Source organism: Chionomys nivalis, chromosome 22 (genome assembly GCF_950005125.1).
Source record: "Chionomys nivalis chromosome 22, mChiNiv1.1, whole genome shotgun sequence".
Taxonomy (NCBI): domain Eukaryota; kingdom Metazoa; phylum Chordata; class Mammalia; order Rodentia; family Cricetidae; genus Chionomys; species Chionomys nivalis.
In genome coordinates this window covers 45,866,659-46,107,199 of record NC_080107.1, presented here as the reverse complement: position 1 = coordinate 46,107,199, position 240,541 = coordinate 45,866,659, and the positions used below count along the sequence as shown (strand labels likewise).

Sequence of the window (240,541 nt, the reverse complement as noted above, 5' to 3'; positions counted from 1 at the left end):
GAAGCAATCATCTAGGCTTTTTTTTTTTTTTTTGATGGTATTTAATCTTTGGGACAATCTACTCTGATAAGAAATAGGGGTCATACTTCTCCCCAGCTATACCTAAGCTCTGAGAATGGTCATTTGGTTCAGGCTGAGCCAGGAATCACATGGAAATTTTTCACTGATGATCATTTTGCTCATGTGATTTCATGCCACTACTAGAGTCTGAGCTGTAATGTCTTCTATTTTTGTCCCTGTGGAAACCTTGCTTCTGGTCCTTGGCACTTGAGGACTTGGTAGGAGGTCCCTGATAGCATTGTTTATCAAGGAGTTACAGGAAACAAGTATATTAAAAGTGCTGATTGTCAAGTGTGTTTACTTTTTAAACACCCCCCCCCCCCAGCTTTTCAAAACAGTTTCTCTTGCTGTCCTGGAACTTGCTTTATAGACCAGGCTGTCCTCGAACTCACAAAGACCCATGTCCCTCTGCCTCCAGAGTGCTGGGATTAAAGACGTGTACCACCACTGCCTGACTTTAGGTCCTTGTTTTTAACTGAACACACAAGTAATGTATGTTCATGTGGTGTGTCTGTGTGTGTGTGTGCTAATTATTTAAACAAAACAGGCTATAATAAAAATGACTAGGAATCCCTATACCAGGCAGCCACCAATGTATAGGTGTGTGTTGACACCTATGACAGAATCAGATTCCCAAAACTTCTAACTGGAAATAGGAATGGAATATAGAATTTTTGTTTGTTCTTTTTTTTTTTTTTTTCCCCAAGACAGGGTTTCTCTGTGGTTTTGGAGCCTGTCCTGGAACTAGCTCTTGTAGACCAGGCTGGTCTCGAACTCACAGAGATCCACCTGCCTCTGCCTCCCGAGTGCTGGGATTAAAGGCGTGCGCCACCACCGCCCAACATTGTTTGTTCATTTTTATATATGTATGTGTACCATGTTCAGGTACCTGAGGGTAGAAGGTGCCAGAAGATAGTGTCAGGTCCTGCTGAGCCATCTCTTCAGCCCAACGTGATGCAAAACAGTCAACTTAAAAATTCATTTGGAAGCTGGGCAGTGGTGGCATATGCCTTTAATCCCAGCACTTGGGAGGCAGGGGGATCTCTGTGAGTTCAAGGCCAGCCTGGTCTAAAAGAGCTAGTTATAGGACAGGCTCTAAAAACTACAATGAAACCCTGTCTCAAAAAACCAAAAAAAAGAAGAAAAAAAAATCACTTGTCACTAGTGGTGTTGACTCACACCTTTGAGAATCTCTGAGTTCAAGGCTAGCCAGAAATACACAGGAAACCCTGTCTCAAGAAAGAAAGAAAGAGAGAGAGAGAGAGAGAGAGAGAGAGAGAGAGAGAGAGAGAGAAAGAAAAGAAAGGAAGGAAGAAATTAAAAAAAAAAAACACAAATCATTTGGTACAATATAGACATACAGAACTGAAAGTGAGAAGGGACTCAGTTCCCCATGTCAGAATCTTCAGAACTGACAAATCTAATCCTTCTCTTGACTAAAAACCAGTGCAAGCCTAGTCACACCCTCTTCAAAGGCAAAAGTAGAGCAGGTAGGTGGAGACACAGAGGTGTAGTTTATCTTAAAATACCTGTAAGTTTCAGGGAGGGAAAGACAGTAACTACTGGTTGGTGGCTGTCCTTCTCTTCCCTTGGGTGTTGGGCCATCTCTTTTGAATATGCAATCTTCCATGTTTGAGCAGGATTTTCATTTGACCCCACCCCTCTACAGATAATGAAGCCTAGAGCAGGAAACTCTAGAATTAATCTTTTGCAGCTCTTTGCGGAGAGATGGGAAATGGTTTTCCAAGTGAACTTATGTGATCTATACGTATGTTGTGTTGTCTAAAATCAGGAAAGTCTGCCAAGATGCATATGTTCTTTTTTCAGATGAGGTTTGGTTGGGTGAACTAACTCAGAGGCAGTCTGTGTCTGCAGAAATGACCCGCCAGCACGCTCATATCCACCCTACTCACGAAGCCCAGAGCAAATCCTCTGTCCTGCCTGCTGTAGAGAAAGATCATTGCATGCTGGGTTAGACTGGACGCCTCCGTAGGGAACCCAGGTCTGTCCGTTTTCTTTCCCAGGTATGAACAGTGCCAGGGAATGCTATGTGACTTTCCAAAGGTCACACAGCCTTTTGAGGAGTTTCGTGTATGTGTGTGTGGGGGGGAGTGTGTGTGAACACAGGTTTCCTGGAGGCCAAAAGAGGGTTTCAGAACCCCTGGAGCTGGAAGGTGGAAGTGAGCCCTATGATATGGGAATCCAATTCAGATCCTCCACAAGAGCAGGGCGCATGCCTACTGCTGAGCTGCCCCTCCAGCCTCAGCTTTCTGATTTTTGTGATTTTGTATTTTTAAAAAAGGTAGCAAGCTGGCATGGTAACATAGCTTTGACTTCAGGACAGGAAGTCTGAGATAAAAGTCACCTGTTGGGGATGGAGCTTAGCAGCCCAGTATGTGCATGAATGTGATCTGGGATTCAGTTCTCCACACCAGGACATTTAAAAAATCCTGAAAAAGAGAATAAAAGTGTGAGAAATCTGATACTTTGCTTTGGGGAGCAAGAAGAAAGGCTAAAGACGGTTAAGGAGAAAAAATGTAAATGTTTATGTGTATACTTGTATACCTGAGTGTACGTGCATACATGCCATATGCATGCAGGAGCCTGCAGAGGCCAAAAGAGAGCATCAGCTCCTCTGCAGCTGGAGTTACACATGGTTGTTGGCCACTGTGTGGCTGCTGGGAACTGAAACTGGGTCGTATGGATGGCAGTCTGTGCTCTTAATTGAGCCATTTCTCCTGCCCCTACATAAGTGATTTTTACTTAAGAAAAATGTTTAACAGATGAATTTTTCAGAGAGATTTTCCTTTCTGATGTTGTAATACTGAGACTTCATACATGCTAGACAAGCCCTTGTCCACTGGTCCCACCCTATCTTTTACTTTTTAAAGTTCAGTGCCTAATTGATGATAATAATAATCTGGACTAGAGAGATACTCAGCATTTAAGAGCACTTACTGGCCAGGAGGTGGTGGCGCACGACTTTAATCCCAGCACTCGGGAGGATCACTCAGGAGGCAGAGACAGGTGGATCTCTGTGAGTCCAAAACCAGCCTGGTTTATAAAAACTAATTCCAGCAGAGCAGTGGTGGTGCTTGCCTTTAATCCCAGCACTCAGGAGGCAGAGGCGGGGGATCTCTGTGAGTTCGAGGCCAGCCTGGTCTACAAGAGCTAGTTTCAGGACAGGCTCCAAAGCTACAGAGAAACCCTGTCTCGAAAAAACAAAACCAAAAAAAAAAAAAAAAAAAGAAGAAGAAAAGAAAAGAGAAAAGAACTAGTTCCAGGACAGGCACCAAAGCTACAGACAGGACCCCCCCCTCCACAAAAAAAGCACTTACTGATCTTTTTTTTTTTTAATATTTATTTATTTATTATGTATACAATATTCTGTCTGTGTGTATGTCTGCAGTTCAGAAGAGGGCGCCAGACCTCATTACAGATGGTTGTGAGCCACCATGTGGTTGCTGGGAATTGAACTCAGGACCTTTGGAAGAGCAAGCAATGCTCTTAACCACTGAGCCATCTCTCCAGCCCCGCACTTACTGATCTTATAGAGGACTGGAGTTTGTTCCCAGCACCAATATGGTGACTAACAGCCACCCATAATCCCAGTTCCAGGGATCCATTGCCCTCTTCTGGCCTCTGTGGGCACCTGGCACACATACAAACATGCACATAAATATAATAATAATAAAAGCCATGCATGATGACACACACATTTAATCATAGCACTTGGGACACAGAGGCAAAGGTAGGTGGATCTCTGTGTGTTCAAGGCCAGCCTCGTCTATATAGTGAATTCCAGGACAGTCAGAGCTACATTGTGAGACCCTGTCTCAAAATAATAATTAATAAGCTGGAGTTGGTGGTTAAGAGCACTTACTCTTTGTCCAGAGAACCCAAGTTCAGTTCCTAGCACCCATATCAGGAAGCTCACAACCACCTGTCAGTCCAGCTCCAGAGGATTCAATTTCTTCCTCTGGCCTCCATGGCACCTCACACACATATACACATGTAAACACATAAGTAAAAATAATAAAGACCAATAAATAATAAAGTTCAATACCACTTTTTAGAAGGTCTGTCTTTCAGTCTGACTAACCTGAAAACAGAATGTCCAGGTACCTTCAGGTCTTCTTAGTGTGACAAAGTATCTATTCCAAAGAAGATTTCTGTCTCGTGGTGGTGACACTTTTGCCAAACGTTGAAGTCTTCAGTATTTCTTCATTTTTGAGCCTGGGAATTATGACAAAACTTGCACAAGACCACAGCAGTCCAGTCTGCCCGTGCTTTGTGGGAATGTCTGTCTTTGTGTGTTTGGGAACTCTGTGAACTCAATGGTTATTTTGAAATCCAGAGGAAGGAGCATGGAAGACCCCTTACAAAGTCTTAGAAAACCTGTTACCAGGAGTCGGTGCGGAATGTCCTTTCAATGCTGGGTCCCAGAAAGGTTTAACATATGACTTCCTACTTTCCGGAAAAGGTCATTTGTGTAACCAGGATGCTGTGACCAGCACATCTTGTTGAGTAACAAAACAAGTTATGCCTGCTTCTCCCTGGCAGCGCCTTCCAGGGGGCAATAAACCAAGGCAACTACTGGAAAAGCCTGAGGTCAAGAAGGGCAGAGCTAAGCCGGGCGATGGTGGCGCACGCCTTTAATCCCAGCACTAGGGAGGCAGAGGCAGGCGGATCTCTGTGAGTTCGAGACCAGCCTGGTCTACAGAGCTAGTTCCAGGACAGGCTCCAAAGCCACAGAGAAACCCTGTCTCGAAAAACCAAAAAAAAAAAAAAAAAAAAGTCTTCTCTTCCCACCATGAGTAACCAGGATAGAACTCAAGTCGGCAGGTTTGTGGCAGCTCGTTTGCCCAACAGTTCTGTCTGTCTTTCCAGAAGAGTTCTTTCAGACCCCAAAGCTAACACCGTAAGGAATCAGAGGCTTCTCAGAACTTGGCAACATCCATTGGCCATGTCTTCCAGATTGTGGTGGAGAATTTCAGCATCTCCTGAGACACAGAAGAAAACTTTGAGAACATCTTTTTGGCAACTGAGAAAACATCAGTCCAGTAGCCCCAACACACCTTCCGTGGGCTGAAGGTGCGATGGAAATGAACTTGAGAATCATTTTTCAACCTAGGGACACTGTATATAATCTGCCCAGCTCCAGGCAGCCCATGTTTCATGTTTATACTGTCTTTACAGTCCTTCAGAGAACTCCATCGTTGGTATTAAAATCTAGTTGCAGTTTTAAGATTACACTCACTAGAAAGTTCCTGCTTTTATCCTGTTCCTAGTTCTTCCGCTTGGCTGCTTCTGGGGTCCCAAGAATGTACAGCCAGTTCTCAATTTACCATGACTCAATCAACAGTTGTGAGTTTCCTGGAATACTAAATGCTTTGTTTTGTACTCAGGTCATTTCAAAGCCAGCCTTGGCTACATAGTGAGCTTGAAGTCTGCCTAGACTATGTGGAACCCTGTCTTAAAAAAACAAACAAACAGTAAGCTAGGTTTGATGGCACACCCCTCCCAGTACTCAAGAGGCAGAGGCAGACAGATCTCTGTGAGTTCAAGACCAGCCTGGTCTACAGAGTGAGTTCCGGGACAGCCAGGGATGCACAAAATAGAAAAGGAGTTTATTGAGATTTAACTCCATTGTAAGTAAAGCTATGGAAAATTTTAAGCTCCACTCAGATAAAAACCATTGACGGGGGCGTCATTAGGAAATTAGTGGTAGACAACCAGTCGTCTTGCCCTGCCGTTCTAGCCAAGGGTCTAGCTCTAGCAGTGGTTGTAAAGTCTTGCTTCCTTACTGTGGCACACAGGAAAAGGAAAGGAAGCTTGTACTTGTGCCCTCTTTGCTCAACCCTTTGCAGATATTTTCTTTTAGTATTGAAGAAGCCATGAGGTCATTGTTCCATTGTAAGAGAGGAAACTGAGGTTTGGAGAAGGGAAGCTCTGAGCTGCCGGCCCTGAGCTCTGCATGTCTGAACTGCGTAAAGTGTGTTTGCCCAGCGTTTCAGCCTCCTGGGAGTCTGTGAAGCCCCCTTTTTGTGAATGAGGAAACTGAAGCACAGATGGCATAGGTTGCCAGAGGCCACATGCCTAGTAAGGACTTAATCTCGGATCCCCAACAATTAATTATAAAACCCTATCTGCCACTGAACAGATACCTACCTACAAACCCCAAATGAGATGTTCATTATAATTCCATGCAGGGTGAGCACTGTCCAAATCCCTGATAGATTTGCTTCTGACTACTCAGAAGTACCTACGGAAGCAAGAGGACCACCCACCAAAGTTGTGGGCCAGCCTGGGCTATGGAATAAAACCTTGTCTCGGAAAATAAGGGCTCAGAAGATGGCTCAGCCAGTAAAGGCACTTGCTATCAAGCCTGATGACCTAAAGACAGTTCCTAGGAACCACATGGTGAAGGAGAAAACAGCTCCCACATGTTGTTCTCTGGCCGCTACGTGTGTGCTGTATGTGTACTCCCACACACATACTAAGTACATATAGAAATATAAAAACTTTATAAAGAAAGCAAACCTCTGGACAGGGGTGGCACGTGCCTTAAATCCCAGCCAGCACTCAGGAGGCAGAGACAGGTGGATTTCTGAGTTCAAGGCCAGCCTGGTCTACAGAGCTAGTTCCAGGACAGGCTCCAAACCTACAGAGAAACTGTCTCAAAAAAAAAAAAAAAAGAGGGGGAGGGAAATGGGAAACGGGGAGCAGTTAGAAATTTTATTAAAAAAGAATAAAAAAAAATATTCTTTCTTTAAAAAAAAAAAAAGAAAAAAAAAGAAAAGAAAAAAAAAAAAAAAGAACAGCAGACCAATCAGCCCAAGAGCTTATGCAGGCTGGGTCTGTGCTGTGTTCGTCAGATGCCTCCCTTTAGATTAGCCCTTTCATGCCATCAGATCATTCGAAGGCACAGACCACAGCTTTGTGAGTCAGGCTGGAGCAGGTGTGCAGCTGGGTGAGTATTTGCATAGTGCGAGAACACCCCTGCTAAAAGGTCAATACCGCATTTCTCTTCCATTTTCTGAAGCTTTTGACTGTAAACATTTTCCAGTTGCCCTGCAGACTTAAAAAAACAAAAACAAAACCAGTGAGAGGCGCTAAGTGGGCCCAGTTAACTTGGCTCCTGAACCTCCTGTGGCTTTCAAGGGTCCCCTAACAGTTTAGGCATCTCTCTCTTCTACAGTCTTCTGCTTCTGCTTCTTTCTCTGTAGGGCGCAGGTTGTTCTTCCCCCGGCTACACTGTTTTTTGCAAGTGGTCATTCTAGTTTTCTGAAGTCAAGATTAGATCATTTTGTGGACTAAGAAGGAAACAACCAACAAGCAGAGGCACAGGTGACGATAATGATGACGCAGGCAGGGTCTTGCTAAGTAACTGGCCATTTCCAACTTTGAGTAGACAATACCTGTGTCAGTGCTGGGCCTGGGAAGATGGCGTAGTGTGGCTCAGAGCACTGGCTTGATTCTCAGCACCAACATGTTGGCTCACAACCTATCTGTAGTTCAGTTCTAGGGGATCTAACACCCTCTCTGGCCTCCAAGGGCAGCAGACACGAATGTGGTACACTGATATACATGCAGACAAAACACCGGTACACATTAAAAACTGAAACACAACCACAAAACAACCCTGTGGCTTAATTGACATTGCTTACATTTTGAAGTCCTCTAACTCACCCTAGCTGGTCATCCTGACCCTTACATATCCAGACCAGACTTGGAAAGTGTGGGGACAAAATATTTAAAGACACAAAGGATGGGGGAGGCGCTTGTAACTGACAAAAGAGCCCCAAACAGTTTTGATGGTTTCAATGTAACTACCCCACAAAGGAAGTAGGAGGTCTTGAGGTTTGAGGCAATGTTCTGTGCTCCACCCCTCCTTCCTTTTTCTTTCCTTCCTTTTACTTTTTAAACAAAGTATTATTATTATTATTATTTGGTGTTTGATTTTTTTTTTAACAGTCTTACTATGTAGCCCTTGGCCTGGAACTCACTGTGTAACCCAGACCTTTAACTCCACCTCCCTATGCCTCCCACCACACCCTTATTGTTATCTAGCTGTCTATTGTTTATTTATTTATTTATTCTGTGAAGGTTTCACTTTGAAGTCCAGGTCGGCCTGCTTGGTACTTACTAGTGGCTCAGGTTGGCCTCTTCCTGCCTCTGCCTCAAAAGTGCTGATACTACAAGTGTGGGCTTGCAGTCCACACACTGGGGTGAGATTCACCCTTCAAGGAGAATCTTTGAACAGGTTGAAGAGAGCAGGGAGTGGAGAAAACCTTTAGAAGAGGGACCTGTTCTGGAGGTCATGGCCCTGGAGAAAAGGTCTGCAGTAGCATTCAAAGAAAGAAAAGTTGTGGAGACAGTCTGAGGGATTCTGAGGAAATAGTTGAAAACCCCCAGATTCCCCACAGCTACTGAGAAATGACATTCTGTGGAGTTTTGGAAAAGTTAATGATCCTAATTCTGCACTAGCTACCCACTGGCCAGTTCACCTTGGTTCACACCAGTAGGCCGCGGGCGACTGGCAAACACTACCTCCCTTTGGCAGCTGGGGCTCTCCTACTAGAGGTGAAATCTGTCCAAGAACACCAGCTTGGAGGCTGGATTTGAACCCTCCAAGTTCTCAGTGGGCCCTAGAGATTCTGCGGTCTGTCAGCACGGTCAGAGGATTTCATTACTGAGATTCCTGGCTGAACACGTAGGAAAGGGCTTGTTCTACAGATTATAATTTAATCCCAGCACGCAGGAGGCAGAGGCAGGCATATCTCTGTGAGTTCGAGGCCAGCCTGGTCTACAAGAGCTAGTTCCAGGACAGGAACCAAAAAAGCTACGGAGAAACCCTGTCTCGAAAAATCCAAAAAAATAAAATATAATAATTATTTGGGTGCTCATCCTCGAGTTCCTTCCCTGGTTTCCCTGATCTGCTCGGTCTCTATTTGCCTCAACGTCCCAGTGTACACAATGCACGACGTCACGGTTCAAGGCCCCACTCCCAAGCACGCTGACCGGCTCGTTAGCCTCCACGGTGGCTGGATAGTGGGAGAAACCGCTCTGGGAGCCTCTAAGGTGGGCGCCGGTGGCCGCTGGGCGAAAGTTCTGAAACGCAAAGCTGTGCTCGGAGCGGTGGGTGGAGGGCAGATCGCGATGCAGTGTCGTGATCACGAACGGGCCAGTCTGCAAGCAGAGAGCGCGGGTCCCGACAGCGTAGGGCGCACTAGCTGCCGAAAACCGACGACACGGAGAGGTCCCGAAGGCCTCGCGTCCTTCCGGACCCCCGGGCAACCGGGCCAAAGGGAGTCTGGGGGCGGGACGGTCCGCTCGAGCTGTCAGTCCAGCCCCTCCCAGCCCCGCCTTTCGTCCCGCCCCACCCCGCCCCTCGGCTCCGGTGCGGGGCGGGCGTGCTGCGGCGGTCGCTGCTGCTGCTTCCTCGGGCCATTTTGCTCCGCGCGGGGAGAAGAGAGGTATAGAGCAGGGCTAGAGGAGGCGAGGGCCAGAGGAAACGGCAGGCGGCGGGCTTCCCGCATTCGCAGTGTCCGGAGGGGCTCAGCGATCGCCGGCGAAGGGGGTCGGGGGCCCTTTCCCGGTCCCTGCATCATGAGCTGGGGCACCGAGCTCTGGGTGAGTGAGGGGCCGGGCCGCGGGCGGGCGGCCTGGGCGGGAGGCGCGGCCAGGGGCCTCTGCGTGCGTTGTCGCCCAGCGAGGAAGGAACGCGGATCGGGTGGCCCTGGCGGCCTGGAGCCGGTGCAGGGGTGGGTCCCGGCGCCCGGAGTGGCCACCCGCGGGCAATCCCCGGGGGCGTGGGGCCCGCGCCGTGCCGGACTGCGTAATTGCGCGCGCCCCTGGACGGAGCTCTGGGGCAGACCTATGCTCCCGGGTGCGGGCGGATCCCGCGCTGCTACCGGGGGCGGGGCGGCCTGGCAGGCTCGGGGTTTCGGGTCTTGAGTTTTGGGGTGCTGCGAGCGAGGGATGAGGTCTTCTCTCAGGAAGTGAGGACTTTAGCCCCAGGGCTATTGGGGCGCACTTGTAATTCTATGGGGACAGCTCAGATCCCCAACTTGAGGGGGGCTGCGGCGTTTAGTCCGCAGGAGGACGGCGGTGGGGGAGATCATAAGGATACCACGAATGGCGGGTTGCTGGGGACCTGTTTCTGTCCTGCTGCCCAGAGGAAACGGTTTCAAGTGGGGTTGGCTTCGTAGGACCCTTCGTTTTGGGGTACGTGTGGGTTAGCGAGCAGCTTGGTGTCTGGAAACGGTCCCACCCGAGGGCGGTCAGAGGACGCCAGGGCAACCCTCAGGCCGTCTCCGGGGAAAAAGAGGCTGTTGACCCAGGGACAAGGCCTGTTGCCCTGCCTTCCTCTGGACTGGAGCACCAGGGAAAGGCAGGGCATAGTCTGGCAGTGCAGTGGTCTGGATGTAGGTGGGGACGAAACCGCGGTTATTGCGCCGAAATATGCCCAAGACCAGTCATTCTCAGTGATGGATTCCAAAGTGCCCGCTCTACCTTTCTGAATTCCATTTGTGAAGGGTGTGGAGGAGAAAGTGTGGGGTGGTGTTGCGGTCCAAGATGAGGCCAAGAAATGTCATGTCAAAATAAAACAAGGTTTCGGCAGTTAGGAATGCAGCAATCTTCCTTAATTTTCTTCTTTTGCTTCAATTGTTTTTACATAACCATTTCTTAACTAAAGTATTCTGTTAATACTAGAATCCTGGGAGCACTGGCTCTTAAATCAGGAGAACTCATTTTATAAACATCTTCTGTCAAAGGAATTCCCATTCATCCTGCTGTCAATGTCAGGTGACTGACGCGTGCAAATACCCATTTTGAAAGAATTAAATTAGCACATAGTTTGAAGCACTTGTACCAGCCTAGGTCAGGCAAAACTGTAGGCCTTTGGGTGTTCTTTTCTTATTTTCGCTTCCTTCAGTTTTGTTTTGTGGGTTTTGTTGTTGTCGTTATGGAGTGGGGGCACCTCAGAAGTCACGGTCAGCCGTAGAAGTCTGGGCATGTGTTATCTGGGGTGGGGGCACCTCAGAAGTCACTTATTCATAGAGCAGGATGGGGTTAGGAATGAAGAACATACATGATTCTGAGTGGTTTAGGGGGTAGACATTTCCTGGCCCTGCTGGTGAGCGTCCTAGCAGGTGATCTAAAGGGCTGGTGGCTGGGGCCAGAACCGCAGCATGGCTGCCCTGCCTGCCTATCTTTTGGGAGTGGAAGACAGGAAGTCAAAGACAGAAGCAGCCCTGGCGGCTCGCACTGTAGTCCCTACACTGGAGAGGCTGAGGCAGGAGGATTGTTTTGAGTTTACATCCAGTCTGGAATACACAGTGAATCCCCAGATCAGCTGGGTCTGCATGGCGTGACCTTGTCTGAAAAAGCAAAGCAAAAAGCTACCGAGTATGTGATTCTGGTAAAATACTTGTGTGGCATGCATGAGGTTCTGGGTGTTGGACCCAGTGCTATAGGTAGAGAGAAAAAAGAGAGCGCTTGGGAAATGGGGAAATAGTGTTAATGGCAAGAGATATGAAATGTTTGGGTTTATTTTACTTAGTAAACTTACGCGTTTACGTCTGGTCAATAACAAACTGGACAGCCATATTATATATGAAGTATGTGGCAATGAAAAAAGGTAGTTTTACGTTTTTTTTTTTTTTTTCTGTTTTGTTTTTAGGGTGTGCTGAGTGGAGTGTTTGCCTCCAGATAGCTTATAGTTTAGTGGAGGGAATGGGTCAGCATATATGACACCCTCTAAGAAAACTGGGTGCAAAATCTGTGTTTTAAGGCCAACATGTCCACTATCAGTTAGTTTTTCTTTTTAGCAATTTTCTTTTTTATTATTTACTTAATCATTTTATGTATTTGAGTGCGCTGTCTACGTGTACACCAGAAGAGGTCATCAGATCCCACTATAGATGGCTGTGAGCCACCATGTGGTTTTTGGGAATCAAACTCAGGACCTCTGGAAGAGCAGTCAGTGCTGTTAAGGGCTGAGCCTCCTCTCCAGCCCCTAAATTTATTATTATTATTATTATTATTATTATTATTATTATTATTATTATTTCTTAGCAGTTTTCAAGGAAAAAAAGAAAAGAAAGAAAAAGACAGAAAGAAAGCCAGCCCAGAGGAACGGAGGGGATGGGGCTGAGGCAACCGTCTGTGGGTCCAGTGGCCAGAGCTTGGCCGTGTATAGTGCGCCTGGCGGCCAGGCTGCGGCCCTGATTAAGGGCTTTCCTTACATGGTGGCTTTGGGACCTTGCTCGTGTGTAATGAGATAATGATGGGGTACCAAAGCCTCACTTGGCAGAATGACGCTTCTAGACGGAGTCGGTTTGGGTGGCCATGGGTGATTGGTGGCTGCTACTCTCGTAGACCTTCACTGATCTCAACAGATCTTATGCAGTCTTGGGACGTTAGTGAAAATCTCCTGGCTTCAAATGCTCATTCTACAGCAACAGCCCACTCTTAAGCCACATCCTGCTCTGCTAAAGAGTGAAACACTTCTTCTAGAAACCTCTGTGTGGCAGAAAGCAGTCGCCGTCTAGGTGAGCTGTGACAAGCTGTAAAATGTCCGGAAGTTATAAAAATGAATGCAAAACTCGTAGTTTATAACTGTTAGATTCATGTAGTTGAACATTAGGCCTTGTATTTTCATATCAAAGGAGTGTAATAAAGCCAGGCCTGCTAGTTCAGGTCCGGAATCCCAGCTAGTGGGAGGCTGAGATGGGAGGATGGAAAGTTCAAGGCCTGCCTGGGCTGCTCAGAGTGAAGTTTTTGTCAATAATCTTAGAACACAGAAAGGGGTGGAGACATAGCTCAGAGCTTGCATAGCACACATGGAGCCCTGAAGACAAAACAAAAAATAAATGCCAGTTTTAAATTTTATTTACTTATTTTATGTTTTGTTTTGTGTGAGACAGGGTCTAACTGTGTAGCCCTGACTGACATGGAACTCATTATGTAGACAAACTGGCCTCAAACTCACAGAGATTCTCCTTTCTCTGCCTCCTTAGAAGGCAGGTTTGTTTCTTTTCTTTTCTTTTTTTTTTCTTCTCTTTGGGGGAGATTTTCAAGACAGGTTTTTTCTGTGTAGCCATGGATCTCTGTGTAGTCCTGGATCTCAGTGTGTGGACCAGGCTGGCCTCGAACTCACAGAGATCCTCCTGCCTCTGCCTCCTGAGTGCTGGGATTAAAGGCATGCACCACCACTGCCTGGCTTAAATAACAATTTTAAAACCACAGAGAAACCCTGTCTTGAAAGACAAAAATAAATAAGTAAATAAATAAATAAAATGATTAGGTTAAAGCTAAAACTGTAGCACAATGATAGGTTGCTTGGATAGCATGTGTGAGACCCTGGGTTTATCTCCAGTGTGACAAAGAAAAAGGAAACTGAATTAACTACAAATTTCAAAAATCTTCCAGTAGTTGGCTTATAAAAATCATTTCTGTAACTCTACAACATAGAACAACTGCTCAGTGCAAAACCCCAATACTCTGAGTGAGTCACATTGTACAAGATGAAGGACGGCACTTACCTTCCCGACAGCACTGCTATACAGGTTTTACCTCTAGTCTGGGACATTCTATATCTATGAATATATCGGTATCATCAACACAGAGCTGGGGTGTAGTGCACTGATGCAGTGATTGCCAGGCATATGTGATGAGACCCTGAGCTACTTTGTTGAGATTGGGGCGTGTGTGTGTGTGTGTGTGTGTGTGTGTGTGTGTGTGCGCGCGCGCATGCGTGTGTGTGTTCTGGAGGCCAGAGGTCCCACACACTAGGAGTACAAGAGTACAAGCATTCACTACCGTGCCAGGGTGTGTTTGTTGTTTTAGGATGTTTTGCCTGCATGTATGTCTGTGTATCACTTGCATGCAGTTTCCACAGCGACCAGAAGAGGGACAGCAGATCTCCAGAAACTGCGGTTACAGATGGCTGTGAGCTGCCTCCTGGGTGCTGGCAACTAAAGCCAGGTCTTCTGGAAGAGCAGCCAGTGCTACTGACCACTGAGATACACCTCCAGCCCCGACCTCAGGCTTTTGTTTTTGTTTTGTGCATGTACTTTTTTGTTGTTGGTGGTGGTGGGTTTTTTGTTTGGCTTTTTTTTCCCCAAGACAGTGTTTTTTTTGTTTTTTTTTTTTCATATTTATTTATTATGTATACAATATTTGGTCTGTGTGTGTGCCTGCAGGCCAGAAGAGGGCACCAGACCCCATTACAGATGGTTGTGAGCCACCATGTGGTTGCTGGGAATTGAACTCAGGACCTTTGGAAGAGCAGGCAATGCCATCTCTCCAGCCCGACAGTTTTTGTGTGTGTGTGTGTGTGTGTGTGTGTGTGTGTGTGTGTGTGTGTGTGTGGCCCTAACTGTCCTGGAACTAGCTCTGTAGACCAGGCTGGCTTCAAACTCACAGAGATCCACCTGTCTCTCCCTCCCAAGTGCTGGGATTAAAGGCGTGCGCTATTACTACCCGGCCAGGCTATTTTTTATGTGGGTACTGGGAGTTGTGATCTTTGTGGTGACATGTTGAGCCATCTTCCCTGCTCCAACTTGTTGCCACTGTGGTCACTCACTGGTGAAAGGACAAGAGTTTGTTACATTAGGGTCATTAGAGTGACTTTTTGTTATTGTTCTGATTATTGGAAGACAATGACAGGTTACTGAGCCATCAGCTCACCTATTTTTTTTCTTAAAGCTTTCTTGTTAGCATGAAATATGAAAAAAATCATTGGAAAATTTAGCTTTCATCTTTACTCCGTCTGAGTTCGCAGCTGGCTCAGTGACAGGACCAGGTCTCCTGTTATCCTGTTGGCCATCTTTAATCTTCGCTCAGTATCTCACGAGGAATGAATTAGCCAAGTGTAAATGAAGGAGAAACCCAAAAAGCACGCTGGCCAGCACACCTGGCTACTTGCAGAGATCATATGTTTTTTTTTCTAGATGTGTTTTTAAGATACTGCCAGGCACATCACATATACGGAAGTGCCGCCACTAACGGTGATGGTGGCGTATGCTTTTTATGAGGCAGCAACGTGAGCTGAGCACTCGGGAAGCAGAGGCAGGTAGATCTCTGGGTTCCAGGCCAGCCAGAGCGACCTAGTGAGACCCTATCTTGGAAATGAGGTATCAGTATCAGATGCTTCAGAATACTTTCGGGGCAACTCAATAAAATTCTGTCTCGAAATAAAAAATACAAGCGGCTACAGATGTGGTCCAAAGGTAGAGAGCTTGTGCAGTGTACGTGAGGCCCTGGGCTCTATCTGCTGTCCTGGGAACAAGACCTGGCTTGATGTAGGAGCTTAATAAATATTTATTAAATGGGGGAGTGAATCCTTTCCACCATTTTGGTTTAACATTTGATTGTGAAAATTCAAATCAACCTAATCACAATACTTTCCTGCATTTTGGCAACCGTGTACACACACACAATGTATACACTAATATGTATATATTATATATATAATTACATGTAACATGCATATATGTTATTATTTTGCATTTATGTTCATATATATTTCTAGACAACATAAAAAATAGGCTTTTTTTATGACAGTTTGAGATTCCCAGTAGAAGTGAGGAGGTGATACAGAGATTGTCACTTCCCCCTGTGCCCTTTGTCCCACATGAAACAGTCTGGGCAACTTTTCGCTCTCATCCTCCACATGCTTTGGCGCACACTTCCACTCCCACTATGCACGCACAACACAAACACACACACACACAGATATAAAAATTGTTTTGAAAAGCAGTCTCTTCTCTGTGGGTCAGAGCACTCATGCCTAGAAGCTAAAGGAGTTACACTTTAGTTTTATTTTATTTTATTTATTATTTTCTGAGACAGGCTTTCTCTGTAGCTTTGGAACCTGTCCTGGAACTAGCTCTTGTAGACCAGGCTGGCCTCAAACTCTTAGAGATCCTCCTGCTTCTGCCTCCTGAGTGCTGGGGTTAAAGGTGTGCGCCACCACCACCCGACCACAGGAAACTTTATAATGTGTTAAGGTGTTAAACTAGGCAATACTGATTCCTTTTCAACTGGAAGTAGTGAGGATTAACAGTTTCTGGTTTGGGAGATGTGTGAACTCGACCTCCTGGGGGGTCACCCTGTGTTAGGAAAACCAGCAGGTCACTGCAGATGTCCCTCAGTCACCACCCAGCCATCAGGGAGATCCTGGGAGACACACATTGAGCAGAGATGGCCACCGTCTACCCCCACCTTGGCTCTCATCTTGCTTGGGATGATGGTATGTGATCAAGGCCTTGACTTAGAGGATGAGCAAAGCCCAGGGAGCCAGGGAGGCTGCTTGTCACAGGCCCTGCCACACCGCAGTGAGTCTACTTTTGGCTCCTCTTCACATAGGCGATCCCATTGTAACAATCCGAGATCAGGCAGATCGAGCCTCTTGTGGGTAAACGGCTCGCCCAAGATCAGAGTCAGGGGTCCTGCTCTGCGGTACTCAGAAATGGTCTGATTGATTTATTTAGTCCTGAGAACAAACCCAAGCCTCTCACATACTAGGTAAGATCTCTACTGAATTAGCCCTGGTGCCTCTCCTTCTTTAAATTAAAAAAGAAAGTTTATTTTCCATTTAGGCTGTATTTCTCTGGGTATCCCTGGTTGTCCTGAAACTTATTCTGTAGACCAGCCTGGCCTCGAACTCACAGAAATCTGTCTGCCTCTGCCTCCCGAGTGCTGGGATTAAAGGCATGCGCCACCACGGCTGGCTTTAACATTTTTATTTATTAATTTTGTATGCGTGTGTATGGGGGTACACATGTACCCTGACAGGAGGGAGGTCAGATGACAGCTAGCTGAGGCTGGTTCTTTTCTTCCACAGCGTGGGTTCCTGAAATCAAACTGGGGTCATTAAACTTGGTGGCAGACCCCTTTTCCATGGAGCCATCTTACCAAACCAAAGCCTCCCCCCACCCACCCACCCACAGGGTTTCTCTATAGCTTTGGTGCCTGTCCTGGAACTAGCTCTTATAGATCAGGCTGGCCTTGAACACACAGAAATCCACCTGCCTCTGCCTCTCAAGTGCTGTTATTAAAGGCATGTGCCACCACCACCCGGCTTTTCTAAAGATTATTTTAAAGGCAAGCACTGTGGCTCACAACTGTAACCCCAACACTCTAAAGTTGAGTCAAGAGGATCTCAGCAAGTTTGAGGTCAGTCTGGGTTACATAGCAAGATACACAAAAGACTAATTTTATTCTTTAAGCATTTGTTTTGTTGTTTTTTTCTTTTGTTTGTTTGAGTGTTTTAATATATAAATTTTCTTTTTTTGGTGTTGTTTTTTGTTTTGAGGCAGGGTTTCTCTGTGTAACCCTAGCTGTCCTGGAACTCGTTCTGTAGACCAGGCTGGCCTCGAATAATATAGAAAATTTCAAATAAACTTTGTACCTAGTGTGCCCTCATAGGGTCCTCAACAGTCTCAACTGAACACTGTAATGCCTTCCTGCTCCCTGGTTTTCTGGGGAACCATGTCTGGGCCGCATGTTCTCCCCACTGTTTAAAATATGGAAGAAGGAGAGAGCTAGAATTCACTAGGTATCTAGTGGCCTTAATTTGAGGGCAATAAGCACCTCCTTGCTGAACCTAAGGAGCTAGTTAGTTCCAGTTTCTAGATGAGGCTCGGGCTGGTGAGGCCACTCCCCACGCTCACCCCTGAGTGCTGCTCCCATGTAAATGAAACTTTCTCTTCCTGGCACCAAACTCAGCCACTAATAGTTCAAAGTTTGTTTCTGTCTGAGTAGTCATGGTTCCCTGTCCCCCTTGCTCACTCCTGTTTCCCTTGTCAGCCATACAGGGTTGGGTCCCTAAAACTTGTTTTTTGTTTTGTTTTGGTGCTGGAGTTGAACCTAGGGCATGACACAAGTTTGTTAAATGTTCTTCCAAAGGCTGTTGAGCTGGCTCAAAAGTTAATACCACAGCTGTTCTTCCAGAGGACCTGGGTTCGAATCCCAGCACCCACCTGTTACTTCTGTTCTAGCAGAATCCAAAGCACTCTTTGGATGCTGAGGGCATTTCTCATACGTGGTGCACAGACACACATGCAGGCAAAGAAACTGTACACATAAAATAAATATTTTAAAAATCCTCTTCCACCGAAATTTATCCCCCCTCCTTTTATTTTTCCTTTTAGAGTCTCAGTAAGATGTTTAGACTGACCTTGAGCTCTGGAGCCCAGCCTAGTTTTGTGTTTGAATCTTCTGCGTCGTCTCTCCAGCAGCTGTGATCACTGAGCTGTGCCTCAGGCCTGGCTTATGAAACGTTTGATGCTGCTGTCTTATTGAGAAGGTGTGGTTAGGCTAACTGCGGTGGACCAGTAGACATGGCTGTGAATGGAAGTTGGCAGGTGTCAGTGGTTCAGCAATTCCTTCATTTTTCTTTTCTTTCTTTTTCTTTTTTTCTTCTTTTTTCTTTTTCTAAGGCAGGGTGTCTCTATGTGGTAGCCTTGGCTATCCTAAAACTCGCTCTGTAGACCAGGCTGGCCTCGAACTCAGGGATCGGCCAGCCTCTGCTTTCTGAGTGCAAGTGCCACAACTCCTGGCTCCCTCCTTTGTATTCGTTTGGTTTTGGGTGCTGGGAACAGAACTCAGGTGTTTTTCTTTTTTCTTTTTTTTTTTTTTTTTTTTTTTTTTTTTGCTTTTTCGAGACAGGGTTTCTCTGTGGTTTTTGGTTTTTTGAGAGAGGGTTTCTCTGTGGCTTTGGAGCCTGTCCTGGAACTACTCTGTAGACCAGGCTGATCTCGAACTCACAGAGATCCTCCTGCCTCTGCCCCCCCCCCCGAGTGCTGGGATTAAAGGCGTGCGCCACCACCGCCCTGCTTCAGGTGTTTTTCTTTTCCTGTTTTATGTGTATGTGTGAGTGCCTGCCTACATGCATGTGTTCCACGTGTGTGCTGGTACCCAAGCAGGGATGCTAGAAGACAGCGTCGGCTCTCCTGCAGCTGGAGTTCCAGGCAGTTGTGAGCAGGCTGGTGTAGGTGCCAGGTTCTTTTGAAAGAGCAGTTAAGTTCTCTCAGCTGAGTATCTTTGTATCCCCAGAAGCCAAGTTCTCATGAATGCCTGGGAAGTCTTAGCCCAGCATCCCATCTCCCAATTCCCCCCCCCCCCATTTAAAGACATTAATTCATACGGCTCTTAGCCAGAATAGTAGAAAGGTGTTGATTTTTTGTTTGTTTTGGTAGGTATTTTGTTTGTTTTTCTAACAAAGTATGTTTGAAAAGTATTTTTAACTAAATTGAGAAAGAATAAGAGGGAGAATAGCTATTGGCCACTTTGTGGGTATTCCGGATATCATATGTAAGGCTTTCAAAGGTTCTATTTAGTCATTTGTTTGTTTGTTTTGGTGTTGTGTGTGTGTGTGCACCTGTGCAGACAGAGGTTGACTTCATCTTGTCTTTCTCTGTCACCCTTATCTTTTTTGTGTGTGTGAGGCAAGGTTTCTCGCTCATCCTGCAGCTCTCTGTTTCTGCTGGGTGGGCTGGCTGACACCTGTCTGTCTCTGACACACCTGTCTCTGACACACCTGTCATACCTCCCCAGTGCAAGGATTAAAAGTCCCACACCACAGCTGACTTTTTCTCCGTGTGGAATTTGAATGTGAGTCCTCAAGCTCTAGTGACTGGGCCACCACCCCTGTCCCTCAGTGTTTTGGTTCTTGAGGTAAAGATTTCAAACGCTTCCTCTACTCTCCATGGCAAAGAGAAGCATGGACCTTTAAAGGGAACTGGTCCCCTTGGCTTGTATTTATTTATGCACAGCCCAAGTTGTGTGCGGGCTGCAGAGATGGGATGGCATTTCCCTGGGGAGAAGTGGTGCATAGATCTCCCCCTGAGAGAGCTGGTGACACCGGGCTGGTCATCTCTGTCCCTCGCTTTCTGACCTCTGCGTTGTGGTGATGCTTTCCTTCCCGGGGAGGCACTGGGGCGAGTGCTCGCTTGCCTGTACCGTGAGTCTGGTGAGAGCTAGAGAGTCAGTGGGAGTTATAATGAAGAGGAGGGCTATGGGAAGAAAAGCCCTGGTCCTTGGGCATGAACTAAGGACTCTTGATGCTGGCTGGTTTCACAAAGGCTTGGCATCACGGCACTCTGCCTTCCGGTTTTCACACAGACTCTTTGTCCTTTGATTTAAAATTGATTCTTTGTATGTGTTAACAATAAAATAAGACAACCTGATATTAGGCTGGGTGTAGTGGGTCACGCCCAGAGTCCCAATATGTAGGAGGCGGAGTCAGGAGTCTTGGAAGTGTAGGGTCTTCTCATCTACATATCAAGTTTGAGGTCAACCCAACAGAAAACCCTGTCTCAAAAACCGACAAACATAAAAACAAACAAGCAAAAAACAAAACAATAAAAAGCATCAAAACAAATTGATCTTTGAAAAATGCCTACAAGACACTGTTTTGTAAAGCAGTCTAGTTCTCAGGAGGCCATACTACAGTGTGTTTTCCTTTTTCTTTAAAGAAAAGAAAGAAACTGAGCATGGTGGCACACACCTTTAATCCCAGCACTCAGGAGGCAGAGGCAGGCGGATCTCTGAGTGTGAGGCCAGCCTGGTCTACAGAGCAAGTTCCAAGACAGCCAGGGCTACACAGACAAACCCTGACATGAAAAAAAACAAGAAAAAAAAAGATTAAAAAAAAAAAGCCCTCGAAACACTATACTGTGGCTGCAGAGACAGCTCAGCTGGTAAGACTACTGACCGTGCTTGCACAGGATTGGGGTTCGGTTTTCAGCACCCCAGCTCCCAACCATCTGTAACTCCGTCCAGTTCCAGGGGATCCAAATCCTCTTCTGGCTTTTGGACACCTGCGCACATGGGGTGCACATACGCTCAGACACACACATAAAACAAATAAATAAAAACCCACTTGTACCGGCTGGTTTTGTGAGTCAGCTTGACACAAGCTAGAGTCATCAGAGAGCCTCAGCTGAGGAAAGGCCTCCATGAGATCCAGCTGTAAGGCATTTTCTCAATTAGTGATCAATGGGCGAGGGCCATTGTGGGTTGGGCCATCCCTGGGTTGCTGGTCCTGCGTTCTGTAAAAAAAAGCAGGTTAACCAAGCCAGGAGTAGCAAGTCAGTAAGCAGCACCCTCCATGGCCTCTGCATCAGCTCCTGCCTCCAGGATCCTACCCTCTTTGAATGCCTGTCCTGACTTCCTTCAGTGATGAGCAGCAATGTTGAAGTGTGAGCCAAATAAACCCTTTCCTCCCCAACTTGCTTTTTGGTCATGGTGTTTTGTTGAAGCAATAGAAACCTGACTAAGGTTTACTGTATACTTGGATCTACTAAATATATAATTTTAAGAAATCCTAGAGTTTAATAGTTCTCTTGGGCTATTTTTACCACTTTTTAAAGCAGATACTTAAGTCACATACTTTCTCCCCTCACAAAGTTGGGTACTTGCCACTTGAGACATCTAATAAATTATTCTGCATATCAGCTTAGCTCAGGATCGATTTCTTCTCAACAAAGATAACTTAGATTTAAAAATATTTACTTTAGGGACGATGTATGTGGACATTCCTGTAAGTGTTTAGACAAAGATGTTTGGATTGCCTGGGTGTCTGTGAGTCTGTAAATAGGAATTTCACCGTGGCTCTGAATATTTTCAATCGCCTTTAATTGTGTGTTGGGGGGCAGGAGCAGGGCTGGTGTCTCCCTTCTTGCCCCCATCTTCCTTGACACGGGGTCTCATTCTATCTGAAGCGCTTCACTTCTTAGGTCAGACTGGCTGGCCAGCAAACCCCTGAGATCTGTCTCCAGTGTCAGGATGATAGGCACCTTCAGCCACGCCTGACCTCTGTGTGGGTCCTGGGGATTCAAACTCAGGTCTTCATGCGTGCATAGCAGCACTTCTAGCCACCGAGACACTCTCCAGCCCGCGTGTGTGATGTTCTTAATTGTCATTATTATTCTGGGCAAATGTCAGTGGGAAACAATGACATGACAACGCCATGGACTGGGAACAAAATGAAGACAACTGGCCGTGTGCCAGGTGAGCGCAACAGGCGTGGCGAGCGTGGGTGGCGTGGCGTTTGTGCGACTTACCTTCCATTCTATTTTTTGAGCTTCTTCTAAGAGTATGGTTGGGGTTCTTGCCTTCCAGTGGTTTAGGGTGTGATAAGAAGGTAGCAGGAAATGATAGCAGGATGGGGGCTGGGGAGATGGCTCAGCCGTTAAGAGCACCGGCTGCCCTTGTTGAGGACCTGGCTTTGGTTTCCAGAATTCATTGTGTGCTGCTCACAACAAGCCCTGAGGAATCCGACGCCCTCTTCTGTGCCCTGCAGACAGGCACTCGCACACATAAATTCAAATGAGAGGGCTTAGCTCTGTTGGAAAAGAGTTCCATCCGGGTGGAGTGCTGAGGAGTAGTCAGTTGTCAAGGAAGCCTGGATCAGGTCGGGTGGAGACCAAACTACCCTTCCAGGAAAGAGGAAGCGAAAGACAAAAGAAGAGTGAGGTGTGAGAGGACCCAGAGCTCTCCATTGAGCCAGGTGTGCCTGGGTTGTAGAAGGGGCCTGAGAAAGTGGTAGAGCCCAAACCACTGTGGAATTGGCTTCCCCCTCAGAACAGGTCAGACACCTTCTACCTGGCTGTAGGTAACTAGCCAGGTTCCTAGTCTTCGTCCTGATCAGTGGAGCACGAAACTCAAACCAGAACTGGGAAGATGGCCCATTGAGGACCTGGGTTCGCATCCCCAGAATACAGGTAAAAAGCTAGGTGTGGCTGTACAGGGTTAGTGGTTGGGTGACAGGAAGATCACTGGGGTTTGCTGGCCACCAGCTGAGGGGCAGGTTTAGTGAGAGACATTGTCTTAAGGTCGAGAGTGATTGAATAGAGCATCTCAGGTCCTCCTCTGGCCTCCATGCACACACACACACACACACACACGTATCGTATACACACGTGTGCACACACCGTCCTCGTATGAAACTGGCCATCACTTCTCCCTTGCCTTCTGTATCTGTTCGGCCACTAGGGTTACCAGCAATGGCTCCCCAGCTTTTCAAACTACAGCTTGAGTATTTTCAGTTTGCCTGGAGGTGACTCACACTAACCAAATCCCCAAGGCTGATGAATAACAGGGAATGCAAATTTGAAACTTCACGAGAAGTGGAGACTGGAGTTTCTCATTTACTGGTCTGTACATTCCTTCCCCAGAGGCTAATCTATGTGGAAAATGAGATTCTATATTGAGTTTCCTGGAGAGCGTAAAGTCCAACCAGGATCGGATGGGTTTAATGGCTAGTGACAGCAAGCTGTGGATGCTGGAGGAGCCAGTGTCTGTGGGTAGGGTGAGGGGTGGGGGTGGAGCTAGCAATGGGAGAGAAGAGAGGCTGAGGGCTACAGTAAACCCCCCACCTCTCATTCAAGCTCTGTTTGATCCCGTATCTCGCAGATTAGGTCCAGCATCTGGACCGTCTGACCTGCTCCAGCATTTCCCATGCCAGAACCTACTAATTGACCCCCCCCCTTTTTTTTTTTTTTTTAAAAAAAAAAAAAAAAAGATGCCGGTTCTGGTGGTGCAGACCGGTAGGATTTGCTGAAGGAGGCAGAGGCAGGTGGATCTGGAGTTCGAGGCCAGCCTGGTCTAGAAGAGCTAGTTCCAGGACAGGCTCCAAAGCCACAGAGAAACCCTGTCTCGAAAAACCAAAAACAACAACAACAACAAAAAAAGATATTTATTTTATTTATTTATTTTTGTTTTTTGAGACAAGATTTCATGATGTGAAATGTGAGCTTTGACTGGCCTCAAACTCATGGAAATTCTCCTGCCTTTGCTCCTGAGTGCTGAAATAAAAGGTATATGGAACCAAAGCCTATTTGATTAACTTACTTTTTTTTCCCCTTCGAGACAGCATCTCTCTGGGTATCTTCTCTGACTGTCCTGGAACTTGACTCTGTAGACCAGGCTGGCCTCCATCTCATAGAGACCTGCCCGCCTCTGCCTCCCGAGTGCTGGGTTAGGAGATCCACCCGGAGGTAAATGGAGGTCAGAGGACAGCCTGTGGGAGTCAGTGCTCCCTCCACTGTGTTTCCACTGGGGACCGAACTCGGGCAGGTGGGTGGGTGGACTCCGAGGCAAGCACCTGTTCCCCAGATCTTTTTCACCAGTTCCTCCTCGTTCTTTAGCCTTCAACTCTGGGTCCTCCTGCGTTGGCCGCCCAAATATCGGAATTACAGGAGGAAGCTGCAATGCCTGGCTGCATGTCTTGTTCTTTACAACAAATTTAAAACCTACAAAGGACCACAGAGATGGCTCAGTGGTTAAGAGTTCTGGCTTCTCTTGGGAAGGATGTGGGTTCAGTTCCCAGCATTCACAGGCAGCTAGCTAGCCGCTGTCTGCAACTCAGGTTCCAGGGGATCTGAGAGCACCAGGCACACACAGACAGCCGTGCAAGCAAAGCACCATACATGTAACAATGAGTAATAATTTGTTTATTTATTGGTTTTCTGAGACAGGTTTTTTGTTTTTTGTTTCTTTTTTTTTTTTTTTTTTGCACCCCTAGCTGTCCTGGAAGTCGCTCTGTAGACCAGGCTGGCCTCAAACTCAGAAACCCACCTGCCTCTTTCTCCCAGGTGCTTAGATTAAAGGCATGTGCCCCCATTCAGGGCTAATAAAATAATTTTTAAAAGTCTAGCAATATCTTAGGTCTAATTTGCCTTTTTTTTTTAAGAGTGGGCGTGGCCTCACGCTTGTGATCCTCTCGAGTCAGACTTCCAAGCATCTTCCATGACCATGACCATATGTAGTCTTTTGTGTTCCTTGTGGCAGAGTATTGTTGAAAGATGGCAGGTGAGGAACACGGGCGGGAAACAGAATACGCCATGCAGAGAGCGCTTGGGTATGGAGAGTTTATTTAGAGGGCATTGGGAGGGTATGAGGGGAGAGAAAAAGAGAGAGAGAGAGAGGGAGGGAGGGAGGGAGGGAGAGAGAGAGAGAGAGAGAGAGAGAGAGAGAGAGAGAGAGAGAGAGAGAGAGAGAGAGAGACTGGGAATGGGTGGCACCTATGTCATGCGGATTCTACTTTGCAGAGATGTCCACAGAGCTGTCTCTGTCCCATAGGCTTATTTTACAATGTGACCTCCAGCTCCTCGCTTTGAGTGCTGCCCTGGGCCTTGTGTCCCTTCCCTGGACAGGCGTGCAGACAGATCTCTGGGACTGTTACTGATGAGGATGAGGGCTGGGAGTAACACCACATGATTTCTGAGGCAGGATGATAAAGAAGGCATCTGCTTTGGCTTGGTTTGGACTGCTTTTTGTTTGGTTGGGTTTTTCTGTTTTATTTTGGTAGGTGTTTGTCATTTGTTTGAGACAAGGCCTCATTGTGTAGTTTTGGCTGGCCTGGAACTCAGAGATCCATTCACCTGCCTCTGCCTCCTGGGCTGGGATCAAAGGTGTGCACCACCACATCTGACTGCTTTTTGTGTTTTTGGTTTTTGTTGTGGAGTTTTGTTGTTGGTGGTCTTTTTTTTGAGACAAGTGTTAGGAATATTTCTTAATATTAGCTCCCTAATGATGCAAAAATTCCCAATCAAGCCAAATTAAAAAATATCCAGGATAATGGGAGATCTGCGCTCTAGGGTGGCCCTGAGGGGAAACGGGAAGCTGCTGGAACACGACACCCAGGAGGGAGAAAGGGAGACCACGTGTTCTTCTTTGGGGGGGGGGGGAATCACTTAAGTACCCTGGGGAGTGGTCCTGACCCCACCCCCAGGGAGGGGTCAGGACCTGGCCTGATGGGATTTGAAGTCCAGACCAGGCCTGGGGGCTGGGATAGATGGGACTGGGACCTACGTTCCCAACTTAACAAGGTTTTACTCTGTAGGTTAAACTGGCCTAGAACTTTCTATGCAGCCTAGGATGGCCTTGAACTTGTGGCCTCAGTGTCTTGCGTGGTTTGGATTCCACACCTAGGTAATTATTATTGTTGTTGCTATTATTGTCATTGTTATTATTACAAGCCGTTTGCAGACAGTGTGCGGTCTTGCTCAACGACGTGGGTCTGGAGCCAGGTCTCAGGGCTCCTCTCCAGTTACAAACTTGCTGAGTCATTTTGGACAGGCCATTCTACCTCGGTTCCTTCCTCTGTGAAGGTGTCAGATCTGAAACAGGCCTGCCTGAGAGCTTTCCCAGCATCACTCGGTACCTGTGGCTCCTCCCAGCTTTTCTTACCCCGCCCCCTACCCTAAGCCTCTCCCTCCCTGGGGCCCTAGCTTCTCTTTCCTCTCTAACTCAGCCCTTTTGACTGCACACTGTCTTGGTCTCTTGGCTTGTTCTTGCCCTGTTGGTTCATTGTTCCTCTCTCTCCTCTCTCGATATATTCCTGCCCCCTCTTCTCATAGCTTGGTCTATTCTGCTGGCTATGTTCAGTCTGGACTCTTTCAGCTGCATCTGGCTGTGCATCCCCCTCATTTCTTTTTCTTATTTATTTATTTATTTATTTATTTATTTATTTATTTATTTATTTATTTAAGACAGGGTTTCTGCAGCTTTGGAGCCTCTCCGGAACTAGCTTTTGTAGACCTCTGCCTCCCAAGTGCTGGAATTAAAGGCATGCACCACCACCTGGCTAGATTTTTTTGTTTATTTGTTTATTTATTATGTATACAATGTTCTGTCAGAATGTATGCCTGCGCACTAGAAGAGGGCACCAGATCTCATTGTAGGTGGTTGTGAGCTACCATGTGGTTGCTGGGAATTGAACTCAGGACCTCTGGAAGAGTAGCTTTTAACCTCTGAGCCATCTCTCCAGCCCCTGCAGCTCCTCATTTTTACAATAAAAACCTTCTCCTCAACTATACCCTGGATGGTCATGTGTACCAGACTTTCTTTTGGGTTACCAACCAGCTCCCAAATCATGACATGGAGGCTTCTTACTAGTTATGAATGCTCAACCTTAACTTAGGCTTATTTCTTGCTGACTCTTATAAAAACCTGTTTCTCTTCATCTGCGTTTTACCTCAGGGCTTTTTACCTTTCTGTGCATCCTACTTCCCTGATTCTTATATCTGGTTAGCGGCTGCGTGGCTTCCTAGACTCTTAGATTCCTCCTCCTCCTTATTCTCTCTGCCTGCCAGCCCCTCCTATCCTTCTCCTGTCTACCTATTGGTCATTCAACTCTTTATTAGACCAATCAAGTGCCTTAGGCAGGCAAGGTGGAAGAGCAACACATCTTTACATAGTTAAACACACATCCCTACCTTGTTAAACAAATGCAGGGGAAACAAATGTAGCACATCTTCACATAAAGTAATGCTCCTTAGCGTAACCACATCTTTGCCCAGTTCAAATTACATTTCACAACCGTCATGTCCTCGCTTTTATTCAGTCTCATATCTGTGAAGGAAAGCTGCTGCAGCAGAATAGAGGGTCTTGCTAGCAAGAGTTGGGGCAAACAGGCTCAAAGTAGCTTCCCTCCTCCGAGCCCTTCTGTCTAGATTGCCACCAGGAGGGGCCACCCACATTCAGAATGCATCTTCCTGATTCAAAAAAGGTGTAATCTAGGAAATCCCTCTCTGGAGTGCACAGCATCTTAGGTTTTAGTTGATTCCAGAGGCGGTCAAGCTGACAGCTAAGATTAGCCATCAGTAGTGGTGTCTGTTGCAACAAGCTGGGCCACCAGTGATCCCCTTGTGTGTTTGACTCATTTCTAGTCAGCAAACTTGGGGGAGCTAGCCAGCCTCAGATTCCTCCACCTAAATGTTCAAAAGTTCCAGAACCAGGGGTCAGAGAGCTGGCTCAGCAGTTAAGAGCTCTGGCTGCTCTTATAGAAGGCCTGGGTTCAGTTCCCAGCACCCATGTGGTGGCTCGCAACTGCCTATAACTTTAGCTGTCTGGGATTTAACACCCTGATCTTGCCTCTGAGGACATTCACAGACATGTGGCACACACACAAACACACAAGTATATAAAATACATAAACATTTTAAAGTTGAGGGCTCAGATTAAGTCCTGATTCACAATGTGTGGCTGGGCACTCCATGTAGGTTATGATGGTTGTAACAGCCTCTGAAGCTGCAAACTCTCCTTAGAACTTTTATGCTCTGTTCCCACACTGCACCTCAAAGAAACGCCAATAACGTTAATAGGGGGTTGCAGATGTCTGACCCTTGCACAGCGGGACATAAATAGAGTCATTAGACGCTTTCCGTAGGCTGTTAGGCCTCCTGAAGGCCTTAGGTATCCTGGGTGTGACTCTTTAGGCAAAAGTACCCGGTCTGTTTTGCCAAGTCAGACTTTTTGGTTGTGATGGGAAAATGGCTTAGCCAATTATGCACTTGCCTTGCAAGCACTGAGGACTTGGCTTTGGATCCCCAGCACCACATGAAAGCTGGGCACAGTGGTGGAGCTTACAGCCCCAACACTATGGAGACAGGAGGACCCCAGGGGCTTGCTGGCATGCCATCCAGGTTCAGAGAGAGGCCTTGTCTCACAAAAGAGGTGTTGTCAACATGGCTGCCAAGCCTGATGAACCTACTGAGTTCTGTCCCTGAAACCTACATGGCGGAAGGAATAAAGGGCTCCCACGGGTTTTCCTCTGACTTTTACATGCACGTGGAACACCACACATATACCACACACAAACACACCACACACATACCACACACACACACCACACACACATACCACACACACATAACACGCACACACACATATACCACACACAATACATACACCACACACGCACACTACACACACCACACACACATACATACACACACACGCTCATGTGCAGGTTTTTGACTGAGCGGCCTGAAAGGTTACTGCCTTTTCGTTGCTTTAGTAGGTCAGAAAATAGACAAGAAAAATAGATAGCATCATTCCAGAAAAGCTTACCAGCAGCGGGCCTGGCTTGATAGTAGCCATCACACCTGCTAGAAACATCTTCTGGCTTCTTCGGGTGTTGGAACACCGGGGATTGTCTGAGAAAGTGGACTGTGCAAACAAGCAGATGGAGAAGAAAACCTGGAGCAGGAAGTGGTGGGGAATTGCCATTCTAGCCCCTGGGGGGTGGAGGCCAGCCTTGGCTACAATAGTCCCTTCAAGGCTAGCCTGGGCATACAAGAGATCTACCTTGGAAGAGGAGGAGCAGGAGGAGGATGGCGACCTAGAGAGACACCACTGAAAGCAGTCAGGCAGGGGAGAAACCACTTTGGATAACTCTAAGCAGATCCATCAACCTGAAGAACCAGGGGCGCAGGGAGCAGTTCCTAAAGGGGCCAGGCTCTGTTTCCTTCAAACTGGCGTTTGGTCATGAAATCATGACTGAAAACCTAAGCAGTTAATTGCACACGTGTGCAGAGAAGAGTCTCTGTGGCAGTACTCAGTGGATCTCCTCACACATGCCGGTCTATAAAAAGATTTGCTTATTTAAAAATAAACAATGTTTGTTTGTGGTATGGATGCACCCCCACTCACACGCTTGGAATGAAGGGGCTGGAACACGGCTGCAGGTGTAAGCCAAGCTAATACTCATTTCAAGCCCGGGAAGGAGGCACGGTTTAGGATCCCGGCTACTGAGGCTGAGGCAGACTGGTCACCTGCGCCCATGGGTTCAGGGTCAGTCTGAACAGCACTGCAGGGCCCAGTGCGAAAGCTGCGCTTATCGTGATCCTTTGGTGTGGCAGAGACCAGAGTAACCTCACAGAGGAGAGGATGTTATTTTGCACACCGAATGCTCGGCCCATCCATGGGCACGTCAATCACCACGAGTATGTTTCTGGGACACCTTTTTGGTTAGACCCAGGCAGACACTCAGCTAGGACCCTTTTTAGAAAGTGTCCTTTAAGTGGTGGGTGTACAGTTCTAGCATTTCAGGACAGTTGGTCTACATAGCTAGAATCTGTCTCAAAAATTAATGTTTCTGGCCGGGCGGTGGTGGCGCACGCCTTTAATCCCAGCACTTGGGAGGCAGAGGCAGGAGGATCTCTGTGAGTTCGAGACCAGCCTGGTCTACAAGAGCTAGTTCCAGGATAGGCTCCAAAACCACAGAGAAACCCTGTCTCGAAAAAACCAAAAAAAAAAAAAAAAAAAATAATGTTTCTTTAAAACAATAGTGGATGACTAGTCATACATACATACGTGCTTATGCATGTGCGTGAGTCTGTGCACACGCATACACACAAATATCTTTTCTTTTTTCTTTTTTTTTTGGTTTTTTGAGGCAGGGTTTCTCTGTAGCTTTGGAGCCTGTCCTGGAACTAGCTCTAGACCAGGCTGGTCTCAAACTCACAGAGATCCTCCTGCCTCTGCCTCCCAAGTGCTGGGATTAAAGTTGTGTACCACCACCACCTGACCCTGTTTTCTTTCTTTTATGGCGCCTAGATTTTGCATGAATAGATGGATGAAATCTTGTATGTTTATGTGACCTAAAAGCAAAAGTGAAGCTGCCTTAGGAGGAGAAAGGGGACTCACCGGAGGGGCGGGGTTAGAGAGGTGAGACTCTGGGCCTCGGGATGTGTCAGGCAGTGCACGCTTCTATGGAATACTTGTTAAAGTACTAGTAAAAACTTTATTTTTACTTATTGTCATGGATGTGAAGACTATAGGCAGGTTAGATCTGAAAAAGGTGCCCAGACACAAACACAGTGCAAAGAGATTGAACCCTGCCAAGATCCCTTCAGAGTTGCAAACCAAAGCCACTTTCCTTGGATTGTGTGAGGGACTGACATCAGGAAAAGCATAGGAAACTGCTGACCCCGGGAGGATAAACCATGCGGTGTCTCCGTGCAGTGGGATGTTATCAAGCCCTAACAATAACGACGTGCTGGCCTGTGCTAGGACTCAGGTGAACCCTGGCAGTGAGATGGGTAAGGGGGTGGAGCCAGGCGTGGTGTACAGATCTTTCTAGATAAAACAGGAAGAGCAGGTAAATCTATGGAGAGCTAATTCAGACTGATGGTTGCCAGGGCCAGAGGCTGAAGAGTAGGAAATGACTGCTTCATGACACATGGTGTGTGTGAGAGTTAGAGAAATGTTTTGGAACCAGATGGAAGCGGTGGCTGTGCAAGCTTGAGAATATAGTAAACTCCACTGAACCATTTACTTCAGAATGGTGAGTTCAAGCCAGGTGTGGTGGCACAAATCTGCGATCCCAGCTACTGAGGCACAGAGGCACGGGGATCTGAACTGGTTAAACTTATGTTACTGGGATAATTACCTTGACCAAAGCAACTTAGGGAAGAAAGAGATTTTTATTCACTATGGACCTCTCTCTGTAGACCCGGCTGGCCCTGACTTCACAGAGATCCTCCTGCCTTTGCCTCCAGAGTTCTGGGATCAGCTGGGAAGAAAGGTGAATGACACCATAGTAGGCCAGAAGAAAGAGTGTATTTTGGCTTAAGGATCCAGAAGAAGAATCAGCTAGAGAGGCAAGGGATGCTGGCCGAGGCGGGGAGCCGGTTGGTCTTTATACATACAGGAAGCAGAGAGGAGACAGGAAGAGGAGGAAGGCTACAAAACTGTAAAGCCCGGCCCCAGTCACCGACTTCCTCTAGCAAGGCTGTACCCCATAAAGGCTCCATAACCTCCTCCAAATAGTGCCACTATCTAGGGATCAAATACATGTCCAATGGCAGGCATGTCTCTTTCAAACCATCACAGGGCCATTAGTTCAGAGCCTGTCTAGGCCACATAAGAGAGTTGCAGGCCAGTCTGTGAAACTTAGTAAGATCTTATCTCAAAATATAAATAAAAAAACAGGACTAGGGTAGGGTAGTCAGGCATATGCATGTCTGAACTCTCAGGCTTGGGAGGTGGAGGCCAGAGGAGCCAGAGTTTTCGGTTCTCTTCAGCTCCGTAGATAGTCTGAGGACGCTTTAGACTACATGAGATCTTGTCTCAAACAAACAAACAAAAGCTCCAAAGATTAAAAGGAAATAGGGTCGGGAGTGCACCCCAGGGGTCTGACATTTGCCTAGGTTCCTTCAGTGCTACGAAAATAGGCGAGAGTCAGCAAGGTGGCTCGGGTGGTAAAGACAATTGATCAAACCTGCCGACCTGAGTTCGAGCCCCGGACCCACCTGATGGAAGGAGAGAACCTAATCTCACACGTTGTTCTCTGACCTCCACGTGAGCACTGTGGCACCCACAAACACACACAGTGAATAAAGAAAACATAACATAATATTAGAAATAAACCAGGCGAGGGTGTTCATTCCTGTAATTCACATTGGGGAAGTAGAATCAGAAGGGCAACCTGGCCAACTAGGCCAGCCAAAAGCCCCCACCTCTGTAAAATAAAATCCCAAGTGGGAAGTGGTCAGGGAAGTCACCTGACGGTAGCCCCTGGCCTCCACGCACACCCACACACACATACACACACGCACAAATATGCATGCACACACACATAAAGAAGATCGCTCGTCCTGGGGCATCTTGCTCGTGGCTATAATGACAAACTGCTGATCTGAGAAGTCCTCAGTCTTCAGAAATTAAGAGCCAAGATGAATGCCTCAGGAGACCCTGCTCATCCTCAGCCGGAGGAGGTGTCATTCGAATTCCTCCCCGCTGCTGGAAGAACTGCCTCCCTGTTTAGTCTCCTTAATGAAGGACTGGGGACTCTTGTTGCTTAACAGGTTGGGAGGGCCTAGCAGGTGCTATTTAAGAAAACACACGTAGCTGGACTAAACACAAGGAATTACTCTCCGTGGAAATTAATTTCTACCAAACCAGCTGTTAATTGATCTACCAACACCAGCATTTGATGGCTCCCAGTCCTCTCAGAGCATTTGGGCGGTGGGAGCTAGAGCTGCAGATGATGGCATTTGTGGTATGTCTGGGATGGCATTCTTTTTTTTTTTTTTGGTTTTTCGAGACAGGGTTTCTCTGTGGCTTTGGAGTCTGTCCTGGAACTAGCTCTTGTAGACCAGGCTGGTCTCGAACTCACAGAGATTCACCTGCCTCTGCCTCCCAAGTGCTGGGATTAAAGGCGTGCGCCACCACCGCCCGGCCCGGGATGGCATTCTTGTACCTTGCTGTCATTACAGTGCGTGACCCTGGATAACTATTTGGTTCTGTTTTAAGACCACTACAGTTCGGAGGGCTAGACACACCACCCAGTTTGCCTTTGGGACAGTTCAATTCCACCAGCACGTGATTGTGCAAGGCCCTCAGCTGAGTGCTGTGGGAATCCCCAGGGAACTGCCCAACACCTGTTTTCAGATTCTCTTGTATGACATTTCTGGAAATTACAGTCATGATTTTCACTACCAAAAACCCATCTATTCTAGTTTTGAATGTCTAGTTGTATGTTATATCAAAAATACACTGGAGAAAATAGCCAGTAGTTTGTTATTTTAGAGGTATTTTCTTTGGGTTTTTTGTTGTTGTTGTTGTTGTTGTTGTTTTTCTGTTTTTCCTTGGAAGGGATCAAACCTAGGGCCTCTCCAAGGCTGGGAAGTGATCTACCCAACCTACTTATTGCTTTTCTATTTTTATTTTTATTTAACTAGAATTCATTTATTTATTTTATTTATTTATTTTTTTTTTTTGAGACAGGGTTTCTCAGTAGCTATAGAGCCAGTCCTGGAACTCTGTAGACCAGGCTGGCCTTGAACTCACAAAGATCCGCCTGCCTCTGCCCCTCTGAGTGCTGGGATTAATGACATGCACCACCACTGCTTCGTGCTATTTTTGTTTTTTTTAATTGTTATAATTTTATCTCAGTTTTTTTTGGGGGGTGGGGTTTGTTTTTGTTTTGTTTTGTTTTATTTTTGAGGCCTGGTCTCACGTAGCCAAAGATGGCCTTGAACTCCTGATCCTCACGCGTACTAGGCTCATAGATTTGCAGGTCTACAAGAGTACTGAGCTGCTGAGCCATTTCTGTAGCCCAGCAGGTCCCTGTCCATCAAGCCGGAGTGTGTCGTCACCCTTTGGCTGTCTCTGGACGAGGCTTTCCTCTTCCTCTCTAGTCTAGCCAGCACTACCACTTGAGAACAGCAACACAGTCATTGTAAAACTTCTTCTGCCCCACTTAAACTGCCCTGCACTGACATGGAGAAGTGAGCTATACCACAGGTTAGCAGTGGGCACGGGAGGCGAGGGTGCTCTGCCAGCTCAGCAGGGGTGCGGTCCAGCTGGAGCGGAGGGTTCCCTGCACTCCCTCTGAATGCCTTCCCAGATGCACAGGAGGCGGAGGCTCAAGGACTTTGGAACGCTGCCGTTTTTTTCAAGTGGCAGTCCGCTTTTAGCCCTCCATCCCTGGGCTACAGGAACACCAAGGGAATGCAAACTAAGATGGGCAGATGCCAGCTCAGTCAGACTCAGTGCCGATGTCCTCTGTCGGGGAACAGACTCAGACTACTACCAGACGCACACAGAGTCCCACTTGTTTATCCAAAAACGATAAACAAAACTGGTGAAGGAAGGCGCTCGTCTGAGTTTGATCACCCAGCGTGCACAACTCCCTGGCTTCCGTGGGCATAGGGCTGCACGTGTGTAACTAAATCTCTTTAAAAAAAACAAAATACAGGTACCTACTGATTATATAGTTGAGGGTGACCTTGAACTCTTGATTCTCCTGTATCTGAGTGCTGGGACTACAGGCATCCTCCACCGTGCCTGGTTTATGGAGTGCCAAGGATTGAATTTGGGGCTTTGTGACTGGTGGGCAACCACTCTACCAATTGACCTATATCCCAGGCCAAAGTAGCTGACTTTTTTTTTTCTTCCGGTTTTTGGTTTTTGAAAACTGGGTTTCTCTGTAAATTTGGAGCCTGTGCTGGAACTAGCTCTTGTAGACCAGGCTGGGCTCGAACTTACAGAGATCCGCCTGCCTCTGCCTCCCATGTGCTGGGATTAAAGGCGTGCGCCACCACCACCAAGGCCTTTGTTTTTGTTTTGTGTGTGGGAGGGGAGTGCACGTCGCTTGTGTGTTAGTGGGGAGGTCAGAGGACAACTTGTGGGAATCGGTTCTGTTCTTCTACCATGTGGGTCTTGGGATTGAACTCGGATTGTCAGGCCTGGCAGCAAGTTCCTTCCCTACTGAGCCGTCTCACTGGTCCACACAGTACCTATTCGGGTGTATTGTTGATGTACTGTTGGCATGGAAATGGACGTGGCACTCGTCTGTGGGACAGACTCACTCCATTGGTATGGTTTGTGTCACACTAAGCATTGATTCACGGGACTTCCCCTTTTGGTATTCAGATTGGGAGCTGCGGAGAAAACCTAACAGCAGCCCAGCAGCTTTGAAGAGACTTGCAGTGTTGCTCCCCGAATCTCGCTGGCTCTGTAGCAGTGGTTGCTTTGTTTTTAATCTGTTGAGGTCTTGTGAAAACAGCTCCATGTTTATGTAGATAAAGTCAGCATTGTGTCCATCTGACCACTTGGAAATCTTGAGCTTTCTTCTGTCTGGCAGGCCACCCCTTCAAAGATCAAAATAAACAGGAAAATAAGCCGGCGGGATAGACAGTTTCCTTCCAGTTAGCACCTGCCAAGTCAGAATTTATAAGGCAGATTTGGGCTCCAGATGGAGCGGCCATGGTGATCTGTTTGGAAACATCCCTCACCAATGTGTGCTAAACATCAGAGCAAATTACAAAACTGGTCATAAAAAAAATATTTATTGAGACAGGGTCTCATTGTGTACCCCTGACTGTTCTGGAACTTGCTATATAGACCAAGCTGGCTCTGAATTTACAGAGAGCCACCTGCCTCTGTCTCCAGAGTGCTGGGATTAAAAAGGTGTGTCCTAAAATATTTTCTTAATTCACATGCACCACAGGTCACTGTCAAACCCTGTCAAGACCAGATATGAAAATAGTTCAGATTGCCACATTCATCCAAAAAGATAACTCTGGCTAGCTCCCACTGCCTTGTCTCTAGGGAAAAACAGAATGATTTAGCTCAGATTGATTTCAAACTCACTATGTACCAAGGCTGACCGGGAACTTTTGATTCTCCTGGTGCTAGAATTATGGGCTTTGCCACCACACCAGGGTTAGGAGACAGTGGAGTGGGACCTGAGACTGTGCTTGCTGTGCAAGCAATAGGAACTGATTCATGTGTGTGTGTGTGTGTGTGTGTGTGTGTGTGTGTGTTCTGGGAACACATGTTTATGCGTGTGCACTCCCATATCCACATGAATGAACGACAGAGGAGGACAATGTCTATCTTTTTCTAAAACTCTACCTCATCTCCCGGAGGCAGGGCCTCTCCTGTGAGACTGACAGCTAGCAATAAACCCGGCAGCAGTCCTATCTCCCACACGTACCAGGGCTGGGGTACGGGAGGACACTTGCGTACAGATGACGGAGCTGAGCTCGGCTTCCTACTCTTGCTGTGCAGTGCTCTGGGTTTTTTGTTGTTGTTGTTTGTTTGTTTGTTTTTGTTTTTTTGAGCAAGACAGGGTTTCTCTTTGTAGCCCTGGCTGTCTTGGAACTCAGGCTGGCCTTGAACTCAGAGATCTTCCTGTCTCTGCCTTCTGAGTGCTAGGATTACAGGCGTGCACCACCACTGCCCTGCGGCTTAGATACTTTTTTTGCTGATGCAAAGCAATTTATTAACAGAAAATAATTTGAGAAGTCCTGTTCACAGACAGCAACCATGACGACCCCCCTTCCTTCAGGTGCTGTCAGAGGGAATGGGGGTGACATCCTCAATCCGCCCAATCTTCATTCCTGAGTGAGCAAGAGCTCTGAGGGCTGATTGGGCTCCAGGTCCGGGGGTCTTGGTCCTGTTTCCTCCTGTGGCGCGGAGTTTGGTATGCAGGGCAGTGATGCCCAGCTCCTTGCACCTCTGGGTCACATCCTGTGCAGCCAACATGGCTGCATACAGAGAGGACTTTACCTTAATTCCACCGGTCACCCGGCAGGTGGTTTCCTTGCCAGAAAGATCGGTAACATGGACAAAGGTGTCATTGAAGGACGCAAAAATATGGCAGACACCAAATACATTCTGTCCTTCAGCCACTTGAGGCCCAAGGCTGATGACTTGTTCTTCCTTCTTTTCCTTCCCCTTGCAAGGTGCCATCTCTGAACATCATCTCCAGACTCCTCCACCGGTTAGATACTTTTTAAAAAAAAAAAAAAGATTTATTTATTTATTATGTATACAATGGTCTGCCTGCATGTATCCTTGCAGACAGAAGTTGGGCACCAGATCTTATTACCGGTGGTTGTGAGCCACATATGGTTGCTGGGAATTGAACTCAGGACCTCTGGAAGAGCAGTCAATGCTCTTAACCACTGAGCCATCTCTCCAGCCCCCAGTTAGTTACTTTTTTGAACAACCTTTTTGTACCTTACTCTGGGAATTAGAATGCTCCTGGAGATGGCAAGATTGAATAATAATAAAAAAGTTTATCATTGTTTATTTGTAGAATTCTGTGGGGGTTTTTTGGTGTGTGTGTGTGGTGCTAAGGATTGGATCCTGGGCTTTGCATGTGTTCAGCAAGTGTTTTACCACTAAGCTACCTTGCCTTTTTTTTTTTTTTTTCTGTGCAGTCGTCACCATCCTGAATTCTGGATCCTGAGATCATAGGCCTGTGCCACCATGCCCAGTGACACCTCTTCTATATATAACATTATCATGTCATTTTTTGACAAGTTCTTCCTAAGTTAGATGTTTTGCTTTTAAAGGGCAGTTTCCTGTATACCAGACTAGCCTTGAACTGGCTGAGGAGGCCCTTGAAATTCTTTTTTATTTATTTGTCTGTGCTTGCCTGGTGCCTGTGGAGGTCAGAAAAGGGCCTCGGATTCCCTGAAACTGCAGTTACAGACAGTGGCTGAGAACTGCCCCTTGAGTGCTGGGAATCAAACCCGGGTTCTCTGGGAAGAGCATAGTTGCTGAGCCAGCTCTCCAGCTCCCAGGACTTGGGAATTCTAATCCTCCTTCCTCCACCTCCAGTGCTAGGAATCCTGGCAAGCGCCACCACAGATGGATTATGCGGTGCTGGGGATAGAACCCAGGGCTTTGTGCATGCTAGGCAATCATTCCACCAACTTGGCCACATCCCCAGCCCCGTAGGTTAGATTTCTTAATGAGTCCACAGGAGCAGCAGAACTTCATTGTTCACAGTTGCGGTCTCCTTGAAGATGATCTGCCACTCATCCTGCTTCTCGGGGTAGTGATCCGTGCTCGTGATCCTCGGACTCTGTGGAGCTCCTCGGTGCCCAGAGGAGTTCAGTAATGGGAGTTTTCCTAGACTCTCGAATGCATTCAGCAAACATTGATCAGAGGATTCCCAGGCCTTGGGAGTCTGTACCTATGTCACAGGATGTGGTGAACCTACATAGGGAGAAAGAGGTGACCTGCTGGGAGCTGCACAAGCCATGCCAGAAGCCCTTCATGGAGACGGCGGACTGTGAGGAGAGGCGCATTGCCAGTGGTTTGAACATGTAAAGAGATGCTGGAAAAGAGATCCTGGACTTTTGGTTTCAGTTTTTGTTTTTAAAATTTATCGTGTGTGTGTGTGTGTGTGTAACCACAACACACATGTGGAGGTCAGAGGACACTTGTAGAAGTCGGTTGCCTCCAAACACCATGTGGGTCCTGGGGATCAAACTGAGGTCGCCAGTCAACAAACATCTGGCCTCTCTATTTCATGTTAAATGAGGTGTTGATACTTTTTTCCTTTTAGTAAAAACATTAAACAAAATAGTAATATCTGTGCTATTTTCGCGTGAATTACTGAAAGGAGATACAGGAAATGAGGCCACAGTAAAGTGAAGGCAGATGTTTTTTAGCGTGTTGTCTGTAACAGTGTTTGCTTGTGTGGGGGAGCACACGTGTACGTGTGTGTACTTGTGGAATCCAGGGGCTGACACTTGGCATCTCCCTGAAGCGCTGCTTTATTTACTCAGGTATTTATAACAAAGGGGCTCTTGCTGTATGTTAATCGGGCCAGCCAACTTCCCAGGCTGGAGTTACCTACTGGGTTTGTGGGTACTGGGGACCCAAGCACCAGTCTTCACAGGACACAGCAAAGGCTTTATCCACGGCCCCCGGATAGTTTCACAATAGATATTGCTTTATGTTACTTCCTTGTGCCTTTAAAATAATAAGCCATGAATCAAGTCCATACGGCACAAAGTCGGAAACCACGAAAAAATGTTTGCTGAAGAAGCTTTGGCTTTTACGGAAGTGTAAAACGGTGTGGGAGACCCTTCCTGGACCCAGTCCCAACCAAGCATTTGGTCTGTGTCAAAAATGTGCTTGTCTTAGCCTGTCTGGTCTGCCATTGTAAAATACCGTAAGCTGTGTGGCTCGTGAGAACCATGTATTCTTCCCAGTTCTGGAGGCTAGAAGGTCTAAGGTCAGAGGCTCACAGACGTGGTGTCTGGTGAGGGACCACTTCCTGGCATGCAGACACTATCTTATCACCAAAACCCCTCTTAGCAGAAATTAGAAGGGAGCTGTCAGAGCCCGCTTGTTAATCTGATTCCATTTACGACACAAAGGCCCCTCCTTCATGACATCACCCTCCCTTAAAGCCACACCCCCAGCCAGGATTGGATTTCAGTCCTGAATTTGGGTCATGTATAGTATTCAGTCTATAGCAATCATATAAAGTTTCAACTCAAACAATCTAAGAAAAAACTTTTTAAAGTTTTTGTGTTTGTGGGCATGCTTCTATCACTGTACACATGTGGAGGTCAGAGGACAGTTTGCTGCAGTGAGTTCTCTTCTATCATGTGGAGCCAGGATTCTAACTCAACTTGGCAGACATGGTGGCAAGAGCCTTCTTTCAGTCCTTTTTTACAAAAAATATTTATTCAAAAAGTAGCACCCTTAACTACCTTAACATATAAAGAACAATATCAATACAAGAGATACAAAGTTTCTGTTAGAAAAATGAATAATTATTAATTACAAGACAGTCCCGAGAAGAAGAAATCCCCCAAAGGCCGAGGAGGCTGAGATGGGTCAGATGTCGTGGCGCACGCTTTTAATCCCAGCACTCCAGAGGCAGAGGTAGGGGGTCTCTGAGAGTTTGAGGCTCAGCCTGGTCTTCAGAGTGAAACTCCACCTAGACACACAGGCATCTCCAGGGGTGAGTGTTAGAGGGATGGCTGTCTCAGCCTAGCATAGATACAGTCTCTGCTGGATATTTTGTGTCACTTGACACAGCTAGAGTTGTCAGAGAGGAGGGAGCTCAACTGAGAAAATGCCTCCTCCTGAGACGACCGCAGGCAAGCCTGGAGAACATTCCTTAGTGCTTGATGGAGGAGGGCCCAGATCAGTGAGGGTGGGGACACCCCTGGGCTAGTCCTGAGTTCTCTAAGAAAGGAGATTGAGCAAGCCATGGGGAACAAGCCAGTAAGCAGCACCCTTCTTGGCCTCTGCATCAGCTCCTGTCAAGCCCTGCTTGAGTTCCTTTCCTGACTTGCTTTGATAGTGATATGGAAGTGTAAGCCAGATAAACCCTTTCCTCCCCAACTTGGCCATGGTGTTTCATTGCAGCAATAGCAAACCTGATTAAGACACAGTCTGTGTTACTCACTGTAAAAAAGAAAAATGTGTTTGTAATTTCCATGGATATTTTCATTGATAGGGGATTTAATTATCTCCATTCTTGGCTTTTATGCAATATTAATCCAAACTTTAACTTTATTTTCTCACCCTTCTTCTCCTTCTTTCTTTATTTTTTTACTTTTGGTTTTTTGAGACAGGGTTTCTCTGTAGCTTTGGAGCCTGTCCTGGAACTAGCTCTTGTAGACCAGGCTAGCTTCGAACTCACAGAGATCCGCCTGCCTCTGCCTCCCAAGTGCTGGGATTAAAGGTGTGCGCCACCACTGCCTGGCTCTTCCTCTCTTTTTAAAGGTTTACTTTTATTTGTGTGTGTGAATGTTTGACACATGTGTGCCTGTGCCCACAGAAACCAAACGAGGACATGGAATCTCCTGGAACTGGAGTTATAGCTGGGTATGAGCTATCCCATGTGGGCTTTGAGAATCAAACTCACATCCTCTGGAAGAGCCGCAAACACTTTTAACCACTGAGCCTTCTCTCTATCCCCGCCCCCACCCCCATCCCCAGCCCTGGCTTTCCTCTTTTTCCCCTGACAGGGTCTCATTGTAGGCCAGGCTTGATTCAAATTTATAGTAATCCAATATGCCCAACTAACCCTGGATTTATTTTAAGTTTTCTTCTTTTCCTAAGTGTGAAATCATATATGCAATTGATAAACAATCCATACGCGGGCATTACTTGGAGTCTTTTTCTGAAGAATGATTTTTCCTGGGGACAAAGTAGAAGTGTGTCCATCAGAAAAAGAATCGTAGTTCGATACTTTGTGACAGGCTTTTGAAATTGATGTCAGTGTTTCTTTCCCAAATGTTTTATCTTCATTTTTATCATTAGTTGGCAGAGACTCAAGTGGCCTAACGATTTCTCTTGTCTCAAAGATTTTCCCATTAACCCAATTACAGATACGCTAGTAAATATTTACAGACTAAATATTTGTGACATATTACAAAGGAATGTATGAAAACTTGTCTGTATAGAATACTATTCACAGCTGGATGGTGGTGGCGCACGCCTTTAATCCCAGCACTCAGGAGGCAGAGGCAGGTGAATGAATCTCTGAGTTCGAGGACAGCCTGGTCTACCAAGTGAGTTCCAGGACAGGCTCCAAAACTACAAAGAAACCCTGTCTCGACAAAAAAACAAAACAATAATAATAGGAATACTATTCTCAAGCCAGACAAAGTGCCTGGTCTACATAGAGAGACTTTTTCTCAAAATGGACAAGTAAATAAACCTTAAAGAATTATGTTTGTTTATTGTGTTTGTGCACTTACAAGCTCACATATTGTGTGTATTGTGTGTATGCATGCTGGCATGGCCCCACAACTAGTTTCCTTGAAGTTTGTGATTTTGTAAGCAGCTGAGACACAGTTTATCATTATTTTTGGGAGGACGAGCATCTGTGCATTTGCATCTAGAGGCCAGAGTCTGATGTCAGATGTCTTCTTTAGTCGTTCTCAATCTTATTCTTTGAAACATGCTATATCACCAAGCTTGGAGTTTGCTAATTTTGCAAAACTTGTTGGCCAAGAGAGTCTCCAGTCTCTTCCTCTCTGGTGCTAGGAGTCCAGGCCGTGGAAGATCCTAACACAGGTCCTCATTTTTGCACAGCAAGCACTTTGCCCACTGAGCCATCCCTCCAGTCCATTGTTTACTTTTATTTTTACATAACTATGTGCACCACGTGTGTGCAGAAGCCCTTAGAGGTCAGAAGAGGATGTTGATCCCCAGAAATACAGTTATGGGCTGGAAGCTAAGCTCCGGTCCTCTGCAAGAGCAGTTAATATTCCTAATGGCTGAGCCATCTCTCCGGCCCTGACTATCGTGGGGTTTTTTTTTCCACTTTTTTTATGTTGAGGCAAGGTCTCTTGCACCCCAGGTTGCCCTCAAAGTTGCCTTGTAACCAAGAATGACCTTAGCCGGGCGGTGGTGGCGCACGCCTTTAATCCCAGCACTCGGGAGGCAGAGGCAGGCGGATCTCTGTGAGTTCGAGACCAGCCTGGTCTACAAGAGCTAGTTCCAGGACAGGCTCCAAAACCACAGAGAAACCTTGTCTCGAAAAACCAAAAAAAAAAAAAAAAAAAAAAGAATGACCTTGAACTCCTGATCCGCTAACTTCTGTCTCCCCAGTGCTGGGATCCCAGGTATGTGCCTGTACCTGGCTCAGATTCACGGTCAAGCCTCCTTCCTTCATGTATGTATTGTGATTGAATGCACACGTCAGCACATTCGTGTACAGCAGAACATTTGCATGTTTGAGTCAGAAGCTGATGAGTGACTTTGCTTTCTTAGGACATCACTCTCACCTCAAAGGCAAGCTCTTGATACGTGGCAGCCGTTTTCCTGCACGGAATGAAGAGCAACTGGCAATACTTGTTGCTAATTATAACATTCTGGCTTCTATGTAAAAAATTAGAATTTGGGAGCTGGGCTGTGGTGGCTCATGCCTTTAATCCCAGCACTCGGGAGGCAGAGGCAGGAGGATCTCTGTGAGTTTGAGGCTCAGCCCAGTCTACAAGAGCTACATCCAGGACAGGCTCTAAAGCTGTCTCGAAAAACAAACAAAAAATTAGAATTTGAGGAGATTTATATTTTTACTCTGAGCCTGACAGCTTCTAAATATTTAAATACCTGGAAAAGCAGAGACAGGAAATGATGAGACAAACGCAATGGTGAAATAACTTCAACATCATCTTAGACGATCTCCATATACCAAGGAAAGTATTTCCTAAATAAAAATCTAGTGCGCTTGCTGTCATAACACTAACCAAAAGCAACCTGGGGATTCTTTTGCTTATAGGTTACTGTCCATCACGAGGCAGGAACCTGCCCATGGTAGGTGAGGTCCTCCTATGGCAATTAGTAATCAAGTAAAAAGCCCTACAGACATGCACACAGACCAGTCTGATGGAAGTGATTCCATAGTCGAGGCTTGGTGTATCACGTTGACTGCCGAGGCTACCTGACACCACCAGATAAAGCATAATCGTGCGCAGGCAAAGTACTGTTCGCAATGCCAGGAGGACTGGTGGGCTTCGCTGTCACTGGCCTGGAGAGTTTGTTGCTATGGCTTCTGATATCATATGGTCCCTAGTCTTTGAGAAGCTATTGGTGTGGTACACAAGGAAGAGATGCAGTTATCCGCAAACGCCATTGAACCACTTTTCTTTTCTTTCTTTTTTTTTTTTTTTTGGTTTTTCGAGACAGGGTTTCTCTGTAGCTTTGGTGCCTGTCCCGGAACTAGCTCTTGTAGACCAGGCTGGCCATGAACTCCCAGAGATCCGCCTGCCTCTGCCTCCCGAGTGCTGGGATTAAAGGCGTGCGCCACCACTGCCCGGCTGAACCACTTTTCCTAGGGCCGGGAATGTGGGCCAGCGTAGAGTGACTGCCTGGTATACCAGGGCCACAAAGTCCACCCACAACACTCCGCCCCCACAAAAGATAAAGACCACCAGGTGTACATACACCTGTTATACCAGGACTTGAGAGGTATAGTGCAGGGCTCAGGCGTTCAGCATCACTGTGGCTACATAGTGAGTATAAGGCTACCCTGGGCTATAAAAAAAAAAGACACTAGCTAGAATGAATGAATGAATGAATGAATGAATGAATGAATGAATGAAATAAGAAAGAAAAACAAAAATGGGGGAAGGCGATCAGGCTGGGTCCTCACTTTCTCCCTGCCTGCCTGAGTGAGTGCAGCTGTCTTTCTTCCTAACTCTCTTGGTCAGCAGCGGCTGCAGAAGGAACACAGAAACAGCTACTCTGTGAGTCGCTCTTCCTGCTCTCGGGCCTGGTTTAGGAAACTCCAGTTTGTAAGCAGAAAAGCGATGTCATTTGCATAAACGTGATGCACTTGTTATTGCCACATACGTGAATCAATAGATTTTCTTAAATCTCCATAATTTCACATAAAAGAAATAGTAATAGATATAATCCTCTTATAGACTCCTTAGAGGCCTCAATAAATTTTAAAGGGCAAAAGCTCTGGAGGGCTACAGCCATGTGACCCCAGGGAAAAGGAAGGGCTTGTTTGTTACATTGTATATATGCCACTGTGTGCACTTGGAGGTCAGAGGGCAAGGTGTGGGAGTCCATTCTCTTCCACCATGTGGGTCCGGAGATGGACTCAGGCTTGGAGGTGAGTGCCTTTATCTGCTGAGTCATCTCAGGCCACTGACTTTTTTACTTGGTTTTTGTTTTGAGACTGTGTTGGCCTTGAATGCCCGGCGATCCTCTATTTTAGCCTACCAGCTGCTGGCTCTCAGGCTGCGCCACCAGGCCGCGTTAAGAAAGCATAGATTCTCGATAACAGTACCATCCACACTGGAGCCTGGAATATTATTTAAAGGACCATTTACAATGTTTGCTCACAAAGGAGTCTTTTTAAGATTTGGAATTTCTTCCCATTAAATTTTCCACATTTTAGTCAAGAATGTAAGTGGGCCGGTTAGTTTTTCATCTGTTTTAAATTTTCTTCTGGCTGCCTTGTCCTGTGATAGTAGCGGCAGGGTGTGGTCCTCTCAGGGATGCTTTAGTCGCCTACAGAGGATGCTGCTTGAGGCAGCAGGCGTTCATTTTCTTGTTACTATTTAAGGCATTATTGTGAAGATCCTCTGTCCTGTTTGATTCTGTTTTCTTTGTTTGGTTGTGATTTTTATTCTGTTTTGTTTTTTATTGTTGTTGGTTTTTTTTGTTTTGTTTTTGTCTGTCTGTTTTGTCTCTGTCTCTGTATAGCCCTAGCTGTCCTGGAACTCACTCTATAGACCAGGCTGGCCTCAAACTTGGAGATCCGCCTGCCTCTGCTCCCAAGTGCTGGGATCAAAGGTGTGCGCCACTGCATCCAGCTGGATCCTGTTCTTTGAGGAAGGACTTTGGTACAGTTCGCAAAATGGTCTTGGTAACTGAAAGCTATTAAACATTGTTGAAGACTATGGTGTAGCTCAGCTAGTAGAGAGCTTGCCTAGCATGTACAAAGTCCTGGGTCTGATTGCCAAGACCAGCTTGGTGATGTGTGTCTCTAATTCTAGCGCACGGGAGGTTGAGGAGGATCAAGAGTTCAGGGTCATCCTGGCTACATAGGGAGTTCGAGGTCAGCATGGGCTACATAGAACATACCCTCTCAAAATTGAAGCTAACAAAAATGTATTAGATGTCAGTTAAAGGTAGGTTAAGTTCCTTGTGGAAGCCTTTTTTGTTTTTGTTTGCAGAGACTCCTTGCTACAGAGCGTTGAAGGTGGTGCGTCAGGCAGATTGTCAATGGGACAGAGTGGAATCCAAGAGCAGGAGGAGCCTTTGAGAGCTTTCACAGGTGATAGCCATGTAGAGAGAACTCAAGGGAAAGGGAGAGTTTTCTTTTTGTCAGTGCTGAGGCTAGAACCTTGGGCGCCACACTCTCTACCACTGAGGTGCAGCCCCAGCTCGATAGATAGATAGATAGATAGATAGATAGATAGATAGATAGATAGATAGATAGATAGATAGATAGATAGAGATGATAGATAGATAGAGATGATAGATAGATAGATAAAATAATAATAATATTAATATATTGTGTGTGCAGGTGTGTTTGTGTCTGTGGAGGTTAGAGGTCAGCCTCAGGTACCATCTTCAGAATCACCGTGCACTTACCCAGCACTGGGGACTTTGACTGACAGGGCCGCTGTGGATTGGACTCGGGTGTTCATGCTCTCAAGACAAACATGTTGTCACCCACAGAGCCATCACCCCAGCTTTTATTTTTAAGCAAATCTGATTGGTATGAAACTAGATCAAGAAAGGGTCACTGACCACAGAGCACTTTGGAGATCCTGAGTGCTAAGAGCCGTTCATTCATAGCCGTCTCTTGAGTTCTTCGTGTATTTGCCTCCTCCCACTGTTTACAGAGACCTGCCGTCCTGTTTACCCTGCTCATTCGCTCAACCACCCTCCTCTGTAGAGATAGCATAAATAAATAATCTTCTGAGCAGCGGTTCTTAAAATGGAATCTGGGAGGGGTGTGGAATAGATTGAGAACTAAAAAGCAATAAAATTTTAAGTCTTTGTCTCCCCTGCTCCCTTTTTTTAAAATAACAACATTTTAAAAGATTGGTTATAAGGATAAGAGTTTTCCAGGGGTTATTTTTAGTGAGAGTCATTTGGTGGCAGAAAATTCTGGTGTCTTTAGCTGATAGTGTTCTGTGCAGCTGGCTGGGAGCAAGACTAAAGCAGCTAAGATAGATATGGTGACTCTATAGTTATTACAGTTCACTGTCAATTTGACCCCTGAGAAGGAAGTCTCGTGGAAGGAAATGTCCACACCAGATTGCCCTGTGGGCATGATTATGGTGCTTGTCTTAGTTGTTAATTGATTTAGGAGGGCCCAGCCCTTCGTGGATAACACCATTCTTAGGCTGGTGGTCCTTGGTCCCAGCGGCATCCTCCATGGTTCCTGCTTCAGATTCCTGCTTGAGTTCCTGCCCTGACTCCTTCAATGAGGGCTGTGACCTGGCGTGTTAGTGGACTCCTGCACTTTCTCCTCTCCACCACCTCTAGTCAGGGTGTCTTTTCACAGCCTCCGGCAGGAAACTGGGACCCGCGACTAACTGACTCAAGGTTGATGCCACAGCAGCTGAAAGCACAGCTCAGCTCCAACACCCAACAATACCGCGTCGTGTCTGAAGAGGTTGAATCACACAGGAGGCATCAAAAGACAAGAGGAAGGCCGGGCGGTGGTGGCGCACGCCTTTAATCCCAGCACTCGGGAGGCAGAGGCAGGCGGATCTCTGTGAGTTCGAGACCAGCCTGGTCTACAGAGCTAGTTCCAGGACAGGCTCCAAAGCCACAGAGAAACCCTGTCTCGAAAAAGAAAAAAAAAAAAAAAAAAAAAGACAAGAGGAAGCTTTTAGAATGTGTGGCCATGTATTTGTGGGGTAGGCTGTGGCAACGGTTGGTCTCTTCCTTCCGACTCCCCAGGTTATATATAAGTGTATATAGCTTTTATTGTTGCTCACAGAGTTTTATGATGTGGCTTAGGCTGGCCTTGAACTCCTGGGCTCCTGTAATTATGCTATATCAGCTTCCTGAGATTATAAATGTCTGTATCACTGTGTGGCCTCAGGTAAACTGTTTCAGTGGGTGAACCCATCATAGTCTTGACTGCTTTGCTCATATTCTCGCTCCTCCTACTCTTCAGCTGGACCTTGGGAGCTCAGCCCTGTGCCCCACTGTGGGGTTCTGCCTCTGTTTCCATCAGTTGCTGGATGAAGGTTCTCTGGTGACATTCAAGATAGTCATATGGTCTTGACCACAGGGCAAGGCCAGTTCGGGCACTCTCTCCGCTATTGCTTAGGGTCTTAGCTGGGGTCATCCTTGTAGATTCCTGGGAATTTCTCTAGTGCCAGGTTTCTTGCTAGTCCCATAATGGCTCCCACAATTAAAATACCTCTTTCCTTGCTCTTATCTCCGCCCTTCCTCCATCTCGACTATCCTGTTCCTTCAAGTTCTCCTCCCCCTCCCCTTCTCCCTTCCTCTTCCCTTCTTCCCTCCCTACTCCCCCTACCCCCATGTTCCCAATTTTGTCTGGCAATTTTGTATCTTTCCCCTTTCCAGGAGGATCTATGTATGTTTTTCTTAGGGTTCACCTTGTTACTTATCTTCTTTAGGATTATGAACTATGGGCTCAATATCCTTTGCGTTACAGCTTTTATGAGTACATACCACCTTTGCCTTTCTGTGTCTGGGTTACCTCAGTCAGGATAGGATCTTCTAGTTCCATCCATTTGCATGCAAAATTCAAGATGTCATTATTTTTTTAGCTCTGAGTAGTACTCTAATGTGTAAATGAGCCACATTTTCTTTACCCATTCTTCAGTTGAGAGGCATCTAGAGCTCACCAACTCCAGTCGGATAGGGAAGGAACCAGCATAGGCCCAAATTAGTTCCTCTGAATGTGGGTGACAGTTGTATGGCTGGGGTAGACTGAGGGGCCACTGACAGTGGCACCAGGATTTATCCCTACTGCTTGTACTGGCTTTTTGGGAACCTGTTCTCTTTGGATGGATACCTAGCTCAGCCTGGAAATAGTGGGGAGGGCCTTGAACCTTCCCCAAAGCAATGTGCCTTTTCCTTTCTGAGGAGTGGTTGGGGGTGGGGTGGGAGGGTATGTAGAGGGAATGGGAGTGGGAACTAGGATTGGTATGTAAAATGGGGAAAGATAGTTTGTTTTCCTTTAAAAAAATTTTTTTAAAGATTTATTTATTTATTATGTATACAATGTTCTGTCTGCATGTGTCCCTGCAGGCCAGAAGTTGGCAACAGATCTTATTAGAGATGGTTGTGAGCCACCATGTGGTTGGTGGGAATTGAACTCAGGACCTCTGGTAGAACAGTCAGTGCTCTTAACCGCTGAGCCATCTCTCCAGCCCTTAAAAATTTTTTTTAAAGTGAACAAAAGAAGATGTACAGCCTCTTTAAAAAGATTTTATGGGGTCTGGGACACCACAAGAACATGATTCACAGAATTGTCTGGGACTCGTTGGGGTTTGGAGAAATCAGGGAGCCCTTAGGGGTCTGACCTAGGTCTTCTGCATATATTATGGCTGAGTAGCTCCGTGTTCTTTTGGGACTCCTAACGTTGGGAGCAGGGGCTGTCTCTGACTCTTGTCTGCTTTCGGGACCCCTTCCTCCTACTGGGTTGCCTCATCCAGCTTTAATATGAGAGAATGTGCCTACTCTTACCGTAACTTGATATGCCATGTTTGGTTGCTATCCCCGTGTAGCCTGCCTTTTTCCGAAAGGAAACAGAAGTGGATCTGGGAAGGAGGGAGAGAGGCTGGAGGGTGGAGGAGGGGAGGGGAAACAGACCAGGATGTAATATATGAGAGAAGAAAATTTTAAAAAGATTTTGCTTATTTGTTTGTTTTTTGAGACAAGGTTTCTCTATGTTAACAGCTATCCTGAAACTTGCTTTGTAGACCAGGCTGGCCTTGAACTCGGAGAGATCCACCTGCCTCTGCCTCCTGAGTTCTGGGATAAAGGCATGCTCTCCCACCACGCCAAATTTTATTTTTTATTATTATTTGATTTTTTTGTTTTGTTTTGGGATTTGTTGTTGTTGTTGTCTTTGTTTTTTGTTTTTTTGAGACAGGGTTTCTCTGTGTAGCTTTGGAATCTGTCCTGGAACTAGCTCTGTAGACCAGGCTGGCCTTGAACTCACAGAGATCTGTCTGCCTCCCCAGTGCTGGGATTAAAGATGTGTGCCACTATGGCCTGGCTATTTTTTTTATTATTTGTATGTGTGTGTTCATGAATGTAGATTTGGGCACGTAAGTACAGTGCTTGAGGAAGTCAGAAGAAGCCTAAGATCCCCTGGAGTTACACAGGGCAGAGTGGGTGCTGAGACCAGAACTCACATCTTCTGCAAGAACAATAGGTCATCTTAAGCACTGAGCCATCTCCAGCTCACCTGCACCCCTTTTTTGAGATGGGGTCCTATGTAGACCAAGCTGTTCAAATTCGCTGTGTAACTGAAGATGGCCTTAAACTTCCGATCCTCCTGCCGTCCCCTTCTGAGCGCTGAGACCACAGGTGTGAGCCCTCGCACCCGGTTCAGGAGGAACCCGGAGCTTCATGTGCTAGGCCAGCACTCCATCAGCTGAGCTATAACCCCAGTACTGTGCCAATGTCAATCATATCTCAGGGAAAGGGCTAGAAAGAGCAGCTGAAATGTGTTGTTTATGTATTGCTTTGCATGTTTTGGTGAAACTAGGCAGGGCTTCTGGGCACACTCGGGACACGCAGCCAAGCCCTCGAGATGGTTGGTGGCCTGTGTCGGTGAAGTCCTCTGGCTGACCAGAGCTCCATCCTCTCTGAGGTTCCCTGTGAGGCAGCCGCAGTCTTCCTACCTGACCTAGCTCCAGACTCGTCCGGGTTGCTCTAATGCATTCTCTGGCCCTGTTCCACACTCTCCGGCTCCACTTCCTGGGCCAGTGCTCCTGGCTGCTCTTGTGTGGTGCTGCCCACCCTCTGGCACTCCAATCTGTGGCTGTCCTTTCAGACCCATCCACTCCCTGGCATCCTACTGTGAGCTCAGTCCATCTGCGCTTCCAGGCACTGTTGTGCGTACCAAACGCTCGGCTCGCATGGCCAAACTGCATAGAGTCTTCCTCCCTGTATGAACTATTCATTTGCACTCAGTAAGTCGAACCCGGGTCACCCTGGAGCCCTTCCCCCTTGCTTAGAGTTTGCAGCCAACACGTCGCTTACAGTAGCATTTGCCAAGTGTCTCCAAAATGGCTCCCGCCTGCTCTTGTTTTCAGACCATTAGGACAGTCTCCTGGCTCGGTCTCACATGATTCCATGCAGACCTGTGGTCACACTTTTGCAAGAGCAGTCTGTGCCTGCTAGAGTCTGAGCTCCGTCACTGTGCACTGCAGGCCTTGGATAACTGACCCTGTACTATCTCCGGTGTCGTCACCTCTGCCCATTCCCTAGTGCCCTCCCATCCTCACCTGCACTCCAGGGGGACAAACCCACTGGAGTCTCTGCAGCCGGCACACCTGCCTGCCTTGCCCTTAGAGCAGAAACACCCAAGGCGAACAAGGCGCTGCAAGGTGCGCTCCCCCCCCCCCCCCCCCCAGTTTTGGTTCCCTGGATCCAACCACTGTTTGCGACACATAGTGTAGCAAAGTCCACACTGAACTGTTTTAATCATTTGAAAAACGCCAAATTTCATAACCCTTCCCCTACCACCTCCTCTCTCCAAATTTAAGCAGCTGGTACGTCCTTAAAAAAATATATATGTTGGGTGTGATGGCACATGTCTTTAGTGCCAGCCCTCCTGAGGCAGAGGCAGGTGGATTTCTGTGAGTTCCAGGCCAGCCAGGGTTATATAGTGAGACCCTGTCCCAACATAAAAGGAGAGGGCAAAGCTGGAGAGATGGCTCAGCTGTTAAAGGCACCGGCTGCGTTTCCAGAGGACCAGGCTTTGATTCCCATCACGCATATGGCAGTTCACAACTGCCTGTAACTCCGGATTCAGGGACATGGTACACTTACATACACACAGGCAAAGCACTCATATACATTTAAAAAAATAAGAATTTATTTTTTATTTATTGTGTATGTATACGAAGGTGTTCCAGTTGTCTAGAAGGGGTTTCTGATCCCCAGGAGCTAGAGTTTTGCCTGTGGGTGCTGGGAACCAAACTCTGGCCCTCTACAAGAGCAGCAAGTGCTCTTAACTACTGAGCCATCTCTTCTACTCACACGCGTGCGTGTGTGCATGTGTGTGTGTGTGTGTGTGTTTCACCTGTCAGCTTTTGGCATCGAGACATTTTCCTTTGCAATGAAGCATTAATTATATATAGAAGCTATGTGTCTAAAGGGGAGAGAGAGCAGGGATGAATGGGTTGCAGATCCTAACTCTGGACCATGCTAAACCAAATTTGGTAATGTTGATGTAATGCTCTCAACAGAAAAGCCCCCAGTGTCATGGAAAATGTTCGCGCTGCTTTCCTGGATAGGTGAATGATGGAGAGGGTTGCTCCCTGGAGCTGGTGGCTGGAAAGAGACAATAAACTCTCCTCTCTCTCTCTCTCTCTCTCTCTCTCTCTCTCTCTCTCTCTCTCTCTCTTCAAACAGGATCAGTTTGACAACTTAGAAAAACATACACAGTGGGGAATCGACATTCTTGAAAAGTACATCAAGTTCGTCAAGGAGAGGACTGACATTGAGCTCAGCTATGCCAAGCAGCTCAGGTAAGGTTGCGGCTGTGGCCCTGCAAATACGAGAAAGAAAGGCTTGTTTCTCTTTTTTATTAAATTTTTTAATTACATTTATTTATTTGTAGGGCAGGGGAATGTAAGTGCCAAGCACTTGTGTGGCAGTCAGAGCACAAGGAGTTGGTTTTCTCTCTTTCTGTAGTGTGGGTCCCGGGGATTGAACTCAGATCATCAGGCTTGGTGGCAAGCCCTTTTACCCCTCCGCCCTAACATATGCTGCTTGCCAGCCAGATGCAAGCTTGATTTCTATTCTCATTTCACAGTGTGTGTGTGTGTGTGTGTGTGTGTGTAACCTTTTCTTCTAAAGTAGTGTGTCACTGGAAATAATTGTTTTTTAGTATAGAAAACTGATTTTTCATAAGACAGTAAAAATAAAGAATGAAGCTTGTACTTGAGTTTGTGGCAAGGTCTCTGTAACCCAGGCTGGCCTTGCGTTCACTATATAGTGGAGGCTGGCCTGAGCTCCGGCTCCTCCTGCGTCCACCTCCTGAGAGCTGGGATTGCAGGTGTGTGCCCGCAATCCTGTTGTGTTGTGTTTTCTTTTGCTCCACATTGTTCTGGTTTGTTTCACAGTGCTTCCCATTCAAGTCGGGGTCTTGGGCCTCTAGGTAAACCCCACTTTTACCCTATCCCTCACCTGTCACCCTGTCTTCTGCACCTGACCTCTAGGCTTGCCTGGGTCTTTGTTTTCTTTTAATGAATTTTGGAGAAATTTGGCTCTTAGTAAACTTCCTATTGGAATATACACGTGCACAGAGAAGCACAGGAACCCACATGTAAGGCTCCCGACTAGCCCTGACTTGCCGTCACTGGCGTGGATCAGTAGCACCTGCCATGAGTTTCCTGTAGATGTGCGCATTGACTCTGATCCTTTAAAAATCAGACTTCGCAGGTGGTGGCGGCGTACGCCTTTAATCCCTGCACTCGGAGGCAGAGGCAGGTGGATCTCTGTGAGTTCGAGACCAGCCTGGTCTACAGAATGACTTCCAGGACAGCCAGGGCTACACAGAGAAACCCTGTCCCCCCAAAAAAGACACAAAAATTCTGACTTCCTTTGCCCCACACTGGCTGGGAGGTTTGCTGCCCTGTGGTCATTTGTTTATATTTTCCTGCTCCCTATTTTCCTGAGAGGGCTTCCACTCTCTTGCCACTCAGCAGCTGGTTGTTTCCGCTCATGCTGGGCTCCTTTTTTGCTATTAATTTTTAATTACATTATTTGTTTATTGTGTGTGTATGGAGAAGGTGGACATGCCACTGCCAGCATCCTGTGAGGTCAGAGGACAACTCTGTGTTCTCTCCACTATGTGGGCTTCTGGGGTTGAACTCAAGCCACAGACTTGGCACCAATGCCTTAGCCTGCTGAGCCCCCTCCCCAGCCCTCACAGTCCACTCGTGCACATCGGGACTGTTTTCTTCGTTAGTGCAGGATTGGACTGGGGCTCACAGAGTGTACCTCTGCCTGGCTTTAGCAGTACTTGGACTAGCGGACATTCTCACTGTTTCGCTCTCCAGCAGGTGTGCGGGGTCCCAGGGAGCAGATCTGGCAAGAACTGTGATGGGAGTTTTAGGGTTGAAACCCAGGCCCGGGCATCTCCCACAAGCTAGTCCCGGCCACTTGTCCCAGCACACCCATTAGAGTGAAGCGGGAGTGAAAGGCAGAGAAAGGATCTTTACTCAGTGTGGCCACACTGCGGAGAGGAGCAGAGAGGTCCAATGACCTCCAAGTTCTACTATGGGTCCTGGCGGCTTGGCGTTTAAATGAAAAGCAGGAAGTGCACAGGGTGAGCAGTCCTGACCCATCACTGCTCCGTTCATGTCGATGTCCTAGCTCTAGTGTGTCCTACGAGGTGGTCGGATAAGTTGTCAGAAGTTTGTGACATCTCAATACCAGTCTTCAACCTCTGCGTGAGTGTGGATGTATGAGTGTGTGCATCTGGGAGTGTATATGTATGTGTGAATGTGTATAGGAGTGTGTGTGTGTATAGGAGTGTGTGCAAGAGTGTGTGTGTGAAAGTGTGTGCAGGAGTGTGTGTGTGAAAGTGTGTGCAGGAGTGTGTGTTTGTGTATATGAATGTGTGTAGGGGTGTGTGCAGAAGTATGTGTGTACATGTGCAGGACTCCGTGTGTGTGTGTGTGTGTGTGCGTGTGTGTATGCGCGCATGCGTGTGTATGCATGCATGAATGTGTGTACGCGTGTATAGGAATACGCATGCCACAGCGTATGTAGAGGTCAGAGCCAGTTCTCCCTTCCATTCTTTTTTGCATGTTCCAGGGTTCAAACTCAGGCCACCAGGCTTACGCAACAAACTTCTTTACCCACTGAACCATCTTGCTGACCTGGATCAACCCAACTTTAGCTTTTCTCTTGCTCCAGAATGAAATTCCTTGGGAAATTTTAGTGGGAGGCCACTGTTAGAAAGGAATGGCACAAGTTATCCCCTCTCCTTCTGGGGAGCTATGAGCTTTCCTAAACCTTTCGATTTATTTGGGAAATTTGTTTGGGATATAAAGTATTTTCAAGTTGTCGCTAAAGGGCTGGGGACATGGCTGGTACAGGGCTTGCCTAACACACATGGAGCACACATGGTTCCGTCCCCAGCTGATGTGAATGGGTGTGGTGCTGCGGGCACTCGGTGGTGCAGGCAGACAGACGGGAGTTCAAGGTCATCCTCAGCTGTCACAATCTAGGATGCCACAAGGCTATGATTTTTGCTTAAATAAGCATCTCAGCTCTGGCTGTGGAAAACTTCTGGCATGACACATTCTGTTTACATTGAGAAGCTGGAATGCAGAAACCAAGAAAGCGTGTTTTCTACTAGCTGGATCCAGGTCAGTTTCTAGAACCCCCGCAAAGGTCTGGGTCTTACTAGCAAATGACTGCTTCACGTTGGTTAGTCCTGATACGTTGTCATTCATGTGAAAATGGGTTACACTGCCTGGCTAAGCACTTGAGAGGCAGAAGCAGGTGGAGCTCTGTGAGTTCGAGTCTAGCGGAAGGAGATAACTGACTCCGTGTCTCCAGGGAGGGAAAGAGGGAGGAAAAGACAGAGAGAATGTGCTACACCACAGCCTAGTCATGGGTCTTCCCTTGGGGACTTGCTCAGTTTTGTGTCTTCATTTCTCTTTGGTTTCTTCCTGGTGCCTCAGTCCTTTTCACCGTGTGCTGTGAAGGTCTGACTGCAGCTTTCGTGGGCATGGAAATGGTCCTTTGTCCTCCTTGGAAGCATCTTCCTTCCCTGGAGACCAAATGACAGTCTCTTGGGCTCCTCCCACGTCACTGATTTTTATCCTTGCTCTTAAAGCTGCTGTGTGCAGCATCCAGTTTCCGTTTCTCTCGCCCCAGTCTGTGCTCTCTCCTTGACCCCCAACTGTATTATGCTTTAGCACCTATGGGTGTAGCAATCACTCCCTCCCAACCGTGTCTCTCCAAGCTGTTTCCATCTCTCCCAGACTCCGGAAGTGGCTTACGGAAGCTCCCTGAGATTTCTGACCAATGCCTGCATCCACACATGTCTGAAAGCACTGGCTCAGGTTCCACCTGTCTGCTGGCTTTCTACGAAGCAGTCACATTAGTTCCTCAGCAATTCCCCATTTCTTTCTGACTAAGTCTCCAAAGTTCTTCCGGCAAATGCCTAAAAGCCTTGTGTGCCTGGGCTCTCCTCTGGCCATGCCATTTCCCTTTTAAACATGGTCGATACCTGCATGGCCTTGGTGGGAAAGGCTGAGGCCAGTCAGAGAACATTCCTTGTGGAAAACTTGACCTTTTCTGAGTCAGTCCGTGCAGTGTGACCATGCATCCAAGCTCTGCCTGGATGCTGGGCATGCTCGCCAGTTATGTTCCTGTTTGGGCGCTGTGGTTACCTGGCTCCTTTCTTGTGGAATTTGATAAAGCCCGGTGTGTTTATTCATTCACCACTGGTGTGTTTTTGCCCAAAGTTCGTTTCCCGAGTCCGGCACCGCTCCTCCCATCCCGTTCGGCTCTGCCGCTCCATCCCCTCTATTGCTGTGCAGGATTGTGTTTCAGGTTTGTCATTAATGTGAAATGCTCCGGGGAGGGGGCGAGTTGTTTGCTTTTCTGGTGTGCTTTTCATTTTCCTCCAGGTTGGGTTTCCTTCCCTTCTCCTTCCTTCAGTGCCTGACCAATCTTTTCCCGGTGGGTCTGCTTGACTTGGAGAGTTTGGCAAAGTGGCCAAGCTCATCTTCGAGGTCCCAGTTTTGGAGAGGCAGTCCTGTGTTTGCTTCACAGAATTTGATTTGGGGCACATCTTTCTCTGGGATTCGTCTTCTTCAACTGTAAAACCTGAATAGTGAGAAGTTCTGCCTTCTGAAGGGATTGAGTGACTTTTCTCGTCGTTGTGACCAATAGGAAGGAAGGGTTTGTTTGTGCTCACAGTTTAGGGGGACACAGTCCATCATGGTGGCCGAGCTTGAGGCAGCTGGTTACGGTGTGGCTGCAGTCAGGAAGCAAAGAGGTGAATGCTGGTGCCAGAGTCCTTTTTCCTTCAGTCTGGACCTCCAGCCCATGGCATGGTGCTGCCCACATGCGGAGTGCCTCTCCCCTCCTCCGTTAAACCCCTTTGGAAGCGCCCTCCCAGACGCACTCAGGGGTGAACTTACTCCATGGTGACTCTACCTCAGGTCAAGCTGACCATGAGGATTACCTGTCACAAGGACCGAAGGAGATTAGGTTGAGCGTCTTTCAACCCACTCCCGGCACACCCATCTTATGCTGATGGCCCTGGAAGTGACTGCCTCTTGGGTGTTTTTATACAGATGGTGAAGCTGAAGGGTTTGCTGTGCCTGGAGGCTGGGCACAGCTCTCCGAGAGATGGCTGGAGAAGAGGTCTGACCTAGGGATTCTGAGTTATTGTCTGTCCTGAAACTCCTTGGCTGTGAACTGAGTCGTTCAGGAGAAGTGGCCTTGCTCCTGTGGAATCCCTAGGTTTGTGAGGCTTCTGCATGCCTGCAGCTTGAGCCTGAAGAGTGGAGACCAGAGGCGAGCCCACATTTTGCCCATGTCTTCAGAGCCCACAAATGGGAAGGGGCAGCATGGGTATTGTCAAGGCAGCTCTCCCATCCCTAAGTGTGTCCTCCCTGTTTGAATTGACTCAGGGCTGTGGCCTTACTTCCCTTCTTGTGGCCAGGTGAGTGGAATCAGCACCTGTTCTAAGCTGCCTCCAAATCATGCATCTCTGTTCTCAGGTACCCCTTTCCAAAGTGTGTGGACTGAGGGTAGGCATCTTGCTGCAGCTGTTTACTGTCTAATAATGCTAACCTTCCCCCCCTTGTCTGTCTGTCTGTTTCTCTCTCTGTCTCTCTGCAATCTCTGTACCACTGAACTACATCCTGGTCTCATATATATATAATTATATATATATATATATATATATATATATACACACACACACACATATATATATAATTTTATTTTGAGACAGGGTTTCTCTGTGTAGCTTTGGAGCCTGTCCTGGAACTTTATCTGTACACCAGGCTGGCCTTGAACTCACAAAGATCTGTCTGTCTCTGCCTTTCTGCCTTCTTTTTTTTTTTTTGGTTTTTCGAGACAGGGTTTCTCTATGGCTTTGGAGCTAGCTCTGTAGACCAGGCTGGTCTCGAACTCACAGAGATCCGCCTACCTCTGCCTCCCGAGTGCTGGGATTAAAGGCGTGCACCACCACGCCCGGCCTGTCTCTGCCTTCTGAGTGCTGGGATTAAAGGCATCTGCCACCACCACCTGGCCATTTTATATTTTCTATTTCAGACATAAAAGCCCTGGTTAACTTTGAACTGACTCCACAGTCCAGTCAGGCCTTGAATTTAGGATCCATTTGCCTAGACTTCCTGAGTAGCTGGGATTACCAGCCAGTGCCTCCAGCCAGGGTCCTGGTCAGCTTCTGTGCAGTCCTTTTCCTTTACTGGGAAAGCACCCTTCTCCTGCCACCGTCATCCAGATATCTTGTGGTTCAGAGAAATAAAAGGAAGAACAGCCCCAAACATTCCTGGGCTCCGCCCTGGCTGTCCTGGTTCAGAGCACCTGGAAAGGAGCCCAAAGATCTGCTTTGAAAGCCTCCCGTGGTTCCTAGCATTCGCCAGGCCTCAGCCAGCAGCTTCATGAACTCCTAGTCTCCTCTTCCCTTCTCGTTAGTCTACCCAAAGAGCTGGTTTCGTACGGGATGCTCACTCCGTTCCTCAGCGGATCCCACCAATGTGAAAGTGATGTTTTAAGGGCTTCCCTGCATGCTTGTTTTTGTTTAAAAAACAAACAAAAAAAGCTTAATACAAGGCCAGGAAGCCTGTCCCTAGACAAGGGATTGGGAAGGGTTTATAGAGAAAAGAACCTCGGACTTGGAGCTTTGGAGATGCCTCAGTGGGTAAGAATACATATTGGTCAAGCATGAGGTTGTGAGTTCAAATCCTCAGAACCCACAAAAATAGCTGAGCATGGCCTTTTGTGCCTATAGTTTCAGAACTGCAAGGCGTGGAGATTTTACGGTCACTGAGACTTGCTGACTGCCAGCTTGGTTCCAGCTTCTGTCTCAAGGAAACAAGGCAGAGAGAGGGAGCTCAGGACCCTGGCTGCTGTGTGTGTATGGATCCTTGGATGCGAATATACCATACATCACACACACTTTCGCTTAGACTTTTGCAAAAAAGTTGGGGGTGGGCATGGTGGCGCATGCTTTTAATCCCAGCATGCAGAAGGCAAAGGCAGGTGGATCTCTGTGAGTTCGAGGCCAGCTTGGCCTGCATAAAGTGTTCAGGCCAGCCAGGGCTACATAGGGTCTCAACAGAATATCACTCATGACAGATCTTTGTCCTTACTTAGGAACTGATGGTAAAAGGGGAGTCTCACGCCTGTGGGTGCACATGATGGCACACGTTCTTAGTTCTAGCAATCTGGAGACAGAAGCAGGCAAATCTGTGAGTCTGAGACCATCCTGGCTACGTATTGAATCCCGGGGAAAAGAGTACCCTTTTTAGCGGGGCTTGCTGGCCCGGGCTGTCATCCCAGGACTCAGGAGAATCATCACAAGTTCAAGGCCTGCCTGGACTACAGAATAAGCCTTACAATTTTTCTTTGTTTGTTGGGGGACAGCTACAGTGCACATGTGGAGGTCAGAGGTCAACCTGTGAGAATCAGTTCTCTCCTTCCACGGGATGGGTGCTGGGTACCAAACTCATGTCATCAGACCTGGTGGCCACTGAGCTCTCTGGCCGGCCCTTAGGAGCAGCCCTTACCACATGTAGTAGGTTCAGCTTCCCTCAGTTCCATGTACCATGGAAATTATTTTTGTGGCTGTGCAGGTCTGGAAGCTAAAAAAAGAATGTGGATTTAAAGAAGTGACTTTAACATCACAGTTTTGGGAATTTTTATGTGAGGTGTTTTCACTTTGTAAGTTATGGCTAACAAAGGAACTGTTAGTATTTCAAGCTGCACTAAAAATACCTGGAGGGTAGCCATGGGACTCTTCAGGGCGCCCAGCTCCCACCACAAAAGAACCCATGTTCACCCTGCCCACTCCGATTGTCCCCTCCAGCCTGGCTCTGCAGTGACTTTGTCCCCTCCAGCCTGGTTCTGCAGTGACTTTGTCCCCTCCAGCCTGGCTCTGCAGTGACTTTGTCCCCCAGCTGGCTCTGCAGTGACTTTGTCCACCCCAGCCTGGCTCTGCAGTGACTTTGTCCCCTCCAGCCTGGCTCTGCAGTGACTTTGTCCTTCCCAGCCTGGCTCTGCAGTGACTTTGTCCCCCAGCCTGGCTCTGCAGTGACTTTGTCCCCCAGCCTGGCTCTGCAGTGACTTTGTCCCCTCCAGCCTGGCTCTGCAGTGACTTTGTCCTCCCCAGCCTGGCTCTGTAGTGACTTTGTCCTCCCCAGCCTGGCTCTGCAGTGACTTTGTCCTTCCCAGCCTGGCTCTGCAGTGACTTTGTCCCATCCAGCCTGGCTCTGCAGTGACTTTCTCCCCCAGCCTGGCTCTGCAGTGACTTTGTCCTCCCCAGCCTGGCTCTGCAGTGACTTTGTCCTCCCCAGCTGGCTCTGCAGTGACTTTGTCCTCCCCAGCCTGGCTCTGCAGTGACTTTGTCCTCCCCAGCCTGGCTTTGCAGTGACTTTGTCCCGTCCAGCCTGGCTCTGCAGTGACTTTGTCCCCCAGCCTGGCTCTGCAGTGGCTTTGTTCTCCCCAGCCTGGCTCTGCAGTGACTTTGTCCTCCCCAGCCTGGCTCTGCAGTGACTTTGTCCCCTCCAGCCTGGCTCTGCAGTGACTTTGTCCCCTCCAGCCTGGCTCTGCAGTGACTTAGTGTTACTACATGCATCTGAGAGGATCTCTCCGTATGAAGCGCTTCTTCTCCCCGCTTCAGTACTCACCCTTACAGAAAAGGTTGCTTTTTAAATCTGTGTGTATTAACCTGCTACATACCCACATGTCTATAGAACAGTCTATGTGTGTAGGTGTATGTACAAATCACAGAGGTGAGTCTCCTGTCATCTGTTGGACTGGCAGTTTTTAATTTTTTTTATTATCATATATGATGTGTGTGTGAGGGGGTGTGTGCCATGGTACGCGGAGGTCAGAGGGCAGCTCTGTGGAGTCAGTTCTCTCCCGGCATGTGGGTCCTGGGGATCAAACTCAAGCCATTAGACTTGGTGCCCAGCCACCTTTACCCCTGAGCCATTTTGCTGGCCCCACAAGTTTTTGTTGTTGTTGTTTTGATTTTTGAAACAGGGTTTCTCTGTAGCTTTGGAGCCAGTCCTGGAATTTATTTTGTAGACCAGGCTCACAGAGATCTGCTTGCCTCTGCCTCCCGAGTGCTGGAATTAAAGCCGTGCGCCACCTCCGCCCAGCCACAAATGGGTTTTAATTGCATAACTTTTGGAATTTTTAATAGACTAGGAAAGTACATAGGTCTTCTTTCATTCCTGACTTCCCTGTGTGTTCCCTAAGAAGGTGACAAGTCTGCATTTTTGTCTTAGGAATCTTTCAAAGAAATACCAACCCAAGAAGAACTCGAAGGAAGAAGAAGAATACAAGTATGTCCGCTGCTGGTGGATGTGTGGTGAGATGTGTGTGCTTGGTGCTGGTTGTGGGGGAGGGGGCAGGAAGTGCGTGCTCACGAAGTCCCAGCCCACCTTCCCGTCTGTGCCATTTTTCAACTTTCCGGCAACAATGAGAACACTTCCTTTACCTCCCTGGCCCTGAGCCACTTGACCCACTCCAGACCGGTTCCGTTGAAGTAAATAGAGAGAGTTTCAGGAGGCCCTGCAAGCATGGACAGGCAGCCTGGGGTATAAGCCTCCGAGGAGGGGCTCAACCTTCTTAATGCTGCAACCCTTCAATACAGTTCCAAATGTTGTGGTGACCCCAGCCATAAAATTATTTTCATTGCTACTTCATCACTGTGATTTTGCTACCGGTGTGAATCATAACATAAACGTCTGATGTGCAGTTACTGTGAAAGGAGTCGTGACCCGCAGGTTGAGAACCATTGTCCTAGCGTCGGCAACTCTGTCCTGTAGAGCCAGAAGCCTTCATGTTCACCCACTGTGTCTGTCTCAGTCAGCAGTGGTGGGTCATTGTACGTGGTGGAAACAGCGCCTGTGATGTAGGTCCAGGGGCCTGGTGTGTTTAGTGAGCACGGGAGGGTGGGTTTAGGACCATCTCTGGACTCAGAACGAACAGAACCAGATACTGCGCTGCACAGAACACCTGGGGCCATGTTTGTTATAATTAATTCTGAGCCGTTATGTAATGAACTGGCAAGCTCCCACGGGAGGCAGGTGCAGAGTAGCCGGATTTTAATTACTCTTTCCTCGTGGACAGTATGTGAGGAGGGAGGTGGGCTCCTCTGAGGAGAGCCGGTGTGCTCTCTCCCCAGGTACACGGCATGCAAGGCGTTTCTTTCCACCCTGAATGAGATGAACGACTATGCCGGGCAGCATGAGGTCATCTCCGAGAACATGACATCACAGATCACGGTGGACCTGATGCGCTACGTGCAGGAGCTGAAGCAGGAGAGGAAATCGGTAATGTCTTCCCCCAAAAGATGGACAGGGGTGTCTTTCCATCAGATAGCCACATGGAGTTGGGGGCGGTATCTGTACTGTCTATACTGCTAGTGCTGGAGAAGCAGGGGCAGGAAGTTCTCTGCAAATGTAGTAACCACATGGGCTACACAATGAGTTCCATATCTGCAAGACTGCATAGTAAGACCCTGTCTTAAACAAAAATGGGGGTTGGGGACAGATGTGTACTGCACGCCTTAATCTCAGCACTTGAGCAGTAGAGGAGGCAGGTGGACCTCTGTGAATTCAAGACCAGCCTAGTCTATATAATGAGTTCTAGGCCAACCTGGGTAACATAGTAACACCCTGTCTGTGGGTGGGGGGGGCTGGAGAGAGGGTTCATTGGTTAAGAGCACTAACTGCTCTTGCAGAGGACCCAGGTTAAGTTCCCAGCACCCGCATCGTGGCTCAGAGTCATCTGTAAATCCGGTTCTAAGAGGTCTTCTGACCTCCTTGGGTACAAAGCACAAATGTGGTACACATGCATACATTCAGGCAAAATGCTCATACACATAAAATATATATATAATAAAATTAGAATCAGGTGTGATGGTGTGCATGGAAGGCAGAGGCTAGCAGACTGGAAATTCAAGGCCAACGTGTGTGTGTGTGCACAGGTGTGTGTCTATTACGTGAGTATACTAATACATGTCATGATGTATGTTTAGAGGTCAGAAGACAGCTTGGAGTTGATTCCTTTATTTGCTGAGCTTCTTACCTGAGCCTGTAGTTGGTGTCCTGTCAGTGGGAGCTCACAGGGCCCACTTGTTAGGCCTCTCGTCGCATCCACTTAGCTGGCCCGCATGTCCACAGCTCCAAGATCGATAAACCAGCGTGTGTTGGAGTCCTAAGCTTTACAACATTCTCTACTGAACAAGTCATCAAGAAAGGCATTTTTCTTGTTCATTTGTGTTTTTTAAGACAGGGTTTCTCTGTGTCGGTCTGGCTGTACTGGAACTCACTCTGTGACCAGGCTGGCCTCGAACTCAGACATCCGCCCGCCTCTGCCTCCTGAGTGCTGGGATTAAAGGTATTGTATTTTGGGAAGCAGCTGGGAAGCAGTGGACAGAACCGAGCAGTATAAAGATAAAATAAATACACGGGCTCTGGCGGCGGCCTGGCCTGTTGCCCTGCTTGTGAACTCGCCGTGACCTTTGCAAAGCTTTCTGTCTTCATCCTGCTTAGGGCTCTGCTGTGTTCTTGCCACTGACCCTCTCTGCCCACAGTTTAGCACTGTAGCCGGCTCCCCAAACTGAAACTGCTTTTCCCTCCTTAGCAGGTGTTCATTCCATTGGAGGGCTGAGTCAGAAAATGGGAAGTGCTGCAAGCCAACCCCCCCCCCCCCCCCCCCCCCCCCCCCCCCCCGTCCCTCTCCTCCAGCTGTGTAGTTCCTGGCTGGCTACTCTGTGCTCTGACCTCAGGGTCTTTGTGCAGACACCTCAGGGCCTTTTTCTCCCGAAAGAAAGTTTCCTTCTCCGAGCAGACTTTCCCATCCGCCTCACTTAAATTACCAGGTTCCTCTGGCCTCTCCCACTTCACCTTCCCTTGCTTTTGCAATGTTTTGTTTATGTTTTTGCTTTTTGAGTCAGCAGGGTTTCTGCATGTAACCACTCTAGCTGTCTGGAACTCACTATATATAGACCAGATGGCCTCACAGATATCTGCCTCCTCTGCCTCTGAGTGCTGGAATTAAAGGTATGGGCCACCATGTCCACAGTTTTGGCACATTTTTAAAGAGAGAGACAGAGTCGGAGACAGTTGGTTTGTATGTATACCACATGTGTGCAGAGGCCCCCTGAAGCCAGAGGAAGGAATCTGATCCTCTAGAAACTGGAGCTAACATGAGTGCTGGGAACTAAACTCAGGTCCTCTGTGAGAGCATCCAGCACTCAAATCATGTCCCTTAAAAAGTTTTTGTTGTTGTTGTTGTTGTTTAAGATTTATTTATTTTAAGAAGGTGTTGGTGGCACACACCCTTAATTCCAGAATTTGGTAGTTAGAGGCTGGTGATCTCTCAAGTTTGAGGCCAGCCTGGTCTACAGAGCAAGTTCCAGGATAGCCAGGACTATACAGAAAAACCCTGTTTCAAAAAAAACAACAACAACAAAACAGACTTTTTAATTTTATGTGTATGAGTGTTTTGCCTACCTGTGTTTATGTACCTAGTCACCAAAGTGGTCCAAAGAGGGTACAGGATCCCCTGGAACAGAAGTCACAGACTGAGCTACCACGTGGGTGCTGGGAACTGAACCTGTCTCCTCTGCAAGAGCAGCCAGTGCTCTTACCCACTGAAGCCTCCTTTTGTTTTTAAGGAGTGTCCCCAGTCCCTAGTCCAGGCCTGGAAGTCATACGGTCTGTCAGGAGTATCTACAAACACAACTCTATTTGTTGAAGCCGACTGCAGTTAAATTAGACTGACATTTAAGTACATTGTGAAATCTCAAGAAATATTAGAAAGAGTGTCTGTCAGCAAATGCGTATTTGTGGTATTTTCGTATGTGGTGTTGTGATGTCTTCTCTTTTTTCCTATAGCTTAGCCACCATTCTTCTTAAGGAATGCATAACTCCATGTGGTCACACAGGCCCTTAATCCCAGCATTGGGGGTGAGGGTGGGAGGTGAGGCAGGAGGATTACAGATTGGAGGATGGAACTGAATACTTAGCAAAACACTGCCTCAAAAAGTGTGTGTATATGAGAGAGAGAGAGACAGAGACAGAGACAGAGACAGAGAGAGCCCAAGATGGCTCAGTGGATAAGACCTCAGCCCTTAGTTCTGATGTTTGGTCTCCAAGACTCACATTGTGGAAGAAGAGAATGGACTCCTATATGTTGTCCTCTGACCTCCACACACAGGATGTGCACACACACATGGATACAAAATAAATTTAAAAAATAGAATGAAAAAGGCAATGCCATGGAACTTGCTTGGGAGAGAAAAGAAAGAAATAACGGTAATTGGAGGATGTGGGCATCGATCCCACCACCTCTCGCATGCTAAGCGAGCGCTCTACCATCTGAGCTAATCCCCCGATGAGAAAAGAAAGAAGATCATGGACTCAAGATCTTCCTTGGCTGCACAGTGAGTTTGTGGCCAGCTTGGGCTGCAAGAGATTCTGGCTCAAAAACAGCGAGGTGTGGTGGTGCACACCTTTATTCCCAGCACTCAGGAGCCAGAGAGGCAGGCCAGTCTCTGTGAGTTTGAGGCCAGTCTGGTCTACATAGCAAGTTTCAAGGCAGCCAGGGCTACATAGTGAGATCAAAAAGTTGAAAGGTTTACATCCGGTTTGTTGGTATGCTGATGGTTTGGGAGGTTGACTAGCCCTGCACTCACTTTTAGAGCAGTAACTGATGTTGGCTGTGACTTCAGGTTAACCATCCCCAGTATGAGGTCTGTGATGTTATCCGATGCTCAGGAGGCTGGAGCATAGGGAGGTGGTGAGGGTCTGTGGGGTCACACAAGGTCCAGCTGGGGGTGACACCCAGGCAGCCTGGACCTCAGGGCTAAGCGTGGCTGCCCGCATGCTCTGATTTCATTAGTGGTTTTCCTAGCTTACCCACAAGGCCACAGATTGCACGGTGCAGCCCCTGCCTGCAGACCTTCTTCTCCAGGTCCCTGAGTTTCCTTAGAGGCACAGGTCAGAGGATATCATTTCCTGGTTTCTGCTATGCTCAGAACAAGGCCCCACAGACACTTCAGTCTGTCTTAGAAGCTGGATGGCGCTGGTTTGTAGGGCTCTGCCGGTGGGAAGACAGCTTCCTGGGGTCTGTTTCCTCCTTCTACTTTATGTAGATACAGGGATTGAAGTAGGGCACCAGGTGTGTGCAGCAGGCATCTTTAACGTGCTGGCTGAGCCATCTCAATGTACCGCAGTTTACACCCTCAATTCTCTTAGTTGTTTACTGTATGTCCTTTGAAAAATAGATTGTTTTAATAATCAGATCTTTCTGTTCTAGCCATTCATGAATTTATAGCTTCTACTCTGAGGCGTGTGTCCGGCCCAGTTTGTTTATTGCTTAAGTACTTTTTATTGTTTTGTTGGTTTGTAGCTTACTGGTTCTGACTGGTTTAGATTAGTTAAACTATTCTGTATTCAGCTCTTTTTAGCCATTTGTTTTGAGACAGGGTTTTGCTATGTTCTGGGCTATCCTGGAATCCTTGACGTAGTTGATGCTGGCTTTGAAGAACTGGGGCTCTAAAGGGATAGATAGCAGGCTTGCCCCACTGCTCCTGGGTTAGCAGACTTATTCCTGTCCACCTGGGTTAGCGGGCTTGTCCCACTGCACCTAGCCTAACACTTTCCTTTGTAGGAGGTGACATTGTCCTCCCACCTCACTGAATTCCCAGTGAGCCAAGCTCAAAGCAGGAGCACTTTCAGCCTCCTGGTTTACGGTCCTCAGTGAAGCCCTGTTCATGTATTAGATTAACAGTCTCCAACAGAGGTACAGATCGGGTTTCAGGCTTCTCGGAACCCATCACTGAGACCTGGACTAGCTTATCTGAGGTCTAGGTCATTGAGTAGATGACAGATAGTGCCGTTGACGACTCTTGTGCAGTGCAGGGACCCACCGGAGTTTTAGAAGCCGGTTGAGCTCTGCTTTTGTGTCCGTCTGAGGTCCGGCACAGTGAAACCCATTAATCTCTTGGAAGGAATTTGTAGAGATGTGGGGCTTCCACTGAGGAGCCCAGATGGTCTCACCAGCCTAAGCAGAGCGGCAGGCACGCTTCTCTCTGCAGCTGGAAAATCGGCTTCATCGATCACCAGCTGAGCATTGCTTTCCCTAGTAACTCTCTAGGAAGTCGTAGAGGAAGCAATTATGGATGCCTTTAGTGGCTTTTGAAGCTTTCGCAAGCCTCGGCAGACACCTGCAGAGGACCGGAAGTGTTTAGATCATTAACCGTTTTTCCTGAGACTTTTTTTTTTTTTTTTTTTTTTTTTTGGTTTTTTCGAGGCAGGGTTTCTCTGTGGTTTTGGAGCCTGTCCTGGAACTAGCTCTTGTAGACCAGGCTGGTCTCGAACTCACAGAGATCCGCCTGCCTCTGCCTCCCGAGTGCTGGGATTAAAGGCGTGCGCCACCACCGCCCGGCTCTGAGACTTTTTTTTATTGGTTTTGATTGTTTGGTTTGGTTTAAGAAAGGGTCTTTGACAATCCTGGCCAACCTTGAAGTCACTATGTAGCTAAAGATGCCCCTGATCCTCCTGCCTGTCCCTCCCAAGAGCCAGGATGGTAAACAAGCAGCGGCTTTCCCCATATATAGGGAGCTGGGGATGGAGCACGGGCCCCTGAGCCACACCATGGCATGAGCCAGGGAAGTGTAAGCGTCATTGTTTATTGGGGCAACAGGCTTCCTTGACAGGATGTTTACATTTTTTCCTTGATTTTATGTGCTTAAAAAACGACCAGGACGTTCCTGCTCTCTCTCTCTCTCCCTGCCTCCCTCCTTCTTCTCTCCCCTCTTCCTCGCTCCCTTTCTCTCCTTTGCTTTCCTCTCTCCCTCTCTGACAATACTGGGATTGAACCTAGGACCTAAGGCATGCTAGTCAAACGCTCTACTTCTGAGCTGGAGCCCCCACCTCCTATCTCTTGTCTATCATACAGTCCTGGTGGGTCAGCAAGTGTTCTGAGCTTAGATATTTTTCTCCACTCATCGTCTCTTGTGTCACCTAGAGGATGACACTGCACCTCCTCCCTCAGCTCTCTGCTTCCATGCTGACCCCGGAGTCAGCAAAGCAACTACCTGGCTCTGTTTTAGTCACTGCCAGGCCTGTCCCACTCCCAATTGTTCCTCGTCCAGTGTGTCCTGTACTCGGCAGTCACCAGACTGTCTTCCCCATCACGCCAATCCAAGAATGCCACTAACCACCCTTCTAGTGATTCGGGCAGTCACACTCCAAGGTCAAGGCCCAGTTTCCCTCTTCCTTTTCCTTAATTCAGGCTCAGATACGGCACCTCAGAGTATCTGCAGGTTGCTCCTGCAGAGGGCCATCCCCCAGCCTCTGGGACTCAGCCATGCATTTCATTAGCCTCTGTTCCAAGGTTATCCCAGGCTGCCCTTCTCCCGCACCCTCTCTCTGCACTCTCTTACTCTGTCCTGGATCTAATGCGCGTCAGGCATGGCGCACTCTGGTGTCACACTGCATGCCTTGTGTCTAGACCGTCACCGCATACACCTGGGCCTGCACTTGTCCTGTGGTGGGTGACAGAATTTGACAAGACGATCTTTCAGCCATGCGGCACTGGAGGTTTCTCTTTTCCACCTGGTGCCGCCATAAACCCATCATGGGGGTGCTTTGATCCAGAAGCAGCAGCTTTGTGCTCCTGGAAGAGATGGGGAGAAATGTCCTCGGAGTCTGGGAAGGTCCTTGTCTCACTGGAGTTAACCTAGGGTCTGCGAGGATCGGGCCTTAAGGCATGTGCACACAGGGATGACTTTGCAGGGGAGACTAAACACAATGTGTGGGTGCTGGGTTGGAGCTTTCTGGGTGGGGCACCTATCCAGAAAACAGCGGGGAGCCAAGGACAAAGGGGCAGCTAGAGAAACCCAGCCTCATCCATTGGCCAAGGCAGACCCAAACCATGCCTTATGGATCAGTGTGGTAGGTTAGGCACTCCCCTGAGCATGACGAGGTAGGTGTCCTTATGAGACCTGAAATGCCCACATAATCTATGGATTCTGGAGCATAGTCCTTACGAACTGAAAGCAGAATGCTTGGCTGTATCCATTTTGCGCTTCTCTTTTAGGGTTTAGGTGGACTTCGTAGCACCAGATGGGCGGATTGATCGGCTTCCACAAGGTGTTATCACTTTGACCCACCTCAGCCCACACCCCACAGATTTACAGTCAGATTCCAAAGGGAGCCAGGGCTGTACACACTCGTCATTCTGGCACTAGGGAGACTGAGGTGGAGGGGGATTTTTCAAGACCAGCTAGACTACATAGTCAGGCCCTGTCTAAAGCCCTGCCGATCCAAGGAGCCAACCCACATGTGCTGTCTGGGGCCCCTTCTGTCTTTGCCCTTTAAAGTCTCTATGTCCCCTTTTGTTTCCGTCTGGAATCCGAGCTGTGTTTAAGATTCCAGACGAGTGACTGCTCCCGGGACAGAGTGAGCGTGGTCTTTTCATTTTCCCTGGTTTGTGTTTAAGTGGCTGTTTCCACAACAGTGCTCTGGTTTGCTTTTCTAACCATCAGTGGTTGGGTATAAAGAGGGCCGCGTCTCCTTGCAGTGTGAGTGGTAGGTGCATGTCAGCCTGCAGGGCTGTAAAGTCGCCACAGAAATGTCACCTTCATTCCCCTGTAAACCAACACTTGCTTTTCTCTAGATTCCGGTTGTTCTCTGCTGGGTTTTATTACTGTTTGGGGACTGTCTTTGTCTGGATGTCCAGATTGGCTTGGTACTCGTATAGATAGCCAAGGCTGGCCTCAAATTTAGCAATCTCCTGCCTCAGCCCCCACCCCACTTTACCCCACCCCCCAAGTGTCAGGATTACAGGCTCAAGCCACACCATCCAGTTTTTTTTTGTTGTTTTTGTTTTTTTTTTTTTTGGTTTTTCGAGACAGGGTTTCTCTGTGGCTTTGGAGCCTGTCCTGGAACTAGCTCTGTAGACCAGGCTGGTCTCGAACTCACAGAGATCCGCCTGCCTCTGCCTCCCGAGTGCTGGGATTAAAGGCGTGCGCCACCATCGCCCGGCCAGTTTTTTTTTTGAAACAGGGTCTCACTATGTAGCCTTAGCTATTCAACTCTCTATGTAGACCAGGCTGGCATCAAACTCAGAGATCCACCTGCCTCTGCCTTCCAAGTGCTGGGATTAAATGTGTGAGACCCCCAATGATATTTAGATTGTTTTCTCTCTTTTTTAATCTCCCATTCATGCACATGCAGAAGTCATATTTTGGGTACCTTCCTATATTGCTCATCACCTTATTTTTGGATACAGCATCCCTCACTGACAGTTTGACTAGGCTGGCTGACCAGTGCACCCCAGGGCTCCTCCTATCCCTGCCTCTCTGGTGCTAGGATTGCAGGTGCACACCGCCGGGCTCAGTATTCCAAGGGTCGCTGGGGATCTGAACGCGGGTCCTCACGCTTGCCCAGCAAGCGCCTTACCCACTGAGCTAGCCCATTCACTGATGGATGTTTCTTCTGTACAGACTCAAAACTGCAGTAGCACACCCCTTTCATCTCAGCACTAGGAAGGCAGAGGCAGGTAGATCTCTGAGTTCAAGGCCATCCTGGTCTACAGAGTGAGTTCCAGTGTAGCCAGGGCTGCAGAGAGACCCTGTCTCAAAACAAAACAACCCCCCCCCCCCAAAAAAAAACCCAACAACAAAAAAAGACAAATGAAAATAATACTTATAGGTGACCTAGGATACCACTCGGCTCTTCTTTTTCTTTCTTTTCTTTTCTTTTCTTCTTAGTTTGTTATTGTGTTTTTAAAAAGAGACCCAAAGCATCTTATTGCAGGGAGAGCAGCTAACATTCCTCTGGGTCCCCAGAGACAGTATTTCCTGTCCCTTTTCTGACAGGAGGGAAGAGCGGTGGTGACTTCATCCCAGGCCCCAAAGCTGCCCTTGCATCTTTGTCCTGGGAACAATCCCTTTTTCATCAGAGACGAGCAGGCACGGTTCGGACATACTCTCTCACTGTCCAGAGGAGAAGCGCCGGCCATTGTTTGTTCGTAAACAACAAACGCATCTGGCAGATCTGTGCATGTTTAACTTTCCTAGCTGTTCAAAGTGCTGTTTTTCCCCCAGGGAGCCAGCTGGAGCTGGTGACCCCCACTTGAGGTCAGGCAGGCATTGGGTGCTGAGGAAGGCGCAGAACTCTCGGGAATCGGGGACACAGCCTCCAGGAGAAAGACTAGAAGGAACGTCGCCTCCTGTGTGCCTACTGACGTGTTCAGGTGTTTGGTTAATCATGGGAACATGTGTGTCTTGGGAATTGAGGTGTCTTCAAGGGAGATTGCCCCCAACCACCAACCTGTTTGGTACATGGCACCAGCACACATGCAGTTCCCACACACTTATATAGAGGATGGCCGGGGAATTTCCTGTCTGGGTTTTTTGGTTTTGGGGTTTTTTTTTGTTTTTTTTTTCTGTTTGTTTGTTTGTTTTTTCGAGACAGGTTTCTCTGTAGCTTTGGAGCCTGTCCTGGAACTAGCTCTTTTAGACCCGGCTGGCCTCTAACTCACAGAGGTCCACCTGCCTCTGCCTCCCGAGTGCTGGGATTAAAGGCATGCGCCACCACTGCCCGGCCTGTCTGGGCTTTTAATCAGAATTAGCCAATATAAAATTTTTAAAAAGATTTGTTTGTTTATTTGTTTATTGAGGCAGGATCTCACTATATAGCCCAGGCTGGCCTGAAACTTTAGAGACCCACCAGCCTCTGCCTCCCAATCCCTAGGATTGAAGGTGTATTCCATCACACCTGGCTATTTTTATTGTTTGGAAATTGTGTGTGTCTGTGCACATGAGTGTAGTACCTACAGGGGCCCAGAAGAGGGTGCTGCAGCTGCTGGAGCTGGAGTTCTAGGCAATGTGAGCTGCCTGGCATGGGTGCTAGGAACCGAACTCGGGTCCTCTGCAGGCACGGTACCGCTGAGCCGTCCCTCCAACCCCAACTTTTCATTTTCAGTTTGTTTATCTACTTATCTGCTTTATTTTTATTTGCATGTGTATGTGTTAGGGGGTGGTACAGGGCACTGAGCCCAGGTAAGCAAGCCCTTTACCGTGAGGCCAGTAATTTTCAACTTCCTAATGCTGCAACCCTATAATACAGTTCCTTATGTTGTGGTGACCTCAACCATAGAATTATTTCATTGCTACTTCATAATTGCAATTTTGTTACTGTTATGAATCATAATGTAAATATCTAATATGTATATCTGATGTGTGACCTCTGTGAAGGGTCATTAACCCTCCCCAAAGGGTTGCGACCTCCAGATTAAGAACTGCTGCAGAAACAAACCTCCAACCCTCTTTTTACTTATTACCTTGAGACAGGGTTATACTAAGTTGCCCAGGCAGGCCTTGAACCACCGTCTTCCTGCCTCGGCCTACGGAGTTAGGGATCACATTTGTCCACCGCCTATTGGCTTTGTCTTTGACTCTCAAGTCACTTTCCAGAAGGCTGCAGAACGCTCCTGTCCTGCTTGGGAAGTGGAAACAGCTGTCCTGCAGAGAGAAGGCCTCAGTAGGAAACTTAAAGACCCCTAAGTGTTCTGACTGCATGGTTAGCTCTCCTGGTCTGAAAAGGGCTCTGTTTCCTTCCTGTCTGCCTCTCTATTTCCCTGAGGACATCCCTCTGCCTTCTTCCTGGCCTCCTCTCCTTCCTTTCTACAGAGCTGTTCATAGCTTCCTGTCCTCCCCAGCAGGGTTTTTGTTTTTTTTTGTTTTTTTGTTTTGTTTTGTTTTGTTTTTTGTACCCTGCAATCAGTAAACTACATGGTTCTCCTTCAACCTTGCCCCTGGCTCCTTTACTCTCAGTCTTGGGCTCTGTAGGCCTGTCGTGTGTCCCGGCCCCCCCCACCATTGTGAGATTAAAAAGTGAAGGCCCGAGGGACAAGGCCTTTGGGCTGTAGAGACTAAAAAAAATGAAGGATGGGGCTGGAGCGATGGTTTCCCAGTTAAGAGCATCTGCAGAGGACCTGGATTTGGTTCCTGGTACCCACATAAAAGCTCATACTATCTATAACTCCAGTCCAGGGGATTCCAAAATCTTCTGACCTCCTTGCAAGTGATACACAAAATATATGCACACAAAATGCTTGGACACATAAAATTAAAATTAAAAAAAATTGAATCTTTAAAAAATGTTGCAGGAGGCAGGCGGTGGTGGCGCACGCCTTTAATCCCAGCACTTGGGAGGCAGAGGCAGGCGGATCTCTGTGAGTTCGAGACCAGCCTGGTCTACAAGAGCTAGTTCCAGGACAGGCTCCAAAACCACAGAGAAACCCTGTCTCGAAAAAAAAAAAAAAAAGTTGCAGGATGGTCAGAACTGCAGAAGAACCAAGAATGGTGACACTTGATTGACCTCTGGAGACAAGAACACATACCCTTACAATAAAGTATCATTGTTTTGACAAAAGGCTGCCCTTGTCCCCTCCCCAGCCTTCCCTGGTGCCTGGCTGTCCCAGGACTCTTCTGAAATGTAGGTCTGACTAGTGGGGGCTCAAGTATGACTCAGGGGTTGGATGTTGGAGACCTGGTATTTTCTGTGAGTCAGTGCCATCCAGCGTACCTCGTCGTGAAGAAGCAGGCCTCAGACTGGGTAACAAGGGACGGGCTATTAAAGGGGCGTTTAGAGATCTCAGAGATGGCTCAGTGGGTTAGCCACTTGCGTCCTAAGCATGAGGACCTGAGTTTGGGTTCCTAGCTCCCGTGTCTTTACCCCAGTATGGCGGTGCATACCTATAACCCAAGGACGGGAAGCAGAAGTGGCCAGGTCCCAAGAGCTCACTGACCAGCCAGTCTAGCAGAAACAGTGTGCTCCAGGTTCTCAAAAACTAAGGTGGAGAATGGCGGAGGAAGACACTTAACTTTAACCTCTGGCCTCCCCAGAGGTACATATGTGTCTGGACACCTGACATTTACCAGGACAACCAGGTGGGAAACTGCTACTGTCCCTTGTCCTCCAAGTCAAGGACGAACCCTGTAGGAGCTCAGAGTTTACTGCGTTTTTGGTCAAGAGTCTCAGCCAAACTAGAAGCCACACTGTCCAGGCAGCTGCAGGCAACAAATTTAATCAGCCCCAGAGGGCAGAGCCCTTTAGCCGGCACAGGCCCTGCAGCCTCTGGCCATGCAGACAAGGTCCACTGATCTGATTATTGTCTGGCGGAAATTTGTTAAAGGGAACGGGGGATTTCAGGGTGCTGGGTGAGAGACTAGCACTATTTCCTCTGTCTATCTATAGTGTTCTCTTTTTCCAGAGCATTCATCCTTGGTGGTCTCCCAGCTTTAACCACCCACCTTACAATGAGGCTTCACGTCAGCCCTTTCCAGCACTCAGACCCAGGCCACATTGGACCAGACTTTAGAGTCTTCTAGAAATACCAGTCTTAAAATTACAGATCTATTTACCCTCCTCACACCATGGCTCCTCCTTCTGAAACTCAGGCCAAATGCAGGGTCATCCTGGACTTACAAAGAAAGAAAGAAGGAAGGAAGGAAGGAAGGAAGGAAGGAAGGAAGGAAGGAAGGAAGGAAGGAAGGAAGGAAGGAAGGAAGGAGAAAAGAAAAGAAACAACTTTATTTATTGAGCATGTGTGTGTGGGCATGCTTGTCACGGTGTCCAAGAGGACAGCTCTGTGGATTTGGTTTCTCTTCCAAATAGGACCCAATAAGTTCTCTGTAGGTCAGAGCCCAGGACCCAGGACATGTGTGCACACTTGGATCACACATGCAGAGGTCAGAGGACAACTTTCAGAAATTAGTGGGACTCCGGGATCGAACTCTGGGTTTCAGTCCTTACAGCAAGCGCTTTTATCCACCGAGCTACCTCGAAGACCCAGGGCTCCTTGTTAATTCAGATCTGATCCTGTACTCCCAGTGGCTCGACCAATCAAATGACACCCGTGGTGGCTGGGGTGAGGCCAGTGTTAGAGTGCTTGTAGAGTTTGGGTGAAAGTCACCCCACTTGCAGTGTTACTAGGTAATAATCTCCATCCCAGAGTCTTCCCTTTTCAGAGTCACCCACAGTCTCACGCTCAGTCAGACCCCCAAGCCCCTGTCCCCCTCACTGAGCCTATCTCTTCCCCTTCTGCAACTTGTCCTGATCCAGCTCCCTGGGGCTCTTGGAGGTTAATAGCTGTCACATGCCTGCTGGAAAAGACTCTAGGACTGGCAATGCAGTTCAGTCCCCAGGGATCCGCACATTGGAAAGAGAACAAACTGGCAAGCTGTCCTCTGGCCTCCACAACCCCACCACACACATCATATGCAACACGATAATAAAACATTTTCAGAGGGGGCTGGAGGGATGGCTCAGTGGTTAAGAGCACTGGTAGCACTGGCTGCTCTTCCAGAAGACCCAGGTTCAACTCCCAACACCCACATGGCAGCTCACAACTGTCTGTAACTTCAGTTCCAGGGGATCTAACACCTTCACATAGACATACGTTCAAGCAAAACACCAATGCACACAAAAATAAATTATTTTTTAAAGCAACTATTTTTAAAGATTCTAAGATGTGATGTCTGTTCACACAAAGCTCACAGCAGTACTCAAAGCATCAATGTTTATATTCTCCCTAAACTACCAACCAATGAGTGGATGCATGACCGTGGTACATCTACTCAGCGGAACGTTATTCAGTCAGAAGAAAGAATTGATAGACAGATAAATGCTACAACAGGATGAATGTTAAAAGCATCCTGCATGTGAATGATAACATAAATAAAATATTAGTATCCTGCCAATCACAAGATTCCTCAGCCTGTGTGATTCCATTATGTGACATATCCTGAAGAAGCAGATTCACAGAGGTGCAGGGCTGGTTTCCTAAGTCAGGAGAGGTTGGGTGTGAAATACGATTTTTTGTTCATTGGAGGGGCAGCTGTAACAAGGGAATTCACTGCCGCTCAAAAGATGACCCCTGTGATTGCTGTCTTTCTCTTAAGACAGGGTCTCACTATGTAGCCTTGGCTGGCCTCAAACTCACAGACATCCTCCTGCCTCTGCCTTCCAAATGCTGGGATTAAAGAAGTGTGCCACATTTCCCGGTGTGATGGCTGCCCATCTCAGTAAGGCAGTGCTGTTGTTTTTGCAAGCCGTGTGCAATTTCACATTCAATATTGCTGTGTCTAAAACCTTAAAAGGAACTTTGCAGCCAGTCTTGTTTTCATTTCCCTTTAACTTGTTTATTATTTAAACTTTGGTTGTTTTTTGAGATCAGGATCCCACTCTACTCTGGCCTGAACTCGTGGAGATCCTCCTGCCTCAAGCACAGAGGTGCTGGACTACAGGCATGCTTTGTGAGGCCTCACACATACCATCCACTGAGATGGTACCTACAGGCTACTATGGGGCTGGAAAGACGGTTCAGCAGTGAAAAGCAGTTGCTGCTCTTGCAGAAGACCTGAATTTGGTTCCCAGTATTCACACTTTGGCTCACTGCCATCTGTAACTGCAGCCCCAAGGGATCTGGTGCCTTATTCAGGTCTCCATGGACACTGCACACCCATGGTGCACAGACCTGCATGCAGGGGAAGCAGCCACACATATAACATAAACATAAGTCTTTAAAGCTACTTAAGCAGGTGGGAGGGTCTTCCTCCTGCAATAGTGAGGAGTGTAGGGGCTGACCCTGCTCTATTTCCTCCTGCACAGAACTTCCATGATGGACGGAAGGCCCAGCAGCACATCGAGACATGCTGGAAGCAACTGGAGTCGGTAAGTGGGAAGCTGGCTGCTAAGCCAGTATCTCCCTAGAGAGTCTCTCTTCAGTCTTCATAGGGCTTGAATGACTCACTAAGTAAAATTCAAGCAAAAAACACTAAGGAGTCTAACATTTTCTCATTTGCACTTCATCTAGTTTGCTCCTAGAACTGTTATGGTGAGCAAAGTGCTGAGCCAGAAATGCTTGAAAAAATATGGCTCAGTGGGTAAAGCGTCTGCCATGGGAGCATGAGGACCTGAGTTCGGATCCCCAGCATCACTTATAAAGCTGGGTGCATAGAATCCCAGCACTGGGGAGGCAGAGACAAGAGGATCTCAGGGGCTCTAGCTGGTCGGCCTGCATAGCCATATCAGCACGCTACAGACTCAGTGAGAGAGATCTCTCTGAAAGCCAAGTGTATGAGCTAGAGAGATTATGGCTCAACAATCAAGAGCGCCTGATGCTCTCCCTGAGGACCCAGCGCCCAGTGGGGCGATACTCACCTAGCACCCATGTTGGGTGCTCCTGGCCCAACACCTCTGGCCTCTGAAGGTGCCGGCACTCCTCTCAGACACACACACAGCTACATGCAATCAGAATGAAAATATATCTTTAAGCCGGGTGGTGGTGGCGCACGCCTTTAATCCCAGCACTCGGGAGGCAGAGACAGGCGGATCTCTGTGAGTTCGAGACCAGCCTGGTCTACAAGAGCTAGTTCCAGGACAGGCTCCAAAATCACAGAGAAACCCTGTCTCAAAAAACCAAAAAAAAAAAAAAAAAGAAAATATATCTTTAAAACAGGGTAGAGGGTGATGGAGGAAGATGCCCCATGTTGACCTCTGACCTCTTTGTGCATGCGCGCGCGCGCGCGCACACACACACACACGTGTGCACAAAAGCAGGGACACACACTCATAAAAAGTGCTCTAGTGGAGGCAGGTAAATCATCTACCAGAGAGGGGTCACTGTAACGTGGACAAATGCAGAAGTCACTTTGGGAAATGATGGCATGGTGGATGGGTTCTGGGAAGACTCCCGTGGGGGTCCCTCCAGAGGAGGCAGAGCGGGTGGATGACCACCCGCCTGGCTGTGCTCTGTCTGCAGAGTAAGAGGCGCTTTGAGCGGGACTGCAAGGAGGCCGACCGCGCCCAGCAGTACTTCGAGAAGATGGACGCTGACATCAATGTGACCAAAGCCGATGTGGAAAAGGTGAGGGGACTCGGTCTCGCTTCCCTGGAGCGTGCTTCCTAGGCTGCCACCGAGGAGGCCCAGCCTCAGCTTCCTCTTCCTGGTGTAACCACAAGAGGGTACTTGCTGGGGACAGGGTTTCATTTTGTGTCATCGCCATGGGGACCAGAAGTCCACACTGGGGGAAAAACCAGGCCTGAGATGATTTGCTTAGTCACCCCCCTGGTAATGGGGAGACCTGGACACGTCACAACAGGAGTGGTTCAGGAAGCCTTCCTTAGTGGCTTGTCAAAGGCCGAGTTCTGTGTCTGAGGAGCCGAAGCCCAGCTTGTGGGAGAAGCCGGTAGCTTCAGACCTTCAGAAAGGCTGACCCTCTGTCCAGCTGGATTCATCTGGGCTGATACCCAGGAGGCCGGGTGAGGGAGGCATTTGGAAGTCGGCGGGAGATTTCCTCTCCGTGACTCAAATATAAAGTGCGCCCTTGTCTTCCCAAGCCCAGTGTGTGTGTTTTTTCCCTAGAAGCCCCTTTTCTTTTTATGAAAGTCATCAAGACAGTGTAAACACAATTATGCTGCTAATAGTGGCATTCATTCATGGTGCCCAGGGCCATTTGGGCATCGCAGTCTGTGCTTTTCTCTGGAAAAGCTCTGCTTTTCTGTGGTGCTGCTTGACTCTGCCAGATGAGTTCAGTGCCTTGAGTGTGGACTATCTCTGTTAGGATGGAGGGATATATGGCTTTTTTATTACTTTAATATGCTAAAATGCGTATTCTTGACATCGTGGGGTCGATTTTTACTTTACCGAAAGTCATTCATATTTTGATTAAGTGACCATATTTATAAATTCCCACTAGCTAGTCATGTCTGAAGTGTTGCTTAAATGTTCTTTTTTACGTGTGTATGAGTGTTTTTGTGACAAGTAGCTCTCATGTGTCGCCCTCAGAAATAGCTTTGTAGAGGGGCTCCTTCTTTCGGCCATGTGGGTCCTAGGAATCATTAAGTTCCCTTTTACTTGGCAGCCCCTCTTCAGACTTTTAAAATGTTACCTAGTTGAAAATGGTATACGTACCTGTGACCCCAGCACTTGGGAGTGGAGGCAGGAGGGTCTATGATCAAGGTCTGCACAGTGGACTTGATGCCAGTCTAGGACATATGAGGCTCTGTCTGAAAAACTGAAAAATATGGGACTGGGGAGATGACTCAGTGTTTGAGAGCACTGGCTGCTCTTCCAGAGGTCCTGGGTAGGAGTCAAAGCACCCACATGGCAGCTTAAAACTATATGTAATTCTAAATCCAGGACATCCGACGACCTCTTCTGGCCTCCGTGGGCATTGCATGCATGTGATGCACGGACATAAAATAAACATAAGTAAATCTTTAAAAAAATATATATATATGCCGGTCTGTGGTGGTGCATGCCTTTAATCCCAACACCCAGGAGGCAGAGCCAGATGAATCTCTGAATTCAAAGGCAGCCGGGTCTACAAAGAGAGTTCCAGTATACCCAGGGCTATACAGAGAAACCCTGTCTCAAAAAGCAAACCAAAGACCAAATAGTTGGAGAGATGGCTGAGTAGATAAGAGGGCATACTGCTCCAGCAGAGGGCCCAAGTTCAATTCCCAGCAGCCCCGCCACACTGGTCACAACTTCCTCCTGTAAATCCAGCTCCAGGGGTCCCATGCCTCTGGTCTCTGTGGACACCTTTATTCATATGCGTTTGTTCCCAAATAGACTCACATACATAATTAAAAATAAAGGTGCTGGGTAGTGCTGACGCACGCCTTTATTATCAGCACTAGGGAGGCAAAGGCAGGTGGATCTCTGTGAGTTCAAGGCCAGCCTGGTCTACAGAGTGAGTTCCAGGACAGTCAGTGCTACACAGAGAAATCTCATCTCAAAACATAGATAGATAGATAGATAGATAGATAGATAGATAGATAGATAGATAGATGATAGATAGATAGACAGATAGATAGATACTAATTCTAAACGATAATTAAAACTAAGATAGACTGAAGAATGTTTAAAATCTCTAGTGTAAATGAAGTCAGCTCCATTTATGGGTTATGTGTGGTACAAATATATATGTTCCTTTTAAAAATATTTTTATTTTTGTTTGTGAATGTTTACCTGCTTATATATCTGTTTGCCACCTGTGTACCCGGTGCCTATGGAGGTCAACAGAAGCATCAGATCTCCTGGAATTGGAGTTAGAGGAGGTTGTGAACCACCGTGCGGGTGCTGAGAATCAAACCTCAGTTCTCCGTGAGAGCAGTCAGTGCTCTTAACCACTGAACCATCCCTAAAGCATCATCAGTACTGATTCACAGATGTCTAGACCATAGGCTACATATGGATGTCAGGGCCCCGAGCCTTCCATGGTGACCCCGTTTTGGCTTTCGTCAGCAGCCAGTGCTATAGTTGTGCCCACTGCCCTTATCTGTGTGCCTCTTCTTTGTGTTTCTTATCTTCCTCTGCAGCCTGTGACCTCCTTGTACAGAAAGCAGTAGTCATTGTGGGTTTCTTTATCTCCTTCTTGATTATGGAGAGTGCTTCAGATCTCTCCCACGAAGAGTGTAATGAAACAGGCCTTAACCCCGGCACTTGGGAGGTGGAGTCAGGAAGCTGGCTGCTGGCTCTAGGCCAGCTAGGCAAAGGGAGATCTTTATTGAAAATGAAAGGAAGGAGGGGGAGGAAGGGAAGAGAAAGTAAAAGACTGGTTTTAATATGCCTTTTTATAAAAGAAATTGTCCCTCTTTTCTTGTTTTGCCAAAATATCTTTTTTCTGTTTTATGTGCATGGATGTTTGCCTGAGTGTGTGTTTGTGTGCCAAGTGTACAGGGCCTGTGGAGACCAGGAGAGGCCGTCAGGTCCCCTAGAACTGGAGTTACAGATAATTGTGAGCCACACTGGGTGCTGGGAACTGAACCCAAGTGTTCTAAAAGAACAGCCAGTGCTCTTAACTGCTGAGGTAGCTTTTCAGCCCTCCAAAACATCTGTTTTTTAAAAAAAAGCTTGTTTGTTAACCAAATATCATTTTCTGCTTCCTTTAATTCATTAATGCTGTAGATTACATTAATCCATTTTCCTACCTTGAACTAAATTATCCTTTGCTAAACTCAGCTAGACTATGTTGCTGTCTCTTTAAGGATGCAAAGTAATCATTCAACATATTTTACTCAAGAGTTTTCATTGTGGTGAATGAGGCGGCCCACACCTGTAAGCCCAGCAGCTGGATACAAACAGATGAAAGTTTGGGGCTAGCCTGGGCTGCATAATGAGACTCTGTTTAAAAAAAAAAATAAGGAATGCCTACTCTTGAATTCATAAAATCTCCCTTTCCCTTCTGTTTTAGTTTACTTAGATTTTGGAAGATTGCTCTTTTTTCCTGCAATAATTGTAAGATGAAATTATCTAGTTATCTGGTTCTGGTTTTTCCCTTTGTTTTTCCTTTGGTTGAGGTGGTGTCCTGCCTCGTGGCTCAGGCTGTCTTTGCACTCTTCCCCAGTCGCTGAGCTTGGAGACGCACACCACATAACCAGCTCTTGTTGTCTCTTAGATGTCTGCCGATGCTTCTCTATGACAATGGCGTATGTGTGTGGGTGTGTGCATGTGCGTTTAGGGACCTGCAGAGGTCAGAAGAGGGTGTTGGATCCCCTGCAGCTGGAGTTATAGGCAGTATAGTTCCTCTGTGAGAGAAAATGGCTCTTAACTGCTGAGCCATCACTCCAGTCCTGAGTCAATGTTTTACTATCTGCTCCTTTTTGAACCTGGTGGTTTTTTGTTTTCACTGAACGTGGAGCTTGCTTTGGCTCGGCTGCCCTCCAGCAAACCGATCCAGTGTGATCCTTGGTTCCTGATCGCACTGAGGGCCTCCACCTGTAGCTTCCGTTCTACTACATGTGCTATGGTCCTGTAGCGCCTGTGCTACATGTACAGCCTGCACTACGGACTCAGGAAAGACGCTGGAAATTTATTTATTTATTTATTTTTATTTTTTTGGTTTTTCGAGACAGGGTTTCTCTGTGGTTTTGGAGCCTGTCCTGGAACTAGCTCTTGTAGACCCGGCTGGTCTCGAACTCACAGAGATCCGCCTGCCTCTGCCTCCCGAGTGATGGGATTAAAGGCGTGCGCCACCATCGCCCGGCCGAGGCTGGAAATTTAAACACATACACACATAGACAGAGAAACCGGGACACAGGTCATCCTTGAAACAAGAATGTCCCCTTTATTGTGGTCCAGGGAAGCTTAATTAGAGATCCTTAACTGATAGTCATGCCCCAGCCAAACCCACCAGAAACCACTCCCCTGCCATCAGGAGCTCATGAGGGTCTCGTGCTCAGAGCAGTTGCAAACACAGGAAAACAAGTTGTTTTGCTCAGAGCAGCTGCAAGCATAACAAGTTGTTTACAAGAAATTCAGGGTCTGGGGTCCACAGCCCCCAACACTACCTCAATTACTTGCATATTTCCATTGATTTATCTTTCTCTACAGGGAGCAGAGATTAGTTATTTTTCTGAAAGTGCCATGGCCACCCTCACCAGAAATTTGAGGCTCCCAAATTGGGAGCCATGAGCATCAAAGTATAAGCACTGATGCCTAAACACTGAATATTTTAGGTCCTTCTGCCTTGAAGGTGACCTGAAACCCGCTGGCCACTGCAGGCTATGTGGAGACATGAAGTCAGCTTTTCTCACCAAATTCCCTATTATTATCTTTGCTTTATTCTTTGAAACAGGTTTCTGTGCATAGCCCAAGCTAGCCCCCCTCCTGCTTCCACCTCCTAAATGCTGAAATTTCAGGGGTGCATGGCCACACCCACTTTCCACTGCTGCTTCTGACAGTCTGACTCAGCGCAGATGTCTCTCTTCCAGTTTCCACAAAGGATTAAGCGACCTGATTATATTTGACTCAGCTCACCTTCCTGTTCCTAGCAGCCAGCCATACAGTTTATCTAACGCTGTGTCATGTCTCCCAGAATACATTTGTCTAGATGCTAGGTTGTGCGTGATGGCCCAGGGCATGTGTAGTATAAAGTTGCATGACTTTCTGGTCTAGGTTTGCACTGAATCTCCTTCTCTTTCTGAAGACATTACGGTCCCTCCTCCTGTGGCTCTAAGTCATGATTGTCACAGTAATGTGTTCAGACTTCGTGCGTAGGTTTTCACCCACCTTAGGACACAGTTGACGTTTGCCTTGTGGCCAGGAGCCCAGTAATTCCCCGAAAGAGCTATTTCTCTGGGCAAGGGTGTAGATTTGGATGTCCCCTGGATGCTGGATTCCTCAGAAGCACAATGATTAAGGAGAAGGGGCCAACAGTACGGAAGTTGTCCTTTGGTCTCCCCTTTGCGTAGATGGAGCTGCCAGCATTTGGGCTCCGCCAGCTTCAGTTGGTTCATCTATTTAGTCAAACATAATGTTGGAATATATTTTCTGGTTTTAGTAAAAACAGATCTTATCCTTCCCCTGACACAAAAGCTTCCCCTTAAGCTCCCTTTTGGGACTAGGGAGCTAGCTCAGTGAATGAAGGACTCGCATGAGGACCTGAGTTTGGATCCTCAGCACCCATGTAATAGTCTGGCATGGTAGTACCCGCTGAACCCCAGCACTGCGGAAGCACACTGGTGCATCCTGGGGGCTGACCAGCCAATCACGTGTGGGCAGCTCCATGAACTTCCATTATACATGAAACTGGGAATCCAGGAGGTGATGGCTCACACAATTTTTTTTAATCCTAGCACTGATATTTCACAGCAGAGAGTGCAGTGTTTTCTAAGTGTTCACGTTAAAATCAAGCCCATCGGAGGCCTGGGTGGATAGTCCCACCCTGTCATGTGACTGGCATCTCTTCTCTAATGTCTGTATGCATGGCAGGATATTGTCTAACAATCTGCAGTCGCTGGCTACACTGTCTAACAATCTGCAGTCACTGGCTACACTGTCTAACAGTCCGCAGTCACTGGCTACACTGTCTAACAATCCGTAGTCACTGACTACATTGTCTAACTGCAGTCACTGGCTACACTGTCTAAGAATCTACAGTCGTCTAGTCACTGGCAACATTGTCTAAGAATCTACAGTCACTGGCTACATTGTCTAACAATCCACAGTTGCTACATTGTCTAACAATCCGCAGTCACTGGCTACAAACAGCCCCAGAAATGGAAAACAGCAGTTGAGTTGCTTTTCCTTGTTGTTTTTACAAACTTCAGTATCAATTTTCTTGGGTTTTTTTTTTTTGTGTGTGTGTGTGTTTACCCCACAGTGCTCATGTGGACATCAGAGGATAGCTTCAGAAGTTGGTTCTGTCCTTCCACCATTGGACGCCAGGATAGAACTCAGGTTGTCAGGCTTTGTGGTCAGTTCCTTTCCCACCGAGCCATCTCCCCAGCCTTTACTTTTCTTAGAGATGTGGTTCTTTTATGACTACAGTCTCAATTTATGGGCCCCTCTTAGCCACAAAAAGCTTGTGTAGCTTCTTCTCTTCAGACTTCAAGAGAGGCGACGAGTCAGAACTCTCTAGATATGTGAGTTCATCTTCTCTCTGGTTTAATCATGAAGCTTTTTGTTACATAACTCAATTTGAGGGAAATACTTAAAAGTTATTTCTCACACCTTTAGTCTCAGTACTTGGGAGGCAGAGACAGTGGGATCTCCATGAGTTTGAGACGGCCTAACAAGTTCCAGGCCAGCCAGGAAAAACGAAGAGCAGACCAGTTTCTATAGGACTTTGCATCTTATTTTCCAATGGCAATATGTCTTGTAAAAGTTATCAGGGTGGGACATTACATCTGTAATCCCAGCACTCAGGATAGTTCGCATCCAGCCTGGGCAACATAGCAAATTCCAGGCCAGCCTAACATACAGAGAAAGTCTGTCTCAAATCACGAAACTCTGAATATAGTTCATTTTAAGACATTGCATATATGTCTCTACTATGAAGTCAGGTAGGAGGAAGTCCTGAGCCGTTATGTAGAAAGGGAGAATTTCAAGAGGTATGGACGTGAGAATGCAAGCTGAGGTCTGGGCATGCTTTTCCACTGTGCTTACTTAATTCGGGGTTTTAAATTCATCTGTTTGTTTATTTAGTTATTCATGGGGGAGGTAAGGGGTGAGCACACCATGAAGAGCCAGTAGGGTAGTCAAAGGACATTTTCAGATTCAGCTCTCTCCTCCCACCGTGTGGGTCCTGGGGGTTGAACTCAGATTGTCAGGCAGCCAGCATCTTTACCCTCTGGCCATCTTGCTTGCCCCTGATTCCAGGTTTTTGTTTTGATGTTTTGAGACAGGGTCTCACTATGTAGCCTGGCTGACTTGAACTGTGTAGACTGTCCTAGTTGGCTTTTTATTGCCTTAGTAAACACGATGACCAAAAGCAACCTGGGGAAGAAAGGGGTTTGTTTTTTTCATCTTGCTGCTTATAGTCCATCCTGAAGGAAAAGTCAGGACAAGAGTTGAAGCGGGAGTGGAGGCAGGAACCTAAGCAGAGCCCTGGGAACACACTGTTTACAAGCTTCTCAAAGCTTGCTAGTCTGCCTTCTTAGACACCCAGGACCACCTTCCCAGGGGTGGCCCCACGCACAGTGAACGAGGTCCTCCTACATCAATCATCAATTAAGAAAAATGTTCCTGCCAGGCGTTGGTGGTGCACACCTTTAATCCCAGCACTGGGGAGGCAGAGGCAGGCTGATCTCTGTGAGTTCGAGGCCAGCGTGGTCTACAGAGTGAGTGCCAGGACAGGCTCCAAAGCTACACAGAGAAACCCTATCTTCAAAAGAAAAGAGAAAGAAAAAGGAAAAAAGGAAAAGTTCCAGGGGCTGGAGACATGGCTGAGTAGTTAAGCACCGAATGCTCTTCCTGAGGTCCTAAGTCCAGTTCTCAGCATTCATATGGTGATTCACAACCATCTATAAAATCCTCATGAAGTCCTATGCCTTCGGATGTGCAGATGTACATGCAGACAAAACACCCAACTACATAAAATACACAGAGAAAATGCAGCTCAGGCTTGCTCGCAGGCCAATCCGATGGTGACATTTTCTCAATTGAAATTCCCTCTTCCCCGATGACTCTGGTTTGTTTCAGGTTTACAATAAATAAATAAATAAATAAATAGCCAACACATAGACCAGGCTGGTTTCAAACTCACAGAGACCCACCTGCCTCTGCCTCCCGAGTGCTGGGATTAAAGGCGTGCACCACCACCGCCCGGCTCTTTCAGGGTTTTGTTTGAGATGTATTTACTTCCTGTGCATGAGTGTTTCGCTGCATGTACCTCTTTGCATTATGTGGGTGTTGGGAACACAAATGTGAGTTTTCTGGAAGAGCAACCAGTGCTCTTTACCCTTGAGCCATCTCTCCAGCCCCCTCTTTCGGGTTTTTAATTACCATTAAAGGTCACGTGGGGCTGGAGAGGTGGCTCAGTGGTTAAATGTGCACTGCTTTTACTAAGAACCAGAGTTCAGTTCCCTGCGTGTACATGAAGCAACTCCCAACTGCCTGTAACTCCAGCTCTGTGGGCTCTCACATCGTATTCTGGCTTCCGTGGGTAACTACAGCACACACATACACACAGAAGTCTATTTATTATATATGTGTGTGTTCTCAACATTTATTATTTTTAATTATGTGTATATGTTTTAATGTGTCTTAGATTATATGATAGAATGTTTCAAAGATTAAAAACAAGACTGGCCGGGCGGTGGTGGCGCACGCCTTTAATCCCAGCACTCGGGAGGCAGAGGCAGGCGGATCTCTGTGAGTTCGAGACCAGCCTGGTCTACAAGAGCTAGTTCCAGGACAGGCTCCAAAACCACAGAGAAACCTTGTCTCGAAAAACCAAAAAAAAAAACAAGACTGAAGTCTGGAACTTCTGCCATCATTAAGCAAGAAGACATTTTGTTCAAATGATTGTCTGATAATTTTCTCAAGATCAGTGGGGTGGGCAGCCTGGGACATTTGCCTGAGAACACAGTCTCAGTGCCTGAAGCAGGGCAGGAGGTCTACTGTGGCTGGAGCCAGATGAGCAGCAGAAGATTGAATTTTCTCCATTTGGGGAAACTGCCCCCTGTGGTGCCTGGGCATAACTGGAATGACGTGGCTGTGTGCTTTCTTTGCTGTCACTGGGGCTACTGAGTTGACATTTTTATTGAACGTGTAAGCATCTTTCTTGCTAGTCCCCAGTTTTTGTTTTAGGAAAGTGACTGACTAGTTCTCTGAAAAACCCCCTCAGGACTCAGGAAGGCCATGGAAAACAACTTTCTTAAGGGCTCTGTGGTGTGGTCCTGTCGGCACCTGGGACACTCACACCCTGCCAGGAGTCCAGAGGACAATGTTAAAAACACAAAAAGATAAAAAGAGGAAGTGGTCAGCATGAATGCAGGAAATACATTTTGCAACTGCAGCTTCATCTTAGAACCTAAAAGGTTTAAAAATACTTTTTTTTTTTTTTTGGTTTTTCAAGATAAAGTTTCTCCGTGTAGCTCTGGCTGTTCTGAACCTCACTCTATAGACCAGGCTGGCCTCAAACTCCAAGATCTGCCTGCCTCTGTCTCCCGAGGGCTGGCATCAAAGGCATGTGTCAAAACCAACCAGGAAAAAAAATTGTTTTTCCAACACAAGGTTTCCCTGACACCTTTTTGAGATAGGACCTCACTATGTAGATCATGCTGCCCTCAAACTCACAGATCCTCCTGCCTCTGCCTCCCAAGTTACTGAGACACACCCAGCTCAATGCTTTCCACTTAAGATAAGAAAGATGTAGAAAATTGAAAGGGAAATCTAAGACATGGAAGTTGTTCTTTTAGGAGTGGATCCATGTTCAAAGATGCTGTAAAAGCTCCTTTGTTATCCTGTGCTTATCCTTGCCTATAAACAGAGGTCAGCACTGTGACCCTGTATTCCCTTCTAGAAGCAGACTCACGCCTTGTTAGTTGTGCAAAAACACCCAGTAAGCCCAAAGCACCTCAGCTTCTGAGGAGGTAGGAAGCGGTGCAGGGAGCTGCCTGTATCCCTGCCTTACTAATGGGAAGACAGGAGGCAATTTACTTTATCTCTGAGGTTTCCTGTCCAAAGAATATGATTATACACCTCAGAGGCTGGCTGAGGCCTCGGCGGCCTCTGCTGAATGGAAAGTGGTGGCCTAGCTCTGTCCACAGCTCCCAGGTCCACACTGTGGTTATCTTCAGTCTGTCTTGCACTACAGAAGGATCCCACTCCTCAGCTCTTCTAGAGAGTTTTTGGGGTGTGTGTGTGTCTGTATATCTGTGTGTGCAAGTATGCACACTTTTGTGCACCATGATGTATGTGCCGTGGTTCTCACAGCGGTCAGAGGACAACTTTTGGAAGTCAGTTCTTTCCACTGTAAATTTTGCACATCAAACTCGGGTCATCAAGTATCCAAGCACTCTTACCTACTGAACCATTTCACCAGCCCTATTTGTTTGGTTGGTTGATTGATCTTTCAAGACAGGTTTTCACTATACAGCCCTGACTGCCCTGGGACTGGCTCTATAGACCAGGCTGGCCTTGAACTCAGAGATTTGCTTGCCTCTGCCTCCCCGAGTGCTGGGATTAAAAGTGTGTGCCGCCACCACCATCCAGCCTGTTTTTATTTTTTGAGAGCACATCTTGCTGAGTAGCCCAGGCTGCCCTCAAACTCACAGTCCTCCTGCTTAGGCCATTTTTAAATTCCAACATTTGTTAAATGCTGGAATTGCAGGAATGTGGCCGGCATGCGTGACTTTAATGTACTGTTAATCTAATGAATATATATGGCTTCAAAAAACATTGCAAGCATCCAGGCCTCCAACATAGTATGTGTTGGTGGAGGAATGCATAGCACCCATTGGATAACAATGGATGTTCTCATGAGGGTTCCAGTTAACAGAGGAGATACGGACTGAAAACAGGAGTCGGCCGCATATGGGATAGCAAACATTCCACGAAAATCAAATGGCCTGTTAGTTTCATCATCGCTGTGACCAAATGCCTGGAAGAATCAGCTGAAGGAGAGAAAGACTTTGCTCATGGTTCTAGAAGTTTCTCTCTGTCCTATCAGGAAAGCATTACATCACAGAAGCCAACAAAACGAGACAGTGCAAAAAAATAGACACTTCTGAGACACACCTGCAGTGACCTGCTTCCGCTAGCCAGGCCTCACCTTACACAGCCCACCCTCTCCCAGGGTCTGCTAAAACGCTGAGTCTACGGGAAGCTCAATCCACTGACTCTGTCAGAGCCCTCACCTCACCCACCGAGACTCACCCAGGGGTGCTCACCCCAAAACGGACAAGCCCTCACAGACTCACCCAGGGGTGCTCACCCCAAAACGGACAAGCCCTCACAGACTCACCCAGGGGTGCTCATCCCCCACCACAAGCCCTCACAGACTCACCCAGGGGTGCTCATCCCCCACCACAAGCCCTCACAGACTCACCCAGGGGTGCTCATCCCCCACCACAAGCCCTCACAGACTCACCCAGGGGTGCTCATCCCCCACCACAAGCCCTCACAGACTCACCCAGGGGTGCTCATCCCCCACCACAAGCCCTCACAGACTCACCCAGGGGTGCTCATCCCCCACCACAAGCCCTCACAGACTCACCCAGGGGTGCTCACCCCCCACGACAAGCCCTCACAGACTCACCCAGGGGTGCTCATCCCCCACCACAAGCCCTCACAGACTCACCCAGGGGTGCTCATCCCCCACCACAAGCCCTCACAGACTCACCCAGGGGTGCTCATCCCCCACCACAAGCCCTCACAGACTCACCCAGGGGTGCTCATCCCCCACCACAAGCCCTCACAGACTCACCCAGGGGTGCTCATCCCCCACCACAAGCCCTCACAGACTCACCCAGGGGTGCTCACCCCCCACGACAAGCCCTCACAGACTCACCCAGGGGTGCTCACCCCCCACCACAAGCCCTCACAGACTCACCCAGGGGTACTCCATGGGTGTTTCTCAGTCCAATCAAGTTCATATTCAAGACTGACCTTCAAACCCAGGCATGGGGTATGATATCTTGTGTCAATACTCCTAGCACTTGAGAGGCTGAGACAGGAGGATTGTGAGTGTGAAGCCAATGTGTGCTCCATAATGAGTTGGAAGTCAGCAAGGGTTACATAGACTCTCAAAAACAACGACAGGTAAAATTTAAAAAAAAAAAAAAAGAGCCAGGTGGTGGTACACACCTTTAATCCCAGCACTTGGAAGGCAGAGGCAGGTGGATCTCTGTGAGTTTGAGACCAGCCTGATCTACAAAGTTCCAGGACAGCAGGGCTGTTACACAGAGAAACCCTGTCTTGGCAAAAATAAAAATAAATAAATAAACAAAAGAGCTTCAAAATTTGCTTATCTTTCAGTCTCTGGAATTGATGGTTCAGGGACTAGTGTAGATGTGTGTGCAGCTCCTTGTGGTATTGCACAGACTTGTGCCTTTTTATACATTGATTATCATTGTCTTATTACTATTATTGTGAGGAGGTAACACGGTGACATGAAGAGTCACTTCTCTCCTTCCACCTTACTGTGGGTTCTGGGGAGCCAAACTCAGTTTACAGGTCATGCGTGGAAGGAGCCTTTACTTGCTCAGCCATCTCTCTAGCCCCATTGTTTTCCTTGTCTCAGTATCTGAGCTTTTGTGTAACTTTTATTTAATTAATTAAGTGTGCATTGGTGTTTTGCCTGCATGTGTGTCTGTATGAGAGTATCAGAATCCCTGGGATCACAGACAGGTGTGAGCTGCCTTGTGGGTGCTGAGAATCAAACCCAGGCCCCGTGGAAGAGCAGTCAGCGCTCTTAACCATTGAGCCGTCTCTCCAACCTCATAATCTTAATTATTCTGTTAGCTCATTTATTGAGTTTTTAAGCTTCTACTTTTTTCATTTCTAAAAGTTTCACTGGCACCTTCTTCAGACCTCCACTGATAACATCATATTGTTGTGACTTCTCTTCCTTTTTCTTCTCATTTTTTTTTCTTTTGCTTTTTGCGTGTTCTTGTTTTATATTTCTTTTAGACATTCTGATAGTCCAGGTTCTTGGAGTCACTGTTCTTCTCTGTGGTATTGAGTCTTGTGGTGGCCTGTTCCCTGGTACCTTTATAATCTTTCTAGAATGAATGTCTTTGACAGTGATTGCTTCTCCTCTGGAGAAGTAGGACTGTGGAAATGCCACCTTAACAAGGGCATGCGGAATTTTCTGTCCCTCCAACTAGTTCCCAAATAACCACACAGAGACTTATTATTAATTATAAATGCTCAGCCAATAGCTTAAGCTTAATACTAAGTAGCTCTTACAACTTAAATTAACCATATATCTTCTCTATGTTCTACCATGTGCCTCGGTACCTTTCCTCAACATGGCATGTTCATCTTGCTTTGCCCTGAGTCTCCTGGAGACACTGCCTTTCTTCATCCCAGCTCTCTTCTTGTCCGTAAAACCCACCTAACCTCTTTCTGCCTTGCTATTGGCCATTTAATTCTTTATTAAACCAACAAGAGCAACACATCTTCATAGTGTACAGAAAGATTATTCCACAACAGGTATATATTGCTTCTGCCAGGCAACTTTTTATGCTAAGTTGTGGGCTTGGGCATTCTTTTTCAAACTTATTTTTTATTTATAATTTTATGCATGTGTGTGTGTGTGAGCCTTGGTATACATATGTGCATCGGTGACATGCCTGAGGAAGCTAGAAAGGGGTTTTGGACAGGCAGTTGTGAGCTACCATGTGGGTACTGAGAACCAAACCTGGGGCCTCTGGAAGAGCAGTAAGTATTCCTAACCACTGAACCGCCTCAGGTTTGGCATTCTTTTTTCTTTCTTTCTTTCTTTCTTTCTTTCTTTCTTTCTTTCTTTCTTTCTTTCTTTCTTTCTTTCTTTCTTTCTTTTTTTGGTTTTTCGAGATGGGGTTTCGCTGTAGTTTTAGAGCCTGTCCTGAAACTAGCTCTTGTAGACCAGGCTGGTCTCAAACTCACAGAGATCCGCCTGCCTCTGCCTCCCGAGTGCTGGGATTAAAGGCCGCCGCCACCACTGAACCACCTCAGGCTTGGCATTCTTACTTACCTTTTGTGGACAAGCTTATTTAGCAGACACTCTTCCCTATCTCCCCCATAGCCTGAGGTCTGTATGAGTTTCTTGGACATTTCTCTGGTCAACAGGACTCTTGTGAGGTGCTGTGCAGCTTAGAGAAAGCAGACACACCTAAGCAGATCACAGTGGACGAACCTGTGGTCTCACGCTGCGGCCTCACTGCTGGCTCGACTGATAACATATGTAAGGCTTTCAGCATTAAACTGTTGTCTTGAGAGGCTCACTCGTGGCCCTGGCTGGCCTAGTACTCACTGTGTAGCCCAGAATGGCTTTAAACTTGGGATCCCCCAGTCTCAGCCTTCTGAGCACTCGGCCTACAGGATTGTGCCACCACCAGCTGAGTATCAACCTTTCTTCATTAGATGTTTGCTGTGACCTGGACAGTAGCGGTCAATGGCTGCCCCAGGCAGTTCAGATTAACTTGAGAAATGAAGCAAAGGGCAGGGGAGATGGCTCAGTTGGTAGCAAGCAGCAAGACCAGAGGTTCAACCCCATAACCATGTTTGTTTGTTTGTTTGTTTAAAAAAAAAAAAAGCTGAGTGTGGTAGCATGCGTTTCTAATCCCAGCCCCGGGGAGGCGAAGACTGGTGGGATGGTTCCTAGGGCTTGCTGGTCAGGCAGACTAGCCTAACTGGTGAGACCTTTGAAAAGAAAGAGAGTAAGTGGCTAGTGCCCGGGGAACACTCTGTCCTCCACTCTCAAGTGCACACACATCCACCTGTATTCCCTCCCACGCGTGTGCATGCACATACACTGAAAACAACGGAAGCATAATGCTCTTGCTTCTGTGTGTAACAGGACTGTGTTCCTCTCCTAAAGCTACATTCACAAGTGATTGTCTCTACAGTAACCCTGAGGAACAATGCAGCATTGTGTTAACCCTGCTGGTAGAGACTGGCAAAGCCCTAGACCTTCACCATTAGCCAGGGTGTCCATAGCCATGGTTGTCAGAACCTCTGTGAACCCTGAGTGGAGCTGCTTGTTGAGAGAAGGTAGAGGAATGGAGATGCACAACTTTGATCCCAGCACTCGGGAGGCAGACAGAGGCTGGCACTGTCTGCATTCGAGGCCAGCTTGGTATCCAGGGAGAGTTCCCGGCCAGCCAGGGCTACACAGTGAGACTTCAGCTTCAAGCATCCACAATGAAACCCTACAGTTCACAGCAATGGCAGTGTCCGAGGAACCAGGAGGCCCGGTCCCTCCTCGTCTCAATGTGAGCTCCGATCAGGTTTATTTCTGCAGCCTCCTCTCTGGACACGGGATGGACCCGTCCACATGGCCTGCTGCCCACTCAACAGAAGTTGCTTTTCCCCTTGAGTTAACAGATATTTTGAATTCTACTTCGGGTAACTGGGGTGTAAGGCAACAGAAAGCCTTTTCTAAGCCCTGTTTAGCAAGTGAATGGCCACCGGATGGAGAGCCCGCTCTTATTTGTTATCTTTCAGTTTAGGGTTTGTTTTTCTTTTTTTTCTTTTCTTTCTTTCTCCTTCTATTTCAATGACTGTGCACCAGAGTAACCCGCAACCCCAGAGCTGGAACACTGTAAGACTGGGGCAGGAAGGAAAAAAAAAACAAAAACCTTCAGGAAATTGCTGGAATAGTTCAGACATATTTCTTTGGTTAACTTATTTTGAAGTTTTTCTGTTTTGTATTTTCACTGCCTTTATAATTTACCCCAGACAGGCTGAGTTGTTTTGGCAAGTCCTCAGCCTGGAAGTTTCCAGCAATGGCTCCCGGCGCAATGACTGAGTAGAAACTGTCAAATGCGCTCCTAGTTTTGAAGTTGAAAATGGATTCTAGATCGACCCTTTGTTGGAAAAGATCAACAATACCACTGACATCACGACATGGCAGGACAAAGACTGGCTTCATCTCTTTTGTCCCCACCCCCCCTTCCCTGTCTGCTTCGCAGAGCCCACGCTACGAGCCAAGCCAGGCCTCTCTGGTCTCCTGTTGTCCAGCACTCAGTGTTAGAACCGGCATCGCTTACCCCTGGAGACAAAAGTAGACATCCCTTAATAATGCAGTTAGGCTATACATACTGGTCCATGCTGGTGGTACAGCTCTTAACCAACATCCACGAGGTCCTAGGTTCGATCCCCAGTTTACGGTGCATAGACTATACTTTAGGGGCTGGAGAGATGGCTCAGTGGTTAAGGACACTTGCTGTTCTTGCAGAGAACCCAAGTTCATTTCCTGGCATCCACATCAGGAGGCTCACAATCACCTGTAACTCCAGCTCCAGGGGATCAGACGCCCTCTTCTGTCTCCACAGACAGCTCTCTCTCTCGCTCTCTCGCTCTCTCGCTCTCTCTCTCTCTCTCTCTCTCTCTCTCACACACACACACACACACAATTAAAAATAAATCTTAAAAACATACAGTTTTGAAGCCTTTAAAACATTATATAAAACTTTCATTTCTTTTCATTAAATATTATTTTCACCATTATTAGTATTGTTCTTGTTATTTTGAGACAAGGTTTCCCCGTGCAGCTGTGGTTGGCCTGAAACTCACTGTGTAGACTAGGCTGGTCTCGAACTCACAGAGATCCTCTTGCTTCTGCTTCCTGAGTGCTAGGACTAGAGGTGTGTGCCATCATACCTGACCTACATTATTAGTTTTTAGCCAGTTTGTAATCTATCCATCAAAGGCGAACAACCAAAACACTGGGCATTGGGTTCCATTTATCTGTTTATTGGTGTGAGGACTGAACCTAATGCCTTCTGCGTGCTAGGCAGGCATTGAGTCAAATCCCAGCCCCACTTCCCGGTTATTTCAAATTATTAGCTGGTGAACAGTGCCAATGCGCTTGTTAGCGCTTTAATTTCCTTTTTGTCTGTTTGTATTTGTTGTTTGTTTGTTTGTTGAGACACAGTCTCACTCAGCCTCTCAAATGCTGGGATGACAGGTGTTCATCACTTTATGCGTGGTTTGCAGGATACCTCTTAGGAACTTTTTTTTTTTTTTTTTTTTTTTTTTTGGTTTTTTTCAAGACAGGGTTTCTCTGTGGTTTTGGAGCCTGTCCTGGAGCTAGCTCTTGTAGACCAGGCTGGTCTCGAACTCACAGAGATTCACCTGCCTCTGCCTCCCAAGTGCTGGGATTAAAGGCGTGCGCCACCACCGCCCGGCCTGTCCTAGGAACCTTTAAAAAATTCCAGGACTTGAAATTCCAGGTCATCCTCAGCCACACAAGGAACTGAAGGCCAGCCTAGGCTTCCAGGGAGCTTACTTGAAAAATGAAAAATAAATAAGCAAACACATCCAGTCAGGCGGTGGTACTGCACACCTTTAATCCCAGCACTTGGAGACAGAGGCAGGCGGATCTCTGTGAGTTTGAGGCCAGTCTGGTCTACAGAGTGAGTGCAAGAGCAGGCCCCAAAGCTACACAGAGAAACCCTGTCTCAAAAAATCAAAATAAATAAGTAAATAAACAATAAATAAATAAAATGGCTTCACTTGGATGTGTTCGCGGATGTAAAGTTGCTTGCGTGCTGGAAGGTGGGCTACTCATTCTGGCCCCCACACGTCGGCAAGTCTGGAGAAGTCTCACGCTGTTGGTTAGAGTTTCCTGGGTTCCTCTGTGGATTTGCGTCTTCTGATGTAAAAGTGGCTAGAAAATAGGTAATACCATGTTAATTTTTTTTTTCTTATTTGTTTGGTTTTGGTTTTTGGTTTTTTTTTTTTTTTGCTTTTTCGAGATAGGGTTTCTCTGTAGCTTTGGAGCCCGTCCTGGCACTGTGTAGACCAGGCTGGCCTCAAACTCATAGAGTTCCACCTGCTTCTGCCTCCAAGTGCTGGGATTAAAGGTGTGCGCCACCACCTTCTGACTCCCATGCTATGTTATTAATATCCTATTACACTATTACTATCTATCTGGTGGCCTGTATGTCCTGGTCTCTTCTGGTTGCATCCGACAATCAGGCAGGCTCTCAACAACGGGGCGGGGGGGGGGGGAGTCTGGTGGGGAGGGGGATGGTTGAGCAGAAATGTTCTATTTTATAAACTACACAAACTGTAAGTCTGATGTTGGACATGGTGACTGTATTCCCAGCACTCAGGAGACCGAGCCTGGAGGATTGCTATGAATTTGAGGCCAGTCTGGGCTACATAGACAGTTCCAGGCTAGCTTGAGCTATAATATGAAACCCTATCTCAACAAAACAAAACAGATAAAAACAAAACCTGTAAACTTAAATTATTTTCAGCAAACAGATTTTTTTTTTCTTGTTACTTTGATCATCCCAAGAGAAAGAATGCAGGGTGGAGAAAGGCTAACTAACCCCGACTGTTAAATTTCTGAGTTTACCTTTCTCTTGGCACAAAGAGTTCAAGGAAGGGCTAGAATCCAGAGGCCCTGCTGGGTTCCCTCAGTGCCTAGCCTGCAGCAGCGAGATCAAGCCCATCTGCCAGTCCCAGGAGCCAGGACAGGCTGCGGGGCATTGCAGAGTCTCAGAAGCCCGTGTGGATGCACCGTGGTGCCCTCACTGAGGAGGGGGAATGAGTTCAAGGCCAGCCCGGTCTGCTTAGTAAAACCCTGCCTTAAAAGCAACCTAATAGTATTAAATGTCATCACTTACGTGCTAATCTGTTAGGATCTCAAAAGCCATTCAAATGAGTTTCTCAGTACACCCTGCCTTCTTGGCCAATGATGGAGAGCACGGGGCCCACACTGTCATTTTCTCCTTCATGTTTTTTTTTTTTTGTTTTTTTTTTTTTTGTTTTTTTTTTTTTGTTTTTTCGAGACAGGGTTTCTCTGTGATTTTGGAGCCTGTCCTGGAACTAGCTCTTGTAGACCAGGCTGGTCTCGAACTCACAGAGATCCGCCTGCCTCTGCCTCCCGAGTGCTAGGATTAAAGGCGTGCGCCACCATCGCCCAGCTCTCCTTCATGTTCTGAACCCTAGGAAAAGAAATTCACATCGAATTAACCAGGTGGTAGCCTCTCCCTTCGAACAATATGAGATGAGATGGCCAAATGGAGGACAGCCACCTTGTCCTTAGCATGTTGGAGCACAGGACTGCATGTACTTACCCACTACCAATGACCCTGGGACCCTTTAAACCGAAGGATCCACTGCCCCACAGAAGCCAGTGTGGACACAGTAAGAAGTGAACACATAGAGGTCTGGACAGACAGCTCCGTGGTTAGGAGCACCAGCTGCTTTTGCTGAGGACCCAGGTTCAGTTAGTTCCCAGCAGCGCATGGCAGCTGACAACTGTCTGTGACTCCACGGGACCTGACGACTTTCTGACCCCACAGACATAACTAATAGACAGGGCGCACCGCCACACAGGTGGGCGAAAACACATACCCATTAAGTTATATTAAAAAAAGATAATTTACCAATTTTTTTTTTATTAAAAAACTGAAGCTACGGCCGGTTGGTGGTGATGCGGGCCTTTAATCCCAGCACTCTGGAGGCAGAGACAGGTGGATCTCTGAGTTCAAGGCCAACCTGATCTATCCAGGACAGTCAGGAGTGTTACACAGAGAAATCCTGTCTCAATCAAAAGTGAAGCCGCGCACGGCAGGGTCCACACCTGGGCTGGGCCCATTTGGGTTTGCTTGGGGAGATTCCTCAGGGTTTCTCAAAGGAATTATGAAGTGAAGATTTAATTTTTCTGACAACATCCAGATGAGACTCATTCAGGCGTGTCCATGACTTACATCCTTGGGCATTTGGGCCTTTGGAGTTTGTAGATCTTTATGTTTTGAAACTCTGGCTCATTCTCACACACACCACATAACACATACCTATACATCACATACACATGTACACACACATACATACACACACACACAAACACACCACACTACGCTATACACTACACACACGCACACACACATACACACACACAAACACACACACCACACTACACTATACACTACTCACATACACACACACACACACACACACGGAACCCCTCTGTGTGTCCTTGAACTACAGTGATAATATTTGTAAGGTATTCTTAGAATAGAAGCTTTAAATGACCAGCCAGTGGTGTTGGTGGGCGTTAGGGGAAACTCGGGCCTCTGAGACAACCGTGGCTTTTCTTTTTCTTAAGTTTTAGGTTTTAGTTTTTTTGAGACGGGGACTGTCTATTTAGTCCTGACTTTCCTGGAGCTTGCGATGTAGACCAGGCTGGCCTCAAATTTACAAGCGATCTTCCTTTCTTTGCCTCCCAGTGCTGGGATTAGAGATGTGTGTGTCTCACCAAGCCCCGCTTACCCGAGGCTATTTTCACACAAGTTTACCAGGAGGTGAGAAGCCTACTGCCTGCCTTAGGTGGCAGGAGATGCTTGTCTGAGACTTCCCTTCAGTTGCTGCGGGGTTTCCTGTCTGCTTCCTCGTGGACCACCTTGCCGTTCACACCTGGGGCTGTTCTATCATCCCAGCTGCCCCGGGAAGGACACCAGAACTCTTAGGCGTTAATAAGCTCTAAAAGCAATTACATGGCTGGACTGAAACATTATGAGGAGGCGCTGAGGGAAGAGGGGTCCAGCAGCTTGCCTCAGACACGGGGTGTGGGGGTGGTGCTGAGGGGGGAACCACAGCTCTTAGCAGTTAAATTGCCATGAGTGGATTTATCTTCTGGGCGTGTTTGTGTGTATGTGTGTGTATGCATGTGTGTGTACATGTATACGTGTTTGAACATTCACACATACATATTCTGCCAAAAGATATTCCATCTGTTTTAAGACCATTTCTCTGAAATAAACAGGCAACTATTTTATCTGACAGTTATGTTCTGTGTGGAGTGGGATTCCCTCCCCCCTCCTCCCTTCCCTTCCCACCCCTTTCCCTCCCCTCCACTCCCTCCTCTCCCCTCCTCTCCGCTCTGAGATTTTCCAAGGAAGGTCTATGAATGAAGCAGAAGTTATTTTAGAAGTTTTAGCTACATGGGAATCCCCTTTTAAAATGTGCACGGCAGTGGTAACTGAGGGGTTGGAAGCCTTGGCAGATGGAAGGCAGGCAGGGGCGCGGCTGTTTTCACAGATCACTGCTGTCTGCTATGAGGGGGCGGATTTTTGGAGGTAGCTAGGGATGAATGTCACAGGGACTCGGTTAGTGCACTTGGTGGGGGACTGTCAGAGGCGGAAGGAAGAGCATATGGCCCAGGACATGAGCTGACAGGCGCCAGCAGAGGGGGAGAATGTGGTGGCTAAAACGCAGCCTGGTTAGCCAAGAAGAGTCTGTACCTTACAGAACCGAAGAGCCCCAGGTAATAAGGAAACGCCTGGGAATGCTGGGTGATGCTTATTCATGAGCAGGGAAGGAAATAAAGGAAGATACCAGGTACCGTCCCCTTGGCCTCGCCAACAGGAGCGAAATGTGTGGAGGAGCTGGGACTCAGGCTAAGGCCACCTGGTCCGAAGCCAGGGAGAAACTCTGAGAATGAAAACTCACCTGAGGGGGCTGGAAAGATGAGCTGGGCTGTGCGTCTGATCCCCCAAAACTGACTCTAAAGAACACTGGCTGCTCGTTTAGAGGACCCAGGTCCGATTCACAGCACCCACATGGTGGCTCACAGCCATTTATGACTCCAACTCCAGAGATCCAGTGCCTCTGACCTCCTTGGACACCAGCCCACATATAGGGCAGATATCCGTGCAGACAAGACAGCCATATACGTTTAAAAGAGAACCTTACCTGAGGGCCCTGAGATGACTTAGTGGGTAAGGGTGTTTGCTACCAAGCCTGATGACCTGAGTGTGATATAATCCACATGGTGAAAGGAGAGAACTGACTCCCATAAGTTCTCTGACCTCCACATGTATGCCATGCCATATGTACATGTGTATACATGATACACACACACTCATACAAAATGGATAATTGTTAAAAATCAGGAGGATGGTGGTAGTATTCAGGCATCTGTACTGGACTGTCTTTGGAGTACTGACAGGATATGTCCTCAGCTGCAGCCACTAAGGGAACCAATGTTGTAATTTAAAAAACAAAGAAGCCTGACAGAGAGAGAGAAAGAGAGAGAGAGAGGCACAATGCAGACAAAGCATGGAGCGTGGAGGGTTTTTGTTTTGTTTTGTTTTTGTTTTTCAAGACAGAGTTTCTCTTGTAGCTTTGGTGCCTGTCCTGGAACTAGCTCTTGTAGACCAGGCTGGCCTTGAACTCCCAGAGATCCACCTGCCTCTGCCTCCCCAGTGCTGGGATTAAAGACATGCGCCACCCTGCCTAGCCTAAGAAGTCATTTCCAATGCACTTGCTACTGTGAACTGTGTGAAGTGGCCTGGGCCCTGGTGTGCCCTTGTAGGCTTTTGTTTATTCTGTATAAATCAGATGTTCTTGTTTTTGCCCCAAGGCGCGGCAGCAAGCTCAATTACGTCACCAAATGGCAGAGGACAGCAAAGCCGAGTACTCCTCGATCCTGCAGAGATTCAACCAGGAGCAGTGGGAATACTACCACACCCACATTCCCAACATCTTCCAGGTGAGCGCCGCTCCGTTCTGCAGTCGCTTCTCACGTAACAGGGCCTGGCTCTGCAGCTCAGGCTGGCCTGGAGGTCACTGTGTACCTAGGCTGACAGTCACCTGCCTGAGCCTCCTGAGTCCTGGCCTCAGGTGTGCACAGCACACCTAGCTTCCCAAATGTCCACTCAGTCATTTACTGGGAGTGGGTGCACATGTATGTGTGTGTGGAGGCCAGAGGTACACTTGGGTATCCATCTGTGTGTCACATGAATGCCTAATGCCCCTGGAGGTCAGAAGAGGGCCTTGGGTCCCCTCGATTGTGAGTGGACATGTGGGTGCTGGGAATCGAACCTAGGTCCTCTGCAAGAGCAGACAGTGCTCTTAAGTGCTGAACCACCTCTCCACTCTCCCACCCTTTTATTTGGGACTGGGTCTCTCAGTGACAGGCTGCAGAGATGGCTCTATAGTTAAAAACGCTTACTGCTCTTGTATGAGATTGAAGTTTGCTTCCCAGAACCCACGTTGCCTGCAACTCCAGCTCCAGGGGGGTCTGCCATCCTCTTTTGACCTCAGTAGGCACCTTTGTGAACATCTGCACACACATGGTATATATAAACTCACACAGACATACACATAAAATTAATAAATAAGTTTTTTTTAAAGATTTACTTACTTATTTTGTGTATACGAGTGCTCTATCTGCAGGCACACCTGCACACCAGAAGAGGATATCTGATCTCACTACAGATGGTTGAGAGCCACCATGTGGTTGCTGGGAGTTGAACTCAGGACCTCTGGAAGAACAGCCAGTGCTCTTAACCTCTGAGCCATCTCTCCAGCAAATGCATTAGAATATGCTGGCTGGCCAGCAAGCCCATGGAATCTCCTGGTTTTATTTCCCCAGCACAGGGATTACAGATTTACTCCATCACACTCAGCTTTTTATATGGGTTCTGGGGATCGAACTTGGGTCCTCATGCTTGCACAGCAAGCCCCTTACCTAGTAAACCACACCCCAGCCCCCACTGAGCTCTTTCCCATGGCATGTAGATCAAGCGATGGCCAGCAATAAGAATGAAGCATATTGCTAACTTGGGGTTCATCGGGTGCCTGTGTAGACGTCCTGGGCCTTCACTGTACCTGCATTTTTTGCAGGGGTTGATATCTTACAGCCATGCCTCTTAGAAGACAGCTTCCTTTTTAAAGGACACTTGGCTGCAAGAAATACCAGCTTAGCTTTAGGAGACAAAGCGGCAGTCAGAGCTGTGCGATTCAAACAAACAAGCATTGTTTCCTTTGCATTGTTCTTTTTTCTCTTTTTTTAAGAATCTCTTTGTGTGTGCACACATTATTTATTTATTATTTATTTATTTGAGACAGAGTCTCACTATGGACCTCTCTGGGTGCCCTGGAACTCACTCTGTAGATCAGGCTGGTCTCGAACTCAGAGATCCACCTGCTATCTCCTGAGTGCACCACCATACCCAGCCACCTTAGTTTTTGGAAGCAGATTCTCTCTGCTGATCTGGAGCTTCTCCTGTGGCTGGGCTGACCAGCAGCTTGCTCTAGCAGATCCATTTGTCTGTCTCTACAGCGATGGTCTCACTATTGTATACCACCCCACCCAACCCTGGCAGTTTTACATGGTTAGAGGAGGTTAGACTCAGGTCCTTGTGATTGTGTGGCAAATACATTACCAACTGAGCCATCTCCCCAAGCACCTGGATCATTTCTTTTTTTTTTTTTTTTTTTTTTTTTTTTTGGTTTTTCGAGACAGGGTTTCTCTGTGGTTTTGGAGCCTGTCCTGGAACTAGCTCTTGTAGACCAGGCTGGTCTCGAACTCACAGAGATCCGCCTGCCTCTGCCTCCCAAGTACTGGGATTAAAGGCGTGCGCCACCACCGCCCGGCCTGGATCATTTCTTTGGCTGCCTTAAGTGGTCAAAAATGATATGAAAGATTCTAAATGCAGCTCTCTGTGGAACCCTGGTTTGTCACGCATATGCCTGACCTTCCTTCCCCAACATGACAGGCAGAAAAATACATGCATGCATGCATGCATACATACATACATACAGACAGACAGACCTATATTCCTGTTTGGAGAATTTTGCCTGGTTTTTGAGCAGAGTCTTGCTATGTAGCTCAGGCTGGCCTTAAACTAGTAATCCTCCTGTCTTAGCCTCTAGAATCCTAGGGTTACAGTTGTGTTTACACCATGCCTGGCTCCCCACTTGGGGGAACCGTTTATGATTTGAGTTTCAAATGTGGAAAAGGTAAGGTAACAGATTGAAGCAACTCCCCTAGTTGGGTCTGATTGGTTCTCATTTCCCCATGCCACCAACGAGCCTCTAGGCCACAGAGGGCAGAGCGCTGGTTCTAGCTCAGCCTGGGTTGCATTGAGATGGTTACCAAAATGTTTTTGTAAAAGATGGAGCATGGGGGGCTGTGAGTTGCTGAGGCTGTTTATAATAAAGCAGGGTGTGGGGTATGCACTCTCATGTAGCCCTAGCACTTGGGAAGTAGAGGTGGGAGGTCAGAAGGCAAAGCCAGCCTAGGCTGCATGAAACCCTGCCTCAAAACAAGAAAATGATCAATAATGTCATAAAGCCCCTGTGGTGGGGTCTATAGTCATTGTCATTGTCACTGGGGTAAATTCGCACAAGGCCAGATTCAGGATGGAAGGGTTTATCGGCTCGTAGCTGAGCGTACAGAGCATGGTGGCGGGGACGTCATGACAGCGGGAGGAGGCCGGTCACGTGGGAAGCAAGGGATGATGGGTGTTAGTGTTCGGCTCACTTGCTCCTTATCTTATTTCCTATATTTTTATTTTATATGTGTAAGTGCAGCGCCTGCATTACTGGACGGTTCGCGAGCTGGGAACTAAGCTGGAGACTTAAAGACACACGCACACACAGACAGACAGAGACACGGGTCATCCTTGATACAAGAGTGCCAAGGTAGCTGGGCGTTGGTGGCGCACGCCTTTAATCCCAGCACTTGGGAGGCAGAGGCAGGCGGATCTCTGTGAGTTCGAGACCAGCCTGGTCTACAAGAGCTAGTTCCAGGACAGGCTCCAAAACCACAGAGAAACCCTGTCTCGAAAAACCAAAAAAAAAAAAAAAAAAAAAAAAAAGAGTGCCAAGGTTATATAGGGATCCTTAACTGATAGCCACACCCCAGCTCTCGGGATCTTTCAGCTGCAGGCCTCACCAGAACCCACTCCCCTGCCATCAAGGTCTCATGCTCAGAGCAGCTGCAGGCACAGGTGTTTTGCTCAGTTCACTCCAGCAGGCAAAGGGTCAAGTCAAGGGGCCAGGGGTCTGCAGCCCCCAACATGTAAATGTTTTGTCTGCATGCGTGTCTGCACATCACATGCGTGCAGTTCCTGTGGGAGCCAGAAAAGAGCTTTGAGTCCCCTGGGACTTGGGTTACAGAGGGTTACTTGGGTGCTGGGAATCAAACTCAGGTCCTCTGAAAGAGCAACCAGTGCTCCTCTCTGGTCCCCCCTCCTTTTTTTTTTTTTTTTTTTTTTTTTTGGTTTTTCGAGACTGGGTTTCTTTGTAGCTTTTAGAGTCTGTCCTGTAGACTAGGCTGGCCTCGAACTCACAGAGATCCACCTGTCTCTGCCTCCCGAATGCTGGGATTAAAGGCGTGCACCACCACCACCCTGCTTTTTACTCGGTTCCATCCCGAACGCACACATAGCCCTCTCCTTATCTATAAAAAAAAATTGTTTTACATTTTATTTGCTTGCTTTCTGGTTCTGGTGGGTTAGGTGCTTGTACCACAGTGCACACAGTGGCCAGAGAACATTCTGTTTTCTCCTTGCTAAGCAAGTTCCAGGGTTTGATTTCCAGTTATTGAGCTTGGAGCCAAGAACCTAGGCCGCTAAGGTGTCTTAAGGATCTGATTTTCTTTCCAGTCTAGAACTCCAAGCACAACGAATTATAGTTATACCCACAGTTGGGTGGGGGTGGGGGTGTCATCTCACGTCAATTAAACTATTTAAGAAAATTCTTCATAAACGTGCCCATATTTCCTTCATAGACATGCCCAAATTCAGTGATTGTAGGTCCTGCCAATTAAAATCGATGTCACACATCACAGGAGTCCTGCTGTAATTGCGGTGCAGTTGTTCAAAGGGCTGGCTATGCATCCCAGCCGTTCACTGAGCATAGCACAGCTGGTTTGATTGTACACTAAACCCGGCCATTCAGACTCCAGCCTGTTCCCCTCAGGATTTGCAGAGTAACAACATCACCCCCAAACAACTTCCCCGATTAGTAGACCATTTTAGACACGCTCCAATTTCTGCAGAAAATCCAAGAGATGGAAGAAAGGCGGATCGTGCGCATTGGAGAGTCCATGAAGACGTACGCGGAGGTGGATCGGCAGGTGATACCCATCATCGGGAAATGCCTGGACGGGATAGTGAAGGCGGCCGAGTCCATCGACCAGAAAAATGTAAGTGTAGTCACTAGGCTTCTCATGGTTCCATCACCTCTCTCCTCGTCCCTCTAACACCACCTCAGGCCTTGACCCTGGGGCAAGGAGCTGCCATGTTGGGGTGGCTGAATGTGGTCACTATACTTTTGCACCTGAAAGCCCTTTTATGAGCCCTCAGTGTTTGGATTTAGTTCCCCGGTCCTTTTGTGCAAAACACACTCGGGGTTGTCACTGAATTAAATGGATTTCTGGGAAGAGACAAAGCTCGTTAGGGCACCAGCAGCCCAGCTGCTTGCAGAGTGTGCAATGTCTGTCACTAGATGCTGGTAGCATCCCCTCATTGGGACAGTTAGTGCTGTATGATGTTTTACTTTTGTTTTTTGGGGGGGAGCCTGCTACCCAGCTCCCAAATAAATCGCACGTGGAGGCTTATTCTTACTTGTGAGTGTCCAGTCTTAGCTTGGCTTGTTTCTAGCCAACTGTTTTTTGTTTGTTTCGTTTTTCGAGACAGGATTTCTCTCTAGCTTTGGAGCCTGGCCTGGCACTCGTGCTGTAGACCAGGCTGGCCTCGAACTCACAGAGATCCACCGGCCTCTGCCTCCCGAGTGCTGGGATTAAAGGTGTGCGCCACCGCCACCCGGCTAGCCAACTGTTCTTAAATTAACTCATCTACCTTTTCCCTCTGGGCTTTTGTCTTTATTTCTGTATACCTTTCTTTATTTCTTACTCCATGACTGGCTGGGTGACTGGCCCCTGATGTCCTCCTTTCTTTGTTCTCTTACTCCTCATTCCTTCTTTCTCCTCCTATTTATCCTTTCTGCCTGCCAGCCCCGCCTCTCCTTGCCTCTACCTCACTATTGGCCGTTCAGCCCTTTATTAGACCGTCAGGTGTTTTAGACAGGCAAAGAATCATAGCTTCACAGAGTTAAACAAATGCAGCATAAACAAAAGTCACATACCTGAAAATAGTATTCCCCAGCAGGTCAATATCACTTTCAGATGTCGCCAAAAGTCCTCTGGGCCAAACAGTGCTTCGTTTAAAGTCCGTCCCCGTCCTGTCCCGTGTCGTGAGAGTTCTGTCAGTCTGGTGTGTGCAGCTGTCTCAGAATGTTTGAAATGGCAGCTGTTTGCAGGACAGTCCCCGGCGACGGTGCTTTTGTGGCGCTGTTTTTGTTGTGTGTAGAGTTGTGATTGTAACTTTTCTTGCCTCCCACTGGAGACATGTTAGCTTTCGGCCTCCTTCCCAGACCTCAGCCAAGTTTGTGAGAAACAATTATCCATGCTCCAAAGTGAACAGCATCCTCCCTGCCTCCAGCTACATCCTACAGGCAAGCTCCCTTACCTTAAGCTGGAAATGTTTTTGTCATTGGTTTTAGATCTCTCCAAAAAAAAAAAAATTTTTTTTACAAGTCTCGGTCAAGCTTCCTCTAATCACTCTGTTTAAAGGCAGAGCATCATGGGAGGTTGATGGCGATGTGGAGAGCGCCTTTGGCTCTCACCTGGAGGCACGACTTCATGAGTTTATCTAGTAACGGACACACTGCTGAGAGGGGAAAACCCAGTATCCGCAGGGTTTTCTTGGATTGGCCTCTGCGCTCTGGTGTTGATGGGTTGTCCACGCGTATGATTGCAGGACTCACAGCTGGTCGTAGAAGCCTACAAGTCAGGGTTCGAGCCTCCTGGAGACATTGAATTCGAAGACTACACCCAGCCGATGAAACGCACGGTGTCAGAAAACAGCCTCTCCAGCTCAAAAGAAGGCAAGCCAGAGCTCAAGTTTGGCGGCAAGTCCAGAGGCAAGCTGTGGCCATTCATCAAGAAAAACAAGGTACTGGCCGTTCGGACCCTGAGCAGGCTGAGGCAACCAGGAGCAGAGGCTCGGAGTTTATCTTTTGGTCTTAATCAAGCTAAGCTCTCTCCTTCCAGAAAGCGAGAGAGAGCAGTTAGCGTGCTGCGTTCATTCCACGATGCAAACGATCTCTTTCTGGTGGTGGTGTCTTTGCCATGGCCTCTGTCTTATTACAGATGTGTTGTCACCTGGACGGGTCAGCCACACTAACATCACTGACCTCATAGCCCTTCACCCACCCCTTATCCTCCCAGATGTGGGGCACCTCTGCCGGGAGCAAGGGGGGTGCCCCATCTAATCAAGCTTGCCAGCCTGGGCTCGGTTTTGAATCCATGTTAACCTCTGTCTCCATGAACATTTTCCCGTTTTCTTTCCGTAGTGTGGTATGTAGGTGCATGACAGCGCTAACCCGGTGACCTAAAACGGGCTTGGAGGTGGCATTACTGCATTAACCTTAGGTCAGACTGTGTCTGAGTTTCCCAGGACAGGACTGTCCCGTGGCTGTTTTTCAAAACCTCAGTAATTTAGACCCTTTCCCCACCCCCTCACCAAGCTGTGTTAGTTTAGGTGCGGAAATGTTTTACCCCTCTGGCTTAAACTGGTTTTGGAATGACTAACGAGAGCCTTAGCTTGCATGTGGCCGTCTGCATGAGCTTTGGGTCACGAGGTTCTGCTGTCCTGTCGCGTACTCACTGAGCCTCTCCTTCTCACCCCCTCTTCGTGGAACACATCCTCCATGATTTCTTTTGTACTGTGGCATCGATATTAATGGTTTGTGTTTTACTTGCTTTGGATCTTGAATATGATTTGATGCTTATTTCTGTTTTGTCTTCTCGTTTCTGATTTTTTTTTCTGTCACCGCTCATCTCTCACGTGTAGCTTGTGTCCCTTTTAACATCCCCCCATCAGCCTCCCCCTCCTCCCCCTGCCTCTGCCTCACCCTCTGCTGTTCCCAACGGCCCCCAGTCTCCCAAGCAGCAAAAGGAACCCCTCTCCCACCGCTTCAACGAGTTCATGACCTCCAAACCCAAAATCCACTGCTTCCGGAGCCTAAAGCGTGGGGTAAGTTCCGCTCTGGAGTCCTGCGTCTCTTGCACACTGTGTTGCATGTCTCATTCTGCATAACTTACTTTGTTTGTGAATGGCCCCAGTGTGTTTTCCTATAACATTTAGAGAGAGAGAAAGCTTGAGTCTAGTCTCCCAGAGAGCCACAGAGCAAAAGAATGACAGAAAGAAAGGAAGGAACAAAGCAGAGCAGAGGGGTGGGAGGACAAGAAGGTCAGCAGGCCTGAGATTTTGTGCTCCGGTCCATGCTGGAAGTGCCCCACACTTCCCCTTCATGCTGTTTGATTCCTCCTTGATCTCACCAACTTTGATCAGGTCTCTGAAACTGACAGTGGAGACGATGAGGAAGTGGAAATGACTGGACAGTCAGAAAATACATGCTGACTAATTCCAGACAGTGCAGCGCAGGCTCCGCTGTCCTAAGGAAGCCTCGTGGCAAAGAGGAAGGCAGCCAGGCACACTGGTTCCCTTGTGAAGTTCAGGGATAGTGATAAAGTATCTCTCAACCTGATAGGGCTGAACTCTGCACAGGTCAAGCAGTCCAAATCCAAACTCAAACATCCAAAGTGTTTTGAACGCCATCATGACACCGTGAGAGGAAAATTCCACACCTGACCTCATGTGGGGTGTTGTGGCCATAACACAGCACCAGGCTGTGGGCGTGGCCAGAGGTAGATGTTTCCCTGAGACCTGGACTCCATCTTTGAAACACAGATACCAGAAGCATGTTCAACTTACATATTCAAAAACACACAGAAAGCCAGGCAGAGGGAGTGCACACCTTTAATCCCAACCCTTGGGAGGCAGAGGCAGGTGGATCTCTGAGTTTGAGGCCAGCCTGGTCTACAGAGTGAGTTCCAGGACAGCCAGGACTGTTACACAGAGAAACCCTGTCTCAAAAAACCGAAACCAAGACCAAAAAGACTATATAAAACATGTGAGTTTTGGGCTGGAGAGATGGCTCAGTGGTTAAGAGCATTGCCTGCTCTTCCAAAGGTCCTGAGTTCAATTCCCAGCAACCACATGGTGGCTCATAACCATCTGTAAAGAGGTCTGGTACCCTCTTCTGGTCTGCAGACATGCACACAGACAGAATATTGTATATATAATAAATAAATATTTAAAAAAAAAACATGTGAGTTTCAAATTTAAATTTGGATCTCATTCTATCTACATAGATCTTCCCATAAAGTCTGAAGCATTTGTGGCCCTCAGCATTCTTTCAAGAGTCACTAAACCTGCATCTCCTTGCAAAGGGACAGGCACAACAGCAGTGACATTGACCAAGGCCGCCTCCATTCTGTTCTGAGCTCTCTTTGCAGCAAAGCCAGTATGCGAAGAGAAGCCATGGAGCCAGAGAGTCTGCTCACACGGTCTGAGAGTCTGTGGCACCAGTGGGAAAAATTCTTAGAACACACTGATGTTAAGACTCGGGTTTGAAATCAGGTGTGATGTTGCACACCCGCCCTCCGAGCCTTCAGAGGATCAGAAGTTCAAAGCCATCCTTGGCTACATAACAGGTTCCAAGCTATCCAGGCCTACATGAGATTATGTTCAAAACAAACAAACAAATAACAAGCCACCCAGTCTGCAGGACAAGATTGTGTGAGTAAATTACACATAAACCCTACAGGAATCGGGACAGTCATCCCACATAGATAGCAGCTGAGCTCTCCCAAGTAAAACTAAAGGATAGGTCTCCTGAAGCTTCTCCAGTTGTCTGTACCGTAAGCGTCTGGGCAGGGTGTGGTGGCTCACACCTGTAATCCCAGCACGTGGGAGGCTGAGACAGGAAAATGCTAGATTTAATGCTAACTTGGGATACATGTCTCATTCTAGTCTAGCCTGGGATGAAAAATGAGACCCTGCCCCAAACAAACAAAAGACCTGAAGCCTGGTGGTCAGTGCTTCATCCACCTACAGTTCTGTTGTCTGGTCCACCGTGGAGTTTCCCTGCAGATGTAGCAGGCTGCCTTACTCCTGGGGTCACCAGGCAGCTGAGAAGTGGCACACTCTATTTTTCCTTTTCTCTCTCTTTCTCCCCCCATTCTCTTTCTCTCTCTCTTTCTTTCTCTATCTCTATTTCTATCTCTTTCAAGATAGAGTCTCTCTAAACTACATAGCCCTAGCTTTCCTGAAACTCACTCTGTAGACCAGGCCAGCCTCGAACTCACAGGCATCTGCCTGCCTCTGCTGGGATTAAAGGCGTGAGCAACCACTCCCAATTTGTGACACTTGTTTCTATGTGATGCCCAGGAGCTAAGTTACCCCTAGAGCTGAAGTTGGGTACCAGACCTTGGGCTGGTAAGCAGCATGATCAGGCAAAGACAGACCCAGTGTTCCTCATGAATAGAAAGTGTTGTGTTCCCTGCTCCAACATCCACTGGCATAGGAAGAGATTCCAAACCTGACCTAATCAGATGAGCATTTGTCTCAAGTCCATCTGCTGGTAGCTTTCCTCATCTGCAGAATTCCTGTGCTAAAAGACTTCATTTCATAGGCTCAGCATCCCAGTCCATGGCTAACCTCAGCACTCCAGAGGCTGAAGCATGATTGCCACTAAACTAAGACCAGCCTGGGCTTCATAATGAGATCCCATTTCAAAAGAACAGAAATCTGCTGGGGATATGGCTCTGCTGTAGAGTACTTGCCCGGCACACCATAAAACATGATACGGTGGTGAGCACCGCTGAGATTGGAAGTTCAAAGGTCATCCTTGGCTGCGGAGCAAGTTTGAGGCCAGTCTAAGCTATGTGGGATCCTATCTCAAAAATAAAATAATAATGGCTCAGCAAGCCGGGCGGTGGTGGCGCACGCCTTTAATCCCAGCACTTGGGAGGCAGAGGCAGGCGGATCTCTGAGTTCGAGACCAGCCTGGTCTACAAGAGCTAGTTCTAGGGCAGGCTCCAAAACCACAGAGAAATCCTGTCTCGAAAAAAGCAAAAAAAAAAAAAAAAAAAAAAAAAAAAAAAAAAAAAGGCTCAGCAACTAAAAGTGCTTGGAGCTGAGTCCTGACAACCTGAGTTCAGTCCCTGGGACAGAAGCAGTGAAAGGGGAGAACCCAGTCCCCAAGCTGCCCACTGCCCTCCACATGCACACAATAAATAAATAAACAAAATAGATGAGTAAATTAAAAAAAAAATAGTAGGGTCCAAACATCAAGGTTGAAGGAAGGAAGGATGCATTTGAAAGAATTATTTTTTTAATCTTTTTTTAAATATTTATTTATTATGTATACAATATTCTGTCTGCATGTATGCCTGTAGGCCAGAAGAGGGCACCAGACCCCATTACAGATGGTTGTGAGCCACCATGTGGTTGCTGGGAATTGAACTCAGGACCTTTGGAAGAGCAGGCAATGCTCTTAACCTCTGAGCCATCTCTCCAGCCCATGAAAGAATTATTTTTGCTTTAAGCAACTTAGTATATCAAGTTAAAGCTCAGAAGTTTGGGCTGGTACAGTGGTTCAGCCTAACAACCTCCATGGTGGAAGGAGAGAACCAGCTCCTACAAGTTGTCCTCTGACCTCCACATTCACGCCTTGGTACTCGAATGCGCACATATACACTGCATAAATAAATGTAATCTTTTTTTATTAAATTTAATTTCCTAAAACTGTCAGGAGAGCCACTGTCAGCAGGCAGAGTAGCTTCAGAAGTGGGCGATGGATCGTGCTGAGCTCTGTTGTTGGGACTGGCTGAGCAATCAGCAGCTTCTTGGCTTGATTTTTGCGGGCTTTTAGAACTCCACTCTTCATCAGAGAATTTCCACGGATGTAACCAGGGTGAGCCGGGCTCAGAGTCAGTTCCATCGTGTTACCACATAGTCACTCGTGTTTATAAACATCTGCATCTGTCTGTCAGACACTCACGGTGAAATGTGTCAGGTGTTCTCACAGCCACCATCTGTTTGCATCTCTGATCCATGATGCTGCATCACATGGTCTACTGGTCATCCATGGTTTCTGTGTCTGTGTTCATGGTGTCCACTAAGTGTGTAGGCAGAGAATGCCTGCGTTCAATTAGTACAAGAAAAGATGGTTTAAGTCTGATTTAAAGGAAGATTATTTTTTTTTTAAAATCAGCAAAATGAATTTTATTTCTTACTCCTCAAATCTGTGTTTAGCAAATTCCTTTTATGGAAACGTTCCTGGATGGTAAGTGCCTCTCCCAGTGACAAGCGGCCTGCTAGAAGCTTCGACACTGAGGGGCATGGAGAATAGTTGTGCCTCCATCACTTGTGATGAGCCCTTAGGGTCGGAGCTGATGCTTCTTCTTATGGGAGAGGGAGGGAAGGGAGGGAAGAAAGGGGAAACATTAAGCCTTTGAAAACATCACAAACCAAAGTCTGGGGAATTCGACCAGGTTATTCAGCAGCCTCCGTGTGGAGGAATTGAGTCCTTGCTTCCATTTTGCTTTCTCTTGCGCTGGAACTTGAGTCGGCCACTTCTGAGCAGAGGCGCTCAAGGGAGGATTCTGGGAGAATAACTGTAACCGTGGTGTATCTTGTTTTGTTTTGATCAGGTGTTCTCATTTTATTTTTTGTCTGTGTGTTTTGATTGTGTGCATGTCTGTGCACCACTTGTATGCCTAGCACCTTCAGAGTTCAGAAGAGGGCATGGATACCCTGGAACTAGAATTAGCTATGGCTGTGAGTCACCGTGTGGGTGCTGGGAATCGAACCCAGATCCTCCCCAAGAGTAGCAAGTGCTTCTAACCATTGAACCATCTGTCCTGTACTCTGTAGTGTGTCTTTTAATTTCATTTCACATTGCACAGCCTTCAGAGTTGAATTCTAAGTATCTGGTTTAATTACCAGAGTATGGAAATTGTGTGAAACCATTTCTTTCTTTTTCTTTATTTTTTTCTGAGACAACGCCACCACACCTGACTCAATGTGCAAATATTTCTTAGCATAGCTTGGTTTACTTCTGAATAATTAAATAAGATTAAATATTTTGGATTTTTTGTTGTAAGCTATTTCCTGGGGGTATTTACAGAGAGTCTACACTGACAGACCTTAGTATTCCATCTTTACATGAGTGAAAAAAAAAAGATTAAAGTAGAGAGAGTATCCTCAGAGCTGGGTGTGGATGCACACACCTGTGATCCCAGCCCCTAGGAGGTAGAAACTGGAGGGTAAGAGTTCAAGGTCACCCTCCATTACGCGCGGAGTTTGAGGCCAGTGTGAGCTGTATAAGAGGAAAACCAAAGAGGAATGGGGGAGATAGAGATGAATGGATGATAGATAGATAGATAGATAGATAGATAGATAGATAGATAGATAGATAGATAGATATTTGATTGATGATAGACTGATTGATTGAGATATAGAGATATATAGGTGATAGATTGATAGATATGTGCCCAGGTAGATAGATGGATAGATGGACGAATGATAGATGGATAGGTAGATAAGAACATGTCCCGAGCTTGACTATACAAAGGCTAATTCTATTGTCTTAAACAGAGATTTCCTTTCGCCTACGAAAAGCAATTGTCTAGATGATCCCTCCTGTATTTTAACATTAACCTTAGGAAATTCCACCAAAGCAGAGCAAGACATTCTGGAAATCCGTTATTGTGTGTCACATTATGAATGTGTGGTTCCTTTTTTTAATCTTCCTTGTTTTCTTGCTGACTGTTGGCAGACTCAGTCTTTGTGTTATCACAGAGAGCTCATGAAGAGGACTCTAGGGAAACCCACGCATGCCTTCGAGGCTAGGGCCTATGTTGTAAGTCTGCCTGTGCTGCAAGAATGCAGTCACAGCCAAGCCACTAACCCCTTGGACAGCGCCAAGACTGGGGACACAGGTGCAGCTGTAACACTTCCATCCCACTGAACAAAATTCCAAACTGAGACAACTGAACCCCGGGGCGAGGAGGGGGACTTAGGGTATAAATCCAAAAGCTATTTTGTCCCCCAACTTGCATAGAGAAACCCAGGCTCCTTGATGGACGTCCAATGCCCCAGTGACATCCCCTGAGTGGGCTCACTGTCACAATGCCCCTTTTTTGTCTTAGTTCTGGTAAAATCTTTAAAAAGCCTGCAATGCCACTTGAAATGTCCGTGGTGTCCCTGGGTATGAGTTTATGGCAGAGATTTACCCATAAAACCCAGCTGCAGAATGTAGTCACTGAAAAGAGACAGTTTATGGATGACGATATGACCATGTTGGGATCCACATTGGTGTGTGCAGCCAGCGGGTTCCTAGGGAGTCGTGCCTTGAGCTTGGAGAACAAAAACTCAAAGAGGCACGAGCAGAGAGGGTCCCAGTAGGTTTCACCAAGGCATATGTGCTTAGGCACTTGCCGTCCCCTTTCTTTGCGCTTGAGGTTAGTAGCTGTGACCATCCAATGACACACAGACGAGCTGGCTCTGTGTTATTGATGCTTGCTTCTCCCAAGGCCCCTAACTGTCGCCTGAAGCTGATGGTGTCTGGTCACATACTCCATGAGGCCTTTGCCTTTATTCTAGGAGAAGACTTGCTTTCTAATCGGAAGTGACCTAATTGACTGGCTTATGACCTATAACCTGAAAATGCTTACTCGTGTTTAAAAACGAATTCCACACATGGCGGTGGCACCCCCGGCAGGTGGTCTGTCACCGCCCACTTCAGAAAAACGGAATTTGAGGGTTTTGGTGTTTCCAAAAGCCAAGTGCAAGATTTAGTATTTCCTGTTTCTATTGGAGCAGATGCCCAGTTTTAATCACTTGTTCTTTTTTTTTAAAAAGATTTATTTATTTATTTTATGTGTGTATGTTCTTGTCTGCATGTACATCTGCACACCAGAAAGAGGGCATTGGATCTCATGACAGTTATGAGATGGTTGTGGGCCACCATGTGGGTGCTGGGAATTGAACTCAGGACCTCTGGAAGAGCAGCCCCGTTCTCTTAACCGCTGAGCCATCTCTCCAGCCCCTAATCACTTGTTCTTATTTTGAACTGGTAACCTTATTGCTTCACAAATTTGGCTCTAGGAGATTTCGGTTATAATCTCCAGTCACGAAAGGGAGCCCTATAGAGCGTAAATAGTGAGTCAGGTTTTTGAAATTCGCAATAAGACTGCGTGAGGAAATACTAGTGTGCGCTAGCGTGCTTCATGGGGGCCGTCTCCTGCTCTACACCGTAGGTGTGGTCTGTCTGAAGGCTCGGCTTGTGAGGGACAATCTGTGCGGGAGCTCCAGGAGGCTCAACAATCCATGGCCATGGCCTGTGCAGACTTTTGAAAAGCTGTCCAATCAATCTCTTCCTTCCGTGTGGGAACTGTGTCTTTAAAAGGCGATTGCCTATTTACAAAGAAGTGTTGACCTTATAATTTATTTGTTTGTTTGTTTGTTTTGGGACAGGATTTGTGTAATCTAGGCTGGCCTGGAACTCAACTGTGTAGACCAGGCCTCTGCTTCCCGAGTGTGAGCCACCAAACCTGGCTAGAAGTATCAACTGTAAATAACCTTAAGAATGGAAAAGTACAAACGCTAGCTGAGAAATTTTAACCCCTCTCTACGCAACATAAAAATCCAAGTGTGCTTTCTTTGACATTTTGTCCTCTGGGTATGTCTGTACCCTGCTATCAGTTACTAGGGCCCTCTGCATTGCTAGAGACCAAATCCGTGTCCTGTGCTGAACTCTCCCTAACGGGTCTTACAGAATCTTGTTTCTGTTTCATTGCCCTCTTTTGGCCTCTGCAGATGCCATGCTCGCTATGGTTTTTGTTTGGTTGGTTTTGGTTTTTCAAGACAGGGTTTCCCTGTGTAACTGTCCTGTCTGTCCTGGAACTTGTTTTGTGGACCATGCTGGTCTGGAACTCACGGAGATCCACCTGCCTCTGCCTCCCAAGTGCTGGGATTAAAGATGTGCATCACCACACCTGACAAAATAAAAAGAAAAATACTATTAAAAAATTAAAAAGCACCCATGTGAGAGCGTGTGTAGGGAAGCATGCTGGTGACCCCAGCACTCGGGAGCAGAGGAGAGCCTTTCTGAAAATGTGAGGCCATTCCAGCCACTGCTGACCGTCGGGTAATCCTGTCTCAAAACTAAAATTTTAAAAAGGATCTGCCTACATGTCCTGGGGGAGATTCGGTAAACAAAGTGCCGTGTGGTTCTCTTCCTTTCAGGGTCCTTGTGTGTCATCGCTGTGCCTGGCAGAGTTAGGGCCCTGGGTTCTGTTCCCAGCACCACCTCAGGTCACCCTCCCCAGCAAGCTGATTCTCACAGGCTGCCAGTGGGGGCGGCAGTGCAGGGTCAGGAGGGCTCTCTGCTCACACCTTGTTGTGGCTCTGGCTCCCAAGCCACCTAAGACGTTTCTGTATGACCAACCCCTCCTGTGAACTTTTGCACAGATCTGCCCTGGCCATTTTCACAAGTTGGCAAGTGAGCTGATGTTGCGAGTCCTGTGGGACTGGCCAAGTGCCCCCTCTTCTGACCTGTGTTTTTTTTTCTCTCTCTCTCCTTCTCTCTTCCCGTTTGTTACCTCTTCAATTTTTCCGTGAAGCTTTCTCTCAAGCTGGTAAGCATAAAGTCCCCTGTGCATGTCCCTAGTCTAATCGGGGTTTGGTGTGTGTTATAGATGCTATGCCCTGGGCCACCTGCCTCCAATATTAACTGCTCACATTCGACTTTCCTTCAGGTGCTTTTGTTGGTTTTTATTTGACCTCTGGATGTGTGACTGTCTTATTCACTAAGAAAATTAATACTTAATGTGATTTGGTTCTCCTTGCTGTGGGGGCCTTATGACTATGTCAAGTATTAATCTACTGTTGATATTCATCAGAATGTAAATGTCAGAAATGGGGAATGTTCCTACTGGGTCAATTTAAATAGATGGAAGGTACTTCTTCCTGGGAACCACTAAAGGAGACACTTGGGAGACAGAGGCAGGAGGTTCTCTGTGAGTTCGGGGCCAGCCTGGTCTACATAATTAGTTCCAGGCCCGCCAGGGCTACAAGGAGAAACCCCATCTTAAAAACAAAACAGAACAACCAACCAAACTAACAAAAAAAAAAAAAACCCACAAAACACACACACACAAAAAAAAAAAAAAACTAGGAACCTGAAGGAGACACTTGGGTGTGTATCACGCCTGTAGTGACTACTCAGGTTTTTGGTAGGAAAAACCAGCAGGAACTGAGACCTCCTGAGGACCTGCACAGGTCTCTGGATGCCTTGGGTAAAGGTGAGTCCAGAAGCCACAGGTCCTCTGATGGACAAAGGGAAGCCCTTTGTCCACACTTGCTTGAGCTGTCTACCTAATGTCTGTGTCTTGCTTTTCCTTCACCGTGTAGCTGTAGTGAACAACCAGAGTAATTGTTCTATTTATTAAAGGAAAATCCTAACCAACATAACCCACTATGCTTTGAGAATGAATGAGGGCTGGGAACATGGATCCTTTTGGAATATACACCCTTCACTAGCTCAGGAGTAAGCTGTTGCTTCTGTGCCGTTCTTTGAAGTCAATGAAAAAGCGAAACACTGGGAGCTAGAGCGAAGCTCAGTGGGTAAGAGCGCTTGCCCTTACAAGCATACGGACTCGAGTTTAGATTCCCAGGAAGGTTCCCCTTCAGTGGCACCATCTCAAAGGCAGGTTATCCCAGCACTGAGGGGTGGAGAGAGGTGAGCTCCAGAGGTGCACTGGTCAGCCAGCCTCACCGAAAAGCCAGTCTCAAGGTTGTAAGGTAGAAAGAGGGAAGACGCCCAACTTCCTGCTTGGGTGACACCTTAGTATACAGCATGTCCACAAACACACACAGACAGGAAGTGTTGGGTAGGAAATGGGTTATCTGTAAAAGCAAATATCTCAAGAACCTGTTTCACCCAGGACTTACGCCCAGGAGCAATGTGGGTGCCGTCCTGAGACATAGCAAGGCTGAATTCAGAGCCATTTAACCTGGGTGTGTGTGACCACACCTTCCATGGCTGGTTCCACCGTTCTGCAAACTGGGCTATTCCAGTCACGTCAGAGACACCCTTGCTGACTCAGACCTAGAAACTAGAGCCCCATCTCCACAAAATGAGTCACACGCCAGAGCTTTGAGAAAATGTAAACTTCAAAAGCCTAATTAGGTGAGACGCCCTTTCTACCGATCCTAAGTTTATATCAGAAGCTACTGACTTGAATCGCCTTAGCAACCAAGGTTTGAGGCTTTTCCAGTGGCTTGTTTTCAAATAACAATGGTATTTGAATAGTGAGGGTAGCTGTTGATGGGACCTGGCTGGTCACTTGTTGCTCTATCAGTTGGAGATAACATGTAGATCAGCTAGGCTATTCTGTTGGTTGTTAATAGTAACCAGTGCTGTCTCTGCTGTGGCTAGTCACAGACTACCAGCCCAGAGTGTTCCTTACAGGTGTCTCTGACATTTAGATGCCATCCAAGCCTCACACCTGTTCTATATACACTCAAAAGATCCAGGTCATTGCTGAGCCAGCCACGTTCAAACTCAGGCAGTCTCTGCCCCTTCTGTCCCAGACACTGCAGCCACACCCTTTCCATCACCACAGACAGGGCTAGAGGGCCCTCCGGCTGCTGACAGATTGCCTCGCTTCCACAGGCCAGTGACTTGTATTGAATTTTGTTACATCCCAGATTTTAAAAACAAGCAAATAAACACCTCCAGAAATCTCAGCTGGGAAGATAGATCTAAAGGTGAAAGTGTTTGTAAGCCTAACAGGAGAGCTTGAGTCTAAATTTCCAGAGCTGATGTAAAAGCCCCATGCCCAGCAAGCATGTTTGCCAGACCAGTGCCCCGTCTGGAGATAGAGCATGCAATGGAGAAACATACTCTGTCCAAACAAGGGCAAGATAAGAACCCCTGGGGGGGGGTTGTGTGTATGTGTGCAATCTCAATCTAGAAAACAAGTTTCAGGGTCACCAAGATGGCTGGGGGCAGGGGTGCTTGGTGCTAAGCCCTGCTAAGCCCCCATGTCCTGAGTTCCATTCCAGAGACACACATGGTTGAAAGATGGAGCTGACTCCCACAGGTTGTATAGTAAACAAAATTGTGAAGATAGCTTTCCCTCCCAGCTCAACACCTGAACAGAGGGACCAGAAAGATAGACACGGAGGTTTTCAAATAGCACACACCAGAGAAGGAAACCGCCTCAGCCTCCGTCATACTGAGGGACCCGCTTGATTGGCTTGGAGACAGGAATGTCCCCTGCCCTCTCTCCCCTCGACCAGCACGCACACTCAGGATGGGACTCTGATCTCCATTTGGCCCAAGAGGCAAATATTTGCTGACTCGTGTTCTTTCCGGCCCATCCATCTTCCTCATAATCGGCCTACAAGCTTCTGTTACAAGCCCCCGAGTGAGCCACTTGGCAAACCCCAGAGGATTCTGGAATCACATTCCCTGGGCCCCCTTTCTTCTTGCCCCCAGGTCAATCTCGCCCTTGTTTGAAAAGAATTGAGGTTTTCAAGTAAAATCTCTCTTGTAAAATCTCTCCTGGCTTCCTTGGGCCTGTTGAATGCATCTCATTCTTTATGAAAACGGCCTCACTTGAGGAAAAGCTCTTGGCACTACAGTGAAGCCACGGCTCTCCAGCAAGGAGGCAGGAAGGAAACCAGGTCCTGGTGTCTCCTACTGAAGGCACATGGACAAAGGCAAGAGTGCAGTGGGATTTTCAGAGAGCTCAGCCAGGAGTGGCGGTTCCTGTCTGTAGTCCTGGCTGGCACTCAGGAGGCTGAGCCTGAAGGACTGCTTCAACTCAAAGGCCAAGCTAGTCTGCATAGCAAGTACCAGACCAAGCCAGTGCTAAAAACTGGAAGTATGTGGGGGTAGGGTGAGGGGCTGGAGAGATGGCTCAGCAGTTAGAAGAATGCATTGCTCTTGCGAAGAACCCAAGTTCCCAAGACCCACATTGTGTGGCTCACAACCACCTACCTGTACCTTGTTCCAGGGAAATCTGAATGCCCTCTTCTGGACTCTGTTGGCACCCATCCCACATGTCCACATGTGCACGCGCACAATTTTAAAATAAAGTTTTTAAAATTGGAGCAGGGGACCAGGAGCCAGATGTGGTGGTTCACACCTATAATGCCAGTACCTGGAAAACCATGCCACCGCGAGGTTGAGACTGTAACCTGGGGCAAAATGCTTGGGTAGTGTGCATAGGCCCCAGGTTCAGCTTTGCAGGAAAGGGGTGGTGAAACACTGCTGACCATAAAAGTAGAGGAGGTTGGCTTTGTTCACTGGGAAGTAATTTTGAGGGACCAGAAACATCAGAAGGGGGATGACATGGGTTTGCTTGGTTTGGTTTGGTTTTCTTGAGACAGGGTTTTTCTGTAGCTTTGGAGCCTATCCTGGAACTCGCTCTGTAAACCAGGCTGGACTTGAACTCACAGAGATCCACCTGTCTCTGCCTCCCAAGTGCTGGGATTAAAGGCATGTGCCACCAATGCCCCACCCGCTCACATCCTTAAAGGAAAGTGACAGGCTGGGAACTCTGCCTCAGCCTTGAGAGAAGAGATGGGTAGGAATACTTCAGCTAAGGAAGGAGCAGAGGTTCAGACACAATGTTCACAACAACTGGATTATATTACAGAAGCGCCAGCTTCCTACTCTTCAGGAACGGGTGGGAATAGTCTGAAGATGCAAATGAAGAAGTCTCTACATTTGTTTCTGGGCTGCCCTCCAAGTCAAACCTATTTCCTCCATCTCTCCTCCCCGGAGTGTGGTTGCTCTGGCCTTTGCTGCAGTGCTCTGGCCCTCGTAGATGACAGGCAGCGGTTGGCGGGACTTCGGAGTTTTGCATGTATTGATTTTCACGGCTCAGCTGGTGTGGCGGGAAAGCATAGCTGGTCGTGGGAAGCCTCTGCAGGTCTGCAGGCTCGGTTTGCCTCCTGCCCAGGAGCACCTCAAGGCTTTCTGGCTTCTCACTTATGTTTGTGTCTGCAGGGTGCCACACCAGAAGACTTCAGCAACCTCCCGCCTGAGCAGAGAAGGAAAAAGCTGCAGCAGAAAGTGGATGATCTCAATAAAGAGATCCAAAAGGAGACAGATCAGAGGTAGGATGGATCAGTGTGCCCTGTCAAACCACCCAAGCTTGTGGAAAGAGGAAATCTGAAAATAGATGCGTGTGTATGTGTGTGTGCACACACACAGTACTTTAAAGCCCAGAAGAGGGTGTCAGAACTCTTGGAACTGGAGTTAGTGGCAGTTGTGAGCCACCAGATATGGGTGTTGGGCAGCAGACTTCAGTCCTCATGACAAAGCAGTGCGTATTCTTACATGTTGTTGACTCTCCGGCCTTAAAATGAATAGAAAGGCGTTATTTTGGCAGGTGTTTTGTCTGTTTTCTCATTGTGCACTGGGTTTCTCATTAGAGGTTGTATTTTGAGAAAAAGATTTTTTTCCTATCTGGGTTTTTTATTGATTTTTGTTGAATAGATATATGTTTTTTAAAAAGGAAAAAAGAAGTCAGGCAGTGGTGGCACAAGCCTTTAATCCCAATACTCGGGAGGCAAAGGCAGGTGGATCTCTGTGAGTTCGAGGCCAGCCTGGTCTACAAGAGCTAGTTCCAGGACAGGCTCCAAAGCAACAGTGAAACCCTGTCTCAAAAAAAAAAAAAAGGAGAAAAGAATTACTATCTCTTTGGGACTTGGAGACCTTGTTTTGTTTATGGGCTGTGCTGGGGTGGATTCAGGGCTCTGTGTATATACTAGGCAGTCGCTCTACTACTGAATCACAGTACACATTAAAACATGAAGATCAGCCGGGCGGTGAAGGGCACACCTATAATCCTAGCACTCGGGGGGCAGAGGCAGGTGGATCTCTGAGTTCGAGGACAACCTGGTTCTAGGTGAGTCCTAGGGCAGCCAGGGCTACACAGAAAGACCCCATCTAGAAAAACTGAGTTAAACAAACAAAAAAAAAAACAGAAGTGAGTTAACTGAGGCACATCTTCATGAAATTTGGGAGGAGCCAGCAGGTTAAGGTCATCATAGACAGGAGAGAGCAGCTGTGTGGTTGGAGTCAGAGGCAGGAAGATTGCTAACCAGTGAGGCCAGCCTGCAATGTAGAGTGGGCCCAGTGTCCAAACAGAAGCAAGGAAGGCAGGTAGGGCTCAGTGGTTAAGAGTGTGTGTTCCTTTTGAAAAGGCTCTGAATTCTGCTCAGAACCATACCAGGTGACGCCAGCTCCCAGAGGAGCTGATGCCGCTGGCCGCAGAGGGCATTCACACTCATATGCATACACACTCTTCATACCTCACTGAAAATAACTTGTTTTTAAAAAGAAAAAAAAAAAAGCTGGGCAGTGGTGGCACACTCCTTTAATCCCAGCACTTGGGAGGCAGAGGCAGTGCAATCCCTGTGAATTCAAGGTCAGCGTGGTCTGCAGAGCAAGTTTCAGGACAACCAGGGCTACACAGAGAAACCCTGTCTTGAAAAACCAAGAGAAAATAATGCTTCAAAAAGAATCTACAGCCGGGCGGTGGTGGCGCACGCCTTTAATCCCAGCACTCGGGAGGCAGAGGCAGGCGGATCTCTGTGAGTTCGAGACCAGCCTGGTCTACAAGAGCTAGTTCCAGGACAGGCTCCAAAACCACAGAGAAACCCTGTCTCGAAAAACCAAAAAAAAAAAAAAAAAAAAAAAAAAAAGAATCTACAGACACAAAAGTCTGGTTCCTTAAAGACTTCAGTAAAATGAGGACTGGGAATATAGATCAGTGGGGAAAGTGCCTCTCGTGCAAGCGTGAAGAACTGAGTTCTGATCCTGAGTGCCCATGTAAAAGCCAGGCACAGAGGTGCAGGTCTGTAACCCCATTGCTGGCCAGCTGGTGAGAGACCCTGTCTCAAAAAACAAGGGGAGTGGCTAGAGCAAGGGCTCCACACTTATACTCCCTTGCTGTGTAATCAGACTGGGGTTCAGATTCCAGCACCCACAAAACATGCCCAGTGCCCCACAAACATCTCTAACCCAAGCTCCCCAGTGGGCATAGGTGGAGGGATCTTTCGTGGTTACCTCAGAGGAATAGGTGAAGAGTGAAGAAGAAACATTTGCCACTGTGGCTCCGTACTCACACAGGCACGCTCACCTGCACACACACTTGTAAATGGAGGCAGAGCATTCCTCTTCCAACCACCTAGTCCCAGATAATCACACAAATGCTTATATTAATCATAAAACACTCAGCCTATAGCTCAGGCTTACTACTAACCAGATTTTACCCATTTTAACCCATTCCTGTTAATCTCTGTTTTGCCACATGGCTCATAACTGCTTGTCCTCTAGCATCTTGCTTCCCTAACAGCCGACTCATCTCTCCCTGACTCCGCCCTTCTTCCTCTCTGCTTTCCTGCCTAGTCATAGCCTTCCTTGCTGTAGGCCAAGTTAGCTTTATTATCAACCAATTAGAGTAATACATATTCACAGTGTACAGAAGGATTATTCTACAGCATTTCCCCCTTTCCGCCTAATCAAAAAGGAAGATTTTTAACTCTAACGTAGTAAAATTAGATATAACAAAACAGTTATCAAACAAGAATTACAGGTACAATATCTAGTCTATTTGTATTTGACAAAACTAGAAAAAAAATATTTAATTATCTATCCTATCTTGGTGAGTTTAAAGTTTTATATCAAATTTATCTTTTATCATAACTAAGAAAAACTGTAACTATAATTGTCTAGTTTTCAACTCCATCAAAGACCTGAGAAGAAAATAATATTACCTGAGTAAGCAGGAAGTGTAGGTAAGCAACTTCCAAAAAATATGAGAAATGACAGAAACAGTTGGCTGCCTGGACAGTCACCCAGGGTTCCTCTGTAGTCCTGGGGCATCCAACTCTGGCCCACAGACCTAGCGTAGCTCACAGACTTTCCTGTGAAGTAGAGGATTTTGAAGGACTGTTGTCTGTCCTCCTTTGTCTTGGCAAAGTTTGGCAGTGGCCTTTCTTGCTTCCTGCTGGTCCAGTTTGGACAGTAACTCTCAGCAACTGAGGCAAGGGCAGTTTCTTCACCCCTATGTCTAGCTTTTGCCACAAAGAGGACAGACTCCATAGGGAGTTTCTTTGATGCCCATCATCTTTTCAGGCGTACATTGGTTCTGCCAGGAGGTGATGTGTCTCACTGTCATGAAAAGTCTAAGTTAGGGCTAGAGAGATGGCTCAGAGGTTAAGAGCACTGACTGCTCTTCCTGAGGTCCTGAATTCAATTCCCAGCAACCACATGGTGGCTCACAGCCATCTGTAATGAGGTCTGGTGCCCTCTTCTGGCCCACAGGCATACATGGAGGCGGAACACTATATACATAATGAATAGATAAAAAAAAGAAAAGTCTAAGTTATTAAGACATTTTAAATGCCATATTCTGTCTTTGAAGTGTCTGAAGATTACTATCTATTTGAAATTTATCTTAGTATATCTAGAAAACCTAGCATGACTATAAGTTCAACTACTATAGATGACTAACTGTATTTTTGTAATTCTGTATTTATTAATTATACATTACATTTTTAATTAAGCTGTATAAACACAATACTTTAAACAAGAGTAGAAATATATATAGTTTAACAAATTAACTTTAAATTTATATTAATAAACTAAAATCCATGCCAATGTAAAATAATTTGAGATTAACTGTTGTTTTTTTGTATTAAAGTAGATTTGATAATCTACTCTCCCCCCCATTATTTCTATATCATCTCTATATCATATTTCCCTTTCTTCTTTCTTTTTCTTGGATAATTTGGGAATTTGGATGTAGTTCTCTAGCAGCCTTGAGCTGTTTTGGATGCAGAACTCAGAGGAAACTAACAAAGGCACTCTGAAACACTGGATCATCTGGGCCGTCTGTTCCCATCAGAGATTTTTCAGGGGGTCTTCCTCAATCAAACCCGATTTTTCTTTTTTTCTTTCTTCCTTTCTTTCTTTCTTTTTTTTTTTTTTTTTTTTGGTTTTTTTTTTGTTTTTTTTTGTTTTTTTTTTGTTTTTCGAGACAGGGTTTTTCTGTGGCTTTGGAGCCTGTCCTGGTACTAGCTCTGTAGACCAGGCTGGTCTCGAACTCACAGAGATCCGCCTGCCTCTGCCTCCCGAGTGCTGGGATTAAAGGCATGCGTCACCATCGCCCGGCTAGTAACATATCTTTTGACTTAAATTTTGAAGTCAAGGTATTTTAAAACATAATAATTTTAATTATAATTTTAATTTAATTTAAATAAAATTTAACTTAAACTAAATTAAAGATAATTTTAAGATTGGCTTAATCTAGCAGCTTTCATAATCAGACGTTTCTCAGCAGCTATTTGCTCATAACAGATAAAAAATCCAAAGACAGCACAATGGTATAAATAATCCAGATTCTCTGTGTGTTGTCCATCTTTACGTGGCTCGTTATTTTGTATTACTCTATTCCCTTTTACACCTTTAATCCCAGCACTTGGTGGATCTTAGTGAGTTCAAGGCCAGCCTGGTCTACAAAATGAGTTCCAGGTCAGCTAAAACTGTTTCACAGAGAAACCCTGTCTCAAAAAAAAAAAAAAAAGACTTTATTATTTTAAAAATCATTTTTTTAAAGCTATGACTGTTTCTAGCCTTTCTCGTCTCTCTCCCAAGCATACACATATTTTTCAAACACACTGTGATCTGTTCAGAGATCTTTTTGTCTGAATCTGTCTTTACTGTGTCTAACCCTTTTCGTCTGCAAGAGCAAAAGGCCCTAAACCCGCGCACGACTGGGAGACCCCTCCCTGAACCGCAGCCCATGTGAGACTGGGAATCCACCACGCTGCAGCTCGGGCCCTCTCACCATGGCCCGTGTCAGAGACGTGAACTATGAAGATGCTCTTGGCTCTGTTTTTGTGTGTTTAGAATCATTTTTAAGCTTTGTTAGGTCTTCTGTGTAAATTCTGGCCCCATGTTGAAGCACCGTATGTAAACAGAGGTGGTGCTTTCCTGTCACGCTCACAAAAAACAAACGCGTAAACACCTCTTTTAAAGAAAAGGAGTAGGTAGACAAGAGACAGATGAATGTGACCTGCATGTGCACACACACACAACACATATAAATGTACACACACACGAGTAAAATCAGTGAACTTTTGAAGAAATTGGTCAGAAGAGACCATAAGGAGAAAAAGGGTGATCTCACTATGTAGCCCAGGCTAGCCTCCAATTTGAGCTCCTCCTGCCTTGGCCTCCTGAGTGCTGGGATCACCAGTGTGTGTCACCAAGTCAGAAGGATAATGGATATTAATAACTACTATTAATTTTTCAGAGCAATACTGGTAAGAGGGGATGGGAGGCCTCTGATAGCCAATGGGGGTTTGTTAAGGGCTTTTCAGTCAGAAAGAAACCCCTATTGGCTCTGTCCTCAGTCCCCATGTTGTCGTTATTCCTTTCTCAGGGACGCTATCACCAAAATGAAAGACGTGTACCTAAAGAACCCCCAGATGGGAGACCCGGCCAGCTTGGACCACAAACTTGCTGAAGTCACCCAGAACATAGAGAGACTGCGGCTGGAGACACAGAAGTTTGAGGTGTGGGGAACAGGTGCTAAGGAAGGGGCAGCAAGGGGAAGGGTGCCTCTGGGCAGGCACCCAAGGAGCCCCCACCCCCACCCATCAGTGGTCTCTGTGATGGCAGTGTTGGCCTATGTCCCTGGAGAGGAAAACCACCCTACTGACACGCCTCGGGCTGTGGGGTTTCCCTGGGTGACCTCAGAGCCACGGGATTGAGTCAGAAGGATAGAGCAATTTATCTGTGGTTACGGGGCTGTCCAAGAGTGTAGCCCAGTGGTGCCTGCTTTCTGCCATGTGGAATGATTGGTAAATCTGGTGAGCAAGGGCCTCCCTCCCCCTCCCCCAGCTTTGCAGGAGGATGAGGCGGTTGCCTAGGAGCCCCACCTGCATAGCCAGCCAGTGCAGTCTCTGAGACATCAACCAGGTCTGCGAACATCAGCTTTAAGTGACTCCAGTCCTGAGCTAAGGCCTGACAGTTCATGGTTGAGCCTAGGCTAGCCCAGGTCCAAGTCTTCTGTGGTTTTTGCTTCCAGGCCTGGCTGGCTGAGGTGGAAGGCAGACTTCCAGCACGGAGTGAGCAGGCACGCCGGCAGAGTGGGATGTATGACGGTCAGACACACCAGACAGTCACTAACTGCGCCCAGGACCGGGAGAGGTACAGTACCTGTGGGGCCCCGTCTCTGGCAGAGGGGTCGTCTGGCTTTGTACTTACTTCTAAGTTCTGAATCTCTCATGAACACAAGGCAAGAGCGTCTGTTTCCATCACCTCTCATTCTGCCCCCATGAAAATATCTCAGCTTACCATCCAATATGGGCTGACGATCTGAGGTGGCATTGCCCCACAGTGGTGCGGGCAGAACCACATCTCCAGGTTGGTCGCTATAGTTGCTGTATGTCTTCCTCTCTTGAGCAGCCCAGATGGTAGTTACACAGAAGAGCAAAGCCAGGAGAGCGAGCTCAAGGTGCTGGCCACAGATTTTGATGATGAATTTGATGATGAGGAGCCACTTCCTGCCATAGGGACCTGCAAGGCCCTCTACACATTTGAAGGTACTGCTGCCCGGGGAGCTCTTCTGCCTTCCTAAACTGACTAGGAGACCCCTCTCTCCCAGAGATCAGAACTCTCTTTATCTCTCTCCTTCTCTTTCATACATACAGTAAAATTAAAGAAGACATTTATTTATTTTATGTGAATGAGCGTTTTGCCTACATGTGTGTCTGTGAACCATGTTAGTGCCCGATGCCTGCTGAGGCTGGAAGAGAGCATCAGATCCTCTGGAACTGGAGTCACAGGTGGTTGTGAGTCACCACATGGGTGCTGGGAACAGAATCCCAGTCCTCTGCAAGAACAGCCGGTGCTCTTCCCCTACTCCAGAACTCACTCTGTGGACCAGGCTGGCCTTGAACTCACAGAGATCCGCCTGCCTCTGCCTCCCAAGTGCTGGGATTAAAAACGTGCACCATCACCACCTGGTGTAGCCAGTGTTCTTAACTGCTGAGTCATCTCTCCAGCCCCAGTAAAAGAATCTTTGAATAAATAAATAAGGGCTGGAGAGATGGCTCAGCGGTTAAGGGCATTGCCTGCTCTTCCAAAGGTCCTGAGTTCAATTCCTGGCAACCACATAGTGACTCACAACCATCTGTAATGAGGTCTGGTGCCCTCTTCTGACCTGCAGACATACATGCAGGCAGAATATTGTATGCATAATAAATAAATAAATAAATATAAATAAATAAGATGGAAAATCAATAATAATCAACCTGACATCAACCTCTGCCCACCATACACTACACACTCACTATCACACACTTACATACACACATCACACACTCACAGTCTCTCACATACAGTTATACACACACATTAACACACTCTCTTATACACACACACACACACGGAAAGTAGACTACCTAACTGCAAAAAAGAAGAATTAGTTTTTCCTCCACTGCCCAGAGTTACAGAGGATGCAGAGAGAATCAGTCAGGGCTCAGGGAAATCATCAATGAAGCTTTGCTTTGTGTCACCCCCACTCGCACACAGACACACACGGTGACCCTGCTGTGACGGTTCCCCAAACCATTTGTCTCCTCCCTATTTCATTCTGTGGCTGTGATGAAATACCCGGACAGAGAGCCACTCAGAGGAGAAAGCGTTTATGTTAGCTCAGGGCTCCAGCTCGCAGTCCATCACAGCAGGGAGCCAAGACAGACCTGAAGCGGCTGCTCAAACCACTGCCAAGAGATGAAGGCTCCACTAAGCTTCTCCTTTACACAGCAGTGAACTTTCAGGTGCCGCCCGCTTTCAGACTGGGCCTTCCCGCATCATTTATGGTGGTTGTAAGACAGGCACCCGACTCGGGAGGCAGAGGCAGGCGGATCTCTGTGAGTTCGAGACCAGCCTGGTCTACAAGAGCTAGTTCCAGGACAGGCTCCAAAACCACAGAGAAACCGTGTCTCGAAACCTCCCCCCCCCCCAAAAAAAAAGACAGGCACCCGAAAGCCCAACAGTGGTGGCGTGGGCACACCTTTAATCCTAGCACTTGGGAAGCAGAGGCAGGCAAATTTCTTAGTTTGAGGCCAGCCTGGTCTACAGAGTGAGTTCCAGGACAGCCAAAGCTACACAGGAAAACCCTGTCTTGGAGAAAAAAAGAAAAAAAAATTCACCCATAGACACACCCACAGGCCACCGTGCTGTATAATTCTTCACTGACCTCTTTCCAGGCGACTTTAGGTTATGTCAGCCTGACAGAACTAACCATCATACAATCCCAAAGCTGGCCTAGAGGTGTGGCTCTGACTTTGAAATGACCTTAAAGAACTTACTTTCAAAAAAAGGGGGGGGGGGCTGGAGAGATGGCTCCACAGTAAAGAGCACTGACTGCTCTTTCAGAGGACCTGGATCAATTCCCAGCATCCACATGACAGCTCACGACTGTCTGTACCTCCAGTTCCAGGGGACCCAACACCCTCCTCACACAGACATACAGACATGCCTGCAGGCAAAATACCAATGCCCATTTTATATGCGTATAAAATTGGGGCCTTGGTTAAGGAGAAGACAGAGCTGTTTTGTGACTGACAGGAGGAGGAGAAGCCAAGGCCAGCGTCATGGCTGATCCTTGGGTGCTCAGAGATGCCATGGGACAGAACAGTAGAAGAAGGTGTCCCAGTGAACCCAGATCTCTGGGGCTAGGGACATCAAGGGGGACAGTCCTAGAGGCAGCAGGAAAAGTAGAACCTTGTCTTCAGAAAGCGCCAGAAGGGGAAAGAGATGAGGGCCCTGCTAGAAGGCGCTGTGGAAGCTGAGGGAGAACCTCACCCCCCACACACACACACACCCCCGCGTGCCTCTGCCCCAGGAGAAACCCTGAGAAGAGCAGAGACTCACCCGGGCTTGTGGGGAGGTGTGGACGGTCCTCAGAGGACCTAAGGAAGGAAAACACATGGCAGTGCGGAGGACCAAGGGGACATACTTTGTGCTGATCTCATCCGGCTTCTACCTACGCCATTGCAAGGGCCCTTCCAGCCCCGCCCGAGAGACCTCACGTCTCCCTTTACCTCTGCAGGTCAGAATGAAGGCACCATTTCCGTGGTGGAAGGAGAGATGCTGAGTGTGATCGAGGAGGACAAGGGCGATGGGTGGACTCGCATCCGCAGAAATGAAGACGAGGAGGGCTATGTCCCTACTTCCTACGTCGAAGTCTATTTAGACAAAAACGCCAAAGGTGCTAAGACTTATATTTAACCCACTTAAAACAAAAACCCTTAAAAGCATTGGAGTTGTCTCTCCCAACCGCTTTGGCTGCCGTAGGCCTTCAAGAGGCCAGCAGAGAGCAAGCGATACAGACACTCGGGGAACTGGGGGCATCTCGTGCCTGAGTTTGCTTGTCCAACTTGGCTGTGTGCAGAGCTGCCCCGGCCTGCTTACGACTGTGTTGTCTGAAATCTCATCAGTGTTTCCATTTCTTTCAACAAAAGTATGTAGATTTTTAAAATGTGTGGTGGTGGTTCATACCTATAATCCCAGCACTCACTCAGGAGGCTGAGTCAGGAGCATCCCACCGAGTTTCAGGCTAGCCTGGGCTACACAGTAAGACTCGGTAGAAATTAAATAAATGAAAGTTAACATTTGTTATTTCATCAATGGAACTGAGTAACGTCTCCCAGCCCTTTAGTAAAGATGATAACATTTTCTTAGTGCCTATGCCGAGTATCCTTACAGTTGCTGCTCAGGCCCTTTTATTGTCTGAGTGTCCCAAACAACCAGGATATGTCCAGAAAGGTGTGCTCCTTGAGCGATTTAACTTTGACATGTCCCGATGGTGGGGTGTCTTCAAGCTGGTGAGGCAGGTGTACAGCACCTAGTTGCCCAACACCCTGGGGTCGTGATGTTTTCATACTCGGTACTATTCTTGCCAGAAGGTTTGCCATAAGCAGAACCTGGTGTACCACTACACACAACGACCCCTGCAATTCCCTTTTTAAGAGGAAGTTTTTTTTTTTTTTTTTAATCTTTGGCAACTATAAGACCCAAAGTTTGAACTTACTAGGCATCATTTGGGGTTTCTGGCACATTTGATCTGGCTAACTACAGTCAGAATAAAATAAAGTCTCCGTGTTCTAAAGGAATTTGGGCCATGCAGGAATTTGCATTTTTAAGTCAGTGCTGATACTGGAGGGGAGAGAGTGGCATTGGTGATATCCAGAAGTGGTCCAGGACTGAACGTGCCCATCATGACCTCAAGGTCACCAAGGAGCTGCATCCGTCCACATCTGACCCTTTTGTTGTTGTTGTTGTTGGAGATGGGGTTTCTCTGTGTATTTCTGGCCATCCTGGAACACGCATTCTGTAGTCCAGCCTGGCCTTGAATTCAGAGACCCACCTGCCTCCCTCCCAAGTGCTGGGGTAAAAGTATGTGCCACCACCGCCTGGCTCATATCTGGTCCTTCTTGTTTGACTTTGAAAATTATTTACATCTTACTAAGCAGAAAATAGCTCTTTGCCTCTATATTAGGGGCTCATTTTAATAAGCTGTTTTGTTTTGTTTGTTTGTTTTTAATGTGGTTGGGGATGGGATCGGGCCGTGTGTTCGCTGGCAGATTCACTGCCACTGAGGTGTAGCCCCTGCAATGACTCTAAAAGCGACAGCTATACATCTATCTGGGCCCAGGAACCTGGAACAGTTTCAAGATTCTGGCAATGATTTCTCCTGAATTTCACAAGGGCCTGTGAAGTGTCATTGAGCAAGCTATACTTACCAACAACCTGGCTCTTAAAGACTTTTTTACTTTTTTTTTTTTTTTAGGCAGTGTCTTGCTATGGAACCCAGGCTAGCCTTGAACTCTGTCTCCCTGTCTCAGTCTTGTGATTGCTACGATAAAGACAATATTTTGAAGTAGTAATGGGCTCTTGGCAGTTACAAAGGTGGCACAAAGGGTCCCATGCCCTCTCCAAGGCCCCAGCAGCCATACTTCACAGTCTAGTACAGTCTCAGAAATAGGAAGCTGGCCCAGTCCACCTGACATTCAGTGCACATTAATTTTGTAATTCGTGTTTCGAGTGAGTAACTTTTGCTGTCACAGTGTATTCAAAGTCAATTATCCCAGGGCCCCTTCAGGTGAACAGCTTGCTGGGTGAAATGGAGGGGTTTCCCTTGTGTAAGTTGGGGTGAGGAAATGCCAGTTTGGACATGCATCTGTGGTCGCAGTTTTAAGTGTGTGTTGCTAAACCGAACCCTAGCATCCTAACAGATGAACAGGTCCAGCACTGTCTGTGCTGAGTGATACTGTATAGCTCCCATCTCCTTAGTGGTAATGAGAGAAATTCCTCCTATAGTCTGCTGTCCGAAAAGGGAGATTGGAGGTGTGGTTAGGGGAAGATGACTCAGCAGAGACAGGCATCTGTCCCCAAGCCTGGGTCTCATGTGGCTGAAGCAAAGGACCAGCTCCCAAGAGTTGACCTCTGACTTTCCTATGCCAAGACACATGTGCTCACCCACACAAAGCAAACACAACTCAGTGTAAGAAACTAGAGAGCGCCGGGCAGTGGTGGCGCACGCCTTTAATCCCAGCACTCGGGAGGCAGAGGCAGGCGGATCTCTGTGAGTTCGAGCCCAGCCTGGTCTACAAGAGCTAGTTCCAGGACAGGAACCAAAAGCTACGGAGAAACCCTGTCTCGAAAAATCAAAAAAAAAAAAACAAAAAAACAAAAAACAAAAACTAGAGAGCAGGGCAGTGGGGGCACACACCTGTAACCCCGGCCGGATCTCTGTGAGGTCGAGGCTGACCTGGAATGGCCAGCCAGGGCTGCATAGTGAGACCTTGTCTCAAAACAACAGAAAATAAATACATACATACATACATACATACATACATACATACATACATAAATAGAGGGAGAGATGAGCTGTCTGTAGCTTTTTCCTGTTATTTGGAAAGTATATCTGAGATTAACAGTCACCTGGGAGCTATCCCCAGCCTGTGGGGGGGACAGGTATCATCCCACCTAGCCTCTCCCAAACCTTGTTCCCCATGCCCCAAACTCCTACAAGTCCAGTTGCTGCTCCCCAACTCCCAAGAATTCAAAGCAGCTCTTAGATTTTTTTGGGAGGGGGATTCCAAACAGGACCTGGAACTTGCTCTGTAAACCAGGCTGGCCTCGAACACAGAGACCTGCCTGCCTCTGCCTCCGGGATTAAAGGTGTGTGCCCGCCACTGCCCAGCTGCACCTTCTGGATTTTTATAAAATAATGCCAGGGCACTTTCTGTGTATGTGTGTGGTATCTGTGACATACTTAATCATTGCCAAAATCCTAGATTACTCTGAGTCTCATGGGGTAATGTTGCTTTTTACATCACCTTCGTTGAACACGCCCATAATCCTGCCCCGCAGGGGATATTTGTATATATTGCAATTTGAAAACTAAACAGATTCTTTGAACAGTGTTGTTTTAGTCTTTTACCTATCTGTTTTATTTGTTATTCTTCTGCCTAACCACTTTTTGTTTTTATAACTATTGGGGAGGCCCGAGGACTCTTGCACTGTAGCTAGGTCCGGCTGGCTGCTGCACACTTGAGTTTATTGTAAAACCCTGGGTTCTGAGTAAGTTGTTTGAATACAGCTATCATGGTTGTTTCTTTCTGTTCTCATCCTAAGAGAAAAGAATCTGCCTGTCATCCTCCAGTTGTGCCCTCGTATCTGCCTCTCTAATAAATGTTATTATTTTTTCTTGGTGCTGTGTATTTTAAGTGATTTTTCTCTTTTTCGAGAATATTACTCTCTGTGTTAAGTGTGTAACTCTCTCACCTCTGGTACTGAGGAATTTTCCACCCAAATGCTTTTTTGTTTTTCCAAATAATTCTGCCTCCCTGTTCTTATCCCTCCTGTCCTCAGGGCTGGGAGCATCTGCTATCCTTGTGTCTTCCCTCGCCTCTGGGGATGGAGAGCTTTCGCTGCTCAGTGAGGCTGGCAGCCTTAGGCTCCCCTCTCGCCCAGGGCATCTGTCCTTACTGCAGAGAGACCTCCTGTTGCAACGGGAGAGAGAATTTGCCCTTTAGCTTCCTTGCACCATCCTGGCCAAAAAAAAAAAAAAAAAGAAAGAAAAAAGAAAAAGAAAACACTGTTCAGTTGAACAGGTAGTCAACCTATTGACCTTTTGTTTTGGTCCAGAGATGGGGCCAGCTAAAGATGGCGATAAAAAGCCATCTGTCTTCCCAGAGTGTGGAAAGTGGAAGGTCATCGTCAGCTATATAGAGAATCTGAGGTCACCCTAGGCTATATAGAGAATCTGAGGTCACCCTAGGCTACTTGAGAGCCTGTCTCAAACAAACGATTAAAGCCTCGAAAGCTCTCCACGACAGAGCCACTCTGGCAACCAGTTACTGAAATCCCTGCCCTTCTCCCCAAGGCAAGCAGTTTGCCAGTGGCAAAGTGCCTGCCTCTCACCTGAGGCTTTCTCTAACCTGGGGCTTTTCTTCTTTCTTTTTGTGTTATAGGTTCCTAAAGGCAGTGCACGTGGCCAGAGTTCCCCATGAGCCTCCCCAGGAGCCACCACCATCCAGCCCACTTGTCCCCACAGGTCTCCAGCGTCACCCAGGCTGGCAGGGCATCCCGCTCATCTGCAAGCTGGGTTCCCGTGTCCCACCTCCCCTTCTCTTCATAGCATTGCTCCCGTGGCTCTGCCCATTGTCCTGGCAGGGGCATTTCTCTTCCTCAGCCCCATGCAGGGATTGTCCACCTCACTCCAACTGGACTTGCGCCCGTGTGCCCCTGCTCCTGCTGGGCTCCCAGTCCACCTGCAGATTGCCTGGCCTGGCCTTGCACATTTCACACTGTGCCTTTCGTCAACTGTCACCACTGGTTTCCTGGGTGACTACCAGAATCCAGCCAAGGAGGGCCAGTCGTGCGCTGGGTGGACTGAGCGCCCACCTGTCTCCCATGTGTCTCTTGGGACATCAGCAAATGTGTCCTCTCCAGAGGCTTCTGCCTCAGCCCCTCTGGTCACCCATCCTCCAACATCTCGGCACTGACACCTTTCCTCCTCATCCCAGTGGCTCTGGTGGGACTAGGGCATCCGGCCCCTCCCCACCTGCACTCTGGTTCTAAACATGGCCCAGGAAGATCCATACTGAAGTCCAAACCCCAGCTTGTGGGCCAGCCCTGTTGTCTTGCTTGTGTCTGCCTTCTGTGAGCTGTCTGCCTATTCATGGCACCCTGTGACAAAAGGACCTCTCACCCACTAGCTCGATACTGTAAGGCGGACCTGCTGAGCCCCATAAGTAGCATTTGAGGACTCTACTATGTTCCTCACCAAAGACCTTATGCCTCTTGTGGTCCCTCTGGTGGCTCTGCGGCCACCACATCTGCATTTGATCTTGGAAGCCCTGAGGAATGGATGGAGGTTGCTTTTGAGGCTGTAAAATTCCTCTCACATGACGGATCTTCACTCGAGAACCAAGATGGTCGGTCATTCACGCCTTAGAGCCACACAGCTTCTCTCCCTTCCCGGCACGGAAGCCCCAGTGAAGGACGCCCTGTTAGCATGAGCTTGAGGAAGTTGGCATCCTCTTCTGGGCAGCTGGTAGCTTGGCATCATGTCAGAGGATCAAAGACATGGGAGTCTTACAGAGACAGGGACAGAAAGGGCATGTCCTCAGGTCTGGCCTGGGTTTTGTCCAAAGTTTGCATAGATTCAGACATTCTCTGCAAACTGGGGCTGGCACACCATGCTGCAGACTAGTACTGCTAACTTCATAGCAGAAGGGGGTGCCAGGGTGGGGAGGGGTGCCAGGACTGGGTGCAGGGACAAGGGCCTGGCTTTGGATTTCAAGAGCAAGCAAGGATTAGCTTTCTCCATCCCCCCAACCTCCTCCCAAGCAAGGCCAAGCCCAGGGTCCTGCACACTGTCCTCTGGGCCCCCCGTGGGGCTGTTCCATGAACCACAGCTTCTGTTCCCTGTAGCAGGTATGCCCTTAGTCCCATGAGGAAGACTCAGTGAACAAAATGGAAGCCTGGTACCTAAGGGTGACGTCAGGGCCTCAGCTCTGACACAGTTAACCCAACTTCAGCAGGTCACCAGAGCCTCGGGTTTTCACCAAGTTGGGCTGACCGCTGCCCCTCCCTGAGGAAGCTAAGTGGTTTTTATGGGTCTGCTTGCAGACCTTGGTAATGCATGAAGGCCGTGCCTCCCATCTCCTGCCTGGATTAAGAACAGCTCTTGCCACAAAGATAAAAGGGATAAGCGGCCGATCTGTGACTGTTGAAACCTCTGCCTGTCTCCCTTCTCTCCTAACTGCCTGTACTACCTATGTCCAGAGGATGGCAGATGAGCGTCTTCTGGCCGGTTCTCTGAGCTACCTGGTCTGCTGTGGGAATCCTGTGGAATCGGACAGGGAGGGGGTGGTGTGCAGGGTTTCCCAGGGAGCTCAGCATCCCCTCTCTCCAGGACCTGCTGCCTGTCATCCCTAGCTGCTAGAGCTGTTACAAGAACGACTCACTGTAAAAGAACCTGCCCTGCAAGTGACTTAGAGATGAAAATAAAAGGAACTTGACATTTGCCCGTTTTTTTTTTTCTTATTCGGGATATGAAGCTGTGATGGCTCCTCCCTCTAGGCTGAGTGGCTCAGCCAGTGAGAGCAGCCCCAATATTTCACGGGGGCTCTAATGCCTTCTGATGACACCTGTGGTGATAGCAGACATGTTCACACAAAGTTAAACAACTTCTACTTCTGTTCCTGCCAGGAAGTTTCTAGAAATTGCAACCTGGTGGTTCTTTTTGATTTTGTATCCTGTATGTGTAACACACAGAATGTCTCTAGTAATGGCCCCAAATTCTGTACATGACGTCAAGCACCTTTTAAAGCGCACGCGCGCACGTGTGTGTGTGTGTGTGTGTGTGTGTGTGTGTGTGTGTATGCAGGCGAGCTGCACTGATTCTCAGCTTGAGAGCACGGCACTGTTGGGAAGGCCTTCCCAGCTGACAGGTCCTGGGCTGGCCTGTGTCTCTGGAGGTAGAATTAAAACCAAACAAAGTGCTTTCATTAGAAGGCTACTCTCACCCTTGTAATGAAATGTTAGTCCTTTCAATGTTAAATAAAATATAATTTCTGGTGTCACCCGGTTCTCTGGTTGCATGAAGAGATGCCTCGGGCTGGGGAGATGCCTCGGTGGCTAAAGGCCCTGTTGAGCAAGCACAAGGACCTGAGTTCAATCTCTGGCACCCATATAAGAAACTGGGCACAGCAGTGAGAGCCGGCACCCCAAACACTAAAGGGAGGCAAAGGCAGGTGGGTCCCAGCCACCAACTGGAAAGCTAATTTATGAGACCCTGTCTCAAAATTTACAGAGGCATGCATGCACCATTAATCCCAGCACTCAGGAGGCAGAGGGTTTCTGAGTTCAAGGCAAGCTTGGTCTTACTTATTGAGTTCCAGACCAACCAAGGTTCCAGGGACCTGTCTCAATGTAATTAAGATTGATTGATAAAGGGTGACATCCAATGCTATTGATCTGATCTCCTGTACACGTAAGTGGTGAGCACACACACAAGCTTGAACATGCCCTCAAGCGTAACATGCACACACATGGGAGACGGGGACTCCAGTCACAGAAGCTCCCAGGGCTGATGGCTGGCCTCTGCTCTTCTCTGTCACTGTATAAACTCAAGAGGAATCATGTCTACTCAGGGAAGGCTAGAGACCTACTCAACAATAAATGTTACTTCCAGTTCTAAGAAGGCTGACACATCGCAGAGACACATTCTACACAAGAATGGCAGATGTGTATTTGTTTTGGGGGACAAGGTTTCTCTGTGTAGCCTTGGCTGTCCTGGAACTCACAGAGATCTGCCTGCCTCTGCCTCCCAAGTGTTGGGATTAAAGATGTGCGCCGCCACCACCTTGCTCTTACTCCTTCTCCGCCGTCGAGTTGACCTCTGGCCTCAGGAATGCCAATGTGTGTGGGAGTTTGAGCAGCATGACACATTCATGGTCCACAAAGGTCCACTGTTCTCCCAATGGCCAGGCGAGAAGTGCTACAGGCCAAGTCAGCAGCCCTGGATGGCTCTAAAGGACCACCTAACGGGCCCAGTGTGGTGGCACACACCCTTAATCTCAGCACTTGGGAGGCAGAGAGGCAAGAGGATCTCCGTGAGTTCCAGGTCAGTCTGGTCTACGTAGTGAGTTTAAGGCCAGCTAGAACTACAAGGGAAGACCCCGCCTCAAAAGGGATGGGTGTTACATGCCTGGTTCTCACTGGCTTGCCTATTGTTGGAGGCCATGATTTCACAGCTGGTTTCGAACACCTCACCCTGTCTTCTCAGGGGAGGTGTGAACACGCCTCCATTCCCGAAGGATGTTTAGGGGTGCTTTGGGGAGGGAGCTGTCCACATTGAGAGATATTAGCCACCACACCAAGTATGGGCAGAATGGCCCTGCTGACAGCCAGCACACTCCCCCACGGGTCATCGGGAAGAGCTGCAGAAGCCTCTTCCATAGTGGATGGAAGCAGCTTCCAAGAAAGCTGCTACCTGCTTTGGGAGGAAAAAAAAAAAAACAACAACTTCTAAACAAGTCAAGAAGTGGTGGCTGGATGTGGGGGTACACACCTGACATCCAAGCACTCAGAAGGTGCAGACAGGAGGACCAGTTCAAGTCTTGTCTGGGTTGCTAAACCATCATTCTCCATAGAGGCAGTGTGGTGGAGGAAACCAGGTGACTGTCGTTAGCAAAAGACTAATTTTGGAAAGTCATTTCCAGAATGTTCTTTGAGGACTTGGTTGTTCCATCAGAAAGGAATCTGTGGGATTCCAGCGGAGCCTGGCATCTCCTTGGCTCCTCAGAACCTTCTGTGGCTGGGGGGCCCTCGCAGGCAACATGGCTACAAACCGGGAGGCTGTGTTTCCTACTCTGATACTTGCAGAGAAAGAAGTTCCTAAATCACAGAATCAGGACACTCACACGCCCTTGGGTTGGGTTTCTCCAGTAGTCTGGAAATACCGGCTGGCCCAGGCACCCCAGTAACCAGCTTGCCCTGGCCACACCCTGGCCTCAGGAGCCTTGTTGGTGAGGGCAGTGGCGACCCCTAGTGGAAGAAGGCAGAACTGGCGTAGCATCCCTAACCTGCGACTAGGGAGGAAGCCTAAGAGCCTGGGGATGGGGGAAGAGAGCATCCCTCATCTATGCCCCCCCACTACCTCTGGTATCAGAGCCTATGCCTGCTCACAGTAAAATTCTAGGACTGTGAGAGCCCCAGGGAATCCCCCAAGACACACTCTTAACTACTGCTGCTGGCAGCAGGCTGACATGAGCAGATGGAGGCAGCAGAGCAGAAGCCCTGAGCTGCTGTGCCTGGTGACCCGGACCTGGGTTCTATCCCTCGCTGCTGTGCCTGGTGACCCGGACCTGGGTTCTGTCTCTGGGCTCTCACGTGGTGGAGGCTGAGAACTACTCTGGAGGGTTATCTCTTGACCTTCACATGTATACAGTAGCATCCGGCCCTACCACTCCCAAAACAAGTGAATTAAAAAACCAATTGCTGTTATTAAAGGCGAGCCCTGTGGGTCCTGAGAAAGCAGGAAGTGGCTGGACAGTGAATATGGCCGCTGGGCATGGTGGGGCATAGCTGTAACCCCAGCACTCAGGAGTTCCAGGCCAGCTTGAGCTACATAGCTGAGCCCTGTTTCAGCAAACAATTCAAAGGTTTCCGAAGCTTGAAGGGGTTCAACGTCTTCTGGCTTTGCCATCACTCAGGGTGAACCCTCACCTCCCTAGTCCCTGTGGTGCTTTCCTCTGGTGTCCAAATATGGGACGGTAGCCAACCAGCACCCAGCAGCCCCTTTGTGTCTCGGGTTGCATCAAGTATCCATTAGGCCCTGACTGAAACACTTGTGGCTCTGTCTGGTGGGCTTTTTGTGACACCAACTGGGGACATCTCAGGGCTACAAGAAAATAACATACACAAAGGCTCGGGTGTGCCTTCGTCCTTAGACCTGGGCAGGCAGGAGGATATTTCCAGTCCTGCAGTGCTCTGCTGGACACAATGCCCCCCAAAGGGACAGCACCCAAGATGCGGTGCAGCCTGCAACGGTCCGGGCGAGTCCTGTAGAACCTCCCCCGGCAGCTCTCCACAGTGGTCCTGGCACAGTGGTCCTGGCACACTTACTCAAGGTTGCCAGCTCCTTTTCAGGCTCTCTGCGGGTATCAGTGCATCTGTGCCTGCTCCCCTTGATCCGTCAAGCAAGGTCCTGGAGACAGGAAGCCTGACGGTAAAATTCTACTTTATTTCTAGTTCAAAATTAGGCCATGCAAGAGTCAGGGTAGTTTCATGTTTGCCCTGGGTTTAAAATAGAATGGGTGTAAGGTACATCCTTACTGCTGCAGCTCGCGCAAGTTCATGGGCAGAACCACAGACGATTAGGACCTGTATGTGCCCTCAGGTGCCAGACACCTGCTCTGCAGGGATGGCTACCCACTCCCACAGAGAGGCACAACCAGTCAGTCCTTCCTGGCTCCTCCTTGGAGACTCAGCCCTAGGGCCAGTTGACCCCAGCTCACCAGCTCCTGGGAACTTCCTGCCCTGCTCAGCGAGGATGCCTTGCCTGCCAGATCTAGGTTCACTGGAGCCGCTGAAGAGCTAGGCGTTTATTTCAAGGGGAACTACCCAAGTGTTTTGAGGCAAACCAGGGTCTATTTCTAGCTCAGCGTCCTGCAGTACAAGCAATGAATGTTGCCAAGCCCCTGAATTAACTCCAGACAGAACTCCTCCTCCATAGGAAGCTGCCCATATGTGCACTATGGGTTCAAACGTATGTAGCTCTCGGAAGTGAGCGTGTCTGAAACATCTCTAGAAACACTCCACACACATACACAGCAACTTGTAAACAGAGGGTTGAAGAGGCACGGTGCAGGGAGTCGCGGAGTCCAGGCTGGCTTGCAACTCAAGATGCGGCCAAGGATGATCCTATTGCCTCTACCTGCTATAGGCTGCTTCTATTACAAGCAGGTTCCACCATGCCCGAATTAAGTGGAGGGACTGCAATCCAGGGTTTCATGTGTGTTAGATAAAACACTCTTCCAACAGTAAGATACATTCCCAGTCCTATATGCATTTCCTTGTTTGGTGGATTTGTTCTGAGATGGAGTCCTGTAGCCCAGGTTAGCCTCCAATTCACCTTGAACTCCAGATCCTCCTACCTCTACCTTCCAAATGCTGGACTAGAAGAGTACATCACTACCCCTGGCTTTGAGAAGGTTTTAGCCCTTGTTTCTACTCCGAGCACTCCTAAACCTTCAGGTATTATGGGATGCCAGTGGCCAGTTTGCTCTTCCACACAGGACAGAATAAATCTGGGCCCCAGAACACACTCAACCACTGGGCCACCTCCCAAGTCCAGAGCTCAGTGCTTCCAAAGCAATACTCTCAAATCCTCCCCAGAAAACTAAAGCAAATGGGACCAGAGCTACAGGGATGACGACCATGCCGCTTAAGGTCCAGAGGCCTGAGGTCCTGGGGAAGGCTCTGTGCCTCTGTAGCTACTGTGCAGGCTACTGCTGAGGTTTGCAGGGATACGCTGGCCACTAGACACATCCCTGCTGGGCCCCTGTGGTTGGCAGGTTCCAGGAAAGGAAAGACACAGTTGGTATTTCAAATGATCCAGCCTCCTCCTCAGAGCTTCCACGGGGCCTCTGGCTCATGTTAGTCACCACTGGGGGCCAACGGCTCAGCGCGACAGGACAAGCTAGGGGCAGGGGAGGAATGCATATTTATTGGGACATTCTGAACACAAACCATCACAGTAGTGCAATGAGCCAAGGGCTTGACAGCAGACTTCCAAAGATGGCAGCCAACGGGGCAAGCCCCAGCAGTAGCTGTCCACGGGTCCACATGCCACCTCAGTGGGAAGAAGCAGGTCTAGGGGACACCAAATGCCCAGGCCTGGGCTGCAGGCACCCACTTCTGCAGAGTGGAGGCCTCTTGGTCCCAGGATCCCTCACCACCCCATACCTAGATGTTCTGTCCAGACTTCTCAAGGACCCTAGCAACAGGACAGCCTCTCAAGGCTCAGGGGGTCCCAGTACCTCTGCAGTGGCCTTGCAGGAACTTCTGGGCAAGTGCCTGTGTGAGCGGCCACAGATCACATCTCCCCAGTGGTGGCCCTAGACACTAAGGCTGGGGGAGGTATAGGAAGAGGAGAATCAGGGTCACTCTAGGCCACAGAGGAAGCTGAGCAAGCAACCAACACTGCACCAGTGCATGAGGTATCTGTCTACCCCGCCCCCAGGGGTTCAGGAGCCTCTCCACAGGGCAAATGACACCCTTCTGCCAGTGGGCACAGCAGGACAAGGTGGCAGGTCCTCTATAAGCAAAAGTTGCCCTTTCTCCACTCCAACCACATGAGCCCTGTATCTATAGTCAACAACCAACACAGGGCAGCCTGGACCTCCAGGAGGCTATGGTAACCAACATGGCTGTCATGCAGAGCCCCTCACATCCATTCTGTCCCCTGTGCATGGAAATCTACCTCTGTGAGTCCCTAAGGTGCTGGACCAAGTACCCAGCAGAAAATACCCAAAAGATGGCAGCCACTCCCAGTCTCATCCCAGGGGACAGCATTGGCTGAGGGGCAGCATGGAGCTCCTGGGACAAAAGCTGGGCCCAAGCTAGCAAGAGGGCAAGTCTGGGGAAATGGCGACGACAGTCGGAGTCCTCAGAAGTCTGAGAATATATTTCCCGGCACAGCATCTCTCACGGCGGACGGCCCAGCCGCACTTAGTCTCTGCACCAGGCACACAGCAGCTCAGCTGCAGGGCAGACACACCCTCTGGGGATGGCAGATACCAGCCTTCGGGGACAGTGGGCACTCAGCAGGATGCAGTCTGCAGAGGGATGCAGGGCTGTCTGGGAGGGAGTAGGGTCAGCCACAGCCACTCAACCTGGCCCAAGTCACACAGCCCGGGTCTCAGCCTCAATCTTTTGCTCTCCATGCAAGCTCTCTGGGTCTGGGAGCTGGGCCACACTCTGCCGGATGGCAATCTCAGGGCCACCCCCATACAGGTTGTTCAGATAGGTCCAGGTCTCCTCAGAAATCTGCCCATAGTCAGCCCCTGTGGAACAGGAGAAGCACGCTTACACAGAGGCCACACTGCATAACAGTCCTCAGGAGAAACATCTTCTAGGTAGGGAACTGCGAGGATGAGGACAGGCATGGTGCCCCAGACGGGAGAGAGAATGACCACAGGGGCTCAGAGGACATGGCTCTGGCTGTTGTCTTGTTTCCCAGGGTTAGAAGACGTAAGAACTGACCAGGCTAGCAAGAGGCATAAGAGGCAGGGTGTGGTGAGGGGCCTATCAGACCTGCACAGGGGTCAAGCACTGCTAGAACCCCCTATATGGCCTCTGGGCCTGGATTTGGATAACAGGATTTTGATAACAGCTGGCAAAACTTCCTGGAAGGACAGGACCTCAAGGTAACCTGGTGGCGTGGCCTGAAGGACAAAGGACAGCCTGGCTGGGCTGGGGGTGCTGGGAGACTTACCCTGCTTTAGCTGGACATGGCCGCTGCCTTTGACCTGAGCAATCCTGCTGTTGTCAATGGGCCCGGGAGGCTCTGCAATAGACAGAGAGCACGAGGTCCGTGCTCCAGGCAGTACTGGCCTTCAGCAAGGCTTACCACTCAGAGCCCACAGAGGCCTTTCTGGCCTCAGGGCAGAGCCAAGGCCAACAGAGACACTTCCTGCACCAAAGCCTTCTCTCTTGATTTCAAGCCAGTCTCTTAGTACTCTGGACCCAGAAGAGGGTACATCTGGTGGGCATGGGGTTGTTTAAGACCAATGTTTTAGTGATGGGCATCAGTGGTATTTGCCACTATTTGGTGTTCTTTCCTGGTCTACTACCATCTAGCCCTCAGCAACTATGAGAAATGGGAACTGTTTACACAGGACAGAGGTTCCGGCAGCTGAAGAGACCTGCCCAGCTCAGAACTGGAGGAAGGCAAGGCCAGAAGCCAGATCATGGAAAGAACCCCAGGACTGTGCTCCCAACCACAGTCACCTGACTGTTTCAGCCAGCAAAGGATGGGGCTGGGGAAAGATCCAACAGCCTCTCTAGTACTGGCTGTTCATGCTCTGAGAAGCAGGCAGGACACTTGTGGGCTCTGTCAACCTGCCAGGCCCCCAAGAGCCTGGTCTGGGAGCCTGAGTGACTGAAGGCAGCCCAGATCTAAGACTGCTACTCTTGCAGGGCTGTCTTCATTTCTGCAAATCCAAGGGATCAAACAAGAACCTCAGCTTCCTAAAGGTCTAGAGCTATCTACCAAGGAGGCAATAGAATCCCAAGGACATGGCCTTGCAGGAGGGAGGGGCGGCTTCCCAGGGGTCAGCAGGAGTGGGCAGAGGAGGCAGGGTAGGAAGGATGCTCTGCCATAGCGGCTGGGAGAGCAGCAGTGGCAGCCAGGCCTGCAGGAATCTGTGCTCTTTGCATCCCTGGAATAGAGCACCAAACCTGCCAGGCTGCCCTACAGAAGGCCCGCACCACTCACCACTGTCCTTCCCTTTGACGAAAGCCTCCCACTCTCGGAACCAGTGCATGCTGATGCAGTAAATGACGCTGGGAGACTCCTCGGCTTGGAAGGCCTTGTTCAGCTAGGGGGAGGAAGAGACAGGCAGGGCAGTCAATCTGTCCCCTGTTCCTCATGACTTTCCAAAGTCCCACCCCAGCCCCTGAGCCTCTCAAACACTAGATGTCCTACGCAGAAAATCAATGACTCCTTGACATGTTCAAAAAAAGAGAAAATTCAAAGGGCTAGAGAGATGGATCAGGGGTTAAGAGCACAGGCTGCTCTTGTAGAGGACCCAAGTTCAATTCCCAGCACCCACATGGTAGCTCACAACCATCCATAACTTCAATTCCAATGCTCTTCTATACCCTCTGAGGGCAACAAGCATGTACATGGTGTACATACATATATATGCAGGCAAAACATTCAAATACATAAAATACATCTTCAAGCCAGGCGGTGGTGGCACACACCTTTAATCCCAGCACTTGGGAGGCAGAGGCAGGCGGATCTCTGTGAGTTTGAGGCCAGCCTGGTCTACAAGAGCTAGTTCCAGGACAGGCTCCAAAAGCTACAGAGAAACCCTGTCTCTATAAACCAAAATAAATAAATAAATAAATAAATAAATAAATAAATAAATAAATAAATAAATAAATAAATCTTCAAAGAAGAGGCCAGTTCCCGCACTGACCAAGCAGGTCACGGCAGATAATGCCTTTAGCACTTTCTCTAAGATGCTATTTTTTCCACTTACCAAATGCAACGTCAGCTCACATGGGTCACTGTCTAACACTCTTAATGGTAGTGCTGGAAACGATACCCAGGGCATCACAGGCACTAAGCCACACCTGCAGGCCCTCACCGACACTTCTCTGTGGTTACAGGAAGAGGCCTTACATACATCTCCCCACTACTTTAAATGCTTGCGGTCTCGTCCTGTGTCCTGTAAGCAGCATGAGGAGGGGAAGCAGCCCCACCACAGCACTCCCTGTCCCAGCAGCCCCTCTTCTGATGGGTACCAAACTCCTCACACTTTCTGTGAGTCTCAGGCACCTTCCACATGAGGGTGCAGAGACCAGCAGTCCTCAGCCAGGAGTGCTCCATCCCCCAGGGACAGCAGTACTCCTGTGGGCACAGGATTTCAACCACTGTAAAGAGACCCCAGCCTGAGCCACCGCGGCAGGCGCAAGTAGAGCACGTTGGCATTTCTCTAACGCCAACGCCTCTTCTCTTCATTCCTGACCCGCTACCAATCGGCAGAGCACTTCCTACTCAGCCTCACTGCACATGGCTTCGGTCCTCAAGTCCCCGTTCCCCAAATGCACCTTGATGAAAGTGTCAATCTCCATCCTCCTGCGCTTGGCCAGCGCCTCGATCTCCACCTGGCAGATGGAGCACACGTACAGATGGTTCACAGCAGGGCCGCCCCCGAACCTGCTCGGGCAGGGAGAGAGAGCCAGCATCAAGCAGGGGAGCTGCTCCCCGCCTCACCCCGTGCCCTCTAGCACACTCCCAGCACAAAAGGCTGGCAAGGGTCCTCAGGGCTGCTTTTCCGCAAAAGGTGTCCAGAGCTCGGCTTCATCTGGGCTACCAGTGAGGCTGCAGTAGGAGATAGTGCAGTGAGGCTGCAGTAGGAGATGGTGCAGTGAGGCTGCAGTAGGAGATAAGTGCAGTGAGGCTGCAGTAGGAGATGGTGCAGTGAGGCTGCAGTAGGAGATGGTGCAGTGAGGCTGCAGTAGGAGATGGTGCAGTGAGGCTGCAGTAGGAGATGGTGCAGTGAGGCTGCAGTAGGAGATGGGTGCAGTGAGGCTGCAGTAGGAGATGGGTGCAGTGAGGCTGCAGTAGGAGATGGTGCAGTGAGGCTGCAGTAGGAGATGGTGCAGTGAGGCTGCAGTAGGAGATGGGTGCAGTGAGGCTGCAGTAGGAGATAAGTGCAGTGAGGCTGCAGTAGGAGATGGTGCAGTGAGGCTGCAGTAGGAGATGGTGCAGTGAGGCTGCAGTAGGAGATGGTGCAGTGAGGCTGCAGTAGGAGATGGGTGCAGTGAGGCTGCAGTAGGAGATGGGTGCAGTGAGGCTGCAGTAGGAGATGGTGCAGTGAGGCTGCAGTAGGAGATGGTGCAGTGAGGCTGCAGTAGGAGATGGTGCAGTGAGGCTGCAGTAGGAGATGGGTGCAGTGAGGCTGCAGTAGGAGATGGTGCAGTGAGGCTGCAGTAGGAGATGGTGCAGTGAGGCTGCAGTAGGAGATGGTGCAGTGAGGCTGCAGTAGGAGATGGGTGCAGTGAGGCTGCAGTAGGAGATGGTGCAGTGAGGCTGCAGTAGGAGATGGTGCAGTGAGGCTGCAGTAGGAGATGGTGCAGTGAGGCTGCAGTAGGAGATGGTGCAGTGAGGCTGCAGTAGGAGATGGTGCAGTGAGGCTGCAGTAGGAGATGGGTGCAGTGAGGCTGCAGTAGGAGATAAGTGCAGTGAGGCTGCAGTAGGAGATGGTGCAGTGAGGCTGCAGTAGGAGATGGTGCAGTGAGGCTGCAGTAGGAGATGGTGCAGTGAGGCTGCAGTAGGAGATAAGTGCAGTGAGGCTGCAGTAGGAGATGGTGCAGTGAGGCTGCAGTAGGAGATAAGTGCAGTGAGGCTGCAGTAGGAGATGGTGCAGTGAGGCTGCAGTAGGAGATAAGTGCAGTGAGGCTGCAGTAGGAGATGGTGCAGTGAGGCTGCAGTAGGAGATGGGTGCAGTGAGGCTGCAGTAGGAGATGGTGCAGTGAGGCTGCAGTAGGAGATGGGTGCAGTGAGGCTGCAGTAGGAGGCTGCAGTAGGAGATAAGTGCAGTGAGGCTGCAGTAGGAGATGGTGCAGTGAGGCTGCAGTAGGAGATAAGTGTCCCAGCCTAGGAGCCTTACAGGATCAAGGGCTCTTTCCCACCACCCACTGGGAGCTGGCAGGAGGGGGCTCCTTCCCGGGGCAGACCCTACATACCCAGCTCTACTGGGGCCTAGGGCTGGACTGGGCTGCCATGGGAGGACTGCCTGCTCTTGGTGTCACTGACCTACAAGTCCTCAGACTAGAGCAGTTGCCTCAATGTGGCCAGTCTGGGCCCCATGCCAGACAGCCTGTGCTTGGTAGAGGTCAGAGGTCTAAGCCAACCCCCACACCTCAGCCCTGAAAGCAATATCCAAGGGCTTTCCACGGCGGACCCAACGAGCTGACTGGATTCCCTGCAGAAGGTGGGGCTGCTGCTGCGCTGCCCAGGGAACAGGGGCAGCGGGGTCAACCCCACTCCAGCCAGCTCCCAGCACTCACCTGCCGTACAGGTGCTCCCAGACGCTCTGCGGCAGGATCACCACCAGGTCGTCGATGTAGTGGTATTTGTTGGGTGGGATGCCTGTGAGGGGAGGCACAGAAGAGAGAGCTGGGGCTTGGGCCCAGCTACCCCCACTGCAACACCTCCCCCAGGGGCAGCCTACTCACCTCCATGCGAGCACAGGAAGGTGTGGTTGGTGATGGGCCCCGGCTCTGCAAAGGTGTTGAATTTGTTTAGCCATTCTCGAGACACATAGAACCGGAGCAGGCTGGGCTCCCGCATGGCAGCCAGAGACACCACCTGCTGCCGCTCACGCATGGCCTCCTCACTGCTCTTCCTGGGATAGACAGGGGTACAGTATGAGCCAAGAGACCCGGACTCAGGTTGTGCATGGACACCAAGTCAGACCAGGCCATGCTATGTATGCAGAGGCACCCCGTGGCATGCTGGGGGAGTGGCCTGACCCTCTCACAGGAAAGCTGACTTGCAGAAACTGCAGACACAGACAGACACATTGGTTGGGGTTCCCCACCAGGCCCACCTGTAGAAGAGTACGTAGGCCTCCACATTCTGTACCACCGTCTCATGGACCTCGGTGACATACTGGTCATCGAATTCATACCACTGCCCATTGATCACATTCTGACAGTAGGCGATGTAGTGCCCACCTGGTAGACAAGCAACGGGTTATATGGACCCAGGGGCCAGGCAGTGGAGGAGGGCCGGGCTGGAGTGCGGGGCATACTCACTGCCTGCTGTGCCATGGTGACAAATGACAGAGAGAAGGTCATAGGTGGTGACCTGAGAAGTGCACTCCTTGGCCAGGAAAGGGCGGAGGTCGAGTCCCTCAAGGGGGAAGGAGACATGGCTGCTGACTTTGAAGGAGTACATTACCTCATGCCGGAAGCGCTTCAGGTGGACACACAGAATCTGAGGGGAGAGGGCAGGGGCCAGTCACCCTGGCCAACTGGGGAAGACGACAGGGAAGCTCATGGGATAGGACTCCCACACAGGTCTAGGCCTGTTGGACTTGCATGGGGTCCATCACACATGTCAGAGACCCCCATGTGGGGGTCAACAGCCCACTTCTCTCACGAGGACTGACAGCCTATGGTGTAGCTGCCAGAGGGGCCGACAGAGAGCTGGGCTGGGCCCTCAGGAAGCTGACTCTGCCATGCTTACTTTTCAAGAACTCTGACACTGGTTTGGGGACTCTGAGGAACCTCTCCAGAACATCAGACAGCCCGCAGCCTGAGCCTTGTCTCTGCTCGCCTGGGGCCTCAGCAAGCCCCCAAATGGAAGAGGGAACTGAAGTGCAGAGGACACCTCTCCCCCAAAGCACCTGCACGAGTTTCATGGCCTTCTGTGCCTGTACAGGACAGGTCAGTCTCTACACGGCCCCACAGGCCACTCAAGCACCTACCCACGTGGACCCCAGGCTAACAGGACCGAGGTGGCTTGCTCACCTCAGGCAGGCACAGGACTTTACAGTACTTCACACCATTCCGCAGCCTGCAGAGGGGGACAGAAGAGCCATGGTCAGTGTCCTGCGGGGAAGGGGGTCAGCAGAGAGACCAAGGCACAGTCCCCTGCAGACCCTTGTCATCTGGGAGGTTAGCACAGGGCTGAGGGAAACCCTGGGGAGGACTCAGGGAACAGGGAGCTGGGAACAGGCCCCAGAGCACAACTTACTTCTTACACCGCTCACAGCTGTACATGTTGTCTCCTGACGCAGACGAGCAAAGGCCAGAGGTCAGCAGGCATAGAAAACGGGGACAGAAAGGGCAAATATGAATTATGTTTAAGGTGAAAAATACTGGCAGGAAGTGACAGGATTCCAGAGACAGAACCAAAAAGAAAAGAGGTTCATTTGACCCTAGAAGCACCGAACTTCTCACATGGGCAGAACTAAAAACAAATGAAAGGCAGGAGGCAAGGAGGAGGGAGCCCAGCACTGAAGGCAGGCAGGTGGCGGACTCGAGCCTTCATCAGGCAGAGTTCCCATTTCACACTGCTAACCAAAGGGACTCGGGACCAGAGAGATGGCTCAGCTGAGCTGGATGACCTGGGTTCGTCCCTGAGACTTACATGTGAAACAGAGAGCCAACTTCAGGTCATCCTACGACCTCCACATGTGCAGTGTGACATGTGACGACACACACAGAGCAATAAAAATATTTCTAAAAATGTAAAACGTCACTGGGTGGTAGTAGCACACAATTTTAATCCCAGCCCTCGGGAGACAGAGACAGGCAGAGCTCTAGGAGTGTGAGGCCAGCCTGGTCTACAGAGTGAGTTCCAGGGCAGCAAGAGCTATATAGAGAAACCCTGCCTCAATTAATTAATTAGCTAATTAATTAATTTCAAAAATTTTTTAAAATAATAAGAATAGTTATTGTGGCAAAATTGGTATTATTTGCATTTTTCAATCAGAAAAGAAAGCAAAAAAAAAAAAAAACTACCAAAAACCAAACAAACAAAAAAACCCAAAGAATTTTTTAAAAAATCATGAAGTTAGTGACATGGCTCAGCAGGCAAAAGTGCTTGTTACCAAACCTGACAACCTGAGTTTGATCACAAGACCCACATGCTGCAAAGACAAAAATCAATTCCCTAGCTGTCTTCTTGCTTCATACTAGGGCAGTATGTGTACACACAGTAAGTAAAGGGGTAAATATTTTAAATTACATGTAAATATTTTAAATTACATTTTAGTTTTCAAGCTGGTCACAGGGTGACAACCTACAAGCTTAACTGGAGAAGAGGAGGCTAGAGAGAGGATCAGTAGTTTAAGGCCAACCTGGGCTACACAATGAATCCAAGGCCAGCATGGGCTATACAAGACCCTGTCTCAAAACAAAGACAAACAGAAAATTCCACCTCATTAACAACCAAGGAAGCATAAAGCTCAAGTGCAGCGCCCCCTCCAGCACCCAACTGGGAGAAACAACAACAGGCCAACGGCCAAGAGTGACAGCAGCAGATGTCTAAGCCTGCCCTGGCGGGTAGCAGGTGAACATCTATCTATCTCACGTGTTTCTTTGGAAAAGCCTCATACAGATGTCTAAGCCTGCCCTGGCGGGTAGCAGGTGAACATCTATCTATCTCACGTGTTCTTTGGAAAAGCCTCATGCAGATGTCTAAGCCTGCCCTGGCGGGTAGCAGGTGAACATCTATCTATCTCACGTGTTTCTTTGGAAAAGCCTCATGCAGATGTCTAAGCCTGCCCTGGCGGGTAGCAGGTGAACATCTATCTATCTCACGTGTTTCTTTGGAAAAGCCTCATGCAGATGTCTAAGCCTGCCCTGGCGGGTAGCAGGTGAACATCTATCTATCTCACGTGTTTCTTTGGAAAAGCCTCATGCAGATGTCTAAGCCTGCCCTGGCGGGTAGCAGGTGAACATCTATCTCATGTGTTTCTTTGGAAAAGCCTCATGCAGATGTCTAAGCCTGCCCTGGCGGGTAGCAGGTGAACATCTATCTATCTCACGTGTTTCTTTGGAAAAGCCTCATGCAGCCCAGGCTGGAATTGAACTCACTATGTAGCTCAGAATGATCCTAAACCCTGATCTCTTGCCTCCACCCCCGAAGTGCTGGGGTCACAGAGGTGCACCTCCCGTAGGCTGGCAGTGGAATCTAACAGGGTCAGTCTGGAAAGCACAGTGGCCATGGATCCATTAGCCTTGGGCTCTATGCAGTCCCCTCTCCCTGTAGCTCCCATTCTGGCAGCCAGGCCACTCACCCTTCAACTCGTCGGCAGCAAAGAAAGCAGCCAGGCAGTCTTCCAGTGTGACGACAGGCCCCCAAAACCAGCTGGGGGTACAGGACACCACGAACCTAGACAGACAAGAGAGGGGTGATAGGCGCTATGAGGCCTGGGTATGGGGGTGTGGCTGAGGGCTGTCCACACTAGCAGCTGACTTGCAGCTGGAGGCTAGAGGCCCAGGGCTAGACATTTTGTGTCCACAGGCTCTGCAAGGCCAGCTTATGTGCCCTTCCCCCAGGCCAGCTGGCTTGGGGGTTAAGGGAGTTGCCTGTAACTCTTCAGGTCACACCTGGACCCAGATGCTGCCTCACTTCTACTTGCTGCTTGGCCACTCTTCGGGTTGTCACTTACCCTCCACCTTAAAGGAGCATTAGTCAAGGCTATCCCAAAATGACCAAGACCCTGAACCCAGTTAACTCATCTGCCTCTTTGGCCTCAGCTCCCGATCCATGGACTCTCCCTGGCCCCATGGATGTTTGTTCCTGCATTGCTGGTAGACCCAGGAAAGTCAGGCCGGGCTGAAGTCCCAGCATACCTTCGGATATACTCCACGATGAAGGCCAGCCAGCCCTGGGAGGAGTAGCTGTCCCCACAGGCACCTGGCTTGGCTGGTGCATTCTGGTAGATGGCAGAGTGGAGTTTGGCTAGGTCTTCCTTGCCAGGGATGGGCAACGACAGGTCCTGGAATGTCTCCACTGTGGTAGATACCTATGGGATAAAGACCCGCCTGGTGCCCACCTTTGCCAGTATCTACTGCCCCAGCAGGTAAAGCAGAAAGTTTGCTCCTGGGGTAGGAATGCCAAGGGAGAGTCCACCCTGCCCCACGTGGTAAACAATGCCAGCTTCCCTGGGCACCCACCCTGTCACAGGTGAGACACTGCACCAGACTGAGGACAGAGCCATTGAAGACGTCTGAGATCACGCTGCGGTAGCTTTGCTCCTTCCGCCTCCGGCCACCAGTACTCGGCACCTGGGCTGGGAACACAGCACAGGACTAGGCCAGTCTCCCTGGCATGGCAGGCACAGGCACAGACAAGAGGCTTCCTCAGCCACACTGTGCAGCCCTCACCGTGGATCACAACTGATTATACACGTCGCCCGTTGACGCCTTAGCACCACTGTTTATCATAGAAAATGGGGCTCCCTCTCACATCCCAAGGCTGCTACTGGGTTTAAAGGCTCAGGTGAGCAGCACACAGCCTGGACCAGGGTTGTAAGTGCCCCACACTGGCCACCATGACATCCCCAGCTGAGCTCATGACTGCCCCCGAACCTTTCTTGAGCACGTACGATGGCCCCATCCTCACAGGGCTTGCACGAGGAGGGCTGCTGGACAGCTTGGTGTGGCCCTCGTGGTGGTGCACAGGGCTGCAGGGGCGAGAGGAGCTGCGTATGTGGGCTTCGTTGTCTGGCTCTGGGGACAGCAAGGAGGAAGTACTGGGCCAGGGCAGCAAAGCTAGTGCCCTCCATGCCAACTCTGGAGCCAGAGCAAGAGAACCTGGCATCTCCCCCCAGGAATAATGCCTGCCTCCCCATTCCGCCCCCTACATCCAGCTCCAACACCATCAAACATGCTGGGACAAAGCTATCTAGTCTATTTCCAGCTGAGGTTCCAGACAAGGCAGGGCTGTGGCTCTAAAAGCCCAGTGAGCCTGGCACTGTGAGGAGGGTTCAGAGGCAGAGTCTCCCCCCACCTACAGCTAGGCAGGCAACAGACACAGGGCTTACAGGCTGTGATTTCCCAGTGTCCCAACCAGTGATCTGGTTGACTGATACCTGGGGTCCGACAGGGGCTGGTGGACCTTGGTGATGGTGGCTGAGCCTCGCTGGATTGGTTGTCAAGGGAGGCCATGGCCGTGTCCACATCAGCATCCTCATCCACTTGCTCCGAGTTGGTGCGCTGCTGGCCCCAGGAGAACTTACGGTCCTTCATTCGTTCCTTCTCAGAGATGGCTCGGCCAGCCTCTTCTGGGATCAGCAGCTCCATCTCAGCCTTTGAGCTTCCTCCACCACGCCCTTGCCCGTCACCCTCACCCCTGTCACTGCTGGAGTCACAGGACAGAAACTCGTCCTCTGATGGGCTCCGGTCGCCGTCACGCCTCTCATCTGTGTCACTGGAATCTGAGTCCCGAGCATCAGTGAGTGCTGTCACAGCAGCTACCATGGGCTCCTTGAGCTCTTCATGAAGCTGGTCCATCAAGCAGCGAAGGAACTCCTGGGTGTCCTGCAATCAGGGCCATGTCACTAGGGCTTTCAAGGATGCAAGGGCCACCATGGACACTGCTGCTTCTGCCCACAAGGCTGCCAGCCACCTCTAGCAGGACCTGGCAAGCATCTATGCAGACAAGAGGCTTAGCCCCACCCCCATGGCAGTCCCCACCATTCAAGGCTCAGAGAGACTATGGGACTCCTCCCAGGTCACACAGCACACAAAGAGCCAGGGTCCTGGGCGTAAACCACAGAACCAACTTCGCCCCTGCTCCTACACAGTTTGGGAAGAGATGAGCAGCACATCAGCCACTGAAGTCTCCTTGCTCCCTGGGCAGAGGTCAGCAGTGTGTCAGGGACCCAGTAAGGGTCAAAGGATAGGACATGGCCAGCTAGACGTTAAGAATACTTCACTGAACAGTGCTACCCAACAGGCCAGGCAGCCAAGCTGATCCCTTCTCTACCGGTGTATCTTCCTACTCCCCACACATCACCACCATGTGTGTGACACGGCGGCAGGAGGAGAGGCCCTGAAAGCAGAGTCCCACTCTCCTGGCTCACACGGGCAGGACACAAATCAGGTTGCTTCCCCCAGAAGGATGGTGTCATTTTTAGGGCCTAGTGCCTAATCCAGCCCTGCAGGAAGCTGGGAGATAGCCTACTTGCAGAGACACCCTACTGAGGTGGTGGTGACAGCAGCTGACCTCAAGGGCTGAGGGCACTGGAAGACATGTGCTCCGAGCCCAGCAGCAATCTGATGATGCCTGAGCTACTCCTGGACCACATGCGGGAAATAGGCTCACAGGCATCCAGAGCCAGTTGACCCCAGGAGAGGTCAGTGGGACACACAAGTGGCTTCTGTCCATCAGGAGGGGAGCACATGAATGAAAACAAGTCTTCAGCTACTTCCCACTACTTCTCCCTCTTGCGAGATCAGGGGAGTGGCTGACTCAACACAGTGCTTGACACGCCAGACATAAGACCTGAGTTCAAGAACCAAAATCGACATTGAAAACAAGAACAGATGTGGTGGCATGCACTTGGAGTCTCGGCACTGCGGAGGGAGAGACAGACCCACCCCAGCGCTCACTGGTCAGCCAGGCTTAACCACATCATCCGTGAGCTCCACAGTAAAAGTCACTGTGTCAAAGGAGGTGGGCGGTGTTCACAAAGATGGTCCCTGAGGTCATCTTCCACCCTCTCTGCGGGTACAAGTGCTTGTACATGCACACACACACACACCATACACACACCTTTTAAAAAAATAAAAGTTCTAGCCAGGCAGTGGTGGTGCACACCTTTAATCCTGGCACTTGAGAGGCAAGGTAGGTGAATCGCTGTGAGTTCCAGGCTAGCCTGGTCTGTAGGATACACAGAAAGCCTGTCTCAAAAAAAAAAAAAAGAAAGAAAGAAAAGAAAAAAAAAGTTTTCTGCCCCTTGCCAAGCTTTCAACTTACATGAAAGCACAAAATCTCCTATGTCCACATAGAGAGGCTACAGCTGTGCCTGGCTTCAGACCAGAAGTATCTGTGGAAGTGCAAAGAGCAGGGAAAGCAGCCTCTGCTGGGCCCAGCTGGAGGAGATGATGTCACACAGCAGTCAAGCAGCACATGGGATGGTGTCCACCCTGGCTGAGGGCAGCACAGTGCTGACCAGAATAAAGGTCACTCAGCAGTAAGGGACAGGCTCAGCTTGTCCCTTACCCCTCTCCTGCCCTGTGTGCTGTGTACCTTGGATGTGTAGCTTCTCTGAGCCTTTCTCACCTGTGACATAGGAGCAATGTGTCCCTTTGTGGTAGACAGTGAGCCCAGGCCACTGCAGTCACCACTTCCCAGAACAGATAGTACAGAGGCAGCATGGACTTTCTCAGGCAGACAGCTTGGCACCCACTCCAAAAATCTGAGCACATACCCCGGGCCCCAGCCTGAGCTGGGTGGTAATCAAGAGAGTGCAGGCATCTCTAGTGCCCACCACTGTATCTGAGGGACCAACATACAGGCAGCAGAAGAGGTGGCCCAGCTAGGTCCAGCTCTGACTGCAGGTTATCCAGGAGTCCCTGCCACACCACAGATCATGTGGGTTCGGCATGGGTTGAGAACTCACATAGCACATTCTTGGTTCCATGATTTCCTTTCTTTCTTGGCTGCCCTGGAACTCTCTCTGTAGACCAGGCTGGCCTCAGACTCACAGAGATCTGCCTGCCTCTGCCTTCCTGAGTGGGACCAAGGGTGTTGTCACCACGCCTACTTGTGATTTTCTGGACAGAATGCTATGTATGATAGATCTCAAAGATACACTCTGAGCTAAAAGTTTTTCTTGCCAGTCATGGTAGAGCATACCTGTGATCTTTGATCCCAACACTCAGCACTCAAGAGGTAGGGGCAGGTGTGTGAGTTCAAGACCAGCCTGGTCTACATAGTGAGTTCCAGGACAGCCAGACTTACATAGCAGGAAACTTAAAAAAAGAAAAAAGAAAAAAATAATAAAAGTCCCCACCCCTGCCCAGAAAAGAAAAAGTAGGGCTCTATGTGTAGAGTGCTTGCAGGGTAAGCCTGCAGGCCCCAGTCTGTTCTCCATACCCACATAAACATTGGGGCACAGTGGCACCTATGATCCCAGAGCTAGGGAAGCAAGACAGGAGGACCTGGGGTTTGTCAGCTCAGTAAGTCTAGCCTAACTGTGAGTTCCAGGCTGGTAAGTGACCCTGTCTCCAAATAGTAAGGTGAGGAGTGATTCACAAAATACATCCAACATCAACCTCTGTCATCCAACACATGCACACGCTCAGCTGCATGCACACACACACATGCACAGACATGCATGCACACTAAATAAATAGTAAACAATAAAAAAAAAAAAATCCAAGGAGGCTGGGTGCCCTCCCCGCTGCGTATCTGCTGTGTGGCTGGCATGAGTGACTTGGTCCCTTAAACCTCAGTTTCCTTGTCTGTAAATTGGAGCTAAAGGACAGCGGGTTACTGGGAGACACCATGTTCCCGTGAGTAAGAAAAGTTCTGACAATAGATGCCTGGCCTTTCTGCCTGCCATGAGGTCTGCTCTGGCTGGGCCAGTGTTCCAAGCAGCTAGACAGCTTACCTGCTGGGCATAGCCTCGGAACATCGGGTTGACCAACTTGATCCCATGGGACAGGCTGGTGGGGACCACATAGCTTGGCCTGTGGGGAGACCAAACCTGCTAGCACAGGTGGCCAGCCTTGAGCTACACCATGTGTGGCAACAGAGCAAGGCAGATCAGACCCCACAGGGGCAGTTCCCACAACCCCCACTGGCCCCACTGGCCAGGAGACAAGCCCACAATGTCCATTGCTGAAAAACCTAAAATTTCACAAAAGTACAATGAAATAGTATTACTAATATGTCCCTGCTAAAGAGGACACATCAGGAGCCTAATGGTAACAAGAGAAGAAAGGGCAAAAGTGCACCCAGGGACACCAAGAGAAGCTCTGACCTCTGACCTGTGGAAGAGTACAGTTTCTTTCTTTCTTTCTTTCTTTCTTTCTTTCTTTCTTTCTTTCTTTCTTTCTTTTTTTTTAACTCTGCGTTTTAAAGGAGTGCAGTTTCTTTTCTTTCTCTTTTTTCTTTTTTTCCAAGACCGTTTCTCTGTGTAGCCCTGGTTGTCCTGGAACTCACTCTGTAGACTAGGCTGGCCTTGAACTCACAGAGCTCCACCTGCTTCTGTCTCCCAAGTGCTGGGATTAAAGGTGTGTACCACTACTGCCTGGCTGCCCATTTCCACACCTAGTGTGAGCCTGTGAGCATGTTCAAACACCCCCCCACCCCCACCCCCACCCCCGCTTCACTTTTCTTTATTTTTATTGGTTCTTTTCGTTTGCTTGCTTTTGGAAGCTTGAGGACTATTTTGGTGCAGTTTGAGAGAAAAGGAACAGGGCAGGCATGCTATAAACCTTTGCAGCTGCCGGGAGGAGGGCTAGAGGAAGAAGGAGAGTCAGCCATGCTTGGTAAGGGAGGCTGGCAAGTGGCTGACAGGAGGGCCTTCAGGAAAGGGTGAGAAAGTCGAGAGGCCCAGAACAAGCCAAGTGAGGTTTGGGTCAGGATGTGAAGCAGGAGTAAAGAGGAACTTAGTGAGGGTCTGTAAGCAACTGCCTCACCTTCCGTTTGCCCAGAGACCATGCTTCTCATCTTTAAGTTCACTTCACCCAGCCACAACCATGGCCTGGCCAACACCCAACACTGTGTGCAAGTACCCTATCCCCAACTGACACCTGACACAGGCAGGATGGTCTTCGGGTCTCCGCACAGACATCTGTCAAGACAGCTGTCACCCACGCTCCATGGTCACCAGCTCTGTGGCTGGGAACAGTAATGCCTGTAGCTCTGTACCTCTGTCTCTCCATTCTTCAACAGAACTAGTAAGCTTAGCGATGCAGTGCAGGCTGCCTGTAAGCACTCATGTGCCATGGAACCATCCAGAGGAAGCGCTCCGTCAAGAGAGCACAGCAGTCCAGCCCCACACATCTAGCCAAGGTCACACTCGGACACTCACCGTTTCTTGTGCCAGACCTCAGAGATCAACTTCTGGTAACTCTTGCACAAGGCTGGCTTCTTGTCTGTGCGTACCAGGCCACCACACTCCAGGAAGAACTGAGTGAGTGGGGGGCTGGGTTGGGGGTAGAGAGTCAGGACAGAAGAGAAATGGGAGGAACAGTGTTATTTAGAAAGAACTAGATTAGGGCTGGAGAGATGGCTCAGCACATAGAGGTGCCTGTCACTGAGCCTGGTGACCTGAGTTCGATCCCTGGGACCTAAATCCACCTATGCTCACACATACACACTCACAATAATAAATAAAACACCTTTTTTTTTTTTTTTTTTTTGGTTTTTCGAGACAGGGTTTCTCTGTATAGATTGGACAGTTTCTTGGCTATACTGGAACTCACTCTGTAGACCAAGCTGGCCTCAAACTCACTGAGATCCACCTGCCTCTGCCTGGGGAGAAACTGCTGACAGTGGGCCCCCAGGATTGAGAGCCAGGAAGGCCTTGTCTATTACAGGAAACAAACACCCATCTCTCCTGAGTCAGATCCAGGCTCCCTGCTGCAGGTCCTGAAGCTGGGACTCTGAAAGAACAGGGGTAGAGCTGCCCCTGCTCTCCCTGAGCCTACACTGTAGGACTTGTCAGGTGGGAGGGCACCTCCGCAATTCTACTTTCTACATGTTAGAAACTGTCACACATATATTCACATGCATGTTAAACAAATGTATACAAACAATGTCAATTGACCATATTGTCACTGTGAACATATTGGTTTTTCGAGACAGGGTTTCTCTGTGTAACAGCCCTGGCTGTCCTGGAACTCATTCTGTAGACCAGGCTGGCCTCGAACTCACAGAGATCCACCTGCCTCTGCCTCCCAAGTGCTGGGATTAAAGGCGTGCGCCACCCGGCTCAGATTTTCTTAGGTATGCATATCTGTTCCCTCTTCCCCTCCTTTCTGTATGTTAATCGTTAACACACAACTGTATACAGGAAAGGGGTAAGGTTGCTGAGTTTGCTCTATCATTCCTGTGTCAGCTGTGTGTGAAACAATGAACACACACACTCTCAATCACAATCCTGTAGAGACCGCCACTACACAGGGCTGCACCCCATCTGGCAACCTCCCTTTCCATCTGCCAGGTTCTGCACTCCTCACTTCAGTAAACATTGGCCTACACTCACCACAAGACTGCAATACAATGAACTTACTCTCTTGCAGATAGACCACATGGACACAGTATTAGGATGGAACCAGGGACTCGCACACGCTAGGCCAACCCTCCACGAATGAGCTGCACCCTGCCCCAACCAGGGATGCTGAGTACCCCTGTGCCTATCATGCCTCCTCCTCCCTGGTCCTGTGAGGGCTGGCATGAGACTAAAAGGGACGGCAGTCACTGGGCATGCCTGGGTTTAGGGATTTGGAAGTGTGTCTATCCCATGTCTATGGCCAGAGTGGAGACTGCTACTCCTTCTAGGGTTTTGCCTGGGACAGCTCCTGCCCTTCCCTCAGGAGAGGACAACCTACCAATTGGACAAGGCCTGCAGGGCAGCATTCATGTAGCAGGAGTTTCCCAGGTTCTTCATGCCCGTGAGGCCTGAAAACAACATGAAGAAGAACTGAGATCCCTGCCCAGAGGACCCTCACAAGCTCCTCCGCTCAGCTCTAGCCACCCCAGGTCTGCGGCAAATCTGTATCCCACCCCAGAGATCTCCCAGAAGTCAGCACGGCGGCTGCTCAGAACACCTAAGCAGGGTTGGGTGTGCCACATAAAAGGGCCCCTTAGCTACTCTGCCCAGCTCACACTCCAATCCACAGATGAGGAGGCCACACACACAGCTTCATGCAGCTGAGAGAGAGATGAGCACGTCTCCAGGGACGGCACGTCCTGTGTGTCCACCACCCCTGCTCACTGCACCACGGCAGACGGAGCCAGCAGAGACAAGCCCTTGGTGCTTCCCATGCCGTCTGCCCTACGGCTCCCCTGTTGTCGCCATTACCTCGAGGTTTCAGGTCATCATCCTCAGACTCAGACTCTCCTTCGTCAGCCACAGCAATAGGGACGGCTCTCAGAGAGTGGGAGGGTGGTGGGGAGTCCTGTGTTAAAGACCCAAGTGAGGAAATTGGGGTGAAGAGGGGGACCTGAATGCACTCACTTCCTCCCAGAGGAAGCATTACAGCCCCTCAGCATATAGCCAGTACTGAGTGAGCCCAACAAAGCCAAGGGTGTCATGCGAGGGGAGACTGGGGACCATCTCTGGGAACTGCCGTACTTGTAATTTGTAAGAACTGCTGTTCCTTTAGAAGACATTGGGGGTGGGGGAGGAGTGAAGAAAACCACACAATCCTAGTTTCCTGAGCAAGCACTGCTAACTGCGGTACACTTCTGTACATTTTTACCATTTAACACACACCGACAAAGGACATCACACAATGTCACAGCCTGAAAACCTTCAGGGCCAGGAAGTCATCTCAGTGGGGAGGAGAGCACACTGCTCTTGCAGAGGACCCATACCAGGAGGCTCACAACCGCCAACCCCAGCTCCAGGGCTCTGAGAATTCCCTCTTGCCTCCTTAGGCTCCTGAACTCATGCACACAAACACACCTGCACACGCAGAAGAAAAATACAATCTTCTACCCCCTTCTTAAAATCTAAAAACAAAGACTTCACAAACATCTCCCGGTCACACTGTACTCAATAGACACTTTTAGCTATGGCATGCCGTCTCAGCAAGGAGGCAACAGAGCCACATGCACACATCCCCACCTGTACATATCCACACACCCACAAACCACACACATCTTGCCCACACCACCCCATAACTCCCTGTCCTTCCAGGGTTGCTAATCTAGCCTTACAGATGGGCTTGCTGACCCCTACAAGTACCAGGCAGGCCAGGGCTGAGTCTGCCATCCTGAGGAAGTCTCTGCTGCTGGAGGAGCTGTTCTCTCACAGGGGCTTCCACAGAGGAGCAGGCCACAGTAACTACTCTCAGGTTCCTCAGGATACGCTTTAGGTGTGGGCCCTCCCAGAGCCATGAACGGAGCCATGCACTTCCCCAGTCTTCCCTGCTCCTGCTCCTCTGTGTTCTCACAGCCCTACATGGGCCCTGACACAACTGGGCTCAGTGAGTACTTGCTGACCAGAGCTCCTTGTCACATACTTCCGCTGGACCCCCTGGCTCAGATCACACTGCCCCATCAGGACATGGCTGCCAACAACCAGCCCGAGCACTGCGCCCCTACCTGCTCTGAGAGCTTGGCTGAGGAGCTGGACAGGTGGACTGCCAGACGCTGTTCCAGGAAGACTTCACGCTCACAGGCGTAGCACCACACCCGGAACGTGGTCAGGTTCACAGTCAGGTTGTGCTTTTTCACCTGCAGGGTAAGAGCCTAAATAAGGTTCAAGACAACTTGGCCAGGCAAGTGCCCTGACCCAACATGGCCCCCCGCCTCCCAGGAAGAGGAGGCCTGGTCAGTGTCCAGGAGCTGAGGCTAGCCCATCCTCCATCCACCAGACAGGGCCAGTGTGGGCCTGCTGTCCTTTTAGCAGTTCCGCAGCAACTGTGCAGTAACCAACCACTCTTTTCTCGAGGCCCAGGGCAGGTAAAGCCAGGAGGCTGTGGCAAGGACTGTGCCCTGCCTTCCCACCCCCACACCCACCTGTGCATGAATGGTGCTGTGGTCAGCAAAGGACTCTCCACAGCCAACATAGGGGCAGGTGACCTGGAGAGAGAGCCAGTGTCAGCACAGTAACTCTAGCTACCCCAAAGCAGTGTGACTTGGCGCTATCCAACATGTGACTGAGGAGCTCCCATCCCAAAATAACAAAAGTCTAGTAATCAAAGATGAGTGTGGCCACCAAAATAAGTGGCCCTGCACTGAGTTAAGTAGACACTGTCCCCACTACAGTGGACCACACAGTGAAGTCAGGCCTGGCTAGGAAGCCCAACCAGCAAGACTCCACAAAAGCAGAGTTCATGGAGACAGAATCATTGGTCCAGAGTCTCTTCCAGCTTGATGTTTTCTGTTGTCAGTCTTGACGGCTGCCCGAGCAGCCATCCCAGGGACTGTCCCCGGGGCCTGAACTTGTAGCATCAAGGCTAGGTACTCCAAGGCCAGAGTTCAGACTCATGTGGATTCTTTACCTGGAGACAGGCCCACAGGTTAGGTCCAGCAACACCACAGGACTGGCAGGTTCCCTGAGAGAGGGAGGGAAGAGAGAAATGTTTAAGGGTCCAAGGGGGTGAAACACAGGAACTCCTCTCTACCAGCCGCTGCTCACTCATCCTTGACTTCAAAGACCTTCCTTTCCCAACCTACTACCTACACTGGGGCCTATGGGCACTTTCATCTGAGATGAGGTGTTTTGTTTTTTCGAGACAGGATTTCTCTGTGTTAAAGTCCTAGCTGTCCTGGAACTCTCTCTGTAGACCAGGCTGACCTGGAACTCACAGAGATCCTCCTGCCTCTGCCTCCCAAGTGCGGGATTAAAGGTGTGCATCACCACACCTGACAACCCAGGGCCTTGCTTGCACCCAGGCATGGAGCCACACCCTCAGTCCATGCAGTCTTCTTATGGAATTTCATATCAACAACCAGGCGACAATGACTACATGTCACTCAGGGAAGAAGCTCATCTTCCCCTGCAGGAACCCTGACCAAGCTAGGGGCACATCTGTGAGAGAGTATGGGAGGCTAGGGTGTGGCTCAGCCGTTCTGCACTTGTCCAGAGCGCCAGAAGAAAAAACAAGAATCACCTCTGTATGCCCATCCCTTCCTTCTGAAGGCTGTGCACCCAGTGGGAATGGATGGTGCCATTAGTGATTCTCAGGGGCTTGATCTAAACTGATTAAGGGCAGCAGAACCCAAGGCCCGGAAGAAAGCTCTCAAGCAGATGCCAGCAGGGCCATTACACACAGAAGGCTTTGCAGAGTTGGGGGCAGGGCAATGCTGCCCTGCCTCACAAAGTATCCCCAAGCCCATAGGCTGAACCCCAGTTCCTGAGGACTGTTCCTCTACCTGAGACTTAAGCAGCAAGTCCTCTTTGGTCACCTCCCCTATGGAGTCAAGGTGAGGGCAGATGTCTCTGGCATCTCCCATTCTGGCCCAGGCTCCCCTGTAAGGAGACACAGCAGGTTAGAGGCAGCCCCCCCACACACACACACACAATTAATGACACCACAGGGGATGAGAGGTTACTGGCATGGCTGGTTGCAATCCCAGCTCCACCTCATACCAGCTGGTAACCCAGCCAAGCTGCTTCACCTCCCTGGGCCTCCCTTTCTTAGTCTGAGGAGAAAACAGCTGTCTCACTGGGTTGGTATGATGGTTCACAGAATTAAAGGGTATCAGGGCAGGGCTGGCACACAGCTTGACAGACAGCATTCTGAACAATGCTGGCTGGCTATGAGGCTTAGGTTCACTGGTGGGGAGACACTGGAATCATGCCAATCCCTCAGGAACTGCACACCATCCTGTCCAGACCCGTGGGAGCTGTTGGAGATTCGTGTCTGTGATCTACTCCACCGAGTGGGCAGGCAGAGGAATGGCTGGCTCTCAAAACTGCCTTCTCTGAACAGGCAGGACCGTCTTCTAAGGAGCCCAAAGCCCTGAAGCTGCAGTCTCAGCGGAGAAGCTCAACTGCAGGTCATATATCAAAGGCAGCACAAGTGGGACTGCCTTCAGGAACATCTGAGCACTGGCAGAAGACTCACCCAGGAAGCAGGATGGAAGAGGTCGCCAAAGTGTCAACAGCAGTGTATCTGGGTGACAGATGTCAAGGGGTAGGAAAGTTAGCTTTGCTGCTATAGTAAGTGACACACTCACAGGAAGAGCAAACTCAGATGCTCTAAAAGTACCAGGCAGAGGGGATAGGGCCCTCCAAGGGCGACAGACATCCCTCCACACACGACAGACATCCCTCCACACACGACAGACATCCCTCCACGCACGACAGACATCCCTCCACACACGACAGACATCCCTCCACACACGACAGACATCCCTCCACGCACGACAGACATCCCTCCACGCGTGACAGACTTCCCTCCACGCGTGACATACAACCCCCCACGCGTGACAGATATCCCCCCACGAGTGACAGACATCCCTCCACACAGGACAGACGTCACTCCTGATGTTTCGCTTTAAATCAGAAAAAGAAAAAGGCAATCTGTCTGAAAAGTCACCGCTCTGCCAGGTGGGGGCGCACTCTGGCCATCTAGGCTGTTGTCTGGCAGATATGCTGCATTAGGCAAACTGCGGGAGGGCACACAGGATATCCCCGCATGTTTTTGCAGTCCTGGCAATCCGGCTATTTTAAAAGAAGACACCAGGGCTGTAGTGATCGTGTCTATAATCCCAGCAGGGCAATCACAGGTTAAAGTCTGGGACTGGAGACATGGCTCAGTAGTTAAGAACACTGGTTGCTTTTCCTGTGGACCTGGGTTTGGTTTCCAGCACTCTCACGGTGGGTGGCTCACAATCATCCTAACTCCAGTTCCAGAGGATCAGACACCCCTTTCTGACCACTGCAGGTACCAGGCAAGCAAATACATATATCCTGGCAACACAATCACCCCACACACACACACACACACACATACACACACACAAAATAAAATAATGCAAAGAAAGTTTAATGTCTCCTCTGCTACACAGAAAGTTGGAGGCTATCCTGGAGTATATGAGACCTTGTTTTTTTTTAATATTTTATTTATTTATTATGTATACAATATTCTGTCTGTGTGTGTGCCTGCAGGCCAGAAGAGGGCACCAGACCTCATTACAGATGGTTGAGAGCCACCATGTGGTTGCTGGGAATTGAACTCAGGACCTTTGGAAGAGCAGGCAATGCTCTTAACCTCTGAGCCATCTCTCCAGCCCCATGAGACCTTGTTTTAAAAAATCAAAACAGCCAGGCAATGGTGGAGCACACCTTTAATCCCAGCACTCAGGAGACAGAGGCAGGTAGATCTATGTGAGTTCGAGGCCAGCCTGGTCTATAAGAGCTAGTTCCAGGACAGGCTTGTACAGGCTCCAAAGCTACAGAGAAACCTTGTCTTGAAAAACAACAAATAAGTAAATACAAAGGCAGGCTTATTGGCACGCCTTTTAGCCTAGTCTACAGAGCGAGCTCCAGGACAGCCATGGTTACACCAATCCTGTCTCAAAAGAAAGTCAGGGGAGAAGCTGAAAATAAATAACAACAAAAAAAACCTGTTTCAGTGCTTTAATACTTGAACAGAATCAGTCTAGGAACCTGACAGCTGATTCTGGCTCAAACTTTTGCTAAGAAAGGCTCAAATAAGCCACAGGTGTAGGTGGAGCCTAGAGCGCCCTCAGCAACAGCCAGGGCTACATTTCCCCAGGAGCCCAAAGGTGGACACAGTGCACCCCCTCTCCACCTCCAGGGTCAGCCAGGCAGCACATGAGACACTATGCTGATGGTGCCAGCTACTAGGCCGAACAGAGTCCTGGGCCAGTCCAATAAGAGCCCTCTCTGTTGTCTCAGCAGCTGTGACAGCCCCAGTAGCACAGACCAGGAGATCGTTGCTTCGTGTCTCAGCAACAGTCATCCCAGAGAGAGGGCTTCAGGCCTCGCTCACTTGTGAGTGCTCTCTTTCTCTCTCTAAAATGTGTTAATTTTTATTTGTGTGTGTGTGGACAAATACGGGAGTAACTTCTCCCCTTGCACTATGTGGGTCCCCAGGGCTGGAACGCAGGTTGGCAGGCTTTGGAGGTAAGCCCCTTGACCTGCAGAGCCATCCTGCTGGCCCTTATTCTCTAGGAAAAAAAAAAAAAAAAAAAAGCAAATAAAGGCAGCTTTGTCACACATTCCCCTTCACTTTATCCTGAGCATCCCGAGACCAGTGTGGCTTCACTCCCCTTCTGCCTCAAATGGCAAATGCCCAGTATAAGAGCCACATATCATCAGCAAAAGCGACCTGTGATATGTGAGTATAATCCCGTGCCTTCTAGGACAGCCAGCTCCTCTGGCAGTACAGAGGGGTACACCTTAGAGGAGGAGGTGGGACCTACCTGACTCAATGGCACATGCAGGAGAAGGCCAGCACAGACATTCTCTGTTGACAGTGACGGGCTGCTGAGGAGGCCTGCACCTGGGGGTAAATGAAATATTTCGTACAGAATCTACTTTAAAATTCCTCTTGAAAACATCCCACACCGTCTGGGGAGCACACATAGTAGGCTGCCTGGGGCTTCCACAGGCTTTGTGTTTCTCATGGAGAGTGACACCGTCCTTCCAGGCTGGGTACAGAACCGGCAGGCCCTCTGGAGAAGGCGTCTGAGCCCTCCACACATGCTACCAAGTCCCTCAGATCACCTTTGGAGCCTTTCTGAAGCCCCAGTCTTCAGTCACCGGGGGGGCTACAGCACCACTAGGGTCATCAGAGCTGCCACTGCCCCTGCTCCCTAGGTGGGCCGCAGTCTCCAGATGCGGGCAGTCCAAAGAGGGACGGGCAGTTGGAAGGTGACTTAAAATGGCCACATGGCAACAACAGGGTTCAAAGTTCTAAATTCCGAACCTTGCTGAAAGCCAGCTTTTTTTGGTCTGTTCAGAGGCTAAAGCTGTGCTGGCACTGTCCCAATGCTATTTTGGGCAGAGGTGGGGTTTTAGTGTCTCTGCCACATGCGCCAGCATTCCAGAGGGGTGTGCTGAGGAAGGAGGAGGCGGATTATGATCTTGGTGCCCAAAACAGAATGACAATGACAGGCCCATTTTATTTTTTTCACACTAAGTCTCACTATGTAGCCAAGGCTGGCCTAGAATCCACTGTATAGTCCAAGTGGGCTTCAAACTCGTGACACTCCTGCCTCGGGCCCCTAGCGCTGGGACTGCAGACGAGCATGCGCACATCCAGTGCCAGACCCACTTTACTTCCCAAGAGCAAATGGAGTCCAGTTTCTACAAGTTGAGAGAAAAAATCCCCACAGCTAACAAGCCTCAGAATGGTCACTGCCCCTATTCCTCCCAGAAAGAGACAGGGAGCATGCCACTGAGTTTGTCCTGTCAGCTTTGCAAACAATCGGTGCTGGTCCACACAGAACCCGACTTTAAATCAGCTGCTAATCTTTCCAAAAGACAGACATAAGTAGCCTGGATATACGGGTCACATCAAGGACCCTACAAGACAACCTTGGCCCACTGCATCACTTGCTGCATATTTGATTCTGGAGCATGGCTATGGCACCCACAGTTGCACACAATGTAACTTAAATGAGAGAGAGTAACCCCTGGCCCATGCCATCACCTCAGTACTCAGGCTGCTGAGGCAGGAGGATTTCAAATTCCAGATTTGCCTGGGCTACAGAGAAAGGCCTTTTCCCGTGCAGAGCAGAGGTGGTGCACGCCTTTAATCCCAGCACTTGGGAGGCAGAGGCAGGCGCCCATAATCCCAGCACTTGGGAGGCAGAGGCAGGCGGGTCTCTGTGAGTTCAAGGCCAGCCTGGTCTACAGAGTGAGAACCAGGACAACCAGGGCTCCACAAGGGAAACTCTATCTCAGAACAAAACAAAAGCCACAGAGACAGGGAAGGGAAACTGAGGAAGGGAGGGAAAGGGTGGCCTCTTTGAGAGGGGGAAAATCACTGAACAATTAGTAAGTTAGCATATAGACTAGACATTAGATAATAGCATTTTCAATAATTGACCTGGGGTGGCAGTGAGGGTGCACATGTGTGCTTGTGTGTGTGGAAGCCAGAGGCCAACCTTGGGTGTCACTTCTCTAGAGCTATTCACCTTGTTTCTTGAGACAGGGTCTCTCACAGAACTTGAAGCTCATTGGTTAAGCTAGACCGGCCAGTGAATCCTAAGGATCTCCCCGTCTTTACAGACACACACCACATACCCAGATTTTTCTCCTGAGTTCTGATGACTGAACTCAGGTCCTCACGCTTGCTAGGCAAGAACTATACTGACCGAGCACCTCCGCAGCACTGATAACAACTCAACTGTCCCACCCTACCCCCCAAATTCCTACACTGGCCTACTAAGTGCCACCACCCTAGCAAAGACGGAGGTAAGGACTTTGGAGAAATAAGTAACAATCAGGTCTCTGTGGTGGGAATTATGCTTCTGAGTCTCAAGCACAAAGAAGAAATGGAGGCTGTCACACAGCAAGACCACATGAGTCCAGTGAAAAGGGGCTTCTGAAACCTTCATCTTGGGCTCCAACCTCCAGAACTTGAGACCATTAATTTTTGCTGTTTAAGCAGCCCCTCCTGTTGCACGCTGTCACAGCAGCCTTGGAGAACAGTTATCGTGAAGGCTTTACAGGAGAAAAGCATTTTCTGGTTGTGCGCAATGACACCCTCCCTTACTCCCTGATGGCTGCTTGAGATACGTGGGATAGAAGGCCAGAATGTCTGTGCTTACTTTTCCATGAATCAGCAACAGTGACATTAGGAGAAGCAGATATGGAAAATAAAGGGGGAAAAAGCCAGTAATTAGTGAAGGTAGGAGAATGAGGGGTCATCGTATTATTCAAGCAACCCTCTCTGGCAGGAATGGCAGCTTCGCTTCGGACAGAAGAGCAAAGCCACCTGCCTGAGGTCACACAGTGAGGAAGGGACACAGCTGGAAGGGGGCTGGTCCAGTGTGCCAGCAGGCCTTTAATAAAGGCTGAAAGAGAAGGTCCATGAAAAGTACTAGGTACTGTGTTCAGGCCCCCTGAAGAGCAGCTGGTCCCATTGGGCAACCGCCCTCAGGGACCCGCTAGATCACACCCTCATGTCTTGGAGCTGGAGAGTAGGGCTGGAGGCAAAGAGCCCACCTCTCCTGCCCTGTCAGACTTGAGTGATGCAGCACAGCTCTTGTACCTTCCCAGGGAGCAGGCAACAGGAAAGCCCCACCCTCAGGAGCGGAATGGGGGCGGGGCCTAGGAGAGGCAGTGCGGCTGCGCAATTACTCCGAAGGCCTGGCAGCCTCAGGTGCCCGTTACTCATCACTTTCCCCAAAGCTTCTGGTAATATTCCTCCGACTCCCAGGAATTCGCTGATCCTTTGGGATCCGAAGGTGGCACTGCCGAGCCTCCGCCCACACAGGTTCCCACAGCCACCATTCACAGATCCTCTCACTAGCCAACCACAGCCCCTTCCCCGCACGCCACACCCCTTGACTACACGTGCACCTTCCTTTTCTCACTCTCCCCCACATTCCAGACACCTGCAGGACTAGTCCAACCTATCACACCTCCAGGTCTCCCTGCCCACCACGGACCCTACCTTAGGAGCTCTGTTAACAGCTCCAGGTCTTGAACTCTCCCAGGGTAAGCCCGCAGGACCCTCACAACTGCCCGGGGAAGCCATCCATCACCAAAGGTGAGGAAAGCGAGACTCAGTACAGGAGCTGAGCCACAAAGTTCTGGAGCCACAGAGCCAGCACCCAAACCCAGGAGATCTGCCCTGCAGTCCGCGCTCTAAATGAACTGTGGCTCCAACATCCCAAATGCGCCAGCCAGCAGGGCACAGGAATAATGTTCACCTCGAAGCTCCAGCCACGACTACACAGCGAGGTCCTTTTTTTTTTTTTTAGAAAAATAAAAGTGCCAGCCTGGGAGAGTCCCAAACCTACAAACCTACACCCTTTCCTTTTCATTTATTCCTAAAAGCCAACAGTAGAGGGTGGCTCAGGCCCTGTTCTGCACTTCTTGAAGTGGTGTGGAGCAGTGAATTGCTATCTGAGGATGGCTCAGGAGAGGCTTGGAAAAAAGGCTTCTGTTGGAGCTAGGAGGTAGCCTGCCTAGCCTGGAGTTTACTCTGTAGACCAAGCAGACCTCAAACTCAGACATCTGCCTGCCTGTGCCTCTGCCTCTCAAGTGCTGGGATTAAAAGCCTGTGCCAACACACCTGGGTTTTTGTTTTTTGTTTGTTTGTTTGTTTTTTAATGATTTCTTAACGTTAAGATAGTCAAATGTAGCCCAGACTCAGGCCGGGCTAGCCTCAAATTCTTTAAGTAGCTGAGTATGACCCTGAACTTCCGACCCTACTAAGGGTTGGGACTACAGGCATGAAACAGTATGCCAGGCTTATGCAATCCTGGAGATTGGACCCAGGGTGCACAATGCACACTAGGCAAGAACTCTACCAACTGAACCACATCCCCAATCCTTCAAAGATGAATCTCTCTCTGTCTCTCTGAGACAGGGTTTCTCTGTGGACCCTGGTTGTCCTGGAACTTGCTCTGTAGACCAGGCTGGTGTCAAATTCAGAGCTCTGCCTGCCTCTACCTCTGAACACCGGATTAAAGGCCACCATCGCCACCATCATCAAACAAGCATTTCTTGAATGCTCACAATGGCAGGGGCCATCCAGATGTGAATGCTCCTTGGGCATCCATCTAGCTCCACATAGAAATCGGCACCCAGTCCCAACTTCCAAGCCGAACTAAAACCGGAGACTCCTCTTTGAAGTAGAAGAGGAAAAGCCCTCACTTTCCTGCAGGACCCCTCTGAGAAGCAGCCTCGCTTTCAAGAACAGGACTCAGGAGGGGCTGCTGTCTCTCCACCCAGGCACCGAGGTCGGATTCCCGGCTGCCACATTCTGATCACTACTCGTGTCAAACGAGAATCAACTCCATCTGCCACAGCCGAGGGAGTGGACGTCACCTGGCATTCTGGTTTCAAGGAGGAGCGTGGGAGAGGGAGAACGGCTATGTATCAAATGTCCCTCTATATCTTAAAATAAGGACTGTCTGGAAATTCTCCTGACCATCTTGACTTTTTCCTTGAAGGTATCAGAGTGGCCCAGTACCCTAGGGGCTATGGGGCAGGGCATGGCCAGGCAGGGAAGTTAAGAACTACCTCTGAGCCTGTGAGAGCTGACCCTGGGTTCAAGTCTCTGCGTTCATGCAGCAATTCCAAGGAGTCTCTTTTTCAGCCAACAGAGACATGGTGTCCAGTAAGTACCATATACATCTGAGGATGGCTGAAACACTCTGCGTGTGGGGGTGGGGGTCAAGACTTCAATACTTAATTCCTTTTTGATCAAAGCCAAAAGGCTGTTTCAAGACATTCCAGTCTTTTCAAAGGGGAATGATAACCTCAGAGAAAATTGTTCTGGAGAAAAGCCAAGGCATGGCAGACATGCCTCCCTGCTTCAGAATAGTCTTCCAGAAAAAGTCCCATCAGCCCCTCCCCCAGCCCATGATCTGGAACACCAGCTGCAAGAACAGCAGCAGAGACTCATAGAGACCCACTGTCGCTGATGCAAGTCCCGCAGTTGAGGAAACGATGCCCCCGCCCCAGCTCCATCTCCCAGCTGTGTAACTTGACGCACCGGTTACTTCTCTAAGCCTCTCAGCTTTCTCTAACTTCCTCAGTTGGAAGGCAGACCCAACTGCATCAACTTCGTGGGATTAGACGGGAGACTTCAGGAGAGAATGCTTAGCCCAGTGCCTGCCACAGAGTTAAGTGTCCAGTAAGAAGTGCTTTGCTCCAGAGGAAGCTAGTAACTAAGGAGTCCCTAAAAGTCCCATGTGAGCCATTACGCATGCACTTATCCATCTCCTAAGTGTTTATAGATACCTCTCAAAGCTAACTACCCACGCAACATCTTCGGGGTGGAAGGTGTATAGGGCACAGCGACAGTCCTCCAGGCCAAAGGAGACACCCCGAGCTCTCGAAGGGCAGTCCCCAGCCTCACACCTTGGAGCGGCTGAACGTCAGTGGCACCCTGCCTAGAGACCAGTGGCTGCAGGCCACCCTGGGGCGGGCAGTTGGCACCGGGACTGATATTCACCCCCGCCAAGGACTCAGCTTTTGTCCGTGAGGAATAAATTTTACAAGTCTGGGGCCCGGAGCTCGAGTGGCCTCGCGCTGGCCTTCCGAGCGACGTGCGGCCTGCCAGGGAGAAGCCAGGGCCGTGGGGACTTGGGGCGGACATAAGAGCTGGTCGATGGGTGGGCGGCGGAGACCTCGCTCCAGGTCGCGGCTGCCCCGCAAAGCCAGGCCTCCCCTGTTCGCAGTGGCGGCGCGATCGTCCCTGTCCTAGCGGCCCACCCCACGGCACCAGGCGCAGCCGTCCGAAACTCACCTGCCGTCGCAACCGCGCCGCCTGTCAGTCAAGCGCGCCCACCGCGACGCCGCGCAGAGTCTTGAGGCTCTGCCTGCCGTGCCCCGCCTCCTCTCCGTCAGGCGTCCAATCGGGAGAGCCTATGCCAAGGACGGGGGCGGGGTTCATGGCGCTGCCTCCTAAGGGGCGGATCCGTGCGTGCTGGGGGCGTGACCGTGAGAGTGTTGAATGCCCATGCATGCCGGGAGTAGGGGGAGTGGCCTGCTGCGGGGGCGTGGCCGTGTGGTTCGAAGGTTGTCACGCCGGTGGTGTGCGTGGTCGCATCGCCGGGGCATGGCCGTGGGTGTGGCCACGCGGCCATACCTGACTTTGCTTTTCGGGAGCTCGTGGCTGTGCTGCTGGGGCGCCGCCTAGCAAGCCGGAGGCGGGTCTGCGTCCAGCCGGCGCTCTGACGACATTTCTGCGCGCCGGAAGAGAAGGAGGTTCCCTGTACTACGCTTCTGGTAACGCTGCTCCGAAGATCTGGCGCCGCTATGCGAATCACCGGGAAGACTTTCCGCCGCAGGCGGGCTGACTCGGAGTCGGAGGAAGATGAGCAGGAATCAGAGGAGGTTCGGTACGTGTGGCAGGGCACGGAAGAGGGAGACAGTCTTGGGACTGGATGCCAGCCGCCACCGCGCTGATACCATTGACCGGGAGTCAGGGTTGTTGTCTTTCAGAGGCTTCTAGGGTTACGGCCACTTTTCCTCGACCGCGAAGCTGGGAGAGGTGCTTCGGGTTCGCATAGGTCTGAGTCCCGGTGATGCACCGTGCTAGGGACTCGGCTGAGGGACACGGATGTCCTCGTAGCTGAGTTAGGCTTTGAGTTCCGCAGAGCATCTCTCAGCCTGTGCATTACTCTTTTCATTCATTTCTCCCCAGGTTGAAACTTGAAGAAACCAGAGAGGTGCAGAATTTAAGGAAGAGACCAAACGGGGTGAGGTGGGTACCACGAGGGTGGGGGCGGCGTCATTGATGACACAGACACTTCCCAGATAGGGTCTCAGTTACATATCTCTCCTTCGACATAGTTCTTTCTCTAGACATATACCTTCCACTGATCAAAGACGGGACCAACGTTCTTTACAAATGTTTAATCGCCACATACCCTGAGCCTGGTGGTCTCAGAGTCTGCTCCAGGTCACTGACTAGAGTTTTTAATTGCACCGATGAATCGTGACTGACAGTGTGTCGACAGATAAAAGTTTGGAAAACTTAGACAATATTCAAGGAATAAACAATAGGTTGTTGCTGCATGGCTCTGATCCTGTATAGCAAGACCCAGTATTTAAGAACCTGAAGGGCTAAAGAGATGGCTCAGCGGTTAAAAGGACTGACTGCTCTTCCAGAGGTCCTGAGTTCAATTCCCAGCAACCACACGTTGGCTGCCATCTATAATGGAATCTAATGCCCTCTTCTGGCCTGCAGGCACACATGCAAGCAGAGCATTCATGTCAAAAACAAACAAAATAAAAACCTTAGGTAGATAGATAACATTCATAATCTTTCCATGCAGTGGTAACCATTGTTAGCATCTAATGTTGTTTCCCATCTGCTTCTTTTTAGGTTTTTTTTTTTTTTTTTTTTTTTTTTTTTTTTTGGTTTTTCGAGACAGGGTTTCTCTGTGGTTTTGGAGCCTGTCCTGGAACTAGCTCTTGTAGACCAGGCTGGTCTCGAACTCACAGAGATCCGCCTTCTTTTTAGTTTTTGAAGATTTTTTAAATTTTTTTAGATTTTGAAGATTTTAATCAATTTTATATCTACTGCTTTTAAAAATTCAACTCATTATGATATTGAGCTTCTACCATATTGTGTGTTCCAGAAAATCTTTTTTTTTAATATTTATTGTGTATACAATATTCTGTTGTGTATATCTGCAGGGCAGAAGAGGGCACCAGACCGCATTACAGATGGTTGTGAGCCACCATGTGGTTGCCGGGAATTGAACTCAGGACCTTTGGAAGAGCAGGCAATGCTCTTAACCACTGAGCCATCTCTCCAGCCCCAGAAAATGTTTTTATCTTTTTTGTTTGTTTGATTTTCAAGACAGGGTTTTTCTGTAGCTTTGGAGCCTGTTCTGGAACTAACTCTTGTAGCCCAGGCTGGCCTCGAACTCACAGAAACCCGTCTGCCTCTGCCTCCCAAGTGCTGGGATTAAAGGCATGCACCACCACCACTCAGCTACAGAAACTCTTTGTAGAAGGCTGCATAACACTGCACCCAGGCCAGGCGGTGGTGGCCCACGCCTTTAATCCCAGCACTTGGGAGGTAGAGGCAGGCAGATCTCTGTGAGTTCGAGACCAGCCTGGTCTACAAGAGCTAGTTCCAGGACAGGCTCCAAAACCACAGAGAAACCCTGTCTCGAAAAACCAAAAAAAAAACAAAAAAAAAAACAAAAAAAACCACTGCACCCAGGGTATGTACTATAATTTTTTTTTATATTTATTTATTTATTATGTATACAATATTCTGTCTGTATGCCTGAAGGCCAGAAGAGGGCACCAGACCTCTTTACAGATGGTTGTGAGCCACCATGTGGTTGCTGGGAATTGAACTCAGGACCTTTGGAAGAGCAAGCAATGCTCTTAACCACTGAGCCATCTCTCCAGCCCTGTACTATAATTTTTTAATGGATTTCCTAGGTAGGTGTGGTGACTCACACCTGTAATTCCAGACTTGAGAAACGGAAATAGTGGGAGTACCGTGAGTTTAATGCCAGCGCAGGCTGCAGAGTGAAACCTTGTCCCCACAGCAACAAAGCCAGGCCTAGTGACACAAGCCTGTAATCCCAGCTACTTGGGAGGCTGAAGTGGGACAGTCACAAATTTAAGGCCTGCTTGGGCAACTTAATGAGACCATATCTCAAAAATCAAATAATAAAAGTGTTGGGACTAGCTCAGTGGTACTGTACTCTCCGGGTCATTTTGTAAATCTTCACCATCAGCTACAACTGCCGTGCATATTCTCTGGCATTTGTCTTCTCGCCCAGTTTCCTTGACCGGCAGACTTTTATACTGGGATTTCCAGACCAAATGCTATCAGATGACTGTGCGGGAACGTGCACTAGCTGCCCCACTTGCTCTCCCCTCCCATTCCCAGTGCTGAGCACTGTGTCCTTCCAGCAGTGCTCCAGCCCGCAAACCTTACTGCCCCAGTTTGCTTCCTATTGCTGTGACCATGACCAAAAACAACTTTGGTGTCCAATGTTTTGATCACCTCAGTTACTGGGGGAAGTCATGGCCGGAACCTGGAGACCATGGAGGAGCACTACTTCCTGGCTTGCTTCCCAGGTTGACATTCGGCTGCTGGTGCAGCACGGGACCACATACCCAGGGAAGGGAGATCTGCACACAGTGGCCCTCCCACATCAGTCAATAGACAAGTGCTCCACGGACTTGTCTGCAGGCCAGCATGATGGAGGCATTTTCTCAATTGAATTTTCCTCTTCCCGGATGACTCTAGCTATGTCAGTTGACAAACTAGCCAGCACATTGATTTCCTTCTTGTCTCTGTGTCATTTCTCTTTGCGTGTTTTGTTTTCTTTTGCTCAGTGCTGCCGCCCTTCTGGTGGGAGAGAAGGTTCAAGAGGAGACGACTCTAGTGGTGAGTGTGGCCTCTCTTCTGTGTGTCTTCCTAAAATATAACCATGGTGCCAGGGAGATGGCTTAGCAAGAGTGTCTGCTGTGCAAGCACAAGGGTCCGGGTTTGGAACCCTGGCACCTACATGGAAAGCTGAGAGTGGTGGCACATACATAAATCCGAGCACTGGAGAGGCAGAGACTGGGGGATGGCTCTGTGGGGAAAGTGTTGACATTCTTGCTGCTTAAGTATGGGGACCTGAGTCAGGCCCTTAGTACCCGTACCAAAGCCGTATGTGATGGCATAAGTCTATAATCCTAGCAGGGGTGGAGACAGTTGGAGCTCTAGAGCTGACTGGCCAGCCAGTCTACCCAAATCAGTAAGTTATCTGTCTGAGGTATTTAAGGTGGAAAGAGGTTGAGGCAGATGCCTAATTTGGGCTCTTGCCTCTACAACCACACATTCATACACACAAACATGTATATACACTGTCCACATACAAAACTAACACACATGGTCACATACACATACAAAGTAAGAAAAGCTGGTGGTGGTGGCACATACCTTTAATCTTAACACTCAGATCTCTGAGTTCGAGGCCAGCCTGGGCTACAGAGTGAATTCCAGAACAGGCTCCAAAGCTACTGAGAATTTTTTCTTTTTCTGTATTTTCTTTTTTTTTTTTTTTTTTTTTTTGGTTTTTCGAGACAGGGTTTCTCTGTGGTTTTGGAGCCTGTCCTGGAACTCCTCTTGTAGACCAAGCTGGTCTCGAACTCACAGAGATCCGCCTGCCTCTGCCTCCCGAGTGCTGGGATTAAAGGCGTGCGCCACCACCGCCCGGCCTTTTTCTGTATTTTCGAGACAGGGTTTCTTCGTAGCTTTTTTGGTTTCTGTCCTGGACTAGCTCTTGTAGACCAGGCTGGCCTCGAACTCACAGAGATCTGCCTGCCTCTGCCTCCCGAGCGCTGGGATTAAAGGCGTGCGCCACCACCGCCCAGCTCTGAGATTTTTTTTTTTTTGATTTGTTGAAAGTCAAAAAGAAAAAAAATAAGATGGGGAGTGATTGAGAACATACAACATTGACCTCTGACCTTCTCGGGTATGCACACATGTGTACATGTACCTGCATACTCACAGATGATCACACTCACTCAACTGCTGCAATTCTAGATGCTTCCTCTAAGTGGTGTGCTTTCTGCAGGATGACCCTTTCCAAATGACCACAGGTGGCATGGTGGACATGAAGAAGCTGAAGGAGAGGGGCAAAGATAAGTAAGTGGAGGGAACTGGGTGCAAACACACTGTCACCTTCCTGAGCAGGCAGGGAGGACAAAGGCTGCTGGGACACCCTGCACACAGGTTGCAGCCTCTGTGCTGTGCCTGGGGCACACTAATTAGAAACAGCTCCAGGGGAGGGCTGAGAGCCAAGAGAGAAAAATCCTTTTGCAAAGGGGCCTTGTTTATTATTTCAACATGGGGACGCTTTGTATGAAACCTAGTTACAAAAATTGCCCGAGTCCAGGGTTGTGGGCAGTAGGACTAAGGTATGAAGTCGATGGAAATGAAGAGACTGACCACTGGTTGTCTTTCAAACTCATAGCCCAGAATAGCTCAAGCCGTTCTTATTTATATAAGCTCTAATGCATTCAAGCATGAGCAGTTTCAATATATTTCTGTGTAATCATTTCCCAAGAATCATTAACATTTTCTCATCTTAGTTTATTTTCCTCTTCCCCACTCCCTTGACATCACTGACCTGTACCCCATATCACTAATTTTTATATTGCAAGCCAAATGTCTAGCAAGGCACATCATATTCATACTGTGCCCTAGCCGGCAGCAAACATGCAGTTACAAAAGAGATTCGAGCCCTATGTTTAATCCTTAACATTGTGATACTTTTATATTTTTGTAATCAGCTGAGTGTATGATGTCATACCTAGGATATTATTTTCAAATGTAACTCAATTTCTAAATAATATGTATATCACTTTTTTTTTTTTTGCTTTTTTCTTTTTTTTTCTTTTTTCTTTTTTTTTTTCTTTTTTTTTTTTTATTTTTCGAGACAGGGTTTCTCTGTGGTTTTGGAGCCTGTCCTGGAACTAGCTCTTGTAGACCAGGCTGGTCTCGAACTCCCAGAGATCCGCCTGCCTCTGCCTCCCGAGTGCTGGGATTAAAGGCGTGCGCCACCACCGCCCGGCTTGTTTATCACTTTTATGTGGACAATTGTAATACTATTCTTTATAAATTCTCAAAATGGTAATTAGCTAACTCTTTAACTGTTGGGACCAAGTTTATATTCTTCCTGGCAGTTTCTACGAGAACTTTTACTTCCAAGGGAACTGGGAGTTTTAACTGAAAAATTATTTAACTGTTAATGTCCTGGCACCAGAGAGATGCTTGACCTTTTAATTCCTTATGTCCTTTTTTTTTCCTTATTTTTTTTTAAAGATTTATTTATTATATATACAGTGTTTTGCCTGCATGGTCACCTTCACACCAGATGAGGTCACCATATCTCATTACAGATGGTTGTGAGCCATCATATGGTGGCTGGGAATTGAAGTCAGGACCTCTGGAAGAGCAGCCAGTGCTCTTAACCACTGAGCCACCTCCCCAGCCCCCCTTATATGTTCTTATAAGTTTTTAATACCATCTTTTAAGAAACCGTCTCCCAGGTTCTTAAGTTCTTTGGAACATTGTTATCTCTTTTTTAGGATAGTTAAGTAAGCAAGAATCATTACCCTTAGTGAGTTCCTCCTGCTTACTCAGAATGACTGCCAAGGCGGCAGGGGCAGCAGGAGGAACTGGTTTCTGTGAATGATTGCAGAGAGGCTTAATTTCCTTGTAGAGACTTTTAGGAAAATTATCAGCTTTTGTTCCCAGAAAACTCAGCTACAGTCACATAACTGACAAAGTAAAACTAAGAGTCGCCATAGGAATAAGCCTTGGGAGAGTGAGAGAGGCCTGCAGCCCATGAGCTCCCTGGGACCAGCGCAGGGTTTGCAGCATCTCCCACAGGTCCCTCCAGAGGGCCATGCTATAAGGAACTCCATCTGTAAAACATTTATGCATCATTCCCAGGGGTGACAGCATGGCTCCCACCAAAAAAATAATTCACGGAAAACCCCAGCACTCAGTAAATGGAAGCAGGAGGATCGGGAGTTCAAGGCCATCCTGGGCTGGATGAGACCCTCTCTGAAAAAAAAAAGAGAAAAAAGTAAACGTGTTTTAGAAACTGGGGAGATGGCATAGTGAGTAAAGTGGAGGGCCTGAGTTGAGATCCCTATGACACGTAAAACCCAAGTTTGGCAGCCTGTGTCTGTAACCCCTGCATTAGGGAGTGCAGGCAGTGAATCCTGGGGACCTGGTGGCCAACTTGTCTAGTAAGAGCCCATCTCAAAAGACAAAGGGGGCCGGGCGGTGGTGGCGCACGCCTTTAATCCCAGCACTTGGGAGGCAGAGGCAGGCGGATCTCTGTGAGTTCGAGACCAGCCTGGTCTACAAGAGCTAGTTCCAGGACAGGCTCCAAAACAACAGAGAAACCCTGTCTCGAAAAACCAAAAAAAAAAAAAAAAAAAAAAGACAAAGGGGGGCGTCCTGACAGAACCTCTGACCTCCACATGTGCACGCAGGGTCACACATGCATATACAGGAACTACCTATTATAAAAGTTTTCAGAAGAAAGCGTGCACTCATCCCCAAAGTCTAAACGCTGCCACCGCCGGTTTGTTTGCATATGTGTGTAAGGTTTTTTCTTATTATATACCATACCATGTCGTATGTTTTCATGTGTTTTATGTTATATTTGAGTTATCTGGTATAACTTGACTTCAATGAATGTGATCTTCTCCCTGCTGTCAGGGTCAGTGAAGAGGAAGACCTGCACCTGGGGACGTCCTTTTCTGCAGAAACTAACCGGAGGGATGAGGATGCAGACATGTAGGTACCAGCGTGTCTCGATGTCTGTAAGCACTGGAGTTGGGCCCCAGCCAGATGGTCAAAATGTCTAGTCACAGATTTTCTTAGCTATGCTCTCCCAACTTCTCAGGCTTAGAGCTTTGCAAGCCTCTTATAAGTCCTTTTAAAGCCGGTGGGTGGTGGTACACTCCTTTAAACCCAGCATGAGGGAGGAAGGGGTAGGTGGATCTTTGTGAGTTTGAGGCCAGCATGGTCTAAAGAGCAAGTTCCAGGACAGGGTCCAGAGCTACACAGAGAAACCCTGTCAAAAAAAAAGGGGGGGGTGGGGTCTTTGCATTTATATTTCTATCCCCCTCCTCCTCCTCCTATTTCCTTCCTTCCTTCCTCTTACGGGACAGATGCTAGCTACAGTACAGTGATGTTTCCTCAAAACACACAAGGACTGTCATGGATTGACACTTCTTTTCCACCAAGGCCTTGGAAACGTGGTTGCAGAGTCTCCCTCTTGAGCCCTACCCATGCAGGAATTCCCTCTTTTCCTTTATCTTGATAAATCCAAGTTAACTCTGCCAGGGAGGAGGGGGAGGCAGAAACATAATGCCACCTTCTGTCTTAAAAGAGCCTTGGATATGGTCACATCCGGAGATTGTTGTTGTAGTCTCCAGTATACTTTGATGGTTTGAGTTGGAATTTTCTTTTTTAAATAATTTACTTTATTTTATGTGCATTGGCGTAAAGGTGTCAGATCCCCTGAAACTGGGGTTACAGACAGTTGTGAGCTGCCATGTGGGTACTGGGAATTGAACTCGGGTCCTCTGGAAGAGCAGTCAGTGCTCTTGACCACCAAGCCATCTCTCCCGTCCCCTTGAGCAGCACACACCTATAATTCTAACACCAAGGAGGCTGAGGCAGGAGGATCTCAAATTTGAGATCATTTAAGTCACACAGTGTAAAACTATGTCAAAAACAACCTCCAGGTATTTTTATTTTTCTTAATTCTCCATGAACTGATAATTTCTTCACTGGAGACAGGCATTTTGATACATGAATTTAATCCCAACACTTGAGAAATGGAGGCAGGCAGATCTCTGAATTCAAGGCCAGCCTGGTCTAAATAAGAGTTCGAGGCTAGCCAGGGCTTCATACTGAGAACCTGTCTTCAAAAACATTTTCTCCATATTGATAGATGGGATGGGTCGATGGGTAAAGTCATCTGCCACCAGCCTTATGGCTGTGTTCAGTCTCCAGGGTCCACATGGTGGGAGGAGAGACTCAACTCCCACACGTTGTCCTCTGACCTCCACATGTGTTCTGGTACACATGCTCTCGCACATACATAGACACATAAAATAGAATGTAAAAAATTCTTCGTTAAAAAATGCGAATTAGGCCGGGCGGTGGTGGCGCACGCCTTTAATCCCAGCACTCGGGAGGCAGAGGCAGGCGGATCTCTGGGAGTTCGAGACCAGCCTGGTCTACAAGAGCTAGTTCCAGGACAGGCTCCAAAACCACAGAGAAACCCTGTCTCGAAAAACCAAAAAAAAAAAAAAAAAAAAAAAAAAATGCGAATTAGCAGGTGCCTGTTGTGGCCTTTCCGGCCCCCTGAGCCTGTGGTCCTCTCTCAGGATGAAGTACATTGAGACAGAGCTGAGGAAGAGGAAGGGGATTGTGGAGCAAGAGGAACAGAAGGCCAAGCCCAAGAATGCTGAGGACTGCCTCTATGAACTGCCAGAGAACATTCGCGTCTCATCTGCCAAGAAGACCGAGGAGATGCTGTCCAACCAGATGCTGAGCGGCATCCCTGAGGTGGACCTGGGTATAGAGTACGTCTTCCAGCCCTGGCTTTGCCCCTGCCCGACTTCCCAGTGAGCAGTTACACAGACGAGTCACACTGCACTTGCCTAGCGTTCCTAGGAGTTACAGGAAGCTGGGAAGTTGGTAAAGGACTTGTCATCGAAAGCGTGAGGACTTCCCAGAACCCATGCCAGAAAAGCCAGGTATAGCGGGGCACACTGGGCAGGTGGAGTTCAGCGGGTCATTGCCCAGGCAGCCTAGCCTACTTAGTGAACTCCAGGTCAGTGAGAGGCCCTAATTCCAATGAGGTGCGTGGCTCCTGATGGGCTGTATCTGCGGTTGTCCTCTGGCCTTCCCATGCACGCTCATATGATGCACATGTGTGCTCACTAACATGAAGACCCTTCTCAGTCTCCTTGGAGACCTACAGACAAGTTCTCTCAGGCAAGTTGTCTCTGGAGGTTTCTTACATCTGGTCCCAGTGGCTAAAAAGACTGAAGGGCCCCTGACCTCTTCTCCTCAGCCACTGCTTTCTGTTCATTTCCATCAAGGGCTGTGTAGAAGGCTGGTCCATACCACCTCTGTGAGCCCTACCTGCAGAGAAACAATACTGTGGTCAGCAGCTTCATTGCTTAGCGTGAAGTGTTAGGAGGCTTGTGGGCTCTGGTCTCTCTGGTCTGGCAAGCGTTGAACCTTAGGGAGTCCATTTCAGTTTTGTGTGATGTGAATTCTAGTGTGTGGTGTGTGTGCATGTGCACTCCTGGGGATTTGAACTCGGACCTCCCAGTGCTAGGTAAGTGCTCTGCCACTGAGCTGCATGCCCAGCCTGAGATTTACTTTTTGGTTTTTTGTTTGTTTGTTTTTTGAGATAGGGTTTCTCTGTATAGCTCTGGTTGTCCTGGAACTCACTGTAGACCAGGCTGGCCTCACAATCAGAGATCCCCCTGCCTCTGAGTGCTATGGTTAAAGGTGTGCAGCACCACTGCCAGGCTCCAAGGTTTTCTCTTTATCCAAGAGAGAACACATCTGTTCTCCCATGGCCCTGAGTTTTCCATACCAGTGTGACTACAGGGTCAGGCCAGGAAGGATGGCACACACTGGTGTCTGAACCCTGGGGAGGCTGAGACGAGAGGGATTGGATCTTGAATTCCAGGGCAACTGGGGCTTTGTAGGAACCTCGTCTTAAAAACAAAAAGGAGCCATGTGGCACACTCGAGGAACAGGAGCAAGTGGATCTCTGTGAGTTCAAGGCCAGCCTGGTCAACAGAGCGAGTTCTAGGGCTACACAGGGAACCCTGTCTTGAAAAACTCAAAAAGGAAAGAAGGAAAGGCCTGAAGCAGCCTGGTACACTGTAGAGCTCTGCGCTCTGGGATAGATGATTCTCCTTGTGCAGTAGGAGGGACCAGCCCCACCTGTCGGTTCCAGAGGTGTAGTGACCTCGTATGAGTTGTGGCTCCTTCTCCGCCCATAGTGCTAAGATAAAAAATATCATTTCCACGGAGGACGCCAAGGCCCGGCTCCTGGCTGAGCAGCAGAACAAGAAGAAGGATAGCGAGACATCGTTCGTGCCCACCAACATGGCCGTGAACTATGTCCAGCACAATCGCTGTGAGTGCCCTGCCTGCCCCCACACCCTGTGAGTCTCCTAGGAGTGCTACCCCGCCTCATAGTCCCTGTTCTTTCTCTGTTCAGTTTATCACGAGGAGCTCAATGCCCCCATCCGAAGAAACAAAGAAGAGCCCAAAGCCCGGCCCTTGCGAGTGGGTGACACCGAGAAGCCAGAGCCTGAACGTGAGTACAACCCTGGGTGGCACTGAGATGACTGTGAAGACAGAGTTGTGCAGGCAGGGCGGTGCTCACGCCCTGCCAAGGACCATGGCCATGTACCTCCCCTTTCCAAGCTGTGGTTCCGTCGTGGTAATGAAGAGGGGGTAGAGGCAGCCCAGTGCTTGCTCTGGGGCCCCCAAACTGAAGCTGGGAGAGACGGAGTTTGAAGGCTTCAGTAAGGGAAGAGCAGAAATAGCAGTAAAGAAGAGGGGTGTAGCAAGGGTCACCTGGGCTCTACTGGCCTCAGTGCTGGGGCTGCTGTTGTGGTCGACTCCAACCAGGTCCTCACCTTGGAATGGTAGTCTCCGCTGCTTCTGCCATGACAGGCAGCCTTTGTTCTCCTCAGGGTCCCCTCCCAACCGCAAGCGTCCTGCTAATGAGAAGGCCACAGATGACTACCACTATGAGAAGTTCAAGAAGATGAACAGGCGCTACTGAGGCCGCGGCGGTAGGCAGTGGACAGCACATCATACAGCGAGAAATTCAAGAAGATGAGCGGGATGGAAGGGGTGGATAGCACACATGCGCACACACTCGCACTTGTCCCGGTGCAAACAGTGCCCTGCATAGAACCCGCTTGCTAGTTATTGGGGTTCCCCATCCGACGGCACTTCTGCTTACCTGCTGAATTTCTGTTCTGGCTTTGGGTTGAAGACTGTGCCTCCCCTTGTATCCCAGGCTGACCTTGAATTCCCTCTTCCTCCCTCCTGGGATTTTAGAGGCCCCACCACACCTGGCTGGCATTTTCGAACATTAGCTTTGTAACTTTCAAAAGAAAGCAATGTATCTATGTCTATGTTGTTTCTTACCTGGGACAATATCAAGAGTGTTATTAAATTGTTTGTAAATATGTTGCCTTTCTCTTAATTTTGTCCTGTCTCGGGAAGAACTAGCTGTGTTCACTGTGGGTTTGTTTGTTTTGTTTAAGATTTATTTATGTATTTGGGTGTTGGTCTTCACGTATGTCTGTGTGCATCCAACGCCTCTGGAAGCCAGAGGGGAGGGTGTTAGCTATCTTGGAATTGTAGTTATCCATGCTTGAGAGCCACCATATTCAAGCTAAGAATCTAACCCAGGCTGGATTCTTAACTTTGTGTTCTTAACTACTGAGCCATTTTCTCCAGTCTATTTCTCCAGTGTTTTGAGGTTATTTAAACAGCCATGGTTTCCTTCACTATTTGGAATGAGGTTGAAAAATACATCTGTCTTTGCTGGGTATGGTGGCACATTCTTTTAATCCCAGCACTCAGGAAGCAGAGGCAAGGGGATCTCCATGAATTCGAAATCTGCCTAGTCTACATAGTGAATTCAGGACAACCAGGAGAGACCATATCTCAGGAAAGAGAGAGGAGGAGAGAAGAGAAGAAAACCACATCTGGCCGGGCGGTGGTGACGCACGCCTTTAATCCCAGCACTTGGGAGGCAGAGGCAGGCGGATCTCTGTGAGTTCGAGACCAGCCTGGTCTACAAGAGCTAGTTCCAGAGCAGGCTCCAAACTACAGAGAAACCCTGTCTCGAAAAACCAAAAAAAAAAAAAAAAAAAAAAGAAAACCACATCTGACCTAGTTTAGAGTGTCCAGTTCCCAGCAGAAAGACGGAGGATGGTTCAGATACGCTGGCATTCCCTGACTCTTACAGAGCCACAAAGAAGAAAAAGCAGAGTCAGGCAGATCTCTCTTTTTTTAATATTTATTTATTTATTTATTATGGATACAATATTCTGTTTGAATATATGCCTGCAAGCTAGAAGAGGGCACCAGACCCCATTACAGATGGTTGTGAGCCACCCTGTGGTTGCTGGGAATTGAACTCAGGTCCTTTGGAAGAGCAGGCAATGCTTTTAACCGCTGAGCCATCTCTCCAGCCCCCTAGACAGATCTCTAAATTCCAGGTAGCCTGATCTACAGAGCGGGTTCCAGGACAGCCAGGGCTACACGGAGAAACCCTGTCTCGTAAAACAAAAAAGCAAAACAAACGAACAAAAAAAGAAAAAAGGAAAGCCTGGCATGGCACAAGCCTTTTAAGCCCAGCACTCAGGAAGCAGAGACAGATGATCTCTGAGCTGTGGACCATCTAGGCCTCATAATGAGATAGGCAAATAAAGAAACACACATGAAAAGTTGCATGTCTTAGCTTTTAGAACTTAATCATTAAGTACAAACTGGGCCCAACTTTCGTGTTTGCCATGAGTCTTCTGTTACGGGGTATCCACCATAGAAGACTGCTCAGATGCAGATTTAAGCCAAAAGACAGTCTTTATCACCTGGCTGGCAACTACACTAGGTGTTCTGAATCCCAGCATAGCCCTGAGCCTTTCTCAGGGGAGCTTTTAAGCACCAAAACCATGTCCCAGGTTCACATCTTTAAGTTAACAAGAACGAAGCAGAACTACAGAAGCCAAAAAACAAGGTTGGTTTCCCAGAACTATGGACTTTGACCATAAGGTCTTACTTATTTTGGCAGGTGGGGTTGTCTATGTGCTGTTTTTTTTTTTTTTTTTTTTTTTGAGACAGGGTTTCTCTGTGGTTTTGGAGCCTATCCTGGAACTAGCTCTTGTAGACCAACCGGGCTGGTCTCGAACTCACAGAGATCTGCCTGCCTCTGCCTCCCAAGTGCTGGGATTAAAGGCGTGCGCCACCACCGCCCGGCTATGTGCTGAGTTTTATGGCCTGAATGGTACTTCTATCATGGAGTCAGTTGTGCTAAGGTCTGGGGGCCTGTTAGACTTCCACCAACAGGATTTTCAGATCTCAGGAGTTGGGTATATGTCAGAAGAGCCTATGCAACCAGCTGGGACATCCAGTAACCAAAATAAAAAAAGGGCCAAAGGGCCTGGAGGTGTGGTTGACTTGGCAGTGTTTGCTTGTTAGTCCTGGGTCCATCTGTCACTGTGAGGACCTGACTTTGCATTTTAAAGAAGGGGCGTCATCTTAAGCTGTATAACGAGCTGGAGGGTGGGTGATCTCCGCTCCACAAATGTGCTGCGATAGCAGAAATTTGAACAGATATTCGAAAAATGGCCAATTAAGAAGATAGGGAGCAGGGTCATAAAATTTAACAAGGTCTAGATGTTCTTGGAAGACAGCCTGTCTTTGAAGATACCTTGTCAGTTATTAATGGCTCTTTGTTAGGTTTTTGCATCCAAGAACTGACCAATGGGTTCAGAAACTACCTTATGTACTCCTCACCCAATCTCCAAACGACAGGACTCAAACTCCCTGATTACGGCATTTCCCCTTTAAAAATTTGCCTCTTCTCAAGGTTTGAACCTTCACTTTCCTCACCCACTGCGTTGATGTGCTGGAGATGTGGTCCAAACTCGAGTTTGAATTAAAATTCTTTATGTAATTTGCATCAGAAATCCATCCATCCGGCTCTATGAATTCATTTGAGGACCAGAAACTTGTGCATAACATTACCACAGAAAACAGCTTGGGCCGGGCGGTGGTGGCGCACGCCTTTAATCCCAGCACTTGGGAGGCAGAGGCAGGTGGATCTCTGTGAGTTCGAGACCAGCCTGGTCTACAAGAGCTAGTTCCAGGACAGGCTCCAAAACCACAGAGAAACCCTGTCTCGAAAAAAAGAAAGAAAACAGCTTGGTATTCATTCTCCACTCATAACGAGGACAGCCTGGGTTTAAAAAACAAAAATGAGGGGCATGGCATGGTGTTATACACCTTTAATCTCAGCTCCTAGGAAGCAGATAGGCCAGTCTCTCAGTTCAAGGCTAGCCTGGTATACAGAGGGAGTTTCAGCCAGGGCTATACAGAAAAAAACCCTGTCGTTGCTTTCCTCCCTCACCACGCTTTGGGCCTAGATTGGTCTTGACCTTAATATAGCTGAGAATGGCCTTGAACCTCATACCTTTACCTCCTGGAATACAGTCAAGCACCATGATTCTTGGCACAGGTGATTCCTGTAGACACTTTGCCCTCAACAAATTTGACCTTAACTCTCTGCTGCCTAAATGTGGGCCTTGCACACCGACTTCCTTCCAAAGAGGAGGGAGAAGCCGGGCGGTGGTGGCGCACGCCTTTAATCCCAGCACTCGGGAGGCAGAGGCAGGCGGATCTCTGTGAGTTCGAGACCAGCCTGGTCTACAAGAGCTAGTTCCAGGACAGGCTCCAAAACCACAGAGAAACCCTGTCTCGAAAAACCAAAAAAAAAAAAAACAAAGAGGAGGGAGATCCAGATGGAACCTCACAGTTGAAAAACACATACATACTGCCTTGGACTGATTTGTTTTTGTCAATGACACACCTAGACATACCTGGGAAGAGGAAACCTACTGAGAAATCGCCCCCCCCGTGTGTGTGTGGGGGGGGTTCTTAATTACTAATTGCTGTGGGAGGGCCCAGTCAGCTGTGGGTGGTGGCATCTCTAGGCATGTGGACCTGGGCTGTATAAGAAAGATAGCTGAGGGGCTGGAGAGATGGCTCAAGTGATTACTGCTCTTCCAAAGGACCCAGGTTCAATTTCCAACACCCACATGGCAGATCACAATGGCAGCTTCCCTTAGTGATGATGCCTGTAAGATGAAATAACCCCTTTCTCCTGTAAGAGACTTTGGTTATGATGTTTATCGTAGTAATTGATAGCAAATTAGGACTGTCTCATATTGCTGACAATATACCCCTGGGTAGGCTGTGGTGGAAATAGCACTTTATGTTCAGTCCCTCTTCCAAACCATAGTCTAATGATGAGAAAACCCTCAGATTCCAGGAGAGGGACAATCTACAAAGGTGTTTCAGGATGAGGTATAACTCAGTGGTATAGTCTACAAGCAAAGGACCCAAAGTTCAATCCCAAGTAACGACAACAACAAAAAGCCAGACCTATATCCCAGACCTAAGGAGGTGAGGCAGGATGACCACAAGTTCAAAAGCAGCTGCACGATATAGCAAGCTGAAAGATAGTCTGGAGTAGTTATGAAGATTTCTCCTCAGAACAAAGAGGCTAACAAGAGTGCCGTTCTTGTACAGACACGAGTTCAAGTCCTAGCACCCACTTTGTTCCCCAACTCCAAAGAAATTTTAAAATGAAATCAGACAAGAAACAGAAAGCCTGACATGTAGCTCCAAGATATTTGCCTACAATGTGTGAGGCTCTGGGGGTCACCCTAGCATCCCCCAAGTGTTTTGTGTTCCTTAAAACAAGGCAAGTGGGGGCTGGAGAGATGGCTCAGTGGTTAAGAGCATTGCCTGCTCTTCCAAAGGTCCTGAGTTCAATTCCCAGCAACCACATGGTGGCTCACAACCATCTGTAAAGAGGTCTGGCGCCCTCTTCCGACCTTCAGGCATACACACAGACAGAATATTGTATACATAATAAATAAATAAATATTTAAAAAAAAAAAAAAAACAAGGCAAGTGTCAGAGGCATCCATGAGGAGCTGGGAAGTCAGCATTGTGGGGAGCTGAATGGGTTCCCCACATAAAAAAATGGGTGATCTGGGTGGTGGTGGCTTACACCTTTAATCCCAGCACTCGGGAAGGATAAACAGGTGGATCTCTGAGTTCGAGACCAGCCTGGTCTACAGAGTCAGTTCCAGGACAGGCTCCAAAGCTACAAGAAGCCCTGTCTTGAAAAACCAAAAAAAAAAAAAAAGAAACTGAGTAAACGATGGGCTTTAATTAACATAGTGGTTCATGGATTTTATCAAGTATAATATACAGATGTCAAACTTTTCTTTCTTTTGAGATCGGTATTTCATTATGTAGCCCCGGCTGCTCCTAGAATTTGCTGTGTGAGCCAGGGAGGCTCAAACTCACAGAACTCCACCTACATCTGCCTCCCAGAGTACCAGGATTGAAAGTGTGTACCACAATACCCAGTCCTCAAATATCAGGTTTATTTTATTTATTTATTTATTTATTTATTTATTTTGAGACACAGTCCACTGTGTATTTTTGGCTGGCCTCAAACTCATACAGATCCGCCTCCCTCAGCTTCTTGAGTGCTGGGATTTAAGGCGCTCACCACACTAAATGTCAGATTTTAATAATAGGGAACCAGGGGTGGGGGTGGGGGTGTCATATGGAAATTCACTATATTATTCTCACATTTTCATTTATTCCTTTATGTATTATGTGTATTCCTACATGAGTTTATGTGCACTTTGTGCATGTAGATGCACGTGTCATTTTTAAAAAACTGTTCTAAAACATTCTGTTATTTGATGAGGGTGGGGGAACCAATCACCACCTGATTCCTACCAAGGATCAACCCAGAAAGGGGTTTGCCCTTAACAAAGATGGCATTCGCTAGCGTCGGGGACGGCCTGACCAAGACAAAGAGGGCGGCCCCACAGGCAGGAACCGGAAACGCGCGTTGGGCGGTGCGTGGGGTACGGTGGGCGCTGGGACGCGCAAGCGGCGCGGGTCCGGGCATGAAGCTGGGCCGGGCCGTAGTGGCCCTGCTGCTGCTGGCGCCGTTCGCGGTTCGTGCCGTGGAGCCCATCAGCCTGGGGCTGGCCCTGGCCGGCGTACTCACCGGCTACATCTCCTACCCGCGCCTCTACTGCCTCTTTACCGAGTGCTGCGGCCAGAAGCGGAGCCTCAGTCGAGAGGGTAGGCGGGCACCAGGGTTGGGCACTGCGGCCGGGGGATGGCGCCGCGGTCAGGCCAGACTTTGGCCCGAGGCCTGGGAGATGAGTTGCCGAGCGCAGAGTAAGGTGTCAGCCCTGCTTGAGGCTCACCGGGGCGGCTTCACCGCGTCTCTTCCGCTCGGCTTTGGGGAACATCCCCAAGCCCAGGCCTTCGGAAGTGCAGGGTTCGCGGCAGCAGGGTCCTTCTTCAAACCAGGCTCCGCGGGCTCTGACAGCCTGGGAATGGGGCTGCATTTTGCCTGTTTGCTTCTCTCCTGACCAAACTGATCTTTCCATTCCCAGCGCTGCAGAAGGATCTGGATAACAAACTCTTTGGACAGCATCTTGCAAAGAAAGTCATCTTAAACGCTGTGTCTGGTTTCCTAAGCAACCCGAAGCCCAAGAAGCCCCTTACCCTCTCCCTGCACGGGTGGACAGGCACCGGCAAAAACTTCGTCAGCAAGATCATCGCAGAGAATATTTACGAGGGTGGACTCAACAGTGACTATGTGCACCTGTTTGTGGCCACGCTTCATTTCCCACACGCCTCCAACGTCACCCTGTATAAGGCAAGAGCATAAGTTGGCCGCCTTCGTGGATGACCCGGGTTTGGGTTTCTCTGGGACGGGATGTGGGAATTCCACGTCAGCGAGTGAGCCTCGATATGGCTCTTTGTGTGTGAGTTCCTCTTTAAAAGGTGTGGACAGAGCTGGCTGTGGTGACATCAGCTGTTCTGGAGGCAGAGAGCGAAAAGCTGAGGGAACTACAATTGAGGATTGCAGATCGGGACTGTGCTTCAAAGGGAACTATCCAGGGCTGGGGTAGCCCAGGGTAGAGCACTTGCCCACACCCGGACCCTGCCCCCTCCTCTTTCCTCTCCCCTACACCCCCCCCCCCCCCCCCCCGCAGCAGGAGTGGTAGTGGATATGTAAGTTACTGAGGGTTTGTGTTACATCAAGCAATTAGACCACTAAAGGTTTATTGGTGACCTCTAGGCTCAGTAGCACTTGGCTGTGGTCAAATGGGGACACAATCAAGTCCACCATCAGGGTCTTCAGGTCCCATCCGTATCATGGAAAGGAAACGCGGAGGTCTAAGTCTGTTTGGACTCAGCTGTTGCAGCTTGCTTTTGGAGTTTAATTCTGGCTAACAGTCCACACCTGAACTCAGGTCCTGACCCACCCTCCCTCCCTCCAGCTGTGGAGCATGGGGACTGTCAGCCAGACTCCTGAGGAGCATACATTTACCCTTGCTTATGTGTATCCCCCACTTCTGTTAAACATCGGGGTCACCGTGACTGTGTGGCTGGGGGCAGGTTGTTTAGCCTGTGCCTATGATCAGCTGGGTGTGTTTACTCACCTGTATTGCCAGCAGGCTGAGGCAGGAGGACCACACGTTTGAGGCTAGTCTGGGCTACACAGTGAAGTGAGCCTCTGTTTGAAAGCAGACAAGGAGAGGACAAATGGAGGGAGAAAGAAAACAATAGGGGAGCCCAGTAGCATTTGTTCAGGGGCTTTTGGGAGGCGGGTTAAAGTGTTCATGGGCAGTGCTTAGAGCTGTGTCTTGCTGTAGTGCCCTGCAGTCTGTTGTTTTGGTAGGAGACTGGGCAAACCTTGTCTGTTGGGTTCTAACAACTGAGTGAGTTCTGTGTAAATGGTCGCCTGTCTCATGGTGTTAGCAGGCCACATGGTGTCTCTGAAGGTTCCTCTAAGGCAGTGGTTCTCAACCTTCCTAATGATGCGACCCTTTCACCTCATGTGGAGACCACCAACCATAAATTTATTTTGTTGCTACTTCATAACTGTAATTTTGCTACTGTTATAAATCATAATATAAATATCTGATATGCAGGATGTCTGTTCTCTAGCCTCTGTGAAAGGGTCATTTGACCCCAAAGGGTTTGAGACCCAGAGGTTGAGTATCACTGCTCTAAGGGGAAGGTGGTCAGGTGGTCCATCCCTGCAGATTTGCCGCTTACATTAGATACAAATGGAATACTATAACCATGGTCACAGGAGCCAAGGGAAAACCCCCAAACAGACATACGATGCAGCTGCTCACACTAGCTGTTCTGTAGAAAAGTGCATAGCTGCTTCCCCACCTCACCTCGGGACAATGCAAATGGCTGCAGAGATGGAGAATTTTGGCTCAATTTTCTGAGGAAAATTCTGGAAACGGTCTTAGTGTGTAACTGACCTAGCATGAGTGAGACCCTGATATCAGTTTTGGTATCTGGCCACCAAAACACCAAATACAATTTTTTTTTTTTTTTTTTGAGACAGCTGCACCCGTGTGTTCATTGTTGTAGCCTGGGCTGGCCATGAACTGAGTTATTATTATCTTAGTTTAGTTTGTTTGTTGTTCATTGTTGTAGCCTAGGCTGGCCCTGAACTCCGTTTTATTATTATTATCTTAGTTTAGTTTGTTTGTTTTTAAATTTTGTGTGTTTGTGTGTACTTGTGAGCATGTGTGAGCATGGGGGTCATAGGTCTATCTCTGGTGGTGTTCTTCAGAATCTGTCCACTTTTTTTTTTTTTTTTTTTGGTTTTTTGAGACAGGGTTTCTCTGTGGTTTTGGAGCCTGTCCTGGAACTAGCTCTTGTAGACCAGGCTGGTCTCGAACTCACAGAGATCCGCCTGCCTCTGCCTCCCAAGTGCTGGGATTAAAGGTGTGCGCCACCACCGCCCACTTTTTTTTGATACAGGGTCTCTCACTGAGATAGGCAAGCCCCAAAGATCCTGTCTTTGCCACAACTGACTTCCTCTCGAGGGTGTTTGTAAGGCAGGCCCTGTACCCAGTAAGCTTTCCTCCCACCCCGGGCTGGAACTCTTGCTCTGTCTCAGCTGGGGCCACGGAGGCATGTCACCAAGTCCATCTCAGAGGTGTTCTTATGGTCTGTACCTAGCTAGGCAGATTTAGTTCAGAAAGCCTCATCACGCCCTCCCGAATGCTGAGCTCTCAAGTCCAGACTCCCTCAGAAGGCCCTGTGCACTGTTTTCCCACCTGGCGTCAGAGCTTCTCCACACTGGACTGAGGAGGAAGGGATGTGGGTTTCTACCTCTTTCCAAGAGACTGTCTCACACAGGATCCATGTGACATTGCCATTGTGAGGACAGAGCTCGCGCCTGGCTGACAACAGCATTGGTGTGGTGTCACAGACCTGGAGCTTTGACATAGGGCGGGGCTGGATTGATCCCAGTTTGCCCCAGCTTAATTATATTGTCTCACGCAAGCTGCTGAAGCTCTCTGCACCCCAGTGTCCTCACCTGTGGCGTGGTTATGATGCTACTCATACACAAAGTGATTGTGAGGGATAGGTGTGCATGTGTGTGTGTTTTTGTTTTTTTTTTTTTTTTTGGTTTTTCGAGACAGGGTTTCTCTGTGGTTTTGGAGCCTGTCCTGGAACTAGCTCTTGTAGACCAGGCTGGTCTCGAACTCACAGAGATCCGCCTGCCTCTGCCTCCCAAGTGCTGGGATTAAAGGCATGCGCCACCACCGCCCGGCTTGTGTGTGTGTGTTTGTGTGTGTGTGTGAGAGAGAGAGTAATGCTCATAACACAGTGCTCCAGAGGTGCAGCCACTGTCCTCAGGGTAAAGTTGTTCTGAGGGCCTGGGCGTGGCTCCGGTAGAGGGCTTGCTTAGTACTATTGAGGCGCTGGGTAGAGCTGCACAAAAAAACCAACCTAAAGCTGATAGAAGTGTACCCACTAGAACTCCAAATGGGCCCTCTTGTCCTTCAGGACCAGCTACAGATGTGGATTCGAGGCAACGTGAGTGCCTGTGCTCGGTCCATCTTCATCTTTGACGAGATGGACAAGATGCACGCAGGCCTCATTGATGCCATTAAGCCTTTCCTAGACTACTATGATGTGGTAGATGATGTCTCCTATCAGAAGGCCATCTTCATCTTCCTCAGGTGAGGCTGTGGCTGGGCTATGGTGGGAGACCCTTGCACCTGGACCTGGGGGGCTTGGAAGTGCAGCCCCTCCTTACTGCAATTATTTCTGCAGCAATGCGGGGGCAGAAAGGATCACAGATGTGGCTTTGGATTTCTGGAAAAGCGGGAAGCAGAGGGAAGAAATCAAGCTCAGAGACATGGAGCACGCCCTGTCCGTGTCAGTCTTCAATAACAAGAACAGTAAGTACAGCCATCCTTCAGGAATCCGACTCCTGGCCCTACGAGTCTTTCCAGCCTAGAGCCAAACTTGATGCAGCCTCGGTGTTCCCCCGGGCCGGCCGGCTCTCTAAGTGAGATCCGCTAACAAGCTGCAGACCTTATAAACTCCGAAGTTGAACTACACCATTGAAACCTGGTTGAGACAGGGTTTGCTCTCCATTCCTTGTAGAGGAAAAGCAGGTAGTTGAGCCAGGAGAAAGCCACTGTATGACTGCAGGGAGGCTGGGAACTGGGTAAGGCCTCTCCCTTTGCGGTGCACTAGGACTCTGCCCAGGCATGGCTGGGCCTTGCCGCTGTACCAGACACTTGGCCTGCTCGTTTGCTTCAGTCTACCCTGTTGCCCCGTGGAGCAGATGGATGCCTGCTGGCCCGTTCTTTACACAGGACACCGAGGCTCGATGAGCCTCTTACAGCCTGTGTCGCACTCCATCCTGCACTCAGAGCCTTTCAGCTCAGCTGCTTCTCCAGCTACTGTCGTACAACCTTTGGCCTTGAACCTCAGGAGGCAGACAGCCATGAGGGTGACTCACTGGCTGTCTCACCTGCTCTTTGCTGGTCTCGGGTTGTTGAGCTTTCCTCCTTGGAAACGTGCTCACCGAGAAATCTGAATCGAAGTTAGCTGGCTGGGACAGTGTGTTCTCCTATCCCTGACAGAGGGAAGACGGCTGAGGAAAGACGAACATTTTGTTGAATGTTAAAAGTCTTCTTCATGCTCAAAAGAATGACTACACAACAGGAAATACAGATCGATGTGGCAGCAATACATCAGAGCACTGTGTTGAAGGTAGAGAGGACCTCCCGCAGGGCTGTAGCTGGGATAGACAGTAAAGACATCTGACAGCAATGCTGGGGTGGACAGAAGAGCAGTCTTAGGGGGTACATGAGTTTGAGGTGTCCTGGCTGGGAGGAGACTTTTCACTCAGGACACACATCTGAGTTGGCAGTATATGGATGTTTTTACTTTTATGTTCAAATTCGAACCCAGGGCCTCAGACATGCCACATAAGTGCCTACCACTAAGTGATACTCCAGCCCACCTAGTGTTTTTTAAGGCTCTGTAACCATCTGAAGTCTACTGGTTCTGCTGAGCACTTGGTGGGTCAGGTGGTTGGGTCCTGTCATTCAGACTGTGCTCGGGGTCTCCTCCCCAGCCAGGCCAGTTGCGCCCGGCTACAATCCCAGGGCTCCGTGTGCACCTGGCACAGAGTAGCTCTTCAAGACAGCTGCTCAGTCAGGTTTGCTCTTTTCTCTTGGGAAGGGGGGATGGTGTGAGACAGAGTTTCTCTGGCTTTGGGGCCTGTCCCGGAACTCGCTCTGTGGACTGGGCTGGCATCGAACTCACAGAGATCCACCTGCCTCTGCCTCCCAAGTGCTGGGATTAAAGGCACACACTACCACCGCCTGGCCAGTTTTGTTCTTTGTTGTGGCCACAGACAGGGTCCTCACTGAGTACAGTCAGAATGCAGGGCTCCTTTGAGAACTGAGTACATATACCTTGGGCTCTCTACACCGCTTGCCTTGGGAGCCAGGACACAAAGACACGTCATGAGCTTTTGGGGCATCCAGCAGATGCTGAGTCAAGTGTTCTCAGTACTGGGAGGCTGAGCCATGCAGAGCTAGATTTTTGCAGGGAAGCATTTGTCAGAGTCCAGACCTTTGAGGTACACAGCCTTGACTGCATACATTAGCCCCCAGGGGAGTCTAGGTATTGCTTTCAGAATGCTCTGTGTGGTGTGGGCACTGGCAGCAGCAGTGAACTCCTTAATTGCTGGTCCAGCTGCTGAAGCTCGCTTTCTAGATGGATTGACTGGTGCAGTCTGTCTCTGGGAATACTCCCTTATCTTTTTTACCTCTTCCAACCTGTGCATCCGCTCCTCACCACTGCCTGGATCCCAGCACACAGTGTGGCACATGTGTCCCTCTAGCCCACCTCCCATCTCTAAGCTGACTGGAAGAGGCCTTTCCAAGCCCACAGCATGAGTGTCCCTTTAAAGCTTGTGTTTTTCATTTTTGTCTGTGTGTGTCTTTGTTGTATGTGTGTGCATGTGGGTGTCCAGAGAGGGAGTTGTGTCGACTGGACCCAGAGTTACATGTGGTTATGAGCACTCTGGTGAGTATTGGGACCCAACTCAGGTCCTCTGCAAGGAGCAGCAAGCCTTAACTGCTGAGCCATCTCTCTAGCTCAGAGGTGTCCCTTTATGTCACCCTGCCTCACAGGGCAGTGTTTGTAGACAGGTCCCAGCTCCTGTGTCTCCCTCACTGTGTGGAGACGGGGTGGTCCCCACTGGACACTATGCCGGATGGACAGATGAGTATCGAGTGGCTCCTTCTTGTCTGTTTCCCAGGTGGCTTCTGGCACAGCAGCCTCATTGACCGGAACCTCATTGATTATTTTGTCCCCTTCCTGCCCCTGGAGTATAAGCACCTGAAAATGTGCATCAGAGTTGAGATGCAGTCCCGTGGCTATGAAGTAGATGAGGACATTATAAGCAAAGTGGCTGAAGAGATGACCTTCTTCCCCAAGGAGGAGAGAGTCTTTTCCGACAAGGGCTGCAAGACTGTGTTCACCAAGCTGGACTACTACCTGGATGACTGAGCCCTGCCTGCTGCAGACGCTCCTGCCCGCACTGTCTGGCCACTCCTCTCCCAGGAGGATGCTCAGGACACTTCCTGCTGAGGTTATCAGGTATCGCCTCGGGGACTGTTTCTGCTCCTCAGAGTCTGCAGTTGGTCATGGTGTAGAGACTGCAGACACAGCATGGACCCAAAGCTTCCTGGAACCTCCAGAGGATAAAACTTCCCGGCCTGCCCATTTCTAGGCTCATGGTATTTTTTAAAAATTATGTTTTAATTTCAGGTGTTTCTGTTTTGAGGCAGAACAATTAAGTTTTATTGCAAATGTGATAACTTTATTTTAAATGGTTTTTAATATTATGAGAAACCTTTCCACTGTTGGCCTTGTGTGTCTTTTGAAGCTCTCAGGCTGACACCATCAGTGTTTCTACTGCAGAAGTCCAAGCATGGGCACCTGCTGCATGAACGGCATCTTGGGGACTGACATCACCCTGCCAGGGGCTGTTCAGTGATTAGATAGGAGGACTGGATCACTATCACAAATGCACCAGTGTGCTCTTCCCTGGACTCAGAAGTGAAGTGGGAACAAGCTGAGTGGCACTGTGGGTGTCAGGTCCACTCCAGATGCCTGGCAGGTAGAGCTCCAGATGGGCTAGTTTTATGTACACATGGTGCCTGCCAAGGGGTAGGGCTCCTGTGGGTGTGGCTGCCGTTCAGGGCACTCAAAGGACTGGGTTTAGCAAGGCCTAAAGGGCCTGACGGTTCAACAAGTCAAAAACTAGGTCAACTGCTGGCAGAACCACCCTCTACCTCTGCCACCAGCCTGTTCAGGGCTTCCGATGATGGCTCCAAGTCCCCAGGAGTCACATCATCTAAAGATAGAGGAGCACAGTCCTCTCTTCTGAGTCCTGTAGATACGACAGAGTGGGTGCCATGCTGGGCTCCTGGATGTTCAACTGAGAAACAAAGGGAGCAGCAGGGTGGCAGTGAAGAGGGTTTAGCTTTCCAGACCGTTCTGTGATGGAGCAATGCTATCAGTGCTGCTGAAAAGCCAGCTTGGCAGTTACCCTGAGACCTGATCAACAAACAGAACTAGAATCAGGCTCTTTACCAGTTCTGGGCAGGAAGATCTCTCTCGAGCTAGAATGAAGACCGCTATGGCCAGGTAGATCGCACCATTAGGGGGATGTTATATCTCTGGCAGCCCCCTGCCTCTGAACTCCAGAGCTTCTCAGGAAGGTAGAGAACTTAGGAAGTGCCCAACTTTGGCCTCTAGGTGTATGTGCATGCATGTGATTGCCTACCCCTCACAAGTACAAACATACCAAAAGCCCAAAAGCAAACATTGATTTTTGTGTGATTCGGTCAGCCTGCGCATCCAGGTGTGGAAAGGAAAGGAAACACGAGCAGCTCTAGAGCCTTCATCCAGGTATGGAAAGGATACACAGGCAGCTCTAGAGCCTTCATTCGGAGCTCAGTTTGCTGCCATACAAATGAGGGAAGACTTAGTAAAAGTGACATTGCACTGGCTTTATTAGTCTGCGTCCAGCTCTCCTCATGCCTTCTCACAGGCAGGGTGGGGAGGCTGGGCCAGGCCCGGGCCTTTCCAGGTTACAGATCAGTAACAGCAGCAGTCCAAAGGTGGCCAACACGTGTCCATATATTGCATCATTGTAAACAGAAAAGCTTGTTTCTTCTTGACCAGGCACTCAACAGGTTAAATGGTGACTTGGCTCCAACTCAAGAACATGACATGGAAGTCAGCCTAACTTTGGCAGGCTTTGTTTCCTCTTTGTATGTAGCTTGGTTGGTTTTAAACTCGTCTTCCCAAGTGCTAGGATTACAGGCATGTATACCATGGGCCTGCTATTCCCTTGTGTGGCGGCCTAGACAGGCCTCCCAGGTCCTGGGACTAAAGGTGTGCACCACCACACCCAGTTCACCTTGGCATTTTTAAAAGACTAAATGTGATTCTCTATAAGGCGTTTCCATGTTAGAAAAATAGTCATTCCCCCACGTTCTGTAAACACAGGGCAGAGTTCTCGTGTCGGTGGCTGCAGGAGACTGGGACAGAGCAGAGCGGCTCACAAGGCCGGAACTGCAGGCTGGCTTTCCTACCGCCCCCTGAGAGGACACCCGGGACCCACCACAAATTGAGGGACCGTGGAGTCTAAAATTATGTCCATATCATTCCATGCTGCACATTTGACCCCATAACCCTTTTCTGCCCCCTTTAAAGAGTTTCATGTAGCTCAAGCTGGCCTCAATTCACAACATAGCAGAGGAACCCTAAATCCTGATCTTCCTGCTAGGATGGTGGGCATTGTGCCCCCACACCCAGCAACAATAAAAGCCTGGGAATACTAAGAATACTTATTCCATTTTATGTCCTGCCTAAGTTACACAGAGACAGGGTTTCTCTGTGTAACAGCCCTGGCTGTTCTGAAACTCACTTTGTAGATCAGGCTGCCCTCAAATTCAGAGATCTACCTGCCTCACCTCCCAAGAGCTGGACTAAAGACATGGGTGTGCCACTACCACTGACTGGGCACTTCTTAGGTTTTAAAATACACGGCACCTTATACTTTATTACCTAAGGTTTAGAAGTAAAAACATGTTTTAAAAATATTCATGTCCTTTAAAAAAAAAAAACCCGACATTTCTGGTATGTGTGGCACTCTTTTGGACAGAGTCTGAGCATACTGTGTGTGGCCAGGCGGTCCCTGGCCCAGAGCTCACTCTTCCTATGCATGCTGTACCTTCAGAGTAAGTTTAACAGGCAAACAGGAACCAAGATCTCCAACGCTTCAGTCTGTTCTGACAGGACCAGGATGAGGCTAGGACAAGGTTGAAGGCAAACCCACACACAGTAGGAGACAGGCGAGAGAATTCCACAGCGGGGGCTGCGAGAGCAGCAGCTAAGGAAAGGAATAGCCTCAAAAGGCTGTGTCCCACTGTGCCACAGGAGCCTCAGAGGGCGCCCCCACTACTCACGCTGACAGTTCAGCCAAGATCAAGTCCACATACATGCTCCCCTCAGAGATCAAGCATCTGCCAATGCCACCAGCTTCTGAAAACTGTCATGGAGTGCCAGCTCAGGGCAAGGAAAAACAAAACAAAACAAAAGACACAGTGGGTGCTCCTGGAAGAAAAAACCTGGTTCCTTAAGGCTGCAGCCCATTCGTGGCACCTGAGGCACGGTACCTTGGTCACACAGGATGTGTTCACAGGCCTCCCGTGTTCATGTCTCTAGGCACTTGTTTCACAGTAGCAGCGTTGGGTTCTACAAGTTCATCTCGAGATGCTGCCGTGCAGCACTGACAGCATCCCCAGAGGCCACAGGTGCAAATGTGCAAAGCCCCAAGGGGGGCTTCAAAGTGTTTCCACAAGGCAAGGCCCTGGAGGGGGTTGGGAGGCTCCCCTCCCCTGGATCCTCCCACCCCATGGGGTGAAGAGCTCAATAGAAATCTAGCCGTGACTGCACAGTCTTGCAGCCCTTGTCCGAGTAGATCTTCTCGTCTTTGGGGAAAAATGTCATTTCATCTGCCACCCTGGTGACGATGTCTTCGTTGACAGCATGCCCTCGGGCCCGCATCTCTGCCCGCACACACATCTTCACGTGTTTGTACTCCAAGGGCAGGAAGGGGATAAAGTAGTCGATGAGGTTCTTGTCTATCAGCCTACTGTGCCACAGACCACCTGCAGAACAAGACGGTCTTCTGTCATTGCCGCCTGGACACACCCATCTCTGATCCGGGTTCAGAGTCCATCCTTCATGGCTTTTCAAGACAGGATTTCTCTGTAGCTTTGGGGCCTGTCCCAGAACTCACTCTGTAAACCAGGCTGGCCTCAAACTCAGAGATCCGCCTGCCTCTGCCTCCTGAGTGCTGGGATTAAAGGCGTGCGCCACAACCCCCCGGCCATCCTTCATATCTTAACCCTTCCAGAGACTCTGTCAAGAGACATACATCCTGCCGGGCGATGGTGGCGCACGCCTTTAATCCCAGCACTCGGGAGGCAGAGGCAGGCGGATCTCTGTGAGTTCGAGACCAGCCTGGTCTACAGAGCTAGTTCCAGGACAGGCTCCAAAGCCACAGAGAAACCCTGTCTCGAAAAACCAAAAAAAAAAAAAAAAAAAAAAAAGAGACATACATCCTCATAATACCCTAAGAAAACTCCCTATGGCAGCAAAGCCGCAGCAAGAGTGACACTGGCTTCTTAAGACACTACTGAGAAGCAGTTCAATGCTACAGAGCACTGGGTGCCCCCACTCCATAGTGGACTCACTGTTAGCAGAGCACTGGGTGCCCCCCCACGGTCCTTAGTGGACTCACTGTGTTTGTTGTTGAAGACGCCCACGGACAGCACAGACTCCAGGTCCTTCAGCTGGATCTCTTCCCTCTTCCTTCCTGCCCGCCAGAAGTCCAGGGCTCTCTGAGTTATCAGGTCCCCGCCTGCATTACTGAGTTGGCCAGAGATGCAAAGCACTTCAGTTATCCCCAGCTCTCTGCCAAATGCACTCAGCCAAAGCTCATAAGGCATCACCGCAGCACCGCATGACACCCCCACTTCCAGTGCTCCAGAGATTTGTTTGAGATAGGTTTCTCTACTCTGTAGACCAGGCTGGCCTTGAATCTAACTCCCAAGTGCTGGGATTAAAGGTATGTGCCAAAGCTTTAATTCGGGACTATCTGCAACATGCTACCAGACAAGGGCAAAAGCATGTCTGCCTGCAAGAAAAGTAAATGCTTGCTTAGAGGGGCTGGCAGGGGCACTAAGTGCCTCACTGAGGGATCACTCTGGCTGATCCCCAACCCAGTTCCATGCCAGACTGACACCAGGAAGTGAAAATTGACAAATGAGCCCATGGCTTTGCCAAGATGGCAATTCTGTCCTAGATGGCCAAGAGAACCCATTCTAAGACTTATAGTCCCTGAGAAGCCTCCTTGGCTGACCTGAGGAAGATGAAGACGGCTTTGCGGTAGGAAATCCCATCCACCTGCTCATAGTAGTCGAGGAAGGGCTTGATTGCATCAATGATCCCGGGATGCAACTTATCCATCTCATCAAAGATGAAGACGGAGCTGCCACACGCGCTCACATTGCCCCGGATCCACTTCTGGAGCTGGTCCTAGACCAACCATAAAGAGAGGCACAGCTCAGAGGATTGAGGGTGAAGGGCTCCCTGGGCTTTGAGAAGCCATCAGCCGCATTTGTCCCCACACAGCAGGTAGACACTTTCCAAACTACCACAGGTGGAAAGGCCACCTAAGCCTGGCCACCTGAGTTCAATCCCCGGGACCCACATGGTGGAAGGAGAGCCGACTTCCGCAAGCCATCTACTGACCTCCACATACATGCCCACGGCTGGTACATGGACCTGTAACCTCAGCCTTCTGCAACAAAATGGGAAGTAGAGAATCGGGCAGAAGCTGGTTGGCCAACTCACCCAACATATCGTACAGCAGCCTCAAACAAGGAAGAAGGTAAGAGCCCTGGGGTTCCTTCTGTCGGGGCATTTTATTACAGCAATAGCAAAGAGACCAAGACGCCAGGCCAGCCAGGTACAGAGCAATGACAACTGGACTCAGATCTTCACAATGCAATGGCCACATCTTTGGACTGACACGGTGAGTACAGGAGCTGACCAGGCCAACAGGAAACGCACGGGACTACATTGCTAGCCCCTTTGCTTTCTTGGAACACTCAAGCAACAGCCTCTCATCCCCTATATGGGGGGAGGCCATAGCCATGAACCACGGCCTGCAAATACTGTAGTCTGAGGGATCTATAATAAAATGTGGAAAACGAACATTATGTTTGTGGTGGCAACAGCATGTCCTCAGCATCAACAAGCCTTGCTTTCAGGGGCTGGAGAGATGGCTCAGCGGTTAAGAGCACTGGCTGCTCTTCCAGCAGTCCTGAGTTCAATTCCCAGTACCCACATGGCAGCTCACAACTGTCTGTAACTCCAGTTCCAGGGCATTTGACTCTCACACCAATGGACATAAAATAATAATAATAAATTAAAAAAAAAAAAAAAAAAAAAACAAAATAAAAACCTTGCTTTCTATCCCCAGCACCTAAAAAACTGTCCTCCTCCCTGCCTTCAAAGATTCACTTTCATTTCCTTCTTCCCTTAGTTTCTGTTTGCTAGCCAGTTCCTGGAAGGACGAACAAGCCAGCCAGTTAACTCAGAAGCAGCCAAGGCACTGCACAGAGATTACACAAGGAGAAACAGTCTGGAGGTGTAGTTCTTTGAGACCCGAGGATGGAAGGAGCCAAGGGAATCAAAACTGTACCCTGCAAAACACAGGGCCAAGCCCAGGCTGCAGCACAGGGGAGAGCTTTCAATGAGGCCATTAGACTGTCCCACCTAACACCCTTTGCTCTGCTGGGAAGGCGAGTCACTTTCTGGGTGCCTAGGATCCAGATGGGAGGCGCTGAGTGCAGGCCGTACAAATCAGTCACCTTGCCTCTCATCTTTTCTCGTTCTAGCTCCTTCTCCTGCCCCCAAATTCCAGGGACTGAACCTATGGCCCCCAAACACAAGCTGGCTCCACACCCCCCCTTTTCAGACAAGGTTTCTCTATGTAGCCCTGGTTGTCCTGAAACTTCCTCATGTAGACCAGGCTGGCCTTGAACTCAGATCCACCTGCTGGAATGAAAGGCATGTGCCACCATGCCCATCTTCTGGCTCCTTCTAACATTCATAGCACCCCCTACCTCACTGGATTATTCTGGAATAGCATTTTAAGAGAAGGTGCTGTGCAGTGGTGGCGCACACCTTTAGTCCCAGCGCTCAGGAGGCAGAGGCAGGCGGATCTTTGTGAGTTCGAGGCCAGTATGGTCTTATGGTCTACACAGTGAGTTCCAGGCCAGCCAAGGCTACACAGAGAAACCCTGTCTCAAAAAACAAACAATAAATAAATAGGAGGCTGGGCACACCTATAATCCCAGCACTAAGGTGGGGGTAGAAGAATCAAAAGTTCAAGGCCAGCCTCAGCTATGTAGTGAATTGGATGCCAACCTGGGCTACATGACCACCACCACCCCACCCCCCGCCACACACACACACACACGCTTTAAGATGGGCAAAAGTGGTGGATGCCTGTTAATCTCAGTCCTCAGAAAGCTGGAGCAGTCAGATCCAGCCTGGGCTACACAATGAGACCTTAACTCAAAAAGCATAAATAAATACAGGCTAGGCATGGAAGCCCACAGCTTTGGTCCCAGCACTTGGGAGGCAGAGGCAGGAAGAGCTCTGTGAGTTCCAAGCCTGCCAGAGCTACATAGTGAAACTGTGAACAAGTAACAGAAAGGAACAAGCGAGGCAGAGAAGCCGGATGGAGCTACTGCAAGGCAGAAAGAAGCAGAGGCCAAGACTGCTGAGCAGGTGGCCCGGACATGCGAGCAGGTAGCAAAGGTTTCCTTGCCTGGTACAGTTTTGTCTTCTGCTCATGAGGGAAATGCAGGGTAGAGACGAACAGGTGGACAAAGTTACTCTTCAGGCCTTTTGGGTGGAGGTTCTCAGCCACAATCTGGCTGACAAAATTCTTGCCCGTGCCAGCCCAGCCGTGCATGGACAGAGTCAGTGCTTTCTTGGGATTTTTATTGTTCTTGAAGCCGGTCAGTGCCTTGAAAATCACTTCTGTGGCGAGGTGCTGTCCAAACAGCTTTGCCTCCAAGTTCAGCTTGAGGGCTGCGGAGGCGAGCCCGAAACAGAAAGAAAAAAATATACGTTAAAAAGGCACGGAGAAGGGCGCAGCTTAGCGGCTGATCCAAGTTTCAGAGCCCGAACCTTAAGGATCTAGAATCAGACCCTTTAAGCGGCAGTTCTCCTTAACCCTTAAGTGTCTGACAATGAAGCTACGCGGATTCTTTCATCCAGGGAAGAGCCATTTCGCCGCTGAGCTCCGTGCTAGTTTTCCCGCCACCCCTGCCGGCTCGGGGAAAAAAAAAGGCAAGAGCCAAAGGCGGGCGGACTTTCAGGGTGGTGGCGCACAGCCTCCCCGGCTGTGTCCAGTCCTCCGGGCGGTCACCGCAGGGAAGACCTGAGAAGGTGTGGCGAGTCTGTGTCCCGCGGCGCGTTGGGTTGGAGGTGGAACCGAACGCCCGGCGCCGTCCCGCCCGCCCCGACCTGCCCGCGGGCACGTACCCGACGCGTTGAGGGTCCGTTCCTCGTTGCAGCACTCGGAGAAGCGGCAGAACGCGCCCGAGTAGGACAGGTAACCGGTGAGCAACGACGCGGCCCCGATGGCGATGGCCATGCTCACCGGCTCGACCGCCGCCGCGACGCGGGCGGCCAGCAGAGCCCACAGGGCCGCGGAGCCCACGAACGCCCTGATGCCCCGCATCGCGCGCCACCCGGAGAAGTAATGCCGCGCTCGAATTCAGTCCCAGCAGAGCGGCAGACCTGCTTCCGGTACTGACGTCACTTCCGCCTGCCGAAAGAGCGGCCGCACTGGAAAGGGGCGGGAGGCTTGAGGCGCCTTTTTTTTTTTTTTTTTTTGGTTTTTCGAGACAGGGTTTCTCTGTGGTTTTGGAGCCTGTCCTGGAGCTAGCTCTTGTAGACCAGGCTGGTCTCGAACTCACAGAGATCCGCCTGCCTCTGCCTCCCAAGTGCTGGGATTAAAGGCGTGCGCCACCACCGCCCGGCGAGGCGCCTTTCTTGTAAGCGCCCTGAAACCTCTAGGATCCTGTGTTCTCCTCCGCCCACTCCAGGGTTTATTTATCCTTGGCTAACCAGGAACTCGCGCTGTAGACCAGGCTGGCCTTGAACTCATAGAGGTCCTCCTGCCTCTGCCCTCCCGAGTGCGTGGATTAAAGGCGTTTGCCACCACCGCCCGGCTTCACGCCTGATTTTAAGAGGTTTTCGCCGGATCTACAAGTCTACAGGTTCCAAAGAGAAACCCTGTCTCGAAAAACCAAAAAAAAAAAAAAAAAAAAAAGTCTTTTTTTTTTTTTCTAAATGTGTGTGTGTGTGTGTGTATGCTGGAGAGATGGTTCAGTAGTTAAGAGCTCCTCTGGAGGACCTCGGTTCAATTCCCTGCACCCATATCCTGGCTCTTTAATGGTCTGTAACTCCAGTTCCAGGGGCTCTTGACACCTTCTTCTGACCTATGTGAGCTCTGCACACACATGACACACACCACGCAAAACACTCTATACACACAAAGTAAATGAAAAACATGCATAGAGACGGGCAGTGGTGGTACATGCCTTTAACTAGCTCTCGTAACTTAACCCAAAGCTTTTTTTTAAAAAAAAAATATTTATTTATTATGTATACAACAATATCCTTTCTGCATGACTGCCAGAAGAGGGCGCCAGACCTCATTACAGATGGTTGTGAGGCACCATGTGGTTGCTGGGAACTGAGCTCAGGAACTCTGGAAGAGCAGGCAATGCTCTTAACCTCTGAGCCATCTCTCCAGCCCACCTGATAGGCCCTTTTTAAGAGCCTCTCAGAATCTCAAATTTGGGATTTGTCATCTGTCTCATTTCCCCTGGACTCTGATAGGCACTCTCACATCTGCCCGCCTCTAGCCTTCCGGAACAGCTGGCAAGCGCGCTTGGTGAGAGGCCCAGGGCTGAACATCCGGGATATGGAGCGCTTAGAGATACATGCTGGGGTTTCACAAGTAAATTCAGACATTCGTCCATGCTGCATGCCACATGGCAGGCCCCAGGCTATTTCTGGGAAGACAGCAGCAGTGCAGCAGACAGACTTGGTCCTGCCTTTCAGGACTTACAGGCTGTGGGGGAGGCAGGCAAGGGGACAAGGAACAATATTGAGCCGTCAAAGTTCAGGGACCCTGGAATAGGGAAAGCCTTGGCCTAAACTGGAGACTAAAGGTATTATTCAAACAAAACCAAAAACCAAGCAGTGGCATGGTCTATTAGAGAGTGGGGCTCATAGACAGTCGGTTTGAGGAGCTGAGGACAGCACACATTGTGGAGAATACTGGGAGGTGAGAACAGAGGGCAATGCAGAGACCAGAAGGCTTGCAGACACTGAACGACGTTAGCTCATGCTGTGGAGTAGAGTTGGGAGCCACAGGCTCCCAATAAGGACAACATAACCTGCTCAGGGATCATTCACCAGGGAGAAAGACTGTCACAGCAGTCCACTTATTCTTAGCCCAGGCTTTGCCAAACTTGATTGAGTTCTTTGGGCAGCCAATCTGCAACAGGTATCTCATGACACTCTGGCTGTGGGTGAGACCCAGCACCATATACAGTACCAGGCCTACATCAGGGGACAGGACAGGTGTTCCTGACCTCATGACAGAGCCACTGGTTATGACTGTTCTTATTTCTGGGGGGTTAGGGCAGAAGCTAAGGCCCCCAGGGATCCTGAAGGCTGATCTCGGTGACCTGTCTGAGTGTACTGATTAAAGTGATGATTAATAGTGATTATGAAAGAATTTTATCAATGTATCACATCAGGAAGAGAAGCAGATAAGGGGACCAGTGACCCCAAGTCCATCTTCTGGACAGTGGCACAGACTTTAGCTTTAGATAGAGGAGGACAAGGGACAAGAGGCATGCACATAGTTAAGCACTCTGATCAAAGGGTGGTCTGGTTGATCATTAGCTTGGTTCTAGTTCTGGATAATGACTTATGGGAATCTATACTCTTTGAAGGAACAAGCCTGTTGTCAGGAGCTTGCTCCAGCCATCCCTTCAGAGACAACTGTCTTCACAGGATGCTGGGCTGGCTCACCCATGATTGCGGTTGGTGTAGGTCCCTTGCCATAGGAATGTTGATTGATCAGACCTGTTCCGGAAATCCAAGCTGACTGAAGGGTTAGGACAATGACTGGAGCCCATTTTGGCATTCTGAAATACAATACAAGGCGGTAAAAGCTGACAGTAAATCAGGAGTGGTGGCACACAGAGGCAGATGGGTCTCTGAGTTCAAGGCCAGCCTGGTCCAAAGAGTGAATTCCAGGACACAGAGAAACTCTTATCTCAAAACAAAACAAACAAACAAAAAAAACAAACAACAACAGCAACATAAAACCCAAAAGACAACAAAAAACTGATAGTAGCCGGGTGGTGGTGGCGCACGCCTTTAATCCCAGCACTAGGGAGGCAGAGGCAGGCGGATCTCTGTGAGTTCAAGACCAGTCTGGTCTACAGAGCTAGTTCCAGGACAGGCTCCAAAACCACAGAGAAACTCTGTCTCGAAAAACCAAAAAAAATAAATAAATAAATAAAAAAAAATAAAATAAAAAAATAAACTGATAGTAGTTACCTGCATCTCAACAACTGGAAGACAGAGGCTAAAAGATTGGGAGTTAAAGGCCATCCTTGGCTATACAGTGAATTTGAGGCTAGTCTGGGCTATACAGAGTGAATTCCAGGATAGCCAGGGGTGTTACACAGAGAAACTTTTATCTCAAAACAAAACAAACGAACAAACAACAACGTAAAAACCAAAAGACAACAAAAAGTTAATAGCAGTTACCCGCGACTCAACAATTGGAAGACAGAGGCTAAAAGATTGGGGGTTAAAGGTCATCCTTGGCTATACAGTGAATTTGAGGCTAGTCTGGGCTACTTAACACCCTTTCTCAACACACACACACACACACACACACACGAAGGAAGAAAGAAAGAAGAGAAGACACTGGGCAGTGGCTCACACTTTTAGCCCCAGCACTCAGGAGACAAAGACAAAGGCAGGCGAGTCTCTGAGTTTGAGGCCAGATTGGTGTACAGAGTGAGTTCTAGGACAGCCAGGGCTGTTACACAGAGAAAACATGTCTTAAGACACCAAAATACCAACTAAACAAACAAAAAGGAAGAGACACGATGAAGGCTTCTCCATGCTTTAGTCACCTTGAGGGACTGCCTCCGAGTAAGGAGACAGAGCCTGTCACATTCTGATCACCTTGGACCCATACAGGGGTCAAGTCCATAGAAGGGAGGGGCCAGTTCTGTAGCTGAAACAATGTTCCAGAGGAAGCTACCGGTGGCCTGAGCTAAAACACAAGCAGGGACAGGCAGAGTAATGAACCTGAGAGTTGGTCTAGATGTGGAGCAGGACCAGGGACACGGTGATTCCTGGGGGCAGACGGAGAACAGAAGGGTGAGGAGGTAGCATGGCCCTCAGTTGTTCAGGTCCTGTGGTCTCATCTGTTTTCATGATTCTGAATAGCTAGGGTAGCCAAGACCCAAGAGCCATAGAGTCAGCATCAGGAGAGGGAGGATGCTGGCTGCTGAACGCTTCCAAAATGGTGCAGTTGTGGGATATTTGTACATTGTGTGACAATGTAATTCTGTGATTGGTGTAATAAAAAGCTGAACAGCCAATAGCTAGGCAGGAGGTATAGGCAGGACTTGTGGGCAGAGAGAGAACTCTGGGAAGAAGAAGACAGTCACCAGCCGGACATGCGGAGGCAGCATGTGACAGGAAGTGGGTTAAAGTAAATGGGTTAATTTAAGTTATAAAAGTTAGTGGGACAAACCTAAACTAAGGCCAAGATTTCATAGTTAACAATAAGTCTCTGTGTCATTATTCCGGAGCTGGCAGTACAGAGAAAGACTCATTACATGGCACCTTCTTGCTGTGTCCTCCATGCAGAAGGTGAAAGGACAAGGAAGGCCTCGCCAGCGTTAATCTTGTGAGGACCCAGTCAGACTACCTCTCAAGTCTCTGTGTGTATAGATGTGTGTGTGTGTGTGTTTGTGTGTGTGTGTGTAGCTACACATGCATCAGAGTGTCTATGTAGAGCCAGAGATCAATGTTTGCTATCTTCCTCAGTCCCTCTCGCTATATATTGAGCCGGGCGGTGGTGGCGCACACCTTTAATTCCAGCACTTAGAGGCAGAGGCAGGCAGATCTCTATGAATTTGAGGCCAACCTGTTCTACAAGAACTAGTTCCAGGACAGACTCCAAGGTTACAGAGAAACCCTGTCTTGAAAAACTAAAGAGAGAGAGAGAGAGAGAGACAGAGAGAGAGAGAGACAGAGAGAGAGAGAGAGAGAGAGAGAGAGAGAGAGAGAGAGAGAGAGAGAGAGAGAGAGGATGTGAATCTCGACACACAGCCCTAGCTGACCTGGAATTAACTATGTAGAACTAGGCTAGTTCAAGGAAACTTGAACTCACAGAGATTTGAGATCCACTTGCCTCTGCCTACCAATTACTGAAATTAAAAGATTTCACAACAATTTCTGGCTACCATCTCTTTTTTGGGGGATGAGGCTCCAACTTTTTTGTCTTCCACCTTCTTTTTTGAGATAAGATCACTCACTGAATTGGAAGCTCATCCATTTGGCTAGACAAGCTGCCCAGTGAGCTCTAAGGACTCCTCTGTCTCCATTCCTTCATCCCCCATGGCTGGGGTTACAGAGGCAGATGCAGCAGTATCTGGCTATTTTCTGAGTGCTGAGGATCTAAACTCAAATCCTTTACCATTGGAGGCATCTCCCAGCCCCCATGTTCCTAACACTCCTGTGTAGAAGCTAGCTTGATTTGGGAAATAACCAGGCCAGCTTAAAGATAGACAATTATATTTTTAATTCTTATAAGGGGAAACTCACGCCACAAGAATGGGAAGTCCGAGTTCAAAGTCTGAGTTCCACTGTGTCCAGCGGGAATCACCCAGAGAGCACACACCTGGTCTGTCCCAGTTTTTCTTCCTGCGTCTAGGTAGCCACACCTTAACTAGGCTCCACTATTTTTTTTTAATTTACAATTTTATTTAGTAATAAGAGTTCAAGAGTTTAATCCAGTTTTCAGATCACATCTCGTAAACAATCTTCATTCTGTTAAAGGGATGAATTAAATATTCTCATTTCTTAAGAAGCTGGTGCCTTACTATGAAGAAAGGAGCAGCAAATCCAGATCCAAAATACAGTCATTATTGCCAGTAACTGCCACTTGTTTTCCACCAAAAATAGCAAATTCTTCCCCGGGCCCTCCTCATAGTGGCTGCCATGGATCACCACTCCGGAGATGGTGAACCTCAGGACACTCTGGCTCAACATGGCGCCACAGGAAGGTCAGCGATGGGCGCAGGGGGTGGAAGGTCGAAGAAATGGCCGCACCACCACGCTCCTCTTCCTTCACAACCTTGCTCTACCGAAATAGGCTCCATTTTTTTTTTTTTTTTTTTTTTTGGTTTTTCGAGACAGGGTTTCTCTGTGGTTTTGGAGCGTGTCCTGGAACTTGCTCTGTAGACCAGGCTGGTCTCGAACTCACAGAGATCCGCCTGCCTCTGCCTCCCGAGTGCTGGGATTAAAGGCGTGCGCCACTACCGCCCGGCAGGCTCCATTTCTTTTTTTTTTTTTTTTTTAAATATTTATTTATTTATTATGTATACAATATTCTGTCTGTGTGTATGTCTGCAGGCCAGAAGAGGCACCAGACCTCATTACAGATGGTTATGAGCCACCATGTGGTTGCCGGGAATTGAACTCAGGACCTTTGGAAGAGCAGGCAATGCTCTTAAGCACTGAGCCATCTCTCCAGCCCCCCCAGGCTCCATTTCTTAAAGGTGATTGGTTAACAGAGCTTCCCCCATCACTCCTGCAGTGGGAGTTTATGTCCCACTGAATCTTAGAGGCCAGCTTTCAAACCATTTCTTGCAGGATGTGTAGGCTTTGTGGTCTCACTAGTCACAGGTACCAGTGACTAAGCTTTTGTGAATCCAGAATGTCACTCCAAATACTTCCAGAAATTGTGGCAGCACCCAGAGTCAGTGAACCTCTCTTTCACACAGGCACAGCCTGGGCAAGTTCTCTGCACATATGAACAGGTCAAAGCTGGGGGGTCACGTCGGTCTCTTCCTCGGCATGGTTGGCAAGTGTTGTTGGTTTCTCAGCAACTCTGAGAAGAAAAAGCACCCCCACTCTCCAGATAGGGAAACTGAGGCACGGGGTGGTACTATCACATGTCCAGGGCCACTCAGATAGGGAGAGAGGAACCAGAGCTAGGGCCATGGCTCTGGGCTGCTTCTTCACCTCCTGTGGCTGCACTCCAAGGGACATGCTAGAACTACCCAGCTGCATGCCCCTTTCCATAACCCAGTGGTTTCTGGCTCTGCGGAAAGAGGGAATGTCAATGGACACTTTCTCCACGGACATGATGAGAGAGGAAAGGAAAACAAGAGCATTCCCACCCAGCTTACTAAGGACGTGCGGCAGGACACTGTACACTGTGTAAAGATGGGGCATTGTGGTTTACTAAAAACGTGAATGATGAATAGTTGGGCAGGAGAGGTTAGGTGGGACGTCCGGGAGAGCGAGGAACTCAGGAGATGGACCTAGGCTCAGAGGAGGATGCCAGGGAGAGACACTGAGGAAGTCGGAGGTACAGAATAGAGAAGAGATAAAAAGCCACGTGGCAGAACGTAGATTAATAAAATAGATTGAGTTATAAGAGCTAGTTGGGAACAAGCCCAAGCTAAATGCCGACCTTTCATAATTAATAATAAATCTCCATGTCATCGTTTGGGGTCTGCTGGTCCAGAGAAAGTTGGACAAGAACGCCTGACTACAGATATATTTGAGGATGAACGTGGTGGCTCAACTCTTTGATTCCAGGCAGAGAGGGCAGGTTATCTCTGTGAGTTTGAGGATAGCCCACTCTACATAGTAAGTTCCAGGCTAGATGACTCACTTGGTGAAACTCTCTCTCTGTGAGGGGTAGGGACGGGAGTCGTTTACAGTAGAGAAGTCAGCAGTTACAGGAGAATGCTGCTTTTGCCGAGGACCCGTTGGGTTCCCAGCACCCACATCAGGCAGATCACAGCCGCCTCTAGCTCTTCTCTAGGGAAATCCAATGCCTCTGACGGCTAAGGGACCTGTATTCATGTGCACATACCCCTGCCACACACATAATTAAAAAAATAAGTGTAAAGATACATTCTATAAAATTCTAATAATTTGCCGGGCGGTGGTGGCGCACGCCTTTAATCCCAGCTCTCGGGAGGCAGAGGCAGGCGGATCTCCGTGAGTTCGAGGCCAGCCTGGTCTACAAGAGCTAGTTCCAGCACAGGAACCAAAAACTACGGAGAAACCCTGTCTCGGAAAAAAAAAAATTCTAATAATTTGACCCCTAATAGTAATTAATTTAAAATGTAAAATGTGTTACTGTTGTTAGTGGGTAATTGTATGTTAAAAATAATTCCCAATATATATTTTAACACTGATAGCTGTATGGTCACCAGAAAAGCAAATATATTAACTCTTAGAGTATGGTGGCTAGTAGCTGTAAGCCTACCATTTAGGAAACAGAGGTAGGAGGACGGCCAGGCCATAAATTCTAGGCGAGCCTAAACTACATTGTAAGTGCCAGGACACCCAGCATTACAGATGTTTGTTTGTTTGCTTTGAGGCAAGATCTCATTATGGAGCCCTGTAACTCGCTCTGTAGACCAGAATGGCCTGGAACTCACAGAGATCCTCCTGCCTCTGACTCTGGAATGCTGGGATTAAAAGTGTACACCAGGCCAGGCGGTGGTGGCGCACGCCTTTAATCCCAGCACTCGGGAGGCAGAGGCAGGCAGATCTCTGTGAGTTCGAGACCAGCCTGGTCTACAGAGCTAGTTCCAGGACAGGCTCCAAAGCCACAGAGAAACCCTGTCTCGAAAAACCAAAAATAAATAAATAAAATAAATAAATAAATAAAAATCCCAGCACTCGGGAGGCAGAGGCAGGCGGATCTCTGTGAGTTCGAGACCAGCCTGGTCTACAGAGCTAGTTCCAGGACAGGCTCCAAAGCCACAGAGAAACCCTGTCTCGAAAAACCAAAAATAAGGGCTTTTATTGCTGTGAAGAGATATCATGACCACGGCAAATCTTATAAGAAAACTTTTAATTGCTTGGCTTGCTTACAGTCTCAGAGGTTCAGCCCATTATGATCATGATATGGCGGCATGCAGGCATGTGTGGGCTGGAGCTGAGAGAGCTACAGTAGGAAGTCAACTAATACACTGGGCAGTATCCTGAGTATAGCAAACCCCAAAGCCCTCCCCACTGTAGGGCCCATGGGTCTACCCTTCCTCCCGGGGTTCATCTTGAGGACAGTTTCTGGCCAAACATCTTGTTGCAATTTCCAACTAAACATCCGGTTTGTTCCTGTGCTCCCTCTACCCCTCTGGTGGTTAGCTTAGGGGTTTTGTTTACTCTTGAGGCTGGTAATTTCCCACCTGCCTGGGGGTATTTCCATTGTGCAGCAGCTAGGTATATAAGGTTTTTCTAAGTTTGAATAAATGGTATTCGGTATTCTCTATTCATGGATGACCCAAGTCTCTTGTGTGTCCCTTTAACCTCCAGGCCCTTGCCTGGCTCACAAATGGTACCTTAGTGCAAACTGTACAGTAGAGAGTAACCCAGGCGTTGGAGGACCATCAGCAAGATCAGGAAGGGGACCCCTTTGGTAGCTGGCCAGCAGGTAAGAAATTGATGGTGAGGCTGAACTGAAAATTGGTGCTAGCAATTCAGTATTGACGGGCCAATTGACGGGCCAATTGATAATTCTTTTAAAGAAGGAAGACACCAATTGATTGACGGGCCAATTGATAGTTCTTTTAGAAAAACAAGGCACCGGTATTAAAACTAAGACAGCACAAGAATTCACTAAGACAGTTTCCTTTTGTGTAAGGTAGTTTATTGCCTAATTTTCTTTTTCTTTTTTTTTTCATGACCACATCATGTTTTTATTTATACCATAGAATTGTTTTATATGTTCCATGTTTAGTGACTAACATTTAAGAAAGCAAAGCTTGAAAAACCTACTCAATTAAAAATTAAACGTTTGAATTAAAACTTAAATTATGCAAACTAATAAGCCACATTACCAAGACCAACAATTAATACAGTACAGTGTATTCAGAGGAAAGACACTAACATTTTAACGTTTGTTTTATGTTAGAATTATAATTTGCAGTAATGCCCTTTCCAAGCATTCATTTTGAAGAGCTTGGCATGTCTGAAATAAGGCATAAGTCAATGATCTAGGACTTTGGTTAGAGGTTTACCATAGATGATAATCTTTAATAACACTGATAGACACAGTGAATAAAACACACCTGTTTTTGTCAGTGCAAGCTCCCTACCAGCAGGTTTGATTGCATTTGCTCACAGTAATGGAAGGTCAGCAGCACTGAGAGGCTCTTTCAGCAGCGCCAAATCAGTCCTGTCCTGTTAGGAAACTTTCTCTTTGTTGTAATGGGTTTAAGATCACAATAATGGCAATTCCAAGGTTGTCTAGGCAAAGAACTTTGTAAAAATCATTATTAAATAAAAATAAATCTGGACTTAAGAAAATAGGAACCACTAAAAAATTCTGTTACTATTTAAAAAAGCAATTTTTAAGTATATATTTATTTTATTTTAATTAATTAATTAATTTCTCAAAGATTTCTGCCTCTTCCCCGCCACCGCCTCCCATTTCCCTCCCCTTCTCCCAATCAAGTCTTCCTCCCTCGTCAGCCCAAAGAGCAATCAGGGTTCCCTGCCCTGTGGGAGGTCCAAGGACCACCCACCTCCATCCAGGTCTAGTAAGGTGAGCATCCAAACTACCTAGGCTCCCACAAAGCCTGTACGTGTAATAGGATCAAAAATCCATTGCCATTGTTCTTGAGTTCTCAGTAGTCCTCATTGTCCGTTATGTTCAGCGAGTCCGGTTTTGTCCCATGCTTTTTCAGACCCCGGCCAGCTGGCCTTGGTGAGTTCCCGATAGAACATCCCCATTGTTTCAGTGTGTGGGTGCACCCCTCGCGGTCCTGAGTTCCTTGCTCGTGCTCTCTCTCCTTCTGCTCCTCCTTTGGATAGTGAGATTTCAGTCCGGAGCTCCAATGTGGGTCTCTGTCTCTGTCTCCTTTCATCGCCTGATGAAGGTTAATATTCAGGAGGATGCTTATATGTTTTTCTTTGGGTTCACCTTCTTATTTAGCTTCTCTAGGATCATGAATTATAGTCTCAATGTCCTTTATTTATGGCTAGAAACCAAATATAAGTGAGTACATTCCATGTTCCTCTTTTTGGGTCTGGCTCACCTCACTCAGGATAATGTTTTCAATTTCAGTCCATTTGTATGCAAAATTCAGGAAGTCATTGTTTTTTACAGCTGAGTAGTACTCTAATATGTATATATTCCATACTTTCTTCATTCATTCTTCCATTGAAGGGCATCTAGGTTGTTTCCAGGTTATTTCCTGGCTATTACAAACAATGCTGCTATGAACATAGTTGAGCATATACTTTTGTTGTATGATAGGGCATCTCTTGGGTATATTCCCAAGAGTGGTATTGCTGGGTCCAGGGGTAGGTTGATCCCAAATTTCCTGAGAAACCACCATACTGCTTTCCAAAGTGGTTGCACAAGTTTGCATTCCCACCAGCAATGGATGAGTGTACCCCTTTCTCCACAACCTCTCCAGCAGAGGCTATCATTGGTGTTTTTGATTTTAGCCATTCTGACAGGTGTAAGATGGTATCTTAATGTTGTCTTGATTTGCATTTCCCTGATCGCTAAGGAAGTTGAGCATGATCTTAAGTGTCTTTTGGCCATTTGAACTTCTTCTGTTGAGAATTCTCTGTTCAGCTCAGTGCCCCATTTTATAATTGGATTGATTAACCTTTTACGGTCTAGTTTCTTGAGTTCTTTATATATTTTGGAGATCAGACTTTTGTCAGTTGCGGGATTGGTGAAGATCTTCTCCCAGTCAGTGGGTTGCCTTTCTGTCTTAGTGACAGTGTCCTTTGCTTTACAGAAGCTTCTCAGTCTCAGGAGGTCCCATTTATTCAATGATGTCCTTAGTGTTTGTGCTGCTGGGGTTATACGTAGGAAGTGTTCTCCTGTGCCCATGTGTTGTAGGGTACTTCCCACTTTCTCTTCTATCAGGTTCAGTGTGTTCGGACTGATATTGAGGTCTTTAATCCATTTGGACTTGAGTTTTGTGCATGGTGATAGATATGGATCTATTTTCATTCTTCTACAGATTGACATCCAGTTTTGCCAGCATACTTTGTTGAAGATGCTCTCTTTTTTCCATTGTATACTTTTAGCTCCTTTATCGAAAATCAGGTGTTCGTAGGTTTGTGGGCTAAAGTCAGGGTCTTCTATACGATTCCATTGGTCGACTTCTCTGTTTTTATGCCAATACCAAGCTGTTTTCAATACTGTAGCTCTGTAATAGAGTTTGAAGTCAGGGATGGTAATGCCTCCAGACGATCCTTTATTGTATAAGATTGTTTTGGCTATCCTGGGTTTTTTGTTTTTCCATATAAAGTTGACTATTGTCTTCTCCAGATCTGTGAAGAATTTTGATGGGATTTTGATGGGTATTTTGATGGTATTTTGATGGATTTTGATGGGATTTTGATGGATTTTGATTGTTTTTGGTAGAATTGCCATTTTTACTATGTTGATCCTCCCAATTCAAGAGCAAGGGACATCCTTCCATTTTCTGGTGTCCTCTTCAATTTCTTTCTTCAAAGACTTAAAGTTCTTGTCAAATAGATCTTTCACTTCCTTGGTCAGAGTTACCCCAAGATATTTTATGCTATTTGTGGCTATCATGAAAGGTGATGCTTCTCTGATTTCCCTCTCTGCTTCCTTATCCTTGGTGTACAGGAAGGCAACTGATTTTTTGGAGTTGATTTTGTAACCTGCCACATTACCAAAGGTGTTTATCAGCTGTAGGAGTTCTTTGGTAGAGTTTTTGGGGTCGCTTATGTACACTATCATATCATCTGCAAATAACGAAAGCTTAACTTCTTCCTTTCCAATACGAATCCCCTTGATCCCCTTATGTTGTCTTATTGCTATTGCTAGAACTTCAAACACTATATTGAAGAGGTATGGAGAGAGTGGACATCCTTGTCGTGTTCCTGATTTTAGTGGGATGGCTTTGAGTTTTTCTCCGTTTAATTTAATGTTAGCTGTCGGCTTGCTGTAAATAGCTTTTATTATATTTAGGTATGACCCTTGTATCCCTAATCTCTCCAAGACCTTTATCATAAAGGGGTGTTGAATTTTGTCGAATGCTTTTTCAGCATCTAATGAAATGATCATATGGTTTTTTTCTTTCAGTTTATTTATATGGTTGATTACATTGATAGATTTGCATATGTTGAACCAGCCGTGCATCTCTGGGATGAAGCCTACTTGATCATAATGGATAATTTTTCTAATGTGTTCTTGGATTCGGTTTGCCAGTATTTTATTGAGAATTTTTGTGTCGATGTTCATGAGTGATATAGGCCTGTAATTCTCTTTCTTGGTTGGGTCTTTGTGTGGTTTTGGTATCAGGGTAACTGTAGCTTCATAAAAGGAATTTGGCAATGACTCTTCTGTTTCTATATTGTGAAATACATTAAGGAGTATAGGTATTAGCTCTTCTTGGAAGGTCTGGTAGAATTCTGCATTGAAACCATCTGGTACTGGGCTTTTTTTGGAAGGGAGATTTTTGATAACCGTTTCTAATTCTTCGCGACTAACCGGTCTATTTAGATCGCTCACCTGTTCTTGGTTTAGCTTTGGTATATGGTACTTATCTAAAAAAGTGTCCATTTCTTTTGCATTTTCCAGTTTTGTGGCATACAGGCTTTTGTAGTAAGATCTAATGATTCTCTGAATTTCCTTTGTGTCTGTTATTGCCTAATTTTCTGTGGGAGTTTAGTCCCTGGTTTCTACAAGCAGGGGGTTTTAATATACATGTTGGGAGTAGGTAAAAGTTAAAAGTACTAAAAGGGACATAGAAGAGAAAGAAGAGACTTTAAAAAGGGAGATTATATTGTTAAAAAGGAAGTTGGAAGAAGACGACATTAAACAAAAAAAAGTAGTGGCTTTAGTGAAATCCTTTGTGGAACCTTTCACTGTGGCTTTAATGAATCCTTTGTAGAACTCAACCTTGAGCCCAGTGCTTAGATGCAGCTTTGCAGAGCCCATCTTTAGGGAGAAGATTGTTGTGGAGACGTGAAATGCAGGAGGATTGCGGAAGCTGAGGGTTTCCCCCAGTATGACCTTGGCATGTTGGCTGGCATGGAAAGGTGCACGGGTTTACTTATGACCCTGCTGTTTATGCTCAGATAGCTGCCCTGGCCGTTAAAGCGTGGAAAGCTCTACCTAATATAGGAGCAGGGAACAACTGTCTAAGGTCCTTCAAGGACCCTCAAAACCCTATCCTGAGTTTGTTGACCACCTGTTACGGCTGGGAGGTTGCATTTTTGGGGGTGTGGACACAGCTGTCATAAAGCAATTAGCCTATGAAAATGCTAACAAATACTGCCAGGAGGCTGTACATCCCCATAGAAACAGGAGTTTAAATGACTATATCCCATTATGCAGGGACATTGATGGCACTCACCTAATGGGACAGGTGATTGTTTCTGCCCTTAGGGGGAGTCAAGGTGGAGCTGGATCAAAGACTTGTTTTCAAAGCAGGCATCTGCGACTTTTCTTTTTTTTTGGGGGGGGGTGTTTCGAGACAGGGTTTCTCTGTGGTTTTGGAGCCTGTCCTGGAACTAGCTCTTGTTGACCAGGCTGGTCTCGAACTCACAGAGATCTGCCTGCCTCTGCCTCCCGAGTGCTGGGATTAAAGGCGTGCACCCCCACCGCCCAGCTTCTGGGACTTTTCAAAACGAGCTGCCCTGCAGGTAAAGGGCCAGTCAATCAGCCCAAGGAAATCCTGGGTGTTTGTCCCAAGTGTCAAAAGGGGGCCCATTGGGCTAATGAGTGCCACTCTAAAACTGACCTTCAAGGAAATCCCTTTCCCGTGTAGGGAAATGGGAGGAGGGGGAGGGGCGTGTACAGGGCGATGAATGGACCAGCTGCTCCCATCAGATTAATTCCTCAAAGAAACGCCTCGCTGTCCACGACCTGTCTGAGGCACCCCAGGAAGTGCAGGGCTGGCCTCTGTACCTCTACCCGGGCAGTACTGACCCCACAGATGGGTTTGCAGGCCTTGGGGACTGGAGTATATGGAACTATTCCAGAGGGGTCGGTAAGAATAGTCTTGGGAAGGAATAGTTGAGCACTTAAAGGAATTAAAATTTTACCAGGAATTATAGACTATGATTATACTGGAGAAATTAAAATCATGATTGAAGCTGGGGTAGGAGTCCTTGTCATCCCTCAAGGAGCGAGAATAGCTCAACTGGTGCTTTTACCCATGTTTCGTTCAACTAATCCATTCTTTAAACAAGAACGAGGGGACAAGGGGTTTGGCTCCACGGGATTTCCTGGAGCTTTTTAGGTTCCTAGTTTAGAGAACCACCCACACTTACGTTAACAATTAATGGGAAAAGCCGGGCGGTGGTGGCGCACGCCTTTAATCCCAGCACTTGGGAGGCAGAGGCAGGTGAATCTCTGTGAGTTCGAGACCAGCCTGGTCTACAAGAGCTAGTTCCAGGACAGGCTCCAAAGCCACAGAGAAACCCTGTCTCGAAAAACCAAAAAAAAAAAAAAAAAAAAAAAAAAAAAAAAAAAAAAACAATTAATGGGAAAAGATTCCAAGGCCTTCCAGAAACAGGGGCTGATAGTTCTGTGATTGCTAAAAAAAAAAAAAAAAAATTGGCCCACAGCCTGGCCTCTATGTGATTACAGGGGTTAGGAATGGCCAATTCTCCAGAGTGTAGTGCCCAGTATTTAGATTGAAAGGATGAAGAAGGCCATAAGGACATTTTTAAACCATTTGTCCTGGAACACCTTCCTCTCAGTTTGTGAGAAAGAGATTTTTGCAAGCTATGTGAGCAGTTCTGAGCACCGAACCTGTGCAGCGCAAGTTAACAGACCAGGGCTTTGTCCCTGGGCAGGGGTTGGGCAAAAATCTCCAGGGAGACCTGCAAATTTTAGCGGACAAGAAAGTAATACAACAGTCACCTGGGCAGAGTGCAGGTTGGGAAATTTTTCTTAGGGACCATTACAGAGCTGCCAGAAAGCATTCCCGTAAAATGGAAAACTGACAAACCTGTATGGATAGAGCAATGGTCCCTATGTAATGAAAAATTACAGGCTGCTCATACCCTGGTCCAGGAACAGCTAGAGGGCCGGGCGGTGGTGGCTCACGCCTTTAATCCCAGCACTTGGGAGGCAGAGGCAGGCAGATCTCTGTGAGTTCGAGACCAGCCTGGTCTACAAGAGCTAGTTCCAGGACAGGCTCCAAAGCCACAGAGAAACCCTGTCTCGAAAAACCAAAAAAAAAACAAAAACAAAAAAACCCACAAAAAAACCAAAAAACAAAAACAAAAAAACACAGAAACAGCTAGAGGCAGGATGCATAGTACCTTCCACTTTTCCCTGGAATACTTCTATCTTTGTTATTAAGAAGAGTCTGCTAAATGGAGGCTGCAAGATCTTAGAGCAGTAAATGATTATATGGAAATTATGGGGGCAGCTCAACCTGGGCTGCCTCAGCCTGTGGGTATTCCTGCAGGATACCATCTTTTAGTTATTGACCTGAAAGATTGTTTTTTTCACCTTTCCACTGCATTCAAAAGATTCTGATAAATTTGCTTTCAGTTGTAGATACTTCTGTTAGCAGAATTCGCCCAGCTCTGATCAGTTGCTGCTGATCTGGGCCTTTGAGTTATGATTGGAGTCTTTCTATACTTTGGGCCGAGTGCATTACTGACTCCCTCTGGGACTCTTAATTCCCATTCAGCAAAAAATTGTACTTTATCATCCTGCTAATATTTCTGGAGTTTTAAAATATTCTGAGCAGGTTTGTCAACTGAGGAGTTGCTGCCAGGGTCCTGAGGAGCTGGGTGTGGTGGTCCAAGTGCCGAGGATTGTTCCTCTACCTGTCAACACATCCCATGGTGATCAACTCATCCTGCATCCAGCAAGAAGAAATTTCGGCATTATAGCAGTCATATTGGTGGCCATTGCTGTGGCTGCTGGAGTTGCCATTAGTCAGTCAGTTGTTTCTGCTAGCACAATGAATACCTTATCAGGGCAGGTTGCTGTAGTAGGGAGCTGTGGGCTGTGTTCCTGCCGCCCCAGCTCATGGTCACCTGGCTAGCTTATGCCCCAAAATAATGAGACACAAACTGTATTCTTTTAAACACTGCTTGGCCCATTTCTATTCATGTGTGTAGCACCCCAAGGTGTGCTTACCGGGAAGATTCTAGCCTACGTCCATCCTGGGTCAGAGCTTCATCGTGTCTGCCGGGGAGAGGGGAGCATGGTGTCTGCTCTGAGAGGAGCTGCCCTGCATCTGAGCTCACTTCCTCTTCCTCCCAGCATTCTATTCTGTCTACTCCACCCACCTAAGGGATGGCCTATCAAATGAGCCAAGGCAGTTTGTTTATTGACAAATGACCTTCCTCCATCAGGTTGCAAATGCCTTGGCCACTCAAAATGAATATTGCAGTTAAATTTGCAATTGGTTTTGGTTCAAGACCACTGCTAGGTTACAACTTAACAGTTGCAGTGAAAATGCTTAATGCTGCTATTCACGGACTCTGGGGTGAACCATTTACAAATTGGCTCATGAGATTATTCTTTTTTTTTTTTTTTTTTTCGAGACAGGGTTTCTCTGTGGTTTTTTGGAGCCTGTCCTGGAACTAGCTCTTGTTGACCAGGCTGGTCTCGAACTCACAGAGATCCGCCTGCCTCTGCTTCCCAAATGCTGGGATTAAAGGCGTATGCCACCACCGCCTGGCTCGGGGTTCATCTTGAAGACAGTTTCTGGCCAAAAGTCTTGTTGCAATTTCTAGCTAAACATCCGATTTGTTCCTGTGCTCCCTCTGCCTCTCTGGTAGTTAGCTTAGGAGTTTTGTTTATTCTTGAGCCTGGTAATTTCCCACCTGCCTGGGGAGATTTCCATTGTGCAGCAGTTAGGTATATAAGGTTTTTCTAAACTTGAATAAATGGTATTTGTCACTCTCTCTTCATGGATGACCCAAGTCTCTTGTGTGTTCGTTTAACCTCCAGGCCCTTGCCTGGCTCACGAACGGTACCTTAACGTGAACTGTACAGTAGAGAGTAGTGCAGGTGTTACACCCCACAGTGACACACTTCCTCCAACAAGGCCATACTCACTCCAACAAAACTACACCTTCTTGTAGTGTCCCTCCCTACGAGATTATGGAGGCCAGCTACATTCAAACTACCATACCAGTTCACTTGGGCTACCACTTGAGACCCTATCTTTAAATAAATAATAATAAAAAATTCAGCCAGGCATGGCAGCAATGCCTTTGATTCCAGCACTTAGAGAGGCAAAGGCAGGCAAGATCTTGTGAGTTCCAGGCCACCCTGGTCTACATATGGAGTTCCAAGGCTGCATAGTGAGACTGTCTCAACAAACAAAGAAGCAAACTTATCAGGCAAGATAGCTTAGTGGATAAAGTCGCTTGTGCCAAGCCTCAGCGCTTGAATTTAACCACTATGATCCACATGGTGGAAGGAGAAACCAATGTCCATGGGTTCTTCTTCGACTTCCGCGTGCCCACCATGGCAGACTCTCTGGAACATACACAAGTAAAGTGAATAAGTCTAATAAAACCAAAATATCCTGCAGCCTGTAAGTGTTTGGGGTCTGAGGATGTGTCTCAGTTTGCCCAGGATCCAGAAAATTCTGGGCTCAATCCCCAGTACCTCATGAAGTTGGACATAGTGACACATGTCTGTAATCCCTGTACTTTGGAGGTAGAGGCAGGGGAAACAGGGGTTCAGGGTCATTCTCTGATACAGAGTGAGCTGCAGGCTAGGTGTAGTCCAGTACTAGAGTGCTTTCCTGGAAAAACCACATCCAGGTTCTGGTTTGACTGTAGCCCAGGCTGGCCTTGACCTTGTGGTTCTCCTGCTTCTGCTTCCCAAGTAGCTGGGATGATAGGCCTGCACTTTGTGTGTGTGCTCATGTATACTGACATATGTGCACAAGCATGTAGAGACCAGAAGTCAACCCCGTCTGTCATTCTTCAGGAATGTTTTTTATTTCTGTGTGCATGCACACAGTGTGTACATGTACATGTGTGTTCACATATGTAAGCATGTGCACATGGAAGTCAGAGACGGACACCACATGCCTTCCTTCATCCTTCTCTACCTTATAATCTAAGACACAGTCTGAATCTGGAGCTCACCAGTGCCTCTAGACCAGCTGGCCAGCAGGCATCAGGGATCTGCCCGTCTCTCCCTCCGGCTTCCAGTGCTGAGATTACAGGCAGAGGCCACTGAACTCGACCTTTACAAGGGTAACTGATCATCTTGCCAGTTAGCCCACCTTGTTACTTGAGATAAGGTCTCTCACCGGTCTGGAGCTCAATGGTTAGGAGAGGCTGGAGCCCCAGGATCTACCTGTCTCCACCTCCCCAGAACTGGGGTTGCATGGGCTACCATGCTCTGCTTTTTTTGTTTGTTTGTTTGTTTTTGTTTTTTGAGACAGGGTTTCTCTGTGGCTTTGGAGCCTGTCCTGGAACTAGCTCTGTAGACCAGGCTGGTCTCAAACTCACAGAGATCCGCCTGCCTCTGCCTCCCAAGTGCTGGGATTAAAGGCGTGCGCCACCATCGCCCGGCCCATGCTCTGCTTTTAGATGGGGTCTCGTTATGGGTTCACAGAGATCCACCTGCTTCTGCCTCCCCAGTGCTTAAAGGCATGAGCCACCATGCTTGGCTTTGCACTCTGCTTCTCATGTAAACGCTGGAGACAGAACTCATGCTGTCGTGCTTGCTTGTTGGGACCTACTGTGTCATCTCCCCAGACCCTGGCTCTGTTTTAAGGCAGTATGTCTGGTTGCATGAGTGTCCTGAGCCTATGGTAGATGGCCATTCCTTTCTCGTCTTCCTCAACCCTCTCTGTTCCCTGCCCCCCTTTGCACTTCCTACCATGCATGACTCTCCTGAAGAACTGCCTACAGTGTTTCTGCTGTTACTCCAAAAAAATTCCGAGGGGCCTCTGTGGGGTTCACAAGTTAAAAAGGGAACAGAAAAAAAAAAAAAAAACAAAACACTGTTAACAGCCGAGCGGTGGTGGCACACGCCTTTAATCCCAGTACTTGGGAGGCAGAGGCAGGCGGATCTCTGTGAGTTCGAGGCCAGCCTGGTCTACAAGAGCTAGTTCCAGGAACCAAAAAGCTACGGAGAAACCCTGTCTCGAAAAATTCAAAAAAAAAAAAAAAAAAAAAAGGAACACCAACGAAAAGGGCCTGGATGGTGATTCTGCTGCGGACGGTATTTTATGCTTCGGTTTGGACGCTGGCTGAGACTTTTCAGGACCAGAGACAGCGCTCCCCGGTCCTCACCTGTTTGCCAAGGGAGCTAGGGATGTGAGGATCCAGAGAAGACGCGTGTACTTATACCAAATGAGCGCTAGAGAGGGCTAGCGAGCTGCAAGTCTGCGGCCTCACTACCGCATTCAAATCGCCCTTCTCACCTGTTATTTACACACCTGAGGATGGACGGGGTGTGAGGGTAGGTATATAAGTAACAGCTTAATAGAAAAAAAAATTCAAGTTCTAGATTACTATTATCGTGCATGTGAGTGATGTGTGGTCATGTGTGCCTGGAGGTCAGAGGGCACCTTTGTGGAACTGGTTCTCTCCTGCCCTTAAATGGTGTCCTGTTTTGAATGAGACCCCCCCCACCCCCCACAGGTTCAGATGTTTGAATACGCAGTCCCCATTTGGTGGCCCTGTTTGGGCAGGTTTGGAGGTGTAGCTTGGCTGGAGGAAGAAGGTCTCTGAGGGTAGGCTTTGAGGTTTCAAAAGCCAGTAGACCCTCCCAGTGTGCTCTCTGCTCCTTTCCTGTGGTCTGATATGTGTGGGCTCTCGGTTCTCTGCTTCCAGCCCAGCCACCTGCCTCAGTTGTCCTGGCCTTTATAGACCTTAACCCTCTGGAATTCTAAGGCCAAATAAACTCTTCCTGCTGCTGTAAGTTGTGTTGGTCATGGTGTGTTATACAATAGGAAAGCGACTACCACACATGGACTCCAGGAACAAGTCATCAAACAAACCAGCAGGCTTGCTGAGCCACCTTTCTGGCCTCCAGATATAATTTTTAAATTTTTGTTATTTATTTTATGTGTATGAGTGTTTTTGCTTGCTTGCATGTCTGTGTGACATGTCTCTGGTGCCCTCAGAGGCCAGAAGAGGGCATTGGAACCCTGGGACTGGAGTTATAAATGGTTGGAGCTTCTATGTGGGTGCTGGGAATCAAACTTGAGTCCTCTGGAAAAGCAGTCAGTGCTCTTAACCTTTGAGCCATCTCTGTAGCCCATTTTAAACTTTTTTTTTTTTTTTTGGTTTTTCGAGACAGAGTTTCTCTGTGGTTTTGGAGCCTGTCCTGGAACTAGCTCTTGTAGACCAGGCTGGTCTCGAACTCACAGAGATCCACCTGCCTCTGCCTCCCGAGTGCTGGGATTAAAGGCGTGCGCCACCACTGCCCGGCCTTAAACTTTTTTTTTTTAATGTATTTATTTGCCAGGAGGTAATAGTACACACCTTTAATCTCAGCACTTGGGAGGCAGAGGCACTTGGATCTCTGTGAGTTCAAGGCCAGCCTGGTCTGCAGAGCAAGTTCCAGGACAGCCAGGAATACACAGAGAAACCCTGTCTCAAAAAGCAAAACAAAAAGAATTAATTTTTATTTACTTTTCAGATTTAAAGAAAAAAAACGCCAGCTGTTTTCCACTAAGCTCTAGTGCTACACTCAGAGACTCGTGTGGGATGTGGGGCATTCACATACACGAACACACACACTCATACACACACACACACATACACAAATACATTTTTAAAAATTTATGCATGCCTTTAATCCCAGAATTTTGGGTGTCTGTTCAGGCCGTGAGATGTCTCTGTCAATTCTAGAGTTTTGGAAGTTACTTACAATGCACTTCTTGTTTACTTAGATAATATATCTTTCTGGGGTCTTTGATGGAGTTGACGCATAGTTATAGTTTTCCTTAGTTATGATAAAAAATAAAGCAGATATAAATATTGTAACTGTAATTATTGCTTGATACTTTTCTTGTTATATGTAAATGTTAAAGTTAAAACCTTCCTTTTTATTTAAACAGAAAAGGGGAGGTGATGTGGGATTCCCCTCTGTATGCTGTGATTACCATTGATTAATAAAAAAAATACTGTCTTGAGCCTGCACAGAGCAAAATAGAAATAGATGGAAAAAACTAAACTGAATGCTGGGAGAAAGAAGGCGGAGTGAGAGGAAAAGCCACGTAGCCCCACAGGAGACAGACACCAAAACTTTATCGGGTAAGCCACAGCCTCGTGGCAATACACAAATTAATGGAGATGGGTGAAAATATGAGTCAGCCAAAAATACGCTTAAGCTATCGGCCAGACAGTATTACAAATAATGTGGTTTCTGTGTGATTATTTTGGGGCTGCACAACTGGGAACAAAAAGTGGCCTCCTACAACATGTGTGTACCTGAGTGTGCGTGTATACCTCACACGTATGCCGGAGCCCACAGAGGTCAGAAGTGAGGAATCAGATTCTCCAGAAGTGGAGTTACCAAGGTTACGAGCTGCTGCGGGATTGCTGGGAACAGAACTCAGGTCCTCTACAAGAATAACAAGTGCTCTCAACTGCTGAGCCAGCTTCCCAGCTCCAATTTCTTCTTTTGATTGCATTTGGCCACGTGTGGAGGCAACGCCATTAATTCTAACTCTGGAAATGTAGAGGTAGGAGGTCTCTCTGTGAGCTCCACACCAGGCACAGAGTGAGTTCCAGACCAGCCAGAGCTGCCTGGTGAGACTCTCTCAAGACAAAAACCACATTTATTTAAATAAATTATTTATTTATTTTAATAAATACTTTATCTTTTTTTTGCTTTGTTTTGGTTTTGGAGACAGGGTTTCTCTGTAGTTTTGGAGCCTGTCCTGGAACTCTAGCTCTTGTAGATCAGGTTGGCCTCGAACTCACAGAGATCCACCTGCCTCTGCCTCCCCAGTACTGGGATTAAAGGTGTGTGCCACCACCACCCAGCTCATTCATTTACTCTCGTGTGTGTGTGTGTGTGTGTGTGTGTGATAGTGCAAGTGTGGAGATTAAAGAACACCTTTTGGGTTTTCAGTTTTCCTTTTCAAGGTGGCCGTTCTTGGTTGTCAACATGACTGACTACATCTGGGATTAACTAGATCCCCAAACTGCTAAGCACACCTGTCAGGGATCTTTCTTGTCTGGATAATTTGAGGTGAGAAGATGCACCTTTAATCTGGACCATACCTTCTGTGGGCAGTCTATTTATTTATAAAGGACATGGAAGAAGCAAGCCTTTGCTGTTTGCTCTCACTCTCCTGGTTAAGTCCATCCCTTCATTGGTATCAGAACCTACTTCGGGATTCTGGGGTCTGCTGAAGACCAACTGAGACATCTAGTCTCCTGGACCGAACAACTAAGGGGTTCTTGGATTTGCCACTGAAAGACAGCCATTGTTGTAACAGTCAGATCGCAGCCTGTAAACCCCTCTGATAAATCCTTTTCATATGACTAACACACTGTTCCATCATGTGGTGTGGTGGTTTGGAAGAGAGCGGCCCCCATAGCGAGTGGCACTTTGTTGGAGTAGGTGTTGCCTTGTTGGAGAATGTGCGTCACTGTGGTGGTGGGCTCTGAGGTCTCATAGCTCAGGCTACACCCAGTGACGCATTTCACTTCCTGTTGACTCTGGATCAAGATATAGAACTCTCAGCTCCTTCTCGGGCACCATGTGCCTGCCACGTCTGCCATGGTGACAATGAACTAAACCTCTGAACTGTAAGCCATCCCACCCCATTGAATGTTTTCCTTTATAAGAGTTGCCAGGGTCATGGTGTCTCTTCACAGCAATAGAAACACTAACAGGGTGGCTGGAGAGATGGCTCAGAGGAATAGAGCACTGGCTGCTCTTCCAGAGGTCCTGAGTTCAATTCCCAGCAACCACATGGTGGCTCACAACCATCTGTAATAAGATCTGGTGTCCTCTTCTGTACTGCAGGATACATGAAGGAAGAAACCTATGTCATAATAAAAAATCTTTAAAAAAAAAAAAAAAAAAGAAACCCTAACAGGACAGGGGGGTTCTGGGGATCAGATTGTCAGTCTGGCTGTAGGTGGCGTAATTGCTGAGTCATCTCACCAGCTCTATTTGTTTCTAAAGAATCTTTTCTGAAGCCGGGTGGTGGTGGCCTTTAATCCCAGCACTCGGGAGGCAGAGGCAGGTGGATCTCTGTGAGTTCGAGACCAGCCTGGTCTACAAGAGCTAGTTCCAGGACAGGCTCCAAAACTACAGCAAAATCCTGTCTCGAAAAACAACAAAACAACAAAAAAGAATCTTTTCTGTTTCACGTTTATCTGAGGATGACCTTGAACTTCTGTCTCCACTTCCCCATTGTAGAATATTATTTTAAGATGTGTTACATTTGTTTATGCTGTGAAACATTTGTTTAATGATGCAAGGGTGTGTTGCATTTGTTTAACTCTGTGAAGCTGTGTTACTTTGCCTGTTTACAACACCGGATTGATTGGTCTAATAAAAAGCTGACTGGCCAGCAACAAGGCAAGAGAAAGGATAGGTGGGGCTGGCAGGCAGAGAGAATAAATAGGAGGAGGAATACGGGGGGGGGAGGGGGGGGAGAAGCAAGCAAAAGGAGGGGAGGAGGACCCCAGGGGTCAGCCGCCCAGCTACACAGCAAGCTATGGAGTAAGAAGTAAAGTATATATAGAGATAAAACCCAGAGGCAAAAAGAAAAACCCGCTATAACAAGCCAAGCTAAGGCCAGGCATTCATGAGTAAGAATAAGCCTCTGTGTATTTATTTGGGAGCTGAGTGGCGGACCCCACAAAAGAGAAAGAGTGAGAAGAGTGAAAGCAACCACTACACCTTCCAAATGCTGGGACCCCGGGTGTGTGCCACAATACCTTTTCTCTAATGGCTTTCATCTAATGGCTTAGATGACCTTTCTAACTGCTTTGTTGATATGCAGCTGAGAAAATGGACTGATTCATTTGAAATGTTCAGCATGGTCAGTGTTAACATTTACTCATACCCGTAAAATTATGTTCACACATGACACAAAAGACTGTGACCACCCTCCCTAGTGGCTTCCTCCTGCCACGTTGTCCCCCTCTTCCTGTGCCCTCGTGCTTCTCCCTGTCAACAATGCCCTGCCCTCTGGTACTGCTGCTTTGTGTGTGTCACCTATGCTACTGTACCCCGAGGGTCCCAGAGGAACAGAGTTCAGAATGAGCGTCAGTGACCACGCTAGTTAGTGTGCGTTAGCTTGGCCCAAGCTGGAGCCGTCCGGAGGAGTGAGCCTCAGTGAAGGAAAGGCCTTCATCAGACTGGCCTGTGGCAGGTCTCCATGGCATTTTCTTGACTGTCAGAGGCCAGTGCTGTCACATCCAGCTTTTTTACTTCTGGGTGCTGGGGATCCAAACTCAGGTCCTCGCGACTGTGAAGCAAGCTTTCTATCTAGTGTGCCACCCGGCCCCCTCCCCATCTTTTTGAGATAGTGTCTTACTATGTAGCCTAGCCTGGCCTGGAAATCTCAGAAATTCTCCTGCCTCAGCCCTGAGTGCTGTAATTACAGGTGTGCACCACTGCACCTTGCCCACACTTCTGATATTTTTTGTTTTGACTTTGTTGGCGTGTGTATGTTTGTTCTGAGGCAAAGTCTAGTGTATCCCAGACAAACCCTCAACTCCCTGTGTAGTCAAAGATACTTCCCCAACGTCGCTCGGCTGGGGGGGGGGGGATGCAGCTGATGACTAACTGTTGTGGTCCAGGGCCCGGCATGAGCAGGAGTCCCCACCATACACTGCACTCTGATGCTGCCCTACAGCAGGCTCCTCCTCCTTCAGCCTCAGAGTGCTTGCCTCAGGGCTGATTCTCAGACACCGAGGCAGCCTTGTACTGGGAGGAGTGAGGAGAGTCTGGGCGAGCATTCAAACCCACATGTTCCTGCTCCATCTCTCTGCAAAGCCAGTGTTGCTGATGCGCAGAGGAGTCGGAGGCAGGAGCTTAGGCCAGTGCGCCATCCTGAATCCTTTCCTCCAGTGGGGCATTTGGGCACCATGGCTTCTCTTGGGCCTGAGGACTCAGGTCCTTCTCCCTGGTGCTCAATTCATCTCCTGTGTCTCCTATGTTTTATTCACCTGACCCCCAAACAGCCATCTTTAGTCTTTTTTTTTAATGTTTTCTTTATTATTTATTATCTATACAGTATTCTGCCTGCATGTACACCTGCAGACCAGAAGAGGGCATCAGATCTCATTACAGATGGTTGTGAGTCACAATGTGGTTGCTGGGAATTGAACTCAGGACTTTGGAAGAACAGTAAGTGATCTTAACCTCTGAGCCATCTCGCCAGCCCCCATCTTTAGTCTTGAACACAGTAGCCGGCCTGGTCCAGATACCGCATCCTCTGGAACCAGTTCCAGTACTGCAGAAGGGAGAGAGAGAGAATGGGGAGGATTGATGTCTGACAGGCGTTTGTGTGTGTGTGTGTCAGGGGTATTGATGTCTGGGGTGTGTGTGTGTGCGTGTGTTGGGGGATCGATGTCTGGGGTGTGTGTGTGTGTCAGGGGGATCGATGTGTGGGGTATGTGTGTGTGAGGGGGATTGATGTCTTTGTGTGTGTGTGTGTCGGGAGATTGATGTCTGGGGTGTGTATGTGTGCAGGTGTGTTGGAGGATCAGTGTCTGGGGTGTGTGTGTGTGTCAGGAGGATTGATGTCTGGTGTGTGTGTGTGTGCACGTATGTGTGTCGGGGATCGATGTCTGGGGTGTGTGTGTGTGTCAGAGGGATTGATGTCTGGGGTATGTGTGTGTGTGTGAGGGGGATTGATGTCTGGGGTGTGTGTGTGTCAGGGGGATTGATGTCTGTGTGTGTGTGTGTTTGTCAGGGGGATTGATGTCTGGGGTGTGTGTGTGTCAGGGGGATTGATGCCTGGGGTGTGTATGTGTGTGTTGGGGGATTGATGTCTGGGGTGTGTATGTGTGCGGGTGTGTCGGGGGATCAATGTCTGGGGTGGGTGGGTGTGTCAAGGGGATTGATGTCTGGGGTGTGTGTGTGCACGTGTGTGTGTCGGGGATCGATGTCTGAGGTGTGTGTGTGTCAGAGGGATTGATGTCTGGGGTATGTGTGTGTTTGTGTGAGGGGGATTGATGTCTGGGGTGTGTGTGTGTGTCAGAGGGATTGATGTCTGGGGTGTGTGTGTGTGAGGGGGATTGATGTTTGTGTGTGTGTGTCAGGAGGATTGATGTCTGGTGTGTGTGTGTGTGTGTATGTGTGTGTCAGGGGGATTGATGTCTGGGGTGTGTGTGTGTGTCAGGGGGATTGATGTCTGGGGTGTGTGTGCGTGTGTCGGAGGGATTGATGTCTGAGGTGTTCAGTCCTCAACACTGGAGCCTCTGATGACAGCTTTTTTTGTGGATTGGTTGGTTTTGTGTTTGTTTGCATTGTTCTGTTCTGAGACCCTGTCAAGACTCCGCAGAATTCCCACAAAAGCCCAACCCAAAAGAGCTCACGTCTGGCGAATCTGGCCTCTAACCTAAGAGTGTCACCCTTAGTATTTTCGTGATTCAGTGAATGGTCACAAAAGCTTCGCCTTTAGACAGGTCAGAAGAGGAGGTGCGCTTTCCAAATCTAGCCACTAGATGGCAGAGCAGGCACGTTAATAATAGGACTCTGCAGCGAGGCTCGCCGGACTCTGCAGTGGGGCTCACAGGTCCCTGAGCCTTCCAAGCAACGAAAGAACCCCCAGCTGAAGCAGAACCATTCGCAGGTGTAAAGTTTTCCCCCTAGTCTTTAAAACTGGGCCCAAATGCACTGTTACTCAGCAAAAAAACTGTCAACGAGGGTTCTGGGAAATTCCAGTTCCTGTCCTGAAATCTGATAACATTCTGCTCCTGTTCACCGAGTGACTCAGAGGTGCGTGGACTCGCTAGGGGTCATGTACTGCTGGTGTTCTTTGGAGGTATTTGCTGGTGTGCCTGGGTCTGAGTACAAGGCGCCAGCTAGCCTGGCTCTGGCCCTGAGTGGGTGTGCAACTCTAGGCAACTGTCTTAACCGCTCTGGACCTCCATTTTCTTATCTACAGACTACAGATAGGACCAGCAAGAAACCCCATAGCATCACAATGTGGAGCACCATATACATTCCTTCTTGTTTTTTTTTTTTTTTTTTTTTTTTTTTGATTTTTCGAGACAGGGTTTCTCTGTAGCTTTTGGTTCCTGTCCTGGAACTAGCTCTTGTAGACCAGGCTGGCCTCGAACTCACAGAGATCCGCCTGCCTCTGCCTCCCGAGTGCTGGGATTAAAGGCGTGCGCCACCACCGCCCGGCTTCCTTCTTGGTTTTTGAGAACCAGGGCCCTACACATTTGAGGCAGAACACACTCTTAAATGGCTGCGCCATCTCCTTAGTCCCATCAAACAATGGTTTTGGAATATATATATATATATATATATATATATATATATATATATTTAACAGGACCTGGGGAGATGGCTTTTTCAGTGAAGCTTGCTATGCAAGCTTGAGGACCTGAGTTCAGATCCCCAGCATCTACATAAGAAGCAAGATACAGAGGTGTGCGCCTATATTCTCAGTATAGGGCAAGGAAGGGAAAGGAGGACCCCTTTGGGGCTCTTGGGATTAGATAACCAGATAGATCAGTCGAATCGGCAATCTGCGCTCCAGGTTCAATGAGAGACTTTGTCTCAAAAAGTAACATGAACTAGAATAGATGTCCTGGCACTCACGCCTTTAATCCCAACCCTCGAGAGGCAGAAGCAGGTGAATTTCTGTGCCAACCTGGTCTATACGGAGCGAGTTCCAGGACAGCCAGGTCTACATAAAGAGACCCTGCCTCAAAAACAAAAAAAAGAAAGAAAAGTAAAATTGCTGGGCATGATACACGCCTGTAATCCCAGGACTAGGGAGGAAGAAGCAGGCAGATCTATGAGTCTGAGGCCAGCCTGGTCTACAGAGCAAGTTCCAGGACAGTCAGGGCTACACAGAGAAATCCTGCCTGGAAAAAACATATAATAATGATAATGATAATAATAATAGTAAATGATGTGGAAAGAAACCCAGGAAGACAACTGACATCTCCTCTGCCTCTACACACATGCACACCCTGTCAACATACACACAATTAGTCAACATGGTAAAGTATGCTTGAGACCAGTCTAATTTACTTAGTGGGACTCTGTCTCCAAAGGGGAAAAAAAATAAAACAAAACAAAACAAAAAAAAAGGTCAAAAACTACAAAGTGGGGCCTGGAGAGCTGGCTCAGAGGTGAAGAGCACAGGCTGTTCTTCCAGAGGCCCTGAGTTCAATGTCCAGCAATCACAGGGTGACTCACAACCATCTGTAATGAGATCTGGTGCCCTCTTCTGGCCTGCAGGCACACATGCAGACAGGACACTGTTTACATAATAAATAAATAATAAATAAGTAAATAAATAAATCCTTTTTTTTATTTTTTATTTTTATTTATTTATTTTTTTTAAGGTTTTTCGAGACAGGGTTTCTCTGTGGCTTTGGAGCCTGCCCTGGAGCTAGCTCTTGTAGACCAGGCTGGTCTCGAACTCACAGAGATTCACCTGTCTCTGCCTCCCAAGTGCTGGGATTAAAGGCGTGCACCACCACCGCCCGGCCAATAAATCCTTTTTTAAAAAAAAGTCAAAAACCACAAAGCAACAAGAAAAACCAAAGAGAAACATCCTACGGCAGCTGCATCCCTCCAGCCAGATGTCTCACCTCAGCACCTACCTTCAGGCCTGCACCAGGTGTGCCCGTGGCCCCCAGGATGGCATCTTGACTCAGTTTTCCAGTCTCCTGGGGCCAGAGTCTAGCAGCATGAGGAGTCGAGCTTCTGCCGGAGGTGTCGTTGTCCTCAGGAGAGGCCACTTAAGGAGCTGATGTGGGAATCATTTTGGTAACAAAGCACGCGGTTTATAATCAGTGACTTCACATTTTCCAGCGCAGAACTTTTTCTTTGTCTGGCGTGGGATGAAGCATGGTTGCTTCAGAATCTGGTAAACCAAAGAATCCAAACCAAACATTCTTACTATGACTTCCTCCGCGAGTCACAGCCATCCTTCACAGCTGCTGTTTGTACGTGGGATTCTCCTACGCAGGCCCTGTGTCACTTCAGGCTGTGGGACCCCACGGAGACCCACGGATGGCTTATGGGAAGTCCCACCCTCAGGAGCGGGCTCTGGCTGCCCCGCGGAGTTGCTCAACCTATATCCTGTCTGCTTTATTTGTTCTTAGTGAAAATGAGAGGGTTTGGGGGCTGGGATCCACTTAGAGCCATAGTCTGGGTCTGATCCCCAGCACAGAATAAACTGGACACGGCAGTGCACACCTATAACCCAGCACTGAGAGGCAGAGGCAAGGGGGTCAGGAGTTCAAGGTCACACTCAGCTACACAACCAGTTCAAGGCCTACCTTGAATACACAAGACTTTGTCTAAAAAAATCACAAAGAAAAGTTTGTTTGTTTGTGGGTTTTTTTGTTTTTTTTTTTTTTTTTTTGTGTGTGTGTGTGTGTGTGTGGTTTTTTGAGACAGGGTTTCTTTGTAGCTTTAGAGCCTGTCCTGGAACTAACTCTTGTAGACCAGGCTGGTCTCGAACTCACAGAGATCTGCCAGCACACCACACTGACATTTGTACCTACACGTTACATACACACACACACACACACACACACACAAATAACTGTAGGAGACCGCTCCTACAATTTCAGCTAGGGTTCCTGGATACGGGATCCTCAAGGCCAAAGAAAAGTCAGAAGAAACAGAAGACAGGATAGAATCGGGAAGTCTGTCTGGTCATGCTGAAGCAGCCAAACAGCCCAGAGTTTATTTCAGAATTTGCTTATATGTAAAAGCAGAACAAAGCACAGCACAGACGGTCGGTCAGTATCTAACCACAAGACCATTCCTGTGCTCGAGTGAGCAGCCTCCTCTCCAACATGTGCTTGCTGCTCGGAAGCAGCCATGCTCTCTATCTTGATGTTCCTGAGGTTTGTCATCTATCTACTAGATAGAGTGTTCTTTTCCCAGGGGCTAAATCAGAAGTCTCTCACAGCCCTCAAGGTTATAAGATAAAGAAGAGCAGGCGAGCTTGAACTCAAAGGACTTTAAGTCAGAAATGACTCCAGATGGAAACTGAGTCACCCATGGGCTCCCACGAGCGATTGTTTTACAGTACACAGGAGCTGGGGAAATGGCCAGCTGCTCTTGCAGAGGACTCAGGTTTGATTCCCAGCACCCACATCAGGAGGATCACAGCGACCTGTGACTCCAGGTTCAGGGGTCAGGGATGCCTCAGCATTTGGTTATTTGTAGGCATGAGGAGGCTAGAGGGGTGCTTGTGGGGGCTGATTCTCTCCGTCCACTATGTGAATCCCCAGAATGTCTCCGTGACAAATCCTCTACCTACCTAGCCAGCTGTCTTCCTGTTTGCTTTTATTTTTTTATAATAAAATAAAAATAAAAAACTGGACACACAGATGTTGTTTGAAGACATGGAATGGTGGTGTGTGGCCGTCTGTCCCCACCACTGGGTTACGTATGAGGCTCAGAGCTACAAGACAACCATCAGCTAAAAGGGACTGGCAGACCTGCCCCAGGGAGTCATGGACCCTCTGTCACCCTTGTCACCCCACAGTACCAGGTCTAGGGGCTGTGAACTAATATAACCACAAATTCTGACTTGAGAATTAAGAATTAAGGTAGGGATACAGCACTCCTAAGGAGACACATGTTGTATATGCTATGCATAATGTTTATATTTACATAGTGATGTTTTTGATTTTTCCGTCATGGTGCTGAGGATAGAACCCAGAGTCTTGTACCAGGTTATTAAATATTATCAGCTTTTAAAAAGCCGTGTGTGTGTGTGTGGGCACACTCGTTTGTGATCAAGGGTCCATGAGCGTGAACAAGAGTCCATGTGCGTGGGAACTGGAGATCTGCAGTGGGTTCTTCCTTAACCACGTAAGCTAACTTTTTGAGGCAGGGTTTCTCACGGAGCTGGAGCTCATTCATTCCACTAGACTGGCTGGCCAGAGAGCTCAGGATCTATCTTCACTTTGCCAGCACGGGAATTATAGGTGCATGCCGTCATGCCCAGCTTTTCATGTGGGTATCTGGAATTAGAACTTGGATCCTCATGCTTGTGTGGTGAGCACATTACCACTGAGCCACCTCCCTAACTCCAGGTACTCAATAGCAGTATCTAAAAGCTTTGGATTTGAGCTCTGCTTAAAGAAGCCCCGAAACCTCTGTCCACTATCTGGGAAAGAGAATTGAAAGACATTCTAGCCGATTGCCAGGCAAAACAGGCCTGCCCCTCACCTCTGGCTCCAGTCAGCTGTGGTCCTACCCTCCAGCTGCAGTAGGCATGAGCACACCAGGCCGGAGACTCAGTCACCGTCTTCACTGCTGTGCCCACACCCAAGTCAGTAGCCAGCACGCGGACACTTTAGTGTTTCCCAGATAACACAAGGAGACTGCTGTGGGGCTCGCTCCTCTATGGCAGTAGGGTACTGTTTTAAGAGGCGGGGAACATGAGCAGGGTAGTCACACAGTGGGGGACCACTGTGGGTGGAATTGTGTCCCTGGAATCCATGTGTTAAACTCCTAATGCCCAGTGAGAGATGCTGGAAGTGAGTGTTGTGGAAATTTCTTTGTAAAGAAGTGTTACATTTTTTTATGTAACATGTGGAATGTTCTTTGTAAAGAAGTGTTACATTTGTCTATGTAACATGTGGAATTTTACTTTAACTGTAAAGGTGTGTTACCTTTGTTTATGCTGCAATTGTTTAACAATGTAAGGATGTGTGTTTAATTATGTAAAGATGTTGCATTTGTTTTACCTTGCCTGCCTAAGGCACCTGATTGGTCTAACAAAAAGCTGAATGGCCAATAGCTGGGCAGGAGAGGGATAGGTGGGGCTGACAGGCAGGGAGAATAAATAGACATTTAGGCTCAGAAGGAAAAAAAAAAGAAAAGAATGAGGAGAAAGTGGAGCATGCCTGGGGTCAGAAGCCAGGCAGCCACCAGTCAGCCAGAGACATCAGGAAAGTAAGATCTAAAGAAGGCAAAAAGCCCTGGGGAAGCGGGCGGTGCTAGTGCACGCCTTTAATCCCTTGGGAGACAAAATGAATCTCTGTGAGTTCAAGGCCTGATACAGTAAGGCCTTTGGGTGTGGTTAGGGTCTGATAAGACTGAGGGTGGGCCCCCTGGTAAATGCCTCTGTAAGAAGAATCCTTCCCCACACTTTCTTCCTAAGAGAATAGATATATTTTTAAAGACCATGTAAGCTGAGACTCTACTTTGGTTTCCAGCCACCCAGACCCGAATAATCACACAGAAACTATATATATATATATATATATATATATATATATATATATATATATATTTTTTTTTTTTTGGTTTTTCGAGACAGGGTTTCTCTGTGGTTTTGGAGCCTGTCCTGGAACTAGCTCTTGTAGACCAGGCTGGTCTCGAACTCACAGAGATCCGCCTGCCTCTGCCTCCCAAGTGCTGGGATTAAAGGTGTGCGCCACCACCGCCCGGCCAGAAACTATATTAATTACAACACTGTTTGGTCAATGACTCAGGTGTATTTCTAGCTAGCTCTCACATCTTAACCCATTTTTATTCATCTGTGCATTGCTATGTGGCTGTGGCATTACTTCATTTTATACATGTCTTGTTTCCTCAGTGGCTGGCAGGTATCTTACCTGATTCCACCTTCTTTCCTCTTCTATCTCTGCTTGGACTTCCTGCCTTTCTATATTCTGCCCTGTCATAGGCCAAAGTAGCTTCTTTACTAGCCAATGGTAATAAAACATATTCACAGCATATAGAGAAGAATCCCATATAGAGAAGAATCCCACACCATTTCCCCTCTTCTGTATAAATAAAAAGGAAGGTTTTAATTTTAACATAGTAACATTACATGTAAAAAAAAGATATCAACCAAGAGTTACAATTACAATATTTCTCTGTGAATCTAAAGTTTCATTTCTAATTTATATTTTATCACAACTAAGGAAAACTATAACTATCTGTTTCAATTCCAAAGATCCCAGGAGGATATAATATTACCTAAGTAAACAAGAAGTTCATTGTAAGCAACTTCCAAAACTTTAGAATTGAGAGAGACATCTCACTGCCTGGATAGTCACCCCAAGTTCTTTTGTAACATTGGGACATCCATCTTCAGCCTACAGGCCCATAGTATCTGGCAGACTTTTCTATGAAGCAGGAAATTTTGAAATACTGTTTTACCTATATTGGCAGTTTGTTAGTCACTTTCTTTCTATACTTTGGAGAATGTTTATCAGACTCTTTCATGAAGCAGGAACCCTGAAGGACTGTTTCACCTTCTTTTTTTTTTTTTAAATATTTATTTATTATGTGTACAGCATTCCTTCCATGTGTGCCCGCAAGCCAGAAGGGGGCGCCAGGTCTCATTATAGATGGCTGTGAGCCGCCATGTGGTTGCTGGGAATTGAACTCAGGACCTCTGGAAGAGCAGTCAGTGCTCTTAACCACTGAGCCATCTCTCCAGCCCTGTTTCACCTTCTTTAGGCAAGTTCAGCAGTCATTTTTCTGTGAGTTCTGAATGTCCAGTTTATATAGCACACTGTCAAGTAGTCCAGGCAAGAACAGTTTCTTTCTTTCTTCCTTCCTTCCTTTCTTCCTTTCTTCCTTTCTTTCTTTCTTTCTTTCTTTCTTTCTTTCTTTCTTTCTTTCTTTCTTTATTATGTATACAGTATTCTATCTGTGTGTATGCCTGCAGGCCAGAAGAGGGCACCAGACCTCATTACAGATGGTTGTGAGCCACCATGTGGTTGCTGGGAATTGAACTCAGGACCTTTGGAAGAGCAGGCAGTGCTCTTAACCACTGAGCCATCTCTCCAGTCCCAAGAACAGTTTTTTGTCCAAATGACTAGTCTTGTCTCACTGAAGGTTAATTCCATAAGGAGTTTCTTTAAGGCCCATCAACCGTCTGAAGTAATTGGTGCTGCCGGAAGCAGACATGTCTCACTGTTGAGAAAAGTCTAAGTTCTTAAAACCTTTTAAATGCCATATTCTGTAGGTCTTCAAAGTGTTGAAGATTATTTATCTGACTGAAATATATTTCTGTATATCTAGAAAATCTAATGTAATTAAAAGTTTCATTATTACAGATGACTATCTATTAATGTTTATTTCTTTTTAATTTTTCTTTCTTTCCTTTTTTTCAAAATAGGATTTTTCCATGTAACAGTCCTAGCTGCCCTGGAACAAGCTCTTGTAGACCAGGCTGGCCTCTAACTCACAGTGATCCACCTGCCTCTGCCTCCTAAGTGCTGGGATTAAAGGCATGAACCACCACCGCCCAGCTTTTATTTCTTAATAATACATTACATTTTTTAATGAACTGCACAAACACAATACCTTAAACAGGAGCAGAAATACATAAATACAGTATAATAAAATTGATCTTGAATTTGTATCAATAGACCAAGATCTATACCAATGCAAAGTATTCATTTCTATATTATATCCCCCTTATTTTTTTTAATAAAGAGATTGACTGTGACCATTGACCACTTACAATCAACCTCCTTTAAATGAAAATAAACATTTATAAACAATCATTTTGGGAATTTGGGCATTGTTTTCTCCAAACTGTTTCCTGCTGTTTGTTGGGTGAAGTATTTTTAGTGTTCATGGAGACCTTCTGGGTTGGTCTTGTTCCATCAAACCACATTAGCCTGGAAGGGATCCATAGCTTCTCATCCTCTGTGGAAGCAAAAACAAAACCTCTTTTCCAAAGTAACATATTCTTAGACTCAAATTTTGAAGTCAAGATACCTTTATGTTGGTTTATCTTAGCAACCCCCAGAATCAAATGTCTCTCTGCAATTAGCTCATTAACAGTCAAAA

General features: G+C 48.3%; 6 protein-coding genes, 1 non-coding gene and 1 pseudogene across 19 annotated transcripts; 3 read left to right on the top strand and 5 right to left on the bottom strand.

Annotated features, from left to right (window-relative positions):
- The first annotated feature begins 9,439 nt into the window (after positions 1–9,439).
- Fnbp1 (formin binding protein 1) lies at positions 9,440–136,910 on the top strand. 13 transcript variants are annotated; one of them, XM_057755279.1, is made up of 17 exons: positions 9,441–9,696; positions 52,192–52,307; positions 61,296–61,352; positions 62,198–62,345; positions 76,710–76,772; positions 77,863–77,967; positions 100,364–100,492; positions 104,792–104,938; positions 106,554–106,748; positions 107,649–107,831; positions 116,333–116,347; positions 120,733–120,842; positions 126,182–126,314; positions 126,830–126,951; positions 127,207–127,346; positions 129,863–130,021; positions 134,292–136,910. In XM_057755279.1, exons 1-17 carry the CDS (start codon positions 9,673–9,675, stop codon positions 134,297–134,299), a joined length of 1,854 nt encoding a protein of 617 aa, XP_057611262.1. In that variant the 5' UTR covers positions 9,441–9,672; the 3' UTR covers positions 134,300–136,910. The 13 variants fall into 13 exon arrangements, with proteins under 13 accessions (XP_057611265.1, XP_057611260.1, XP_057611263.1 ...); XM_057755282.1 differs by lacking the exon at positions 134,292–136,910 and having other exon boundaries at positions 9,440–9,696; positions 107,736–107,831; positions 129,863–133,529; XM_057755277.1 differs by lacking the exon at positions 134,292–136,910 and having other exon boundaries at positions 9,440–9,696; positions 129,863–133,529.
- LOC130864631 (40S ribosomal protein S14-like) lies at positions 36,664–37,084 on the bottom strand. The gene has a single exon (XM_057755291.1). The coding sequence runs from the start codon at positions 37,069–37,071 to the stop codon at positions 36,664–36,666; it is 408 nt and encodes a 135-aa protein (XP_057611274.1). The 5' UTR covers positions 37,072–37,084.
- Positions 65,342–65,414, bottom strand: Trnaa-agc (transfer RNA alanine (anticodon AGC)). The gene has a single exon. It is a non-coding gene; the product is annotated as a tRNA-Ala (tRNA).
- A 3,502-nt stretch (positions 136,911–140,412) lies between the features above and the next one.
- Usp20 (ubiquitin specific peptidase 20) lies at positions 140,413–172,269 on the bottom strand. The gene is made up of 26 exons (XM_057754943.1): positions 172,189–172,269; positions 166,178–166,257; positions 163,852–163,899; positions 163,157–163,253; positions 162,283–162,336; positions 161,798–161,860; positions 161,381–161,512; positions 160,134–160,230; positions 159,661–159,730; positions 158,139–158,252; positions 156,711–156,789; positions 153,183–153,630; positions 152,680–152,820; positions 152,266–152,381; positions 151,942–152,114; positions 151,383–151,477; positions 149,333–149,366; positions 149,107–149,152; positions 148,390–148,570; positions 148,182–148,308; positions 147,808–147,977; positions 147,640–147,721; positions 145,675–145,783; positions 144,332–144,434; positions 143,330–143,401; positions 140,413–142,898 (listed from the first exon to the last, which is right to left on the bottom strand). Exons 4-26 carry the CDS (start codon positions 163,235–163,237, stop codon positions 142,738–142,740), a joined length of 2,748 nt encoding a protein of 915 aa, XP_057610926.1. The 5' UTR covers positions 163,238–163,253; positions 163,852–163,899; positions 166,178–166,257; positions 172,189–172,269; the 3' UTR covers positions 140,413–142,737.
- A 210-nt stretch (positions 172,270–172,479) lies between these two features.
- On the top strand, positions 172,480–184,172 carry C22H9orf78 (chromosome 22 C9orf78 homolog). The gene is made up of 9 exons (XM_057755173.1): positions 172,480–172,783; positions 173,089–173,148; positions 175,758–175,809; positions 176,987–177,057; positions 179,650–179,727; positions 181,332–181,529; positions 182,973–183,109; positions 183,194–183,292; positions 183,675–184,172. Exons 1-9 carry the CDS (start codon positions 172,701–172,703, stop codon positions 183,764–183,766), a joined length of 870 nt encoding a protein of 289 aa, XP_057611156.1. The 5' UTR covers positions 172,480–172,700; the 3' UTR covers positions 183,767–184,172.
- A 5,505-nt stretch (positions 184,173–189,677) lies between these two features.
- Positions 189,678–197,042, top strand: Tor1a (torsin family 1 member A). The gene is made up of 5 exons (XM_057755066.1): positions 189,678–189,897; positions 190,218–190,483; positions 193,654–193,829; positions 193,924–194,051; positions 196,436–197,042. The coding sequence occupies exons 1-5, from the start codon at positions 189,717–189,719 to the stop codon at positions 196,684–196,686; spliced, it is 1,002 nt and encodes a 333-aa protein (XP_057611049.1). The 5' UTR covers positions 189,678–189,716; the 3' UTR covers positions 196,687–197,042.
- Positions 197,043–198,092: 1,050 nt separating this feature from the next.
- Positions 198,093–205,073, bottom strand: Tor1b (torsin family 1 member B). The gene is made up of 5 exons (XM_057755777.1): positions 204,823–205,073; positions 204,101–204,366; positions 201,620–201,795; positions 200,999–201,126; positions 198,093–200,363 (listed from the first exon to the last, which is right to left on the bottom strand). The coding sequence occupies exons 1-5, from the start codon at positions 205,019–205,021 to the stop codon at positions 200,122–200,124; spliced, it is 1,011 nt and encodes a 336-aa protein (XP_057611760.1). The 5' UTR covers positions 205,022–205,073; the 3' UTR covers positions 198,093–200,121.
- A 5,370-nt stretch (positions 205,074–210,443) lies between these two features.
- Positions 210,444–210,666, bottom strand: LOC130864943 (cytochrome c oxidase subunit 7C, mitochondrial-like; annotated as a pseudogene).
- Positions 210,667–240,541: the final 29,875 nt, after the last annotated feature.

Coding starts and splice junctions, on each gene's coding strand:
- Fnbp1 (XM_057755277.1), top strand. CDS start 9,673: ATGAGCTGGGGCACCGAGCTCTGG. Junction 77,968..100,363: donor CCAAAGCCGATGTGGAAAAG/GTGAGGGGACTC, acceptor TTTTGCCCCAAG/GCGCGGCAGCAAGCTCAATT. Junction 120,843..126,181: donor CAAAAGGAGACAGATCAGAG/GTAGGATGGATC, acceptor TTCCTTTCTCAG/GGACGCTATCACCAAAATGA.
- Tor1a (XM_057755066.1), top strand. CDS start 189,717: ATGAAGCTGGGCCGGGCCGTAGTGGCCCTGCTGCTGCTGGCGCCGTTC. Junction 189,898..190,217: donor GCGGAGCCTCAGTCGAGAGG/GTAGGCGGGCAC, acceptor TTCCATTCCCAG/CGCTGCAGAAGGATCTGGAT. Junction 190,484..193,653: donor CCAACGTCACCCTGTATAAG/GCAAGAGCATAA, acceptor CTTGTCCTTCAG/GACCAGCTACAGATGTGGAT.
- Usp20 (XM_057754943.1), bottom strand. CDS start 163,237: ATGGGAGATGCCAGAGACATCTGCCCTCACCTTGACTCCATAGGGGAG. Junction 161,861..162,282: donor ACCTGTGGGCCTGTCTCCAG/GTAAAGAATCCA, acceptor CTCTCTCTCCAG/GTCACCTGCCCCTATGTTGG. Junction 151,478..151,941: donor ATCGTGGAGTATATCCGAAG/GTATGCTGGGAC, acceptor TTGTCTGTCTAG/GTTCGTGGTGTCCTGTACCC.
- C22H9orf78 (XM_057755173.1), top strand. CDS start 172,701: ATGCGAATCACCGGGAAGACTTTCCGCCGCAGGCGGGCTGACTCGGAG. Junction 172,784..173,088: donor CAGGAATCAGAGGAGGTTCG/GTACGTGTGGCA, acceptor ATTTCTCCCCAG/GTTGAAACTTGAAGAAACCA. Junction 183,110..183,193: donor CTATGTCCAGCACAATCGCT/GTGAGTGCCCTG, acceptor TTCTCTGTTCAG/TTTATCACGAGGAGCTCAAT.
- LOC130864631 (XM_057755291.1), bottom strand. CDS start 37,071: ATGGCACCTTGCAAGGGGAAGGAAAAGAAGGAAGAACAAGTCATCAGC.
- Tor1b (XM_057755777.1), bottom strand. CDS start 205,021: ATGCGGGGCATCAGGGCGTTCGTGGGCTCCGCGGCCCTGTGGGCTCTG. Junction 201,796..204,100: donor AGAAGACAAAACTGTACCAG/GCAAGGAAACCT, acceptor TGGTTGGTCTAG/GACCAGCTCCAGAAGTGGAT. Junction 201,127..201,619: donor GCCGTCTTCATCTTCCTCAG/GTCAGCCAAGGA, acceptor TGGCCAACTCAG/TAATGCAGGCGGGGACCTGA.